At 44.2% G+C, this 288,358-nt stretch overlaps 6 protein-coding genes and 1 pseudogene across 8 annotated transcripts; 5 read left to right on the forward strand and 2 right to left on the reverse strand.

Annotated features, from left to right (window-relative positions):
* The first annotated feature begins 30,917 nt into the window (after nucleotides 1-30,917).
* LOC147107728 (uncharacterized) lies at nucleotides 30,918-45,336 on the forward strand. The gene is made up of 7 exons (XM_086007007.1): nucleotides 30,918-31,299; nucleotides 32,776-32,925; nucleotides 34,502-34,624; nucleotides 37,393-37,523; nucleotides 37,712-37,873; nucleotides 40,048-40,274; nucleotides 43,828-45,336. The coding sequence occupies exons 1-7, from the start codon at nucleotides 31,233-31,235 to the stop codon at nucleotides 43,940-43,942; spliced, it is 975 nt and encodes a 324-aa protein (XP_085863133.1). The 5' UTR covers nucleotides 30,918-31,232; the 3' UTR covers nucleotides 43,943-45,336.
* A 7,519-nt stretch (nucleotides 45,337-52,855) lies between these two features.
* tbc1d23 (TBC1 domain family, member 23) lies at nucleotides 52,856-140,704 on the forward strand. Of its 2 annotated transcripts, XM_086007008.1 has the most exons (19): nucleotides 52,856-52,961; nucleotides 63,021-63,132; nucleotides 65,362-65,467; nucleotides 69,810-70,014; nucleotides 70,258-70,381; nucleotides 72,334-72,458; nucleotides 78,307-78,353; nucleotides 94,880-94,983; nucleotides 105,648-105,770; nucleotides 107,054-107,146; nucleotides 113,760-113,930; nucleotides 122,859-122,901; nucleotides 128,722-128,831; nucleotides 130,001-130,143; nucleotides 130,601-130,645; nucleotides 134,506-134,594; nucleotides 135,723-135,858; nucleotides 136,538-136,732; nucleotides 139,554-140,704. In XM_086007008.1, the coding sequence occupies exons 1-19, from the start codon at nucleotides 52,918-52,920 to the stop codon at nucleotides 139,633-139,635; spliced, it is 2,097 nt and encodes a 698-aa protein (XP_085863134.1). In that variant the 5' UTR covers nucleotides 52,856-52,917; the 3' UTR covers nucleotides 139,636-140,704. The 2 variants fall into 2 exon arrangements, with proteins under 2 accessions (XP_085863134.1, XP_085863135.1); XM_086007009.1 differs by lacking the exon at nucleotides 130,601-130,645.
* A 5,009-nt stretch (nucleotides 140,705-145,713) lies between these two features.
* Nucleotides 145,714-146,961, reverse strand: LOC147107730 (histone H4). The gene has a single exon (XM_086007012.1). It carries the CDS (start codon nucleotides 146,845-146,847, stop codon nucleotides 146,536-146,538), a length of 312 nt encoding a protein of 103 aa, XP_085863138.1. The 5' UTR covers nucleotides 146,848-146,961; the 3' UTR covers nucleotides 145,714-146,535.
* A 95-nt stretch (nucleotides 146,962-147,056) lies between these two features.
* nit2 (nitrilase family, member 2) lies at nucleotides 147,057-195,019 on the forward strand. 2 transcript variants are annotated; one of them, XM_086007010.1, is made up of 11 exons: nucleotides 147,057-147,361; nucleotides 171,842-172,025; nucleotides 177,245-177,363; nucleotides 178,729-178,849; nucleotides 180,719-180,807; nucleotides 185,617-185,710; nucleotides 186,714-186,788; nucleotides 187,846-187,927; nucleotides 190,530-190,628; nucleotides 193,622-193,677; nucleotides 194,472-195,019. In XM_086007010.1, exons 2-11 carry the CDS (start codon nucleotides 171,995-171,997, stop codon nucleotides 194,561-194,563), a joined length of 858 nt encoding a protein of 285 aa, XP_085863136.1. In that variant the 5' UTR covers nucleotides 147,057-147,361; nucleotides 171,842-171,994; the 3' UTR covers nucleotides 194,564-195,019. The 2 variants fall into 2 exon arrangements, with proteins under 2 accessions (XP_085863136.1, XP_085863137.1); XM_086007011.1 differs by having other exon boundaries at nucleotides 147,058-147,361; nucleotides 187,849-187,927.
* Nucleotides 195,020-216,940: 21,921 nt separating this feature from the next.
* Nucleotides 216,941-218,110, forward strand: LOC147107732 (histone H2A-like). The gene has a single exon (XM_086007426.1). The coding sequence runs from the start codon at nucleotides 217,041-217,043 to the stop codon at nucleotides 217,449-217,451; it is 411 nt and encodes a 136-aa protein (XP_085863552.1). The 5' UTR covers nucleotides 216,941-217,040; the 3' UTR covers nucleotides 217,452-218,110.
* A 4,827-nt stretch (nucleotides 218,111-222,937) lies between these two features.
* On the forward strand, nucleotides 222,938-223,056 carry LOC147107733 (5S ribosomal RNA; annotated as a pseudogene).
* A 262-nt stretch (nucleotides 223,057-223,318) lies between these two features.
* tomm70 (translocase of outer mitochondrial membrane 70) lies at nucleotides 223,319-252,538 on the reverse strand. Its single transcript, XM_086007014.1, has 12 exons — nucleotides 252,288-252,538; nucleotides 248,931-249,104; nucleotides 245,228-245,354; nucleotides 239,884-239,993; nucleotides 237,834-237,988; nucleotides 236,759-236,966; nucleotides 234,648-234,782; nucleotides 232,087-232,194; nucleotides 230,843-230,959; nucleotides 229,129-229,226; nucleotides 227,339-227,461; nucleotides 223,319-224,963 (listed from the first exon to the last, which is right to left on the reverse strand). The coding sequence occupies exons 1-12, from the start codon at nucleotides 252,504-252,506 to the stop codon at nucleotides 224,810-224,812; spliced, it is 1,728 nt and encodes a 575-aa protein (XP_085863140.1). The 5' UTR covers nucleotides 252,507-252,538; the 3' UTR covers nucleotides 223,319-224,809.
* Nucleotides 252,539-288,358: the final 35,820 nt, after the last annotated feature.

The following is a 288,358-nucleotide window of genomic DNA, read 5'->3' on the forward strand; positions in this document are numbered from 1 at the left end:
TAGCACTCTATCCTTGAGTTTGGGTGGAATCACCACTCTGGATCCACACATCAAGGTTCCTCGGCACACTGACAGCTGTTCTCTTCTTTGCGAGAATGCTGGCAACAGTGGTTCGCCATGTGCTGGCCATCCCTTCACCGTTAAATCGTAGACTCGTGGGAGAGTCGGGTCATTTCGCGTTTCCTTTTCAATGGTAGAATTTGTCACCGGTAGACATTCCACTATGGTCGAGTGGAACATCTCCACTGGGTCCACTGTAGGCGCCTCTTCCACCGTTGGCAACGGTAGGCACGATAACCCATCAGCATTCCCATGCTGTTTTGTTCCTTTGTATTCTATGTCATATTGGTGTGCCCCTAGGAAAAGGGACCACCTCTGTAGCCTTTGCGCTGTCATAATGGGAACGCCCTTTTTAGGGTTGAATATGGAGACGAGGGGTTGATGGTCAGTCAACAAGGTAAATTTTTGTCTGTGTAGGTAATGGTTGAATTTCTTCACCCCCCACACCAGGCTGAGTGCCTCCCTGTCGATCTGGGCATAGTTACGCTCAGCTGAGTTCAATGAGCGTGACGTAAAAGCTATCGGCCGCTCCGAGCCATCAGGGAATCTATGCGATAATACCGCTCCCACGCCGTAAGGGGATGCATCGCACGCCAGTCTGATTGGCAGTGATGGGTTGTAATGAGCCAACACTTCCCTGGACGTGATCAAGCCTTTGCATTTATGGAAGGCACGTTTACAGTCTTCGCTCCATTTCCAAACTACTCCCGTTTGTAGCAGTGCGTTAAGAGGGTGCAGAACCATCGACAAGTTTGGTAAAAATTTATGATAGTAATTTACTAATCCCAGGAACGACCTTAATTGTGAGACATTTTCAGGCACTGGGGCCTTTACGACCGCTTCAATTTTTTCAGGTGACTTATGCAACCCTTCTTCGTTAATGACATGGCCACAATATGATATTTGTTTCTGGAAAAATTCGCACTTGGGGCGATTTGCTCGTAGGCCCCGTTCTCTCAGCCTCATGAGCACCTGCTCCAAGTTGGCAAGGTGCTTGTTGTCGTTTTCTCCTGTTACAAGGATGTCGTCTAGGTAGTATTGAGTCCCCGGAATCCCTTGCAGGACTTGCTCCATAGCTCTTTGCCAGATAGCCGGAGCTGATGCCACTCCGAAAACCAGTCGATTATACTGGTACAGGCCTTTGTATGTGTTTATCGTGAGATACTTTTTAGAGGCCTCCTCAACCTCCATCTGTAGATATGCCTGTGCTAAGTCAATTTTGGTGAAACGTTTCCCTCCGGATAGTGAGGCGAAAATATCTTCTATCCTCGGAAGAGGATACTGTACCGTGTGAAGAACCGGGTTTACAGTCACCTTGAAGTCCCCACAGATGCGAACTTTTCTCTGTTCTTCAGATTTATCATTATTCAATGTTTTCTTCATGACCGGGACGATAGGTGTTGCCCACTCGCTCCAATCTACCTTGGATAACACGCCTGCTTTTTCCAAATTCTCCAGCTCTGCCTCGACGGCTGGACGAATTGCGTATGGCACCGGCCTTGCCTTAAAAAACTTGGGAATTGCCGCATCTTCCACTTTTATTGAGGCGGTGGCGCCTTTCAGGGTTCCTAGTTCCTGTTGAAACACTTCTTTGGCGTTAGCCAAGATTTCTTTTAATCGTCCAGGTATGACGTCATCATCGTTTTTTTTCTTACTGGTCACCGTCAGTGCCTGAATGGAGTGCCAGTCTAAATGTATCTTTCTGATCCATTCACGTCCCAACAACGGTGGACCACCATCTTGCAGAACGTATAAATACAACTTCTGTATTTCCTTGCCGTTGTATACAACAGGCACCCTTATTTTCCCTCTGGGGTATACTTTCTGCCCCGTATATGTCTTCAAGATAATGGATGTGTCTTTCAAAGGTATATGCGGAAATAGCCACTCGTAATCCCGTCGACTCATGATGGTCAGAGCTGATCCTGTATCTAGCTCCATTTTGACTGGGGACCCCGCTATCGTGAGGGTAACCCAAATGGTCTGGTAATCTTCTTTGGCAATTACATTATGTAATTTGAGACAGCTTAGTCTCTTGTTTCCGGAGTCGCTATCGCTCTTCTGGTCTTCGGAGCTACTGTCCGTCATCATTTGTACCTTTCTGTACTTTTCCTTATTGACCTTTTTACTGTCAGCGGATTTCTTTCCAGATCTGCATACACATGAAATGTGTCCCATCTTTCCGCATTGCCTGCATGCTTTGTCCTTGAACCAGCAGTCCTTCTGGTCATGGGTGGATCTGCCGCAGCGATAACATCTCTCGAAACCCCGTGTCATTTCATGGGTGCCGAAGTCCTGTGGCTTTTGCTGTATCTCTGCAGCTCCTTTTGCTGCTGCTTCGTATGATACAGCCACACTGAAAGCCTTGTCCAGTGTCAAATCTTTCTCAGAAAGTAGTCTTTTCTGTGTTCCTTCGCTTAGGAGACCGCAGATGAATTTGTCTCGTAGAGAATCTGCCAGTCCTGCCCCAAATTGGCAGTGCTTTGACAGCTTTTATAATTCGGTGAGGTAATCAGCGTTACTTTCATTCTTGTGCTGATTCCTCCTGAAGAATTTGAATCGTTCCGCTATCAGCAGTGGTGTTGAGTTTAAGTGCTCCTGTAAGGTATCAACAATCTCCTTAAAATTCTTGTCCATCGGTTTGGCTGGAGTGATTAAGTTTCGTAACAGCCTGTATGTCCTTGCGCCCATCAGATTTAGAAGTACCGATGCCTTTTTATCATCCGCTACTTCATTCGCCTTGCAATATACCTCCACTCTTTCCACATACGTGGTCCAATCTTCTATATCACTATCGAAAGCAGTAATATTGCCAGTCTTCGGCATCTTGAAAATCTAAAATGGCGCTTCCCGCGCTTTTCCTCCGTCCCCGATGGATCAAAATGGCGCCTCCCGCGCTTTTCTTTCTTCCCCGCCGAGTTAGGATGGCGCCTCCCACGTTTTCCCGCCGCTGCCGCTGCTGCCAATGCTGTTCTCCGCGGTTCCCGTTGCGACCTGCAGCTTTTCGCGGTATTTCTATTTTTTTTTATATATCGCTTCAATAGTTTCTCCGTTACTTGGAGAACCGTTCCTGTCATGGAGTGGACCCTCTGGGACTTTCCCCTCCCTCTGCTCGGTCCGAACGCCGACCTGCTTTGCAGCACCGGCCGCGCCCTGCGTGCTCCACCCTCTCTCTTTGCTTCTGCTTCCCGACTCGCTGCCCGGCCCTGTTACAGAGCCACCCGATCGAGCTCTAGCCCGCTGCAGCCCAGGAAGGATCAGTGCACTACTTGCCACCAGCCCGTTTAGCTGGTGAAACCACAGTTTTTTTTTCTTCTTGCTTCTGGCTTCGACCTTCGTCTGAGGAATCGATCCCCTTGAGGTGCTGCCGAATTGCAGGTAAGTTCGTTTCTAACTCGTCGCCACTGTTAGATCCGTGTGTTAATGGAGACATGGAATGCAGGAGTTGATTTAACAAGTGTTTACTGAACAAAGTCTGGAGGTGAACTAACTACACAAGACGCTACACAGGCTTATATACCCGAGTGATCACTACTGGTACTACAGTATACAGGGGCTTCAAAAACATAGTTCCTCTTAAAGGTACATACACTACAGAAAAGTGTCCATTAAGTTCTCCTGTTTGACTAGGCTATCCATTGCCCGTTGAAAGATGGCCACCCCATTGGTGACCCCAAATGGAAGGCGACAAAACTGATAAAGCCGACCATTGGCCTCAAAGGCCGTATACTTTTTGTCAAAGTCCTTTAACGGTACTTGATGGTATGCGCTCTTTAAATCAAAAGCTGAAAATACCTTGTAGTTGGCAAGGTTATTGACCATGTCATCGATGCGTGGTAGTGGGTAGGCATCCAGGTCGGTATACTGGTTAATAGTTTGCGAGTAATCGATGCAAAGATGTTTCTTGTGTTGCTTCAGAGGATTTTTAACAACGACGACTTGAGCCCACCAGGAAGATGAACATGGCTCAATGATACCGTCAGTTAGAAGGCAAGAGATTTCTGCCTCAATAAAGGATCGATCATCTTGGCTGAAACGTCGTGATTTATTGACTCTGGGCTTACATCGGGGAGAAAGATTGGAAAACAAGGAGGGCTCGTCGAGCGAAGCCACCGAAAGCGCACAAAACGGTACTTTCGAAATAGTAAACTCCGGCTTTGACCCTCCAAACTTGAAAGTGAGTCTTTTGTGTTGTTTCTGGAAATCCTGGCCCAGGAACACATCACTGCATAGGTTTTTGAGCACCCCGAGCCGGGTGGGGAAATAAGTGTAGCCATTGAGAATAAGGTCGACAAGACAAAAGCCGGAAGAGTTGGTGGTCAGTGTCGTCAGAGACATTGCAATTTCCCTGTCTGAGGGGTAAATACGCAGTTTTAACTTACTGACAGCCCGCTCACTAATGAAGCCGTCAGAGTTGCATGAGTCGATTAGTGCACTCAAAATGTGTCCATTTACCAAAACCTTCGTGGCTGCATGGGACAGACTTTGGGGAAAAACAGCTGTGATGGGAGGAGGGGCAGTTTTACCCTTGACAGCTGTAACCTTAGTAGTGGTTCTTGGGGGAGGAGCAGTTTTATAGATTGCAGCTGTAACCTTAGTAGTGGCTCTTGGGGGAGGAGCAGTTTTAAAGATAGTAGCTGCAAAACTAACAGGGGCTCTCAACCGGTATACCTTAGAAAAGTGGCCTTTCTTACTAACAGAGGCTCTTGACTGGCATACCTTAGAAAAGTGACCTTTCTTACTGCAATGATTGCAGACTGCATTACGAGCAGGACAAAATTTCCAATAGTGGAATGCACCTCCACAGAAGAAACACTTCCTTCCAGATTGCCAAGATGCCGCTAGGGCAGGGTCATCATCAGTGAAGGCTTCTAGGGCAGGGTTGTCATCAGCCAGGTGGGAGTCCTCATCAGTGAGGGCTTCCACCCGAGGCCTGTCGAAGGAGTCACTAAAAGTGATAGCAGCAGCCCGTGCACGTGGTGAAAGATAGTTAGCTGCATTCCTCTTTGCTAAGTCCAGAGAGCATGCCTGGTCATAGGCAGCCTGTAACTTGAGGGTTTTATTCTCCAACAGATGCTGACGTATGAAGGGAGACGCAATCCCATTAATAAAGGAATCACGAATTAACTCCTCCTGGTACTGCTAAGCTGTGACAGCTTTAAGATTACAATCCTTGCTGAGCCTGCGAAGTTTCTGAAGGAATTTGTCAAGTGATTCCCCAGGTTGTTGTCAAGTTGTGGCCAGTAGATGCCGAGCAAAAATGTTGTTTGGGGACTTAACATATAGTTGCTGTAGTATTTGGATAGCGGCGTCATAGTCTACACAGTCTTAGATATAGTCAAAACACATGAGGGGATACATAGTTGGCAAGCATTCGTAACTTATTAGGAACATTCTCACCACACTCCTCAAGGAAGTTGCTAAAGGTACGATACCAGTGTTTCCATACCTTAGCAGCTGTAAGTGAATTCGGGTCCAGGTCGAGACGGGCGGGTCTGAGTAGTTTCTCCATGATGGATCGATTACTTCATCCGAGCTCCTTTCTACAGTTTGAGTCATAGCCGTCTGCTCCCAAGACCACTTAGAGCGTGGAGCAGGTCCAGTTGATTAAATTGATGTAAAAAGACTACTGAGCACTGGGTTTGAGTATAAAACAAGGCTTTAATCAACTGTTTCAAAACCATGAGATTTCTAGTTACATCACTAGTTCCTGGTTACAGAAACATCCACGCCCAAGTACTTATACTCCTTGGACGGCGCCACCAGCTGGCCACCCAGTGTTACTTCATGAATCATGATAAGATTCATGACACACAGCGCATGCGGAAACCTGAAACTTGCGGGGCCATTCTGATGACTTATGACGGTGTACGCTGCGCGTACTGCATCATCGGCCTTACAAAATCCAGGCCATTATGACTTTCTAAATGCTCTGTTATCACTTCTTTAATAATGGATTCCAACATTTTCCCGACGTCTCATGTCAGGCTAACAGGACTGTAGTTCCCTCTTTTCTCTCTTCCTCCTTTCTTGAATAAAAATGGTCCCACTGCTGCGCACTCTCGGACCGTAAACCTGTATCTTCCTCTGCTTAATATCTTTATCCAATTATCCAGCATGTGAGTGCAAAAGACAAGGTGGAAGTGTTTGGAACCATCTTCAGACAGAATTGCCGAGTGGATGATCCATCTCAGCCTCCTCCTGATGTCCCCACCATCACAGAAGCCAGTCTTCAGCCAATTCGATTCACTCCACGTGGTATTAAGAAACGGCTGAGCGCACTGGATACAGCAAAGGCTATGGGCCCCGACAACATCTCAGCTACAGTGCTGAAGACTTATGCTCCAGAACTAGCCGCGCCTCCAGCCAAGCTGCTGCAGTACAGCTACAACACTGGCATCTACCCAACAAAGTGAAAAATTGGCCAGGTATGTCCTGTCCACAAAAAGCAGGAGAAATCCAAGCTGCCCAATTATCACCCCATCAGCCTACTCTCAATCATCAGCAAAGTGATGGAAGGTGTCATCGACAGTGCTATTAAGCGGCACTTACACATAAGAACATAAGAAATAGGAGCAGGAGTAGGCCATTCGGCCCTTCGAGCCTGCTCTGTCATTCAGTGAGATCATGGCTGATCTTCTGCCTTAACTCCATTTACCGGCCCTATCGCCATATCCCTTGATGCCTTTACTAGTCAAAAATCTATCGACTTCTGTTTTGAATATACCCAATGTCTTCTCATCTCAGTCCTGAATGGCCTATCCTTTATCCTGAGGCTGTGGCCCCTGGTTCTAGACTCCCCAGCCAAGGGGAACATTCTCCCAGCATCCACCCTATTAAGCCCTGTAATAATTTTGTATGCTTCAATGAGATCCCCTCTCATTCATCTGAATTCAAGAGAACACAGGCCTAGTTTACTCAATCTCTTCTCATACGACAGTCCTGCCATCCCAGGAATCAATCTCGTGAATCTTTGTTGCACTCCCTCTATGGCAAGTGTATCCTTCCTTAGGTAAGGAGACCAAAATTGTGCACAGTACTCCAGGTGTGGTCTCACCAAGGCCCTATATAATTGGAGTAAGACTTCGTTACTCCTGTACTCAAATCTTCTTGTAATGAAGGCCAGCATACCATTTGCCTTCCTAATGGCTTGCTTCTCCTGCACATTCACTTTCAGTGACTCATGTACAAGGACACCCAGGTCCCTTTGAGCATCTGCATTCCCCAACCTTTTACCATTTAGGAAATACTCTGCCTTTCTGTTTTTTCTACCAAAGTGGATAACTTCACATTTATCCACACTATATTCCATTTGCCATGTTCTTGCCCACTCACTGAGCCTGTCGAGATCCCCTTGAAGCCTCTTCACATCCTCTTCGCAACTGACACTGCCACCTAGCTTTGTATCATCAGCAAATTTGGAAATGTTACATTTAGTCCCCTCATCCAAATCATTGATATAGATTGTGAATAGCTGGGGCCCAAGCACCGATCCTTGCGGTACCCCACTAGTCACAGCCTGCCATCCTGAAAAAGACCCATTTATCCCTACTCTTTGTTTTCTGTCTGTTACCCAATTCTCAATCCATGCTAGTATATTACCCCCAATTCCATGTGCCCTAATTTTGTTCACCAACCTCTTGTGTGGGACCTTATCGAAGGCCTTCTGAAAATCCAGATACACCACATCTACCAGTTCCCCTTTGTCTACTCCACTAGTTACATCCTCAAAGAACTCCAATAGGTTTGTCAAACAGGATTTCCCTTTCATAAATCCATGTTGACTCTGCTCAATCTTACTATTAGTTTCTAAGTACCCAGTTATTGCATCCTTTACAATAGATTCCAGCATTTTCCCAACTACTGATGTGACGCTGACAGGTCTGTAGTTCCCCATTTTCTCGCTCCCTCCTTTCTTAAATAGCAGGATTACATTTGCTATCCTCCAATCTGCAGGAACCGTTCCAGAATCTATAGAATTTTGGAAGATGACAACCAATGCGTCCACTATCCCAATGGCCACCTCTTTCAAAACCCTAGGATGTAAGTTATCCAGTCCTTGGGATTTATTGATTTTTAGTCCCATTAATTTTGCTAGTACTGTTTTTTTACTAATAATAATTTCTTTAAGTTCCTCATTCTCGCCACATCCTTGGTTTTCTCGTATTTCTGAGAGGTTTTTTGTGTCTTCCTCCGTGAAGACAGAAACAAAGTATTTATTTAATTTCTCTGCCGTTTCCTCATTCCCCATTATAAATTCTCCCATCTCTGACTGTAAAGGACCTACATTCACCTTCACCAGTCTTTTCATTTTCACATACCTATAGAAGCTTTTACAATAACCTGCTCACCAATGCTCAGTTTGGGTTCTGCCTGGACCACTCGGCTACAGACCTCATTGCAGCCTTGGTTAAATCATGCTGAATTCCACAGGTGAGGCGAGAGTGACTGCCCTTGACATCAAGACAGCATGTAACCGAGTGTGGCATCAAGGAGCCCTAGTAAAATCAGGGAGAAAACTCTCCACTGGCTGGAGTCAAACCTAACACAAAGGAAGATGGTTGTGGTTGTTGGAGGCCAATCATCTCAGCCCCAGGACATTGCTGCAAGAGTTCCTTGGAGCAGTGTCCTAGGCCCAACCATCTTCAGCTGCTTCATCAATGACCTTCCCTCCATCATAAGATCGGAAGTGGGGATGATTGCACAGTGTTCAGTTCCATTCGCAACTCCTCAGCTAATGAAGCTATCCCGGCCCCCATGCAGCAATAACGGGGCAACATTCAAGCTTGGGCTGATAAGTGGCGAGTAACATTTGCGCCACACAAGTGCCACACAATGACTATCTCCAACAAGGAAGAGTCTAACCACCTCCCATTGACATTCAGTGGCATTACCATCAACTTCCTGTGGGTCACCTGTGGTTTCTTAATTTGCAGAGGAAAGGTCGAATGGTTCGAGACTGACACCAATATTGTTTATAGTGGCTATTTTATTCTCAACAAGTAAAAGGTCAATACATGAAAGTATTTAAGTGGTAGTTAACAGAATAGGGAAAGGATTGATATTACCCACTCCTATCCTGGCGGGGGCGCTAACGGGGTGCTAATGAAGTTGCGCCGAGGCGAATCCAGCGCCACACGCTAAATCCAGTCGCCCCTTAGCGCCGCTGCTAACAGCTAACGTCTGGAGCTTTAGTGCTAGGCAGATTGTGGCGTCAGTGAGCGTGCAATGCTCACTCAGCACCCGATCTGCCAAATTGTTTAACGCCCCCTGCCTTAGCGCCTCGCCCCGACAATGACAGGAAGAGGAGGCGTGAAGCAGGCGGATGGCGGCTCCAGGGACAATACTTAAAGGGATGAGTCGCAGCTGTCAGGTTAGTGCTGTTTCACTGTTTCCTTGTCAGTTTGCGATTATGCAAGAGTTCAATTCAGTAATTTAAAGGTTCTTTAATATCAGGAGTGTTGTGGCTACTAAAAATTTGTTACATTTATTCTGACAAAATTTCAAAGTGCTACACATCCTTACATTAATGGGGGCTGTACTGGCAGTCAACCTCGCCCTCCAGGATCTACTGCGGAGGGAGCGGAGGCAGCGAGAAAGATTGCAAGATGTGGCCAAAGGAAGGAGGAGGGCCATTAGGCTCCCAGCAGGAGGCTTTACCCTCCGAGTGTATTCCAAGTGTAATTCTCCTACCTCCAATTAAGCGAGGAGCAGTGTATTAGAAGGCTCCACTTCAGCAAGGATGTGGTCACCGAACTGTGCCACCATCTGCAACCAGACCTCGAGCCTCAAATCAGGTCGACCACGGATCTCTCAGTGGCAGTCAAGGTCACCATCGCCCTCAATTTCTTCACCAGCGGTTCCTTGCAGTCTGCAACAGGAGATATAGTGAACATCTCGCAGTTCGCCGTCCATCGCTGCATCCAGGAGGTCACAAAGGCTCTCTACAGTAGGAGAGGGACTACATTTCCTTCCCCATCACCAGAGAGAAGCAGGACGAATGTGCATGTGGCTTTGCCAGGATAGCGGGATTCCCCATGGTGCAGGGCGCCGTTGACTGCACCCATGTGGCTTTACGAGCACCGCATAGCAATCTTGAGGTCTTCCGCAAAGGCTACCACTCACCACAGACGGCGAATCCTCAGTGTGAATACCTGCTATCCTGGTAGCAGCCATGATGCCTTCATCCTGTGCCAGACCTGTGCCAGCACTCTTCCAGCCACCACATCAAGCTCCCGGCTGGCCTGGTCAGAGACAGGGGCTATGCACTCTCCACCTGGCTCATGACTTCCCTCCGCAACCACAACACTCCTGCCCAGCACTCATATAATGAGACCCATGCCGCCAACAGGAACATCATCGAGCAGACCGTCAGCTCAAGCAATGGTTCCGCTGCCTTGACTGCTCAGGAGGAGCCCTCCAGTACTCGGCTGAGTGGGTGTCCCATTTCATGGTGGTCTACTGCATGCTCCACAACTTGGCCATCATGAGGGCCCAGCCCTTGCCACCAGGGTTTGTGGGACCACCTCAGGAGGAGGAAGAGGGAGAGGAGGAGGAGGGCAAGGAGAAGGAGGAAGATGAGGAGGAGGAGGAGGAGGAGCAGGAGTGAGGGAGGAGGCAGCCACTCAATCGGCCTTCCGGAAGGGCAGTCCGTGACTGCATCAGACTGCGGTTCCAATAAATTAAACCCCAGACCCCTGTTGCTCACCACATCCCTATCATTCCATCCCTGTCGCAGGCCATATCACAGCACAAAGCTGAACTAAGAGACACCACAAAATCATCCAAAGCCAATTAATAAATGTATCAATTATCAAGGCAATGGCGGAGTGGCAGTGGTTGGAGCAGGAATGCTGTCATCCTGAGAGAGGACAGCAGCTTCCTGCTCCACTGACCCACTGCCACTCCCCCGGGGCAGCTACTCAGCATCACTACCAATCTGTTGGAGCACAGATTGCTGGCCTGTTGCAACACCATGAAAGCCCCAGTGGATGGTGGTTGACCCAGCCATGATGGCAGCAGAGCTTACGTGGCATCAAGCTGAGACTGCATGAGAGCAGGCCAAGAATCGATGGCACCAAGCATAGATTGCATTACAGCACTAAGACGTTGCTTGGCTTCTGCCTGTGCTACAATGGAAGCTGCAACATCGCCCATCACATGTGGCATGAGGTCTGGGTCGCCAAGATCTCTCTGGGAGTCCACCATCCTTTGTAGACTGGAAATGATGGGCTCCATGGTGTGTGCAGAGCTCTGTGCAGTGTTGAAGGCAGACACCTCCACTCTCCTTACCATTGCTGAGAGGCTCTCAGGCACCCTTGCCATTGCACCTATCATCTCCGTGTGCATGCCCATCACCCTTCTTCTGGAGGCCTCCCCATCGAGGTCCTCATGTGAGTCCTGTGCAGCAAAACTCACATGCAAACTCGCCCTCAAGGGAGCTGGCTCCCGAGCTACCCTTTCCCCCTGGCCTTGCTGCAGCCCACTCATCCCCGGTGCATCACCCTGTGCAGATCTCGCTACTATATTAGCTTCTAAAGAACGCGTAGTGCCAGTATCTGAGCTGGTGCCTGCGGGTGAGACATGCAGTGACGTGGTGTGTTCTTCGTCTTCTTCTTCCGCCTCGCTCTCTACAGTGCCCTCAGGGACAGGCTGCTCAGGTGCTTGCTCATTATTTGAAAGCATAAAGGCACAAGAGTCGGGTTAAGGTGAGGGGAGGGGGGCAGGAAGGGAGAAAGGCATGCATACAGCATGATTTGCTGGAAAGTGGGAAAGGCTTGTGGGGTGAGGGGGAAGAGGGATGTGAGAAGAAGGAGTAAGGATGAACATACCGTTGTTGTCCCCAAGTGGGTCAACGTCACCGGGGGCCACGGCGCCCACCACCTGGCGCCCAATGATTTGCAGCACTCTTTCCTCCAGCTCAGACAGTGGTTGGTGGTCAGGTTGTCCCCCGCCTGTGCGCTCCTGCCCCCTCCTGTTGTGAGCGACCTTGGCCTGCAAGAGAAAGGAAAGTGTGTGAGTGAGTGTGGAGCAATGTGTTTGGGAGATATGCCTGCCATAGCTGAATAGCTGTCATTGCGTGCAAGGTGTGAGATGTGGGTGTGAGCGTTGGTAGCTGGAAATTGTTGGTGGGGGTATGTTGCTCTGGGCAGTGTGTGCAGATTGTGGTTCAGATGGTATGTAGCATTTGTTGAAGCATTGACTCACCCCGACCACCCGAGTGAGGTTATTAAATTTCTTCCTGCACTGTGTGTGGGTCCTGGGGACCACAGTGCTGCCCGAGACCTGCTGGGTTACCTCCCTCCACATGGTGTGGGAGACTTACGGCGAGGGTCTCCCGCCACTTGTTGGGTACAGCACCACCGCCCTCCGTCTCTCCACAGCGAGGACCAACACCTCCAATGCTTGGTGGCAGAATCAGCAAGCTCTCTCCCTGGGCCGTGGATCTGCCATAATGGCACCTCCTCGAGTGGTCCAGTTCCTTCTCCTTAGCCTTCTGCTGCTTGCTGAGACAGCTGCAGAACCAGCAATGCTGAGAATGAGGTTCGGCAGCATGATTGAACCTCCCCTTTAAGAACTGGAAAGAGCCTGTGACAATGATGACTAGTGATTAGACTACACCTGAAATTGCTTAACGCTTTGAGTCTAACGCCACTGAACTATGTCATTAGCGCTTGATTTACCGCTCCCATTATTTCTTTGAGCGATGACACTGAATTTTGCCTGGTGCTAAATCTCAAACTTCTCAGAAGTTAGCGCCCATTCCTGGGCGATAATGAATTTCTCCCCCAATGTCCCTTCGCCAGTGGCCCATCAAGCTGTGCCTTCCTCGGTTGCCTTGACTCTACACACCTTTTGTGTGACTCCTAGTTTTGACCCTACAACTTGAACTGCAGACTGGCTTCTGCTTTTAAAACCCAAGGAAAAAGAAAGCTGCAGGCTACTATCTTGACCCCTGGAGAGTCAATTGCATCAATCAAAACCTCCGTGAAAGTATGGCCTACTCCTGCTCCTAATTCTTATGTTCTTATTCCCCCACCAGAGCTAATAATTTCCCTGTATCTACCTTATCTAATCTCTTACTAATTTTAAATACCACATGAGATCTCCCCTCAACCGTCTAAACTCAAAGGAATACAAGTTTATGCAATCTGTCCTCATAAATTAACCATTTAAGTCCTGGTATAATTTTGGTGAATCAATGCTGTACCTCTTCCAAGGCCAATATATTTTTCCTGAGGCTCGGTGCCTAAAACTGAACACAATACTCCAGATGGGGGTCTGACCAAGGCTCTGTACAATTGAGACATCGCTTCTGATAACTTCCTCACCTTTGAATTCCAATCCTCTTGAGATAAAGGCCATCATTCCAATAGCCTTTTTGATTACTTTTTTTTAATCTGGTGCACTAGCGTTTAGTGATTTGTGTAACATAGAAACATAGAAGATAGGAGCCTGTTCCGACATTTAATGAGATCATGGCTGATCATCCAAATTCAGTACCCTGTCCCTGCTTTCTCCCCATATCCCTTGATCCCTTTAGCCTTAAGAAATATATCTAACTCCTTCTTGAATATATTTAATAAGTTGGCCTCAACTGCCTTCTGTGGTAGAGAATTCTACAGGTTCACCACTCTCTGGGTGAAGAAATTCCTCCTCATCTCAGTCCTAAATGGCTTACCCCTTATCCTTAGACTGTGACCCCTGGTTCTGGACTCCCCCGCCATCGGGAACATCCTTCCTGTATCTAGTCTGTCTAGTCCTGTTAGAATTTTATAAGTTGCAATGAGATCCCCTCTCATTCTTCTAAACTTTAGTGAATATAAGCCTAATCGACCCAATCTCTCTTCATACGTCATTCCTGCCATCCCAGGTATCAGTCTGGTGAATCTTCGCTGCACTCCCTCCATGGCAAGAACATCCTTCCTCAGATAAGGCGACCAAAACTGCACACAATACTCAAGGTGTGGTCTCACCAAGGCCCTGTACAACTGCAGCAAGATATCCTTGTTCCTGTACTCAAATCCTCTCGCTATGAAGGCCAACATACCATTTGCCTTCTTAACCGCCTGCTGCACCTGCATGCTTACCTTCAGCAATTGGTGTACAAGGACACCCAGGTCTCGTTGCACTTCCCCTTTTCCCAATCTATTGCCGTTCAGATGATAATCTGTCTTCCTGTTCTTGCCACCAAAATAGATAACCTCGCATTTATCCACATTATACTGCATCTGCTATGCATCTGCCCAATCACCCAACCTGTCCAAATCATACTGGAGTTTCTCTGCATCCTCCTCACAGTACACACGCCCACCCAGCTTTGTGTCGTCTGCAAACTTGGAGATATTATATCTAGTTCCCTCGTCTAGATCATTAATATATGTAATACCCACTGGAAATGTTATGTACGCTAAGTATGGTTATCAATCTTTAACTTAGACACTGTATTATCATTGTTATAAATCCCTGGGTTAAAGTTGCCCATATGAAGGTACGGCAAGAACTTTTAAGGACACAATGTGACTAAGAGCAGACTTTCCATAATTCTGCACCAGTATCAACTGTTGCAGACAGTGAGGCTGTGCAGTCTCCAGGCAGAAACCCTAGGAGGAAGGGGTGGAGTCGGGTTTTCAAGCGGGAAACGCGAGCGACTGGAAGAAAAGATGGCAGGAGCTCTGAAAAGAGGGCTCAGGAGGCAAATGGCTGCCGCATCCCGTCCCGGGCTTCCAAACTCGGCCGCCGCCCTTCGTATTAGTAGCTCTGCATCCAGAACTCAAAGTGGGATTCAGTGATCGTGAAGAGAATTCAACGAAGGGGTTCGGAGTCGTAAGTCTTGCAGACATTATACATACCATGAGCTCCAACTTAAGCGCGCCAACGAAAGAGTGCACTCGAATTTGGACACGGACAGATTCTCCTTTGAATCCATATAAATGGAGAATATGTTTATTATGTCTAGATTCATTCTAATGTATGCAAATGTCTAATTTAGGTCATTGACCCGTAATCTTCTTATACTGTCTGACGTTAAAACTATAAAGTAAGATAATTAGAATTAAGCCATTGTAGTAGTGATCTCCTTACTGGACTATAGAATACTGTCTACAACAGAGACCACATCTCACATATATCTAGAGAACCGTGAAGGGGTTACATATATATTGTGAATAGCTGGGGTCCTAGCACCGATCCCTGTGGTACCCCACTAGTCACTGCCACTCAGAAAAAGAGCCATTTTTTCCAACTGCCTGCCACTCAGAAAAAGACCCGTTTATTCCATGGGCACCTAAAACCCTTTTCTCCTCCGCAGCTCTTAGTATTTCACCAATACTACGCCTGATTTATTACTTGGAGTTTTTTGACTGGATTTAAAATAATGTCTCCCAAATTCAAAGGAAGAAGGCAAAAGTCGTGAAATTGTTAACATTATAGAATCTCCTCTGCCTCTCTCATGTGCCTTCCACCGAATGCCTGTTAATATCTACTAATAACACACCACCTCTTGAGCCTCACCTTCTACTAAAAATCACCTAAAGCCAACCACTTGACCAAAACTCTGTAGTGAAGTTTTACAGAATTCAAGAGCAATCACTGTGGACAACGAACAAAAAAGAAAATGGGGTAGAATTTCCAATGGGTTCTCCTGATCTCCCACTAGAACTTTAATGGAAACACAGGAGACATGAAGTAAAAGGCCATTTTTCTGGGCTTTCCTTCAATCTCCTGCTGAAGTTATGGTAGCAGATCAGGAAACCCAGCATAACTTTGTACTGTATTCTAAGGACTTAGGTGCATGTTTTGTAGTCATTGCTTTATTATCAATAACAGCAAAGAGTCTCTTTTGGTGTCAGTCTATAACAGACTGGTCAAATGCCCAAAAAAAGATCCTCGAGAAACATCTCAAATTGAAATAGCATGTAATTCAGTTGCAAACAAAGATGCTCCTGCAGATGTCTGTAAAGGAAGAATAGAGACACCATACTAGGCATTGTCCAAATCGGACAGACAGCTTACAGAACACAATAAGAATTCATTGAGAATGTTCTTTCCAAGTTCTTCATTATACTGCCCACATGGATCCCTTGCTGATGGAGCATTTAAAATTGACACCACATAATTAACAGTACACATCACCACAGATTCAATGAACCAATTAGGGTAATATCACAACAGATGCAACAGAAAGTTTTATAGAGAGTAAGAGCTACAAAGTTCTTCATTTTAATAGCTGGTGGCACTATAGACTTTGGCAACAAAACACAAGTTACACTTGCTGTCCATTATGTACACAAGAATGAAAATGGGCAGGCAAAACATAAAGATTTTTGGAGTTTGCAGAAGCTTATAATACAACGGGGAGAAATCTTGCAGAACTCTTTCTGCAGCGGTTGGTAGTAAGAGGCATTGACAGTTTATTGGAGGACAAATCTATGATGAAGGCAGCAATATGAGAGGAAGGCTCAGTGGTATTCAGACACTTATCCATATAGTTGTACCTGACGTTATATCCTGCATCTGCAAAGCTCACAACCTGAACACTGCAATTGTGCACTGATGTGTATTGCTGCAGGTGGCAAAAATGTTCCCACCCTCCAGAAAGCCAATATAATATTACTGAAATCTTCATCAAAGTTATGCAATATTTATCTTGCTCAACTGAAAGAATTGACAATCCTTCCCAGGGGTATAATGATGAAGTAGAAGACAGGAATACTTCCTTACCTGTAGCAGAAAACACTCAATATATGACAAATCAGCCTCGCAATGTGTACTCGAGACCAGAAATATTGTTATGTCAGCTGACTGGAGAGAACACTCTTGAAACCTTCAAGAAAGAAGGTTTCTCTGAAGCAGAGATGTTTTTGTTTTCCCATGCCAACTTCATTTTGTTTGTTTTTTAATATTTATGGAGTATCTCTTTATTTTCACATATCCTCTCCAGTTGTACCTACAGTGTGTAGACATTGACTTGCTTCAGGCATCTGATGAAGCAACAATTATTATCCAAGCTCTCAAAAGAATGGCAGAGAATGACAGTCCAAGTTTGGGTTCAATAAATGGGGAAGTAAAATGATTGGCAGATTGCATTTATAGAAGAATCTGTGGAAGACAAATAAGCAACAACATTGTATCGAATTCAACAAGATGAATATCTCCATCCCATCTCTGGACTACGTGATAACAGAGCAGCAAGGTCAACTGACAGAATGCCGGACATTTTCTACAGACATTGGGTCAACTTCCACAAATACACTGATGAGACCCACCTCTACCTCTCCACCACCTTTCTCAACTCATCCATTATATCTGTCACATTGCTTGTCTGACATCCAGTCTCAAATCAGCCACAATTTCGTCTACCTGAACAGAATACTGCAATCACAGAGGGTTGGGGTGGGGGTGGGGGTGGCTGATGCAGGGACAGTGTAATCTATGGGGACATTGTAATCTCAAGGGTACCTGGTGCAAGGACAATACAATCTCTGGGGACCTGGTGCGAGGACCGAGTAAGCTCGGGGATTTGCACTGCAGGGATACTGGTCTGTGGTGCTGGTATTTTAGATGCTCAAGGCTGTTGATGTATAGTTTGATTAAACTGAGGAGAATCAGCTGAAGGAGTGTAGGGGAAGGAGTGCTAATGAGCAAGTTTAAGTAATGGAATGGAAGAGTATGGCTGGTCAAGCCCTTGGAATGAGATCAGACAGTGCATGAGGTGGATGAGTTAATGATATCAGCAACTATAGAGATGGTGCTATTCAGCAATAAATTTGGGGAAGGTTGATTCAGTACTGATACTTAAAATGAAAGCATAGAGATGAAGGAGGTTCCACTCTCAATTTCCTGTCTGCATTAGATTAGATTATCATGATGGTAAAGGTACAACAGTTGGTCTCAGCGCTGAAGGCTTTGAGGGAAGGTAAATCAATACAGGGTCCCATTCCTGCTTGATATTCAGTGACTCCTGCTGCAATATATGCACGTGTGAACATTAATTAAGAACAGGATTGGGCTAGGATGTGATACGCTCCCGTGGTTGATTACCATGCCAACACTCATGGGAAGACTGTTGCCTCTTTTGATCTACCCATAAAGAGACATTAGGTTGCCCCAGTGTCAGCAACCCAAATACAAGAAATCTAACAAACGTACCCTCTTTTTAGAGGGGCACAAATAATAAAATCCAAATCATACAAAAGAAAGGAAACTTAAAGTAAATAATAATATAATTTCCCTTATCCACTCCGCACTCCACCCCCCTGCGGCGACCACCAGTTGCAGAAGGCCTCAACGGACACTGTATGCTCCTTTTCCATGGCCACCTGGGCACAGACAAAGCCACCAAAGAGAGGCAGGCAGCCAGAGCCACCACTCCCACAGGCCGCGTCCAACCTGGACCTGTGGATGGCCACCTTGGCCAGGCCCAAGAGCGGATGCACGAGGAGGTCCTCTGACTTGCCCGCCCCCTCCACACCGGGTGGCCAGAGATCAGGAGCATAGGACTGAAGTGGAGTCAGAAGTTGAGGAGCAGCCTGTTCAAATAATGGAAGAGGAGCTGCAACCTCTCACACTCCATATACACATGAATCATGGACTCATCTAGACAGCAAAAGCTGCAGGCGGCCTGGGAGTCCGTGAAGTGACTTAAAATCATATTTGTCGGGACTGCTCCGTGCAACACTCTCCACCCCACATCCCCAATAGTGCAGGGGAGGACTCACATGTAGAGAGCCCTCCATTGGGGCCACCCACCTCCGCCAGACACAAGGTGGCAGGGAAGACTGTTGCTATTGTGAAACCATATACCAGCATGCATCAGTGCATTCAAGAGAGGAGGACAAACAAATTGTTAAAAATGTGAAAAACAAACTGTTGAAAAAACATAAGTGGACAGCTAACCTGTCCTCTACCTTCTGCCAATCCCACTTTTAACAAGCCAGTTGATTGACTTGCCCCCCAGTTTAACCCCATCATTCAAGGATGACCCCAACTAAAGTTAGGACTCAGTCAGGTGGTTAATTGTAGGGGTGAACCCTGCACGCTATCACTCAGTGGCATGGTAAGTTAGAGTATCCACATATTTTTTCAAAATTTGTTCTACAAACTCAAGTAGCTTCCCCAATGATCTAGTGCAAAAAGGTCATCTGATATAGCACTAAGTTATACATGGACACAAGTCCTGAAATCTATGGGAAAGTGAGAGTGACTGCCATTAACATCAAGGCAGCATTCAACCGAGTGTGGCGCCAAGTAACCCTAGTCAAACTGAAGTCAATGGGAATCAGGGGAAAAACTCTCCAGTGGCTGGAGTCACACCTGGTATAAAGGAATATGGCTGTGCTTGTTGGAGGCCAATCAGCTCAGCCCCAAGACATCACTGCAGGAGCTTTTCAGGGCAGCATCCTGGGCCCAATTATCTTCAGCTGTTTCATCAATGACCTGCCCTCCATCATAATATCAGAAGTGGGGCTGTTCGCTGATGATTGCACAGTGTATAACTCCATTTGCAATTCTTCAGATAATGAAGCAGTCCATACCCCCATGCAGCAAGACCTGGATAACATCCAGACTTGTGCTGATAAGTGGCAAGTAACACAAGTGGCAGGCAATGATCATCTTCAAAGAGAGAGCCTAAACACCTCCCCATGACATTCAATGACATTACCATCACTGAGTCCCCCACCATTGACCAGAAACTCAATTGGACCAACCACATAAATGCCATGGCTACTAGAGGAGGTCAGAGGCTAGGTATTTTGTACCTCTTGACTCCCCAAAGCCTCTCCACCACCTACAAGGAGTGTGATGGAATAGTCTCCACTTGCCTGAATGGGTGCCGTTGCAACAATTACTCAAGAAGCTCGACACCATCCAGGACAAAGCAGTCTGCTTGATCGGCACCTCATCCACCAGCTTACATATCCACTCCATCCACCACCAGCATACTGTAGTTGCAGTGTATACTGAAGATCTATAGATTTTTGGATATTAAGGGAATCAAGGGATATGGGGATAGTGCAGGAAGGTGGAGTTGAGGTAGAAGATCAGCCATGATCTTACTGAATGGCAGAGCAGTCTCGAAGGGCCGAATGGCCTACTCCTGTTCCTATTTCTTATGTTTTTATGTTCTTATCTACAGGATGTACTGCAACCAAGGCTTCTTCAGCAGCACATCTGAAACTAGCGACCTCCACCAGCTAGAAAGACAAGGGCAGTAGGAGCATGGGAACACCATCACCTCCAAGTTCCCCTCCAAGTCATACACCATCCTGGCTTAGACGTAGATTGTCATTCCTTCATCATCACTGGATCAAAATCCTGGAACATCCTACCTAACAGCATTGTGGGAGTACCATAGCATGGCTAGTGATGAAAAAAATCAGCCAAGATACCCTCTCCTGATCACTGCTGAAAGTGCCTGTCTGGACATTAAGGCAGGACTGAGTTGGATTGGGCTTGGCTATGATACCCTTCCTGGTTGCATAACTGGTCAATACTCACTAACTGAGCTCAGACACGAATACCCACTTGAGCAACATACTCGAGGCTGCAGGCACCTATGGAACCATACACCAGCCAAGGTCAGTGACCTCGGGTGGAGGGGTGAGAAAGGAGAATATTTTCAGAAACCCCATAATTATTCTAGTCAGCTGCTGCATAATATTAATTAATACTACATGTATAAACTGGGTAATGTGAAGGTTTGTTTCAGATCCACCCTTAATCACAGCTATCTCCATGATATTCAGCTTTCCTTAAAGCACTGCTCTCGCCGCATCCTGAGATCCACGCTTAACTCCATGCACTGCCACATGCACGCTCTCGACCTTTCACTTCAGCAGCACCGACTCACTTTATTTCAGAGCTGTCCTAGTCCTCGGTTTCATTTCATCCTTCGCCTCATCCGCCGCTTTAACTGAAACCTTTTTTCTTCCTTTCAGATGTCAAGGATCGCAAGCTTCAACAACTCTTAGATACCAGCACCCCTCCGGATCCTTATTTCCCTTCACTTTCTTATGACCCCATCCGTCAGTCCAATCTCACCCTTTGTCGTGTTTTCTCTATCCCTCTGATCTTCCCCTCTCTGATCTCGAGTGATTAGTCCTCAACAAAGGCCTCAGCTTCATTCCATTATGCCTCCACCTCAATGAATTTCTAGCTTGGCATGACGCCGAGCTTTTTTTCCACCGCCTTCGCTTCTGCAACCACTTCTTTGGTCAGGAGACTTCCCCCCAACATACTATGGAGAATTCTCCTGTCTTCAGAATTCTAATTACACCTGGACCACTTCCTCTAGCCTCTTACCCTCCTGATCTTTTCATTGGAAACTGCTGACATGACATCGGCTGTCTCAACTTCTCTACTCCCCTCACTCACTCTAACCTACTTCCTCTGAACTCCATTCTTTCATGTCCAACCCTGACATTGTCATTAAACCTACTGACAAAGGAGGCAGTGTTGTTGTTTGGTGAAAAGGCCTCTACCTTGCGGAGGCTGAACATCAACTCTCTGACATCTCCTCCTACCTCCTCCTGAACCATGACTCTACCACCGAACATCAAACAGTCATTGCCCAGACCGTTGCTGCCCTCATCTCTTCTGGAGATCTTCCTGCTATGGCCTCCAACCTCATAGTCCCCAACCTCGCACAGCCCGCTTCTACCTCCTTCCCAAGAACCACAAACAGGACTGTCCTGTTATGCCCATTGTTTCAGCCTGAACCATGGAACTTATTACTTCTTATCTCAACTCTATTTTTTCTCCTTTTGTCCAGTCTCTTCTGACCTACATCCGCAAGTCTTCTGACGCGCTCTGCCACTTTAACCATTTCCAGTTCCTGGCCCTAACTGTCTCCTTTTCACCATGGATATCCAATCCCTCTAGACCTCCATTCCCCACTAGAATGGTCTGTGGGCCCTCCGCTTTCTCGTTGAACCGAGGTCCAGCCAATCCCCATCTACCACCAGCCTCCTCTGCCTGGCTGAATTTGTTTTCACATTGAACAACTTTTCCTTTACTCACTTCCTCCAAATAAAAGGTGTTACCATGAGAACCAGTATGGGTCCTAACTATGCCTGCCTTTTCGTGGAATACTTGGAACATTCTTTGTTCCAGTCCTACTTAGGCCCCCTCCCTGACCTCTTTTTCTTGTACATTGATGACTGTGCCGATGCCACTTTCTGCTCTTGCCCTGAACTGGAAAATGTAATCAACTTTCCTTCTAACTTCCACCCTTCCCTTACCTTCACATGGTCCATCTCCGACTCTTACCTTCCCTTCTTCGATTTCACTATCTCCATTTCTTGGGATAGGCTGTCCACCAATGTCTACTATAAGCCCACCAACTCCCACAGCTAACTTGATTATACTTCCTCCCACCCCGCTTCCTGTAAGGACATTACTTCAGTCTCCCAGTGTCTCTGTCTCCGTCGGATCTGTTCTGATGATGCCACCTTCCATACCAGTGGTTCCGAAATGTTATCCTTTTTCCTCAGCCGATGTTTCTCCTCTACCATAGTTGACAGTGTCCATCCCATTTCCCACACTTCTGCCCTCACCCCTTCCCTTATTACCATAACCATAATTGGCTCCCCCTAGTTCTCATCTTCCAGCCCACCAGCCCCCCCATTCAACAGCTAATTCCTCCATCATTTTCGCCACCTCCAGCATGATGTCACCACCAAAACACATCTTCCCCTCCCCTTTCACCATTCTGAAGGGACCGTTCCTTCCACGACATCCTGGTCCACTCTTCCATCACCCCAACACCTGCTCTCCTTCCCTTGGCACCTTTCATGCAAGTGCAGAAGATGTAACATCTGCATTTTCACCTCCTCTCTTCCCACTGTCCAGGGCCCCAAACATGCATTCCGAGCAAAACAACGATTTATTTGTACTTCATCCAACTTAGTATACTGTATTCGCTGCTCACGGTGTGGACTCCTCTACATTGTGGAGACCAAACGCAGATTGGGTGATCGCTTTGCTGAACACCTCCGTTCAGTCCGCTCACGTGACCCTGAGCTTCTGGTCGCTTTCCATTTCAATTCTCCATTCCACTCCCACTCTGATCTCTCTGTCCTCGGCCTCCTGCACTGTTTCAATGAAGCTCAACGCAAGCTTGAGGAAAAGCACCTCATCTTTCTACGAGTTACTTTACAGCCTTAACATTGAGTTTGTCAACTTTAGATCTTAACCACTGCTCCCATTTTCTCTCAGACAGTAGAGGGAGGGGGGATTTTTCGGGGGGTCAGCGGGCACGTTTGGTAGCGGGACAGGTGGGAAAACATTTTTTTAACAGTGGGTAGGGAACGCACTGTCAACCTACCGCCACACTAGTTTCCCAGATGTCGGGTCTGTCATCGCTGAACAGACCCGACACCAAGTGGCAGGGGAAGCAATTTAGATGATTAAGAGCTTGTTAACAGGCACTTAAAAACTATTTTAAGCTCACCTTTAAATTTTATGAGTTCGCCCACGGGTTCCCTGCTGCTCGGGGATCACGTCAGGTAAGCAGGTCGGGAGATGTGTCACCATGGGATCATTTCTTAACTTGACAGCTGCAAATGTTCTATCAAAGCTCCCATTTCATAGCTGTTCACTTTCCAAGGTCAGAAGCTGTTGCTTATTGTATTTGGAAGACAGATTGAGCTTTATGCAGCTTGCAAGTGTTTGGAGCAAACTCTCTATCCAGTGTCACCTCATTGGAACAACCTCTCTCACCATTGACAAATCACTTCTGTCATCTCACCTTCACCTGCCATCTATTACATCAGCATCGGTGTCCTTGAAACTATCTCACCTTGGTCCTCAGAATCCCACCACGATCAGCCCCAACACCAGCAGCACCAGGCACACCAGCAGAACCAACAACAACACCAACCTTCTCCGCAAACAACTGATGCTGCACAGGACACAGGGCATCAGCACCCAAGCACATTGCTGGCCAGGAGGCCAGGGATAGCCTCACCATAGCCAGATGTACTTCACTTGACGCTGTACACCCTGGCTGCCATATGATGCGCCAGGTTGTCACCACCCCACACCAACACCATAAAGCATCCCTACAATGCCCAAGTTGTTCTTTTCACACTCATCGCCATTGTGGGGGGCACCGTTATGTCTCACCATTCACTGCAACACAAAACACAAAGGTGTACAGAAATCGGTCCAAGAACGCAAATTGTTGAAAATAAAGATTTCAATGTTTGACAGCACATTAACAAAAATTTCATATGAACATTGGCTAAAACACCCAAGTGCCTACTCTTACATAAGAACATAAGAAGTAGGAGCAGGAGTAGGCCATACGGCCCCTCGGGCCTGCTCCGCCATTCAATAGGATCATGGCTGATCTGAATCTAGACTCACGTCCACTTCCCTGCCCTCTCCCCGTAACCCCTAATTCCCTTATCTGCTAGGAAACTGTCTATCTCCATTTTAAATTTATTTAATGTTGCAGCTTCCACAGCTCTCTGTGGTAGCAAATTCCATAGATTTACTACCCTCTGAGTGAAGAAGTTTCTCCTCATCTCAGTTTTGAAAGGGCAGCCCCTTATTCTAAGATTATGCCCCCTAGTTCTAGTCTCACCCATCATTGGGAACATCCTCACCGCATCCACCCGATCAAGCCCCCTCACAATCTTATATGTTTCGATAAGATCGCCTCTCATTCTTCTGAACTCCAATGAGTAGAGTCCCAACCTACTCAACCTTTCCTCATACGTCAACCCCCTCATCTCCGGAATCAACCGAGTGAACCTTCTCTGAACCGCCTCGAGAGCAAGTATATCTTTTCTTAAATATGGAAACCAAAACTGCACGCAGTATTCCAGGTGTGGCCTCACCAATACCCTGTATAACTGCAGCAAGACTTCCCTGTTTTTATACTCTATCCCCCTTGCAATAAAAGCCAAGATTCCATTGGCCTTCCTGATCACCTGCTGCACCTGCACACTAACTTTTTGTGTTTCATGCACCAGGACCCCCAGATCCCTTTGTACTGTAGCACTTTGCAGTTTCTCTCCATTTAGGTAATAACTTGCTCTTTGATTTTTTCTGCCAAAGTGCATAACCTCACACTTTCCAATTCCATCTGCCAAATCTCTGCCCACTCGCTTAGCCTGTCTATGTCCTTTTGCAGGTTTTTTATGTCCTCCTCACTCACTGCTTTCCCTCCCATCTTTGTATCGTCGGCAAACTTGGATATGTTGCACTCGGTCCCTTCCTCCAAATCATTAATATAGATTGTAAAGAGTTGGGGTCCCAGCACTGACCCCTGCGGAACACCACTAGTTACTGATTGCCAGCCCGAGAACGTACCATTTATCCCAACTCTTTGTTTTCTGTTAGATAGCCAATCTTCCACCCATGCCAGTATATTACCCCCAATCCTGTGATTTTTTATCTTGATCAGTAATCTTTTGTGTGGAACCTTGTCAAATGCCTTTTGGAAGTCCAAATACACTACATCCACTGGTTCCCCTTTATCCACCCTGTATGTTACGTCCTCAAAGAATTCGAGCAAATTTGTCAAACACGACTTCCCCTTCATAAAACCATGCTGACTCTGTCCTATTAAATTATGTTTATCCAAATGCTCTGTTACTGTTTCCTTAATAATGGACTCCAACATTTTGCCAACCACAGATGTTAGGCTAACTGGTCTATAGTTTCCAGCTTTTTGTCTACTTCCCTTCTTAAATAAGGGTGTTACATTAGCAGTTTTCCAATCTGCCGGGACCTTTCCTGAGTCCAGGGAGTTTTGGAAAATAATCACCAATGCATCCACAATCCCTACCGCCACTTCTCTCAAGACCCTAGGATGTAGGCCATCAGGTCCGGGGGATTTATCCGCCTTAAGTCCCATTATTTTACTGAGTACCATCTCCTTAGTGATTTTAATCATGTTTAGCTCCTCCCCCCCCCATTACCCCCTGTTTGTCCAGTGTTGGGATATTTTTAGTGTCCTCTACTGTAAAGACTGATACAAAATATTTGTTCAGCATCTTTGCCATCTCCATGTTCCCCACCACTAGTTTCCCGGTCTCATCCTCTAAGGGACCAACGTTCACTTTAGCCACCCTTTTTCTTTTTATATAGCTGTAGAAACTCTTGCTATCTGTTTTTATATTTTTTGCTAGTTTACTTTCATAGTCTATCTTCCCTTTCTTAATTAATCTTTTAGTTATTGTTTGCTGGCTTTTAAATGCTTCCCAATCTTCTATCCTCCCACTAGATTTGGCTACTTTATATGCCCTTGTTTTCAGTCGGATACTATCCTTTATTACTTTACTAAGCCACGGATGGCTGTCTTTTCTTTTACTCCCCTTTTCCCTCAGTGGAATATATTTATCTTAAAATATGTGAAATATCTCCTTGAATGTAGACCACTGCTCTTGTACCGTCTTACACTTTAATCTGTTTTCCCAGTCCACTTTAGTCAATTCTACTCTCATACCTTCATAGTCTCCTTTATTTAAGCTCAGTACGCTGGTTTGAGATCCAACTCTCTCACCCTCAAACTGAATTTGGATTTCAACCATATTATGGTCACTCATTCCAAGGGGATCCTTTACTAGGACATTTTTTATTAATCCTGTCTCATTACACAGGACCAGATCTAAGATTGCCTGCCCCCTGGTTGGTTCAGTTACATACTGCTCAAGGAACCCGTCCATAATACACTCTATGAACTCTTCCTCAAGGCTGCCATGCCCAATTTCATTAGTCCAGTCAATATGAAAGTTAAAATCCCCCATGACTATAGCTGTTCCCTTATTACAAGCCCCAACTATTTCCTGATTTATACTCCGACCAACAGAGTTGCAACTGTTAGGAGGCCTATAGACTACGCCCACTAGTGACTTTTTCCCCTTATTATTCCTTATCTCCACCCAAACTGTTTCACTATCCTGATCCTTTGACCCAATATCATTTCTGACTATTGCAGTGATTCCATCCTTGATTAACATAGCAACCCCACCTCCCTTTCCTTCCTGTCTGTCCTTTCTAATTGTCAAATACCCTTGTATGTTTAGTTCCCAGTCATGATCATCTTGCAGCTATGTTTCCGTAATGGCCACTAGATCATACCCATGTGTAGTTATTTGTACCGTCAACTCGTCTATTTTGTTACGAATGCTGCGTGCATTCAGATAAAGAACTTTCAAATATGTTTTCTGACAATTTATTCCTGCTTTTACCCCTTTTACTACTTTACCTTTATCATTATATATTCTGTCCCTTCCTGACATGCTCTGGTTTTTAATTCCCCCACTGCTACCTTGCTCTATTGCCTTCTCTGCTGTCATTTTTATTTTTCGCTCTCTTAAAACCTCCCCCCCCACTAATTAGTTTAAAGCCCTCTCTACAGCCCTAGTTATTCAATTCGCCAGGATTCTAGTCCCAGCACTGGCCAGTACTCTTGTGTATTGTTACTTGGTACGATTGGACTAGGATGAGGGTGAGTGTGGCTTTGCAGTAACGTTTCGTGATCTACTGAGATCATTGAAAGGTTTGAGCCACTGCAGCCTGGTCCTCCTAACAACATCCCTGCTTGTGTCCTCCTGTGCAATGTGCAACCAGTCTGTGTTGTCCTTCTGGGGAAGTTTCTTCCACCCATGGGAAGAGAACCTCCCTGCGTGCTGTGACTCCCTCCATAAGCATAGGGAGGGAGTCATGGGAGAGCCTGGGTGCAGCCGTACACCTCTGTGCAGTGCTTGTCAGTGTTTGCATCATCTCAATGTTGTAGAACACTGACAGCACAACTGTCAAAATCAACATGGTCCCTTTAAGGAAACCAGCTGATGACGCATCATCAAGTGACATCATCAGACCTGCTTCCTTCAATTGGCCGGCAAATGCGCTGAGCGAGTTTAACAAGCCCAGTCAGCGTAAGATCACTTTGAGTAAGATCACTTTGAGGGACGTGCATGTCCTCAACTCCATCCCACAGCATGCTACCCGTCACCATCTCAGCACAACCCCAGCCTGGCATGAGGTTGAAAAGACCATCTGACAACTGAAGAACAACAAGGCCTCATGAGCAGATGGAATCCCTGCCGAGGCACTAAAACATGGCGGAGAAGCACTTCTGGTGCGAATTCATGAACTCCTTTCTCTTATCTGGAAGGAGGAGAGCATGCCAGGGGATCTCAGAGATGCCATAATTGTGACCATCTTCAAGAAAGGTGACAAGACAGATTGCGGTAATTACAGAGGAGTTTCCCTGCTGTCTGCCACAGGGAAAGTCATCGCAAGAATCCTCCTCAATCGCCTTCTCCCAGTGGCTGAAGAGCTCCTCCCAGAGTCGCAATGCGGATTCCGCCCACTAAGAGGCACAATGGACATGATCTTCACCGCGCGTCAATTACAAGAGAAATGCAGGGAACAGCACCAACCATTGTACATGGCCTTCTTTGATCTCACAAAGGCCTTCGACACTGTCAACCGTGAGGGATTATAGAGTGTCCTCCTCAAATTCGGCTGCCCTCAAAAGTTTGTCACTATCCTCCGCCTGCTTCACGACAACATGCAAGCCATGATCCTGACCAACAGTTCCACCACAACCCCAATTCACGTATGAACTGGGGTCAAACAAGGCTGTGTCATCGCACCAACACTCTTCTCAATCTTCCTTGCTGCAATGCTCCATTTCACCCTCAGTAAGCTCCCCACTGGAGTGGAGCTAATTTACAGAACAAACGGGAAACTGTTCAACCTCCATCGCCACCAGTCCAGATCCAAGGTCGTCCCATCCTCTGTCGTAGAACTACAGTATGCAGACGATGCTTGCGTCTGCGCTCACTCAGAGATCAAACTCCAAACCATCATCAACACCTTCACCGAAGCGTACGAGAGCATAGGCCTTACACTAAACATCCGGAAGACAAAGGTCCTCTACCAATCTGCCCCCACCACACAGTACTGCCCCCCGATTATCAAAATCCACAACAAGGCCTTGGACAACGTGGACCACTTTCCATACCTCGAGAGCCTACTGTCAACAAGGGCAGACGTCGACGACGAAGTCCAACACCACCTTCAGTGTGTCAGTGCAGCCTTCGGTCGCCTGAGGAAGAGAGTGTTTGAAGACCAGGACCTCAAACCCAGCACTAAGCTCATGGTCTACAGAGCAGCAGTGATACCTGCCCTGCTGTATGCCTCAGAGACATGGACCATGTACAGCAGGCACCTCAAAGCACTGGAGAGGTACCACCAATGCTGCCTCCGCAAGATCCTGCAAATCCATTGGCAGGATAGGCACACCAACGTCAGTGTTCTTGCTCAGGCCGACATCCCCAGCATCGACGCTTTGACCACGCTCAATCAGCTCCGATGGACGGGTCACATTGTCCGCATGCCCGATACGAGACTCCCAAAACAAGTGCTCTACTCGGAGCTCTGGCACGGCAAGAGAGCCCCGGTTGGGCAGAGGAAACACTTCAAGGACACCCTCAAAGCCTCCTTGAAAAAGTGTAACATCCCCACTGACACCTGGGAATCCCTGGCCCAAGACCGCACAAAGTGGAGGAGAAGCATCTGGGAAGGCGCCGAACACATTGAGTCTCTTCGCTGGGAGCAAGCGGAAGCCAAGCGCAGGCAGCGCAAGGAGCGCACGTCAACCCAAGCACCCCACCCACCCGCCCCTTCAACTACCGTCTGCCCCACCTGTGACAGAGACTGTAGGTCCCGCATTGGACTCATCAGTCACCTGCGAACTCATTTTTAATGTGGAAGCAAGTGATCCTCGGTTCCGAGGGACTGCCTAAGAAGAAGACTTTGGACAGCGGGCTGGAGCCAGCTGTGGGGTCGGGACCTGCCACCGAACCGGACCCACTGAGGTAGGGGAAATCGCAGTCTAGGTGTCTAAGGATGACTTCATCAGAGCCACTGGAGTGGAGGCGTGGGCTAGTGCTTGGAGTGGTGATCCCCGATCAGCACACAGTCGGCAGGGTGGTCTCCATCTTTGGGGTCTACCTGCCTCTCTTGTGCCATGGGAGCCTCTTTGCTTTGCCAGGTTTTCTATGCTTCCCTCCCCCTCTACTATTCTGCTGTTACCATTTACAACTCCTCTGGACCCAGCTTTTGTTTATTTACTCATCCAATTATCAACCCCTTTTGCCTTGTAACATCATCCTTTTTGTCATTTAATCACTCCTGCCCTCCACCCTATTATAGACGATTTCCTTTTGTTCTTTCCCCACCCCCTTTCCCCTGGCTCTGCAATTGCTTAAATATTGTTCATCTAACAGCGTCCAGTTCTGATGAAAGGTCATCGATCTGAAACGTTAACTCTGTTACTCTCGCTGCCTGACCTGCTGAGTATTTCCAGCATTTTCTGTTTTTATTTCAGATTTCCAAGCATCCGCAGTATGATTTTTTTTCTACTGCTCTCTACTTGTGATGATATAAACACAAACTTTCTCTGAAAATACTTAAAATACGTGTAATAAAAGCAATTTTTGTTTTTATTTCATATTTCCAGCATCCGCTGAGGCGAGATATGAGCAAAAATGACTCTTGTATGAATCTACCGGGTCTCAGCCAGACGCTTGCTTCAATCCTAAATTTTAATCTATTTTCCGAAAAGTCACGAGCAACTTTCTCAGCGTCTGCCCCTGTATAATTAATTAACACATCGGCAATTTTCGAAGTGTACATACATCTTCAGCACAAGGTGAGCATAAAGTCTTCCTTGTTTGCATAATATTTGTAACAGGCAAGTGAGTTCCGGTTAAAAGGACTGACGAGTGTCCAATAGGAGCAGCCCGGGGTATGGTGCGCCGATGCTATTGGGTAAAATTGACAAAGCCCCGCCCGCGCGGCAATTTCCACTTTGTTACATTGCAGCCAGAGGACGAGAAGGTTTCAGTGCATCTACCGCGAATCAGTCATTTAGTGCAGTGCAGTCAGCTGGACAGCAAGAACGAGGGCTAGGGGAAAGGGGGGGAAAAAAGAGCACCAGATTGCAAAAATCAGTTAGTGAACATTTACGATAAAAAAACTTCAACCCTCTTTTATCCTGTGCTGTCCATATAGAAGCTATCACTTTATTTAGCAGGAAAACCGAGCACGGATCCAGGCGCTTTTTGATAGTTCCAAGATTTATTTTCCCCAAAAAAAATTTTGGGGTCAATTTAGCTCGGTTTCATCTATATATATTTTCGTTAATGGCTCCTGCTGTAAACCTAAGGCAAGTTCTGGTGGAAATTCCAAACCCGCAGCCAAAGATTGCTGGTGAGTAAAAAACCCATTTTTAAATAGACGCGGAAAAAATAAGGCGCTCAACTGAGACGAGGCGATGGGGGAGGGAAGGGGAGTACTGTCGTTTGCCAGTTTTTAAAAATGTTGAAAGTCACTACAATGGTAATATTCACAGAGTATTGCATCTGTGAAGTTAAACTATCGATCTGTGTCGTTCTTGTAAGAAAAAGATGAGTTATACGCTTTTAAAGAGAGAGTTGTTCTGCTGTGATATTGGCGGGCAGATGAGAAAGCGGTTTCACCATCCTGCATATTCTTACAAAATGTGTCTCTCTTTAAGCTTTAAAAATAGAAAATATTGTAGATGTAATCCAAGTAAACGCATCTAATCTATAACGTTGATTTATTAATTAAAATAATTTGAGGGTGTTGTTCACTATTGGAGGAAATAGAAGTTCCAGTAGGCGCCAAACGTGAGCCAGCAATTAAAAGGGTGTCACTCTTTAAATATCATCTTGACTTCAAAAAATAACTTTATTACTCTGTGACAACTATTTAAATGTATACTGTATTGATTGTTTATATTGACCAATATAATGTATTTTGTAGTATAAGGTCACCTGAATGCATAGCTAATAATGACTAGATATGATCTGATCGAGAAATTTTGGATACAGAAACGTGAAGTACGGAGAGATTTATTCCTTTAACCTTTTGTGTGAATTTTATGTGATTAAGTTTTTTTAAATAAACCTTTTAAAGCTAACCTTTTAGACAAATCGTGAGACCCCTGTTGGCCAGTCCCCTCACTCTACCTGATTAAATAAACGATTAAAGTCACATTTACAATGGGTTTTAAACTTCAGCAAGCAATATTCCGATTGACGGCCTACAAGGAAATTGTACATTGGACATCCCAGCTGATCATCAATGGGCAACACGCACAAAAATTTACCACACAGGAGGAGGCCCATCATGCCTCTGCTTCCTTTCTGAAAGATTATTACTTAATTTCCTTCTCCTGTCCTTCCTGTACTATTTTAATTTTTCTTTTATAGATTATTGTGGATTTTGTTCCACCTCCCCCTTTTGGTAGGGCATTAAACGTCCTAAAAACTAAAAATATTCTAACTTCTCCCTGTGGTTTTTTTTTGTGATTATCTTAAACTTGTGCCCTCTAGGGGGGGGAAAATGGTTTGCCACTTGTGCAAAAGTTACTTAAAACGCAACTATTGCTTATGATGAAGTGCACAGTGCAAGCGCTTATGTAGCATATGCCATAGTGAGTAATATTTACTTTAAAAAAAAAAAAAAATCTCCAGTAACACTTTTTTAATCCACCCAGGACCAAACATTTGCTGCAGTACAGGACTGCTAGGAAGCTTGGTTGGCTGCCTTTGGCATATGCTTTTGTCTTTGAAATAATGGAAGCAAAATAACTTGCAGGTGCTGTTATATGTATAAGCAGCAATTCTGTTAAACAATATTTAAAATCTTTTTTCCCTTCAGTCCATCTGCGCAGGTCCTATGAAGACATTCTGAATTCTACAAGAACACAGTCACGGTTAACACTTAATGTCAATATTCCAACATCTTTTCTGAGAACAGACAACATCCCATCAGATGATCGTTTGGTTCACAATCTGAATGTAACGCCAGGTTTGTTTGTGTATGTGTGTATGTATTTTCCCCATGGTATTTAATCATTAATAAAGGTATCAGCCATTTTCATCCCATTTTTCTGAGAAATTTAAATAAAAGGGACTGGGCTATTCCAATACCTCTTAGTTTGTTACCAGGAGTACGATAGCAGTCTGGTGGAGACTTGCAGTTGATCCTTTCTCCACTCGCACTATCTGGCTGAGATAGGGAGTTCAACAGAGCTGAAAGTTAACCTATATTGGTATACTCAGCCGCACTTGTGTAGGTCAAATGCGCAATGCCATTGTACGGCCCAAAAGTAGCCAGATCACAATTAGAACACACAGCATGGCGTGAAAAGGCTTTTGGGACTCTACCAAATTTTCTGATGGAATGGGTCTGAAAAAGAATCCTTGCCTCCAAAGGTAGTCAACCAAAAGTCTAGAATATCTGGCTTCTCTTACAACCTACATTATGTAACCCTCACCGCTTGTTTCTACAGGTGACGTTTCTATGGTCCCAATGCTACAGGAACCTTTGAGTACTTGAGCATACTACCACCCCCCCCCCCCCCCCCCACACAAAACTTCAGTTGGTGCTATTTAGATCAAAATTTCACTGTCTAGCTTTCTACATAATTTTCTAGCAAATTGGGGAGTTCTTCATGGAACTATAGAAATGCATATCATTTGAAGGTTGGTGGCTTAAAATTTATGGACTTTTATGTTGGCATTAAAATATATAGTTTGGTAGCTTGGTGCTACTGGAGGATGCACTACATTTTGGCAGGGGAAAAAGAAATGTAATACAACAAATGCCCTTCAAGAAGATGTACTTGCCTTTTTCCTTTTGTAGACTGTTTCCAAAAGAGCAAACTGAATCATTTGTGTTCTTGGGATGTCCTGAAGCGCTTTAGTTAATGATGTACTTTTGAAATGTAGTCACTGTTATGTAGACAAACACAACCAATTTGTGCACAGCAGGGTCTCGCAAATAACAATGAGATAAATGACCCGAAAATCTGTCTTTAATATTGGTTGAGGGATAAATGCTGCCAAGAACACCATGAGAACTCAGCTGCTCGTAGACTAATTCCACAGGATTGTTTACGTCCCCCTAAGAGGGCAGGTGACGTCGCACCCGAAAGATGGCCCTTCCAGCAGTGCCGCACTCCCTCACTTCTGCACTGAAGTGTCAGTCTAGATCATGTACTCAAGTCTCTGGAGTTGGGCTTGAACCCATGACCTTCTGACTTGGAGGCAAGAGTGCTATCATTGAGCTGTAGTCTGGAATGATCTTCATGGCCATATTTGTTGCAAGAGGTGGCATTTCAAGCTGACCATGTAAGATAATGCCATTTTTCTGATTTGCTGTTCTTGAATTGCTTAGTCCAGGCCCCCGCTGGAGGAACTGCTACAACTGGAGTAGGTAGATTGAAGTGATGGGCAGCGCTGTGATTATTTGGTTAAGAAGCAAGAGCTCTGAAATCTTGCACTGCCAGACCACCCTTGCTTATACTTGACTGTCAGTAGCCACTAGCTGTTATCTACCTTGTCCTTTTGCTGTAAGTACATTTTAGTTTTCCTTTCAACAGATAATATTTCTGAAGTCTCACCGTTTCCCAGAAGAAAGTTTGGAGAAGGAAGAAGATTGTGCTTCAGTTCACCAGCAGCTTCCAACTATCGTACAAAAACATTGCAAAATGGCAACAAGAAAGGTGTGTGATATGCAATATAATACAAACCCGAGTCCTTCTACACAGTTTGTTTTGAATCCAAATCCAGATAATTTAGTGATGGAGATCAGAATCCCACAGTGGAGTTGTGAGAATGTCCATGTCCACAGTGGGTGTTTGATGGCAGATGTTGTATAGTTGTCTTCATTTTCAATCTATGATTGACTGTTGGGTGTGAACTGTGTCACCGAAGTCTGTTTCTTGCTTTCAAGGCGAGGCATCACATCTATGTAGTGCTGCTGATTCCTCTGGCATGCAGCAAGATGTGGACAACATTCAGGCTTGGGCTGATAAGTGGCAAGTAACATTTGTGCCATACAAGTGCCAGGCAATGACTATCTCCAACAAGAGAGATTCTAACCAACTCCTCTTGACATTCAATGGCATTATCATCATCGAATTCCCCATCAGCAACATTCTGGAGGTCACCATTGACCAGAAACTTAACTGACCCAGCAAGATAAACACCGTGGCTACAAGAGCAGGCCAGAGGCTGGGTATTCTGTGACGAGTGTCTCACCTCCTGACTTCCCCAAAGCCTTTCCACCATTTACAAGGCACAAGTAAGGAGTGTGATGGAATACTCTACACTTGCCTGGATGAGTGCAGCTCTAACAACACTCAAGAAGCTCCACACCATCCAGGACAAAGCAGCTCCCTTGATTGGCACCCCATCCACCACCTTAAACATTCACTCCCTCCACCACTGGTGTGTACCATCTACAACAGGGGTTCTCAACCTTTCTGCTTCTGAGGCCCCCACCCGTGTTATAAAAATTCCTGTAACATACGTAACACAAGTATCTTTTCTGTATGAAAATTAGTTATTTGTTATTAATAGCTCTAGTACACCTTGTGTAAAGAAGAATTTATGTCCTAAATTTACAGAAACAAAATACTGTGGATGCTGCAAATCTGAAATAAAAACCGAAAATGCTGGAGACACTCAGCAGGTCAGGCAACTTCTGTGGAGCGAGAAACAGTTAACTTTCAGGTCTGACAAAAGGTCACTGACCTGAAATGTTAACTCTGTTTCTCTCTCCACAGATGCTGCCTGACCTGCTGAGTGTCTCCAGCATTTTCTGTTTTTATTTTGGGCAGCAAATGGGCACATAATGCAATCAACCAGTTGCTTAACGCAGAATGAACCAGGAGCAACAAGTGCAGTGCTCACTACAGGATCGTTTCTGTGCACACTCAGTGGACTGGAGTAAAATTCCTGCTCCATGTCCCCCATTTCCGAAACGGCATTTCCCTCTTATTTCGATACCAAGCTCCAACGTGGCAGAGAAAGCCAACGTCTTGAATTAACAGCACCAGTAATGGTGGAGGCGGATGGCACATGAGAGAAATGGAGAAATAAACAGGGTCCTGAGCGACTTTACCCACCCAACCTCATTGCCATAAATCCTTTCGTGACAAAGGCAGCCTCTTTCCTCCTCCCCGTCCCTTTCGCAAAGAGCCGGCTGTATCTCAAAGGAAACTAGCACCCAGACTAGGCCTATCTGTCTGTTGGAGAAGCACGTGGCCATGAATATAAGGTACATCAGACTCAGAACAAGGAAAATCGTGATAACGCCTTCAGCTATTTTATTAACTCAGACTGAAGACATTGCAGGCGAGAGTCACACCGGATCCTCCTTTATTACGGTCTTGCCGCAGACCCAGAGACTGAAAAGTCTCTCTCTCTTTACACACCCCTTTCCACCCCCACCCCAAGGCCATATGGCGCGTGCACTCTCTCCATTGACAGCACCCCCTCCCTGTCTTGAACACCAGTATAATTGGGGGGGGGAAAGGGGGTCTTTTTTTTCTTCTTTCAAACGCGTGAGCGGCTTCTAACCACCACCAACGAATGAAAAGGGTTGAAAGTGAGGCTCACGCTACCTCAGCCCATGTAATGCCGGACTAACTCGTGGATTTTCCTGCCCCCGACTCTGGTTTTAATCCCTCGGAAGAGAAGTTGTAATTTCCACTAATTTATTTAATAGTTGAAAGCGGCGAGTGGTTTATGAATGTGGAATTGATTAGGGCTGGATCAAAAAAAACTTGCCAAGATAAATACTGCTGTAAAAGTCTGAAACGCAAAGGGACTTGTCTAACCATACAAGTGGTGTTCAACAATAAGAACCTGAATTGACTGCGCATACATAGTCTTTGTATCGCTGAGACTATTCCACGCCTCAATATACAGGGGAGACTACTGATGCTTATGCCATAAACATCAGCAGTCTTCCTTGTATATTGATGGGATAAACCAACTGGTGGACCCCCCGTTGAGAACTCTTGATCTACAAGATGCACTGTAGCAACTTGCCATGGCTTCTTCGACAGCACCTCCCAAACCCGCGACCTCTACCACCTAGAAGGACACTGGCAGCAAGCGCATGGGAACACCACCACCTCCAAGTTGCACACCATCTTGACTTGGAAGTCTATCGCCATTCCTTCATTGTCAGAGGGTCAAAATCCTGGAACTCCCTCCCTTCCCCCCCCCCCCCTCACAGCACTGGGCGTACCTTCGAAATGGGCAATAAATGCTGGCCTTGCCAGCAACGCCCACACCCTGTGAATATATTTTTAAAATGCCAGCTGTAGGCAGAGCAAATGCATGCAACTGAGAAGCATTACAATAGAATTCCTAGGAAAATAGCTTTGTAATGTTGCAAAATGACTACCTCTACCATGAAAAGCAAAACATTTCCATGGAAGAACAGACAAAATTTAGCTTTTTTTCCCTTCCTCCTCAGAGTTGCCTTTCAAAAAACAGCGATTGAATTTTAAGCCAGGTGTAAATTTAGAATTCAAACTGAATGACCTCGCATCATCCCAGCTTGTGCGCACTCTTTTATTGCACAGATATCCGGCACTTAATGATGAGGTATGTACTTGCATTACAACATTAATTTAATACTTCGTAAACTTAATTTCTTGTACTTTCTGGACTAGAGTCTGACCTGTGCTTCCCTCTGGTAACTATGCCGTGACCAAATATTTTAAGTTACACCATGAATAAGGGTGTGTTTGATTCAGAAGTGTGTCAAAACATTATTTTTTTTCCTAAAACAGGACTTGAAATTGGTTCTTCCATCACTGAACTTGAACTTTGCTCAAGAACAGCTGGAGTTGAATAAAATCAATGTGTATCGATCCATACCCCGATGGCGTTTGGGTTCCAATAGAGATGCATACTGCTACCGAAAAGCACATGTCCATCTTCAGGCTTTCAAGGTTTGTATTCTGCAACAAAATTGTTTATTAAGCACAATGAAAGTGGAAGGCTGTCAAAAGGTTTTGTTTTCCCTCCAATTTTCTACCTTTTTCTTAAGGTACTAATTTATGCTTTGATCTAATTTCATGGCTGCCATTAGCCTGTACCTCGCTCACTAGAGTAGCCATTTGTATGGTCAGTGAGTGCGACAGATTATTTGACCGTTCGTAACGCTTAATCCTACTCTCATGACATGCACATTCCAGCCAAGGTCTGTGAATAATGATCAGGAATGTAAAATATTGATTGTATTAATAAAAAAAAATCCTTAGGCCAAATGTAATGTTCCATCAGTGCTAAGATCATCAAACTCAGCACATTATAGATTTAATAATGGGCTCCATGCTATTGCATGATGCATTTACCTACTAGGAAGGGATGCATTTAGATTCTTGAACATTTTTCTCTTCAGTGGGTACTGATTATATAAGTTTGGGTATGGTTTGAAGGAAGTGCTGGATCCCAATAAGGGTGCTGAATTGTCAATAATACTAAACCTAGGGTTTACAGGATAGGTAAGAGATTTCAAAGCCATTTAGTCCATAATAGCTCTCCCTAAAATAAATCACAACACCCGACTCTCTTTGCAGGGTTTTCAGGGTTTTTGCTTCCATAACCTTGCCTGGAATTTTGTTCCATGTGTTAACTTTGAGGAGCTTGCTTTTTACTGGTTTGCATCTGTGTCCCCCTTGTCTGGTCAAAGTTTAGTCTGAAGTGGTGTTCTGGATTTTTTTACCTAATGCCACTCTCTCTTTGAAGGCTGAAAAGCCCAAATTTCTCCAGTCTTTTCTTAAATGAATCCTCTGCTAGGGATCACTTTTGGTTCAGCTTGAATGGCTTGGTGACCAGAAGTGTCACAGCACTCTAGATGTCTGACTTCTCCCAGCTTGTACTGTTTTTGGTTATATAATTCAGCATTCTATTTACTTTGTTGCTCTGCAGTGACTTGTCAGTTGAGTGCTGTCTACTAAAAGCCTGCAATCTTTCACCTGCACCCTTTGGTTTTTTTCATTGATTGAATCATACGATTACCTTTTTTCACCTTGTATGCACAGTAGTTGTTCAATTTTAGCTGCACTTTTTTGCCTGCTTAAATATTTTGTTTAACTCTTTCTTGTAGTTCTTTACTTTCCTCCTGCAGATTCAACAGCACCATTTGAGCTTCGTTTTATCTGTGAATCTGACTGACTTGCTGCAGAATTTGAAGCCTTTAATATAAATTTAGAAACCCCACGGGTCCCAAGTAACACTGATCTTGGGGACACCTCGCTCCTCACACTGACATAACACTTAAGCAACTACCTACAACCTACCAGGTTGATTCAACATCAACTGTGTTTGTAAATTCAATATCTTGTGCTAATACAGGTCAACTATCCCTTATCCGCAATTCGAAAAGCTCTGAAAACCGAAAGTTTTTTCGTGGAGCGTCTCTCGGTATTTCCAGTGTAAAAGCTTGAGCAGCTTGCACGGGAGTTTGCAGATTTACTGCGTGGCTGTGTGCAACTTTGAGGAAACATTGCTGTTAACTATTTCTTTATAGTAATCTGGTTACCTAGCCAGGTTTGCATCCATCACTAGTGGTGTAGTTGCAGGGTAAACCCGACAGCTGCCTCTTGTCCATTTATAAGCATTATTATCCATTCTGGAATCCAAAAAATTCCGAATTCCGAAACACAGCTGGCCCCAAGGGTTTCAGATAAGGGATAGTGCACCTGTACTTCCAAGAGCCATACCAACCTTTTTGCCCTTTGCTAATATTGTCAAAAGCACTTGCTGGTTACAATTTAAAAAATGAAGCAAAAAAAGTTCCTACTTTTTTATTGATATTGATGATCTGCACACAAAGTTTAAACATTCCAAATATGAATGTTGGATGTGTTTGCAGCTGTTGTCTGCTGAGTTCTTGACCAAGGCAACTGAAGTTAATGAAGGTGAAAGAGGAGAAATTGGGAACCATTTTTCTCTGTTTGAATTGCATCTCCTACCTGTTGAGCCCAGAGCACCCTGTCCTTAATGGAAAGATGCTGTCAAACTCTACTTGTGGGTCATGTGAAAATTCTGTGGATCAATGCAGAAGTGACTTTTTTAGAAATTTTGTTACGGATGCATATTTTATTTTGTTGCTTTGCAGAAAATTTGCCTGGAACAAGGGAAACTATTATTGCAAGCAGAGTGCTGGGAAACCGCATTAGACTATGTATTAATTGCCTGGAGATACACAAGTGGCCTTCCTCAGTGGGATAATAGCTTCCATAATGAATGCACGCAGCAATGTTTTACTGTTTTAGCTGTTCAGTGCATGACTGGCTTGCAGAGAAGCTGCTTGGAATTGGAGAAGTATAAACAACTTAAGAAAAGGTACATGTCTATATTCCTTCTAATAAAACCTAATATAGGTTTTTGTAAAGGGGAATTGAGTCTGGGGAGTTTTTCTATTCAAAATCCTCTACTGTAAATTTAAAAATCATAGTTATAAAAATGTTTAATCATAGAAATTTATGGCACAGAAGGAGGCCATTTGGCCCATGTCTGTGCCCGCCGAAAGAGCTATCCAGCCTAATCACACTTTCCAGCTCTTGGCCTGTAGCCTTGTAGGTTGCAGCACTTCAAGTGCATATCCAAGTACTTTTTAAATGTGATGAGGGTTTCTGCCTCTACCACCCTTTTCAGGCAGTGAGTTCCAGACCCCCACCACCCTCTGCGTGGGGGGGAAAAAAAAAATTCTCCACTCCCCTCTAATTCGTCTACCAATTACTTTAAATCTCTGTCCCTTGGTTATTGACCTCTCTGCTAAGGGAAATAGGTCCTCCTTATCCACTCTATCTAGGCCCCTCATAATTTTATACAACTCAATCAAGTCTCCCCTCAGCCTCTTTTCAAAAGAAAACAACCCCAGCCTACTCAATCTTTCCTCATAGCTAAAATTCTCCAGTCCTGACAACATCCTCGTAAATCTCCTCCTGTACCCTCTAGTGCTATCACATCTTTCCTGTAATGTCACCAGAACTGTGCACAGTACTCTAGCTGTGGTCTAACTAGTGTTTTATACAGTTCAAGCATAACCTCCCTGCTCTTGCCTTTATTGGCCGAGGCATAGAATACAAGTATCCTGTATGCCTTCTTAACCACCTTATCTAACTGTCCTGCTACCTTCAGGGATCTGTGGACATGCACTTCAAGGTCCCTCTGTTCCTCTACACTTCTCAATATCCTACCATTTATAGTGTATTTCCTTGCCTTGTTGGCCCTCCCCAAATGCATTACACCTCGCACTTCTCCGCATTGAATTTCATTTGCCACTTTTCTGCCCACCTGACCAGCCCATTGATATCTTCCTGCAGTCTACAATTTTTGTCCTGACTATCAACCACATGGCCAATTTTTGTATCATCTGCAAACTTCTTAATCCTGCTCCCTACATTGAAGTCTAAATCATTGAGATATACCACAAAAAGCAAGGGACCTAGTATGGAGTCCTGCGGAACCCCACTGGAAACAGCCTTCCAGGCACAAAACATCTGTCGAGTATTACCCTCTGCTTCCTGCCACTGAGCCAATTTTGGATCCAACTTGCCACTTTCCCCTGGATCCCATGGGCACTTACTTTTCTGACCAGTCTGCCATGTTGGGTCTTGTCAAAAGCCTTGCTAAAATCCATGTAGATGCCATCAAATGTGCTATCCGCATCAACCCTCATTGTTACCACCTCAAAAATTCAATCAAGTTAGTCAGACGTGACCTTCCCTTAACAAACCCATGCTGACTGTCCTTGATTAATCCGTGCCTTTCTAAATGATGATTAATACTGTCTCTCAGAATTTTTTCCCAATATTTGCCCACCACTGAGGTTAGGCTGACTGGCCTGTAATTACTCTGTTTAAACAATGAGTGGTGTTCTGACTGGTAGTGATTTCCCTGGGGTTGGTGACTAGTAATGTCATTAAGCAACTTGGTAGTGGAAATGCCTTGCATGACTAAATTCAAATTGAAGATTGACCTTTTTTTATAATTTGTTTTTAAAGTCCTATCTTGTAATTTTTCTGTCTCATTTGCTCTTTATATCTTCCCCCCCCCCCCCCCCCCCCCCCCTTGCCAGGATATGGGTATTGAGATCCCTCGGGTACTTTGCCCAAGTGTGAAATTTGACAGTAGGCTATTTTGAGGTGAGAGTCATCCAGCCCAATCCTAGCCATTCCCGAATATTCACACTTCTATTGGGTGTTGCTGAATAGTAATCAGGAACCCTGGACAACATTTTGTTTTCTTCATGCCACCGCCCCCACCCCCCCCCCCCCAGCCTCCACCTCCAAACTCAAGGATGACTAAAGAACTTGCTGAGCTATTGGGGGATTTTTTTCCCCCAATATAACGAGGAGACTGATTTTTAAATAAAATTGCCTTCCACCCCCTTGCCTTCTCCAATAAACCTATGTTGTCTATCTCGTCCTGTAACACATAAGCAAAGGGAACCTTCATATCGAGTTCAGACTGGTGCTTTTTTCTCTCTGATGAATTTATTGAAGAATAAAACCGTTTCCCTGAATGCTCAGTTGAAGGTATTGGGCAGCGTTGAAATGAGCTGTATAGACCAGGAAGCTGCCAATTTCAACATTTGGTCTGAGTTGAATAGGCCACTGTAAATTTGACAGTTCTAACTAAATATTGGGAAGACCAAAGCCACAGTCTTCAGTCCCTGCCACAAACTCTGTTCCCTAGTCACTGACTCCATTGCTCTCCCTGGCATCTGTTTGCAACCTTGGTGTCATATTTGGCCCCGAAATGAGCTTCCGACCACAACATATCCACACCATCACTAAGACTGCCTATTTCTGCCTCCGGAACATCGCCCGACTCCGCCCCTGCCTTAGCTCATCTGCTGCTGAAGCCCTCATGCATGCCTGTGCTACCTCTAGACTTGACTCTTTCAATGCACTCCTGGCTGACCTCCCATGTTCTACCCTCTGTAAACTTGAGGTCATCCAAAACTCTGCTGCCCATGTCCTAGCTCACACCAAGTCCCGTTCACACATCACCCTTATGCTCGCTGACCTACTTTGGCTCCCGGTCTGGCAACGCCTCGATTTTAAAATTCTCATCCTTGTTTTTAAATCCCTCCATGGCCTCGCCCCTCCCTATCTCTCTAACCTCCAGCCCTACAACCCGCCGAGATATCTGCGCGTCTTTAATTCTGGCCTCTTGAGCATCCCTTATTTTAATCACTCAACCATTGGTGGCTATGCCTTCAGCTGCCAAGGCCCTAAGCTCTGAAATTCCCCCCCTAAAACACTCTGCCTCTCTGCCTATCTTTCCTTCTTTAAGACGTTCCTTAAAACCTACCTCTTTGATGAAACTTTTGGTTATCCTCCCTAATATCTCCTTGTGTGGCTCGGTGTCAAATTTTGTTTATAACGTTCCTGTGAAGTGCCATGGGACGTTTTACTATGTTAAAGGTGCAGTAGTAGTGGTAGATGATCAATCAATGGCCCTGATGAATAAATTGTGCATTCAATTGGATAACACCCCTGTTGTGTCTTCCTGATGCCATGGGAGATCCACTCATATATTTCTAAAAATAACATGGTTACTGCACTTTTGGTACATGTCGTCTGACTTTACTACAGTGCTGTGTTAACATTATGCTTGAAACAGACGTCCACTAATATGCAAGCACCCTTTCAATCTTTCCCACAGTTCTTGTTCATAACAAAATGTATTAGTAAACATTTTGACTGACTATTTTGGTGAGGCAAACCTGATGTTGGTAATGTTGTAGGCTTGATCTGTGCACTTAAGTTGAATAATTCAAAAAAGTGTGGAAGTAGAGTTGTTTTGTAATTTATTTCTTTAATATAATAACAAAACCAGACTTTAAGCCATGAAATAACTGATTGATTGATTGTTTTTTTTACAGACTTAGAACTGCATATACACAGAGCAAATTAATCAAACCCTGCCTTGAAGAGTTGGACAGGCTTATGGGGGTACTGGAATGTAGCCCCTCAGAACAAAATCTGTCTTGTTCTTAATTATTTAAAATACTTGAGATTGCATCTTGAATGAGGATAGTAGTCGTCATGCAGGTGTCCACAGTAAGAAAATCCTAGTGCCTTAATGGAAAATGACAGCTGGATTTCCCTCCGACTGTTGCACGAAAGCTACAAGCTGATCTTCTTTTGAACAGACAGGGTATTCTTACTTTGGATTGGTTTCAGTCTTGGACAAGATACGGAAAGTTGGAAAAGAAATTGAGATTAAAAGGAGGAGACTAGGAAATACATTGAGCACACTCCAGTATATTTGGTTGGTGGAGAAAATTGGTAGTTATATTTTTTTAATTGCATTTTTGGGGAGCCTGTGTCCTGAAACTCAAACTAATTCACTTTTTTTAAGAAAACATTGGAATAGCTTGCCATTTTAACAACTTCGCCTTAAAAAATGTCTCTATGTCTGGCATGTGAGGCTGTCCACAAATGTGGACATTTAGATTAATTGATCTTCTGGCATTCTTGAAGATTTGTGCAAATTTGGTACTGTTCATTTTGGAAATTTCTAAAGGCATCTTAATGGAAATAGACCATTGCATGAAGTTCAGAGAAGAGTTTTTAAGGATAGAATTGTACATGGTTTTTGTAAATCTGCATTTTATTTAATTCCATTTGTATTAAAAATAAAAATTAAATGTTGTGGATAGGTCATAGTATGGAGGTAGAATTTGTAGTTATTGGTATAAGAGATGCAATTTAGTGCAATAGCAATATTAGAAATCTAATAATGGTAATTGCACTTTAACTTTGACCAAGTACTGTATTTTAATGTTGAGTTCCTGGTATAAAACAAGTTTGGGAGTGAATTGACCAGAATTGGGGATATTTTTCATGTATGTAAAAGAAAAAATATATATTAAAGTACTATTTCCTTGAATAATTATCTATGGATTTCATAAATGTATAGATTTGTCTTGTATTGTGAGTAGTGCAACTTGTTGATTCTTGATGGAATACTGAAATGACAATCTCAAGTGTACTGTGCTGTAAATGGGCAGAAAATGTCATTTCATGTTTTAGAAGATGTTTTTGTAAGCAAGTAATTTGATTATTGAGTTTTTTTCCAAATAAAATGAAATGAGTACAAATGTATGATCTTATAAAAATGCATGTAAAGTCGTAAAAGGTTTGTATACAAGCTACCAGTCTATTTTAAATGTAAACAGAGCTTTGGTGTTGAAATATTGCAAATGGCTTATTTTGCAGTGTCTACATGTGAAGGATTCTATGCTCTAGTGAAAATGGGATTGATTAGGCAATTATTTTTACAATGCATTTATAACCTGATTAAGGAAAAGTGTAACCAATAAATTAAACTGTTTATTCCATAGCGAGTAGCACAATATAGTGACCCATGCTATCTACAACCTTATTGTGGATGATTGCATTTACATCCTGGCTTTGACTGAAACTTGGCTCACAGATGGTGACGCCAAAGCTTTTCTGCCTGCCTATACTTACTCCACCCAAACTGCTGCAATTATGGTGTGACCCTTATCACCAAGTTGCATGTCAACAGGTCTGGGACCAATTTCCACGTGGGGGTGGGTTTAAACTAATTTGGCAGGGGGAGGGGTACCAGGATGAAGCATTAGAGAGGGGATGCAAGTTGTGCAGAAGATTGAGAAAAACAAAACATTAGAATAAAGAATAGTTCAGAAATAGGAGGGACCAGCTGGGGAAATACAGTATTGATCAATGCTACTGTTACAGCCCTAGAAAGGGATGACATACTTAAGGGTTCAAAGACAGAATCTATTTGGTTAGAATTAAGGAACAATAGAGAAGCTATTACACTGCTGGGTGTATATTATAGACCACCAAATAGTGGGCAGGAGATAGAGAAGCTAATTGCAGAAAGATGCAAGAACTTAGTGATAATGGGGGGGATGTCAATTATCCTAAACTAGACTGGAGAAAATAACAGTGTAAAAGGCAAAGAGGAGGAGGAATTCCTGAACTATGTACAAGACAACTTTCTTGATCAGTGGTTCTAGCCCAATGAGAAAGGAAGCAGTGCTGGATCTAGTTTTGGGGAATGAAGTGGAGCAGTAGTTGGGAAATGGTGATCATAGTAGTGTTGGGTTTAGAGTAGTTATGGAAAAGGACAAGGAAAAATCAAATGTGAAAATACTCAACTGGAGGAGTTGAAAAGGGATCTAGCCCAGGTGGATTAGAATCAAAGAGTGACTGACAGGTAAAACAGTAAATGAACAATGGGAGGCCTTCAAAGAGGAGCTAGTTTGAGCACCGAGTAGCCACATTCACATAAGAGGGAGAAAGGAAGGGCATCCAAAGCTCAAGCTCCATGGATGATTAAAGGTAGAGATTAAAATAAAGCAGAAAAGGGAGGTTTATGATAAATGTTAGGTTCATAATTCACTAGAGAACTAAGCTGAATATAAAAAGTAGAGAGAACTGAAAAAAGAAATGAGGGGCATAGAGTAAGATTAGATTAGTAGGTAACAAGGGAACCCAACAATCTTTTATAAACATGTCCACTAGGGATTAAAAAAGATCTTGTGGAAGTAGAGAGCACAGCTGAGGTACTAAATGAGTATTTTGCATCTGTCCTCAGGAAAGAAGAGGATGCTGCCAATGTCACTAAAGGAGGAGGTAGTGAACTTGGATTGGCTAAAAATAGATAAGAGGTACTAAAAATGTTGACATTGCTTGAAGTAGAAAAGCAACCTGGTCTGGATGGAAGTAAGGCTGGAAAGTGCAGCGGCTTTGGCCATAATCGCCCAATCCTTGGATATGGGAGTGATGGCAGAGGAATGGAATATTGCTAGTGTTACAACCCTGTTCAAAAAATGGAGAGGGGGGATTAAACCGGACAACTATAGGCCAGTCAGCCTAATGTTGATGGTGGGAAAACTTTGAGCCAATAATCTGGGACAAAATTAATTGATGCTTGGAAAAATATGGGTTGATAAATGAAAGCCAGCACAGATTTGTTAGTCATATCGTGCTTGACTAACTTGATTAAAATTCTTTGAAGTAATGGAGATGGTTGATGAAGGTAGCATGGTTAATGTATATATGGATTTCCAAATGGTTGATAAAGTACCTCATAATAGCCTTGTTAGTAAAATTGAAGCCCAATGGAATTAAAGGGGTTTTGACCCGAAACGTTGACTTTCTCTCGCCATGAATGTTGCCTGGCCTGCTGAGTTTTTCCAGCATTTTCTGTTATTTCGGATTTCCAGCATCCGCAGTATTTTGCTATCATATTAGTGTTTGGTTCACTACCACCCCTCTTCTAGGAATGCCCACCTTGAAGAAGTTCTGCTCTTCTCTTCGACGGGATCTCCGTTTGGCTCGTCAACCTTGTTCATCTTCATTGCTTTGTTTCCCTTCTCGTGTTTGATCCACACTTTTGGTTTGTGACTTTCCTTTTTTTTCCTCTCTCTCCCACATGGCAGCTGTCTTTCACTCTGCCAGCGCATTTCACACTTCATCTAGAGCCATTGTCTGTTTCTTTACCTATCCTATTACTATCTCGTCTCACCTTGAATATCTCTTAATGTCTCTTCTTTCATCCCCTCCCCCATTTCCCAGCCCCCAAACTGCCTTTTGTTTCTCAGTTCTGTAGAAGGGTTTTGACCCGAACTGTTGACTCTATTTTTCTCCACGGATGTTGCCTGGCCTGCTGAGTTTTTCCAGCATTTTCTGTTGTTATTTCAGAATTAAAGGGGCAGTGGCTGTGTGGATACGAAATTGATAAGGGGAAGCAGTGAATGTGGTGTATTTGGATTTTCAGAAGGCATTTGATAAGGTGCCACACAAGAGGTTATTTAGGGCTCATGGGATTGGGGGTAATATACTAGCATGGATTGAGGATTGGTTAACGGACAGAAAACAGAGAGTAGGAATAAATGGGTCATTTTCAGGTTGACAGGCTGTAACTAGTGGGGTACCGCAAGGATCAGTGCTTGGGCCTCAGCTATTCACAATCTATATCAATGATTTGGATGAAGGGACCAAATGTAATATATCCAAGTTTGCTGATGATACAAAGCTGGGTGGGAATGTAAGTTGTGAGGAGGATGCAAGGAGGCTTCAAGGGGATATAGACAAGCTAAGTGAGTAGGCAAGAACATGGCAAATGGAATATAATGTGGAGAAATGTGAAGTTATCCACTTTGGTAGGAAAAATAGAAAAGCAGAGTATTTTTTAAATGGTGAGAGATTGGGAAATGTTGGTGTTCAGAGGGACCTGGGTGTCCTTGTACACAAATCAGTGAAAGTTAACATGCAGGTACAGCAAGCCATTAGGAAAGCAAATGGTATGTTGGCCTTTATTACAAGAGGATTTGGGTATAAGAGTAAAGATGTCTTACTGCAATTATATAGGGCCCTGGTGAGACCACACCTGGAGTATTGTGTACAGTTTTGGTCTCCTTACCTAAGGAAGGATATACTTGCCATAGAGGGAGTGCAACGAAGGTTCACCAGACTGATTCCTGGGATGGGGGGATTGTTTTATGAGGAGAGATTGAGTAGACTAGGCCTATATTCTCTAGAGTTTAGAAGAATGAGAGGTGATCTCACTGAAACATACAAAATTCTTACAGGGCTTGACAGGGTAGATGCAGGGAGGATGTTTTCCCTGGTTGGGGAGCCTAGATCCAGGGGTCACAGTCTCAGAATAAGGGGTCGGCCATTAAGGACAGATGAGAAATTTCTTCACTCAGAGGGTGGTGAATCTTTGGAATTCTCTACCCCAGAGGGCTGTTGAGGCTCAGTCGTTGATTATATTCAAGACAGAGATCGATAGATTTTTGGATATTAAGGGAATCAAGGGATATGGGGATAGTGCAGGAAAGTGGAGTTGAGGTAGAAGATCAGCCATGATCTTATTGAATGGCGGAGCAGGCTCGAGGGGCCAAATGGCCTACTCCTGTTCCTATATCTTATGTTCTTATTGGCTAAAAGCCAGAAAGCAGAGAGTAGTGGTGAATGGTTGCTTTTCAGCCTGGAGGGAAGTGTGCCGTGGTGTTACCCAGGGGTCGGTGTTGGGACTACTGCTCTTTTTGATATATATTAATGATCTGGACTTGGGTATTCAGGGTATAATTTTAACATTTGCAGATGACACAAAACTTGGAAATGTAGGAAACAGTGAGGAGGATAGTAACATACTTCAGGAGGACACAGACAGATTGGTCAAATGGACAGACACATGGCAGATGAGATGTAACGCAGAGAAGTGTAAAGTGATTCATTTCGGTAGGAAGAATGAGGAGGCAATATAAATTAAATGGTACAATTTTGAAGGGGGTGCAGGAACGGAGAGACTGTGGAATGTACTTACACAAGTCTTTGAGGTGGCAAGGTGAGAAGGCTGTTAAATAGGCATACGGGATCCTTGGCTTTATAAATGGAGGCATAGAGTACAAAAACAAAGAAGTTATGCTAAACCTTTATAAAATACTGGTTGGGCCCAGCTGGAGTCCTGTGGCCAATTCTGGGCACCACAATTAAGGATGTCAAGGCCTTAGAGGGTGCAGAGGAGATTCAGTATAATGGTACCAGGGATGAAAGACTTAATTAACATGGAGACTACGGAAACTGGGGTTGTTCTCCTTAGAACAGAGAAGGTTAAGAGGAGATTTGATAGAGGTGTTCAAAATCATGAAGGGTTTTGATAAATAAAAAGAAACTTCCCAGTGGAACAAGGGTCAGTAACCAGAAACACAGATTTAAGGCAATTAGCAAAAGAGCCAGAGGCGACATGAGGGGAAAAGAATTACGCAGCGAGTTGTTATAACTTGGAACACACTGTCTCAAAGGGTGGTGGAAGCAGATTCAATAATAACTTTCAAAAGGGAATTGGATAAATACTTGAAGAGGAAAATTTGCAGGGGTATTGGGAAAGAGCAGGGGAGTGGGACTACTTGGACAGCTCTTTCAAAAAGCCAGCACAGGCATGATCGGTCGAATGGCCTCCTTTTGGGCTGTATCATTCTATGATTCTAATCCACAATCAAGATCAACCTGAAACTTCCATCTTCTAGTAGGAAGTACAATGGCACAGAGCAAGATGACCACCACCCCGCCCCTCCGAATATGTGTAGCATCTATGAATTAGGGTGCATGCTAAACATTTGGCTCCAGACAAAAAAAAGGAAACAACCCCATAAGAAAGTAATTTACGAGCCTGACTGCAATCTCAAGGTAATTTCCTTATTTTCTGAAGTGAAAGAAACAGGAGAATTTATAATGGGGAAACAAAGAAATGGCAGACAAATTAAATACATACTTTGGTTCTGTCTTCACAAAGGAGGACACAAATAACCTCCCCGCGATGTCGGGGAACAGGGTCTAATGAGAGGGAGGAACTGAAAGAAATCAGTATTTGTAGGGAAATGGTGTTAAGGAAATTGACGGGATTGAAGGCGGATAAATCCCCAGGGCCTGATAATCTACATCCTAGGGTACTTAAGGAAGTGGCCCTGGAAATAGTAGATGCATTGCTGATCATCTTCCAAAATTTGATAGACTCTGGAACAGGTCCCATGGATTGGAGGGTAGCTAATGTTACCCCACTATTCAAAAAAGGTGGTAGAGAAAACGGGGAATTATAGACCAGTAAGCCTGACATCGGTAGTGGGGAAAATGCTAGAGTCCATTATAAAAGATGAAATAACAGAGCACTTGGAAAACAATGACAGGATCGGACAAAGTCAACATGGATTTACAAAAGGTAAATCGTGCTTGACTAATCTACTGGAATTTTTTGAGGATGTAACTGGTAGAATAGCTAAGGGAGAACCAGTGGATGTGGTGTATTTGGACTTTCAGAAGGCTTTCGATAAGGTCCCGCATAAGAGATTAGCGTGTAAAGTTAAGACACATGGGATTGGGGGCAAGGTACTGACTTGAATAGAGAACTGGTTGGCAGACAGGAAGCAAAGAGTTGGAATAAATGGCTCTTTTTCCGAGTGGCAGGCAGTGACTAGTGGGGTACCGCAGGGCTCGGTCCTAGGACCCCAGCTATTCACAATATATATAAATGATCTAGACGAGGGAACTAGATGTAATATCTCCAAATTTGCAGACGACACAAAGCTGGGTGGGCGTGTGTGCTGTGAGGAGGATGCCGAGAAACTCCAGTATGGACAGGTTGGGTGATTGGGCAGAAGCATGGCAGATGCAGTATAATGTGGATAAATGCGAGGTTATCCACTTTGATGGCAAAAACAGGAAGGCAGATTATTATCTGAACAGCAATAGATTGGCAGAAGGGGACGTGCAACGAGACCTGGGTGTCCGGGTGTCCTTGTGCACCAGTCGCTGAAGGTAAGCATGCAGGTGCAGCAGGCGGTTAAGAAGGCAAATGGTATGTTGGCCTTCATAGCAAGAGGGTTCGAGTACAGGAACAAGGGTGTCTTGCTGCAGTTGTACAGGGCCTTGGTGAGACCACACCTTGAGTATTGTGTGCAGTTTTGGTCGCCTTATCTGAGGAAGGATGTTCTTGCCATGGAGGGAGTGCAGCGAAGATTCATCAGACTGATACCTGGGATGGCAGGAATGACGTATGAGGAGAGATTGAGTCGATCGGACTTATACTCGCTGGAGTTTAGAAGAATGAGAGGGGATCTTATTGAAACTTATAAAATTCTAACAGTACTGGACAGACTGGATGCAGGAAGGATGTTCCCGATGACCGGGGAGTCTAGAACCAGGGGTCACAGTCTAAGGATAAGGGGTAGCAATTTCGGACAGAGATGAGGAGGAATTTCTTCACCCAGAGAGTGGTGAACCTGTGGAATTCTCCACCACAAAAGGCAGTGGAGGCCAATTCATTAAATATATTCAAGAAGGAGTTGGATATATTTCTTAAGGCTAAAGGGATCAAGGGATATGGGGAGAAGGCAGGGACAGGGTACTGAATTTGGATGATCAGCCATGATCTCATTGAGTGGCGGAGCAGGCTCGAGGGGCCGAATGGCCTACTCCTGCTCCTATCTTCTATGTTTCTAAACCAAATAATTTGTATAATTTCTTCAATGTAGCAAAATGTTCCAATGTGCTGCACAGAGGCATAATTAAGTATAATTGACACAGGGCCAAAGATGGGGATATTAGGTGACCAAAAGCTTGGTCAAAGAGGTTAGTTTTAAAAGAAGACCCAACATTTATCATAAGCCTCCTTTTTCTGTTTCAGTTGAAACTGAACAATTCAACTTGTTCAAAAGCAAAATACTGCGGATGTTGGAAATCTAAAATAAAAAGAAAGACTTGCATTTATATAGCACCTTTCACAACCACCGGATGTCCCAAAGCACTTTACAGTCAATTAAATACTTTTGACGTGAAGTCGCTGTTATAATGTAGGAAACGCAGCAGCCAAATTGCACACAGCAAGCTTCCACAAACAACAATGTGATAATGACCAGATGATCTGTTTTTGTTATGTTGATTGAGGGATAAATATTGGCCAGGACACCGGGGATAACTCCCCTGTTCTTCTTCGAAATGGTGCCATGAGATCTTTTACGTCCGCTTGAGAGAGCAGGTGGAGCCTCGGTTTAACATCTCATCCGACAGTGCAGGACTCTCTCAGCACCGCAGCGGAGCGTCAGCCTAGATTTTTGTGCTCAAGCCTCTGGAGCGGGACTTCAACCCACAACCTATCTGATGCAGAGGCGAGGGCGCTACCCACTGAGCCACCGGTTTTTCCAGCATTTTCTGTTGTTATTAAATAAGAAATGCCAGTTAAAAAGAAATTTAAAAAAAATGAAATGTTGACCATCCTGATGACAGTCACATTCACACCTTCAGCAACAAGACTTCAGAAGGCAATGGTTCAGTGCCGTAAACCAACTTGCCAAACGCAGGGTTTTATTTTTGCGACGGTTTGTTTTTTCGTGACGACACTTGATGGAGGAGAGCGAGAGAAATACAGTTTACGGCGGTAGCTGGAGACAGACGTGGAAGCCGAGAGCGGAATGGCGGCGGCACAGCCGGTACCGGGCGGCAACAGCAGTAGCTGGTGGGTGTCAGTGGGGCTTGGCTTCTTTCTGTGTCTTTCGGCTGCCTGTGTGCGGCCTTAAACGGACGAAAGAAATGGAGCCAGTGAGCCGTCCGTCTGTTTGTGCGCGCAGAGCCGCGGTGACTCTGCCGGGTAGAAATGGCTCACCGTGAAGCCCAGCCAAAGAGCTTTAAACTGGGAAGAGGATCGATTGAGGAGGGGACGGGTTGTGGACAGGCTCACTTTATTTCCGTTTTCTGTGACTTCAAATCACATGTTAAGCGAGTCATTTCTCCTCCTATGGGAATCTAGTCCGTCAAAATCTGAATTCGACCATAAATCGGGAAATTCAGCAATGGTTCTTTTTTTTATGTACCAGCACATTTTTACGGTCTTATGAATTTATTATGGAGTGGATGTGCACGCTCAACCATAGTTTGTTTCTCAGTGTTAGAGATACGACTTTTATCAAAAAAAACTAAAGTGTTTAATAATTTCCTTAAATTTAAAGAAAGCTGTTAACAAAGCACCTCATATTCATAAATTCAACCAGAAAATGAAAGGGGTAGTAGTCCAGTGGGGCTAGTTGTGTGTATGAGACTGAGGGGAGGGGTTGTGTTTACATTTACTGACCTTCATGTAAAGGAGTAGGAGCAGAGTGGGAGTTCCACCTCAGAAATACTTTAAAAGGAATTCGATGTGAACGAGCATCACGCCATAATATTTTCTGCCCCAGCCTGTAATTGCATGGAAAATTCATTTGGTCGTGTGAGCTATTTCAAAAATGATTTTGATGGTGCATTTTTGTATTAAAATTTGTTCTAGATAAGAATACTCAAATTTTCTCATCTGCTGTTGGATATTGTGCTGTGATTAGAATTCTGTACACAAAATAATTAAATATTTTTCTATACAAGGTTACAAAAATTCTACAGTAATTGTCTAGGGTACCATAATGACAAGATTATTAAGGTACAGTTATGCTTGCAGTAATGTAGAGCTGGCAGTGGTGTGTTGTATTGTAAGCTCTGCATTATCTGGACAAATAAAGTAGAGCTCTATTTGTGCTTATGGCTTACCAGTGTTCAAAGGTTAATTCTATTTTAATGTGAGATTAATTAACTGATCTCTGTAAGGATGCTCCTGTTAATACTTTAGTTCCTGCTACTAGTAGGTATTGCATAAACACACTGGTTTTTGGGTGGGGACGTGATCAGATGTTGCTGTGATGCCCATGTAGCTGAAAAGCTTGCTGATACTGTCTAGGTTTACAAATAGTGTGGTAATTTGGGAAGGGTCAGGAGTCTGTGAAACCACAGAGTGTGAATCTCTTTGAGAGGAGGAGGAGAGAGAATTGATGGCAAAAGAATACATTGAAGTTGAATTAAGTTTTTAATTGGTGGTAGGCTGCTTTGACTTGTTGCAGTTATACTGCAGTTGCTGCAGAATGGAAGCAAGACTACATTCTAGAGGTTGTTTCACACGTGTCTAAATTTAATTTGGGCAGATTGTCACCAGTGTCATATTACAGTTTACAGTATATCAATATGAAGCTGAAGCTGCTTTTGTAATATAACTGGCTTGTTAGATAATTGTGAGATCACAATAGGGGTTTTGACTGGTTGATGTACAGTTATAGGATCACTGGAGTACCCTTACAAAAAAATGTCCTGCATTTCTATAGTATCTTATCACATCTTCGAATGCTTCACATACAATGAATTACTTGGATGAACAGTGACTATTGTTTAGATGATTTGGATGAGGGGACTAAATGTAACATTTCCAAATTTGCTGCTGATACAAAGCTAGGTGGCAGTGTCGATTGCAAAGAGGATGTGAAGAGGCTTCAGGGGGTTCTCGACAGGCTCAGTGAGTGGGCGAGAACATGGCAGATGGAATATAATGTGGATAAATGTGAAGTTAGCCACTTTGGTAGAAAAAACAGAAAGGCAGAGTATTTCCTAAATGGTGAAAGATTGGGGAATGCAGATGCTCAAAGGGACCTGGGTGTCCTTGTACATGAGTCACTGAAAGTGAATGTGCAGGTGCAGCAAGCCATTAGGAAGGCAAATGGTATGCTGGCCTTCATTACAAGAGGATTTGAGTACAGGAGTAAAGAAGTCTTGCTCCTATTTCCGGTACATTGATGACTGTATCGGTGCCGTTTCCTGCTCTCGCTCTGAATTAGACAATTTCATTCACTTTGCCTCCAATTTCCACCCTTCCCTCACCTTCACATGGTCCATCTCCGACTCTTCCCTTCCCTTCCTCGACTTCTCCGTCTCCATCTCTGGGGATAGGTTATTGACCAACATTCACTACAAGCCCACTGACTCCCACAGCTACCTGGACTACACTTCCTCCCACCCCACCTCCTGTAAGGACTCTATTCCATTCTCCCAGTTTCTCCGTCTCTGACGCATCTGCTCCGATGATGCCACCTTCCACACCAGTGCTTCCGACATGTCTTCCTTTTTCCTCAACCGAGGATTCCCCTCTACTGTAGTTGACACGGCCCTCGACCGTGTCCATTTTATCTCCCGCACTTCTGCCTTCACCCCTACCCCTCCCTCCCGGAACCACGATAGGGTTCCCCTTGTCCTCACCTTTCACCCCACTAGCCTCCACATTCAACGGATCATCCTCCGCCATTTCCACCACCTCCAACGTGATCCAACCACCAAACGCATCTTCCCCTCCCCTCCCCTTTCAGCATTCCGTAGGGACCGCTCCCTCCGAGACACCCTAGTCCACTCCTCTATCACCCCCAGCACCCCTTCCCCCCGGCACCTTCCCGTGCAAGCGCAGGAGATGCAACACCTGCCCTTATACCTCCCTCCTTCCCAGTGTCCAGGGCCCCAAACACCCCTTCCAGGTGAAACAGCGATTTACTTGTACTTCTTGCAATCTAGTATACTGTATTCGCTGCTCACGATGTGGTCTTCTCTAAATTGGGGAGACCAAACGCAGATTGGGTGACCACTTTGCGGAACACCTCCATTCAGTCCGTAAGGGTGACCCCGAGCTTCCGGTCGCCTGTCATTTTAATTCACCACTCCACTCCCACTCAGACCGCACCATCCTCGGCCTCTTGCATTGTTCCACGGAAGCTCAGCGTAAGCTCGAGGAACAGCACCTCATCTTCCGATTAGGCACTTTACAGCCTTCCGAACTCAATATCGAGTTCAACAATTTCAGATCATAACCTCGGCCTCTATCATATTTTTATATATTTTTTATCCACACTTTTGGTTTGTGCCTTTTCCTTTTTTTCTCTCCCACATGGCAGCTGTCTCTCACTCTGCCAGCGCATTTCACACTTCATCTAGAGCCATCCTTTGTTTCTTTACCTGTCCTATTACCATCTCGTCTCGCCTTGAATGTCTCTTAATGTCTCTTCACCTCTCACAGACCTTCCCTTTTGTTCTTTCATCCCCTCCCCCATTTCCCAGCCCCCAAACTTGCTTTTTCATCCGTTTCATTTCCTGCTTTTTTCCAGTTCTGACGAAGGGTCTTCGACCTGAAACGTTAACTCTGTTTCTCTCTCCACGGATGTTGCCTGGCCTGCTGAGTTTTTCCAGCGTTTTCTGTTGTTATTTCCAATTATATAGGGCCTTGGTGAGACCACACCTTGAGTACTGTGTATAATTTTGGTCTCCTTACCTTTGGAAGGATATACTTGCCATAGAGGGAGTGCAACGAAGGTTCACGAGATTGATTCCTGGGATGGCGGGACTGTCGTATGAGAAGAGATTGAGTAAACTAGGCCTGTATTCTCTTGAATTCAGAAGAATGAGAGGGGATCTCATTGAAGCATGCTAAATTATTACAGGGCTTGATTGGGTGGATGCTGAGAGAATGTTCTATTGGCTGGGGAGTCTAGAACCAGGGGCCACAGCCTCAGGATAAAGGGTAGGCCATTCAGGACTGAGATGAGAAGAAATTGCTTCACACAGAGGGTGGTGAATCTTTGGAATTCTGTACCTCAGAGGGCTGTGGAGGCTGTCATTGGGTATATTCAAAACCGAAGTCGATAGATTTCTGACTCATAAGGGCATCAAGGGATATGGCGATAGGACCGGTGAATGGAATTGAGGCAGAAGATCAGCCATGATCTCATTGAATGGCAGAGCAGGCTCAATGGGCCGAATGGCCTACTCCTGCTCTTGGTTCTTATGTTTAGACAAATGCGGTAACCAATTTGCACACAGCAAAGTCTCACATTCAGCAACGATTAGTTAGTTGAACTGTTTTTGGTGGTGGTGGCTGAGGGAGGAATATTTGCCCAGATCATAATGGCTGCACATGGCTCTTTAATATCTATAGGCAGATGGGCCTTTGTTTAGCATTTCATCCAAAGGACAGCATCTCCCGCAATGCAGCACTTCCCCAATACTGCATTGGAGTGTCAACGTAATTTATTGGCTCCTGCCACAAGTGGCGCTTAAACCCACAACCTTCTGACTCGGGCAAGAGTGCTACTAACTGAGGGAAGGTAGCAGCATATACCTTGGCATGACCATTTAGATACTTGTCTTATCAGTGGCCCTACATTTTAAAATCATGTTGCTGATTCTATCAAAACACTTTCAAACTCTGTTAATTATTGCTGAAATGTAGAACTTAAAACCTGTAATAATATAATGCAACAATGAACTTCGTGTTTCTTTTGGGCATTCATCACACCAAAAGTTCCTGTCATTCTTGTCTTGCTTTATATTAGAAACTATTTCTTTAATTTGTTTATGGGATGTGGGCATCGCTGACAAGGCCAGCATTTATTGCCCATCTCTAACTGCCCTTGAGAAGGTGGTGGTGAGTCGCCTTCTTGAACCGCTGCAGTCCGTGTGGTGAAGGTGCTCCCACAGTGCTGTTAGGGAGGGAGTTCCAGGATTTTGATCCAGCAACGATGAAGGATTGGCGATATATTTTCAAGTCAGGATGGTGTGTGACTTGGAGGGGAACTTGGTGGTGTTCCCATCCGCCTGCTGCTCTAGTCCTTTATAGGTGGAAGAGGTCGTGGGTTTGGGAGATGCTGTTGAAGAAGCCTTGACGAGTTGCTGCAGTGCATTTTGTAGATGGTACACACTGCAGCCACGGTACGCCAGTGGTGGAGGGAGTGAATGTTTAAGCTGGTAGAGGGGGTGCCAATCAAGCGGACTGCTTTGTCCTGGATGGTGTCGAGTTTCTTGAGTGTTGGAGCTGCACTCATCCAGGCAAGTGGAGAGTATTCCATCACACATTGGTGGCTTGGTATGCAAGCCAAGTTCAATGCTGCCACTTTGATAGCTAAAATTGGCACTAATAACTTTGCCTCTATATTTCTCATGACACTTGATTGATTTTATTGACTTTCATTTTTTTAAAGAAGAGTATTTTATAATGTATTGCTTATATTTAGATAGTTTTTACATGTGTTGTCAATTACTACCTCATCTCCAACTTCCCTCTCCTGGCTATAGAACATGTCACCTCGAAGCTTTGTGTCAATCGCAAACCTCCCTGTTCAAAGCCCCTCCCCAGTGTGGCTTCCACCTTTCTCGTAGCACTGAAAGGGCCCTCGCAGAAGTTATAAATGGCATCCTCTGTGATTATGATTGTGATGCATTATCCCCCTTGACCTATCTGTGGTGTTCAATACAGGTGACTATGCCATCCTCCTCCAATGCCTCCTCTGTGTCCAGCTCTGTGGGACTATGTGGCTCCATTCCTATCTTATCGGAATGCAGCTGCAGAGATGGCTTCTTTTCCTTCCTCTGCACCGTCACCTTTGGCTCGCTCCTCTTCCTTAAATACATGCTGTCCCCTCAGTGACACGTCGTGGGGTCAGATTTCACATGTACACTGATGATACTTCGCTTTACCTCTCCACCATTATTTTTAATGTCTCTCTGCTGTCAGACTGCACGTCTGGCCTAAAATTCTGGATGAGACAAAACTTCCTCCAGCTCAGTATCACGAAGACCTATGCCATTTTCTTCACTCCCCGCCATAAATTCTACTCCCTTGCCACTGACATTAACGTTTTCTCTGGCCACACACTCAGGCTAAATTAGGCCATTAGCAAGTCTTGGTGTCTTTTTCAATTACCCTGTATTATAATGTGTTTTTAAGGTAGTAACGTGCAGTTTTTAATTAATGTAATGGAATACTCCTCACTTGCCTGGATGACTGCAGCCTGAGTAGCAATAAAGAAGCTTCACAACATCCAGGACAGAGCAGTTTGAGTGGTGCCCCTGTGACTGGCTTCAATATCCAACCTCTCGAGCACCAGACTGAAATATGTATTATACGTACAGGATGCACTGCAGCAACTCACCAACGTTACTTGAACAGCACCCCTCTTCCCTGTGACCTATACCACTGAAAAGGACAAGAACAGCAATATCATGGGAGTACCATCACCTACAAGTCCCCTCCAAGATGCACACCATTCTTCTTGGCCATAAAGTGCAGTTCCTTCTTCATCGCTGCACTGCTATCTTGGAATTCCCTACCTAATACTATTGTGGGAGCAATACGACAGTAAGGACTGAACAAGTTAAAGAAAGCGGCCCGCCCTCACCATCTCAGGGCAGCTAGTGATGGGCAACAAATCTGTCTTGCCAGCTTTGTCCACTTCCTGAAATCAAAATAAATAATTGTGTAGAATTGGCATTGCTCTGGTTGTCCCCACTTGGGAAACACAGTCCTAACTCCACCCCCACAACAAAGCAGCACAATTGGTGGAAGAAGGATTTACATTAAATATACAAGACAGTAAGAGGGAGAACAGTAAATAGGGATCTTTTGTATGTTAAGTATGCTACATAAATGTAAGTTGTTTCCAGTTTTCTCCCTTTTCCCCCTTCCTTTTCTAAAGGTGTTAACTTTTGCTGGGATATGGTTCCAGGCGTGGCTGTTATTCATACATGAATCTAGATAGTGAGTGTTAGCAGGCTATTCAACCACAGGGATGGAGGCATCACAGTGGAGTTTTCACTTGATGTCCAGATTTGTGCTATTTTCAACAGTAATCACTAGATAATCTCAAGTGTTAACGGTGACTGATTTTCCCCTTTTCCCTAGGCCAGGGACATTAAGGCCAATTGGCTGTCTCGCTGAGATCAGCTAGCTTGACAGACTACAAGTCAGACCCGGAACCTTTCTGATCTATACGGTTTTGAATCGTAGTGTTACAGCGCAGAAACAGGCTGTTCAGCCCATCAAGTCTACACTGGTGTTTTTCTCCCTGTGAGCCACCTAATCTAATTTTGCTCTCCATATCATTTCACGTTCCTCTCTTTCAAGCAGCTCCAGTCTACTGATAATTTGCAGTCGTTTTGTTTTTAAATCAGGGTGAAAGTGGGACATTACAGATCATTTCAGTTCACTTAGTAAACTGCTACTGCAAATGGTTTTGTATTCTTTGTAGTTTGCAATGATATTTTGACATGTTTAAATGTTTTTTTGTAACTACCTACAGTAGTGTTCCGCAGAGCAAAGCTGTGTGTTAATCTCAGATTCTTTTACACAGTAACTATTAATCGCAACAAAAAATGTTTTAAAGGAGAATGCCGTTGTTGCCTGGAAAGGATTGGTTTCTGTACTCAATCTTATGCATGAATGTGCGAGATGGATCAGTTGATGAATGTTCTGTGAGGGTAACTACAGAAGTTTAGAACCGTAGAAATTTATAGCACAGAAGGGGTCCCTTTGGCCGATCATGTCTGTGCTGGCTTTTTGCTCGAGCAATGCAAAACAAATCCACGGCCTTGTTTTCTCATCGTAGCCCTGTATCTTCCAATGCTTCAAATATTTATCCACTTTTCCATTAAAAGATGCAGTGATCTCTGCCTCAACTGTTCCCTATGGCAAAGCATCCCATGGTTCTCCAACTCTATTAATAAAGAAATTGCTTCAAACCTCACTATCGAGTGAAAATTTCAAGTTGCTGACCCCAACCAGAGCAAATCATCTCCCTCTTCATCCTAACAAAATCCTTCATAATTTAAAAACCTCTATTAAATCACCTCTTACCCTCTGATCCAGTGGAAATAGCCCCAGTATTTGAAGGTTCTCATAATTATAGTTTCTCATTCTAATAAATCTACACTGTACGCATTCTGTGGCTTTAATGTCCTTTTTATAATGGATGCTCAAAACTGCACACTGTACTCTTAATTGTGGCCTAATCATTACCTTGTACAAAGTAGTTACTATATCTTTGCTCTTGTACTTTTTGCCCATATTCACAAAAACCCAAAATTCTATTGGCTTTTTTTTATAGCTTTATCTACCTGCATTTTATTTCAATTTTCCTCATGCCCCTCTGAAGTTATATAAAAGCAACTTGTTCATCTTTGCTGTCTTGCACTTAACCCCTAAGTTTCTTTCTCGATCCACATCCTTTAGCAACTTTCCATTGAGTGTATACTCCATTCCTTGGTTTTCATCTCAAAATGTATTCCCTCCCAATTCTGTGCTTTAAATAGCATCTGCCGCCTGTCCATGTCTGCCTATTCTGCTAACCTGTCTATGTCCTCCTGAAGACTTTTACAGTCCTTATTGTTTGCCAAACCTGCTACTTCTGTACCTTCAGTAACTTTTGACGTTATGCTCTCAAGTCCAAATCATCTAAATATACTAGGAAACAGAAGTGTACCCAGTACTGATCTCTGAGGTATGTCACTTCCAAGCCTTCTCCAATCAAAGTAACACCCGTTAGCCATAACCCTTTGTTTCTTGTCTGTCAATCAACTTTGTATCCATGCTGCTACATTTCCTCTTATACGATATGCCTGATTTTTTTTGGTTGCAAGCCTTCTGTGAGACACCTTACTGAATACCTTCTTTAAAAAAAAAACATATATACCACATGCACACCACAGCCTTTATGTATTCAGTTGTCACTTCGCAAAACTTTATTAAATTTAACGAACATGACTTGTCTTTAATAAATTTGTGCTGGCGTTCTTGATCCCAGGCATCTCTATATGCTCTCCAAGCTTAAACAATGCAGCATAGAGCCAATAAAAGGATTTAATAATAAGATAGGACAAGATCTCACAGTCTGTCCATGCTATTTTCAAAATTATGTAATCGTTTGCAAGGCCTTGTCACATATTTGAATGTCTTGTGAGGGTATCATCAACTGAGTGTGTTAATGTACTTTCAAAATCAGAGAATGATCAGATAAACATGACAGTGTCAACATTGTGCACTTTATTAAGGCTGTCTGTGTTTTTAGTCAGTGGTTGTATGGACAAATGACTAGACATGCTAAAACATCGGACTTGAAATGTAAAACATTGTACAGTAGTATGCACAGTGTACTTTGCTGGAGTGTATAAAAGCATTTCTTGTCATTGCAAAAAAATTGTAGGCTACCAGTGCTATCATTGAAAACTACTTTACACAAAATAGTTTAGTTTCTGTACAAATTTTTTGTTTTATATTTGATAGTTTACAATAATGGAAGTTTGGCGGATTTAAGAAGACCCACTTCTTTGACATTTTCCTGTACATTAGTAATTCTGATGAAAAGTACACACATGAAATATAATAACCACTCTGTTCTGTTTATAGATACTGACTTACTACTGTGTATTTCCACTAAAACAAAAGGAAGATACCGTGGACGCTGGAAATCTGAAATAAAAACAGAAAATACTGGAAAATACTCAGCAGGTCAGGTAGCATCTGTGGAGACAGCATCTCTCTCCACAGATGCTGCCTCCAGCATTTACTGTCTTTATTATTGTGCATTTTCAGCCTTTTCTGTTTTTATTTAGTATTATATTGTGTTTTCCTAAATTTCTGTATAAGGAATTACTTATTGCCACAGTCAGTTTTTAGTCCCAACAAGCCACTCATTAATATTAGACTAAATCCTCTTCCAGTATTTCTAGGTCAGCCAGTGATGACGTGTTTTAAACATTAGTTAGACGAGCCTACTGCTAAGTCTGATATATTTCAATTGACCAAGGTGAACTCTTGAACTGTATTGAGTTGCTAGTTCTGTAATGCTATAGGTAAATGTAATCCCACAGTCAATGATCTGATTAGTAATTAGTCAATATTTCACTTCTGCCTTAGGGATAAAGACCTAGCTGAAGCATTGGACGAAGGTGGCTGTGACCTGGAAACCCTTAGAAACATAATTCAAGGACGATGCATACCAACTGACCAAAGGGCCAAAGTGTGGAAGGTAAATAGTTAATAGTAACTGCATTTGCCGATTTGAACTATCAGAATTTTTAGGACAGTGTGACCGTACAGACATTGATTAAATTGCTCTGCTTGGGCAAGCCAGAGCTCTGCACACAAACATTTTTAGAACTTTGCTCATTTGCCACTGACTACTGGTGTAATTTCTAATTTTAGAAAAGAGCCAATAGAATAGTCTGCTCTTTTTGAATATTAGAAACAACATATTGCTTGTGTTCCCCTGATGACCTCAAGTAAATTTGCCATGTGCTTTGGTACTATATCTCACAGACTAGAAGATACTGTGTTTGATTCTCAGTCTATGTAGATTCAAGTCAATCTCAACAAGGAAAGAAATTGAGGTGCTTTAGTTGGCCTCAGAACTCCTGCGCTATGGAGGGAAAAATAACAACCAGAATTCACTTAAGGTTGCTCTCCAATGATTTATGCTAGAACGCATGAGCATATGATGTCTGTCCTCTGTAGTCAACCAGTCTGATGATCATTGTCTAGGCTCGCAGGTAAATAATTGACACATGGATGAGGTAGCCAAACACTTTCAAAAGGAAAAAAAAATGGTTTCTCAATGACATCAGTTCGGCTGGAGATTTCTGCCCTTGAATCACTCTGACATAAGATCTACGTGGTCATTGCACAGCTATTCAAATATCACAGTTTAATAAATAGCCTTTCTCTCTGGATTTCATGTATAAGTATGCCATGTTCAACTGTGTCAAAGAGCTAAAACAAGTGATTTCTAGTAGAGGCTTTAATTGATGTTCAGTCCCAACAACTGTCAGATGTATTGCCAACAATGGTGATTTAATATACTTTCTCCTCTCCTGAAGATGATGACTCTTGCTGGGGTATAGGTTGATGCACATTGGCATACCTAGTTTCTAATCTAAGTGCCTATTGTTCTTGTGTGAGCTTAGATGGTGACTGGAGCCCATGCACCTTAGCAAGGATATATTTGGCTTTAAAAGGAATGCAGCGCAGATCCACCAGAATGTTACCAGGGTTCCAAGGGTTAGATTATGAGGAGATATTACATAAACTAGGCTTGTATTCCCTGGAATATAGAATGTTAAGGTGTGATTTAATTGGGGCTTTTAGGATTTCAAAAGGAATTTAAAGGATAAATAGAGAGAACCTTTTTTCTGCTGGTGGGGGAGTCTCGGGCAAGGGGACAAAAACTTAAAATCCGAGCCAGTCCATTCAGGAGAGACGCTGGGAAGCACTTCTTCACGCAAAGGGTGGTAGAAGTGTGGCACTCTCCCACAAAAAGTAATAGATATTAGCTCAGCTAATATTAAATCTGAGATCGATAGATTTTTGCTAGCTAAGGGTATTAATGGATATGGAGCCAAGGCGGGTGGATGGAGTTAGGATACAGATCAGCCATGATCTAACTGAATGGCCAAACAGGCTCAAGGGACTAAATGGCCTACTCCTGTTCCTTTACCATGGAACTGTATCCTAGTATGAGATTGCACCTTCAGGAGAAAAAAACTATAAATTATTTTTTAAAATGTTCCTGTTGCATTAGCAAAATAAATGCAAATACACAACTTGCTGCATTGTGGTGCAATGTGCTAGTAGCATTACGCTGCATCTCGGGGTATATTTGTTCCCATCTCTATTACAACTACCTGGAACTGTGCTTCCTCCTATACCATTTGAGGAAGGGATGACTTGGGTTATGAATTGACAACAACTAATCAATGGGAAGTATACTTGTGCCGGGTAGAGTGCTCCTATTAGGCATACTATAGCTTAGTGGTTGCACTTTTACCTATAAATGAGAAGGTTGGGCTCAAGACCCACTATAGAGACTTGAGCACATAATCTAAGCTGGCACTCCAGTGCAGTACTGAGGGATTGCTGCACTTAGAGGTGCCACCTTTCAGATGAGACATTAAACCCAGGCTTCATCTGTTTGCTCAGGTAGACGTAAAAGATCCAGTGGCACTATTCAGAGAAGAGCTGGGGAATTCTCCCAGTGTCCTGGCCGACATTTATCTCTCAACTGACACCACAAATAGCAGCTTATCTGGTCATTTATCTCATTGCTGTTTGTGGGACTTTTGTGGGCAAATTGTCTGTTGTGTTTGCCTACATTACACCAGTTACTGCACTTCAAAAGTGCAGCCTGTGAATGTGAAATGCGCTATATGAATGTTAGTTTTTTTTGTGATGTGTTTACATTTTAACTGGTTTAACTTTTCAGATTTCACTTAATGTAGCAGGGAAAGTGGGTAGCTTGGGATCGTGGGATGGATCTCTAGATCTACCTGAACAGACATTAATTCAAGATGATTGCCAAAAACTCATAGGTAAGTTAATTAAGAAACTTTGGTAAAGCACAGAATGTTTGTCTGTCCTCGGGTTATTCCTTATAATAATTTCTGTCAAGCATGGTATTCTAGCAGGATGGAAAGAGGGAGCGCCATTATAGCCAAGGCCCTCCGTGCAGGACACCGCCAAGGTTGAAAAGAATAAAAGTGAAAACTGGATAAATTATGATTGGTTGTGCTAAGCTTGGGTTTAAAAGCCTGAAGGTTGTAGGCAGAATAGAATTTTTCAGCACATAAGGAGGCCATTCAGCCAATTGCATGTGCTGGCTCGCTGAAAGAGCTATCCATTTAGTCCCATTCACCTCCCCTTTCTCCATACCTTTTTAATTTTTTCTTTTCCAAGTATTTATTCACTTCCGTTGAAAAGCTATTCTGCTTCCACCACTGTTTCTAGTCTGGTATTCCATATCCTAACTTCTCCCTTCGTTCTTAAATTTATACCCTCCTAATTAGAGTCATCAACCAGTGGAAATAGTTTTTCCCAATTAACTTTATCAAAACCTCTCATAATTTTGAACATCTCTATTAGATCTATTGCCCACTTTTATCTTAATGAAAAGAGGCCCAGTTTCCTCTAGTCTCACCTCATAGCTAAAAACTCTCATCCCTAGTATTATAGTAAATCTCTTCTGCACCCTCTCTATGGTCTTGACATCTTTAAAGTAAGGCACCCAAAACTGGATGCAATACTCTTATCAATGATTTGTATGGGTTTAGCATTACCTCTTTGCTTATGTGCTCTATATCCCTATTTATAAAAACATAGGATCCCATGTGTTTTTTACAGCTTTGTGTGCATCTGAATCTCTAAGTCTCTTTGCTCCACTACTTCTTTTAAACTTTTACCACTTAATGCATGTGTAGAATAGAATCATAGAATGGTTACAGCACAGAAGGAGGACATTCGGCCCGTCGAGCCCGTGCCAGCTCTCTGCAAGAGCACTTCAGCTAGTCCCACTCTCCTGCCCTTTCCCCGTAGCCCTGCAATTTTTTTTTCCTTTGAGTATTTATCCAATTCCCTTTTGAAAGCCACAATTGAATTTGCCTCCACCACCCTTTCAGGCAGTGAATTCCAGATCCTAACCACTTGCTATGTAAAAAACTTTTTCCTCATGTCACCTTTGGTTCTTCTGCCAATCACCTTAAATCTGTGTCCTCTGGTTCTTGACCCTTTCGGCAATGGGAACAGTTTCTCTCTGTCTAGACCCCTCATAATTTTGAACACCTTTATCAAATCTCCTCTTCAACCTTCTCTGCTCTAAGGAGAACAACCCCAGCTTCTCCAGTCTATCCACGTAACTGAAGTCCCTCATCCCTGGACCATTCTTGTACATCTTTTCTGCACCCTCTCTAAGGCTTTCACATCCTTCCTAAAGTGCGGCGCCCAGAATTGGACACAATACTCCAGTTGAGGCCGAACCAGTGTTTTATAAGGGTTCTTCATAATTTCCTTGCTTTTGTACTCTATGCCTCTATTTATGAAGCCCAGGATCCCGTATGCTTTTTTAACCGCTTTCTCAACCTGCCCTGCCACCTTCAACGATTTGTGCACATATACCCCCAGGTCTCTCTGTTCATGCACCCCCTTTAGAATTGTATTCTTTAGTTTATATTGCCTCTCCTCGTTCTTCCTACCAAAATGTATCACTTCGCACTTTTCTGCGTTAAATTTCATCTGCCACGCGTCCACCCACTCCACCAGCCTGTCTAGGTCGTCTTGAAAGTCTATCACTATCATCCTCACTGTTCACTATACTTCCAAGTTTTGTGTCATCTGCAAATTTTGATAATTGTGCCCTGTACACCCAACTGATTCGACAACTTGATTTTCAGAGCTAAGATCCTTTCACTCTACTGTCTTTACCCCATCCTTTATTATCAGGGCTACCCCTCCTCCTTTTCCATTTTGCCTATCCCTTCTAAAAGTTATGTATCCTGGAATATTTAGTTCCCAACCTTGGCTACTTTGCAACCACGTCTCCGTAATGGCTATTAGATCAAACCTGTTAATTTCTAACCGCTATTAATTCATCTATTTTGTTGCGAATGCTTCGTCTATTCAGATATAGTGCCTTTAGCTTTGATTTATTTTTATTTTTCCCTGATGTCACCTTAGTTACTGATGCCTTATTACCTTTGTTACTCTCTCTGTCCCTTCCTGACCCACTCTGCTTATTTTTACCCAAAACTCTGCTCTGCTCTAGAGCCTTGACATTTCTCTCGCTGCTTTGAAATTTACTCTTTCCTGAATCCTCCCGCACCCCACTTCGTTAGTTTAAAGTGATCACTGTTCCCTACTGACACCTGCTCTACCTGACCCACCTCATTCCCCAGAACCAGATCCAGCAATACTTCCTTTCTCGATGGGCCGGAAACGTACTATCAAGAAAGTTCTCCTGAACACACTTCAGAAATTCTTGCCCCTCTCTGCCCTTTACACTATTATTATCCCAGTCTATATTAGGATAGCTGAAGTCCCCCATTATCACTACTCTATAGTTCTTGCACCTCTCTGTAATTTCCCTGCAAATTTGCTTCTCTATATCCTTCCCACTAGTTGGCGGCCTATAGAATACACCTAGTAGTGTAATGGCACCTCTATTGTTTCTCAACTCTTAACAAAATAGATTCTGTCCTTGACCCCTCCAGGGCATCATCTCTCTCCAGCACTGTAATATTCTCCTTAATCAACACTGCCACCCCACCACCTTTCTTTCCTTCCCTATCTTTCCTGAACACCTTATATCCAGGAATATTTAAAACCCAATCCTGCCCTTTTTTGACCCAGGTCTCTGTTATCGCCACAACATCATATTCCCATGTGTCTATTTGCGCCTGCAGCTCACCAACCTTATTTACCACACTTCATGCATTCACACACATGCACTGTAAACCTATCTTAGACCTTCTTGTAGTCTCTTAGTCTGACCCCACCTAATACCGTACTATTTCTTACTCTAGTGCTATCTGTCTCTCCCAATCCTTTGTGCACCTTGTTTCTCCTTTCTAATGCTACATCCTGGTGCCCATTCCCCCCTGCCAAATTAGTTTAAACCCCCCTATGAGGTCTGTTGAAGTGCAACCCCTCCGGCCTGTACAGGTCCCACCTCTGCCAGAACTGGTCCCAATGTCCCAGGAATCTAATTCCCTCCCTCCTGCACCATCTCTCCAGCCACACATTCATCTGCTCTATCCTCCTATTTCTATACTTACTACTATAGCTCATGGCACTGGGAATAATCCGGAGATTACTACTTTTGAGGTCCTGCTTTTTAATCTCTTTCCTAGCTCTCTAAAATCTGTCTGCAAGATCTCATCCCTCTTTCTACCTATGTTGTTGAAACTGATACTGGCCATGACCTCTGGCTGTTCAACCTCCCCCCTCAGAATGTTCTGCAGCCGCTCAGTGACATCCTTGACCCTGGCAGCAGGGAGGCAACATAGCATCCTGGAATCATGTCTGCGGCCGCAGAAACGCATGTCTGTTCTCCTAACTATCGAATCTCCTATCATTGTTGCTTTCCCGATCTTCCTCCTCCCCTTTAGCTTTGTGGCTAAAAAGGGAAATCCCCCGTATATTTGTTTTTTTTATTTGCTTTTTAATAAACAGATTTCTGTAGGCTACCTTCTGTGCATGCAAACAGTGTTTTAAAATTAGTTTCTCAAGTATATACATTAATATTAAGATTAGATAATTGTATAACTGGTGTTAATTTTCTATTCAGCTTGTTTTCCCTATCTTCCACAACCCCATCTCTCTTTCCTCTTTCACTGAAGATCCTATTTTCAGTTCATCAATTGTTATTTGTTCTTGAGCTGCTAATTTCAGAATGTAAAGCTGTTTGAAAGACACATAAGCGACTGTTGTAGTTTACAGCTTGTCCAAACTACGTCATATATGCTGCACTTTGGCGACATTATCTCAAGATATGACGTTGGGTACCACGCGTACGCTGACGACACCCAGCTCTACGTCACCACCACCTATCTAGACCCCTCCGCTGCCTCTGTGTTGCCAGACTGCCTGTCCAGCATCCAGTCCTAGATGAGCTGAAATTGGCTCAGTCATTGATTTTAAAATTCTCATTGTGTTCAAATCTCTCCGTTCCCTTGGCCCTCCCTGTCTCTAACTTCCTCCAGCCCTACACCGCTCTGGTAACTCTGCATTCCTCCAACTCTGGCCTCTTGTGAATCCCTCACTTCCTTCACTCCGCTACTGACTTTCACTCTATCAAGCTTCAGACGCTTAACTCAGTAACAGCTCTAAAGTGATGTGTTATAATTCTGATTTGTCTATTATTTTTTCTTTTCCCACATGTAGACTGTCTTTCAGTGCCAGAAGAGGAAAAGACACGATTACTTTCAGACATTGAATCTGTGATCACATTTTACTGCAAATCCCGAAATGTCATGTACACCCAGAGTCTTGGCTGGACTGACTTGCTTAAACCTCTTGTTCCACTCCGAATGCCACGGAATGATTTATATAATTGCTTTTATGCCATCATGAATAAATACATACCCAGGTAAGAACACACAGATGTCACCTGAATTAATTTCCTTTTGTATGGCATACAGCTGAGGTGTCTCCGTTCTCCATCTCACAGTGCCACTTATTTTCAGTGTTTTAGAGTAGTTAATTGCTTTGCATAGGATTGAAATGCTCCCACAGGTCTCTTCTATTAAGTGAAGCGTCAGCTGGCATGGCTAGATATGTGTCGAGTTGTAGTTTTGTTTTGTTTTTCACTCTGGAATGCTGTCTTTTACAGGGATTGTGTACCCAAGGGTCGACCGTTCCACCTCTTCAGGCTTCTTCTGCAGTATCATGAACCAGAGCTTTGTTCTTTTCTTGACACAAAGAAAATTACTCCAGATTCTTACGCAATCAATTGGGTAAATATATCTCTTCAAAAACTATTTTGTGTTTTCCCAACGTTCTAGCCACTAAATAGCCTGAAACCTTTTTCTGTGTATCTGATATAATCTGTTCCCATCATTTCTATATCGTTATTATATTGTATGCACATTTAAAGGTACTTTTTTCCACAAAAAGTGATATTTTTGGTAGAGTTCAGTTAATTGTGTGCTAATATTTAAAAATCTAGATTCACAATTTATATCGGCATTTTAAATTTTGGAAATGCTGTTTTTCAGTTGTCTAATTTCATTTTTGAGCAGATTCCATTTTCATTATCTACTAGAATCTGGCACGTACTATTCTTAAATTAATTTTGCAGTCCCAATCTGTTCTTTGTTGGAATGGAAAAAATTGTACTTACCAAATTATTTTGGTGTACTTTGATGCTTTTAATTAATTTCCCACAATTTATGTCCATCTAAATGAATATGTTCATTGGGGCTTATTTGACTTTTCCCTTTTTATTTAAAAAAAAAAAAAAAAAAAAAATTGGCTGATAGTGGCTTGAGCACAACAATCTAGGCTGACACTCCAGTGCAGTACTGAGGGAGTGCTGCATTGTCGGAGGTGCTGTCTTTCGGATGAGATGTTAAACCGAGTCCCCGTCTGCTCTCTCAGGTGGACATAAAAGATCCCATGGCTCTATTTCGAAGAAGAGCAGGGGAGTTACCCCGGTGTCCTGGCCAATATTTATCCCTGAATCAACATAACTAAAACAGATTATCTGGTCATTATCACATTGTTGTTTGTGGGAGCTTGCTATGCGCAAATTGGCTGCCGCATTTCCTACATTACAACAGTGATTACACTTCAAAAAGTACTTCATTGGCTGTAAGGCGTTTTGAGACGTCCAGTGGTCGTGAAAGGTGCTATATAAATGCAAGTCTTTTTTAAATTCTATCAAAATGTACTTTAAGTAAATTATTTGAGAATTCAAGAGTCATCCTACCTGTTTAGATAGACAAAGACATTTCACAGTTTATATGCTATAATATTTGGAATCATAGCCCTCAAGAATGACATAGAATAATGTAATTGTACCTAAGCTGGTTTCCAACTCTTGTCCATTTCAGTGCTGACTCTCAATAAGCTTTAGAAGTACTGTATCCTACTATCAGGCAGTTTTCTTTTAAAGATTTCATCTTGTGCACAGTAATTTTGTATGGTCAGAGGTACTGTTTTAAAATCATTGCATATAATGCAGAATATGTTCAATAAAGGCCTGTATAGACTTCAAGTAATTTTATCTTTTCTGAGGATCATTTAAAAAATATCTTTATATTTGCTATTAGTTTTCCTAAACTAACCACCATCTTTAGGTAGCTAGGTGACCTGCTTTCAGTACTCTGCCAGTGCGTTTCTGAAACTGGATTGTCAGTTATGTTATATACAATTTTTCCCTTCCCATTACACCTTTCAACTAAAACAGTAGTTTTGGTGCCTCTTGTAAATCCATTATCATAGACTGACCGTTGACATTTTATACTTCACAATTTAGCATAAGTAAAATGGAATATATGTACAATTGTATGGTATGGTTCAAAACATTGCATTAATACTCTTTTGCTGGGATCCAATTAATGAGCTTTTAATGAATCTCCTTGTACCTGCAGAATCTGACCAAACTGAGTAAAGTAATGGAAAAATAGAATTCTTCCTCTTAAACAAAAATTATATACAAGTCTATCAAAGTTATAATCTAATTCAGGGTTCATATGATGGTTACAAATACCTTGAACTTATTTAACTTTTGTTATGTCATATGCATGATGAAATTAGGTTCCACTAGCCATTATTCTCTTTGTAGAGGATTTTTTTTTAAGTCGTATTCCTGAAATACCGACATTGATTGCCAAGAAGCTATGATTTTAGAATTTTTAGTAATTTCAGTTTATGAAACATTTTTGTCTTTTTTATTGTTCTGAAGGGAGCAAGCCTCTTTGCAGGTTGTTGTACAGAAGATGTTGCCCAGCTGATGTGGGATGTGTATCTACAGCAAGCAGACCCTTTCCTAATTTTCTTCCTAATGTTAGTCATTCTAGTTAATGCAAAGTAAGTATCCTTTATGTAAATTTTTCCCAGTGTTAAGATTAGGTCCATTTAACATTTGCATGTTTGTAGCATATTATTGATAGAAAAATATGTTTGATATGATAGGTAGATAAATGATATGTGGTTTATTATAAAAATAGGTATCAAACACTTAGTGTAAATTTCTGTTCTTATTTCATATCTTTTTCCCCTTATATTGTATTTAATTAAAAGTTAAATATGTAAATATTATTTATATTCACTTAAAATATTAAAAGTTACAGGACTGATTTTAGATTTGAATCATCTTGTCATTCTACTCCTGAATGCTGCGCCATATGATTTATATACAGTTGTAGCCTTTTTACCCATTCATCTTATCTCCATGCCCCATCACTCTAATTTCTGTGCCATCTTCCCCGCCCACTCCCACTGAACTAATTTCTTCCAAGTGACCCACATCCTGCTCTCTTGATCCGCTGCCCCCTCAATTCCTCCTGACCACTCAACTACATTCTTCTGGCCCTAATGCTTGCTGGTGTAGTAAATGTAAATGTCTCGCTTTGCTTAGCCACTGTTTCCCTTTCAGAACTGCTGTAATCATCTCTCTGCTCAAAAAAACCATCGCTTATCCATTTTCCCTCTCTAGCAGTCATTCTATCTCTAATATCATTTTCCTCAAACATGACAACACATCCCAACTTAATGCCATCTTTTTCAAAACTCCCTGTTAGAATCCCTTCAGTCCAACTTTTGCTGTGCTCACAACACTGAGACCACCCTGGCCAGAGTTACAGATGACATTTTCTGTAACTACAGTGCATTTTCCCTCCTCGACCTCTGTTGGCATTGAACACAGTCGCCATACTATCCTCCTCTATTGCCTCTCTTCTGTTGTCCAGCTCCATGAGACTGGCTTCACATATTTTCACTGCTACCTGCTCCAATGCAGCCAGTGCATCTTCACAGAATCACAGAATCTACAGTGCAGATAGAGGCCATTTCGGCCCATCGAGTCTGCACCGACACATATCCCACCCTATCCCCGTAACCCCACGTATTTAATCCCCTAACACTAAAGGTCAATTTATCATAGCCAAATCAACCTAACCTGCACATCTTTGGACTGTGGGAGGAAACCGGAGCACCCGGAGGAAACCCACGCAGACACAGGGAGAATGTGCAAACTCCACACAGACAGTCGCCCGAGGCCAGATTTGAACCCGGGTCCCTGGCGCTGTGAGGCAACAGTGCTAACCACTATGCCACCGTGCCCCCTCTTCAGCAGTGGCTTCTCTTTCCATCCCTCTGAAGTCTCCAAAGTACACGTTTCTTTTTTTGTCTGTCTGTTGTCCCTCAGTGATATCATTTGGAGGCATGGAGTCAGGTTCTGCATGCAATACCGATGACTCCAGATCTGACTCGCCACCAATTTGTACCCACAGCCCCCCCTGTCTGGAAAACAGTAAGTTGTGAATTAATATATAAGTTTCCTCTCAGCTAAATATTTGGATGACCAAAGTTATCATTTTTGGCCCCTGGTATAAACTCTACTCCTTTGCCCCAACTCCATTACCCCTCCCGGTCAATCATACCATATGAAACCTCGGTATGCTGTTTGACCCAGAGTTGAGTTTTAAATCCCACATCCTATCTTTCTTTCACCTCTGCAACACTCCTGCCTCTGTTAGAGTCATAGAGTCATACAGCACAGAAAGAGGCCCTTCGGCCCATCGCATCTGCGCCGGCCATCAAGCCCTGTCTAATCTAATCCCATTTTCCAGCATTTGGGCTGTAGCCTTGTATGCTATGGCATTTCAAGTGCTCATCCAAATGCTTCTTGAATGTTGTGAGGGTTCCTGCCTCTACCACCCTTTCAGGCAGTGAGTTCCAGATTCCAACCACCCTCTGGGTGAAAAAGTTTTTCCTCAAATCCCCTCTAAACCTCCTGCCCCTTACCTTGAATCTATGCCCCCTTGTTATTGACCCCTCTACTAAGGGGAAAAGTTCCTTTCTATCTACCCTATCTATGCCCCTCATAATTTTGTACACCTCAATCAGGTCCCCCCTCAGCCTTCTCTGCTCCAAGGAAAACAACCCCAGCCTGTCCAGTCTTTCTTCATAGCTGAAGCGCTCCAGCCCAGGTAACATCCTGGTAAATCTCCTCTGCACCCTCTCCAAAGCAATCACATCCTTCCTATAGTGTGGCGACCAGAACTGCACACAGTACTCCAGCTGTGGCCTTACCAGCGTTTTGTACAGCTCCATCATAACCTCCCTGCTCTTATATTCTATGCCTCGGCTAATGAAGGCAAGTATCCCATATGCCTTTTTAACCACCTTATCCACCTGTTCTGCTGCCTTCAGGGATCTATGTACATGCACACCAAGGTCCCTCTGATCCTCTGTCTTTCCTAGGGTCTTACCATTCATTGTGTATTCCCTTGCCTTGTTAGTCCGCCCAAAATGCATCACCTCTCACTTTTCAGGGTTAAATTCCATTTGCCACTGTTCTGCCCATCTGACCAACCCATCTATATCGTCCTGTAGCCTGAGGCTTCCCTCCTCGCTATTTACCACCCCACCAATTTTCGTGTCATCTGCGAACTTGCTGATCATACCTTTTACATTCACATCCAAATCATTAATGTAGACCACAAACAGCAAGGGACCCAGCACTGATCCCTGCGGTACCCCACTGGACACAGGCTTCCAGTCACAAAAACAACCTTCCACCATCACCCTCTGCCTTCTGCCACTAAGCCAGTTTTGGATCCAATGTGCCAAGGCACCCTGGATCCCATGGGCTCTTACCTTCCTGACCAGTCTCTTATGTGGGACTTTATCAAAAGCCTTACTGAAATCCATGTAAACCACATCCACTGCACTACCCTCATCCACACACCTAGTCACCCCCTCGAAAAATTCAATCAAATTGGTCAGACATGATCTTCCCTTGACAAAGCCATGCTGGCTATCCCTAATTAATCCTTGCCTCTCCAAGTGGAGACTAATTCTGTCCCTCAGAATTTTTTCCAATAATTTCCCTACCACTGATGTTGGGCTCACTGGCCTGTAATTCCCTGGTTTATCCCTACTACCCTTCTTGAATAATGGTACTACGTTAGCTGTTCTCCAGTCCTCTGGCACATCCCCTGTGGCCAGAGAGGTTCTGAAAATTTGTGTCAGAGCCCCTGCAATCTCCTCCTTTGCCTCACATAGTAGCCTGGGATACATCTCGTCCGGGCCTGGGGATTTATCTACTTTTAAGCCTGCTAAAACCGCTAGTACCTCCTCCCTCTCGATGCTAATATGTTCAAGTACAGGTAGACTATCCTTTATCCGAAAACCTCGGGACAAGCCATGTTTTGGTTTTCGGAGAATTTCGGATTTCAGAAGGTGGGTCGGCGGGGGGTCGTGCGCACGGACCCCCGCCGACCCCCCCACGGACCCCCGCCGGCGCTGACCCCCCCGCGGACCCCCGCCGACCCCGACCCCCGCCGACTTACGGTCGGCGGGGGGTCGTGCGCACGACTTACGCTGACGCTCAGCGTAAGTCGGCGGGGGTCGGGGTCGGCGGGGGGGTCGGGGCTGGCGGGGGTCCGCGCGGGGGGTCAGGGCCGGCGGGGGTCCGCGGGGGGGTCGGGGCCGGCGGGGGGGCCGGCGGGGGTCCGCGGGGTGTCGTGCGCACGACTTACGCTGAACGAAAAAACCTTCGGTTTTTAGAGGGTTTCGGTTTTCGGAAGTTCGGATAAAGGGTAGTCTACCTGTATATCACAGTCCCCCTGCCCGATTTCTATGTCTACATCGTCCTTCTCCATAGTGAACACAGATGCAAAAAATTCATTTAAAACCCCACCGACATCTTCTGGCTCCACACAGATTGCCACTTTGGTCCCTAATGGGCCCTACTCTTTCCCTAGTTATCCTCTTGCCCTTAATATACTTGTAAAACACCTTAGGATTTTCCTTTATTTTGCTCGCCAGTGTTATTTCATGGCCCCTCCTCGCTCTCCTAATTTCTTTTTTAAGTATCCCCCTGCACTTTTTATACTCCTCTAGGGTTTCCTCTGTCTTTAGTCCTTTGTATCTGCCAAAAGCCCCCCTTTTTTTCCAAATCCATTCTCGTATATCCCTTGACATCCAAGGTTCCCTGGGCTTGTTGGTCCCACCCTTGACCTTTACGGGAACATGTTGCCATTGTACTCTCTCAATTTCCTTTCTGAAAGACTCCCATTGCTCTGATGTGGATTTTCCTTCAAGTAGCTGATCCCAGTCCACATTGGCCAGATCCTGCCTTATCATATTAAAATCGGCCTTCCCCCAATTTAGAACCTTTATTTCCGGTCCATCCTTGTCCTTTTCCATGACTACCTTAAATCTCACCGAATTATGGTCACTGTCACCAAAGTGCTCACCTACTAACACTTCTACCACTTGCCTGGCCACATTCCCTAGAATTAGGTCCAGTACCACCCCCTCCCTTGTAGGACTTTCTACATGCTGGCTCAAAAAGCTCTCCTGGATGCACTTTAAGAATTCTGCACCCTCTAAGCCTTTCACACTCTGACTATCCCAGTTAATATTGGGGAAGTTGAAATCCCCCACTATAATTACCCTATTTGCACACTTCTCTGAGATTTGCCTACATATCTGTTCCTCTATCTCCCCCTGGCTGTTTGGGGGCCTATAGTACACTCCCAGCAAAGTGCTTGCCCCCTTTTTGTTTTTAAGTTTTGTTTCTAGTTGGGGTACACTAGAGAGAAAAGCTTGGTGTTGTCGTCTCTGTGCCAGGAATAACAGTTCTAGACACCGAATCTTTCACCCATAGATTTATTAGAGGAAATTATACTCCGATAACATACATGATGCGAAGGCTACAGGAGACCTCGTGTTACAGTTGCTGTAACATGTACTTTACCCTTGCTGCCACCATAAGTCTTATCCATGCTTTTGTTGCCTCTGGATTAAATTTCGCATCACCTGTTCTTGCATCGCCCCTATCCTTGCTGACCTAGGCTGGCTTCCTGTCCCCCAACACACTGAATTTAAAATCCTCATCCTCAAATCCCTTCATGGCCATGCTCCACTCTGCCTCTGCCACCTCCAGTCTTGGATCCCTCCTTCACCTTTTGGTCCTCCGTCTCTGGCCTTCTGTACATCCTGCTTTCCTTCACCCCACCATTGATGACAGATCCTTCAGCCATTCCGATTCTACTCTCCAGAACTCCCTCTCTTTAAATCCCTTCTCTCTACCTTTTTTATAAAACTTATTAAAACCCATCTCTTTGACCAAGCTTTCTATTATCTCTTCTAATTCTCCCACTATGGCTTAGCATCAGCTCCTTAGATTTACTTTTTTGATTGTAAACCACTGACATTTTCTGTACTAAAGGTGCTGTATAAATGCAAATTGTTGTTTCAATAAGTTACTTGCGCATCGCCAATTTTCATCACTGTACCATTGGCAGTTGTGCATTCAGCTGCCTAGGCCCTAAGTTCTGGAATTCCCTCCCTAAACCTCCGCACCTCTCTCCTCCTTTAAGATGTTCCTTAAAACCCACCTGTGACCGTCGCCTGCCCTAATATCTCCTTGTGTGGCTCGGTGTCAGATTTGTTTCATAACGCTTCTGTGAAATGTCTTGAGATGTTTTACTATGTCAAAGGCGCTATATACATGCAAATTGTTGTAGCAGTAGGATGCAAAATGTTCTTGTTTCTACACGCAAGCTTTTAGTCCAGTAGGCCAATTTAAAAACTGAGTGCCTGTCCAATAATTTCTGACTCCTAACATCCCTTTAAAGTATATTTACAGTACTCAGTATTAAATCCAGTACAGTACCATAATATATCTATTTCCCCCCCCCAGAGAGATTGTATTGTCTGAAGAGACAGAGTGTAAGGAGGAACTCATTCGTAAGTGTACCCAAATCTCTTTTTTTCAACTAGAGTTGCATGTATTGTATGTAATGAGAACTTCTTAAAAATGGGAGATACTCTGCAGATGCTCAATGTTATGGACACTTAACCCTCAAAGAAGGACCACAATGTCAATATAGTATTCCAGTCGGTAGAAAATTTGTAAAGTAGTGAATATTTTTTCTAAACAATGATCATGCTAGGTTAATAGTCAGGTCATAAATCTAATATATAATGTAATTTTAAAATTGTGCTCACTATTTCCATCAACTAAAGCTACAGTTGGTTTGTTTTTTGTGCTTGTAGTTTAGTAAAGGCCTCTTATTTATAGAAATAACTTTTGACTTTTGAAGAAATTGGAGTAGTGTAGGATAATAACATTTGAGAAGTCTCAAGACTTTGGCAATTCTATCTTCTGAAGTTTCTACATTACTTGTCTGAGCTGTTGCTGAGCAAATGGAAATTTACATGTCCAAAAATGTGTGTTGGAACATAGTTAAAAATATTTCTCATTTTAAACTTGGATCTGCTTTTATTTACAAAGCATTTACAGTTTAAATCTATATAACTAAAAATTGTGTGCATCACAAGTCTGTAACATGAAACATTAAATCTATCTGTATCAGGGGGAGAAAACACTTCCTAAAGGCACATAAGTAACTTCAGTATGCTGATTTGTCGAAACGTAGATCAACAAGATCCCACAGAAAAATAAAATCTTGAAAGGCTGAAATTTCAATCAATCGCATTGTTGCATTTTTTTTTCAGCTGCCATTTATATTTCTGACCATGGGGAATATATGGAAGTATAAATGACATTAGAAAAACCCATTTTTAAAAAACATTATCCCCCCACAAAATCATGAAAGTTACCCATTTACCTTTATTTCCCACTATTATTTCTTTCCAGAGACCTATGCATATCTCATTGCGTGTAGCTTAATTTCTTTCCCTGGTCTTTGTTACCTCTTTCTTTGTTACAGTCAGACTTTAATGGCAGGGCCTGATTTGAATGGGGAGCCAGATGAGAGGCTGGCTCCAGGCGGGTAGGCTTGCGGCACTCGGCTGCACAGAAGAGGGAGGGAGGGAGGGATCCTGTGGGGGCTGGGCACGGCAAGGCGATTAGGTGGGGGGCTGGGCCGGGCCGGGCTGGGAAGAAGATCGAGGGGGCCGGGAGCGGCAAGAAGATTGGGGAGGGGTGGAGGGCTGCTGGGCCTGGAAGAAGATCGAGGGACAGACTGGGAAGAAGAGTGGGGAGAACGGGAAGAAGATTGTGGGGGGGGGGAGCCGGCAAGAAGATTGGTGGGGTGCTGGGCTGGGAAGAAGATTGGAGAGGGAGGTGGTGAGAGCCAGGATGAAGACGGTGTTGGGGGGGTGGCGGTTGCAGGCTGGGAAGAAGATTGAGCGGGGGCGGGGAAGGCGGTGCTGGAAAGAAGTTGGGGGGTGGTGCCGGGCCGGGAAGAAGATCCGGTGGGGGGAGCACTGGCCGGGAAGAAAATTGGGCTGGGGGCAGAGGCCGAGGAGACGGTTGGGGGGGGGGCAAGTTGATCAGGATGGAGGGGAGGGCCGTGAAGATCATCGGTGGGAGTGGCTGAGAGCGGCAAGAAGATTAACGGGGTGGAGGGGCATGAGTGGCAAGAAGATCTAGGAGCCAAGGGGGCGTCCGGAGGGGTGTGGCTGGGGGGTGGGGGGGGTGGCGGGAGTCCAAAGAGGATTGGGGCTGGAGGAGGGGGTCCAAAGAGGGTTGGGTGGGGAGGGAAAGATCTGGGGGTGGGAGGTGATTGGAGACATCACGGGGAGGTGGGTTAGACAGGGACCCTGGATCCAGGAGGTAAGTGTAAAGGCATTTACCTCCTGGATCCAGCAGTCCTCGCCTTGGGTTAGCTGGCAAGTTTCACAAGGTGTGCAAAACCCAACCAGCTAAAGTTAAAGACAAAATGGAGGTTAAAGAAGAGGCTTCCAGCCTCCTTATAAAATATAAATAGACGACCCGCCTCCTGGCAGCGGGCTGGCTGCCCATCCCCTGTCCCGCCTCCGTTAAAACCGGAAGGAGGCGGGTTCAGGTTTGGGTTCCGATTTTTAACACTTTAACTACCCCATGCCCCCAACACACCCATTTTTTAGGTTAAAATCCCCTCTCGCCTCAAGTCTCTCACTAGCTGTGAGAAACCTTATAAAAGATTGATTAGTAAGATTTATAAATTCTACTTCAAATTGGACAATGCATAGATATTCCATTTAATGTACAACACTGTTGATGAATCGCACACCATACCAAAATGCTGCAATAGTTCCTAACTAGACTACTGATAAAGGCATGTTTAAGGCGCCATTGTTAACTGAAAAATCTTCTTACCACTGTGACATGCTTAAGGAGAATGTTGAGGGTGGAGTTCAAAAACAGGAATTGTATTATTGGCAGTTTAAATTTGAACTACTTTGATCCAATGCTGCCAATGTCTTCAGAAGGAGTATTGCTGCACCAGTTTTTTTTAAACATTAAGGAAAAAGTTAACATCAATTTTATAGACGCAATGTAGAAGTGTAACCTGGATTATTTCTTTTTGGTTTTTGAGAAATTAATATTTTTTGGCAATTCTGTGGCTTGCTTAAAGAACAATGATGCTGTATGTTATAGAATTGAAAGAAAATGCTGCAGAGAGAACAGATATTTATGCAATTCAAGTAATTAAAATCTGAGAATAGATTATTCCAGATTCGTATTCATTGATTAACCGTGGTGCAAGGATACTCCATTTTCAGTAGCTTAAAAATGCTTCGATCACATTTTCTCCCAAAAATTTTGTTTACTCTTTTTTTTCTACTCATCAAGGTGAGGGATTTGCTGGCAAATGGAACTCTGCCCAGTATCAGCATCAAGCGCTCCTCGGTCAGGTATAGCACATCCAGATGAGGGTGTAAAGCTCCCTCTACTCTGCCCCAACAATGTGCTTTACCCTAACTTCTGAAGAATACTATTGCACTAGTGTGACACATTTGTTGTTCCAATTCCTACACTAGCCACCCACCCTGTGGCTTTTTGAGTGAGATGGAAATTTGTGCTGTCGGCCCATATTTACTAGGAATTGGACTGAGACTGCCCAAACTCATTTCACAGCAACAGACAGAGGAGATTTTTTATCCCATCAGTCTCTGCTGAATTTATACACTGGTTCCAGAGATGAAAAGCAAGTGTGGCATTTTGTTTTTCCTCTCTAAACTTTCTAAGTGACTCTTCATATCCCTCTTTGGATGTTTTAAAAATAATAGGCAAGTTGAAAGCTATCAAAGAAGTTGTATATGCACGTAGTATCTTGAACATTAATAACTTGGAAGTAATAGTTGTTCCAAAACTAGTGAAAGGAAGTGCTCTTAACTTATACTTGATCCCTTTTGAAGGTGAACATATTGGAAATGATGGGACCAATTTCCCTGACCTTTGTGGCCAGGGAGGTGAGTGTTCCCTTTGTGCAAAGGTAATGAGAAAGGGGTAGAGACCTAGATGGCTGGGTCTGAGCCCCTTGAATGCTGCTCTGAGAGATTGCTGGGTGGGGGAGCCTGGCCTGCACCTAAAGTAGATGCAGGACAGATGGAGCTGTTTATATCAAATGGGGGGCTGTCCTATCTCTTGCCTTGGATGCTGCACTTGCTGAGCACCCAAAAATAATGGCGCAGTGGGCTGCCCCTCGGAGCGCACCAATCAGAGGTCCCAGGGCAGGGCAAAGAATTTCAGGTAAGGCATGTCTTTCAGTGCTAGGCCCAGCTCTCAGAAGTTTGATCATCAGTTCGTGTTCTAGCTATCGACCTCCATCAGCAGGCAGAAGATCCTGATTACCGAGGTAGATGCAGCTGCCCCTGACTTTTCAGGCAGTACCGCCAGGCGACAGGCTTACACTGGGTGGCCGCCAGCCCATTTAAATGGCCCTGGTTAGGAAATCTAGATGTTCCTGGGTCTGGACAAGCATCACACTCCTGGTGTGCTGCACCTGTTTAGTGCCCAGACTGTGGTGTATGTGCCTTTAAGAGCAATTATGGTGTATGTGCCTTTAAGAGCCCCAGGTGTGCGTAATGCCGGTAATTGCCACTTGGGCTATATAAGCCTGTGTATTGTGTATATCCTTTAGAAACCCCCCCCCCCAGACTTGCTTAGTAAATACCTATGAACCAACTCCTGTATTCAGTGTCTTTATCTACACACGGACACTACAGTGGCGACGAAGTGGAAACGGACTTACCTGCAATTCGGCAGCACCTCAAGGACATCGATTCCTCCAGCGTCCAGAAGACTCGAGGAAGTAAGAGAAACTGTGGTTTCACCAGCTGGCCAAGCTGGTGACATGTACTGCGCTAATCCTTCCTGGGCGTCAGGCTGGAGCTCCAGCGGCGGGGTCTACAGCTGAGACAGGCAGCGAAATCGGAGGCAAGCAATAACGGACTGGGAGGGTGCACTCGAGAGACGGCCGGCGCGGCAAGCAGGTCAGCGTTTAGACCTCCGTCGGGAACGAGTCTCCAACAGTGAATAAACGGAAATCACAGTAAAACAGCGTTGTTATCGGTAGCAGCGGCGGGAAAGCGCGGGAAGCGCCATATCTTTGCTACAGAGAGGGGAAAAAAAAGCGCGGGAAGCGCCATATCTTTTCTGAAATGCCTAAATCTGGTAATATTGAGGCTTTTGATGGCGAAATAGAAGATTGGACCACATACGTGGAAAGAGTAGAGGTTTATTGCACTGCAAATGGAATAACAGATGAAAAAAAAGCTTCAGTACTTCTGAACTTAATGGGCGCGAAGACATACGGGCTGTTACGAAATTTAATCACTCCAGCCAAACCAAAGGACAAGACTTTTAAAGAAATTGTTGATACCCTGCAGGAGCATTTAAACCCAACACCGCTGCTGATAGCGGAACGATTCAAGTTCTTCAAGAGAAATCAACACAAGAATGAAAGTAACGCTGATTACCTAACCGAATTAAGAAAGCTATCAAAGTACTGCCAATTCGGAGCAGGACTATCGGATTATCTTCGAGACAAATTTGTTTGCGGTCTCTTAAGTGAAGGAACACAAAAAAGACTGCTTTCTGAAAAAGATTTAACATTGGACAAAGCTTTCAGTATGGCTGTATCATACGAAGCAGCAGCAAAAGGAGCTGCAGAGATACAACAAGAGACACAGGACTTCGGCACCCATAAAATGACACAGGAGTTCGGAAGATGTTATCGCTGCGGCAGATCCACCCATAACCAGAGGGACTGCTGGTTTAAGGGCAAAGCATGCAGGCAATGTGGTAAGATTGGACACATTGCACGGGTATGCCAATCTGGACAAAATAAATCCACTGACAGAAAACAAAAAATCAATAAAGAAAAGTACAGGAAGGTACAAATGATGACCGACAATAGCTCCGAAGACCAGAATAGCGATAGCGACTAGGGAACAAGAGACTAAGCTGTCTCAAATTACATAATGTACTTGCCAAAGAGGATTACCAAACCATTTGGGTTACCCCCACAATAGCAGGGTCCCCAGTTAAAATGGAGCTAGATACAGGATCAGCTCTAACCGTAATAAATCGACGAGATTACGAGAGGCTATTTTCGCATATACCTCTAAAAGACACATCCATTATCTTAAAAACATATACGGGGCAGAAAGTCTACCCCAAAGGAAAAATAAGGGTGCCTGTGGTATACAACGGCAAAGAAATACAAAAGTTGTATTTATACATTCTACAAGATGGTGGTCCACCGTTGTTGGGACGTGAATGGATAAGGAAGATACGTTTAGACTGGCACTCCATTCAGGCACTGACGGTGACCAGTAAGGAAAAAAACAATGATGACATCATACCTGAACGATTAAAAGACATCTTGGCCAACGCCAAAGAAGTGTTTCAAGAGAAACTAGGAACCTTGAAAGGCATCACCGCCTCAATAAAAGTGGAAGATACAGCAATTCCAAAATTTTTTAAGGCAAGACTGGTGCCATACGCAATACGTCCGGCAGTCGAGGCAGAGCTGAAGAATTTGGAAAAGGCAGGCGTATTATCCAAAATAGATTGGAGCGAATGGGCAACACCCATTGTTCCAGTCATGAAAAAAACATTGAAAAATAACTCTGAGGAACAGAAAAAAATTCGCATCTGTGGGGACTTTAAGGTGACTGTAAACCCGGTCCTTCACACGGTACAGTATCCTCTTCCGAGGATAGAAGATATTTTCGCCTCCCTATCCGGAGGGAAACGTTTCACAAAAATTGACTTGGCACAGGCATATCTACAGATGGAGGTTGAGGAGACCTCTAAAAAGTATCTCACAATAAACACACACAAAGGCCTGTACCAGTACAATCGACTGGTTTTTGGAATAGCATCAGCTCCAGCTATCTGGCAAAGAGCTATGGAGCAAGTCCTGCAAGGGATTCCGGGGACTCAATGCTACCTAGACGACATCCTTATAACAGGAGAAAATGACAACGAGCACCTTGCCAATTTGGAGCAGGTGCTCACTAGGCTGAAAGAACGGGGCCTACGAGCAAATCGCCCCAAGTGCGAATTTTTCCAAAATCAGATATCATATTGTGGCCACATAATTAATAAGGAAGGGTTGCATAAGTCACCTGAAAAAATTGAAGCAGTTATAAAAGCCCCAGCACCTGAAAATGTTTCACAATTAAGGTCATTCCTGGGATTAATAAATTACTATCATAAATTTTTACCGAACTTATCAACTATTCTACACCCTCTTAATGATCTTCTACAGACAGGAGTGATTTGGAAATGGAACGAAGACTGTAAACGTGCCTTCCATAAATGTAAAGACTTAATCACATCCGAGAAAATTTTGGCTCATTACAACCCATCACTACCAATCAGACTGGCGTGCGATGCATCCCCTTACGGCATAGGAGCGGTATTGTCCCATAGATTCCCTGATGGCTCGGAACGGCCGATAGCTTTTGCGTCACGCTCATTGAACTCAGCTGAGCGTAACTATGCCCAGATAGACAGGGAAGCACTCAGCCTGGTATGGGGAGTGAAGAAATTCAACCATTACCTACACGGACAAAAATTTACCTTGCTGACTGACCATCAACCCCTCATCTCCATATTCAACCCGAAAAAAGGTGTCCCCATTATGACGGCACAAAGACTACAGAGGTGGTCCCTTTTTCTAGGGGCACACCAATACAACATTGAATACAAAGGGTCAAAACAGCATGGGAATGCTGACGGTTTATCACGCCTACCGTTGCCAACGATAGAAGAGGCACCTACAGTAGACCCAGTAGAGATATTCCACTCTACCATAGTGGAATGTCTACCGGTGACAAATTCTGCCATTGAAAGGGAGACAAGAAATGACCCTACTCTCTCACGGGTCTACGATTTAACAGTGAAGGGATGGCCAGCACATGGCGAACCACTGTTGCCAGCATTCTCGCAAAGAAGAGAACAGCTGTCAGTGTGCCGAGGAACCTTGATGTGTGGATCCAGAGTGGTGATTCCACCCAAACTCCAGGATAAAGTGCTAAAGGAGGGGCATCTGGGTGGAGTGAAAATGAAGAACCTAGCTAGGGCGTTTGTATGGTGGCCAGGTATTGATGGAGACATCGAAGATATGACCAAGAGCTGCCTAGGATGCCAGAAGGTCCAAAATGCTCCGCCACAGGCCCCTCTACATCCATGGGAGTGGCCCTCATCTCCCTGGCAAAGGGTGCACATCGACTTTGCTGGTCCATTTATGGACTCAATGTTCTTAATCGCAGTTGATGCACACTCCAAGTGGCCGGAGGTAATAAAGATGTCCTCCACCACCACGGAAAAAACCATCACAGTATTAAGGACCATATTTGCCAGGAATGGGCTGCCGGAGCAGATATGTTCTGATAATGGACCGCAATTTGTGTCCGAAGAATTCAGAAAGTTCTTAAAGAACAATGGGGTAAAGCACTACACGTCCGCCCCATACCATCCCGCCACCAATGGATTGGCTGAAAGGTTTGTCCAGACCTTCAAGAAGGCCATCAAGGCCATGGGTAATGAAGACATAAAACTTCAGCACAAGGTGGATAACTTCTTATTTGCATATAGGAATGCAATGCATATGGTTACTAACCAAACTCCCGCCATGATGTTCTACAATAGAAACCTAAGATGCCGGCTGGATTTGGTCAAGGCCAACATCCGAAGGGACGTGGAGAACCGGCAGTTCCAGGGCATGAATGAAAGGCCAACTAGGGCCTTCCAGATAGGCCAACCGGTTTTGGCCCGGGACTACCGTACCGAGAAATGGCAGCCTGGAACTATCTGCACACGATTAGGACCACTGATGTATACCGTGGACATCGGAGACAGCATAATAAGGCGCCATGCTGACCAAATCATCAAGTCATCCGAAAAGGGACAACCTACACCACCACTCTATACATCTAACGATGAAGTAGAGATACCCATAGCTACCTCCGATCCGGTGATACTGGAGCCCGATGAACCCGACACTGGCCTTCAAGCCGAATCAGCCTTGCCAGAAGAACCTACTACACCACCAGAAACTACTACACCCCCGAGGCGTTATCCGGACCGAGTCAGGAAGCCTCCTGAGAGACTAACTTATAATTAATTAATACAGCAATGTATATTATTTTGCATATAACATGTAATTAATAATTACTTAAAATATGATGTACTAGTTAGCTAGAAGGGGAGGAATTGTGGTGTATGTGCCTTTAAGAGCCCCAGGTGTGCGTAATGCCGGTAATTGCCACTTGGGCTATATAAGCCTGTGTATTGTGTATATCCTTTAGAAACCCCCCCCCCCCCCCCAGACTTGCTTAGTAAATACCTATGAACCAACTCCTGTCTTCAGTGTCTTTATCTACACACGGACACTACACAGACAAGGGAGGGGGCCCAGGAAAAAAGGCTCTAACCTGTTGCTGTGTTCATTCTATTGAATGGTAAGCACCATAAGTTTAAAAAACAAAACAAATTTAAGCCAACATTTTGTTGGTGACTTTTCCTTGTTGCACTCAGTTTCCAAAAGACTGCTGCAACCCTACACTGTTTTTAAAAAGATAATTGATTTACTTTTGTCCCATACATCTCCTCACATGTTCATGTAACTATTTATGTTTGTGTTTGGACCACTTTCTCAACAACCCGCCCTATTCATGGTTAGGGTCTGCTCTGATGGTCACTTGAGTTAGGGCTATGCCACTAAAATAAGAGCTTATAGTGAGAAATAGATCTTATTTTGTGGTGGTATATGTCAAGAATTGTTATTACCTGTCCCACAATTCCTGCACAGGGTAGTGAGCATACAAATTGCCGCGAAGCAGCTAGTTTCTATCCCACTGGTACTACTTGCGCTGTATACTCTGTAACATACTGACTTGACCGCAAACTTGATGGTTTGACTGTCTTGCATACCAAACTGCAGTACTGTTTCCTTTGGCCATTGTTGATCAACTGATGGCTGAGGGAGGGGTTATGTATATGACGTTGATCTGCTCTCAGATTAACTGTTTGCAGAGCATAGATTTAGTTCTTGTACCAGAAGATATTAAAACAACAATTTGATGAATATTTAGCAGAAAGCTGTAAAAGGTCAGCATTAGTAGGTTTTAACAGAATGATACAAATCTCTTGTGTTATAGTTTGAGCAATTCCAAGGTTTAAAAAGAACCACTACTACTGTACACCGTCTCTGCTGTGGAATTATAAACTGGATTAAATTAATCATTATTACAGTAATGACTTTCAGTTTAGACCTACTCTTAAATCTGCATCTGCCTCTCTTTGCAGGGGGGCAAAGCAAATTGACCTGACGTACCTAATAACATTTAATTCATTTGGAGTGGGTTTGCTGGCCTTTTAACCTCCCTATATTACACATGCGAAAGATGAAAAAAAAACTCTCATAAAATCAATCAGAATTACAGCAGAGACTTAATCACCTACTCTTAAAATGGATCCTATTTTGCAATATTACAGCCAATAAATAACCATTATGTGCAGCCATCTGTTTATAATGAATTAAACAGATTTTTTTGTAAAAGTGTTATATGAATATAACATTTTAATGTAGACTGTGCAACAACCTGTGATAATTTTTGGATAAGTCAAAATTCTCCCCACTTTAAATAAGGCAAAACTGAAGCCATCCTATTTTGCTATCATCACTTTCTACATGCTGCTGCCTTTATCTCCATCAACCTCCATGACCGCTCTCTTGCTAAGTCCAGTAGTATGGAACAAGAACATATTGCTTCATTCTGAGCTTCGTTTACTTCCCCATATGCATTCCACCATCAAAATTTGTTCTTCCTGTTTTGCGATATTCCCAGTTTCTCTTCCCCCCCCCCCCCCCCCATTGCTGCCAAGATTAAAAAATCCATGCCTTTATTACCTCGAGCCTCAACTTCTGTAATGCTCTTGTAGCCAAACTCCCCCACTTCCACCCTCCAAAACTGCAGTTCATTCAGAATGCCGCTGCCCAAGATCTTTCCTGCTCAAAGCTGAGTATTTCTATTACCCCAATCGTTGCTGGGCTTTCCCAATACCCTATGGACATAAGAACATGGAGCAGGAGTAGGCCACTCAATAAGATCATGGCTGATCTTCTACCTCAACTCCACCTTCCCACACTATCCCCATGTCCGTTTACTCCCGTAGTACCCAAAAATCTATCGGTCTCTGTCGGAAAATATACTCAACAACTGAACATCCACAGCCCTCTAGGGTAGAGAATTCCAAAGATTCACAACCCTTTGAGTGAAGAAATTTCTCCTCATCTCGGTCCTAAATGGCCGACCCCTTTGTCTGAGACTGTGATCCCTGGTTCTAGACTCCCCAGCCAAAGGAAACATCCTCCCAGCATCTACCCTGCCATTTTATATGTTTCACTGAGATCACCCCTCATTCTTCTAAACTCTAGGGCATATAGGCCTAGTCCTAAATCTCTCCTCATAGGACAACCCTTCAACCCAGGAATCAGCCTGGTGAACCTTTTGTAGCACTCCCTCTAAAGCAAGTATATCCTTCTTTTGGTAAGGAGACCAAGACTATACACAGTACTCCAGGTGTGGTCTCACCAAGGCATTCTCCACATTATATTCCATCTGCCATATTCTTGCCCACTCACTTAATCTGTCTATATCCCTTTGCATCCTCCTCACAACTTACTTTCCCACCTAGCTTTGAATCTTCAGCAAACCTGGATACATTATGCTCGGTCCCTCCGTCTATGTCATTGATATAGATTGTAAATAGCTGAGGCCCAAACACTGATCCTTGCGGTACCCCACTAGTTACAGCCTGCCAACCTGAAAATGACTCGTTTATTCCTACTCTCTGTTTTCTGTCCGTTAACCAATGCTCAATCCATGCTAATATATTGCCCCCAATCCTATGAACCTTAATTTTATGTAATAACCTCTTGTGTGGCACTTTATCAAATGCTTATTGAAAATCCAAAGACACTACGTCCACTGTTTCCCCCTTATCTACTCTGCTAGTTACAACTTCAAAAAACTCCAGTAGATTTGTCAAACACTATATCCCTTTCATAAATTCATGTTGGCTCTGCCTAATCATATTATGATTTTCTAAGTGCCCTGTTACCATGTCTCTAATAATAGATTCTAGATTTTCCCAGCTACTGATGTCAGCCTAACTGGTCTACAGTTCCCTGTTTTCTTTCTCTCTCCCTCCTTTCTTGAATAGTGGGGTTTACGTTTTTTACCTTCCAATCCATGGGGACTGTTCTAGAATCTAGTGAATTCTGGAAGGTCAAATCCAATGCATCTGCTATCTCTGTAGCTACCTCTTTTAAAACCCTTGGATGTAGGCCACCAGGTCCAGGGGATTTGTTGACTTTAAGTCCCATTAATTTCTCCAGTACATTGTCTTTACTAATACTAATTTCTTTAAGTTCCTCATTCTTGCTAGACCCTTGGTTCCCCACTATTTCTGGAATTTCTTTGTCTTCCACCGTGAAGGCTGAAACAAAGTATTCGTTTAATGTCTCCCGTTTCCTTATTCCCCATTATAATTTCTCCTGTTTTTACCTCCTAAGGGACCCATGTTTACTTTCTTTTTACATATCTATAGAAGCTTTTACAATCTGTTTATGTTTCTAGCTAGTTTACTCTCAATCTCTTTTGTCTTTCTTTATCAATTTCTTGATCATTCTTTGCTTAATTCTAAAATCCTCAGGCTTACTACTTTTTGGCAACATTAAGCCTCTCCCTTTAATCAAATACTATCTTTAACTTCTTTTGTTATCCACGGGTTGGACTACTAATCTCGTGGGGTTTTTATTCCTTGGGGGAATGTATATTTGTTGTGAATTATGAATGAATTCTTTAAATGTTTGCCATTGCTTATCTACCGTCATATCTTTTAATCTAGTTTCCCAATCTACCTTAGCCAACTCGCCCGTAATACCTACGTACAGGAAACTTTGTGCTATCCGGAGGTGAGCTATCCGGCAATCTGGAGCCACCGGCAAAAATCAGCAGCCGTTTTTTATTCATTTTTGTTTGTTTTTTTTGCTTTGTTTGAACAGTCAAGCTGTGCAAGGTCTGTAGCTATAGCAACAGCTTCAGCTACAGAGCTTTAGGGCCATACCCGAGTGTTTAGAAGCTGTTGCTAAGCAACAGTGTTTGTTGTCAAATACGGAGATAAGAATCTCCGTATCTCTCAACATTAACTCTGGAGAGTACGGCACTTTTTAGGCAACGGCAGCAACTTGGTCCCGTGGGTGCCGGATAGCACAAAGTTTCCTGTAGTTTGCTTTGATCAGATTTAAGACTCTAGTTTCGTATTTAACTAAATCACACTCAAACTCGATATGAAATTCTATTATATTCTGATCACTCTTCCCCAAAGGCTCCTTTACTACAAGGTTATTACAAGGTCATGCACTTTGGATCTGAGAAAAACAAATCAGAATATTTTCTTAATGTTGAGAGTCGAGCAGCTGTGGAGGAGCAAAGGGATTTAGGTGTCCATGTACACAAATCTCCGAAAGCTAGTGCACAGGTACAAAAAGTTATCAAAAAGGCTAAAGGAATGTTGGCCTTTATCTCAAGGGGGCTGGAATACATAAGTGAAGAAGCGATGCCTCAGTTGTACAGAGCACTGGTTCAGACCCTATCTGGAGTACTGCATTCAATTTTGAGCATCTGACCTCGGGGGGGGGGGGGGGGGGGAATATATTGGCCTTGGAAAGGGGTACAATGCAGATTCACCAGAATGGTACCAGGGCTTAAAGATTTAAATTATGCGAACAGGTTGCATAAACTTGGCCTGTATTCCCTTGTGTTTAGATGCCTGAGGAGTGATTTGTTAGAGGTATTTAAAATGATTAAGTGGAACAGAGTTGTTTAAGTTTCTTTTATTACAAATATACATAGTTATTTAATATCAAACTTGATTGTAAATATAGTATAGTTTATATATGGTACAGTTTAATAATGCAATCCATGAGGTCGTCATTGCAATTTTATTCGTAAGTTCCTTCATTGCACCAACCTCAAAATAATTTTTTGATAAATCATTTTAAATATTTCCCTGAACTCATTTAAAGCATATGTGCATAAATTGATTTTTAAATGTTTTATTTAAGCCTTATATATACCCTTGTATATGCTGATGAAAGCAGATCCTACACCTGCTTTTACCAGCTGTAAGAGTTGCGTGGGCAGTTCTTCTTAGACTGTCCCTCGGAACCGAGGATGACTTGCTTCCACATTAAAAATGAGCTCTCGGGTGACTGATGAGTCCAATGTGGGACCTACAGTCTCTGTCACAGGTGGGGCAGACGGTGGTTGAGGGGGCGGGTGCTTGGGTTGACGTGTGCTCCTTGCGCTGCCTGCGCTTGGCTTCCACTTGCTCCCAGCAAAGAGACTCGAGGTGTTGGGCGCCTTCCCGGATGCTTCTCCTCCACTTTGTGCAGTCTTGGGCCAGGGATTCCCAGGTGTCGGTGGGGATGTTGCACTTTTTCAGGGAGGCTTTGAGGGTGTCCTAAAAGCGTTTCTTCTGCCCACCTGGGGCTCTCTTAATGTGTCGGAGCTCTGAGTAGAGCGCTTGTTTTGGGAGTCTCGTATCGGGCATGCGGACGATTTTACCTGTCCATCGGAGCTGATCGAGCGTGGGCAATTGCTGGGCAGTTGTTGGGCATATAGCACAACCTGCGCAAGCAATACTTGTTTTTCAGGCGATTTGGCTGATCTGCCAAGGCGTACCTTGACAGATCGCAAGTTCTGGGAGCGAAATCCAGAAGTTGCAGGACCTTTCAAATGGATTACGACAGTGTACTCAGAGACCGCAATTTCAGGGCCATAATGTTCTGCTAAACCGTACTTTGCAAGCAAAAATGCTCGCTAATGTAAGAATTGTTTTCATTCTCTAGTTGATGGTTTTCAATTCTTAATGGCATAATTAACTGCAGTAGATATCAATTTAAGCTGTTCCAAAAAGTAAATTGTTCGGAAGGTGTCCATTACAAATTTATATGACTATTTGTTTCCCCCTTCTTTGAGTAATGCAAGATAGAATGTAATATTCGTTGCAGAAAGTGCTTGAAAATTACCCCAAGTTTATCAATTCATCACGGGTATAATAGTCTATTGTACACTTGATGTGCTATGATGGTTCTTTTCTTTGTGAGTTACAGCTGTTTTACCCACAAGAAAGAATGATAATGGCCCGGAATTTGTGTTCGGGATGACGGCGAAATGGCAGCATACGCCGTCATTCCGCCTTTGAAACTGACCAAAACTTCAGGATTGGCACATCCTCAAGTTGCGGTCTGTCATTCACAGCTCCGACACAGGCAGTGCTGTGCCCCCCGCCCTCCACAGAGCCAGCAATCAGTGTAATCACTTAAATCAGGGAAACTGACGAAAACGTTGGCTTTTCCGCAGTAAGTACGCTGTTAAATTCCCTACTAAAAGTTAGACCCACAGGGATTAGGTATAACTGGGGTTTTAACAGTATATTGACTGCTAAACAAAGGTTAAGGGCCTTTAAAACTAATTTTAATTTTGTGCAGTGTGAAGTTTGTCCATTTTAATAAAAATGTAATTTTTTAAGAAACTTCAGTTTGTCCATCTTTATTTCAGGTTTGCCTTTTCCCCATGTGAGAGCCCCAATCTTTGTTTTGAGATCTCTAACGTTTTTAAAAAGTTAGAACTTAAGAGCTTACTCATTTTTTTACTCAAGCAAAATACTGCAGATGCTGGAAATCTGAAATAAAAACAGAAAATGCTGGAAATACTCAGCAGGCCAGGCAGCATCTATGGAGAGAGAAACAGAGTTAACATTTCAGGTCGATGATGAAGGGTCATTGACCTGAAACGTTAACTCTGTTTCTCTCTCCATAGATGCTGCCTGACCTGCTGAGTATTTCCAGCATTTTCTGTTTTTATTTCACTTTTTTTTGAGAATTCTGCATTTTGATTGGATGCTTGGACAGCTTGTTGACGTCACAGCAGCTCGCAGAAGGGGATCCCCACTAACCTCCATTGAGTTGAATTGGATGTCGGAAAACCCGAAGTTCTCGACACAAGAGATCGCGAGATCCTTGTGTGAAACGTACTTTGGTGCCAGCAGAGAACACCGTCACTTCTCCGCTGACAGTAAATTCTGGGCCATTGTATCGTTGCTGGTGTGATATCCTAGATAACTTTTTGTGTACGGCTCATGGTGAGTCAGAGATTATGCTGTTACAAGGGTGAAAAAATGCGGGGTGTGAGGCAGGCATGCACATGGCTGTTAAAAGGATTTGGAAAGAAGTTTGAGAAATGCACATTGATGGTGAAGTAAGAGCTTTTGAATTGGTTTCCATAAATAAATAAATAACATTGTCCTTACCCATTGCGGGTAGATATATTTAAAAAAATTGTTCCTTTCACATACTAGTTAGATTTTTTTAAAAATCTGTGCATGTAACTGCTATAGCTACATTAAAATAAGCATCCCTTTGAATGTAGTTCATTGCATCATTTTTCCTGTCAGTTACTTCAAATAAAGTTCATGCTTTAGCTTCTATACAAGAAAAAACAAATTGTCCTTTCTTTATTGGTAGCTGTTTTCTGACTTTTTTATAGATTGGTAATTTTTGTATCCATTTTTGAGTTGAGCGTTCCATACCTGTTCAGTTATTTCTTTTATGAATATAAATTTTGATCCAATTAGATACAAGTGTGACAATAAAATTGCAGATGTATAAGAATGATGGACACATCGCATGCCAGATGCAAGCTATAAATATGTAGATATTTAGAGATTGAACAGTATATTTTTTGAATTGTATTTGAAATCAACACAAAATACATTGTTTACATTGCTTGCTTGACTCCTGTTAGTGATGTTGGGTCTACATCACTGCATGGCCTAATTCCTTCCAAGTAAGGAGATTACTAAAGGGATAGACTTAACTGACTTATTTTACTAAAACACACTATTTGTTGTCAGAATGTGTGAGAGCCCAGTGCAACATATGTTTGTATTTCAGGATCACTTGAATGTGTTCCATGCAACCTGGAGACAGAAGATGTAGAGGATCTCTATTCATTGGCGCTATATTATTATGCCAGAACACCTGCTTCTTTTAGAAAGGTACATTTATTTTTGAAAAACAAATACATTAGGCTTTTAATTTTGATCCATCTGTAGCAACTTAATATACAAACAAGATTCAGATTAGGTGGAATCCTTTTCAAGAATTTGTATAATTTGCTTTTTAAATTTTTTAGTAGCATAGATTTAAACTAATTATCAAATATCATCTTAAAGAAGCACATTTTTCTATTTAAAACGGTCAATATTATGTGGCAAGACTGGAATTTCTGCTTTTATTTCATACTGCTTTTAAAATAGCTAGAGTTAACATGGAAGATGTCTTTCATCACAAAAAATTAATGGGAGGATTGCAGACAGTACCTCTGAGAAAGTGGTGAAAGTCTTTGTTTAAAACCATGCTTTGGTGACTGGGATAGCTTATTTTAAATGTTAATATAGGCAGATTAACAGACAGTAGAGCAAACAATTCTATTTATTCTGAATACTGAGCGATCAGGAATTCATACTGTGCCGACATTTGTCTAGAGGAAATGTATGTGGGAAAGGGCCAATATCCAGACATTAACACCTCGGCTCGCAAGGCACAAGATTTTTTAAACAGTTTGTTTGCTTGAAAAGAAACAGTTAAAATATGAAAAGTTCAATGGCATAAACTGCAGCTTGGGCTGCTCAGCTTTTGTTTTGGCTAAGGCATCGAAACTCTGTGGGTGAACTGAGGTTTGTGCCATGCATTTACATCTTATCTTGAAGATCTGCCAAGAGACAAACCTGGCACATTCATCTAAAAGTCCTATTGCTTATCACATGTTAAGAAACCCTGTTTTTAAAAAAAAAAAGTATGTTAACCTGTTTATGGACTGATTCTAGTTTCATTTTTTTTAATGTGCTTGAAATATTGTGACTTCTGTTTAATTAACCAGTAGATTCATCTCTCAAGTAGCTTTAATCTGTATGCATTGGTCTAACAGTGTTATACCCCATTACCTTTGCAAAATGTGTACATCACATGCATTCTTCACTGAGTAGTATACCATGAATATCAATTGATGTTAGAAATGGACATGCTAACCCATACATGGCACATACAAGGCCACTGGTTTTGGTTCATAAGAATTCTGGTCTGTTTATGAAATCTGCCACCTAGCTGTGAAATACAGGAAACTTTCTGGTATCCGGCACGGACGGGACCGAGCTGGTGCCGGTCTATCAACAATGCCAGAGAATCGAGCGCTATAGTTAAAAGATACGGAGCTCAGCGCTCCGTCTAAAGCAACAAACCCTGCAGCTTCAAAACAATCAGCACAGCTTGCAAGCATCTCTGTAGCTTAGCAACAGCTTCAGTTAGACGCTTGCACAGCCAGAAATGAGTAAAAAAAAAGTAACTAAAAGTAAAAAAAAGTTATCTGAACCGACTCCTGAATTTTGCCGGTGAACCGACTCCTGAATTTTGCCGGTTAACCGACATTTCCGGTTATTTAGTGGCCAGTTAATCGAAAGTTTCCTGTAAGACAAAAGTGTTGGGGAAAAATTCTGAACTGTAACATTGACCAGAATTTTCTGTGGGTCGTGTGGGCGCAGTTGGAAGCGGGTCGGCAGGGAAATTTGAAAAACCTTGGAGCGGGTCGGGATCTCGCCCCCACGCGCCTTTCCCTCGGTTGCGTTTGCCAGCGCGGCGGCGACCTGAACAGCAGAGGCGGCTGAGGTAATTGCGATCATTATGAGGTACTTGTCAGACCCGTAAACCTCTTTTTAACCCTGCCTTTCAAATTTCCCCGGATGAGCACGGGAATCACTCGGCTCGGGAACCATGTCTGTGAACCTGAGACGGAAGTTCAGTGGTCATTGATTCACCTCATTCGTGCACAGCATGAAAAGTACAATAGAAACTCCCACCTAACAGCTAGTCACTTTCCTAAAGCAGATGCTGTTGCTGAGTGCATTGTCAGCACAGGTTTAGCTTTCTAGAGGTATCAAGTGTTTCCAGCAAAGCTGGGATCCACTGTCACCTCATTGGTAGAACCTATCACACCATTGACAGATTGTTTCTGTCATCTCTACTTGACCTGCCATCTATTACATCAAAATGGGTGTCATTTGTACTGTCTCACTTTGGTCCTCCATGATGAACCCCAACACCAGCAGCACCAGGCACACCAACAACAACAACCCCACCACCACCACCACCAACCTTCTTCTCAACTACCTGATGATGCACAGGACAGAGGGCATTCGCGCAGGGCTGCACCACGCCGGAGGTGTTATCTCCAATGTAGGGAATACAGACCGAGGATGAGCTTCCTCAACATGACTGAGCAGCAGTGCCAAAGGCGGCTGTCGCGCCAGGTCGTCGGACACTTGCAGATTGCTGGAGCAAGACCTGTAGCCCAGAGGAGCGGGTGGACATGCCTTACCAGTGGCTGTCAAAGTCACCAGCGCCCTCAACTTCTTCGCCTCGGGCTCCTTTCAGGGATCTGCAGCAGACATTTGCGGCATCTCTGTCGGCCGCCCACAGATGTTTTATAAATATATTCAGAGTAAGAGGATAACTAAAGAAAGGGGCCTATTGGAGATCATGAGGGTAATCTGTGTGGGGAGGTTATTTCCAGTGGGGTTCTGCAGGGCTCAGTACTAGGTCCCTTGCTTTTTGTGGTATATATCAATGATCTAGACTTGAATATAGGGGGTATGATTAAGAAGTTTGCAGATGATACTAAAATCGGCTGTGTGGAAGAAGGAAGCTGTCGACTGCAGGAAGATATCAATAAATTGGTCAAGGTGGGCAGAACAGTGGCAAATGGAATTCAATCCAGAGAAGTGTGAGGTAATGCTTTGGGGAAGGCTAACCAGGAAAGGGAATACACATTAAATGGTAGGATACTGAGTAGTGTAGAGGAATAAAGGGACCTTGGAGTGCGTGTCCACAGATCCCTGAAGGTAGCAGGCCAGGTAGATAAGGTGGTTAAGAAGGCATACGGAATGCTTGCCTTTATTAGCCGTGGCATAGAATACAAGAGCAGGGGGGTTATGCTTCAACTGTATAAAACACTAGTTAGGCCTCAGCTGGAATACTGCGTGCAGTTCTGGTCACCACATTGCAGGAAAGATGTGATTGCACTAGAGAGGGTACAGAGGAGATTTACAAGGATGTTGCCGGGAGTAGAGAATCTTAGCTATGAGGAAAGACTGGATAGGCTGGGTCTGTTTTCCTTGGAACAGAAGAGGCTGAGGGGAGACCTTACTGAGGTGTATAAAATTATGAGGGGCATAGATAAAGTGGATAGAAAGGACCGACTTCCCTTAGCAGAGGGGTCAAAAACCAGAGGGCACAGATTTAAAGTAATTGGTGGAAGGTTTAGAGGGGATTTGAGGGGAAATTTCTTCACCCAGAGGGTTGTGGGGGTCTGGAACTCACTGCCTGAAAGGGTGGTAGAGGCAGAAACCCTAACCACATTTAAAAAGTACTTGGCTGTGCACTTGGGATGCTTTAACCTGCAGGGCTACGGACCAAGAGCTGGGAAGTGGAATTAGGCTGGATAGCTCTTTGTTGGCTAGCGCAGACACGATGGGCCGAAATGGCCTCCTTCTGTGCTGTAACTTTCCATGATTCTATGAGATGCATCACACAGGTTACTGATGCCCTGTTTGACAAGTCAGCCAATTATATCAACTTTGCCACTGATGAAGCCAGTGTTACTGAGCTGGCGCTGGCCTTTGCCACTCTGGCTGACTTCCCACGGGTGCAGGGCATCATTGACTGCACACATGTGGCCATCAGGGCACCCCCATCATCACCCAGGAGTCTTTATCAACTGCAAGGGCTTCCACTCCTTCAGTGTGCAGCTGGTCTCCCACCATAGGAAAATCATCATGGATATGTGTGCCAAATTCCCTGGCAACTTCCATGACTCTTTCATCCGGTGCCAGTCCACCCTCCCTCAGCTCTTCGCTTCTCCAAACACATTTTCTGACTGGCTGCTTGGAGACCAGGGCTATCCACTGAAGACGTTGCTCATGACATCCTTGAGAAGGCCAAGTACTGAGGCCAAGGAGAGCTATAATGAAAGCCACATTTCCACCAGATGTGTCATAGAGCAGACAATAGGCATGCTGAAAATGTGCTCCAGATGCCTTGACAGATCTAGAGAAGCCCTTCAGTACGCACCAGCCAGGGTCTCAAGAATCGTCGTAGTCTGCTGCGCCTTGCACAACGTAGCGCAGCAACGAGGATTAGCGCTGCATGAGGAGCAAAGCTCTGAGCGCACAGCCTCTTCAGGGTAGGAGGAGATGCAGGAGGAGCATCAGCTGGAAGAGGAGGAGGAGGAACCAGCGGTCCAGATCCCAACCGCACCCGAGCACATTGCTGCCCAGGAGGCATGGGATGGCTTCTTCATGGCCAGATTTACTTAACCACGCATATGGCTGCCACATGCTGTGCCAGGTTTGCACCACCTCACATCAACACCATAAAGCATCCCTACAATGACCAAGCCATTCCTTTCACACTGACCACCATTGCTGGAGGTAACGTTATCTCTCACCATTCACTCCAACTCACTAAGCCACTTCCAAAGTTGCATACAAATTTGTCCATGACCAGAAAGTGGTGAAAATAAATAGTTTTATGTGTGACCTCACTGTAATGGAAACTTTACAGAAACATTTATTAAAACACCCAAGTGGCTACCCTTGTGCATCTGCTTGTGTTTCATCTTTCTCTTACGTGTGCTTCTATAAGGTGCTACCCCTGTGGCTTCAGCAGAGGCAGAGGCAGCCTGCTCACTTCCCTGCTGTGACTGCAGACACTTTTGGTGGCTGTCCTCTGGGTTTTGGAGCCTGTGATGGCCCCGCCAAAGACTGCTCCTCCTGCGACTGTACAGGGGCAGACACGGCCATCATGACCCAAGGAGCCATCTGGGGCTCGGGCGGGGTGGGGGTGTCAAGGGGGGAGAAGTGTGAGCCCTTTGAGAGGAGCCACACTTCCATGTCCCCTCTCACTATCATCCCTCTCTTGGGCCACCCACACTTCCCTGCTAGCAAGGAGCTGGAGAGCACCTTGCTGCACAGCAATGGGGCCATGAGGACCCACGTCTACGTTGACATCTCTCCTGGAGAGGAGGTCTATTATCCTCTGTCATCTATTCTCCATAGATAGCCATCTATTCTCCATAAATAGCATGTGCTCCTGTGGGTGGTCCATTAGCTGCTCCATGCAGATGGCCATCCTTTCCATGGAAGAGCCTACAGTCGCCATCGCCTGCGACATGGTGGTGCTCATGTTGGAGATGGACTCCTCCATTCTCTGCACATTTCCAGACATCGCGGTCACAAAACCTGTCAAAGCCACCTGCACTTCTTCATTCACCTCCAGGATTGTCCTCTCTCTGGATGGCCCCCGAGGCTCAGTGTCTGCATGCAGCCGAACAGAGCTGGGAGCGTCCTGCGCCCTCCGGCGAGGAGTCACCACTGCTGTCCCTGTCTCCACCTTCTGCTCTTGCTCAGTTGTGAGTTGAGACACCAGGTGACAATACTACTCTATCTCGCATTGCACTCACCCAGGTGTGCGTATCTGCGCTGGTGCTGAGTGCACTTATGTCTGGTGACGATGCGGCCTCAGAGGAGTCGTCTTGTTGTTCCTCATGGACAGTGCGGGGGGGACTCTTGATGGACGTGTAGGAGAGTAAAAAGATGAGTTGGATATGTCATATCAAGAATGGGTACAGATACCATTATGCACATGATCATTCACTGGCTGCTGACATCAGTCCCCATGAGTGACTGCTGTATGCCATGTGGCTGTATGAGATGTAATTCTGTCACCAGGTTGCTGAGATGTCCCCCTCTCTCCGTCTCCCACCTCCAGCTGCTCTGCGACTCCTGACACTTCCAAGGCAACCTCCTCTGCTGATGCTAAGGTGGAAAATGATGAAGGGCCACCTCCAGTTCCGTCCCTCTTTCTCATTGTGGGCTCTCTCCTCCCGCAAGGAGGGAAAGAAGAGAAAATTGAGTGAGAATGATGGAATAAGTGTAAGGAATGGATGGGTTACATCTTTGGAGGGTGACTATGATGGAGTTAGGTGCCAAAGCAAGTGGCCTCCTTGTGTTGTGTTAGTTGGTATGAATGCATTGGATGAGGGGGAGTGTGAGGGGTTGTTAGTCAGATGGGGATGTGATAATGTAGATAGAGCGAGAGGGATGGGTGGACATGCAAGGTACCGTTGGTGTGACTATCCTAGATGAACCTTCAAATGCAACATGGCCATGGCTCCTTTAAGTATCCTGGCTAACGACACGTCATCGATGATGTCATCAGACCCGCACCACTTAATAGGGCCAAGTAACGGTGCCTTAATAGGTGCCATTGACAGAAAGTCGATCTCGGGAGCGGGATGGAATGAAGAACGGGGTCGCGACCTGCCACTGCGACAGCCCACACCTGACCCGTCCAGGTACAGAAAATTCTGGCCATTGTTTTTTATGCCTAAAAATTATAAGAAATTTAACAAATATAAGCTCCTTTAGGGATTTAAAAAATATTTGGTCCCCAATATTGACTCTTCTGGGTTCAGCTGGCATTTTGCATCTTAAGATTGTGTTTTGGCTGAAACATGTAGTTAGTCTTTAATGCTTTTGTATCTGACCACCTGATTTTATTATAGTTCTGTTTTTTTCAATAGATATATTTTGGACTTTTTTTTTGACAGGAAATTAACTGTTTTTATATTTCCTCAAACATGTTTTGTATACTGCATTTCCAGCTGAGAAGGCAGTCTGCAAGGGGTTGTAATGCAACTTTGACTCCCTTCTGACGTATCCTTGCTTCCTTGAGGGGAATTGCTTAATCTCTGCCACCTTGCCTAACATCTGCATCTTGGATAGGAATCTAAGTGGAGAATCTAGTTAGACAGACCAGAGACCTCTTGTTCCACCAGGTTGGCTTCATTAACATCTTAATACTTCATTGAGATGAACTCCAACTTTTAGTGTATTGATAGGATAATTTGTTTTGGCATCTTTTAAAGTTGTATAACTGCATTTCATTGCCGGATCAATTTTTAAAAATGAGCAAATCCCGTTATCTAGATACTTGATTCTTGGGCCTAGAAATTTGGTTGTGGGTCCGCCAGGGCTTTAGCGCCCGAAATTTTGCGCCGGCGTTAATGCCGCTGCGCCCGATGAAAATTCGGTTGCCCCGGGCCCAGACGGCGGCGGGCGCTAATGGAGGGTTTTTGCGCCTCACTATGGGCGTTCAGTGCAGTTTTGAGGCGCTAATCCCCCGCTGCGGCACCCGAGGCGGTGCGGCAGGCTGGGGTACTGCAGGCCTCCTCCTTCTGTTAAGGAGGAGCTGCCTGCAGCCGACCGCTGGCCGGTTGATTCGCCCGACAAATGAGCCCGGCACCTCGGGGAAGAGCCGGGCTCGCGGGCCACAGACATCAGTGTCGCGGGGGGGTGGTGGAGGAGTCCGGGGAGGGAGGTGCGGGCAGGCGGCCGCCGGGAAAGCGGCCGGCCGCCGCTCCACCTTTATGCGCCGGCGCAAAGGTGTGTTACATCCCTTTCAACAATCGTTGGTTGCGGCTGCCACGGGCGAGGCGGCCGCAACTGAATTTGGGCTTGGGGCCGGGTTACCACGGCAACCGGGACGCTGCGCACACCGATGACGTCATCGGTGCCGGCGCAGCGCTACTGGCTAACGCCGATGGTAGGGCCCAACGCAATTTCGTTACCAGCTATAATTCCGGCGCAAGACCCTCTAACGCCTCTAATTGGGCGCTAACCCCACCGAATTTCTAGGCCTTGAATTTTTGCAAGAGTTGGGGCTGCCAGCATTTTGTTTTCCCAAAATATTCAAACCAAGAGATCATCATCATAGGATATATAAGATATACGGCGCAGAAATAGGCCATTCGGCCCAACCAGTCCATGCCGGATCGGCAACAGTGGTCACTGTCTGATGCGCTATCAATTACTACAAAAGACTGGAAGTTGAGAGTGTAACAAACAGGCTTTTATTACCAAAGAACAGAGCATGCCTCTCGTGGTTGCCTGGTATCCAAAAGGGCAGGGGGCTGCCGAGCAGTCACCTTTATACCCGGCCATGAGGGTGGAGCCAGGGGCGGAGTCAGCTGAGGCATGCACAGACAAGTACAACAATGTGCAAGAGTGAACAACAGTGAACAACAATACTAACAACAGTGGTTTACCACACTGTCAACATCAGGTGGCACAGTATGAGCTGATTTGCCAGCTCCCTGTTCTTTGACACACCCACTTTTGACTCGAGCTGCCACAAACCTAAGAGCTACCAAAAAATTGTTCCCCAATACCAATAATGGGGTGCCACCCCTTCCCAGCTACAGAGGTTATTGCAGTGAGCATTAAAGGCAGTATGATCCTCAAGTGCTTTTCACAATTTCTTTTTGGTTCCATACCAAAGTACATTCATGTAGATTTCGCTGGAAAAATGCTATACAGTAATTACTTTTATAAAAAATGAAAAATTTGAGAGATCGATATTTCTGAAATTCTGTTTAGTTTGAAAAGGTGAATATTGGCGAATGAATGAATACATTTGTTTTTATGAGGCATTGCTAAATAAATGAGGAATTCAAATGCTGCATTAAGTTTGGACATGGAAGATTGGTGCAGGATGACTTGGGGAAGTGTTAAGCTTCTGTGCAGTGTTTACACTAAAACATAGTTGGTGTCAAGAACTTGCTACATCCCAAATAATATGCCTGAACCAGAATCCCACTGTTGCACCACTGCAGAGCTTTATTTTGCTGTTTTTTTCTCTCTGATCTTGTCTGCAAGGAGGGAGTGAGCTATACTATTGTTTTACAATTCCCAGATCCCCTTCCGCTTGGTGGTCTCCCTGTGGCACATACCAATCTGGTAGGCAGGCAGTCTGTTATGAGGGTTCTTCATGTGCTACTCTTGACACGCTGCTCAGGGGTACATAAGCCAGGCCTGGGATAACTCTCCTACTGTATGCCTTGGTGCCTCATAACACAGCTAAGAATAGTCATTCACACACTGGGCATGCATCTGCTTCTCACCACTGTGCGACGCAGGAAGGTAGAGCTCCACATGCTGTGTTGCCATGCTGTCTGTTTTGATTGTTTTCTTAGTGTTTGGCAGGTAATACTGGCATAATTGGTATTTACCCTCCTTATGTTTGCCAATTGCAGAGGAGCATTGACTGCCGTGAAGGCCACAGCCACATCTTTATGTCTTCATTGTTGAAATACTGTTGTACAATGATTGGAACCATAGGGAAGACTGAGATGGAGCATGTGAGGAGGAAAGGGGGAATATGTTTTAATATAGGAAAAAAAACTGCACAAGGGACAATATAATATGTACACTATAACAGTATAGTTTAAAAACAACTTTGAATGACTGGGCGCTGCAATGCGTTAGCAAGCTGCTCTTTCATATCTCGCACCTGGGTTTGAATACAGCCCAGATCCAAGGGATGAAAATTTTCCTTCACTGCTAGCTTGAAACTTATGTGAAATAAGTTTGGGCAATGTGAAGCCAAATCCTGGGCATGCACCCATGTACCAGAATTGCCCTAATTTTGCACTACATTCGCAGTTTCACTCGGAGGCCACGAGGATAGATGATATGAGAAATGAAAAACTCGCACTCAAGAATTAGCGGCACTGTTCATAGAGTATAAGAACAAATTTGTAATTATATGGCACCTCAGGGTGTCCCAGAGCTCCTCACAGCCAATGGATTACTTTTGAAATGTACTCACTGTTGTAATGTAGGCCTACATGGCAGTCAATTCGCACACAGCAAGGTCCTACAAACAATCTTCCCAGACCAGACTACTGGAGACAGAGATAAGAGATGGGAACAACTGGATAATCTGTTTGTCATGTTTATTGAGGGATAAATGTTGGCCAGATACTGAGAGAACCACCTGCCACCCCCTGCTGTTCAGATAGTGCCATGGGATCTTTTACATCCACCTGAGAGGGCAGACCTTGGTTTAACATCTCATAGAGTCATAACGGCACAGAACGAAGCCATTCGGCCCATTGAGTCTGTGCCGGCACCTCCCTCAGTACTGCATTGAACTATCAGCCTAGATTATGTGCTAAAGTTTCTGGAGAAGGGCTTGAATCCACAACTCAGTAACTCAAAGGCAAGAGAGCAACTACTGAGCCAAGACTGACACCTGAGAGTAGTGTTAGTGCACATTGTTGGGGCACAGTAAAGGGAGCTTTATTTTGAATCTGACCATGGAGTGCTTGATGCTGACCCTGAACGCAAAAAGTGGAAAAATACTGCATTTTCCTGCACTGACATTCCTCACCTTGATAAGCACAAGCATTCACCAAAAAGGAACACTCTATTTTCTGTATCATTGTCGAAACATCTCTGAAACAGTAAAGTATCTACCAGAGGGATCCAAGATGTAATGAGGTCAGCTAGCACGTATCAAGGTTTGGGAAATTACACTGGCTTTTATCTAATAGATTAATTTCTTAAGTACAGTTGAAGTATTCCTTGCATCTTGATGTTCTGTAAACTGCACAGATTCAAACACTTTCAAGCCTCCAGTTTCCTTCTGGATCAGGTGGTTCATATTGCTTCCAGTTCAATTCCAGATATTTCTAAACAGCAGTAAAACTATTGCTATGTAGCTTTTCATAATTATTGTTCACGACTAATACCATTGCTCTTGGCAGGATAACCAAAACCTGTTTGGAAGTAATCTGCTGGGCCTGAAGGATGATGAGATGGATCTGAGCCAAGCTTTATGCTTGCCCGTTTCAGTATCAGAAATACTACAGGCAAATCAACAGCAAGGGGTAAGATGTACAAATAAATGTCAACCTATTTAAACAAAAGAATTGAGCAGACTGTGAAAGCTATAAGATTTGTATCATGCCTGTTGTTTGTTCACATGAAAGACTCATCATGAAGTATCAAGATTCCTTTTGTATGAACAATGTGTCTTAGCAGACAATGAGTGTCTGTTGACTAAAAGCAAAATACTGCGGATGCTGGAAATCTGAAATAAAAACAGAAAATGCTGGAGACACTCAGCAGGTCAGGTAGCATCTGTGGAGAGAGAAATAGGGTTAACATTTCAGGTCAAAGACCTTTCCTCAGAACTGGCAAATGTTAGAGATGTAACAGGTTTTAAGCAAGTACAGAGGCAGGGAAGGGAGGAAAGAACAAAAGGCAAGGTCTAATAGGGTAGAAGGCAGGAGTGATTAAATGACAAAAGGAATGATGATGCAAGGCAAAAGGCAGTGGTAATGGGACAAATAAAGAAACAGAAGATGGGTCTAGAGGAGCTATAAATGGCAACAGCAGAACCACTACCAGAACTTGATGTCCACAAAAAGAGAGCAGTATCTGCTGATTATAGTTTGGTGGTACTGAACTTCAGATAGTGCTTTCAAATCATTGCAATTTGATTAAAATTTATATTTTTGAAGAAACACTGTTGAATCTTTGTTTATCTGTTCTTATATTGGTTTAATGCAACCCTCAAGTATCTTAGAACCTGAATTTTGATCTGCAGCAATCCAATGAAGTTCCAAAATACATTTTGTGCTTTATCCAAAATAACCTTTGGTCGCTCTAAACCCTTTTTGTGTTATCATAGAATGTAACAAATTGAAAATGTAAATGCAACCTCATTTATTTCAAATCAAAACACAATCTTTACAGCCAAAAGAGAAATTCTTGCAGCTGAGTCTAATTACATTAAAAATGTGATTTTATTTAGAAGGATTTGCATTTAGCTAAATAGAGGTGGAAAGTGCGAGGTTGTGTTCTGTGATACCAAACAATTTACAACAGTGTTCAGATTATAGACCTTTGTTAGATTGGATATTTACTTTGGAGTCTCTAAACTGTGTTGTAATTTGATAAGATTGTAATGAGGTATAAGTACTATCAAGACTTAATGGGACTACAGTATGTAGAAATATAAATGGCATGATTCAGTGTTGGTTAATTATTGCAGAATAATATACTGAGTAACCATTTACACTGCAGTGCAAGCACCTTATTTTGTTATAGCTCCACTTTGTTTCTTATTTACCTTGTTTTTCACTTTACCTTGTTTTTCACTTTAAAGGATGGAGTTCGGTTCTTTGTAGTAGATTGCCGACCTGCAGAACAGTACAATGCTGGGCACCTTTCTACAGCATTTCACTTGGATTCAGACCTGGTAAATAAAAATGTATACTGAAAATTACTGGAAGAGAATGCATGCTATGCACAGATATGCTACGCTTGCTAAAATCAGGTAGAATGATTGCATTGCATTTTTTGACAATGTTGCAGGGACCTTGAGATAGTTGTCTGCTTTGCAGGTTCAAATTCCAATAGGCTTCACACTGGGCCCTGATATACAGGAAAGTTTGGAAGGAGCTTTCAAAGGAGTCTTGAGAAACATCATCAAGTGGCACTGAGACATAGGGACCAGGATAGTTTCAAATTAAAAAGGAAAACATTTGTGTAATTGTTGCCTATTCTCTGAAAGTTTCACATTTAGCAGAAACAGTTTCCAACAAGATAATCTTGGAAATGGGCATTTAATCAAAACACGTTATTCTAACTGCGTATAGATCATTGGTGAGGTCACATTTGGGATATTATGTACTGTTTTGGGCAAACAGCCTCAAAAGGACATTGTTATTTTGGTATAACAACAGAAAATGCTGGAAAAACTCAGCAGGCCAGGCAACATCCGTGGAGAGAAATTTGAGTTGACGTTTCGGGTTTGACCCTTCTTCAAAACTGGAGAGAAAAGGAACTAGATCGAAGGCAGGGCTGTGATCGGACAAAAGAATAAAAGAACCAAAAGAAGTAAAAGAGATTAGAAGCTAGACGAGATGGTAATAGGCTGGGATTAGGTGTAAAGTGTACTGGCAGGGCAAAAGATAGCTGCCAGGTGTGAGAGAGAAACAAAAGGAAAGGGGGGGGGAGGAAAGGAGTGGAAAAATATAAGTAAAAATGAAATGGGGGCCGAGGTTATGATCTGAAATTGTTGAACTCGATATTGAGACCGGAAGGCTGCAGAGTGCCTAATCGGAAGATGAGGTGCTGTTCCTCGAGTTTACGTTGAGCTTCCGTGGAACAGTACAAGAGGCCAAGGACGGTGAGGTCCGAGTGGGAATGGAGCGGTGAATTGAAATGACAGGCGACCGGAAGCTCGGGGTTATTTTGGTCTTGGGTTTCAAGCTATCAAGACAGCCATAGAGCTTGTTGAGTCTGTGTTTTCAAATGCAGTTATACTGAATAACAGGACACAGACTACAGAAGTAAGTAAACAGGTCTTTAGTGATTGATGGTCAGGGCTGAACTGAGATACACTTTGCTCCGCAGGGTTTATATACCGGTGTGGTCACCACCGGTACTACAATGTACAGGAGCCATCAAAAAGTAGTCCATCACCTTAAGGTATCCTCTTAAGGTAGTACAGGTTACATACACTACAATTCCTCCCCTTTTAGCTTAACAGTGTACACCCCAAATTAAACATTACATGGATAACATATATACAATTTACACACCAGAATTGTTCAAAGATTCAGTCTCTGAGGAGGCCTCCTGATCTGGCCCGGATAATGCCTTTCAGGGGTCTCTGGTTCTCGTTGCTGGGGTGACTCATCCACTTGATCTCCTATGGTTTTAACATCATCATATACATTCGAGTCTGAGGTAGATGCTACAGGCTCAATAAGTTCTTCAACTGGTGTCTCTGCCGTAGACATGGGGTCGACCCTTGTTCTCGATTCCACAAGTTGGTCAGCATGACATCATATTACGTTCTCTCCAACGTCTACTGTGTACATCAAGGGTCCTTGTGCACGAATTGTTCCAGGTTGCCATTTATCATCCCTATAGTCCCTGGCCAACACTGGTTGTCCTATTTCCAAACTACGAGTGGCCTTGTTATTTACATGCTGGAATTGCTTGTTTTCGACTTCCCGTCGCACATTGGGTTTTAACAAATCCAACCGGGACCGCAACCTTCTGTTATAGAACATTATGGCAGGGCTTTGATTTGTCACTGCATGCGTGGCATTTCGATACGCCATCAGGAAATTGTCCACCTTGTGTTGTAGTGGAATATGGTCGTCACTCATGGCCTTTATCGCCTTTTTGAACGTTTGTACAAATCTCTCGGCCAGCCCATTTGTAGCCGGATGATATGGGGCAGATGTATAGTGTTTCACCCCATTCTTTTTCATGAATTTCTGGAATTCTCCTGACATGAACTGTGGTCCGTTGTCTGAACATATTTGCTCCGGCAACCCATTCCTTGCAAATATGGTTATTAGAAATGCGATCGTCTTCTCAGAGGTAGTGGTCGACATCTTAATCACTTCTGGCCATTTAGAATGTGCGTCTACTGCTATCAAAAACATGGAATCCATGAATGGACCTGCAAAGTCGATATGCACACGTTGCCATGGGGCTGAAGGCCATTCCCACGGATGCAGCGGTGCAATTGGAGGTGCGTTTTGAACTTTTTGGCACCCTGAGCAGCTTTTAGTCAGATCCTCCATTTGTTTGTCGATACCTGGCCACCACACATAAGCCCTAGCAAGGCTTTTCATCTTAACTCCCCCCAGATGACCTTCGTGCAATTCTTTCAGAACTCTCTCCCTTAATTTAGGAGGAATAATCACCCTTGTTCCATACATCAATGTTCCTTGACAGACGGACAGCTGTTCTCATCTGGCTGAGAATGCTGGTAACAGTGGTTCGCCATGTGCTGGCCATCCCTTCACTGTCAAGTCGTAGACCCGAGACAGTGTCGGGTCATTTCGGGTCCCTCTCTTAATACCCGCATTGGTGACTGGTAAGCATTCGATGATGGTCGAGTGAAATATCTCGACAGGGTCAACTGCCGGTGCCTCTTCCGCTGTAGGTAGTGGCAGGCGCGACAGCCCATCAGCATTACCATGTTGCTTTGTACCTTTGAATTCAATATCATATTGATGTGCCCCTAGGAAAAGGGACCATCTCTGAAGCCTCTGTGCCGTCATTACCGGAACACCCTTCTTAGGGTTGAAAATGGAAACCAACGGCTGGTGATCTGTCAGCAGCGTAAACTTTTGGCCTTGCAGGTAATGGTTAAATTTCTTAACTCCCCACACGAGGCTGAGAGCCTCCCTATCTATCTGAGCATAGTTGCGCTCAGCGGAAGTCAATGATCTGGATGCGAAAGCGACTGGCCTTTCCGAGCCATCTGGAAACTTATGTGAGAGCACTGCCCCGATACCATATGGAGAAGCATCACAAGCTAAGCGAATAGGCAGCATTGGGTTAAAGTGAGCCAACACTTCCTTAGAGGTGATCAGTGCCATGCTCTTTTGAAAAGCCCGCTTAAAATCATCGCTCTACTTCCATGGTATTCCCATTTGCAAAAGTGTGTTTAGCGGGTGTAACACCGTGGATAAATTTGGAAGAAACTTGTGGTAATAGTTAACCAACCCGAGGAGCGACCTCAACTGGGATACATTTTCCGGTGCAGGAGCTTTTACAACGGCTTCGATCTTGTCAGGTGACTTATGGAGCCCCTCCCGGTCAATGACGTGGCTGCAGTACGAGATTCGCTTTTGAAAGAACTCGCATTTCTGGCGATTAACTCCGAGCCCATATTCTTTCAATCTGATGAGCACCTGCTCCAAATTCGCGAGGTGATCCTTATCGTTATCTCCTGTAATCAGGATGTCATCCAGGTAGCATTGTGTGCCTGGAATTCCCTGCAATACCTGCTCCATGGCCCTTTGCCAAATCGCTGGAGCCGATGCCACTCCAAAAAACAGTCTATTATACCGATATAAGCCCTTATGCGTGTTGATCGTGAGATACTGACGTGACGCTTCATCAACTTCCATCTGTAGGTACGCCTGCGCCAGGTCTATCTTAGTGAAGTGTTTCCCGCCAGACAGCGAAGCGAAGATATCTTCAATCCGCGGAAGCGGATATTGCACCGTGTGAAGAACCGGATTAACAGTGATCTTGAAATCGCCACAGATGCGAACCTTCCCAGGTTCCCCCGGCTTGTTGCTCAACGAACGCTTCATGACGGGAACAATGGGTGTAGCCCATTCGCTCCAGTCCACCTTGGACAGTATCCCTGAACGTTCTAGCCCTTCCAGCTCTGCTTCCACAGCAGGTTGTATCGCATAAGGCACCGGTCTGGCTTTGAAAAATTTTGGGTTTGCATGTTCTTCAACCTTGATGGTTGCCGTAATTCCTTTCAGTGTTCCAAGTCCCTGTTGGAACACCTCCTTAGCATCGTCTAAGATTTTGGACAGTCGTTTAGGTTTGATGTCGTCCTCCTTACAGTCATCTACAGTCAGTGCTTGTATGGAATGCCAGTCCACATTTATTCTCTGGATCCATTCCCGTCCCAGTAGTGGCGGACCTCCATCAGGTAACACATACAAGTCCATTTTCTGACTTTCTTTACCATTGTAGACCACGTTTACTTTTATCTTTCCTTTGGGGTATACTATTTGCCCCGTGTATGTTTTCAATACAATCTCTGTATCCCTCAGGGGAATGTGCGAGAATAACCTTTTGTAATCTTGCTTATTAATGACCGTTAATGCCGACCCAGTGTCCAATTCCATCTTCACTTGGACTCCTGCTATCCGAAGCATGACCCAGATAGTTTGGTGGTCTGCTGTGTTACCCACATTATGTATTTTCAGACAACCCAGTTCCTTACTGCTGGAGTCTGAATCCGTCTTCTGTTCATCCGAACTGTTCTCTGTCACTTTGTGTACTTTTTTGTACTTCTCCTGCGGTGACTTTTTGCTGCTGGTCTTCTTTCCTGACCGGCATACTCTCGCTATGTGACCAAGTTTGCCACATTGCCTGCATTCTTTATCTTTGAACTAGCACTGGTTCTGGTCATGCGTTGTCCTTCCACAACGATAGCATTTTATTGTGCCCATTGCCATTTAATTGGTGCTGAATTCCAATGGCCTTTGTTGTATCTCTGCAGCGCCCCGTGCTGCTGCCTCGTGGGATGCTGCAATGCTGAAAGCTTTGTCCAGCGTAAGGTCCTTTTCCTCTAGCAGTCGCTTCTGGGTTCCTTCCCTTAGGAGCCCACATGCAAACTTATCTCTCAGTGCGTCTGCTAGTCCTGTTCCGAACTGGCAGTACTTTGATAACTTGCGCAGTTCTGTTAGGAATTCCGCGTTGCTTTCTTCTTTAAGTTGAATTCTTTTGTAGAATTTAAATCGTTCCGCTATCAGCAGCGGCGTGGGGTTTAAATGCTCTTGCAGGATAGTAACAATATCCGCGAAACTCTTCCCTACCAGTTTGTCTGGTGTTACAAGGTTCCTTAATAACCCGTACGTCTTCGCACCCATCGAGTTTGATAGGGTTAGTGCTTTCTTATCATCCGGTACCTCATTCGTTGTACAGTAAACTTCGATGCGTTCCACATAAGTGGCCCAATCTTCCACATCGCTATCAAAAGCAGTGATGTTACCCGTTTTTGGCATCCTTGCTGAGTTTCTCCTTTCCCTTCGGATATTATTATTTTTTTTAAATTTAAGATGGCGGCTTTTCCCGTGCTTGGTGGCTTTTCCCGCGCTTGTCTTCTTCCCCCGCCGACTCAAAATGGCGATTCCCGCGCTGTTGCCGTCCACGCCTCCCAGCGGTCCTTTATTTTCCCCTGCGCTGCTGCTCTTGTTCCCCGCCGCTCCCGCGGTCCTTGTGGCCATAAACGCTTTCTGGCTGCTGCGCGTCTCTGTCCCGATTGCAGCCCGGCCCCTGACACCGGCTGCGGTCGTGTTCTCCGCCCTTTTTGTCGTTTTCCCTCCCCTTCTCCCACTGACAACTCGGCCGACTTCCCCCCCGTGCCGCTCGATCGGGCTTACCCGCCGCTGTCGTCGAAGGGATGATCACTGATGTTTGACTTCGTGGCCAGAAACCAACCCGGGTTCCCGATGGCCTCCCGTGCGATGCAGTGCTCAGCAGGATGTTGAGGGCGGATGCCCTTGTTCGACGCCCGTTTCGGAGGACGAAGCTTCGTTTGATGCAAAACTGCCGCTAGGTAAGATCAGACTCGTCGCCACTGTTGAGTCTGTGTTTTCAAATGCAGTTATACTGAATAACAGGACACAGACTACAGAAGTAAGTAAACAGGTCTTTAGTGATTGAGGGTCAGGGCTGAACTGAGATACACTTTGCTCCGCAGGGTTTATATACCGGTGTGGTCACCACCGGTACTACAATGTACAGGAGCCATCAAAAAGTAGTCCCATCACCTTAAGGTATCCTCTTAAGGTAGTACAGGTTACATACACTACAGAGCTGAACTTAATTTTATGACTGGAAAAACGATGATCTAAGTTTTAAAATGCTGAGAGGAATTGATAATATAAATGGAGCTAGAAGACATAAGTATATAAATAGCAAGCCAGAAGCAAGTCTACAGACTGGATGACACTTTTCCCCATTAGACAATAAGGATAAAGAATTGGAGTAGTTAGTGCTGTATATATTTCTTCTTCAAGAAAGAACTGTATAAATATCTAGATAAACTGAGGTATCATCACTGGAAAGCAAGTGGGCAGCCATTTTCTGTGGCTTTTAAAAAAAATTAGGCCAAAAGTTATTTTCTTTGAGCTACTTAAGGGAAATCTAAAATTAAAACAGCCACAGAACACTTCCGTTGGAATGTACTTTGAATAGATGTGACTCGCTAATTTTTATTTTAGTGTATAAACTACAGTCCACAAAGAGTTAACACATATCTTGCAAACCTTTATGCAACTTAATGGGATTGTTTCCATTTTCTGCAGATGCTCCAAAACCCTGCAGAGTTTGCACTTTCAGTTAAATCTCTTTTGGAAGCACAGAAACAATCCATCGAGTCGGGGTCAGTAGCAAGTGGTGAACATCTGTGCTTCATGGGAAGTGGCCGAGAGGAGGAGGATATGTACATGAACATGGTACTGGCTCACTTTCTTCAGGTAAGCTATAACTCGAACATACTTTAGCACTAGTTCTATCAATTACAGAAAAAGTTTTAGAAAAAAAAATTGGTAGGTAAAGGGGATAAGAGAATGGAGTTCCTACAATGTGTACAGGACTCCTTTTTAACCCAATATGTAAGAAGCCCAATAAGGGAAGATTCGCTTTGGATCTCGTAATGAGGAATGAACCACAGCAGATAAAAAGTAGGGGAACATCTAGGCAATATTGACCATCATATAATACGCTTTAAGATAATAATTGAGAAAGACCAGGGTAATAGATTTTGCGAGGCTGGAGAATAGAACTTGGGAAAATAAAATGGACAATAATATTGGCAAACAATGATGTAGAACAGCAGTGGGAAATTGTTAAACACCGTTTTAAATGAGTCCAAGAAAAAAATATTCCGCTAAAAAATGAGAACAAGCTAAACACTAATGAGACACCATGGATAAATAAAGACATAAGGGAAACATTGAGGGTAAGGAAATAGGCAGACACTAAGTACATGGACAGCAGGGGAGAGCATGACAAGAGAGAATACAAAGAGATTAGGGGAGAAGTCAAAAAAAAATTGAAAGGCAGAAAAGAACTAGGAAATTAAATTATCAAGGAACATAAAACAAAATAGTAAAATATTTTAGTCACATCAATAAAAAAAGGAAAGTTGGGATGGGAATTGGGCCACTAAGGGATAGACAGGATAATACCACAGGCAGTGATAGATGGCAGAAATATTAAATAATTACTTTGCTTCAGTATTTACCACGGAGATAGAACAGGTGGACATGACATTGGATGATGAGATTAGAAATGAGAACTGCATTTAAAATAAGAGGAGAAATATTAAATAAACTAATCAAACTCAAAGTGGATAAAACCCCTGGTCTGGTTGGATTACATCTGCGCATTTTAAAAGAATCTAGGGAAGAGATAGCAGAGGCATTACTAAACACATTTAATAATTTGTTAGAACAAGGTGTAGTGCCAGAGGATTGGCGGATAGCTAACATAATACCTATATTTAAGAAGGGAGATAAAACATGTCCAAGGAGCTATAGACCAGTCAGCTTAACGTCGGTGGTAGGGAAATAATGGAATCCCTACTAAAGGAGAAAATAGAAGAACATCTAGAAACCAAAAATATAATAATGAGTAGTCAGCATGGATTTCAAAATGGAGAGAATAGACAAGGATAATGCAGTAGATGTAATTTATCTATATTTTCAAAAGGCCTTTGATAAGGTACCATATAATAGACTAATGAATAAGGTCAGAGCATGCGGAGTCAGGGGACAAGTAGCAGAATGGATAACTAGCTGGCTTCAAGTCAGAAAGAAGAGAGGAGGGGTAAAGGGTAGCTTTTCAGAGTGGCAGAAGGTGGGAAGTGGTTTTCCACAAGGATCAGTGCTGGGACCACTGTTCACAATTTATATTAACAATTTAAACTTTGGAATCAAAAACAAAATTTCTAAATTTGCAGATGACACCAAATTTTGGGTGGGGGGTGGTGAGGGGAAGAGGGTGATAGTCAATACTGAGGAGGACTGCAACAAATTACAAGAAGACATTTAAACTTGAAGAATGGGCATATAAATGGCAAATGAAATTCAACACAGAAACATGAGGTATTACATTTTGGTAAGAAAAATAGGGAGGTCACATATTACTTGGAAAATACAAATCTAAGTGGGGTAAAAGAGCAGTGATCTCGGAGTACAAATACACAAATCACTGAAAGTAGCGACACAGGTTAACAAGGCCATTAAAAAAAGCAAACCAAGCACTCGGGTTTATTTCTAGAGGGATTGAATTGAAAAGTAGAGAAGTTATGCTAAACTTGTATCAAACCTTGGTTAGACCACACTTGGAGTACTGTGTACAATTCTGGTCGCCATATTATAAAAAGGATATAGAGGCACTGGAGAGGGTGCAAAAAAGATTTACAAGGATGGTACCAGAAACGCGAGGGTATACCTAGCGGGGAAAGGATTAACAGGCTGGGTCTCTTTTTTCTCTTGAAAAGAGAAGGCTAAGGGGTGATCTAATAGAGGTCTTTAAAATTATGAATGGTTTTGATAGAGTAGATACAGAGAGAGTGTTTCCACCTGTGGGGAAGAGCAAAACTAAAGGCCATCAATATAAGATAGTCTCCAAGAAATCAAATAGGGAATCAGAAGGAACTTCTTTACCCAGAGAGTGGTGAGAATGTGGAACTTGCTACCACAGGGAGTGGTTGAAGCGAATAGTTTAGATGCATTTAAGGGGAGGCTAGATAAGCACATGAGGGAGAAGGGAATAGAGGGTTATGCTGATAGGATTAGATGAGAAAAGATGGGAGGAGTCTTGAGTGGAGCATAAACACCGGCATGGACTGGTTTGGCCACATGGCCTTTTTCTGTGCTGTATATCATATGTAATCCATATAGAGGATTGAAAGTTCAGAATCTGTTAATTCTTTTTAATAACCCATATTTTACATGCTTAATAATAGAAGCAAAATAATGTTGTATAACCCTGAAATGTATGCATCAGATTGTGTAACAAACTGAGTTTTTTCATTTGGGTTCTAAAAGAAATACTGGGACCCTTGAACAGAGAGATTAAAATTTTTCATTCTGCATTCTCCACACAATATGTGTATAGCCTAGCTTGATATTTTCTTGGGAAACGTTGTAGTAAGCCTGCACATGAAAATATTGCCAAGAGACACAGGTTTCTGTTTGCATTTTCTCTATATTCCACAGGTAATTAAAAAAAAAAATGAGTAAATCTAGTGAAAATCATACTGATAGCCCTTAATTGACCCTGCAAACTGAGATTCTCAATATCATGGCAGTGAGCACTGTCCAGATTCTATTGCCTCACAAGCAGTTCCTCTTGCAGTTCAGGATTACGTAAAGACAATGACAGTTAGAACAAGGTCTCCCATCCTGAGTCGTAGCTACTCTTTGAGAAATAGTGACACATAACTAAAATAATTAATAAGACTAATTTGGGAAAATCATTATTGTCCATTTGTGAAGGCTGAAAACATAGAAGGTAGGAGCAGGCGTCGGCCATTTGGCCCCTCGAGCCTGCTCTGCCATTTAATGCGATCATGGCTGACCATCCAAATTCAGTACCCTGTCCCTGCTTTCTCCCCATATCCACAGGTTCACCACTCTCTGGGTGAAGAAATTCCTCCTCATCTCTGTCCTAAATGGCTTACTCCTTAGACTGTGACCCCTGGTTCTGGACTCTCCCGCCATCGGGAACATCCTTCCTGCATCTAGTCTGTCTAGTCCTGTTAGAATTTTATAAGTTTCAATGAGATCCCCTCTCATTCTTCTAAACTCTAGCGAATATGAGCTTAATCGACCCAATCTCTCTTCATACGTCATTCCTGCCATCCCAGGTATCAGTCTGGTGAATCTTCGCTGCACTCCCTCCATGGCAAGAACATCCTTCCTCAGATAAGGCGACCAAAACTGCACACAATACTCAAGATGTGGTCTCACCAAGGCCCTGTACAACTGCAGCAAGACATCCTTGCTCCTGTACTCGAATCCTCTCGCTATGAAGGCCAACATACCATTTGCCTTCTTAATCGTCTGCTGCACCTGCATGCTTACCTTCAGCGACTGGTGCTCAAGGACACCCAGGTCTTGTTGCACTTCCCCTTTTCACAATCTATTGCCGTTCAAATAATAATCTGTCTTCCTGTTTTTGCCACCAAAGTGGATAACCTCACATTTATCCACATTATACTGCATCTGCCATGCATCTGCCCAACCACCCAACCTGTCCAAATCATACTGGAGTTTCTCTGCATTCTCCTCACAGCACACACGCCCATCCTGCTTTGTGTCGTCTGCAAACTTGGAGATAATACATCTAGTCCCCTCGTCTAGATCATTAATATATATTGTGAATAGCTGGGGTCCTAGCACCGATCCCTGCGGTATCCCACTAGTCACTGCCTGCCACTCGGGAAAAAGACCAGTTTATTCCAACTCTTTGCTTCCTCTCTGCCAACTAGTTCTCTATCCAAGTCAGTACCTTACCCCCAATCCCATGTGCTTTAACTTTACACGCTAATCTCTTATGCGGGACCTTATCGAAAGCCTTCTGAAAGTCAAAATACACTGCGTCCACTGGTTCTCCCTTATCTATTCTACCAGTCACACCCTCAAAAAATTCCACTGGATTAGTCAAGCATGATTTACCTTTTGTAAATCCATGTTGACTTTGTCCGATCCTGTCGCTGTTTTCCATGTGCTCTGCTATTACATCTTTTATAAAGGACTCTAGCAATTTCCCCACTACCGATATCAGGCTTACTGGTCTATAATTCCCCGTTTTCTCTCTACCACCTTTTTTAAATAGTGGGGTTACGTTAGCTACCCTCCAATCCATGGGAACTGTTCCAGAGTCTATCGAATTTTGGAAGATGACCAGCAATGCATCTACTATTTCTAGGGCCACTTCCTTAAGTACCCTAGGATGTAGATTATCAGGCCCTGGGGATTTATCGGCCTTCAATCCCGTCAATTTCCCTAATGCCATTTCCCTACAAATACTGATTTCATTCAGTTCCTCCCTCTCATTAGACCCTATGTTCCCCAACATCTCTGGGAGGTTATTTGTGAAGACAGAACCAAAGCATGTATTTAATTGGTCTGCCATTTCTTTGTTCCCCATTATAAATTCCCCTGATTCTGACTGCAAGGGACCTAAGCTTGACTTCACCAATCTTTTTCTCTTCACATATCTATAGAAACTTTTACAGTCAGTTTTTATGTTCCCTGTAAGCTTACTCTGATATTCTATTTCCCCCCACTTAATTAATCCCTTTTTCCTCCTTTGCTGAATCCTAAACTGCACCCAATCCTCAGGTTTGCTGCTTTTTCTGGCCAATTTATATGTCCTCTCCTTGGATCTTTTGCTATCCCTAATTTCCCTTGTTAGCCACGGTTGTCACCTTTTTTAAAAAAAAAAAAAAAAAAAATTTTTTTTTATGCAAAACGGATGAACAAATTCTGTAGTTCATCCATGCGATCTTTAAATGTTTGCCATTGCCTATCCACCGTCAACCCTTTAAGTAACGTTCCCCAATCCATCCTAGCCAACTCACGCCTCATACCATCGTAGTTTCCTTTATTTAAATTCAGGACCCTAGTCTCTGAGTCAACTACTTCACTCTCCATCTTAATGAAGAATTCTATCATATTATGATCGCTCCTCCTCAAGGGGCTTCATACAACAAGATTGCTATTTAATCCTTTCTCATTACATAATACCCAGTCTAAGATGGCCTAATCTCTAGTTGGTTCTTCGATATATTGGTCCAGGAAACCATCCCGTATACACTCTAGGAACTCCTCCTCCATGGTATTGTTACTAATTTGGTTAGCCCAATCTATATGTAGATTAAAGTCACCCATGATAACTGCTGTGCCCTTATTGCACGTGTCTCTAATTTCCCGTTTAATGCCATCCCCATCCTTAGCATTACTGTTTGGGGATCTGTATACAACTCCCATTAACGTTTTCTGCCCCTTGGTATTTCTCAGCTCTACCCATACAGATTCCACATCATCAGAGCGAATATCCTTCCTTACTATTGTGTTAATCTCTTTAACCAGCAATGCTACCCCACCTCCTTTTCCTTTTTGCCTGTCCTTCCTGAATATTGAATACCCCTGGATGTTGAATTTCCAGCCTTGGTCACCCTGGAGCCATGCCTCCGTAATCCCAATTATATCATATCCGTTTACATCTATTTGTGCAGCTAATTCATCCACCTTATTACGAATGCTCCTTGCATTAAGACACAAAGTCTTCAGGCTTGTTTTTTTAACACTCTTGGTCCTTTTAGAATTATTATTTACTGTGGCCCTGTTTGATTTCCACCCTTGATTTCTCTGCCTTCCACTTTTGCTTTTCTCCTTCCTGTCTTTTGCTTCTATCCTTGCTTCCCTTTCCTCTGACTCCCTGCACAGGTTCCCAACCCCTGCCATTTTAGTTTAAACCCTCCCCAACAGCACTAGCAAACACTCCCCCTAGGACATTGGTCCCGGTCCTGCCCAGGTGCAAACCGTCCAGTTTGTACTGGTCCCACCTCCCCCAGAACCAGTTTCAATGTCCCAGGAATTTGAATCCCTCCCCCTTGCACCATTCCTCTAGCCACATATTCATCTGAAATATCCTTCTATTTCTACTCTTACTAGCACGTGGCACTGGTAGCAATCCTGAGATTACTACCTTTTGAGGTCCTATTTTTTAATTTACCTCCTAACTCCCTATATTCAGCTTTTAGGACCTCATCCCATTTTTTACCTATATCGTTGGTACCTATATGCACCACGGCAACTGGCTGTTCACCCTCCCCCTCCAGAATGCCTTGCAGGCGCTTCGAGACATCCTTGACCCTTGCACCAGGGAGGCAACATACCATCCTGGAGTCTCATTTGCGGCCACAGAAACGCTTATCGATTCCCCTTACAATAGAATCCCCTATCACTATAGCTCTCCCGTTCTTTTTCCTCCCGTTCTGTGCAGCAGAACCACTCATGGTGCCAGGATGTTGGCTGCTGCTGCCTTCCCCCGATAAGCCATCTCCCCCAACAATATCCAAAGCTGTTTGAGAGGGGGATGGCCACGGGACCCCTGCACTATCTGCCTGCGCCTACTACTCTGCCTTGCGGTCACCCATTCCCTTCCTGCCTGTGCAGCCTTTACCTGTTGTGTGACCAACTCCGTAAACGTGCTATCCACGACGTCCTCAGCATCGCGAATGCTCCAGTATGTATCCATTCGCAGCTCCAGCACCGCAGTGCGGTCTGCCAGTAGCTAAGCTGGATACACTTCCCGCACATGGTCGTCAGGGACACAAAGGGCTGGATTTTCATTTGAGGAGGCGGGTAGGAGTCGGGACTACAACTTTTGGGTTTGTAGTCCCACCTCCATCGAGTTCTAGCCAACCCATGCGATTTAGACTTGATTGACTTTGTTGAGCCTGCCAATTAAGGGCCACCCAGCAACAGGTGACGTCACAGATTGATATTTCATCTGTCAAGACCTTTTGACAGATGAAATATCAGCGTTTCACAGCTGTTTGAAGCTGTCAAACACTGACAATCTGTACTCCAGGTTAATTCCTTCCTCTCAGGATGAATTGGAGATCTCCCCGGAACAGAAAGCAGAGGCTGCAGATTTTGACAGCTGGCAGCCATTCTGCTTTCTGTGCCGGTGAGATGAGAGACTCCCGAGACAGGAAGGAAGGAAGGCTGTAAAGGTAAGTAAAGGTTAGTAGAACTTCTTTAAACACTTTACACAGACCAAACACACTTACCTCTGCACTCATGCACCCATCACTCGCCTGAACACCGGACATCTTGACTCCTCCAACCTCTTCATCCCGACGGCCTGCCTCGCTAACTTGGCGTGGTTTGGAGCCGTCGGGAATCCCACATTTCAACAATGAAAATAGGGATTAGGCTAAAAACTGCCTGTTAACTACCTGTTAACAGGCAGTTAATTGGCACTAACCCCCTTCCCAGCCACCACCTCTTCGCCCTGCTCCCGTCCGGTAAGAGATACCGAAGCATACGGTCTCGTACCAACAGGTTTCGAAACAGCTTCTACCCCCAGGCCATAAGACTTATGAACGATTAATTTATTATTATTTATTACTGTTGTTTTATTTATTATTACTGTCTTTCTATTAGTATTTCTATTAGTATTTTTATCATTGTTATGCCATATTTATTCCAATGTTGGGAGGACTCGTAAAAATCAACATTTCATTGTGCAGTACACACGTCTGCTGCATATATGACAAATAAAATTGAATTGAATTGAGGCGGGTCCCAGGGCGGGGCGGGTACCCTCCTCCTTTGAAACTGGCATGGAGGCGGGATGGGGTCGGGACCCCCGATTTTGGGATTTTAAACCCCCACACGCCTCCAATCCTGCCTCCACGGCCCAATGAAAATCCAGCCCAAAGTGTCCCTGATTTCCCACATCGTGCAGGAGGAGCATGCCACGGGGCCAAGCTGTGCTGCCATGACTTACCCTTTAATTAATTCAAATTAAATCAAATCAATACCACTAATTACACTACAATTAAATGATATACTCAAGGGCCCTTGTTTACTAGCACTCCCCGCTACACAACAGAAACCTTAGAAACTATAAACCCCAAAAATTAAGACCTTCTAAACTTTATAAACTATTAACCTTAACTGTCAAACTATAGAGTAGTATAAATACTCACCTGGCCGTACTCGCCCAATCAGCTGCTTCCTCTTGCCTGCGTCACTTTTTGAATCGTGACGTGGCTCTGGAACACCGCCGCCGGTCTGCGAGATTGGTAAGCCTCAGAAAAGCCCGCGAAAGTGAGTTTAAATACTCACTGTAATGCCGCTCCCAACACTGGCCTCTGAAGGAAAGCGATGAAAAGGCCTCAGAAAAGTATAACTGCAGGGCAATGGCATTTTTTTTCCAGTTGTGAGCGAACAAGCTATCAAGAACACAAAGTTCACAATTGTTTAATAGGAAGTGCTTGAATTTGGTGCAGTAAGAAAATTCTATCTTCTAGGCCCAGAAAACATTGAAGGAAACAAAATCTGCCACGGTTGAGCACATGGCTGTTATCTGTGATGTTCTTATGCTTAGGTTGACCCTTAGCTAGGCTTCATATGATCATTCCCATCCTTCCTTTAAAAACCCCAGAATTTGTACTGCTGCTGATCAATTTGTTCAAGTTGCTGTGTGCTAAACTTGATAAACTTGGTTTTATTGATGTTCTCCCCATATGGCCATTTGGCCTGTATAATTCTGCAATGAATCTTCAAGCTTGATTATATAGTTACTCGTTCTGCATTTATGCTCCATAATAAAGGGCAACATTTGAGTTTTTTAATGTTTTTATATTCTAGAAAAACAAAGAATATGTTAGTATTGCCAGTGGAGGCTTTATGGGTAAGTTCTCAATCTTTGAATATCATTCAACAAAAGCTATTTCTACTGAGCAAATCGATTTAATATTACACCAAAGTATTGAAGATGTTGATCTCAGATTCACACTTGCTTGACAAGGGCACATTCCCAAACCTGCTACATAATTTGTCTCTGTTGGAAACGATGAAATATTACTACTTTTGTGCCTTAGTTTAGAATATATATTATATAGTACTGCCTTTTAAACCTTCGAGTACATTGCTACTGCTTTGTGCAAACATTTCTATTTTCAGTTGATTGACAGAAAATTTTCATTAGGTTTCATATTTGCCTTTATCCTTTACAATCAACACGTGAGGTTCAATATTGTCATCATTGGTATTATTATGGAAAGTATGTGCACAATTAAAAGTTGCAGATGTACTCAAAAGGTTAACTAATGGAAACTAGCGATAAAGAGAATATTGTACTATCGGGCAATAAAGACGTAATTAATTTCTGACAGTTTTATAATCTAAGATTATAGTAGTCACTGTATTTCCTTTCTATATACAGGAAACTTTGTGATATCCGGCACTGACGGGACCGGCGTGTTGCCGATCTATCAAAACTGCCGGATATACAAAGTTAATGTTGAAACATACGGAGGTTTTCATCTCCGTATCTGACAACAAACACTGTTGCTTAGCAACAGCTTCTAAAGAGTCGGCTGCAGCTGCAAGCGTCTGTAGCTGAAGCTGTTGCTATAGCTACAGACCTTGCAGTGGCTGACTGGGGAAAAAAAAAAGAACGAGATCTTAAAAAAAACTTACAGAAAACGGCTCCTGATTTTTGCCGTTAAATCGAGTATTCCGGACACACAACCTCCGGATAAACCAAAGTTTCCTGTGCAGTATTTGTAGTCAGTTTTATGTAATTGTTATAGAAGTTCAACATCTGTGTATTTCCACTTCCTCAGCAGCCATTTCATTAGATTAAATTTTGCATTGTGCAGTCATTGTCTATGTTCAGTTTTAGTCACCATATTGATCTCTTTATTTTCCAGCATTTTAGCGGATTGGCATTGTCGTCCTGTACCCAACTTAATTTTATTTCTTGTCAATTTGCATGCTGTTTTCTGACAGCAGAGCCTTCCTTCAGTGTTTTCAGTAAAGGATTTTGTAGCGTAAGTGAGAGGGACTATATTTGACTTTATTTAAAATATCTATTGTGAAAGGCCATTGATTAACTATTTAGGATCCCACAATGCTTTGCATAAGAGTTGTAGTTCTGGATGACCAATATTTTATTGTACAACTGTTTAAATAAATTATTGATGAAAGTAAGGCCTTCTAAAGGTGATAGTGTTGATCGTGGGTAGGAATTGGTGACTCTGCCTTCTGAATCTCTTCACTGTGTCTGCCCTGCGGCTACGTTATTCACATTTACTGCTGGTGATTTCCAGTCATTTGAATTATCCTTGCACTTAATTCTCAATATAAATAACTAAAAAAGTTCAAGCATAGACAAAAATGATGCTCAATATCAATCTTGAATTTGTCATTACGTGACAGCCGAAGGGAAATTCTATTTTGTCAGCTGTTTCTGTAGTTAACCTATGTTATTACATTACGTTGCATTACTGAAAACGGACTGGTGCTAGATCCTCTGAGTCACTAGAGATAATATTGATTGTTCCACAAGCCAGTGGTAGTTTTGTGTCTTCAGAATTTATTGAATGAAAGATTGTCTGATTTAATTGCATTAATTTCCTTCAGTATTCCACATTAGAGTATCAAAAAATTCTAACAGTTATATTCAATCAACGTCATTAGAGACGGGAATCCAACTGCTATACCTTAGTTATAAAAACCATTACAATTCTTTAATGGAGGAACATATTCTGAATTGTCAGGTAATGCTACAGATGGAAGATAGCTAGATACTTACTAGCTAGGGTTCCTTTTGTGCAATGGTAGTGTTTTATGTTTTAAAACTGTCGATTCGTGGCAGCCCAGGAACAAATGGCTATTCAACTATAGCCAGCAGAGAAAAACCTTTATAATGTTGGGAGGATATAACAATTCAGTAGAATACACTTTCCCTTTAAATCTGTGAAAGTGAATTCTGTTTTTGTATAAGTCAGAATATGAACCTAGTTAGCAATTTAAAAAAAAAAAGTTTTCTTCTTTCCCAAGGGGTATAATATTGTGCTTTTTCTGAGGCTATCTGCTGAGCTACAGGTTGCAAAAATAATTTTCTTTGAACTTTTAGTAACCATTATATATAAATTTCAATAACTAGAATTATTTTCTGGTTATACTGCCTTTCTGATTTTATAAAGAAGTGCCATCATTGTACTCAATATAGGATTTCATGTCTTACCATACTAGAGCTAAAATTGGAGCAGTGACTATTGTATATTAAATATATGTCCCTCCTCTTGCCAACTGTAACTTTCCTTTGCTTTAGAACATTAAGAATTATACAAAACATTGTGGGAAGGCTCTGATACATTTGGTGTCCTTGGTTGCTGTTGGAATCTGCACCCTCTTCTTTGAATCCTTTTCTCTCCAAATCATTTCACCCTTAAACTCAGACCTGATGGTCTATTCCCTTGTTTATCACCGGCATTGAGACTGTCCCAGAACAACCTTTTCATTTTCAGACACACTGCAGTAATGAAATGTAGAAAATTGTGCTGCATTTGTGAATAGTGTATATGCTAATATTTCATTAGTTGGTGCACTACTAGGAATTACATTGTTAACAAATTGTACACCATTTTCTGTATGACAAAAAAATACCAGTATGTAATTAAGGTGTCTGGTTTTTGATAGTTATTTTTTGGATGTTACATCGTATCAAAATCTGGTTTTCCAGCAGGATAACAACACAAGTACCTAATTGACAAGAGTTTGTGGAAGCCAGCACTGACCTTAAAGCGTTTAGTGATTGTCACAGGGTTAGGGTGGTGCATGGTAGTGTCAGGCATTCATCATAGCAGTAGGTCCTGTACCCGACAAAAGGAATGGAATCTAAAGTTGACCCTGTTGGGTGCTGTTGAGCTATTTTTTTTTCCTGCTAATTTTCTCTCCTCTCCTAAAGTTGATTTTGTTTTTTGCTTGAGCTTTATTTCCAAGACTGCTGGTTTCCCCCTTGGCACTTCACCCAGTGGCTGTTAATCATGTGTGATGGTGAGTGTCAACAGGTTATTTGACTCTGGTGGGTATCACAGTCAAGACCAGTCCTGTTCCCACCTGATGTCCAGAAAATGCATCTCCAGCTGGAGCTGCTGCATAGGAATCAGAAGTAGAAACACTGGCAATTCTGTCCAGTCATTACACGGGGATACTGAGGCCAGTCGTACTGCCCCTGCCCCTGCCACTGCCCTGGTTGGAATCCGTTAATTCAGCAGATTGAACCTAGTCCCTTCTTGGACTCTGCCTTTTTGGGTGTTTCATCAGTTTTGCGGTCTGTAAACACAAAAACTTATCAGTTGGGGGCGGTGCTGGTTGGGCTGGTGGTTATCAATGTAATCCAAAACTTAGTCTATATTTAATGCCTTCTATTTAATTTGATTCTAAATATAAAATTTCCCTTTACAAATTTTAAATTGTGGTTAACTAAGGCGCCTACAAAATTAAGCTCTACCTTGTGTATATATAAGTTGATGATTATTGCCATTATATAATTCTCATCTCTTCCAACATATATACTGAGCTAGAAGACCTGCTTGGTTCTGATTTTAACTATTTTAAAGCCTATAAGACTAAAAGACCACCTATAAATGAACAGAAAATTCACTGTAAGCCATTACAATGAATGCACTTCCCCTGTAAATCCTATCCCCTACTGCATTCTTGATTCCATACTGTCCTTCAGCTTTAAGATTCAATTGATTTTGGCTGTAGTCACTCTATGGTACTTTGTAGAGTGGCTGTTTTTCCTCCAGATAATCTGAACGAGTGCTGTGGAGACTCCCCATTTAGGATAATCAAGCATGTATTGGTCAAAGCTAGGATTTAAACCAGGATCCCCAGTAATGAAAAGCTAATGCAGTAGGATTAAGCATATGTTATCTACAATAGATGGTTTTTTCTTTTCTATTGGTCTAGATGTGAATGAGATGGAAAGTGTATATGCTATTATCAAGTCTTATTTGTAATGCTTTAGTTGTGCTTGGGTTTTTTTGGTTTCCAACTAAATTCCTTTCTATTAATTACACCTTATGTTGATTTCAGTGATTGATGGCTGGTGCCATCATCAATAGAAAAGGAAAGAAGTGTCCCCTTTTAAGGCACAACCAATAAATCGTAAATTAAACTGAATTTAAATGAAACTTAACAAATCAAATTAGAATTTTGTTTCCAAGGGTGATGAAGCACTCCAGTCCCTCTGGTGGGCACCGCATGCTCCATCTCCAGGGACACCCAGGCGCGAACATAGCCGTGGAAGAGAGGCAGGCAGTCGGGCCGAACGATCCCCTCGACTGCCCGCTGCCTGGACCTGTTAATGGCTACCTTGGCCAGGCCCAGGAGCAGTCCAACAGGGAGGTCCTCCGATCTGCCCGCTCCCCTCCGCACCAGGTGCCCAAGGATCAGGAGTGTGTGACTGAAGTGCAACTTTCTATTAATTACAAGTTTGCAATAGCCTATTTGATATATAAATTGGTTACATAATTGAATGAAATATGGAATTGATCAAATTGCACCAAATAAAAAATTGAATGTAGTAATTTGTCAGAGGGTCATCATCATTATTGCAGATTATAGAATAAGGAAATGTACTCTCGTGTCTTTAAACAGCAGTACGGTAGAACCTCAATTTCCACCATAATGGAGGGGGAGGCTATGGTGGATAATTTGTAGCTTTGACTAATACAAGTTTTATTAACCTAGTTGGGGAATTTCCCTATGAAAAGAGGGAAGAACATTGGAGAATTAGTCAATTTGCATCACTCTCTTGCACGTATCACCATTATTGATCGATGTCTAGACATGGGTTTACTGCCTGTCTCTTTTTTTGGTGCATGATGTCTTGGGACCTGGAAGGGGACTGGTTGGGTATGGAATTGCAGAAAGCCAGTGGCCTGTTTTGTCTGTCCTCGTATAGCAGTCAAAAACGTAATTATTTTAATGAAGGAAGTATTTTACTTTGTTGCATAGCAAAACCCCTCTGGACTACCTAATTAATTGAATTCCATGTATTTCATTAGAGTGTTTAATGTACTCTTTGGGAGCTTTTGTTGGCTAATAGAGGTACAGAGTAATGCAACCTTGAGATTAATTATAATACTTCTGAATCCCCAAGGTCTCCAAGGCGTTATGCACTGTTTGTTTTGTAGAGCTCCCATCTGTAATGCATTGCAAGATCTGTGACGCTGTCTAAAATAGATGAGCCTCAATTGATGAGACTTTCCCTATGCAGTGCACAATTCACTTTGATAAAATTTCTCTGTACTAAGTATATGGTGCACTCAGTTAATTCTCTCAATAATCAACGTCCATGGGCCCAGTGTAGGTAGATTAACTTGAAAGCATTGTTTCTGTTGTTGGTAATATTCATATAATTAACTTGCAGCAACATCAAAATTACTGTGTCTGTTGTAATGAATATAAACCATCTAATATGATCACTTGCAATGAAGAAACAATACTAATGTATCCAAATCTATGCTTACATTGATCAAAGAACTAACCAGGATTGATGAGTAGACTGTACTTAATCTGACTGAATTTAAAGGTTGTTCTGGTGAACAGCATTCTCTTTGTATTGAGATTTATGAAGACAATTATTGGAAGTAAGATTAGAAGGTTTGGTTGATCATTGTCAGTATCTGTAAGCTGCCATGTTTTGCAGCATTGCAGCAGCACCTTGTAGACATAAATGTAGATGGGCCAGAAAATGGCTACGGTCACTGGATTGTTAGTACCTCTGGATCTCGCGGAAGTATCTCTTCCTCTGCTGATGTAAGTATATCTTTGTTATTTCAATGTTTTGTTTAAGGTAAGAATATTGGTTAAGATTGTGAAACCTTATTGCAATATACTTGAGTGAATCCAGGCTTCAGTTAAAGTAAAGTATGACTTCTTATGTAAACCCAGAGTTGATATAAAATAGAAACTACCTTTTGGTTCACAGTTGGGTGTGTTGCATCACGAGACTTGGAATCTGCCTATACAATATTTCACTTCAGTGTGTCTCATGGGGGTACTACACCAGTGTGTTATGTGTACCTGTCCAATTCTAAATGAAGGGCAACCTTGTGAATGCTTTAAACTGTCCTCCATGTTCAATAAAGGACTGATGCTTCCTCAGCATCCTTTCATTAAGTCTATTAAAATGGGGAAGTAGTTCAGAGCCAACACTCGCTGCAGTAGTGGGATGCAGGTTCGATTACCCTCTGATAAATTCCTGATCTCAATCACTTCATTGAGGTGCAAAGAGAAGGTAAAATTCTTCCGTAAGGAAGGAAAATAAGCAGAAGAGTCGTTCCTGAGCTACAGTTGCACCGATTGACAGTGGGCTCTCTGGCTGAGGGCAGGGTGAAGAATAAATGAAATTTGCATTTAATATATTAAAACAATTTAATTGAGTTGCTGATGCTTTGGCCATGCACAATGAGCCTCTGTAGCAGCGTTCTAATCAAAATTGTTCTGCCTGTATCCGGCTTTATAGCCTCTTTTCTAAACTGATACTTTTTTCACTGTGCATGTACAAATGCCCTTGGGTAGTACTGAATAAAATACTGAAGTTTAATTTTAGTTGCTGATTTTCTGTTCACTGTGTAAATTAAATACTTTGTATATTTTTCCAGAATAAATAAGTGTAATTTAAGTGCTTTGTACTCCAGATGATATGCTTGAACAGCAGCACTGTACTGTCTGAATTATTTTTAAAATCCTATCTTGAAGTTTACTATTAAGTTATAGAGTTAATGGCCAATAGCTGTATAATAATTGTATATATGTTGTAGACGAGAACTGTTTATTTCTGCATAACACTTAGTCTAGATATCTCATAATAATTGCATGGATTTAACCTGCTAAGAAATAGTAAAGTAAGCTAAGCACAAAGTGCCACATTCTTGCTGTGTTTTGAGGATTCTGTAATTGTGTTCCATTAAATGCTTTTGCAGGGCGAGACGCCAAATGGTTCAGGTGATGGCAGGGGAGTGAAGTCATTAGTCAACAAAATGACCTTTGCCCTTAAGTCCAAATCGGTGAATGTAAAAGAGAAAGTGATCAGTTTCATTGAGAATACATCTACACCAGTTGAAAGGTAATGTAGAAGTACTTCAAAATTATATTTTATTCTATATAGAATGTTTCTGTGCAGACCATATTGTGAGCGTGTATGTTAATTAAAGTAACAGACAGTTCCTTCCAGCAGGAGGAATTTTGATACCAGAAATATATTTTAGAAAATTTCCAGTTAAGTGCAATTTCAATTTAATGGAAATATTTCCCCTTTTTGAATTTAGGAGCCTATTTGCAGTACTGAGATAGAATGTATGTCTATATATGTATCTGACTGTGGCACAACAAAATACACACACAATTGTAGAATAAGTACAACTTGATGAGGTGTCTTTTGGAACAAGGATTATTTCTTTTTAATGAAGAAATCTTCTGTTGTAGTTGAGCTTTCATTTCTAATTGAATTTTTTTTGTAGCTTTTCCTTTCCTTTTTGAAATTTATTGGTTTTGTTCTGTTTTCTATCATTTGATTAATATAGAATGACTTTTCAACTTCCTTGGCCAGAAAAAATGAACCTAGATTGGTAAGATGGTGTTCAGAATAGCTTGCCAACTTCTGGTCTGTGTACTTTAGCATGATGCGCAAGCACTTACTACTTACTGTTGCTTTGCTGCAGCATCTTAAGCCTTAAGCAATGTCTACTCATTTTAATTCCTACTTGGTTTGTCTAAATCCAAAATTACTTATTTGTTACTGGTCTTTCACAATGGAACCATGCAGAGAAACTAAAATGTATATTACTGTACAACATTTTTAGTTGTATTTCACCTTCTCTGGCATCCTGGGAGTCTTGTGCAGTACTGCACTTGCTGAGAAGTACAGTGTGCTATTAGTAAGTTTCACCATTTGTAATGGCAATGCTGTGCTTTCACTGTGTGGGTTTTCTGTACCTTTGCCAATTATATAATCAACCCTCAATAACTATCGGTATTTAAAAAAAGATGTATGCCGACTACCTTCTTCCTGAGTTTCCCAGTTTAGCACTGCCTTACTGATATAGCTACTGTTGGTTGATTCTTGATTATCCAAGCTTTTTAACAGTAACCATTTGGTATTGAAGGATCCAACGAACCACTAGGATCTATCAAGCAGTTGTATTGTGTGGTGTCAACTTTAGTTTTTGAATGGAAAAATAAAAAGGTGCTTGAGTAAGCAGTGGAGGGAACCTGTTTTAATATGTTTAATTATAGTCATAAAACTTACGAGTAAACAACCTTTTCATAGATGTGCAAGGGTTAGTGTTGGACAGCATGGCCTTGATCTGGTGTCAAATGCCACACAATTTTGTCTATCAGTTGCATTTAATCTTATAAATTAATTTGCTTTTTAATAAAGTTGTTAAATTACATTTCCAAATAGAAAAGAAACAAATGACCTGAAAGGCCAGCTTGTCACAGTGTCACAAGATTATTGATTTTCAAATCAAAACTGTATCACCTGACTCATTAAACTTCTCTCCCCTTAGGCTGAATAATTTTTATTTTTCCAACTTTCTTCCCTTGAGCCCAGGATCAGCCATGATCTTACTGCATGGCGGAGCAGGCTCGAGGGGCCAAGTGGCCCTATTCCCACTCCTATTTCTTATGTTCTTCTCCTAAGAGCACTGACTCTTGAGGTACGTTCCATGGTCCCATCTCCATCCAATGGTCATTCTTTCTGTGAGAGCCTAGGCTGTACTCAACACATCCCCAGACTGTTTGCAGCTTTGCCAACCTATTCGACCCTGAACTGAGCTTCCAAACCCATACCGTCGCCCACTTCCACATCATAACATAGCCCAGCTCTGGCGCGTCCTCAGCCCATCTGTGCTGAAACCATCATCCATGCCTATTTCACCTCCAGACTTGACTATTCAATGCTCTCTGGGCTGGGCTCCCATCCTCTACCCTCCATGATGTTCAACTTATCCAAAACATGGCTGCCCATATCCGGCTTGCCCGTCACCACTGTTCTTGCTGATCCCCATTAGCTTCCGATCCCCAACACCTCAAATTTAAAATTCTTATGTTTGTATTGAAATCTCTTCATGACCTTGCCCTTCCCTATCTCTGTAACCCCCACCAACCCAAAATTACCCAACCCCGAATTCTGTTCCTCTGACAGGCCCCTTGTGCATTATCATTCCCCGCCCTGCACCCTCACCACCATTGGCAGCTTTGCCTTCATCCACCCATGCTCTGTAGCCCCCTCTCTGCCCCTCAACCTCTGCCTCTTTCCCTCCCCCCCCCCCCCCCCCCCAAACACAACCCGGCGTCCTCTCTCTCTCTCTCTCTCTCTCTCCTCCACCCCCCCCCCCCCCCGGCCGCGTCCTATTTTCTCTTTTCTCCCCCCGCCCCCAGCCGCCCTCTCTTTCCACCCCCTCAGCATCCTCTCTCTTCCGCCCCCCCCCCCCCAAACAACCCGGCGTACACTCTCCTCCCCCCCCCCCCCCCCCCCGCGTCCTCTCTTCTCTTTTCTCTCCCCCCCCCCTCTCTTTCCTCCCCCTCACCATCCCCTCTCCCCCACCTCGCTGTCTCCTTCCGCCCCCCCCATCGTCGTCTTCTCTCTCTCTCTTCTCTTTCCCCCCCCCTCCCCACCAAACCACATAATCCTTCTTCCGCCCTCTAAGTTCCACTTTAAAACCCATTTTTTTTTCACCCAGCATTTGGTCAGCCCTCCTAATATCTCCTCCTTTGGCTCAGTGTCCATTTTCTTTTTTATTATGCCTCTGTGAAGCACCTTGGGACGTTGTTCTACGTGAAAGGCGCTATGTAGATGATGATGTTGTGGTTTGGTATTACACTTGGCATGAATACTCTGTTATTTGTTCACTCTGCTTCTTATCCAGTCGCATGACCTACCCAGGATTCCTGTGGTTTTCGGTTAAATTAGATTTTTGGATTTCAAGTGAAAATGGGACTTAACTAAATTCAGACTAAAATTTGAAGCTTTGTATTAATGGTTGCACTGACGTCTTATTGAAGTCTCAAAGTCTTCAGTTATTGTGACCGGAAACATTGAAAGGTTCTAGCTGTTTCACTGATGGCTGTTTTACATTGTGCTGCACTTTTGCACTTCGCCTCACTAACACAAATGCTTTGAGTGTTTTGCCATTTTGTTAATACACTCATCGTTTACATACTGTGCTATATTTAATCCAGAACTGCTACTCACGTATTCGTGCAGCTGTAGGAACTGATGACTTCATATATTTTAAAATGTTCACCGTGCATTAACCTTTCTCCTAGTACTCTTTTTATTTTTAATTTTGTAAAACTGCAATCAAAAGAAGTGCACATCCAACCTGGCTCAAGTCTCCTGCTGTATTCCTGATTGTTCCTTGCTCCCACAGAAGATTTTATGGATAATCTGGTGTGCAGTTAATGGGAGGGCAGATAATGCATGTCATAGTTTTAGTCTACAGACACACTGAATAACCTCTTGACATGGTGTGTGTGTGAGTGGCCTCAGACTAACATCAGTCTCCCCAGCCACTGAATCGATTCCTATGGGGCTTGTCGCTCTACCAATCATCCACCTTATCTTGTTTTAGGGTTAAATGAGCTGCACGATCATTCTGTTAGGTCAGCCTCTTAAATCATAACACTGGTCACGTAGCTAATTATTTGCTATGGTTGCATGGTATTATAATTCAGAGAGATGGTGTCACTTATAATCATTCTTAATGTAGGGAATGATTCATCCTGAGAGTGCGCTAACAAATACAGATTTGAAATCAAATAAAATTTATGGAGCTTGTTTGCTCGAGAGAAGTCCTTTATATCAGCAGTGACTTAATGAGTAAAAATGTCTTACTGAAAAATTAATTGTTTATAAAGCTGTGGCGAGTAAGGAAACACTAATATTTTCCAACATCCAATCAAGAAATGCTCACTTCACTGTCTCTGGGTAAAAGTCTGAGAAACTTATTTCCAAATTCTTTCCGAGAAATGTGCACACTTTCCCCCCCCCCCCCCCACTTCCACCCCTCCGTATCTTCCCCCCCTCCCCACCCCCAGAACAGTAGAACCTCTGATTCACTGAGTAGCGCTTGCACTTTGGTAAAAATGCAAAACAATCTTAAAATCCTGGAACCTGCAACTAAAGAGCACCTTCCAACTTGCAAAATTCCCTGACCAAACGATTACATGCTGAATGACCTCAGCCTGTTTACATAACAGTTTGACTTTGTTGCTGTAAAAATTTGTTCTGTAATTTTAATTCTAACCTTTACAATGACCAGTGTATTCACGGAAGATTGTGGTTTTCAATATGCAGGAAATGTTGTTGAAGAAATTTGACTGGTTTTATTAGTTTGAATGTTCTAATACAAAGCATATAACCATTCGTACTGAAGTTTGCATTTTTTTGGTTTTAATTATTGACCACTGTATTTGCCCTCAGGCATGTGAGCAGCAGTGACAGGGTGGGGAAACCCTATCGTGGGGTAAAGCCTGTCTTCAGTATTGGAGATGAAGAGGAGTATGATACAGGTAATTTAAATACATTACAGTCAGCTCTCCAGTTAATACTGGGTGTCCCAACGGAGTGAATAAATGAATTGTCCTCATTTTTGCAATTTTGAGTATGACCTGTAAGAATATTTGATTAAAGTAATTTTCTCCCCTCACCTCTCCTAAAGACTCTGGCTGTGCCTTTGCTACAGCTTAATTGGCAGCAGCACCCTTCAGGTAACTCGGACAAGTGGACATTCTTCATGTATGAGCAAGACAGTGAGTGCTGGCACACTGTTTGTTGTTGAGACCATTATACCTGGGTACAATCCTATGCCCCCTTTTCCGGTGAGGGCCCACTGGACAGAAATTGGGAGCAGGAACTTTCTTTTCTTCGTCTTCCTATCCCACAGACATGGAGACCAGTGGTAGCATCCCAATTGCTGTCTCACATGAGATTAGCTAACCCAAAGCAGATCAGGGATTGAAACTGCCACTTTCTGTTCTTTATGGCTTAGTACCACACAGTGTGGTGCTTTACAGATTAAGCCATTTCCATTTTTTTTAAATCCTCTCACTTTCATATGTTGAAAACAATTAAAATAGTATCTTCCAGTTTAGAAATAAGCTAGTTGGGACTATGAAATCCTCTTCTCCCTCCTCATCCATTTCACTGTACGGGTTCTTGCTTGGGCCATGCCTCTCCTGTGGTTGAGAGGACACAGACTCCAAGGCCACTTCCACTTTCTCTGTGATGCAACTGAGATTGGCGAGTGCAGTGCTTCAAGCCTATCTTAGCTGATCTCCACAAAACTGGCTTTAGGTTAGTGACTGGTCTCCTGTTGTATTCTTCATAGCAAATCATACCAAAAGAAAGTCAGCTTTGATCCTTCAGTGTTGGCAAAATACCAAATTGGAGATTTTGATTGTTTAACGTATATCAAACTCATTTGCTTGTGTTCTAATCGTATTGCACTACTGTTACACGTTTAGGTATCTCTGAAAGCAAGCCTAACAAATATATATCTGCTAATGTGCATTAAACATCTCTAATAAATTACAAGAGTTAAATAGACCTCTGAACTTAGAAATATTGTAATGTTTATTTATGTACTTTATGTTTCTGATTCATTCATTTAGATTTTTCTGTCCATTTTATTTTAACAGATGAAATTGACAGTTCTTCCATGTCCGATGATGATCGGAAAGAGTTGGTGAATATTCAGACATGGGTGAACAAGCCTGACATTAAACACCACTTTCCATGTAACGAGGTGAAAGAGACGGGGCATATGTTTCCAAGGTGTGCAATGACCGCTGTACTAGTTCAGTTGTATTTTAGGTGCTTTGAAATGGCATATAACTACATCAAAATACATCCATCTTATTTAAGACGTTTAAAATGTCTACATTCATAAAAGGTTTGTTGCCTTTTGACCTCAGCCTTAATTTAACTATTCCCAATATAGCATGAGGAAAATCTGTTCGAACTCTTGATTATTAAGTTATTCAGTATGAAGTCTGGGGTGCCTTTTTTAAAAAGGGCTTTGAAACAATTCCTTGACATTGGTCAAGTTATTTGGCAAACTGTCTCATTCATGCCCAAATCTCAATGTCATGATCAGTTGCAATGCAGATCCTGGTCCCAGGAAGACTCTGGAGGATGTCATTACTGTAGATATGCAGTATGGTTGCTGACTAGCGTCAGTAACATCAGTGATCCTGTCTGGTGAATGAATTTAGTTCGAGGAGCCTCGTGTCAAGCATAGACCTATTGGGCCGAATGGCCTGTTTCTGTGCTGTTAAATTCTATGTAATCGTTTTTACTCATTGTATACTAACCAATCTGTTTTTGAATAGTACACAAGCTTTTTTCTTCAAATCTTTCCACTATGTTGTAAATCATTATTCCCAGGGAATAAAAACAGACTGGTTGCTATGAAAATGGCAGCTGAATTTTTTTTATTGTTTTTTTTTTTTAGTCACCTTCTGGTAACAGCAACCCACATGTATTGTTTGCGAGAAATTCCATCTCGGAAAGGATTTGCTTACATTCAATCACGGCAGGCCTTGACATCTATGGTAAAAATTACATCTAAGAAAAAGCACCCAGAGCTGATTACATTTAAATTTGGAAACAGTAATGCCTCACCAGTGGAGATTTTGGCTGTGGAAAGGTAAGATTATAAATTCTCTTTGAGTTTAAATGTGTAAGAGATGTGATGGCAAGTAAAAATGTGCCCATCTATTTTACTAGAGATGTTTATTTAATGTAGGAAATGAACCATTTTTGTTGAAATATCATGTATGCTTTTTGTTTACATGGACCTAACTCACTGCCTGAAAGGGTGGTAGAGGTAGGAACTCTAACCACATTTAAAAAGTACTTGGGTGTGCACTTAGGATGCTCTAACCTGCAGGGCTATGGACCAGGAGCTGGTAAGTAGGATTAGGCTGGATAGCTCTTTGTTGGCCGGCGCGGACACAATAGGCCGAAATGGCCTCCTTCCGTGCTGTAACTTTCTATGATTCTTAACTAATTCAACTTGCTTGTCCTCAGTTGAGAGTTTCACTACCTTTTATGAATTCTCCACTAGATGGTACAGGAAACTTTTTATCCGGCACGGACGGGACCGACGTGGTGCCGGTTCATCAAAAATTCCGGATAACCGAACGCTATAGTAAAAGATACGGAGCTGAGAGCTCTGTATAAAGCAACAAACCCTGTGCTTCAGAACAATGGGCACAAGTTGCAAGCGTCTCTAGCTTAGCAACAGCTGCAGCCACACCTTTGCACAGCAACAAATGGAGTAATAAAAGTTACCTGAACCTACTCCTGAATTTTGCCGGTTAACCGAGATTTCCGGTTATTTAGGTGCCGGTAAATCAAAAGTTTCCTGTACATTGAAAATTAGATCAAGGGAGGGGTCAGGACAAAATCAAACTTGTCCACAGAAACTGTGGGAAAAATAATAACTGGAAAACGAAATGTATAAAAGAACCTAGGTAACCAAACCAAGGAACACTGTACTTCTGAGCTAATGATAACATACAGCTTTATTTTATATTTATATCTTATTAATAGAGATCTGCTGTGGCATTCCTCACAGCGAGCTGGAGAATAGGCTGTTTTGTAATAATAGTGGGTGTGCACCATGTGCAGGATCACATCACTGACTTACTGTGACTGAATAAGTCAAAATTCATTTTTACTAATTCATATTCTGGGAGTGTTACCAGTGCTTTGGGGATTGAATTTGACAACACTGTCCATTTATTCTGTGAAAACTAAATCTGTGGCCTTTTCATTTGTTTTCCCCTTTACCTATGGCATTTAATTTTTTTATATCTCAACCTGTTTAAAGCTGAAAATACACAGCAAGATAACAAGATGCAACAGTTGTAATTAGACATATAGTACTGAGGAGGGGGTTCACCTGCACTGTAGGTGGTCCAGGGCTTTGATCGCACTGGGAATGGTCCTGGATTTGATGGAACTGGGGTGAGGGAGGGTGGGGTGTGGGGTTTGGCTCATTGGTAGATTCCTGGTATCAACAGTGAGGAGAGGATGAGGGCATGGGCCTGATAGCACAGGTTGGGGTAGCAGTAGTTTGTAACTTTCTAAGACCGTGTTGTCCAATAGAAATCGGTGACTAGCCGCAGGTGTGGCTATGGCAATGCCGCTTTAGCCACATGTATTAATTTTAGTGCAAAGCGCCTTAAATACACTCACAATAAGTAAATGCACTTCACGTGTATACTTACTTAACAAACTTCTACCACCATTGAGTAATCACCATTGAGTAACCAAGGAAGTAAAGCATTCACAGCAATCAAAAAACACTTGCACACTCTGCTTTTCGTCTTACTATTTTACCAACAATACGCACAAAGGATAAAGTACGCCGTGTGAATCTGACTACAGATAACACATGCCCAATGACTGTGTCTATTACTCATTTTTTATTTACTGATCAGAAATGCAGTTAGCCATATCTGGATTCCCAATTATTCACATGTGGCTAGTAGCTAATTATTGGATAATACTGTTCTAAGATGTCGGCAAACATTAAATTTGGTGTTTTGTGATGGGTTATTGGAAGTGTCTGTCTTTTCTCCCCTATCTTTCTATCTCTCACGGGTGTCAGTAATTGGAATGCATGTTATTTTTCAGATGAACAGTGGTAGAGGCTTTCTGTAAACTGCCCCCCACCCCTTTGAGTCTTCTCTACCCCACTCTGCAGATTCAATCAAGTTTTTTAAAAAAAAACATATCCACCAAGCTCTGGTATGATCTTGTATTTTTTGTAGTTGCCAAACTGTTTCCAGCACCCTATGTTCTGCACATGTTTGAGTATGGTGAAGATGGCAACATTTGGAAGAGCTTGGCTAATTTATTATTTAACAGATTATAGAGGGGGATGCATTTTATAGATGAACACTTGAGGAAAAGAGCACTGTTTATCCTTTTGGATGTTTCCTTTAACCAGTGAATGCAGTGTGAGATAGCATACTACAGGAAACTGTGATATCCGGCACCGACGGGACCGAGCTGTTGCCGTCCCATCAAAACTGTCGGACAAACCAGCGCTAATGTTAACTCCGTATCTAGCAACAAACCCTGTTGCTTAGCAACAGCTTCTAAACAGTCGGCCGTAGCTTGCAAGCGTCTCTGTAGCTAAGCAACAGCTTTAGCTAGACCTTGCAGAGCCTGACTGGTGGGGGAAAAAAAGCAACGAAAAGAAAAAAAACTTAATGAACCGCCTCCTGAATTTTGCCAGTGGATCGAGCATTCCGGACAGTTAACCTCCGGATAAACCAAAGTTTCCTGTAGTTTTAATATACATGTACCAGCAAAGGTCAGAGAAACAAAATGGGTCATTAGTCTGATTTTCAAACATGGCATTGTAAATGACACTTCCTCTAAATTCTGAATTGCATGTTGGTGGCAAGTTGTCTGTCAGATACTTGTGATTTATTTTAAATATTTTTCTGCAGGTATTTGATACCAAATGCAGGAGATGCCACTAAAGCCATAAAACAGCAGATCATGAAAGTCCTTGATGCACTAGAAAGCTGATGAACAGAAGACTCAAGATGTTGCCTTCAAAAACTACAGAGACTGAGAACAGATGAGGTGGTGGATATTTCCCTTTGGATGATTAACCTACCAGTAATTCTGTTTCTGGCAGTGGAACATCTGGGGCTCGACTCAAAACCGATACAGATTTGTAGGTGTTGCATTAAACCTTTGTTATTTGGTACACAGCAAGCTTACATACAGCCTATAGCCGAGAATTTGAACTCTGAGAACTGAGCTCCTAAAGTTAGACTTTTTGAAGGCAAAATGTTCAGTCTGTTTGAATATTCTTAACTTATAATTGTTATGTTTTTTTTTCCAAATAGTTTGATATATTTCCTTAATGGCTAACATTTTCCCCTTAGATTTAATAATCACTGTATAGATGTAACAGATGTTTTTGTTTAAGCACCTTAATTTGAAAAAAAAAAATCTTTTAATACAGTACAAATAAATAACTCATTATTTCCACCAGGCTTTTAGCATGAATATGCACTTGCAAAGGGCGTATTCAGTTCATGCTTTCATTGAAGTTCGATTCCTCTGTGAAATTCCTGATGCGACCTCTACTTTGTGCCTACTTCAGTCAGTAATTTTCAGTAAATTAATGTAAACAACTTTGTGTTACTGTATCAGCCACTTACTGCTGTTTATAAAACACAGCCGTAAATAAACTGGGAGAATTTAATCTTAATTTTAGCAATTGTTTGTCTCTGTCACTTAAAACTGTGTGCAGTGTAACATAACTCAGCATTTTACATGTTAAAAGGGTAATGTCAGGAATTTCTGGTTTACAAACCATTGCCATTTCAGAGTATTAAACGCTGACTTACTACAGTATTTACAATAAATGTGTTTTGGATAAGTTTAACATGAGATCTCCAGAAGAAATTGAGGTTTGTGACTTTAATCTGTTAGAATTGAATGGTATGGCTATTCTTCCCTGTCAAAATTGTTTAGCGTCGAGGGATACACGTGCACTGGCTCCAGCCTTCCTGCATGCCACAATTATAAACATCCTTTTGTTATCCATAGAGTCTGTATTTTTAATAAAACCAACTTGATCCTCTTCAGTTTTTTCTTGTCTGAGACTTTGCACAAACTCCACAATCTGTGTTGAATGAGAAATTAATCTGTAATCAATGACAAATCAGTAATTCCCTTGGTTGCCTCTAATTCTGTAGTTACAGCACTGCAGACTTATTGTGCCCCAATGGTACCAGCCCCAGAAAGTGGCAGGGGTACTGCCGAGAGCGCCCCCCGAGTAGCTATCGGGGTCCACACATCCCCATCTCTGTGGGGGAAGTGAGTTGGGAAGCCTACTTTAACATATTCAATCACTATGTTGACTGGAATAAAAACAGAAAATGCAGGAAACACTCAACCGGTCAGGATCTGTGGAGAGAGAAACAGAGCTAACGTTTCAGGTCCATGACCTTTCATCGTGACCTGCTGAATGTTTCCAGTATTTTCTGTTGTTTCTGACTTCCAGCATCCGCAGTATTTTGCTTTTGTTTAACTATGTTGACTGGACCTACTCAAATCAGTCGTAAGTATTGATTTTCAAGAATAGGAGTCGACCAAGCTTTTTTTTTTTTGCAGTAATATGAACATGTTTTTCACCTGAATTCACCATGTTACATTTTGCCAGTGTCAAATTTATCCAATCCTGTCTGTTCTAAAGTATTGCCTTTTATAAAGTTAACATATTATACATGCCTTGGTTCAGTGGTAGCACTCTTGCCTCTGAGTCCAATGATTGGGTTCAAGCCCCACTCTGGAGACTTGAGCATGTAGTTCAGGCTGACACTTAAGTGCAGTACTGAAGGAGTGCTGCAATGTCCGACCTCCTATCTTTTGAATGAGACATTAAACCAAAGCCCCGTCTCCCCCTCGGGTGGACATAAAAGATCTAAGGGCACGATTTGAAGAGTAGGGGATTTCTTCCTGGTGTCTTGGCCAATATTTATCCCACAACTAGCGTCACTAAACGAAACAGGATGTGGCTGATCAATTCAATGCTAGGAATGGATCTGGATTCAGTGTAGGAAAAATTCAGTGACCGAGAGTGGCAATCTAGGGTCTGCACTATGACCCCCATATTTACACAGCACCTTTTACTCCTGTTAAGTGTCCCCTCCTACCCACACATTCTTTGTGTTTGTCTAGTTTATGGTTGCTCATATGGCTGCACTACCATTTCCAGCGCCTTCCAGTAGTAAACTGAATAAGAATCCCCTTAACAACTTCTTTGCTTACAGCACCTGCATGATACGTGTTTGACTTCCCAACACCTCTGACTAGAATGCTGAAAAATGGGGTTTGGTGTATGTGATGTCACCAATGTAAACTCCTCCGTTAATGAAACAGCCTATGCAGAACCTGGATAACATCCAGGTTTGGGCTGACAGGTACCACAGAACATCTTGAACAAGAGAAAGCCCAGTCATCTCACCATTGTCGAATCCCTCAACATCTTGCGATCACCATTGACCGGAGGTTGAATTGGACCAGCAACCTCTTACAAGAGTAGGGCACATGCTAGGTACTCTATTACAAGTGGGTCATTCCTTCCCTCAAAGCATATCCACCATACACAAGACTCAATTCAGGAGTCTAATGGAATACTCTACTCACCTGGATGAGTGCAGTTGCAACACTCAAGAAGCTGGACACTATGCAGGACAAAGCAGGTCACTTGATTGGCACCTGTGCCACTAGGCTCAGTATCCAACCCCTGCATCAGCAATGCATTATGGCTGCAGTATGTACAATCTACAGGAACAGTAGCATAGTGGTTATGTTACTGGACTAGTAATCCAGAGACATGAGTTCAAATCCCACAGTGGGACTAAGTTAATCTGAATAAAGAGCTAGGATCAGTAATGGTGACCATGAAACTACCAGAATGTTGTAAAAACCCATCTGGTTCACTAATGTCCCTTAGGGAAGGAAATCTGCTGCCCTTACTTGGTCTGGCCTATATGTGACTCCAGACCCACAGCAATGTGGTTGACTCTTAACTCCATTGTACCAAACTGCTACAAAAAACGGTGGTTCAAGAAGGCAGCTCACTGCCACCTTCAAGGGCAATTAGGGATGGGCAATAAATGCTGGCCTTGTCAGCGATGCCCACGTCCCATGAATGAATAAATATTTTTTAAAAGATGCACTGCAGCAACTCGCCAAGATTACTTCAATAGTATCTCCCTCCCTTGTGACCTCTATCACTAAGAACAAAAGCAGCAATACCAAGAAGGCCAGGTGTCAGCCCTAGCTCTGTGGAAGCACTTGTGCCTCAGAGTCAGACGGGTGTAGGTTCAAGCCCTCCTCCGAGGGCTCAAGTTTATAATCTAGGCTGACAGTTAAGGGTGTACTGCACGCTGAAGGTGCTGCCTTTTGGATGAGATGTCTGCCCTCTCACGTGATCCCATGGCACTGTTTGAGATAGAGCAGGAGAGTCCTCACAATGATCTGCCCAACATTTATTCCTCAACTAATTATCACCAAAAAAAAGGTAATGGTCATGGAAATTGAGCATAATCTCTGTACTGAGTTCCCCCTCAAATGTAATTTGGTCATTTTAATTGATGCCGATCCCTGTTAAAACCTTAGAAAACCCCGTTACTAGTTGCCTTGACTTAGCCACAGGCTTTAGAGAGCTGCAGGTGCTGATTGAACAGCCCACAATAATGGGATTACCTAAAGTAGTCTTGCAGTTTCAGCAAGAAATTGTCATTACTTCTCATTATCCATAGCCTGAAGGTCAGAACATGGATCCTATTTTTTTAAATTGTCAAATAATCTCTGGGTAAAGTCAGCGATTATCTGTATCTTATGAGCTGTACCCTCTTAGAACAATGATTAGCTGCTGAATGAACCAGCTGCAGCAAAACTTGTCCTGAAGTCTGTTGATAGCTCCCTCTGAGGCAAAAATCCCCCAAATGAATTTGGCAGAAGGTCCTAATACTGGGAGTACAGATTCTCTCTGATGGTGAAACAAGGCTCTGCTTAATTCCACTTCTGCTCAGAATTTATTTTAACCCTCCAAGTACACTTGTTTAACTACGCTCTGGCCATCAGTCTGTATACTTGCCTGCAGGGAGCCTGCTGAGTTTTAAAACATTCACATTTATCAGTTCCACCATCATTTCAGGCTGTGTAAAAGAGTTCCTCATCTCCCCTCTGGTTATTTTGCCAATTATCTTAAAATCAATGTCCTCTGGTGACCCATCCTCCTGGCAGTGGAAACAATAAGTCTTGAATTAGGTACCTCAGCATTCCAATTGCCATATTTGTGGCTATTAATATTTATTTTGGGTCAGTTGTATTCCAGGTAGGTGACAACTTTTTTAATTCCTTATTTGGATTTTTTAAATATTAGTTTTAAAAAAGGCTAAAGAAAAAATATACTCTAATCATTAACAATTGTAGCCAGGGGCTATTCTGGCTGTGGTGCACTCGACATTTTTAAAATTTATTCATTCAGGGGCTATGGGCGTTGCTGGCAAGGCCAGCACTTACTGCTCATCCCGAGTTGCCCTTGAGACGGTGGTGGTGGTGGTGAGCCACTTTCTTGAACTGCAGTCTGTGTGGTGAAGGTATTCCCACAGTGCTGTTGGGGAGGGAGTTCCAGGATTTTGACCCAGCAACGATGAACAAATGGTGTTCTATGTCCAAGCTAGGATGGTGTGTGACTGGGAGGGGAACTTGGAGGTGGTGATGTCTGCTGCCCTTGTCCTCCTAGGTGGTAGAGGTGCTGTTGAAGACTTGGCGAGCTGCTGTAGTGCATCGTGTAGATGGTATACACTGCAGCCACTTTGCACTGGTGGAGTGAATGTTTAAGGTGGTGGATGGAATGCCAATCAAGCAGACTAGTGGTTAGCACTGTTGCCACACAGCGCCAGGGACCCGGGTTCGAATCCGGCCTCAGGTGACTGTGCAAACTCCACACATTCTCCCTGTGTTTGCGTGGGTTTCCGCCCAGTCCAAAGATGTGCGGGTTAGGTTGATTGGCTATGATAAATTGACCCTTAGTGTTAGGGGGATTAAATACGTGGGGTTACAGGATAGGGTGGGATATGTGTAGGGGTTACGGGGATCGGGTGGGATATGTCGGTGCAGGCTCGATGGGCCGAAATGGCCTCTATCTGCACTGTGGGGTTTCTATGATACAATCAAGTATTGTTGGAGCTGCACACATCCAAGCAAGTGGAGAGTATTCTATCAAATTCCTGACTTGTGCCTTGTAGGTGGTGGAAAGGTTTCAGTGAGTCACTTGCCACAGAATACCCAGCTTCTGAGCGGCTCTTGTAACCACAGTACTTATGTGGCTGGTCCAGTTAAGTTTCTGGTTGATGGTGGGGGATTCAATGATGGTAATGTCATTGAATGTCAAGGGGAGTTGGAGTCTTTTATTGGAGATAGTCATTGATTGGCACTTGTGTGGAGCGTGGTTTTATTCTTATTGTACAGGTTTGATACAACAGAGTGGCTTCTAGGCCGTTTCAGAGGACAGTTAAGAGTAAACCACATTGTGACTCCAGACCCACAGCATAGGCCAGACCAGGCAAAGACAGCAAGTTGCCTTTGCTTAAAAAAAAGACATTACTGGACCAGTTGGGTTGGAGTGGCAACAGTTTTCTGTCAGAGCTTGGGTATTAAACTGTAAAACAATTAATTAAAAACCTGATACAATTACATAATTATCCATCAATACTTGCCATTGGAGAACCAATTGTCCTTGCATAGAGGAGTTTTGATAAAAACCTTATAATACTCAACGTCAACCGTATCTCTAGAAATTGCCACCCATAAAAGGAAGTTTCACCTTTTTTGAAAACAAGGGCTGCAGGCAACAGCTCCTGTTCAGAGCATGCGACAGGGCCACTGGACAGTTCGACACTGATGCACATTCAATTCTCCTTGAATAGGTGCTTGTACTCAAACAGCTTCGAACTAAACGAGATCAAAAGTGCAAAAATGCACTTGAGAGCAAGAGTCATCCTTCCTCGATTATAAATGAAATCGGATCGGAGGACCACACCTACCCGCCTGTCAAAGACCAAGGGACATGGCTTTAATGAAACTCAATGTTTTATTGCAACAACGTCCAAAAAACAGCAAACAAGACTGGTCCCAATTTGCATTCAGCAGCTACTAAAAAAAAAGGAAAATCGCCTAGCTCAAAATCAAGTCCTTCCAGCAGACAGGAATCAAAGTCCCATGATTTCAGAGACCAGTAGAAACAAGTGCAAAGACCGGCATCCGCTTCAAACCAAGTCCCAGTGTTGATGCAGCACGGCCGCCTTCCTGGTGCATGAACCGGTTGTGCAGACAGCCTTCTGATGCGGTGGGGTTTGGCCAGCAGGAGCCGCCTGGACCTCCCGAAAAAGCACACGATCAAAGCGCTTGTTGTAATGAGCCGAACCCTCATGACCTTTAGGAGATGCTCGTGTCCGGGAGCAACGGCTTAAAACATTTTCGGCGGGTCAGGCCTCGGCAACCGCTTTTATTCGATTCCCTTATCGGGAGCAGGCGGTTGAATACCCGCCATGTCACAGCTGAAAAGCACCGAGCGTACCGCAGTGAGAGAATATTTATAAACGCGGATATGCAAATTAGGATAGAATAGCGTGCGGAGTCCTATTGGACAATTTTTAAACAAAGCCAGCCAATCAAAATGAATAGCGTCTGAGTCCCTATTGGACAATTTTGAAGCTACCTACATAGTCAGCCAATCAGGGACAAGACGGTTTCACGATCCCCGAAAACGGACTCGGAGCCGCTCGAGCACAATCACAAGCCAACGCGCTACTAAAGCAGTCATTCCCTTTTTAAACAAAAACCCCAATGTTTAATAAAACCCGTCTGGAATGATGAAGGCCAGGCACCCGCCTTTTAACCACCGAAGCCATAGAGAGTGCGGCCCTGCCGTTTTAAGGCGTAAACCACATCCATGGCGGTCACCGTCTTCCTCTTCGCGTGTTCGGTGTAAGTGACCGCGTCGCGAATCACGTTCTCCAGGAACACTTTCAAAACGCCGCGGGTCTCCTCGTAGATCAGGCCGGAGATTCTCTTGACACCGCCTCGCCGAGCCAGCCGGCGGATCGCTGGCTTGGTGATGCCCTGGATATTGTCCCGCAGCACTTTCCGGTGGCGCTTCGCTCCTCCTTTCCCCAGGCCCTTGCCGCCTTTGCCACGTCCGGACATGCTTCAAAATGTATTGCTTGTTTTCCACAACCTGCTGCTGACCGACTGAAGCTCCTTGACCGCCCACACTGAGGACCAAATCCTTTGTAGGGAGCGGACCTGGGTGTAACCCGCCCACTGACGTCAGCACCTCGCTAATCACGTGGGCTGTGTGTCGCCCCCTGACGTTGAACCAGGACTGTCCGGAAGTTGGTGCAATTGGTTGATTTTATTTTGTCGTCAAAAGTAGGAAAGCTCAGGGGCGAAATTTATGATTGCCTATTCTGGTGTATAGCTTGATTATTTTTTAAAATTCGTTGTGGGATGTGTGCGTCGCTGGCGAGGTCAGCATTTATTGCCCATCCTTCATTGTCCCCCAGCCGCCTTTTTGAACCGCTGCAGTTTGCATGGTTTATTCTTAATTGGTTTTTTGTAGTGGTTTGTTACAACTGACTGGCTTGCTAGGCCATTTCAAAGGGCTGTTAAGAGTCAACCACATTGCTGTGGGTCTGGAGTCGCATAAAGGCCAGACCAGGTAAGGATGGCAGATTTCTTTCCCTAAAGGACATTAGTGAACCAGATGGGTTTTTATGACAATCATTGTCACCAGTACTAACACTAGTTTTTTATTCCAGATTTATTTAATTTACTGAATTAAAATTCCACAGCTGCCTTGGTGGGATTTAGAACTCACGTCTCTGGATTATTAGTCCAGGCCACTGGATTACTAGTTCAGTAATATAACCACTATGCTACCGTTCCCTGTGACATATATGAAGAGTAAATAAGGACTAACTGTTTTCAGTGGCAGAAGGGCCAGTAACTAGAGGACACAGATTTAAGATCATTAGTAAAAGAGTCAGAGGAGAAGAACTTGGAGTGGGAGGATCCAGTTGTCATGGTCCATGTAGGAACCAACGACATAAGTAGAACTAAGAATGAGGTTCTGCTGAGGGAGTTTGAGGAGCTAGGGTCTAAATTAATAAGCAGAACCACAAGGGTAATAATCTCTGGATTACTACCTGAGCCACGCGCAAATTGGCGTAGGGTCAAGCAGATCAGAATTAAATGCATGGCTCAAAGAATGGTGTGGGAAAAAGGGGTTTCAATTCATGGGGCACTGGCACCAGTACTGGGGAAAGAGGGAGCTGTTCCATCGGGACGGGCTCTACTTAAACCAGGCTTGGATCAGCGTCCTGGCCAATTGAATAACTAGGGCTTTAGATAGGGCTTTAAACTGAAAAAGGGGGTGAGGGGTCAGGTGAGGGTAAATTTAGAAATGTAAAGAGAAGGATCAAGGCAATACAGCAATGTAGCGATTTGGGTAAAAATAGAGTGTGACAGGAAGGTACAGAGAGTTTAACATAGAAACATAGAAGATAGGAGCAGGAGTAGGCCATTCGGCCCCTCGAGCCTGCTCCGCCATTCAATGTGATCATGGCTGATCATCCAAATTCAGTACCCGGTCCCTGCTTTCTCCCCATACCCCTTGATCCCTTTAGCCTTAAGAAATATATCCAATTCCTTCTTGAATATATTTAATGAATTGGCCTCTACTACCTTCTGTGGTAGAGAATTCCACAGGTTCACCACTCTCTGGGTGAAGAAATTCCTCCTCATTTCTGTCCTAAATGGCACACCCCTTCTCCTTAGACTGTGACCCCTGGTTCTGGACTCCCCGACCATCGGGAACATCCTTCCTGCATCTAGTCTGTCCAGTCCTGTCAGAATTTTATAAGTTTCAATGAGATCCCCTCTCATTCTTCTAAACTCCAGCAAGTACAAGCCCAATCGACCCAATCTCTCCTCGTACATCATTCCTGCCATCCCAGGTATCAGCCTGGTGAATCTTCACTGAACTCCTTCCATGGCAAGAACATCCTTCCTCAGATAAGGCGACCAAAACTGCACACAATACTCAAGATGTGGTCTCACCAAGGCCCTGTACAACTGCAGCAAGACATCCTTGTTCCTGTACTCGAACCCTCTCGCTACGAAGGCCAACATACCATTTGCCGCCTTAACCGTCTGCTGCACCTGCATGCTTACCTACAGCGACTGGTGCACAAGGACACCCAGGTCTCGTTGCACTTCCTCTTCTCTCAATCTATTGCCATTCAGATAATAATCTGCCTTCCTGTTTTTGCCACCAAAGTGGATAACCTCACATTTATCCACGTTATATTGCATCTGCCATGCTTCTGCCCAATCACCCAACCTGTCCAAATCATCCTGGAGTTTCTCGGCATCCTCCTCACAGCAGCAGAGGTAGCAGTGCAGCAGAGAATAAGGTCAAAGCAGGGAATAATGGTAAAAAATGTAAATTAAAGGCACTTTGTCTAAATGTACGAAGCATTTGTAACAAGATAGATGAACTCGTGGCACAAATAGAGAGAAATTGGTTTGATCTAATAGCCATTACAGAGACATGGTTGCAAGGTGGCCAAGGTTGGGAACTAAATGTTCCAGGGTACTTGACGTTTCGAAAAGACAGGCGGAATGGAAAAGGAGGGGGAGTAGCCCTGATAATAAAGGATGACATAAGGACAGTAGCAAAAAAGGATCTCGGCTCGGAAGATCAGGAAGTAGAATCAGTATAGGTGGAGATAAGGAATAACAAGGGGCAGAAAACACTAGTAGGAGTAGTATATAGGCCCCCTAACAGTAGCTGAACTGTTGGACAGAATATTAGTCAAGAAATAGTAGGAGCTTGCAACAAAGGTAATGCAATAATCTTGGGGGACTTTAATCTTCATATAGACTGGACAAAACAAATTGGCAAAGGTAGTCTGGAGGACGAATTCATGGAATGCATTCGGGACAGTTTCCTAGAACAATATGTCATGGAACCAACCAGGGAACAGGCTATGTTAGAGATCTTGTACTGTGTAATGAGACAGGGTTAATTAGCAATCTCATAGTAAAGGATCCTCTGGGGCAGAGTGATCATAATATGATAGAATTTCACGTTAATTTTGAGAGTGACTTGCCTAAGTCCGAAACTAAAGTCTTAAGCTTAAATAAAGCCAATTACATAGGTATGAGGGGCGAGTTGGCTAAGGTAGATTGGAAAAATAGATTAAAAGGTATGGCGGTAGATAAGCAATGGCTAGCATTTAAAGAAATATTTCATAATTCTCAACAAAAATACATTCCATTGAGAAACAAAAATTCTACGGCAAAAGTGATCCAACCGTGGCTAACTAAAGAAGTTAAGGATAGCATTAGATTAAAAGAAGAAGCTTATAATGTTGCAAAGAGTAATAGTAAGCCTGAGGATTGGGAGAGTTTCAGAAACCAGCAAAGGTTGACCAAAAAATGATTAAAAAGGGGAAAAATAGAATATGAGAGAAAACTAGCAAGAAATATAAAAGCAAATTGTAAGAGCTTCTACAAGTATGTAAAAAGGAAGAGAGTAGCAAAAGTAAACATTGGTCTCTTAGAGGCTGAGACAGGATAAATTATTATGGAGAATAAGGAAATGGCAGAAACGTTAAACAAATATTTTGTATCTGTCTTCACAGTAGAAGACACAAAAAGCATACCAAAAATGGTGGGGAACCAAGGGTCTAATGAGGGTGAGGAACTTAACATCATTAATATAAGTAGAGAAAAAGTACTAGAGAAAATAATGGGACTAAAAGCCGACAAATCCCTTGGACCTGACGGCCTACATCCTAGGGTTCTAAAAGAGGTGGCTGAAGAGATAGTGGATGCATTGGTTTTGATCTTCCAAAATTCCCTAGATTCTAGAATGGTCCCAGCAGATTGGAAGGTCGCAACTGTAACACCGCTATTCAAGAAAGGAGGGAGAGAAAAAACAGGGAACTACAGGCCAGTTAGCCTGACATCAGTCGTCAGGAAAATGCTGGAAACCATTGTTAAGGAAGTGGTATCAGGGCACTTAGAACATCATAACATGAAAAATTGCAGAGCTATGTGGAAAGAGCAGGAGAGTGGGACAAATTGGAGAGCTCTTTCGAAGAACCGACACAGGTACAATGGGCCAAATGGCCTCCTTCTGTGCTGTAAGATTCCCTTACATAGTCTTACATTGTGGCAGAACCACTGAATGACTCTGGCTAACTGTATATAATTCTCTTTAACGAGGTTCTAACACCAGCCTAAACCTGTACCATTGTGTTAGGCATTACTGTGTTTTGTATATAGAGTTTGCATGTACGGGGCGTGGCCCCTTTAAGAGCGCGGGCAAACGCGATGACGTCACGTCGCAAACCACGGGACTGTCCAGTCAGTCCTCGTGGCATCTCCGTTGAGTAAAGACCTGTTTAATCATTCTCTGGTGTCGATCTCAGTTATTCGTAGGAATTCGTTAATTCCTACATTGGTGACCCCGTTTTTGTGAACGTTTTCTCAAAAGAAGAGCACAGCATGGAAGCGAACGCCGTTTCCCTAAAGCTACCGCAGTTCTGGGAGCAGCAAGCGCCCTCGTGGTTTATTCAGGTCGAGGCCCAGTTCGCCCTGAGGAACATCGATGCGGATCAGACCAAGTATCTTTACGTGGTCTCCGCACTCGACAGCTCTACCGCCTCTCGGATCGTCAGCCTCCTCGAAAACCCCCCAACGGAGCGCAAGTATGAAACCCTCAAGGTGCGGTTACTGCAGGTTTTCGGGCTCACAAAATCGGAGCGTGCCCGTCGATTACTCGCTATGCACGGGCTCGGGGACTCCAAGCCTTCAGAGTTGATGAGCCAAATGCTCACACTCCTGGGCTCAGAACGGGAATGATTCCTATTCCGCGAGATTTTCCTCAGCCAACTGCCTGAACAGGTACAAGCTGCCCTGGCCAGATCTGAAGTTGAAGACTGCGCAACACTCGCTGCGGAGGCTGACAAAATTTTCACTGTAACTCGGCAGTACTGCGCCGCCATGAGGCACCCATCCCCCGCAGACACCGCCCCAGCTCGTCCGCCTGCTGGGCTGTGTTTCTACCACGCGCAGTTCGGCGCGATAGCGAAGCGTTGCCACCCTCCCTGCAGTTTCCCCCCCCAAAAAAAACGACGACTGACACTGCGACCACCGAGAAACGGGTCTAACGGGCACCCTGCGGCCGCGATGGTGATCGGCAACGCGGGAAAATTGCTCTTCATCACCGATACTCTCTCCGGTCATCGTTTTCTGTGCGACACCGGAGCGCAGTGCAGCATTTTACCCGCGAGTTGTGCCCTCGATGTGCAGACGGGGAATCACGGCCCCGCCCTTGAAGCGGCCAATGGTGGAACAATTCGGACCTTCGGCAGACGGCGAGTGGAGTTGTGCCTCGGGGGCAACGTTTTCACTGGGAGTTTGTTACGGCCAAAGTTTCCCAGCCCCTCCTCGGCGCGGATTTCCTGTGCGCCAACGGCCTCCTGGTCGACGTTAGGAACCGGCGGCTGATCAACACAGCAACTTTTAATTCTCTTCCGTGTTACCGCAGTAACACTACGTCGCGCACCGTCTCCTGTGCGTTCCCGACTCCTGATGAGTTTGCTCGCCTGCTCAGCGAATTCCCCGACCTGACAAGACCCACGTTCTCCTCCACAGCCACGAAACATGGTGTGGAACACCACATCACCACCAATGGCCCCCCGGTCTACGCGCGGGCCCGGTGCCTAGAACCTGGCAAGCTGGCGGTCGCAAAGGCGGAGTTCGCAACCATGGAACGGTTAGGGATTATTCGCCGGTTGAATAGTTCCTGGTCTTCACCCCTCCATATCGTCCTGAAGCCTGGCGGCGGATGGCGGCCATGCGGCGATTATCGACGACTAAACGACGCCACCACTCCTGATCGGTACCCGATCCCCCATATCCAGGATTTCTCTGCCCATTTGGCAGGGAACACCGTGTTCTCAAAAGTCGACCTCGTCCGGGGCTACCACCAGGTCCCAGTTCATCCACAAGACGTCCAGAAGACCGCAGTCATCACCCCATTTGGCCTCTTCGAGTTTTTACGGATGCCGTTTGGGTTGAAGAACGCCGCCCACGCTTTCCAACGCCTGATGGACTCCGTGCTGCGGGACCTCAAGCTCCTCTTCGTCTACCTGGACGATATTCTAATTGCCAGTCCTACTAAGGAAGAACATACCTGTCACCTACGCACCCTTTTTCGACGCCTCAGCCAACACGGCCTGATTATCAACCCGGCCAAGTGTCAGTTTGGCCTGCACCAAATTGACTTCCTGGGGCATCGCATCACCTCAGAGGGAGCGGTTCCTTTACCTTCGAAGGTAGAGGCGGTGACATCCTTTCCACGCTCGCAGAACATAAAGGCCCTGCAGGAATTCCTAGGCATGGTAAACTTTTACCACCGTTTCGTGCCTAAGGCGGCACTACTCATGCAGCCCCTGTACGAGGCCCTCAAGGGCAAGACTGGCAAGAACCCGGTAGACTGGACGGATGACATGGCCCGAGCGTTCGCCGACACCAAAAGCGCCTTAGCCAACGCGACTATGCTGGCGCACCCGCTGCCAGGAGCCACCATCGCCCTCACCACCGACACGTCGGACTACGCAGTTGGTGCCGTGCAACAGCAGTGGGTGAACGGGACGTGGCAGCCGTTGGCATTCTTCAGCCATCAACTACGGCAGAACGAGAGAGCATACAGCACGTTCGACCGGGAGTTGCTCGCCTTTTTTCTGGCCATCCGCCATTTTCGGTTCCTTCTGGAAGGACGTCCTTTCACCGCTTTTGTGGACCATAAGCCGCTGACCTTTGCAATGTCCAAGACCGCCGAACCGCGGTCAGCCCGACAGCAGCGTCAACTGACCTACATATCCAAATTCAACATGGATATACGGCACGTGGCCGGTAAGGACAACCTGGTGGCAGACTGCCTCTCCCGCGCGATCGTCAATACGGTTCATTTGGGCATCGACTACGCCCTCATGGCAGCGGACCAAGCCTCAGACCCGGAAGTCCAAGCTTACCGAACGGCCATCACTGGCCTCCAGTTGGCCGATGTCAAGTTCCATTCGACAGGTACCACGCTGTTGTGTGACGTCTCCGTACAGGATCCTCGCTCTATCGTGCCGGTCGTCTGGCGCCGCAAATTGTTCGACGCCATACATGGGTTGTCACACCCTGGAATGAAGGCCTCTCAGAAACTGATGTCGGCGAAATTTGTATGGCATGACATGCATAAGGATGTCCGCGACTGGGCCAACACCTGCGTGGTCTGCCAAAAGGCCAAGGTACAGCGCCACATCAAAGCTCCGTTGGCCGCCCTCACAGTTCCGGAGCGACGTTTTGACCACGTCAACGTGGACCTGGTAGGACCACTCCCACCCTCCCATGGTTTTTCACACATCCTGACTGTGGTAAACCACTGTTTGTTATTGTTGTTGTTGTTGTTGCACACTGTTGTGCCTATGCATGCCTCAGCTGACTCCGCCCCTGGCTCCACCCACATGCCCGGGTATAAAGGTGACTGCTCTGCAGCCCCCTGCCCTTTTGGATACCAGGCAACCACGAGAGGCATGCTCTGTTCTTTGCTAATAAAAGCCTATTAATTAACTCTCTGTCTTTTATGAGGAATTGATAGCGCATCAATTTTATTAGCAAAACAAAATGTCGGGTCCAAATGCTGAACAGCAGGAGCTGCATCAACCGACGGCGCCAAACGCTGAGCAGCAGGCGCTGCTGCGAGCCCTCAGACCAACATGCCTGGACCTAGACCCCCAAGAAGCGGGTTCGGCTACCAAATTCGCACAATGGCTGCGTTGCTTCGAGGCTTACCTGGAAGCCTCAACTGTGACCCTAGACGAAAACAAGCTGAAAATCCTGGCCTCAAAGGTGAGCCACCAAGTTTATACACTAATCCAGGACGCGACGACCTACGCGGCGGCTATCGATCTGCTTAAAGGGCAATACGCACGCCCGGTAAATACGGTCTATGCCAGGCACCTCTTAAGATCCCGCAGACAGCAGCCCGGGGAATCGGTGGAGGCTTTCCTACGGGCACTACGGATACTCGGCCGAGGCTGCGATTGCAAAGAAGTATCAGCCGCAGCACACACGGAGGGACTGATCCGAGATGCTTTCGTTGCGGGTCTAAGGTCCGACTACTCCCGGCAGAGACTGTTGGAGAAGGGAGAAAGAGACCTGAAAAAGGCAGTGTCCCTCGCGCTCTCGCTCGACGCGGCCCACAGGAATATGGACGCTTTCTCCCCTAACTGCTCCGCACCGTGGACGCCGCAACCTTGGGTCATGGGACCGCCACCTCCAACTGCTGCAGCGATGTCCAAGGCACAGAAATGTTTTTGTGGCCAGGCAAAACACCCCAGAGCACGCTGCCCGGCGAAAAACGCTACCTGCTCCGGCTGCGGGAAGAAAGGACACTATGTCAGCGCCTGCAAAGGTAAAACCGCTAACGCCAGCAGCGCCGCGTGCGAACCGTGGGGGCAGCCATCTTGTCCGCCATCTTGGGCTCCCCCAGCCGCGTGAGGATCGGGATCATGGGCGCCGCCATTTTGTCCGCCATCTTGGACGCCTCCAACTTCAATCACGGGGGACCCGGACTCAACCACCGCCTCATCTGACGACCACATCGACTCGCTTGACCATACGCTGGCCTCCGTGACGCTGGACCAATCTCTCCCTCATCAACTGTCCAGGTCCATGATGGACATTACGGTAAATGGCCGCGCCACTACCTGCCTTTTTGACAGCGGGAGCACGGAGAGCTTTATCCACCCTGACACGGTGCGCAGTTACTCTCTCCCGGTCCTGCCGACGCGCCATCGGATCTCTATGGCTTCCAAAGCCCAGTCAGCGGACGTCGGTGGCTACTGTGTAGTGACCCTTTCAGTGCGGGGCACAGAATACAAAAATTTTAAACTTCTGGTCCTGCCCCATCTCTGCGCTGCCGTTCTACTGGGGTTGGATTTTCAGTGCCACCTTAAAAGTGTCACATTAGCGTACGACGGACCCCTCCCCCTACTCACAGTCTGCAGCCAGCAGCTTTTAAATCGCCCGCCGCGCACCATTTGCAGCCTCTCCACCCTTAAAGTCTTCCCCCCCCCCTCCTTGTTCGCTAACCTCACCTGCGACTGTAAGCCCATCGCTACCAAAAGCAGGCGTTACAGTGCCGGGGATAGGAGCTTCATTAAATCCGAGGTAGCGAGACTCCTGAAGGAAGGGATTATTGAGAGTAGCACCAGCCCATGGCGAGCACAAGTGGTGGTGGTGAAGACTGGCGGAAAACAGCGCCTAGTTATTGACTACAGCCAGACGATCAATCGCTACACCCAGTTGGATGCATACCCACTCCCCCGCATATCTGACATGGTCAATCAGATAGCACAATACCGGGTGTTCTCGACGATTGATCTGAAGTCGGCATACCACCAGCTCCCCATCAGGGCTGAGGACCGCCAGTACACAGCTTTTGAAGCTGACGGTCGTCTCTACCACTTCCTCAGAGTTCCCTTCGGCGTCACCAACGGGGTTTCAGTCTTCCAACGGGAGATGGACCGGATGGTTGACCAGAACGCGCTCCAGGCCACTTTCCCCTATCTAGACAACGTCACCATCTGCGGCCACGACCAGCAGGACCATGATGTTAACCTAGAGAAATTCTTCCGTACGGCCCAGCGGCTGAATCTGACACACAACAAGGACAAATGTATGTTTCGTACCACGCGCCTTGCCATTCTTGGCTGCGTAGTGGAGAACGGAGTCATCGGCCCCGACCCCGACAGAATGCGCCCCCTTATGGAGCTCCCCCTCCCCCACTGCCAAAAAGCACTGCAGAGATGCCTAGGGTTTTTCTCGTACTATGCTCAGTGGGTGCCCAACTATGCGGACAAAGCCAGACCCCTCATCAAGTCCGCCTCCTTCCCCCTGACAGCAGAGGCATGTGCAGCCTTCACTCTCATAAAAAGAGATATTGCGAAGGCCACAATGCACGCAGTGGATGAGTCCATCCCTTTCCAAGTGGAGAGCGACACATCCAACTTCGCCCTAGCTGCAACCCTTAACCAGGCGGGGAGACCCGTGGCCTTTTTCTCAAGGACCCTCCAGGGCCCCGAGATTCGACACTCCTCTGTCGAAAAGGAGGCCCAGGCCATTGTGGAAGCTGTGCGACATTGGAGGCATTACCTGGCCGGAAAACGATTTATCCTGCTCACTGACCAGCGTTCAGTAGCTTTTATGTTTAATAATAAGCAGAGGGGCAAAATCAAGAATGACAAGATCTTGAGGTGGAGAATCGAACTCTCCACCTACAATTACGATATCTTGTACCGGCCCGGGAAACTCAATGAGCCCCCAGATGCCCTATCACGTGGTACATGCGCCAACGCGCAGGTTGATAGACTGAAGACCCTCCACAATGACCTCTGCCACCCGGGCGTCACCAGGTTTTTTCACTTCATCAAATCCCGTAACCTGCCCTACTCCATCGAGGAGGTCAGGACCTTGACCAGGAACTGCCAAATCTGTGCCGAGTGCAAACCGCATTTTTATAGGCCAGACAGAGCGAGCCTGATCAAAGCCACGCGCCCCTTCGAGCGGCTGAGCGGCGATTTTAAAGGGCCCCTCCCCTCCTCTGATCGCAATGTGTACTTCCTCAATATAATTGACGAGTACTCCCGTTTCCCGTTTGCCATCCCTTGCTCAGACATGACCAGTACCACGGTCATTAAATGTCTGAATGACCTCTTCGCCTTGTTCGGTTTCCCTAGCTATATTCATAGCGACAGGGGCTCATCCTTTATGAGCGACGAACTTCGTCAGTACCTGCTCGCGAGAGGTATTGCTACAAGCAGGACCACCAGCTACAACCCCTGGGGGAATGGCCAGGTGGAAAGAGAGAATGCGACGGTCTGGAAGGCGGTCCTTTTAAACTTGAAATCTAAGGGCCTTCCGACCTCTCGCTGGCAGGAGGTCCTCCCTGCGGCGCTCCATTCCATTCGGTCACTGCTCTGTACAGCCACCAATGCCACCCCTCATGAGAGAATGTTCTCCTTCCCCAGGAAGTCCACATCGGGGATCTCGTTACCGACATGGCTGACTTCTCCAGGACCCGTCCTACTGCGGAAGCACGTGAGGTCCCATAAGACGGACCCCCTGGTCGAGAGGGTGAGCCTCCTCCACGCCAACCCTCAGTATGCTTACGTGGTGTACCCGGATGGGCGGGAGGACACAGTCTCCATACGAGACCTCGCACCTTCGGGTGCTCCCGAAACACTTCCTTCGCCACCCACCACTACCCACGCCTACCCCCAGTATGCTTACGTAGCGTACCCGGACGGGCGGGAGGACACAGCCTCCACACGAGACCTCGCACCTTCGGGTGCCCCTGAGACACCACCATCGCCACTCACCACTACCCACACCCCGACCCCTGTAGACGGCATGCCGCAGCCCCAGGACCCGCCATTGACTACACAACCTCTCAACGAGACGCCAGGTTCGGCGTTGGATGCTGCACCATCACCGCCGCTGCTACGACGATCAGGACGGCATACAAGGCCACCTGATAGACTTAATTACACGAACTTTTAGTTTACACGAACTTTTAGTACACTTCACCCCGCCGGACTCAATTTTAAACAAGGGGTGAATGTGGTAAACCACTGTTTGTTATTGTTGTTGTTGCACACTGTTGTGCCTATGCATGCCTCAGCTGACTCCGCCCCTGGCTCCACCCACATGCCCGGGTATAAAGGTGACTGCTCTGCAGCCCCCTGCCCTTTTGGATACCAGGCAACCACGAGAGGCATGCTCTGTTCTTTGCTAATAAAAGCCTATTAATTAACTCTCTGTCTTTTATGAGGAATTGATAGCGCATCACTGACCATGGTTGACTGAACCACCAGATGGCCGGAGGTGGTCCCCCTGTCATCCACTACTTCGGCGGACGTACCAGGGCGTTCATTTCCTCCTGGATCGCCCGTTTCAGAGTACCCGCCGATATTTTGTCAGACAGGGGACCGCAGTTTTCCTCCAAACTCTGGAATGCAGTGGCCCAAGGACTCGGTGTCAAATTACACTGCACCACAGCCTACCACCCACAGGCGAATGGCCTCTGCGAACGTTTCCACCGGTCAATGAAGGCCGCCCTGAGAGCCACCCTCCAGGACGCTGGATGGGCAGACAAGCTACCGTGGGTCCTGTTGGGCCTTTGCACGGCCCCCAAAGAAGACCTTCACTCTTCATCAGCGGAGCTGGTGTATGGTCAGCCGCTGCGGGTCCCAGGGGACTTTCTACCAACATCAACGGAGCAATGGTCCGCGTCTGCCCAGCTTGCTAGTCACCAGGAGGCGGCCAGATGTTTCGCACTGGTGCCCACTTCTCACCATGGGCCGCAGAGGTCACACGTTCCCACGGAGCTTCACAAGGCTGAATACGTCTTTATTCGTCATGACGCGCATAGGGATCCACTCAAGGCCCCATATACCGGTCCCTTCCGCGTGTTGGAAGCAGGGGACAAAACCTTCACGGTAGATGTCGGTGGTAAACCGGACCACATTTCGGTCGACTGCTTAAAGCCAGCACATTTGGACCTCGACCGCCCCGTCGAGACAGCACAACCGCCGAGACGGGGTCGGCCACCCGTCGTCGTTACGGCAGACCAAGTGCGACAGACCGCCAGCCGCCCAGCAGCCCCTGCCTCGAGAGTACAGGAGTCATTCTGACAGGCTTGTCAGACCCCCTCACCGTTTGACTTTGTCAGTTAAAGCGAATTCTGGGGTGGGGCGCATGTGGCAGAACCACTGAATGACTCTGGCTAACTGTATATAATTCTCTTTAACGATGTTCCAACACCAGCCTAAACCTGTACCATTGTGTTAGGCATTACTGTGTTTTGTATATAGAGTTTGCATGTACGGGGCGTGGCCCCTTTAAGAGCGCGGGAAAACGCGGGCAAATGCGATGACATCACGTCGCAAACCACGGGGCTGCCCAGTCAGTCCTCGTGGCATCTCCGTTGAGTAAAGACCTGTTTAATCGTTCTCTGGTGTCGATCTCAGTTATTCATAGGAATTCGTTAATTCCTACAACATAGTATTTACAGCACATTCGGTCTGACAGGTGCATGCCAGTGTTTATGCTCCACAATGGGCTTCCTCCCACCCTTTTCATCAAACCCCATCAACATATCCTTCTATTCCTTTCTCCCTCATGTGAATATCTAGCTTCTCCTTAAATGCATCTATGCTATTCACCTCATCTACTCCTTGTGGTAGCAAGTTTCACATTCTAACCACTCTCTGGGTAAAGAAGTTTCTTCTGAATTCCCTAATAGATTTATTAATGTCTATCTTACATTTATGGCCTCTGGTTCTGGTCTCATCTGCGAGTGGAAACATCTCCTACCCTATCAAACCCTATCATAATTTTAAAGACCTCTATCAGGTCACCCCTAAGTCTTTTCTTTTCTAGAGAAGAGCCCCAGCCTGTTCAATCTTTCCTGATAGATATAACCTCTCAAATCTGGCATCATTCTAGTAAATCTTGTTTGTACCTTCTCCAGTGCCTCTATATCCTTTTTATAATACAGGTAGACTATCCTTTATCCGAACTTCCGAAAACCTCTAAAAACCGAAAGTTTTTTCGTTCAGCGTAAGTTGTGCGCACGACATGACCAGAGTGGCGCACGACTTACACTGAGCAGAGCAGAGGGTCACAGAGTTCCCTCCTGGGTAGGAGATTGCAGGCCGAGCTGGGCAGTGTGAAGGAGGTACCGGGAGAGTGAACCCAACAATACAGCGGCCCGTCCGATAGCTGCAGCGGCCCGTCCGATATTCTTTCCCCCCCCCCCCCCCCGACCTGTCCGATATTCTTTTCTCCCCGACCCGACCCGACCCGCGGCCCGTCCGATATTCTTTTCTCCCCCCCCCCCCCCCCGACGACCCCCCCACCCCCCCCCCGACCTGAACCGCGGCCCGTCCGATATTCTTTTCTCCCCCCACCCGACCCCCAACCTGATTTGCGGGCCAGCTTAGTAGGAGTCAGCCGATATCTGGCTTTCCAGAGAAGCAGGAAGGGGAATGAGACACGGAACAGTCGCAAGAGGTAGCCTGAACTTTTAAAATTTATATTAAATACAAACTTCCCAGTCTTATAATAATACCTTCTGAAATCCAAAAAATTCCGAAAACCGAAACTCAGCTGGTCCCAAGGCTTTCGGATAAGGGATAGTGTACCTGTATGGAGATCAGAACTGTTTACAGTAATCCAAGTATAGTCTAACCAAAGTTCTGTACAATGTTTAACATAACTTCTCTGCTTTTCAATTCTATCCCACTAGAAATGAACCCCAGTGCTTTGTTTTTTTAATGGCCTTATTAACCTGTGTCGCTACTTTTAGTGATTTTTGTATCTGTAACCCCAGGTCCCTCTGTTCCTCTACCCCATTTAGACACTTATTTTCCAAGGAGTATGTGGCCTCCTTATTCTTTCTACCAAAATGTAATACCTCACACCTATCTATACTGAAGTTCATTTGCCAATTACACACCCATTCTGCAAGTTTATTAATGCCATCTTTATTTTTTCACCGTCCTCTATATTAGCTACAACCACCACCCCCCACCCCCCCAATTTGGTGTCATCTGCAAATTTTGAAATTGTACTTCTGATTCCTGAGTCTAAATCGCTTATGTAAATGGTGAACAACAGTGGTCCCAGCACCGATCCTTTTGGACCACCACTTCCCACCTTTTGCCAATCTGAGTAACTACCTTTTAACCCCTACTCTCTGTTTTCTGTTTTGCAGCCAGCTTGCTATTCATTCTGCTATTTGTCCCGACTCCACATCTCCTTTCCTGACCTTAGTCAGGAGTCTACTATGCGTTACCCTATCGACGGCCTTTTGGAAAAACAAATATATTACATCTACTGCATTACCCTTCTCTACCCTTTCTGTTACTTCCTCAGAGAATTCAATAAGGTTGGCCAAGCATGACCTTCCCTTTTGGAATCTGCTGACTAATCTATTATTTTTCAGTTTCTAGATGTTTTTCTATTAGATCTTTCAGTAAAGATACCATTATCTTTCCTACCACTGACGTTAAGCTAATTGGTCTATAGTTCCTATAGACTTGTTCTATTTCCCTTTTTAAATATAGTAATAACATTAGCTGCTCACCAGTCCTCTGACACTATTCCCTTTTCCAATGAATTTTTATATATATATGTAATAGTGGTTTTCCTAGCTTTTCTCTGACTTCTTTTAATATGCGCAGATGTAATTCATCTGGACCAGGGGGTTTATCCTCTAAATTTGATTAGTTTATCAATTATCTCACTCCCCCTTTCTATCTTAAATGTCTTTATATATTTTTTTTGATCTGTGATATCAAAATAGATTGCATTGTTAAACAAAAACATTGCATGATGATCATTCTTAATTAGGGCCCTACATGTCAAATTTTGAATTGTACACTTGCTTCCATCAACCCATATTTGAATTTTTACATAAAAATATTACATGCTGGACCATTTTAAACCAAGTTTTACTTCACAGTTGGATTTTTTAATCTAAAAAAGGAAAATGGCATTTGGCTTTATCCATATTCACTAGAGCAAACAGATCATCACTTCCCCAAAAGCTACGTTCATTTCTCCCTTCACACAGTGCACCCCCGCCCGCTTAACACAGGCACTCAGTCCTTCAGTTCAAAGGCATTCTATCATCTAACCCTACAGTTCATGAAAGTACTCTTTACATCCCAAGTTCATACACATTCTCTTTTTCTAATCCCCCAGCTCAAAGCATTAAAGCCGTAGCTCAGTGGGTAGCACTCTTGCCGCTGCCATTGTAGGTTCAAGTCCCACTCCTGAGACATAAGCACAAAAGTCTAGGCTGACACTCCAATGCAGTGTTGAGGGAGTGCTGCACTGTCTTTCAGATGAGACGTTAAACCGAGGCCCTGTCTACTTTCTAAGGTGGATGTATCAGATTTGTAGCACTTTCTCTTACTACTGTTCGGACCTCGAGAATTACGAATTAGCTTAACAATGACAGACAAGGATGTGATCAATAAAATTGGTCTTTTAATCAGCCTATAGTTCAAAATTCAAGTGTACATAGAAGCACCTTCGGCAATAAATTCAAAGAACTCCTGACAATAAATATGCCTGCAACTTATCAATTCAAAGTATATAAAAATGCTCCTTTAATGATTCAAATGTACATAAAAGTACCCTTTTTAACTTTATCTAAGCCCATGTCCAATTCTCATACATACTCCTTCATTTCTGGGTGATCGGTCAAAGGAAACTAAGTCGAAACATGAACTGGCCAACTTTCTCACTTCAATCTTCCTCCTGCTTTTTCTTCTCTGTTCTTTTTTTCTTATCTCTGAAAACTCCCGCCACTGGGTTATAAGGACTCGTTGATCATAAATTACTCTCTGCCTCCCTTGGATAGGTCTGTCCACTCCAAACCTTCCCTAATTGGAGTTCCATCCGCATGACACCTTCCTGTTCCTGTGAGACGTATGTTCTCCCCTTCTTGTCCAAGTGGCCTCTGCTGACCACCATTTTGTGTCTTCACAAACAAAGAACACATGCTGATTTCTTACATTTTAAATCCGTCCGTTATCATCTTACAATTCGTTTGCAATTTCGATCTCCACATGGTAGCAGCGGTTTTATTACACTTTTCAGAATCTTACAGATCCCATGACACCATTTTGAAGAAGAGCAGGGGAATTATCCCTGGAGTCCTCAGTCAACATCACTAAAACAGATTAGCTGGTCATTATCACACTGCTGTTTGTGGGAGCTTTCTGTGTGCAAATTGGCTGCCGTGTTTCCTACATTACAACAGTGACTACACTTCAAAAAGCACTTAATTGGCTGTAAAGCGCTTTGAATCATGAAGCTGTGAACGGTGCTATTGTAGGAATGTCTAGTTCCTACCCAAAGACTGAGGTCCACTCAGGTGATCAAACAAAACGAAGTTTAATGGAAACCAACAGGTTTAAACAAGTAACTGCAGGAGAACATCGAGTGTAGGTCTGCTCAGTTCGGAGGCTCCACGAGGAGTGACTAGGGCGGTCCCGTGGTTGACGTCATTGTTATGTTCATAAATAACTAGACGTTTTCATTATGAACAGCTAGCTTGAGCTAGTCACTTTATTCAGTCATGTGGACTTCTGTACAGCATCCATCTTGACTACTGCCTTGTGGGTAGCCTAGTGCATCGTGGGTAGTCCCACTCTTATATACATACAGCTAAACATACAGCTCCACCTAGTGTACCATTCTAGAATGACATGTTACTGATCATTACATCCCCCTTTGAGGTTAAACAAAATCAATATCAATCAACTTTCAAGAAAAGCGATAAAGATGATATCAGTAACACTTTTGTTAGTGCTCTATAAACATAAACATTTTCACAACAGTCAACACATTTTCAAAGCTTTACTTTATACTCAAAGATTAAGTCTATCAGGCTTTTTTACTTCACGTGTGGATCTTCTCAGCACAGGTAAGTCTGATGTGTTTTCATGAGAGCCTGTATGTGTGTTTGTGTTAGATTGTTCTGGTGGTGATTGACAAGATTCAGTTGCGGCATTGTCATTGATTTGCTCTTGGATAGTCTCTTGTGTTTTTAGGAGGGAACGGCGGTTCCTCCTGAGAATCTGTCCTTCCTCAGTTCTAACAGTGTATGACCTTGGTCCTACTTCCTCAAGAACTGTAGCTTTCCTGTTCCATGCATCTGGATCCTCAATCCTGACAAAATCATCCCTTGTCAATGGTTTCAGAGTTTTGGATGACTTGTCATAGTATGATTTCTGTTTCAGCTTTAACAGTTGAAGTCTCTGTCTCAGTTCCTTACTCTGCTTTTCTTTTACACAGCAGGGTAGCATGGTGCGCAACTTGCGACCCATTAGGAGTTCAGCAGGTGAAGAACCAGAGTCTAAAGGTGAGGCTCGGTAGCTCAACAGGGCGAGATAAGGATCAGACTTGCTTTCTGTTGCTTTCTTCAGTAGCTGTTTGAGAACTTGAACACCTTTCTCTACCTTACCATTTGACTGAGCATACAAAGGACTGGATGTGATGTGCTGAAAGTCATACTGTGCTGCAAACTGTTGCCACTCCTTACAGTTGAAACACGGACCATTGTCGCTAACGGCAATCCTGGGAATTCCATGTCTGGCGAAGATAGATTTCACATGCATTATGACACTGCTTGCTGTGGTGCTTGAGAGCAGCGCCATCTCAGGATAGTTAGAATAGTAGTCAATCACTATTAGATATTCTTTACCATTCAAATGAAAAAGGTCCAAACCAACCTTTTGCCATGGTGCTGTTGGTAAGTCAGCTACTATCATTGGTTCCTTTGCTTGTTTGTTTTGGTGTTTCTGACATGTCTCACATTTGCCTATCATGTTCTCAATGTCCTTATTTATGCCAGGCCAATAAACAGTGTCTCTTGCTCTCCTTTTGCATTTTTCAATTCCGAGGTGTCCCTCATGAATCCTTTTGAGCATGTCTTGACGTAGAGCCTGTGGAATGACTATTCTGTTCTGTTTTAGTAATAGTTCACTTGCGACACTCAACTCTGACCTGATGTGAAAGTACTTTGGACAGGAACCTTTTGGCCAACCATGAGGAATGTTCTCTATTACTGTTTGTAACACTGTATCTTTTACTGTTTCTTCTGCTATTTGCTTTGATTTTGTGTCTGACACGGGCAGCGCAGCAGTGACCATACTCACATGAACATCCACGTCTTCTTCAGTAGAGCTCACATGACTCATTGTGGGTGCTCGGGATAGTGCATCTGCTAGCACTATGTATTTGCCTGGTGTGTAGATCAGTTCAAAGTCATATCTTTGCAGCTTCATCATGAGTCGTTGAATCCTTGGAGCCATCTCATTCAGGTTTTTTTTAATGACGGCAACCAGTGGGCAGTGGTCTATCTCAACTGTGAAGGTGGGAAGTCCATATATGTAGCCATGAAACTTTTCTAGTCCAACTACCAAGCCTAGACATTCCTTTTCAATCTGGGCATATTGACACTCAGAATCAGTCATAGACCTGGAGGCATAGGCAACAGGCTTCCAATCTTCACCCTCTGCTTGTAGCAAGACCGCGCCTAGGCCATCTTTTGATGCATCCGTTGACACTTTGATTCTCTTTGTTGGGTCAAAGAAGGTGAGTACAGGTGTGGTTGTCAGCACTATTTTGAGGTTCATCCACTCTTGTTCATGTCTTTTTGTCCATGCGAACTCATTTGTTTTACGTAGCAGGTCTCGCAGACAGGCTGTCTTGGCTGACAAGTTAGGAATGAACTTTCCAATGAAGTTTATCATCCCCATGATGCGTAGCACTCCTTTTTTGTCAGTGGGTCGGGGCATTTTGAGTATGGTGTTTACTTTTTCCATATCTGGCTCTATTCCTTTACCAGATAGATTATCTCCTAGGAAACTGACTTCCTGGATGCCAAACTGACACTTGGCTTTGTTGAGCTTCAGTCCATTCCGGCGTATGCTCTGTAGCACTTTAGTCAGTCTCTCATTGTGTTCTTTCAGTGTGGAGCCCCAGATGATGATGTCATCAACATAGACCCGAACTCCTTCCAGACCTTCAATTATGTGTTCCATCGCTCTATGAAAGATTTCAGATGCAGCCGCTGCTACCATGTTATGTTCATAAATAACTAGACGTTTTCATTATGAACAGCTAGCTTGAGCTACTCACTTTATTCAGTCATGTGGACTTCTGTACAGCATCCATCTTGACTACTGCCTTGTGGGTAGCCTAGTGCATCGTGGGTAGTCCCACTCTTATATACATACAGCTAAACATACAGCTCCACCTAGTGTACCATTCTAGAATGACATATTACTGATCATTACAGTCATGACGTCATCACGTTCTTCCTGCCAGTGGGGGATCACCTGATGAACGGCGTGACGTCATCGCGTTTACCCGCGCTGTTAAAGTAATCACGCTCTATACAAGTAAACAGTATAAATAACGATACAGACTCAGGCTGTAGCTAACATGTTGTTAAAGGGAATTATATACAAATGATCTGAGTCCTTTAGTGGCTCCGCCACATGCGCCCCCCCAAAATTGTCTTTAACAGCAAAAGTGAGACGGCGAGGAGGCCTGACAAGCCTGTCCGAGTGACTTCTGTAACCCTGAAGTGGAAGCTGATGGACGGTGGTCGAGCTGGCGGGCGGTTGTGGTAGATCTGGCATAGCGACTGTGGGCGGTCGGCCACGTTTTGGCGGTTGAGCAATCTCGACTGGGCGGTCCAGGTCTAAGTGTGCCGGCTTCAACCGGTCAACCGAAATGTGATCCGGTTTACCTCCGATATCAATCGAAAAGGTTTTGTCTCCCGGCTCTATGACGCGGAAGGGACCAGTGTAAGGAGGCTTGAGCGGATCCCGGTGAGCGTCGTGGCGGATAAACACGTACTCGGCGCTTTTCAGCTCAGTTGGGACGTGGGAGCTCTGTAAGCTGTGATGCGACGTAGGCAAAGCCGCGAAACATCTGGCTGCTTCCTGGTGGCTGACGAGTTGCTGGGATGCGGACCATGGCTCTGTTGGAGACGGGAGGAAATCCCCTGGTACTCGTGGCTGGCCATATACAAGTTCTGCTGAGGACGATTGCAAATCTTCTTTGGGCGCCATACGAAGACCCAAAAGGACCCATGGAAGTCTGTCCACCCATCCCGCGCCTTGAAGACTGGCCCGCAGAGCGGCTTTGAGCGACCTGTGGAATCGCTCGCACAGGCCATTCACCTGTGGATGATAGGCGGTGGTGCGATGTAGTTTGGTGCCAAGCCCCTGAGCCACAGCGTTCCAGAGCTCAGAGGAAAACTGCGGCCCACGATCGGAAGAGATGTCCGCCGGTACCCCGAAACGAGCAACCCAAGAGGAGATGAAAGCTCTGGCTACGTCTGCCGAAGTGGTGGAAACCAAAGGAACTGCCTCTGGCCATCTAGTGGTGCGGTCTACCATTGTGAGGATGTGTGTAAAACCTTGAGAAGGTGGAAGCGGCCCCACGAGGTCCACATTCACGTGGTCGAATCGACGCTCCGGAACAGCGAAAGTGGCCAATGGAGCTTTTACATGACGCTGTACCTTGGCCTTTTGGCAGACCACGCAGATGTTGGCTCAGTCGCGGACATCCATGTGTATACCCCTCCAGACGAATTTTGACGACATCAGCCTTTGCGAGCCTTCATGCCAGGGTGTGACAACCCGTGTATGGCGTTGAACACTTTTCGGCGCCAGGCGACTGGTACGATAGGGCGGGGAGCTCCCATGGAGACATCGCAAAGTAGCATGGTGCCTGCGGCATGGAATTTGACGTCGGCCGCTTGGAAGCTAGAGGGGCTGGTTCTGTATGCTTGGACCTCTGGGTCCGAGGCTTGATCCGCAGCCATGAGGGCATAGTCGATTCCGAGTTGGACCGTGTGAACAGTCGCGCGGGAGAGGCAATCCGCCAGCAGGTTGTCTTTGCCGGACAAATGCTGAATGTCCATGGTGAATTCTGAAATGAACGTCAGGTGACGTTGTTGCCGAGCTGACCACGGTTCGGCGGTCTTGGCCATAGCGTACGTTAGTGGCTTGTGGTCTACAAAAGCCGTGAACGGACGTCCCTCTAGTAAGAACCGGAAATGGCGGATGGCTAGAAAAAGGGCCAGCAACTCCCGGTCGAAAGTGCTGTACTTCCTTTCGTTTCGCCGTAGCTGACGGCTGAAAAACGCCAGCGGTTGCCACGTCCCATTCATCCACTGTTCCTGCACTGCACCGATTGCGTAGTCTGACGCGTCAGTGGTAAGGGCGATGGTGGCACCTGGAAGCGGGTGCGCCAGCATAGTTGCATTGGCCAAGGCGCCTTTGGTATCGACGAACGCCCAGTCCATCTCGGCCGTCCAGCTGATCGGATCCTTACCGGACTTGGCCTTGAGGGCCTCGTGCAAGGGCTGCATAAGCAGAGCCGCCTTAGGGACGAACCGGTGATAAAAATTGACCATCCCGAGGAACTCTTGTAGGGCCTTGACGGTCTGCGGGCACGGGAAAGATGTAACCGCCTCGACCTTCTTCTGTAAGGGAATTGCGCCGTCTGATGTGATGCGGTGGCCCAAGAAATCAATCCGCTGCAGGCCGAACTGGCACTTGATAATCAAACCGTGTTGACTGAGGCGTGTAAAGAGGGTGCGCAAATGGCAGAAGTGCTCCTCTCTGCTAGGGCTGGCGATGAGGATGTCGTCGAGGTAGACGAAGAGAAATTTTTGGTCCCGAAGCACGGAGTCCATCAAGCGCTGGAAAGCCTGTGCAGCGTTCTTCAAGCCAAACGGCATCCGCAGAAATTCAAACAGGCCGAATGGGGTGATGACTGCGGTTTTTGGGACGTCTTGCGGGTGCACGGGGACCTGGTGGTAACCACGGACGAGGTCGACTTTTGAAAAAAAGTATTTCCCGCCAAATGGGCCGAGAAATCTTGAATATGCGGGATCGGGTACCGATCAGGAGTAGTGGCGTCGGTAATCGCCGCATGGCCGCCATCCGCCGCCGGGTTTCAGAACAATGTGGAGAGGCGAAGACCAGGGACTATTCGACCGGCGAATAATCCCCAGCTGCTCCATCATGTCGAACTCCGCTTTCACAGCCGCGAGCTTGCCGGGTTCGAGTCGTCAGGCCCGTGCGTAAACCGGGGAGCCGGTAGTGGTGATGTGATGTTTAGTGGCCGAGGAGGAGAAAGTGTGCCTGGTCAGATCTGGGAACTTTCCGAGGAGGCGAGTGAAGTCGTCTGGAGGTGGGAACGCACAGGAGACAGTGCGCGGCACGGCGTTACCGCGGTGGCACGGGATGGAGTGGAACGTGGCCGCATTGATCAATCGGCGGTGCCTGACATCGACCAGGAGGCCGTTGGCGCACAAAAAATCTGCCCCGAGGATGGCCTGCGAGACTTTGGCCGTGATGAATTCCCAGTGGAAACGCTGGCCGCCGAAACGCACCTGGACCCGCTGCCATCCGAAGGTCCGAATGGCCGCGCCATTAGCCGCCTCGAGGGAGGGGCCGTGGCCCCCAGCTTGTATATCAAGATTTGACGCAGGGAGGATGCTACACTGCGCCCCGGTGTCACAAAGGAAACGTCGACCAGATAGGGAATCGGTGAGGAAGAGAAGCTTTCCCGAATTTCTGATGGCTATCGCAGCTGTGGGGTGCTCGTTAGACCCGGTCCTCTTTCGCCAGGGTGGCTGTAGATGGGTTTTTTTGAGCGAAAAACTGCAGGGAGGGCGGCAGCATCTTGCTTTCACGCCAAAACGGGCGTGGTAGAAGCACAACCCCACTGATTGAGGAGCTGGAGCAGCGTCTGTGGGGGATGGGCGCCTCGTGGCAGCGCAGTACTGCTGTGTCACAGCAAAAATCTTGTCCGCGTCGGCAGCATGCTCCACGCAGTCTGTAACTTCGGACCTGGCTAGGGCAGCCTGAACTTGCTCTGGTAGTAGGCTGAGGAATAACTCCCTGAAGAGGAAGCATTCCGGTTCAGAACCGAGGAGCGTGAGCATTTGGCTCATGAGTTCGGACGGCTTGGAGTCCCCGAGGCCGGGCATAGCAAGCAGCCGGCGCGCGCGCTCCGACTTCGTGAGCCCGAAGACCTGTAGCAACCGCGCCTTTAACGTGTCATACTTGCGATCAGTAGGCGGACTGCCGAGTAGGCTGACGATCCACGAGGCTGTGGTGCTGTCGAGGGCGGAGACCACGTAATAATAACAGGTCTGATCCGTAACGATGTCCCTGATGGCGAACTGGGCTTCAGCCTGGATGAACCACGCGGCTGGTTGTTGCTCCCAGAACTGTGGTAGCTTCAAGTTAACGGCGTTCGTTTCCATGTTGAGTATCTTCTGCGAAAACCGTTCGCAAAAGTCGGGGTCACCAATGTAGGAATGTCTAGTTCCTATCCAAAGACTGAGGTCCACTCAGGCGATCAAACAAAACGAAGTTTAATGGAAACTAACAGGCTTAAACAAGTAACTACAGGAGAACATCGAGTGTAGGTCTGCTCAGTTTGGAGGCTCCACGAGGACTGACTAGGGCGGTCCCGTGGTTGACGTCATCACGTTCTTCCCGCCAGTGGGGGATCACGTGATGAACGGCGTGATGTCATCGCGTTTACCCACGCTGTTAAAGTAATCACGCTCTGTACAAGTAAACAGTATAAATAAAGATACAGACTCAGGTTATAGCTAACATGTTGTTAAAGGGAATTATATACAAACGATCTGAGTCCTTTAGTGGCTCCGCCACACTATATAAATGCAAGTCTTTTTTCACTCTACCCACTCAAACCCCATCTCGTTTCTCTAATCCTCCTTCCAGTTCATAGAGGCACTGTTTGTTCCTCAGTTCACCTGAGGCACTCTCACACTCTCCAAAGAGTTCACTGAGGCAGGCACTCTTCTTTTCCTTCAAAACTTCCCCATCCCAGATCCCAGAAGAATGCTTCCCTCCTTGGTGTTTTTCCATCCAGTTTTAAATTGAGGAGTGAGTGAGGCATGAGTCCGCTCGCCGAATTGCCTTTACATTAACCAACTTGGATTAAATTTAAATGTTAGTTTTCAACCCACGAATTGGCTATAACCAAAACACGGTTGCGATCAAAGAGAAAGCAGCTGGCATCTCCATGGGTATATTCTCGGCAGTTGATGGTTTTGCTTCTAAATTATGTATTTTGTTAAAGAAAATATCTAAATGTATTCAATAAGGCATAACGATTGCATTGTATTTCTGAGAGAAAATCATATAACCATACCGCCTGTGGATAAATGTTATACCCTGCAGTAGGAAATTAATTCTGCTGCTACTGTTTAGAGATACAAGTCACAACTGGGTGGGCACCGCAGGGACTGGAGTGCATAATCATCACCAACAACAACATTTTAATTTAATTTGTTAAGTTTCCTTTAATGTTTTTTGTTAAGTTACAGCTTATTTGTTTATTGTTTGCACCATAAGTCACAACTGGCCAGTTAAACACGGAAATGAACAATGTTGAGTTGTTTCAATAGTCTCCTGTTTGCTTGCAGTTAACGGTGGTATCTGTAGTCCATTTCGCCACAGTGCAGGACTACATCTCCCGAGCACCGCCTTGCTGCTTGCCGGAAAGTGCCGAGACCCAGGCGGTGAGTGAAGTGGAGAGGCAGCAGTTCTCTAGGAAGTGCATTGTCAAGGACTTCTTGATGTCTGACAACATGTCAGGAGCGATGACAAGTAAGTTATTAGAGAACGGTCAATACAAATGTTGTTGTGTTCGCTTTTTGCCATCGCCAAAAGTTGGAAGTCAATCTACACAGAATTTTTTTTAGATTGCTGTTGTTTGAAGGATAGTCTACAACTCAATCGGAAACACCGGATTTCAAATCTCATTTGGTTTAGAAGTCTGTGCAAATATATTTACGAACTTATCTGATTTCGAGTGATTCCGTTGTTTAAAGTAGTTTATCAGCAGGATTCGTTTAATTGCAATTCGAATGCACGTTTCTTCTTGTACTTTAGGAGTTAGGTTACCGCCGTGTTGCACGTCAGTTGTGTATAATTTCTTTCCAGTGATAGTGTTTATTTGGGGGGAAGTAACATCTTTCGCGTGTTTCTGTTTAAAGAAAACTGTTCATGTCAGTGGGTGTGCCCGCGTCCCCAAAAAAGTTTTTACTTAGTCTAAAAGTTCCAAAAGTGAACCGCCTGGTAGCTCTCTCCCGGGAAGACTAAGCTTAAAACTGATTTTGGCATTGAAGAATTTGTTTTAAGTAAAATATGACATTGAGTGTGTCACTTTGTTGGGTCTGAGAACATGAGTCCTTTTCACACTGTTCACAGTGTTCTTACATAGTTGACCCCATTGGTGCTGATTGCAGCACTATGCTTCATCATTTTGCTAACAAACTGTGTGGTAAATATGTTCACAAGCCCTCACCGGCTATGGTCACCTGAAACCCCTATCCTCCGCCTTCCCTCAGCTCCAACAACAAGTGCGAGGAGCTCATGGATTTCTTTGTCACTTGAGCCCATCCGTTCAGCTACTTCTGCTCCACCACCAAGCCAAGGTTCCATCCCCCCCCCCCTCTCTCTCTCTCCCGGCCCTAACCCTGAACCTGTTTCACTCTTATCTCCCCTCATGCCCTCTCCATGCTTATCTTGCCCATGAGACCCACATCCTGCTCTCTCAAATCCATATCACCTAAACTGTTGACCACCCAACTTCCTTTCCTGGCCGCCTTTCTAGCTGACCTCTCTCGGGTACTGTCTCCCCTCCCGTTCAAAACTGCCGCCATCACCCCCTTCCTCAAACAACTCGCCCTCGACCCCACTACCCTTGCAAACTACTGCTCCATCTCCCACCTCCCTTCTTGAACGTGTTGTCACCTTCCAAATTCATTCCCATATTTCCCATAACTCCATGTTTGAATTTCCAATCAAATTTCTACCCCTGCTGCAAAACTGATGCAGACCGAATCAAAGTCACAAATGACATCCTCTGTGACCATGGTGCACTATCCCTCCTCATCCTTCTCGACTTCTCGGCAGGCTTTTACACACTATGCTTCTCCAATTCCCTCTCCTCTGTTGTCCAGCTCTTGCTTGGTTCCACTTATACCTACCCAATCGTAGCCAGAGCATCTCCAGCAATGGCTTCTCATCCCACCTCTGCATTGTTACCTCTGGAATCTATCAGTGATCTTTCCTGGGCCTCCCCCCCCCCCCCCCCCTTCCTCATCTACATGCTACCCCTCAGTGACATCATCCAAAAACATGAGGTCAGGTTACACATGTATACTGAGGACTTGTGCTCCAGAACTAGCCGCGCCTCTAGCCAAGCTATTCCAGTACAACTACAACACTGGCATCTATCCGTCAATGTGGAAAACCTCCCAGGGATGTCAAATCCAACCTGGGCAATTACTGCCCCATCAGTCTACTCTCACTCATCAGCAAGTAATAGAAGGTGTCATCGACAGTGCTATCAAGCGGCACTTACTCACCAATAACCTGCTCACCGATGCCCAGTTTGGGTTCCGCCGAGACCACTCGGCTCCCGACCTCATTACAGCCTTGGTCCAAACATGGACAAAGGAGCTGTATTCCAGAAGTGAGGCGAGAGTGACTGCCCTTGACATCAAGGCAGCATTTGACCAAGTGTGGCATCAAGGAGCCCTAGTAAAACTAAAGTCAATGAGAATCTGGGGAAAACGCTCCACTGGCTGGAGTCATACCTAGCACAAAGGAAGATGGTTGTGGTGGTTGAAGGTCAATCATCACAGCCCCAGGGCATCGCTGCAGGAGTTCCTCAGGGCAGTGTCCTAGGCCCAACCATCTTCAGCTGCTTCATCAATGACCTTCCCTCCAACATAAGGTCAGAAATGGGGATGTTCGCTGATGACTGCACAGTGTTCAACGCCATTTGCAACTCCTCAGATAATGAAGCAGTCCATGCCCGCATGCAACAAGACCTGGACGATGTTCAGGCTTGGGCTGATAAGTGTCAGGTAACATTTGCGCCATACAAGTGAGAGTCTAGCCACCGCCCCTTGACATTCAACGGCATTACCATCGCCAAATCCCCCACTATCAACATCCTGGGGGTCACCATTGACCAGAAACTTAACTGGACCAGCCACATAAATACTGTGGCAATAAGAGCAGGTCAGAGTCTAGGTATTCTGTGGCAAGTGTCTCGCCTCCTGACTCCCCAAAGCCTTTCCACCATCTACAGGGCACAAGTAAGGAGTGTGATGGAATACTCTCCACTTGCCTGGATGAGTGCAGCTCCAACAACACTCAAGAAGCTTGACACCATCCAGGACAAGGCAGCCCGCTTGGTTGGCACCCCATCCACCACCGTAAACATTCACTCCCTCCACCATTGGCGTACCGTGGCTGCAGTGTGTACCATCTACAAGATGCACTGCAGCACCTCCCAAACCTGTGACCTCTTCCACCGAGAAGGACAAGGGCAGCAGGTGCATGGGAACATCACCACCTCCAAGTCACACACTATCCTGACTTGGCAGTATATCGTCGTTCTTTCATCGTCGCTGGGTCAAAATCCTGGAACTCCCTTCCTAACAGCACTGTGGGAGTACCTTCACCACAGGGAAGGCAGCGGGTCAAGAAGGCGGCTCACGAACCACCTTCTCGAGGGCAATTAGGGATGGGCAATAAATGCTGGCCTTGCCAGCGATGCCCTCATCCCATGAATTAATTTAAAAAAATCCAGCTCTACCTCTCCACTGCCTCTCGCGACCCCTGCACTGCCGCTGTGTTGTCAGCCTGTTCAGTCCTGGTTGATCCGCAATTTCCTCCATTTAATTATCGGGTAGACTGAAGCCATTGTCTTTGTCCACAGGCACCATACCCTTGCCTCCAATTCCATCCCCTTCACCCATCACTGTCTCAGGTTGAAGCCGACTGTTCAAAACTTCGATATCTATTTGACCCCGAGCTAAGCATCCCCAACCATATACTGTCCAACACAAAGACTGCCTCCTTCCAACTCCGTAATATCTCCCAACTCCACCCCTACCTTCGCCCGTCTGCTGTTTAAACCCTCATCCATGCCTTTGCCATCTATAGATTTGAGTATTCCAATGCTCTCCTAACTGGATTCCCATCCTCAACCTCTATAAACTTAAGCTCATCAAAAACTCTGCTGCCCGTGTCCTAACCCACACCAAGTCCCGTTCACCCATCAACCCTGTGTTCGCTGACCTACATTGGCACCGGTACCCCAAACGCCTTCAATTAAAAAGTTTCATCCCTTCATGGCCTCACCTCTGCTCCGGCCCTACAACTCACCGAGAACTCTGCATTCCTCCAATTCTGGCCTCTTGTGCATCCCTGACTTCCTTCGCCCCACCATTGACAACAGGCCCTAAGCTCTGGAATTCCCACCCTAAGCCTCTATCGCTCCACCCTCCTTCAAACCTACCTCTTTGACCAAGCTTTTAATCTCCACTCCTGATATTTTCTTCTTCAGTTCAAAATCTTAGGACATTTTCCCATGCTGAAGGAGCTTTATAAATGCAAATTATTGTTATTATTTTCAAAAAGCTTTGAGTGATATGTGTTACTCTTTTCCTGTTATTTTAGTGTTGGATTTCAAACTAATTAGTTAAAAAGCTAATGAATCGAACAAATCCAGTTATGTGAATCCTGCTGTGTATTTAGTTGTCTTATTTTTATATATAACAAACCTTTAAATATACATCGTACTTCCTGTCCTGCAGACTTCAGATGTTACATTTGTCTAATACAAATTTCTGTGCCAAAATATAAAACAAATTGTGAAAAAACAAAGATTGTTCTTTGCAATGTTCAAAAAACTCCAGAAATAGAAAAGACCAGAGCTACAGACTCTTAATTGACCACCTCATGAGCAGAGCCATGGTTCTGATCTCAACAACAATTTACATTTATACTGCGCTTTTAATGTGGTAAAATGTCCCAAGGCGCTTCACAGGAGCATTATCAGACAAAAAATAATTGACTCCAAGCCAAAGAAGGAGACATTATAACAGGTGACCAAAAGCTTTGTCAAAGAGCTAGGTTTTAAGGAGTGTTTTAGAGGCGGAGAGGTTTAGGGAGGAAGGGAATTCCAGATGGGACGAAGGAAGTCAGGGAAGCACAAGAGGCCCGAATTGGAGGAATGCAGAGTTCTTGGAGGGTTGTAGGGCTGGAGGAGGTTAGAGATGAGGGGGGTGGGGGGAAGCCGTGGATGAACATTTTAAATTTAACACAAGGATGAGAATTTTTAATTTAAGGTGTTGGTGGACTGGAAGCCAATGTAAGTTAGCGAGCACAGGGGTGACGGGTGAACGGGACTTGTTGCAAGTTATGATACCAGCTTGGATAGCAAGTAACCTTTGAATGACCTTATTTAACATCTGTTAAACTTTATACCTTCAAAGAAACACACACCCATACTTCAGCAGCCGAGTTATATTTGTTGTTTATATGATTTAACATTACTGTCAATATGTAACAGTGTGAGCAGCTCCATGGTAAATTTGCTGATATTTTTTTTAATATATCTAACATGCACAGATGTCGCACTTTGTTAAAGGTATAGACAATCTTAAAATGTTGGATACTTCTGAAGTGCTGCCTGTAACTAATAAGCATGTTCTAATCTCCACAGTTCCTTGACCGAAGTCTAATTGAATTGAGCCTGTGTTTACTTAAGTTTATGGCCATAAAGAAAGCTAGCCCCACCTTAGCAGAATAATAAGTGCACAGTGCACTGTATAACACTCTTATCCTTATGAAACAGTTGATCAAAAATAAGGCCCGTTTCTCAGTTTGAAAAGGTGCAGTGTCCACAAGCGAGCCCTAACTGCTGGTGATTCTTATTTTGCAGATCTAGTGATAGCTCGATACAGGTTTGGTATTGACAGGGTTATTTATTAACAACTGTTTGCTGTCCTTTTTATTCCTAGAATTCCGTTTGGCACTTATTCAACTCAAGGTCACGCCCTTGAAAGCCAGCAACCTCAGCAAAGTTCAAACACTAGTGAAAGAAGCAGCGGTGAAGGGGGCAAAGATTGTAGTGCTCCCTGTAAGTAAGACAATCAGTAACAAAATTAAAGCAATGGTTTTCATCCTGCTTGTTGCATAATTTAGCTCTTCCCAGATGAAGTTACCTTCGGACATAGCAGCGCACTACCAAGAGAGCATGCATTTAGATTGGTGTGGAGTAGATTTGAAACAGAGTTTGGGGATATTTTTTGTATTGTGAATATTTTGACTGGCCTGCACAACAGGGTGGTAGAGACAGGGACATTGGAGATGTTCAGAGTGCAGCTGTATGCAATATTGAAGAGTTCGTGTTCTAGATGGGCCTAGACTTTGATGGGCCAAATAGCTTTTTCTCATCTTTGACTTTTCTTGTACGTAAATGGTGGAGTTGGAGAAAAGGAAGAAAAAAATCTATAATAGGAAAATACCTCTGACAGTGAATTAAAGGTAGAATACAATCCAAGAGTTCAAATGGCATTTGTAAACTGTTTGAGCTTTTCTTTTGTGCATAATTACATCATTCAGACTCTTTTATTGTTCTATAACCTTGTAGCATACAGGTAGACTATCCTTTATCCGAAAACCTTGGGACCAGCTGTGTTTCTGTTTTCGGAATTTTTCAGATTTCAGAAGGTTTTCACCTCCGTATCTGACAACAAACACTGTTGCTTAGTAACAGCTTGTAAACACTCGGGCCCTGCCTTGGAAGCGTCTCTGAAGCTGTTGCTAAGCTACAGAGACTCTTTCCACAGCCTGACTGTTTAAAAAAATGCTAGGGGAAGTAAAAAAATGCTAGGGGAAGAAAAAAAACTAACAAAACGGCTGCTGATTTCTGCCGTTAGATCGAGGTTTCCGGCTCCCCCTGCTCCGTATCTGAATTCCTTCACTTAGCGGGGGTCTGGGGCTCGACTGCTGCCGCCAGTTGTGGGAAAGCCGGATATCGGCTGACTCCTACACTAAGCTGGCCCGCAAATCAGGTCGGGGGGGGGGGGGAAGAAAAGACTATCGGACGGGCCGCTGCAGCTATCGGACGGGCTGCTGTATTGTTGGGTTCACTCTCCCGGTACCTCCTTCACACTGCCCGGCTCGGCCTGCAATCTCCTACCCAGGAGGGAACTCTGTGACCCTCTGCCCTGCTCACAGGGAAAGGCAGAGCTCCCGGACCACTCCTGTCATGTTTGGCGCCACTCGGGTCATGTCGTGCGCACGACTTACGCTCCACGAAAAAACTTTCGGTTTTTAGAGGTTTTCGGCTTTCGAAAGTGCGGATAAAGGATAGTCTACCTGTAGTCACTTTTTCTGTAGTGACCTTGAACAAAATTCAGATAATGGTTATTTTGAATATTGCATGTCTTCATTTTTCTGAATATTTGTTTTTAAAGATTACATGTATCTTGCATCACAGGAATGTTACAATTCTCCATATGGAACAAATTATTTCCCAGAGTATGCGGAAAAAATCCCAGGGGAGTCAACCCAAGTGTTATCTGAAGTAGCAAAGGAGCATGGGGTTTACCTTATTGGAGGTAAATATGGGTCCTCTGTTGGAAAGTTTAATGTGGATTGCATGAAGAAACAAACCGGTTTAATTGCTGCATTTCATCGCATAAAGTAGCTTCTTGCTCAGTAGCCACTGAATGGAACTTGGAAGGACAATCCTATTTACACATTAAAGTACAGGGGGTAATTTTAACCTAATCTTCAATGGTAAGTGAAATTGAGCGGCATGTAAAACGGGCTGTCAGTGTCCCGCTGGGTGGGTTAGGTTAAAATTACCCCCTATATCTTACAACATTTGTTAATAGGTGCAGAATGAGAAATAAGAACATAAGAAATAGGAGCAGGAGTCGGCCATTCGGCCCCTCGAGCCTACTCCGCCATTCATTAAGATCATGGCTGATCTTCTACCTCATCTCCACTTTCCTGAACTATCCCCATATCCCTTGATTCTCTTAATATTCAAAAATCTATCGATCTCTGTCTTGAATATACTCAACGACTGAGCCTCCACAGCCCTCTGGGGTAGAGAATTCCAAAGATTCACCACCCTCCGAGTGAAGAAATTTCTCCTCATCTCAGTCCTAAATGGCCGACCCCTTATTCTGAGACTGTGACCCCTAGTTCTAGACTTCCCAGCCAGGGGAAACATCCTCCCTACATCTACCCTGTCAAGCCCTGTAATAATTTTGTATGTTTCAATGAGATCACCTCTCATTTCTTCTACACTCTAGAGAATATAGGCCTAGTCTACTCAATCTCTCCTCATAGGACAATCTCCCCAACCCAGGAACCAGTCTGGTGAACCTTCATTGCACTCCCTCTATGGCAAGTATACCCTTCCTTGGGTAAGGAGACCAAAACTGTACACAATACTTCAGGTGTGGTCTCACCAGGGCCCTATATAAAGGCAGTAAGACATCTTTACTCTTATACTCAAATCCTCTTGTAATAAAGGCCAACATACCCTAATTGCTTGCTGTACCTGCATGTTAACTTTCAGTGATTCGTGTACAAGGACACCCAGGTCCCTCTGAACACCAACATTTCCCAATCTCTCACCATTTAAAAATACTCTGCTTTTCTATTTTTCCTACCAAAGTAGATAACTTCACATTTCTCCACATTATATTCCATTTGCCATGTTCTTGCCCACTCCTTAGCCTGTCTTTATTCCCTTGAAGCCTCTTTGCATCCTCCTCACAACTTACATTCCCACCCAGCTTTGTATCATCAGCAAACTTGGATATACTACTTTTGGTCCCCTCATCCAATAGTGTATAATTTTTGACTATACTCCACATATCTTGAATATTAAAGTAATAGATATATCCATGGATCATCATGTCAATTTGCCTCAGTTGGTAGCACTCTCACCACTAGAGCCAAGGCCCACTCCACTATTTGAGCACATAATGTGGTTGACGCTTTTTTTTACTGCAGTTCTGAGTGAGGCTGTGTTGGAGGTGTTGTCTTTCAGATAAGACGTTAAACCAAGTCTGGAAGCTCAGGTGGACATGTAAGAATCTATGGCACTATTTGAAGTAGAGCAGAGAGATCTCCTGGTGTCCAACACCACCAAATAACCCCAGAATATCTCGTCATTCTTTCATTTGCTGTCTGTGGGACACTTGCCGACATAACAGCAGTCACTGCACTGGGTAGAAAGTGCTTTGGGTTGTCTTGAGGATGTAAATGCCTTATAAAAACACATTCTTTCTTATTCACACTTTTAACCAGTGATAACTTTTTTTTTGTTATTTTATATTAAAGTAGAGGAAGACATTGGGCAGCTTGTTCTTTTAACTTGGATTTGTAAGACTGTTTGGTAGAAGTGAAACGATGCAATGTGTTTGCCGGTAGCTGAATTGAATTGATTGCTTGTGTTGTTCTTGCAGGCTCTATTCCAGAGGAAGATGGTGGGAAGTTTTACAACACCTGTACCGTGTTTGCACCCAATGGATCCATGTTACAGAAGTACAGAAAGGTCTAAAATCTTTATTATTAGGCAGTGACTGGGTAGTGCAGTGGATTAGAAGAACTTCCTTTTCACTGAGAGGAAGTTATTCTTTCTTTCTAAAGGTCCAAAATAAAATGACGTTGAACAGTCTCCACCCAGTTTGTATTGGATACCATGTTATAGCACAAAACTGCCCATAATTCTGCAGAAACTTGGACACAGTGCTGGCTGGTGTGAGAAATATAAAATTCATACTTTTTACTAATGTAATTTTTCTCTCCATGTAAATAATCTCTAATTTGTGGTTTATTTGGTCTTGAAACTTACTCCCAGTAAGGCCTAAGAAGGTACTAGGGGACCACCCCGTTATGACTCTCTCCTCTGATTTCCCTTCCGCTTACAGGGAGACACCACTGCCTTAGCTGCGCCTCTCCGCCCAGCAAGGCTGAAATTGCGAGCTTAGTGTACCAGGAATTGAACCTGCATTCATCTTCATTTTGGGGTTTATGGCTTTAGTGCTCTAACTATCAGTGCCATCACACCACTCTAGCAAATGCAGATTTATGTAGCAAGGGTGCTTTCCTAAAATGATAGTAAAGGCACATTGCTGCAGACAGTGTAAAGGTAGTTTTACCCTCCATCTGGCTCATGCTAATACAGACCAGGGAATGGAAAAATTTTCAATTCTAAAGCATTGACTTTCCTCACCTCGACAAGGACAACAGCTTAAAAAATGGATAGGGTTCAACAAAAAAAATCAAACTGGTGCAGTTGATCTTTTGCTGTTTTGTTTAAAAACGATGTGCTGAGGCAGGCAGCAAAGGAATCATAGAATGATTATAGCACGGAAGGAGCCCATTCAGCCCATCGAGCCCTGCAAGAGCACTTCAGCTAGTCCCACCTCCCCCCCCCCCCCCCCCCCGCCCTTTCCCCGTAGTCCTGCAAACTTCTTTCCTTCAGGTACTTATCCAATTCCCTTTTGAACACCGTGATTGAATCTGCCTCCACCACCCTTTCAGGCAGTGTCCAGATCTTAACCACTCGCTGTGTAAAACATTTTTTTCTTACGTCGCCTTTGGTTCTTCTGCCAATCACCTTAAATCTGTGTCCTCTTGTTCTTGACCCTTCTGCCAATGGGAACAGTTTCCCTCTATCCAGACCCTCATTATTTTGAACATCTCTATCAAATCTTCTCTCAATCTTCTGTGCTCCAAGGAGAACAACTCCAGCTTCTCCAGTCTATCCACGTAACTGAAGCCCCTCATTCCTGTAATCATTCTCATAAATCTTTTCTGCACCCTCTCTAAGGCCTTCACGTCCTTCCTAAAGTGTGGTGCCCAGAATTGGACACAGTACTCCAGTTGGGGCTGAACTAGTGTTTTATACAGGTTCATCATAATTTTGTACTCTGTACCCCTATTTATGAAGCCCAAGATCCCGTAAGCTTTCTTAACCTGCCCTGCCACCTTCAATGATTTGTGCACACATACCCCCAGGTCTCTCTGTTTGTGCACCTCCTTCAGGATTGTACCATTTAGTTTATATTTCCTCTCCTCATTCTTTCTACCAGAATGTATCACTTCACACTTTTCTGCGTTAAATTTCATCTGCCACGTGTCCGCCCATTTCACCAGCCTGTCTATGTCTTCCTGAAGTCTATCACTCTCCTCCTCACTGTTCACTATACTTCCAAGTTTTGTCTCATCTGCAAATTTTGAAATTGTACACCCAAGTCCAAGTCATTAATATATATCAGGAAAAGCAGTGGTCCTAGTACCGACCCTTGGGGAACACCACTGTGTACCTTCCTCCAGTCTGATAAACAACCGTTCACCACTACTTTCTGTTTCCTATCACTTAGCCAATTCCGTATCCATGCTGCCACTGTCCCCTTTTATTCCATGGGCTTCAACTTTGCTGGCAGGCCTATTATGTGGCACTTAGTTGTATGCCTTTTGGAAATCCATGTACACTACGTCAACTGCATTGCCCTCATCAACCCTCTCTGTTACCTCATCAAAGAACTCGATCAAGTTAGTTAAACATGATTTGCCTTTAACAAATCCGTGCTGGCTTTCCTTAATTAATCCACACTTGTTCAAGTGTCTGTTAATTTTGTCCCTGATTACTGTTTCTAAAAGCTTCCCAGTACTGAGGTCAAACTGACTGGCCTGTAGTTGCTGGGTTTATCTTTACACCCTTTTTTGAACAATAGTGTAACATTAGCAGTTCTCCAGTCCTCTGGCACCACCCCCGTATCTAAGGAGGATTGGAATATTGTGGCCAGCACCTCCGCGATTTCCTCCCTCAATTCCCTCCGCATCCTAGGATGCATCCCATCCACTCCTAGTGATTTATCTACTTTAAGTACAGCCAGCCTTTCTAATACCTCCTCTTTATCAATTTTTATCCTATCCAGTATCTCCACTACCTCCTCCTTTACTATGTCTATGGCAGCATCCTCTTCCTTTGTAAAGACAGATGCAAAGTACTCGTTTAGTACTTCAGCCATACCCGCTGCCTCCATGCGTAGGTCTCCTTTTTGGTCCCTATTCAGCCCCACCCCTCCTCTTACTACCCTATGGGGACAGTTTGGCATTGTTCGGACAGCTGCAACAGGCATTTGCAGACTAATAACTCTGGTAAACCTAAATTGATAACTTTCGAAAATGCATAGACTGAGGAACTCGTATCACTGCATCCCAGCACAGGTCTGTAGGAACCCCTAAACCAGATATAAGCTGTGACAGTTCCACATTTTTGCTGGCCTGTCCCAGCACTTGAATCTGCAATATAGGCAGATGTTTTCTGTGCTGCTGCTGAAAATGTTCATTTCTTTCAAAGCAGGAGCGAAGCTGAAGTGTAGTGCATATGACGTGATTCTCTGCACCAATAAGAAAACCCTTTTCAGCAAACAGTGCTAACTGTTCTTGTTGGCCATGCATTTATTGCCCTGAAAAGTTCACTTGCCTCGGTGCCAAGGTCTTCTTTCCCAGTGCAGTAATTGAACAGAGTAAAAAAAGCCATGGCAAGATAACGTTTGAGGCGAAGTTAGAAATGAAAAAGCAGCTTAATAGCAATGATCATTGTGCCGCTAGCCCACAGTTTACCAGATTTATTGACTTCAGTTTTAGAACTTGCCATGATGAGATTTGAACTCGTCCTTAGGGCTGCTAGTCCAATACCATAACTACTCTGGTGCCTGCTTCAAGTGAGGGCTGTGCTCAGGTTAGTCAGGTATTTGATGCTCTTTGAATGCAACTTATATATTGGACAGAGTGCGTATACAAGCGCACTGTGGGTACTGTATTGCCATTGCATGGTAAAAATACCGAAATTCTCCCTGTTCTACACACTGGAAATCAGGTCGAGCTGTGCACCCAATTTTCTGCACCAAATTCAACAGAGTTGTTGTGAGGCGAGTTCAGAATTATCTGTCTTCTGCTCATGCCTACATTAGTGTCTACCTTAAAATTAAAAAAAAAAATAGAATTGTAAAATGATTTACATTTTCTCCCCGTAATCTTTACCTCAAACTTGGTACTTGTGACAGTTCAATGTGCTTAGTGCTTTAACTGTGTTATGGACCAAGCTAGAATTGCTTTGTATGGTTACATCCCAGACCCTAGGTGAATAAAGCTTGACAAACGTAGTTTAACGCAACTGCTCCAAGCATAGATTTGCTAGAATGGTGGCCAAGAACTGTGTAAATAATTGAGGGTTATCATTGAACTTAAGTGTACCCTTTATTAGTCCCTTGTTTGTTTTGTTGAATTTTAGCAATGTTCCAGATAATTGATAATTACTGATTTTTCTCCTAATTTACCCACATTTTTTGGTGTCTAGTTTTCCCTGCCCCTATATTCCTCTGGATTTTGACGTAAAAAAACATAACCTGAAAAACACCCGAAAAAACCCTAGGTTTTTAAATCAGCAATATAAACTGTTTTTAATGATCCTTACTTAACAATCAGAGACTTTTAGCACCTGAATCCAACCCCAAATCCCCAGAAGTAAAAATAACTATGTTGTGACATGCACTGCTTGACACATCTTGAGCATATATCTTCAATGTCAAATCTATTTAATACTTCTTTCTACTGAAACTGTTTTGATGAGAATGAAAATCATGTGTACAGATTGTTTCCAGCAGTCAAAAAGATTTTATTGAGTTTTGGTTTTGGTGAATTTTATTTTATTTTATATTGTTTTGAAATATACCTTTGAAAAGTTAAAATCATTTTGGATGTTTTAATTGATGTGGCGCAGGACCAAGCTCAATATATATCCTCGGAAACAAAAGAGCCATGTTGGAAATCCACCATGTTATGAGATGGTTTAGATCAGCTACAGGAGCTCCACTTTGCCTGTGACAGTCACGGGCATGGTCATTATGGAGATTTGCTACCATCTGATCTACAAGCAGTTCAAATAAGACTAGATGTCATTGTTCAGACAGATGGTGGGCAGATTTGAGTGCCGAAACATATGAAGGAAGAAAGGTTTGTGCAGTGCACTACTATATTAAAGCACTTTAACTTCTGGACTTCAGTAGTTTGGATTTAAAAAAAGTAACATCTGTGTGCTATCTGCCTACATTTACAAATTTAAAACTGGCTCCCTTATGCTGATGACAGAATCGTAGACCCATATTTGGATGTTGCTTTCCCATGATCTGATCTATAGGAATGCCAATGTTAGAACTGCCTTTACCTGTCTGAGATTTGGCAATGCTTACACAATAAGATGGGAAGTGATTCACAATTTAAAATCTTAGCTGAAGTCCGACAGTCATGTTAAAGATCACTAACTGCCCGTGTTGTGTGCTTAAACCAGATTCACTTGTTTGACATTGATGTACCTGGGAAAATCCGTTTCCAGGAATCTGAGACACTTTCTCCTGGCAACACATTATGCACCTTTGATACTCGTAAGTAAAAACCCCCGAGATGTTCTAGTACGCGATTCCTTACAATGGCTGAACATTTTTACATACACAAGTTCTTCGTTTTTAAAAGAGAAACTGTATTACTTGTGCACAGTTGCTTGGTGTAAGATGCAGGTTAATACCTATTATTTTTCATGTGGGGATTTTCAATTAGATTGTATGGGGAGAACTCTGAGTACAGGCCAGACTCCAGTAAAGAGGGAGGGAAATTGGCCGGTGAGTAAATGAGAGTGCTACATACTCCTTATCGAGGGCATTGACAGATACCCAAGCGTTAATCTACTGTCCACTTTGTCAGTCACAAAATCATGCAAGGCATGTGGGAGATTTAAGGTAATTGTTTTAAAAGCAGAGATATGTACATGTTAAATTTCACATTTTAATTGTACAGTACAATGGGTGTCTGTTTTAAGCTTTATTTTGTCTATCTATAGATATATTACTGATTACCTGTAACCATCAAGAGGGAACATTTCATAATTCCCTTTTCCATTCCTGTTATCAACAAAAGATTGTGATACTTGTTGAATGTCAGTATTTTCTACAAATTGAAATATACCCCAGTTCCCGCTTCCACCTTCCCCATTCACAAACAGTGGAAGTGCCATTCTGCTGAAAACATGATACCATTGCAGAGCTGCTCAGGTATCACAGTAGAGTATCATGGCTCGGATAAAACTAGCCTCTACTGCTCCCCGATTCTGTTCTGTAAATCAGTTACTGGGAGATGTGTGACAATGGCTTGTGGTGTTATTTGCCCACTGATTTCTTTTCCCCCTCTTACACCCTCCTCCCTTTGGTGAAGCATGTAGACTGCATTCTACAGCTGCCCTAGAAGGTTTGGAAGAATCTAGGAACTTGCTGTGTGGGCAATAGTGATTATGAACTCATGTTCGACTACTTGATGACACATACCCATGTATGTACATTCTAAATTAAAGCGTGATCATACCTTAAGTCATGTATTATCTTAATCTCTTTACAGCTTACTGCAAGGTGGGGATTGGGATCTGTTATGATATGAGATTTGCAGAACTTGCTCAAATTTACACACAAAAAGGTAAGTAAATGATATTGTAGGACAATATTTGTGGTCAGGTGCTCACTTTTTTCTGTGCTGCACTGGTGGAGCTGCCGTCTTTTGGATGAGATGTTAAATTGAGGCCCTGTTTGCCCCCTCGTGGATGTAAAAGATCTCCTGGCACTATTCAAAGAAGAGCAGGAGAGCTCCTGGTGTCCTGACCAAGATTTATCCCTCAACCAATATCACTAAAACAGATTATCTGCTTACTTCTCTCATTGCCGTTTGTGGGTCTTTGCTGTTTGCAAATTGGCTGCTGCATTTCCCTACATTACAGCAGTGACTGCACTTCAAAAGTACCTCATTGGGACAACCTGAAGACTTGAATGGCCTATATAAATGCAAGTTGGTTCTTTCTTTCTGACACCAATTACAGACTTGAGCCCTCATATTTCTGATATTGCATTTATTTTATGAAACCGCTTAAAAAAAGCAGTTCTGTAAAACCCTGAGCTCTTGATGCTGTGGAATCCACCCATTTACAGGCAGGGCAGATTTCACAGCCCTAAAGCAGCAGACAACTGCTCAGAATGATGCTTGCACTCATGCAGTTGTTCAAAGGTTGCCATTCACAGTTTTATTTCTGACCACTGCATCTTCCTGGATGGTTGCGACAAGTCCCTACAAACCAATAATCATAAATTTGTACAAGTGGGTTGACTGCTCAGCTAGAAAGGATGAGGGTGCCTCTGTCATCAGAAGCAGCGTTTGGACTGCTGCACAAGGCAGTGTTTGGACTGCCGTCAGTGTTGCTGCCTCTGGAGATATGGGTGAATACCAGCTGTTTGTCCTGCTCTTTGAGCCAGGTAGGGTTGGAGCACCGAGTTAAGAAGTGGTGGACAAAGCTCGTGTGGCTGTTTCTTCATCACTGTTGCTGAGTCAGGTTGTGTTCCTCTTCCTCCTCTTTGGTGTCTGTCAGATAGTATATTTGGTAAACAGAACGAGACATTAAAATCGGACTTTAAAAAAAAAACTGACGTGGGTCAGATATATTTTAAAAATAAATGATAAAATAACTCATTTTTGATGTGCTCAGCAGGGTGCCAACTTCTAGTTTATCCAGGAGCATTCAACATGACGACAGGACCGGCCCATTGGGAACTCTTACAAAGGGCAAGGTCAGTGTGGAAAATATTCTGTGTGGACTACTAGAGAGAATATAGTTGGTTATTTTATTTTTAAGAAAGCGTTTAAACAATAGTAAGTCTTTCTCAAGTCTTACGATTAGTGTGGAGGTGACCGATTATGGTAACAGTTTAAGTGAAGACTCATTTAATAGCAGTGTTCAACACAGTACAAAACAACGGCCTAGAAATTGGGTTGGGGTGCCAAAGTGGCGCAAAAGTCGCCTGAGCGCAGGATTTAGCGCAGCGTTCGAGGCTTCATCGATCATCAGATATTCAGTTTCATTGCCCCAAGAGGGACACGGGGCGAGGCTCGAGGCGCTCCGCATCCCTCTTAGGGCGCTGAAACTGAATATCGCAGCGCAACGTGCCGCGGCACGGCACGCTGCGGTACTGCAGGCCTTCCTCCCACTGTTAAGGGGGAGGTGCCTGCAACAGCGCGATCCCCGCTCGCGAGTGCCGGCAAACAAGCCCGGCACCAAGGAGAAGTGCCGGGCTCTCGGGAAACAGCCGGCAATTCCGCAGGGGGGGGGCGTTAGGAGGCCAGGGATGGAGGTGCTGGCAGGCGGCCGCCCCGCACCTCCACCTTAACTTGCGCCGCTGCCGGCACAGTAAGGCCCCGTGAACCGGGTGCGGGTAGCGAACGGCGCAACTGCGGCGTTCGCTACCAAATATCGCGAATGGGGCGCTGCGCACACCGATGACGTCATCGGTGGCGGCGCAGCGCAAAAGGCTAACGCCACCATTATCGCCCCAACTCAATATCGCGGGAGGCGCAGCCAGTGGCGCTACAGCCACTGCCTGCCTCTTTAGGCGCTAACAAATGGCGCTACTCACCCAATTTCTCCCCCAACCAGTCTAACAAAATCATTAGTGTGTCAATATTTGTTCTTCATTTGGAGATCATATTGTTCAAACTCTACAGAAGTATCCCTCTTGAAATGAGCATGGCAGATTTACATGTTGTTCCCATGTTGAATATGCAGTTTGGTTAAATTCAGTACAAATAATTTTAAAAACTGCAAAACTGCAACACTGGAAAACTGAAATCGAAACAGAAAATGCTGGAAATACAAAGAAAGAACAAATTACCCTTTTAGGGTATAGACAGTTTGTCAGACCTGCAAACTGAAAGATCAGGGAACCCCTTAATAGGGCTGAATTAAACAAAAGGGAGGGGAGAGAACAACAGTATCAGGAATGCTGACTATTGTCACAAAAAATGGGGTAAATAACCAGCAAACAGCAGCCAGAAGAGTTCACATCTACTATCTTCCTACAGCTACTAAACTTGTTCTCATCCTGAACAGTGAAGAATTCCATTGAAATGAACAGTATAGACAGATTCAAGAGACAATTAGATATGATTCTGGGGAGAGAAGGGACTGAAAGATATGCTAAGAAGACTAGTAAGTGGAATTGAGATCTATGAAAAAGGAGTGGTCTTGTTAGGCCTACTGACGTTTTAAAAATTTGTTCTCGCGATTTGGGTGACACTGGCAAGGCCGCATTTATTGCACACCTCTAGTTGCCCTGAGAAACAGATACTGTCACTTCTTGAATCGCTGCGACCCTTGTGGTGTCACTGCTCCCGCAAAAGATGTTAAGTGGGGAATTCCAAGATATTGACCCAACAATGATGAAGGAATTGCAATATACATCCAAGTCACTATGGTGTGTGACTTGAAGGTGTTGGTGTTCCTACAACATTGCTGCTCTTGCTCTTCTCGGTGGTCAAGGTCCCAAGGGAGGGAGGTGCGTCTTAATATTTATTTCTTCTTTTCCATAGACCTCAATCCAGTCAATTTAAAATAAAACAATATGACCAGTTTTTGAAATGTATTGGGCTTGAAATTCCATTCAGGCCCTGGGTAGAACTTGGGTGGATAACTAGGAAGGCAGACCCTGTTCAGCCAGAATATTGCCCTGTTCAGCCAGAATATTGCCCTGTGCTTTCCTTCTGCCATTTTCCAGGAAGGGGAATCCATAGATGTATCTTCATTCTCCGCCCCCCGCACATCTGGCAGAGTTCCCAGGAATTCCACCCACTATACCCTTATAATGCCTCAGCAGAACTAACACCAGCTGAAAACAACCTGCAACAAGTGGTTATCAATCCTGGGGAGGGGGAGGGGGGGGGGATTGATTACTCTTGACAATGGCCTCACTCGCTATTAGAGCTGAAGAGTCACCACCATGAGTACTGTTGGATGCCTCATGGGCCTGTCCTCAGAGCAGCGCTATGCGGATCTAATCTTCCTTTGTGGCTCAGTGTGGTGGATACCTATGATGTACCTTACTAGCGCAATGCATCCACCTCGCATATGCCAATAGCTCTGTCCCTGTAATTGCAAACAGGATCTGCACCTGTCAACTCAGATGGACTTGGGTCTGCTCCTCCATTCTTCCACCAGCAGAGTGGTTTTGCAGGAAATTTGGGGCCATTATTTTTGCAATACATGTAGTCTAGTACCATTATAAATCTACATTATATAAGTTTTAAAAAATGTTGACATTCGTGGTTAAAAAAAAATATGTACAGTATATGAAAAAAGAAACTGCATATTTGTTAATTTACTCTTTCATCTGTTTGCAGGGCTGTTGATAATCAGGTATATGTAGCAGCAGTATCGCCTGCACAAAATGAGAAAGATTCCTATGTGGCATGGGGTCACAGCACTGTAGTAAACCCATGGTACGTATTTCACAAGATAATTACAGATGAGGAAAGCCATTTGGTCCATCTCAGCTCAACCATCCAGAAGTTACTTCCCATTGCAGCATCCAATTGTTTCTTAAATGATTCGAGTTTTGCCTCTACTACTCCATCCAGAAATCCATTCCATGTATTGATCACTGCAAAATAGAACTTCCTGACATCAGTCCTAAATTTGCCTTTTAATAACTTGTACATGTGTTCTTTTGTCCTACTCTCGCAATTTAAAGTAATTTTCTGGATTTACCTTTCCCATACTATTGGCCATCTTGTATACTTGTATAAGATCACCTCTCAAGCGCTTCCTTCAGTGCTAAAAAGCCCAAGTTCCTCCAGTTATTCCTTATAACTCCGACTTCTAACACTAGGGAGCAGTCTCTTCTGTGCACTGCCTCCAGCACTTGAATGTCTCCTTTATGTCTTGGTGATCAGAACAAGACACAATAGTCAATGTGCGGTCTGAGACTGCTATATGTTTTGAGCAGGACTTCCTCGGACGTGTATTGACAAATGAAACGTTGACGTTCTCTGTAACCGGCTTTCCCTTAATTGGCCTGCTAAGCCCGCTGGGCGGGCTTAACAAGGTCAATTAAGGGAAAATAGCGTGGGTTGGCCAGAAGTTGATGGAGGCGGGACTGAAACCTGACAAGTGGGAGTTCCGCCTCCAAAAGCTCCCCATTGGCAAAATCCAGCCCCAGGACAACAGCTCGGCGATGCTCCCATGCCGACTCCATCCTACCTACGTCAACTTTTTCCCTACACAGGACCTGTGACTTTAACTCTGGACTCCCTACTATTGTCTCCAACCTATTCCCTGCTACTACCAGGAAATATGTATCCCAATAATTGCTGCATAACCAGGCCTAAGTAACTTGAGTTTTTCCCGTGTGCATTTTGACTGGCGCTCCGGACCCGAGCCGTTCATTTCTATCCCTCCCTGATCGCTCTCTCCTGTCGTCATGCCTCCTTTCATCTCTCCGCTCTTGGATACTCTGCCCTCCCAAATCCCTACCTTAACCCTTCATTACTCTTCGACCTTCCTACTCTCCTGCCGCCGTCCCAGGCTTGACTCCCTCTTAGATAAGCCTACAGCTTCCCTCTGTGCTTCTCTTGGCATCCTCTGAAGGGCCCATCATGGCACTCGTAACTGCCTCCTCAGGAGCAGCAACCCCAACTGTCCCATCCTACTCTCGCCGACCTTCCCGCCCAGCGCGCCCACTGGGGGATAATCTTGCCAATCTCCTCCCCGTCCAACTCACCCCTCCCAGCGCTGAGCTTGTGGATGCTGGCAATGGTTCAGCCATCATCGACCCTCTCCGCACCTCCCTCCAGAATGTCCGTTCACTTGCGAAGAATGGCCTTGCCATCCATGAGCTTATCGTGTATGATTGCATCAATATCATGGCCCTGACGGAAATCAGGCTGAGGGGTGATGACACCTCACCCTTAAATGAAGCCTCCCCCCTCCGGCTATACCTTGCACCACTTGCCCTGCCCAGACTGCCGTGGCGGCGGTGCGACTCTCATCACCAAATCACACCTTGGTCTGTCCCCCTATTCCTCCCGCATTTTCTTCTCCTTTCAGCATCTCCCCTTGTTCCACACCTCTCTAAAATTCTCATTCTCTACCACCCATACAAGTACCATAAAAGTTTTATCACCAAGATATCTTCACTGCTTTCCTCCCTCAGCCTCTGCACAGAGCGACTTCTCATCCTTGGTGATTTCATAGGATATACGGCACAGAAACAGGCCATTCAGCCCAACCAGTCCATGCTGGCATTTATGCTCCAATCAAGCCTCTTCCCATCTTTCCTCATCTAACTATCAGCGTAACCCTTGATTCCCTTCTCCCTCATATGCTTATCTAACCGCCCCTTAAATGCATCTATACTATTCGCTTCAACCACTCCCTGTGGTAACGAATTTCACATTCTCACCATTCTGTGGGTAAAGAAGTTTCTTCTGAATTCCCTATTTGATTCCTTGGTGACCATCTTATATTGACCACATATCCGCTGCATAACTAAGACCGCCTATTTCCAGCTCCGTAACAATGCCAGTCTCCGCCCCGCCTCAGCTCATCTGCTGCCGAGACCCTCATCCATGCCTTTGTTATCTCAGACTGGACTATTCCAACGCACTCCTGGCTGGCCTCCCACATTCTACCCTACGTAAACTTGAAGTCGTCCAAAACTCGGCTGCCCGTGTCCTAACTCACACCAAGTCCCGTTCACCCATCACCCCTGTGCTCGCCGACTTACATTGGCTCCCAGTTAAGCAAGGCCTCGATTTTAAAATTCTCATCCTTGTTTTCAAATCCCTCCATGGCCTCGCCCCTCCCTATCTCTGTAATCTCCTCCAGCCCCACAATCCTCCCCCCGCCCAAGATATCTGTGCTCCTCTAATTCTGCCCATCTTGAGCATCCCTGATTATAATCGCACAACCGTTGGTGGCCGTGCCTTCAGTTGCCTAGGCCCTAAGCTCTGGAATTTCCTCCCTAAACCTCTCCACTTCATTTTCCCACTTTAAGATGCTTCTTAAAACCTACCTCTTTGACCAAGCTTTTGGTTATCTGCCCTAATTTTTCCTTATGTGGCTCGGTGTCAAATGTTTGTCTTATAACACTCCTGTGAAGCGCCTTGGGACGTTTTACTATGTTAAAAGGTGCTATATAAATACAAGAAGTTGTTGTTGTTCCCCTCCCTACCCCCACCGCAACCGCAGATCATCATGGCTGAGATTGGCTACTGGACAGTACAAGACCATTTCTTTCCAACAACATTGCATTTTTATTCCTTTTGCTATTTTAATCAATGAGTATTTGTACAATTTTACTCGCAGCGTAAATGGAAGTCCATGAGATTTTTTTAATGTTTCCTTTGAAAAGAATACTTTAGAAAAACAATTTTGCTTACCGAACACTTGTATAATCAGATATTTGATATGCATCTGCTTCTTGTCTTTCTAGGGGTGAAGTTGTAACTAAAGCTGCTTATGATGAGACTGTTATATATGCAGATATAGGTGAGATTCTTAATCCTTGTGACAACTGTTGAAAAACTTACCTCATATCTGACAATTAAGTATGAGAGAATTTATTTCCTCCTTGGTTGCTTTTCTTATTCGATTTATCAACCTGCACAGGTAGGTGATATGTTCAGATTGTGGTCAGTACTTTTCATGGGTTTGATGTGGGAAAAATGATCCAGTTTGATGCTTTTTCATTCTCTTGCTTGCTCACACTCTTCATAGTCTCTGCTGGGTTGTCACCCCAGTGGTCTGGCTGAGATGGGATTTTCCTGTCTCGTAAGTTGTCTCATCATCCTCGGTATTCATACTTGTTAGAAATACATTCAGAAAGTTGCTTTAATTATTTCTAACTATACATGTCAGATGAAACAAATGCTTCTTGGACCAATATATATATTTACAATATTTTGTAAGGTACCACCCTGAAATCCCTTAACTTCCAGAGAGCGCCCTGGAATGTGCCATGCCAAGCAGAAACAAATCATTTCCTCGGGAACCTGCATTGAATTTAATCATTTCAAATTACTGTCACAAGTACATAATACAAAAAATTTAACTACTGCCTGTTTCGATGCTGCACTCCTGGCAAAATAAAACTGGGTTAACACTTTGCTGTTACTGGTTTCTACAAAAGAATAACATCTGAAGCAGTCGAAAACCTAACTCCTGTACACAAGGAAACCACCTTTTTAAAAAAAATTGTTCTATTTAGGAAAACATTACAATATTAGTTCCCCAAACGGAGACACAACATTGAAATTGTGTGTATTCTATTTTCCTCTGAACAGATTTGAAATATCTTTCGGAAGTTCGTCAACAGATACCAATTCTCAAGCAGAAGCGGCATGATCTCTACAGTGTGAAGGCTGTGCAAGATTGAACATCACAGGCCCTCAGATTGGTCCTTCAGTCAGAAGCAGCAGATGGAAATACAAAATCTTCCAATTACCTCAACAATTTGTCTACAGACCTCAAACCCACCTGGGTTTAAGACTCTATATGCACAACGCATCACGCAATGTTTCTATATGTAGAATTATGGATGATTAGGAGTGAGTTGTAATATAGTTTTCAGTTTTAAATAACATAAATCACTCACAGTTTAAGGTTTCATATAAACCCCCAAATTTAAATACAGCTTTCTATTATCATCTGTTATTCTTTTAATGCATATACTTTCCATAACATTAAAATTATACTAATGCAGTTAAAGTTTATGTTGATATTACATTAATTGAAGATTCTGAGAGGCTATTGCAATGTTTGCACGGGAGATTAATATCAATTAAAAGAACTTACATTTATGTCTTCAAGACATCCAAGGATCTTACAACAAGGTATTGTAATTGTGCATTCCTTCTGATGTTCTCGTCTGCTCTCCTGAAGATGGTGACTTATGGATCCATGGGCACTTGCAGCAACTCCTGTACCTTATCTAGTGGTCATTGTTCATGTATAACCACGGGCTAATAATTGCCAGGAGGTTATTTCAACAGTGACTGCACTTCAAAAGTACTTCATTGGCCGTAAAGCGCTTTGGGACATCATGAGGTCATAAAAGGTGCTATATAAATGTAAATTAAAAAAAAAACTATCACATTTGATTCTAATCCTGTCCTTGCCTCTGGTCTATACATGCACACTTTTCAGCAGAGGTAACTGGCTGATGAGCAGGAGAAGGAAACCTGGCTGAGCCTTCCTAGCCTGAGGACACTCAGGCCAATCGTTGTACCCTCACTGCTGCTTCAGAAAAAACAGCCAAGATGGCACAGACCAGGGATTAAACCTGGAATCCTCCTGCTCTGTATGATTCAGTGATACACCGGGGAGTGTATTTATCCACTGGGACATTAGAGGAGCAAATTTACTTTACACCTTCAACGCAGATTTATTTAGAGGTTAGTGGAGGCAACTACAAGATGATAAGTTTGACAGAATAAACTGCAAAATTGAAGCCCCAGTGGTTGGGATTGTGATCGGAACCCTAAAATCTGGTTATTTCATTCAAAATAACCGACTGCACCATCTTGTGGCATTACTTACAGTAAATTGGAAGATACAATGTTTTATAAGGACAGGAGCATCAAACCATGAAAAAGCTGGTGTGTGGGGCGTGCCGTGTCAAGTTAAGACCTTAGATCTTGGTGTACACGGGCAATTCCGGAGGTCAATTAAAGGGTGGTGTATTTTTGCTGGAGAAATTTCACTAACCAGCAGAAAATAACAGTTTTTTTTAAATGCTTAAAATTAAATGTGTTACAGAAATTTGCATGTGTGATAGTTGAAGTTGGGTGCCATGATAGAGGTACAGTAGAGTGAGTTAAATTGGCTGAATGACCCTCCTCATTTGTATTTATCTTAAACTACTGCACACGAGTGTTAACTGGCTGCAGCTATGTTAGTCCACATACTAGTGAAAGCCATCTTCTCAATGGTCACTAATATGTGTGAAGATGGAACTGTGGACTTGCAGAATCCCTCCATAAGATGCCTATAGCAGTTCTGGGAGCATTTGTGGTGGATGTTCATACTGTACCTATAGCCTGCATAAGTGAGGTGCCCAATGCAGATGCCACTGGTGTTGTCAGATGATCAGTGGTCAATGGCCATTGATCTAACCTACCCATACTTCCCTCCAGTGGTGTGTGTATGAGGGCAGGTGACCAAGGAGAAGAAGCAGCAGCTTGGATCCTGTATTTTAAACAGCATTTGTTTTAGAGCAAACTCTCAGTGGTCTGTATCGCCATACAGCTCAGGGGCACTCAGGATAATGGACTTCCGCTCTGTACCAGCTGATCCCTCATCAACCATTACCACTACTATCCCTTCCTCACCAATGTTTGCTACCTCACTGTGCTTTCTCATCAATATCATTGTGTATGTCTGTAGTATGGGCATCTGTGGTGGTGCCTGGTTCAAGTGGGGATGAGGACAGTGGTTTTTCATTGCAGCTGTTCTACTGGATACACCTTGCGCTGTGAAGAGAGCAAAAGGTATATTCTGAGTACATTAGCACACTTCTCTATAGATAATGTATTGTTATTACATGAACTGTTATGTGCCTGGCACAGTGTCTATGGACATAAGAACAGGCTGGGGAGTCTAGAACCAGGGGTCACAGTCTCAGACTAAGGGGTCGGCCAATTAAGACTGAGATGAGAAATTTCTTCACTCAGAGGGTGGTGAATCTTTGGAATTCTCTATCCCAGGGGGCTGTGGATGCTCAGTCGTTGAGTATATTCAAGGCAGAGATCGATAAATTTTTGGATATTAAGGGAATCAAGGGATATGGGGACAGTGCAGGAAAGTGGAGTTGAGGTAGAAGATCAGCCAGGATCTTACTGAATGGCGGAGCAGGCTCGAATGGCCTACTCCTGCTCCTATTTCTTATGTTCTTATATGTTTCAATGAGATCTCCTCATTCTTCTAAATTCCAAAGGGTATAGGCCTAATCTACTCAATCTCGGTTTATAGGACAACCCTCTCATCCCAGGGATTAGTCTAGTGAACCTTCATTGAACCGCCTCCAAGGCAAGTAAATCCTTCCTTGGATAAGGAGACCAAAACTGTGCACAGTACTCCAGGTGTGGTCTCAGCAAAGCCTTGTGCAATTGTGGAAGACTTCCTCACTCTTGTACTCTAACCCCCTAGTAATAAAGGCCAACATGCCACTTGCCTTCCTAATTGCTTGCTGTACCTGCATGCTAACTCTGTGTTTCCTGTACGAGGACCTAAATCTCTCTGAACACCATTTAATAGTTTCTCACCATTTAAAAAATATTCTGTTTTTCTATTCTTCCTACCAAAGTGAATAACCTCACATTTTCCCACATTATACTCCATCTGCCACCTTATTGCCCACTCACTTAACCTGTCTTTGCAGGTTCTTTGTGTCCTCCTCACAGCTTACTTTGTATCCTCAGCAAACTTGGATACAGTACATTCTGTCCCTTCATCTAAATCATTAATATAGATTGTAAAGAGCTGGGGCCCCAACACTGATCTTTGCGGCACCCCATTAATTTCATCCTGCCAATCTGAAAATGACCCATTTATCCCAATTCTCTGCTTTCTGTCCATTAACCAATCCTCTATCCATGCTAATGCAGCACCTCCAATCCCTTGAGCCCTTATCTTGTGTAACAACATTTTATGTGGCACCTTATCAAATGCCTTTTGCAAATCCAAATATACTACATCCACTGGTTCCCCTTTACCCTGCTAGTTACATCCTCAAAAAACTCTAATAAATTTGTCAAACACTATTTCCCTTTCATAAAACCATGTTGACTTTGCCTAATCATATGATTTTCTAAGTGCCCTGTCCTTAATAATGAATTCCAGCATTTTCCCGATGACTGATGTCAGGCTAACTGGCCTGTAGTTCCGTTTTCTCTCTTCCCTCCTTTCTTGAATAGTGGGGTTACATTAGCTACCTTCCAATCCATTGGGACCTTTCCAGAATCTATGAAATTTTGGAAGATCACAACCAATGCATCCACTATCTCTGCAGCCATCTCTTTTAGAACCATAGGATGCAGTCTCATTAGTTTCCCCAAGTACTTTTTCCCTACTGATATTAATTACTTTAAGTTCCTCACTCTCATTAGCCCCTTGGTTCCCCACTATTTTTGGTCTACAGTTTGTGTCTTCTACTGTGAAGACAGATACAAAGGGGGAAAAATTCAGTTGATTTTTGCCTCCCATTAGCGCCGCTAACGCCTCCCGCAAAATTCAGCTGGAGGTTAGTGGCAGCGGTAACTGTTAGCACCTCACGGTGCTGCGCCTCCAGTGATGATATCACTGTGCGCAGCGCCCCGCTCGTGCCCCGGCCGTGATCTTCCATAGCGCCCCCCCGACTTACCACCGGACGCTATGTCCGACAGGGTGAAGGGGGCCTACCTGCGGCTGGGACGGCGCAAATTAAAGGGGAGGTGCCGGGCGGCCATTTTTGTTGCTGGCCGCCTGCCCTGTTGCTGTCCCCGGCCTCCTGTACAGCTCCCCCCACACGGGGTGCCGACTGCCTTCCATGAGCCTGGCACTTCGAGTGCCGGGGCTCGTTTGCCGGCACTCCGAACCCTGGTGGCCCAGCTGGGCCCCAGGTTGCGCTGCACTAGGCCCCTCCCCTTTAATAAGGGGAGGAAGGCATGTAGTACCGCGGCGCAGCGTGCTGCAGCACATGGCGCTGCTGCACGTAGTGCCGCGATATTCGTTCACAGCGCCCGAAGAGGGAGGCAGGGCGCTTCCAGTAGCACTCTGCCTCCCTCTTGGTGCACTATCAGTGAATTTCGGGCATGGCGGGGGTAACTTTTTCAGGGCACTAAAAGGGGGCAGGGCTCAATTTTGCCCCCAAAGTATTATTTAAGGTCACTGCTATTTCCTTGTTCTCCAATATAAGTTCTCCTGTCTCAGCCTCTAAGGGACCAATGCTTGCTTTTGCGACTCTCTTCCTTATTAAATACTTGTAGAAGCTCTTACAATATGTTCTTATATTTCTTGCTAATTTACTCTTATTCCATTTTTTCCCCTTTATCAATTTTTTGGTCATCCTTTGCTGGTTGCTACAATTCTCCCAATCATCAGGCTTACTACTATTCTTCACGTTATAAGCCTCTTTTAATCTAATACTATCCTTAACTTCTTTAGTTAGCTATGGTTGGATCACTTTTCCCGTGGATTTTTTTTCTCACTGGAATGCATATTCGTTGAGAATATTGGAATATTTCTTTAAATGTTTTCCACTGCTTATCTACCATCATACCTTTCAATCTAGTTTCCCAATCTATCTTAGCCAACTCACCCCTCATACCTATGTAATTGGCTTTATTTAAGTTTAAGACTCTAGTTTCAGACTTAAGTATGTCACTCTCAAACTTAATGTGAAGCTATGATCACTCTTCCCCAGAGGATCCTTTACTATGAGATTATTAATTAACCCTGCCTCATTACACAAAACGAGATCTAAAATAGCCTGTTCCCTGGTTGGTTACATGACATACTGTTTGAGAAAACTGTCTCGAATGCATTCTATGAACTCGTCCTCCACACTACCCGTGCCAATTTGATTGCCCAAGCTATATGAAGATTAAAGTCCCCCATGATTATTGCATTACCTTTGTTACAACCTCCTATTATTTCTCAATTAATACTCTGTCCTACAGTATAGTTAGTTAGGGGGCCTATAAACTACTCCCACCACTGTTTTCTGCCCCTTGTTATTTCTTATTTCCACCCATACTGATTCTACTTCCTGATCTTCCAAGCCAAGATCCTTTCTCGCTGCTGTCCTTAAGTCATCCTTAATTATCAGGGCTAACTCACCTCTTGTTCTAGCCTATCTGTCTTTTTGAAATGTCAAGTACCCTGGAATATTTAATTCCCAACATTGGTCACCTTGCAACCATGTCTCTGTAATGGCTATTATATCAAAGCCATTTATCTCTATTTGTGCCACTAATTCGTCTATTACGGCAGTTTCGTACATTCAGTTAAAGGGCCTTTAATTTTAACTTTTTACCAGTATTCCCTGCTTTGACCTTATTTGCTGATGCATTATTACCTTTAAACACTCTGCCCATTCCTGTCCCAAACTGCTTATTTTACCCAATTCACTGCACTGCTCTATTTCCTTGACTTATCTCTTTAGATTACTAAATTTCCCCATACCTGCTCCCTCCCCCCATGTTTTTAGTTTAAAGCGCTATCTACAGCCCTAGTTATTCGATTCACCAGGACACTGGTCCCAGCCCGGTTTAAGAGGAGCCAATCCTAATGGAACTCTTTTCCCCAGTGCTGGTGCCAGTGCCCAATGAATTGAAACCCCTTCCTCCCACACCACTCTTTGAACCACACACTTAAACCTCTAATCTGTTTGTCCCTATGCCAATTTGCATATGGCTCCGGTAACAATCGAGAGATTATTACCTTTGAGGTTCTGCTTATTAATTTAGACCCTAGCTCCTCAAACTCCCTCAGCAGAACCTCGTTCTTAGTTCTACCTATGTCGTTGGTTCTTACGTGGACCATGACAACTAGATGCTCCCCCTCCCACCCCAAGTTCTTCTCCAGCCGCGAGGAGATATCCTTAACCCTGGAACCAGGTAGGCAACACAGCCTTTGGTACTTGCTGTCATGGCTGCAGAGAACAGTATCTATCCTCCTGACTATACTGTCGCCTACCACTACCGCATTCCTTTATACTCCCCCACTTGAATGGCCTCCTGTACCACGATGTCGTGGTCAGTTTTGCCCATCCTGCCTGCAGTGCTTGTTCTCATCATACAGGCAGCAAGTACCTCATACCTGTTGGACAAGGTCAAGGGCTGAGGCGCTCCTCCATTACTATATCCTGGTTCCCCATACCTTCCTGACTCGCAGTCACACCTTCCTGTCCCTAACCATTGACTAACTCTGAAGTACTACTTAACCTAAGGGGTGTGACTGCCTCCTGGAACAAAGTGTCCAAGTAACTCTTCCCCCTCCCTGATGCATTGCAATGTCTGCAGCTGGGACTCCAGCCCAACATCTCTGAGTCGAAGTTCCTTGAGCTGCAGGCACTTACCGCAGATGTGGTTGCTTGGGTTCTCGTTGGTCTCCACCAACTCCCACATGCTGCAGTTGTGACACACCACCTGCACTGCCATCTCTATCAACCTTATTTTATTTATATAATTAGTTACAATTTTTATTCAAACAATTATTTTTAGTTTTAATTTGTTAATTTAGTTAAAGTTATTAATTTAATAAAGTTATAGTAGTTAATACTCTCCCAGTTCTGAATTTAATCCAACTAGAGAGCAAAAGAGCTGTAATACTCAACAACCAATCACCTACCTGCTGTCCTGTAACATCACTCCTGTTGTGTCGGTACCTTTCTACCTAGACACAATTTAGGACTCAGAGATTCAAACATGAAGTGCTTTATTGGAAGGAAAGGAAGTTCTGGCAAGTTCCGAACAAAGAGAGCTAAACTTAACAGAGAACACCCAACCATTTATCTCCTGTGACAGCGCCACCACAGGTGGGAGGAGAACACACAATACATAACATTTCCTCCCCTCTTAAATGGAAGGTCCACAGTATTCCTCAACAGGTAAGTTACTTTCAATGCACTCAACGAACCTAGGGTAGAGGTAGACTGCCTCAAACCCTGACTTTACCCTGGGGTTTATTCTGCCCCAGTCTTGTGGGTGAGTCACTAAGCCTACAGATCCAAGTGTCTTGGAGGCCGCCGCTCTCTGACAGGATACCAGCGGTCATCGCTGGCTTCCACAGCAATAGGCATTGACACAGGCCTGGATGGAGAAGGTGCCTGTGTCAGTCGAAAGTCAGGAGTTTGCACAGGTTGTACAGTCTCTTTGACTTCCTGTGTTGGAGAAGAGCACTGTGGCAAAGGATGCTGGTTTGCGGTATCATCCGGAAACAGTTCAGGCCAACCAGCCGTTGGAGCCTCTGTGGCTGTCTCTGCTCCTAGCAACAGTTGATCTGTGTGTCTTCTCCAGACGACGTCCTCAGCAGTCTCAACCAAGACACAGGGCCCGCCTGCGCGATCACCGTAGCAGGAACCCATTTCGGTCCAGTGTTGTAGTTTCGAGCTAGGACGTGCTCTCCAGGGTGAAACCGTCTCTCCTTGGCTCTTTTCTCTCTCTTTTCAACTTGAGCTTGTTGTTGACAATGGACAACCTGTTCTGCCCTTGGAGGTTTGAGTAAGTCAAAACTTGTCCGCAACTGCCTCTTCATGAGCGAAGCGGGGGAAGTTTTGGTTGTGGCATGCGGCTCGTTCCTGTAGGACAACAGGAAGCTGTTCAGACGTTGGTGGGTTGAGCCCTGACCTTGCGATGCCTTCAAGGCGTGCTTCAAAGTTTGCACAAACCTTTCTGCCTGGCCGTTAGTAGAGGGATGATAGGGCGCAGACCTGATGTGTTGGACACCATTCACATGCAGGAAGGTTGCAAGCTCCTGTGATACAAATTGTGGACCGTTGTCACTTACGAGTTGTTCCGGTGAGCCATAACGGCTGAACATCTCACCAAGTTTCTCAATTGTTTTCTCTGCCGTGGTAGACCTCATCACAGCGACCTCCAGCCACTTGCTACGAGCGTCCACAACCACCATAAACATCTTCTCTTCGAAAGGACCGGCGAAGTCCACATGTACTCGCTGCCACACTTCTGCAGGCCAATCCCAGGGGTGTAGGGTTGCCAGCTGTGGAACATTCCGGACCTTTGACATGGGGAACATGTTTTGGCTTTCTCCTCAATATTTCCATCGAGACCTGGCCACCAGAAGTAGCTTCTTGCCATTTCCTTCATCCGAACCATCCCACTGTGGCCTGTATGAAGTTGTTGCAGTATAGGTTCCCTCAGAGGTGGCGGAATGATGACATGGCGTCCCCAAAGAAGACAAGCTGCCTGGATGGAGAGCTCATTTCTTTTTGAAACATAAGGTTTCAAACTAGGAGAATCTCCTATAGCTCTCCCTCGAATGACATCGTCCATTACCTCAGACAGGACTGGATCGTTGCGGGTGTACCTTCGCACCTGAACTGCAGTGACAGGTGCTCCCTCCACTTGTCTAAAGTAGAAGGTGTCTATCTGATGAGGCTCTGGGGGAGTAACAGGCAAGGGTAGCCTCGAGAGACCGTCTGCGTTGCCGTGCAAGTCTGATTTGCGATATTTGATGTCGTATGTGTGTCCTGACAACAGTAAAGCCCACCTTTGCATCCTGCTTGCAGCGAGAGACGGAATTCCAGTGTGGGGCCCGAAGATTGAAGTCAATGGACGGTGGTCCATCAGGAGTGTGAACCTTCTCCCAAACAGGTACTGATGAAATTTTCGAATTCCAAAAACGATTCCCAAGGCCTCGCGCTTGATCTGCGCATAGTTACTCTCGGCCTTGTTCAAGGTGCGTGATGCGAAGGCGATAGGTTTCTCTTCACCTGAAGGCATGATGTGGGATATGACTGCTCCCACACCATATGGTGATGCATCACATGCTAGCTGCATGGGTAGCTTTGGGTCGAAGTGTGTCAGGACCTCCGATTTCAGCAATGCTTTCTTTGCTTGGGCGAAAGCTTCGTTGCACAGTTCAGTCCATTTCCATATTTTGCCTTGACATAGCAACTGATGTAACGGCTTCAGCAATGTTGCTAAGTCTGGAATAAACTTCCCATAGTAGTTAAGTAGCCCCAGAAATGAACGTAACTGGCTCACATTCTGGGGTGCTGGGGCCTCCACGATCGCCTTGACCTTTGATGGCGCCTTATGCAGGCCAGTAGCGTCAATCACATGCCCCAGGTACTCAACTGAAGACTGAAAGAATTCACATTTGTCTTTACGAACTCTGAGTCCGTACTTTTTCAGTCGTTGTAGTGTCGCATCCAAGTTCAGAAGATGATCCTCCTCATTTGTCCCAGTGACAAGGATGTCGTCCAGGTAGCACTGGACTCCTGGCAGTCCACTCAAAATCTGATCCATTGCCCTTTGGAATAGAGCAGGGGCCGACGTAATTCCAAATGGAAGGCGGCAGTACCTGTATAGCCCCTTGTGTGTCACAATTGTCAGCAGCTCCTTTGATTTGTCATCGACATGCATTTGTAGATAAGCCTGGCATAAGTCTATTTTGCTGAACTTTTGCCCTCCGGCCAGGCCCGTAAAAGATCCTCAATGAGGGGAAGAGGGTACTGTTCTGCAGACAGCACCGGGTTAATAGTCACTTTAAAATCCCCGCAGATTCGAACAGATCCATCCTTTTTCAGGACAGGAACAGTGGGTGTGGCCCATTTGCTCACGCTCACAGGCTCCAGGACTCCATTCTCGACTAAGGCCTCCAAGTTAGCCTCAACTTTTGGCCTAATTGCATAAGGTACAGGTCGGCCTTTGTGAAACTTCGGCTTGCTGTCAAGTTTAAGGTCCAGTCTCACGCTGATCTTTTTCATGCTCCCAAGTTCCCCATTGAAGAGTTCTGCATGTTTGTTTAACACTGCAGTCAGACCTGACTCCCCTTTTGACATCATGCGGACTGCAGGCCAGTCCAGCGTGATTTTCTCTAGCCACGCACATCCCAGTAGCGATGGGTAATTTCCCTTTACCACATATAGTGGCAGTTTTGCAGTCTGTCCGTTCAATTTAACTGTCACCTCAATGACGCCTCTCATGGCCACAGATTCACCAGTATACTTCTTTAGCACAATGTTTGTTGGCTGAAGGATAAGATGCTTTAGCATTTTGTTGTAGACAGTGTCTGAAACAAGGGACACAGCCGCGCCCGTATCCACCTCCATCCGCACTGATTGTCCCTCCACCATTGGTGACACCCAGTAGCCATTTGAATCACCTGCAACCGTCAGTATGTGCACCTCTTCCTCCTCAGAGGTGTCGCTCCCCTCTGTTTTGCTTGTTCCATCATACTGCACTGAATGAACACTCTTTTTCCTCTCTTGTCCAAATACACACATTTTGCTTCCATGCTTCCCAGCTCTGTCTGTTCTTTTTTTTACCTCTACAGGCGCGTTCAATGTGACCCTTTTTGCCACAATTTCAGCATTCCAGCTCCATACACCAGCAGTCATTAGCGTGATGGCCCATTTTCCCACAACGGTAACATGTGCCGTTCCGCGCACCTTTAGGCTCAGACGACACCTTGTGAACTCTCCCTGTTGAACTCAACTGGTGAGCCTCCTTTTCCGCCATCTCCATGGAGACACTAACTTCAATGGCCTTTTCAAGAGTAAGGTTGTCCTTAGTAAGAAGGCGCTTCTGTGTGGCTGCATTTTGCAGACCACACACAAGCCTGTCTCTAATGGTGTCATTCAGCACCTCCTTGAACTGGCAGTGTTCCGACAACCTTTTTAAAGCAGCAATAAACATCGTCACTGATTCCCCCTCCTCTTGATTCCGTTTATGAAATCTAAATCTCTCCGCAATAACCAGAGGTTTTGGTGAAAAATGTGCTCCAAGAATTTCCACTAGTTGCTTTATGTTTTAGTTCCTGGCTTATCTGGTTGCACGAGGCTGCGAAGTAAATTGAATGTCTTCGGCCCGATTACACTCAAAAAGGTAGGCACGACCTTTTCATTTGCCACCGCATTCGCCAATACAAAATAGTCAAAACGTTCTGTATAAGCGCTCCATTGCTCCACATTTTCATCAAAATCACCGATGTTTCCTAATATAGTAGCCATCTCACGTTTCAAATTAAATTTTCTGTTTACTCACTGCACCCGTAACGTATGCAGATTCGTCCGCTCCTCGTTGCCACTTGTTGTGTCGGTACCTTTCTACCTAGACACAATTTAGGACTCAGAACGCAGAGATTCAAACATGAAGTGCTTTATTGGAAGGAAAGGAAGTTCTGGCAAGTTCCGAACAAAGAGAGCTAAACTTAACAGAGAACATCCAACCATTTATCTCCTGTGACAGCGCCACCACAGGTGGGAGGAGAACACACAATAGAACACACAATACATAACAACTCCTTGTTTTGTTTTGCTTTTAAATTGCCGCTTAGCTCCCTTTATGGCACTGCCTCCACTGCCGCTCGGGTCCGCGCTGTGTCCTGGGCATTCTCCGGTGCTCCCTTTATGCCGCCGCTTGCTGCTCAGGTCCGCACTGTGAGCATAGCCTGATCTAATCCTGGAATAGAGTCGTATGGTACATACCATCAGTTTTCTCCCTTCAGCTATTCGCCACAGATCTTCTAAACTCTTCCTCCTTCCCAAATGAGCCATAGCTTTCCCTTATAGAATGAGTTCCTCAATAGCTGGGGCTCTACACATTGTGTGCTGTGCATTCCGATTATGTGCCAATTTTGCCTTTAAATACACTGTGCAGCAATCATACAAAATGATTGTGGGATTCCCTGTGGACAAGACAGCTTGAAGGTCCACAGGGAGAGTCCATCTTACAGCAACATAAAAAGAGGGGGGTCGTAGAAATGGTCGGGGCAGAGTATGCGGCAGGGTTAGCAATAGTTACATAGAAGGAGTAAGTGAAGGAGTAGAAGTATCACAAGCAAAAATAAAGGGGTTATTGAAACAAGCCACTGAAAATAGTAGACAAATGGCATTGGCAGGACAAACTGCAAAACAATTGCTGGGGGTGGAAGAGATAGTAGCTCCCCACACAAAAACAATGAACACAACTATTGATCGGATCAAAAACGCATCTCACCAAACCCATAAAGAATTGGCATGTTCCATGTATGGCTCCTGGCTATTATCGAATGCGCAGCATAACATGGAACAAATAGTTAATGGACAGATCCCTGATGGATTACAAATGAGGACATGGAACCTTGGATTGGCACAAACAAAAGCCTATGCAAAGGGCGTAAAATGGGACGAGTATATAGGGCAGGCAATTGCCTGACCCCGCGGACTAAGGTGATTGGTTTTCTACTAGCCATTCCCCAACTTCCAGAAGAAGGACAACCCCTATATGAGGTGAATAATATAGGAGAAATACAGAGGGAAAATTGGGTGACATGTTATGATGCTCCTACCAAGGCAATATGGGAAAGGGATGAAGACAACACACAGAAGAATAGGACCTCAAGGGGGGTGATAACGAACGGGTGCCACCACAAGGAAAGGACGTGGGTGTGCACACACCCCCCCACCGAGGGAGACATGGCCGAGTGTGGATTCGCGAAAGCCACCAATTGCACCCTTGAAATACACCCAAGGGGGATACACCAAACAAGGGTAGCACCGGGCGACAACGGGACAGTTTGTGTCACAACGACTGAACAAAAATATGGATACCATGATCTGACCTGTCCCATTTCCCAGCCAAACTTTTGTTTTCACCCAAAGGTGCCAATGCAGATAGGACATCAATATATACACCCGCCAAGACCCCAAAAAGAGGAAAGTTTCTCCCTTAACAACATTAAACTCGATGAAAAAAAAAGAATTGGGACTTCTGTTATACCAGAACCAGAAGCTATCCCTAAATTATGGGAACAAGAAAAGTGGACAGAAAGAAACAAAGGAAATTATGAAACATTATCACAAAATAGAGCAAGATCTAAACCAACAAAGTAAAGACATCAATAAAATTTTAGCTGAAACCCCTTGTATAATAGAATCTGGAACTGGGGATTAAATGTGAGTGTACACCCGTGGATACGAATCATATCACACATATTGGTAGTAGCCCAACCGATCTTAGCTCTGGGATTTGCTTTTATGTTTTGCTCCTCCAGCAGGAAATGCCGAACGAAACGCCGTGCTCGGCAGATAGTATAGGCACTTGAGGAAAGGAAGAGGTTGATGAGCACTGAGATTTAACCACTGGCATCAGATACCTATTCCTCCCTAACCTATCGACTGATCACCGAACAAGGGGCGGGACGAATTGATATAATTTAATATAGGGTGGTCTCATGGGCTGGGGTAGCCCAGGACCAAAGGGGGGTTTGAAGTGGATTTTTAGAAATCATACTTAGGAGAAGCATGGCATCATGGGTAAGGATAAATGGCCAAGGCACTTCTGCCTGACAACAGCAGGCGAAATGCATTTAAACTTTGCACACAGGACCAAAAGGGACCTAAGATGATTGAACAATAACAGGTCAAAGGGCTCGCTTGATTGATACTGGCCGTTGGGAGATAAGACAAGTCACAAGATGAGCACCTGGTGGTTCCATTGTATAAACTTTTGATATAATTTAAAGAAAGGTCACGCGAAAGTATGACTCATTGTGGTTTGGAGACTTAAATACTGAGATTTGTAAGTGATCGAAGAGACAGCCAGGAAAAGAGCTGCGGAGCTCTAAGTTGTCTCCCTGATCAGCCCCCATAGGTACCTTTTGTTTGTCTGTAACTATTTGTCTGTCAAAACTGTTCGTTGTTGTGTGGGAGACTGTTGGACTATTTGAATCTTAATAAACTGCTTGACTCTTTACCCTTGGCAGGCTAGTGTGTGAAATTTATTGAAGTAATATTTTTCGCCACAACACTCCCATTCCTTGTTTTTCCTCCCAAACTGTATGACCTCACACTTATCCACGTTAAAATCTATCTGCAATCTGGCTGCCTATTCCACTCAGCTAGTTATGCATCCTGAAATTTTTATTACAGTCCTCCTTAGTGTTTGCCAAACCTCCTACTTTGGTGTCATCAGCAAATTCTGCGTTACTACCCTGATATTTTTGTAAAGAAGTTGAATGTTTCCACATGGAATAAAGACATTCCACAGTTAGGAGTTGGGATGTTGAAAATCACATTCAGACATCAGCCAGATAACAGAACCTAATGACTGGGCTGTCTCAAAAGCAATATTGATGGCAGGAGATTGGGGGCCAAGAACCAGACAAATCATTTATGGGACAGAAACTGGAATTGGCAGCACTCTGCAACAGGTTCCATTAACATCGCTGAGGCATTGTGAAGCAGCATCCATTCACAGTTGGTGGCATTACAAAGAAACATGCATTGTAATCAAGGATAACATCTACCCTCCCTGGCATCAAACTCATCACTGGCATCACATAACCAACCTACCAGCTAGGGTTGCAAAATTCTGGGAATTTTTAAAAGAGGAAACTTTCCATGGGAATTTTCGGGAATTTAGAGTTTTTTTTGCACACTGATGGTTTTTGTCTCTGACCCTTATATTATCTTTGTCATCAAAATAGACATACTGTTCCATACAAATAAAAACAGGCTTTCAAAACTTTATTTAGGTTATAATTTTGAACTTTATTGAACCCCCACAAAAAAGACCCATCTGAAATAAAATAAAAAGAGCGTCAGCTTATTTAGCCTGTAATTTGTCCTTATTTTGTCCCTTTGAGTCTTCTACTCCTCATTGCTCCTCCTGATTCTCTGACTCTGGCTCTGACGTGTCCATTTCCTCCTCTGTGTCAGTGTCTAGCTGTGTGGTGGACACTTCTGTATCTGGCTCAATAAGTTGTAGGTTCGCCCGGATAGCCACCAGTTTCTCCACTCTCTTGTTAGTCAGCCTGTTGCGCACCTTTGTATGCGTATTCCCAAAAAGTGACCAGTTTCGTTCAGAGGCCGCTGATGAAGGTGGGATTTGGAGTATCACCGATGCAATAGGTGACAGGGCCTCAGATGCACAAAGTCCCTTCCACCAGGTATATGCACTGATATGCTTGCATGATTCCCATATCCCATCCCCATTCCAAAGACCTTGCTTGGTAGAGAACTTTGCCAGACTTCCCAGAACTTTGCCCACATCCAGATTGAGATGGTGTGAGAGGGTAGAAATCACACTGTAAGCGCTGTTGATCTGTTCTCCAGAAAGTATTGGTCTCCCAACATGCTTTGGGTCCAGCATGTATGCTGCAGCATGAATCGGCTTGACACAAAATTCTTGACGCGTCTGTATGAATTGAACAATTGCCTTCTCCTCTGCTTTGAGCAGCAGGGATGTGGGTAGGGCAATGCTGATTTGTTCTTTTAAATCAGTAAAAAGCCTGAGAACATCTGACAAGACAGCGTCATCTCCTTCAATCTGAGCAATTGCAGATGCTACTGGTGAGAGTAGTTTAAGGCTGCTAACCACTCTCTCCCAAAACACATCATCCAGCAGTATTTTCTTGATGGTGGTTTCCATATCCCCAGACTGGGATATTGCCATTTCTTGCAGCGACTCCTTACCCTCCAGAAGGCTGTTGTACATTATGACAACACCACCCCATCTAGTGTTGTTGGGCAGCTTCAGTGCGGTGTTCTTGTTCTTTGTCATTTGCTTGGAGTTGTAGGTTGCTGCAACTATCGGTTTTCCCCTGACATACTTAACAACTTGCTTGGCTCTCTTGTACAGTGCTTCCATGGTTCTCAAACCCATGATGTCCTTGAGGAGCAGGTTAAGCTCATGAACTGCGCACCCAATAGATGTAATATGAGGGTAGGCCTCCTCCACTTGAGCCCAAGCAGCCTTCATATTCGCAGCATTGTCAGTAACTACTGCAAAGACCTTTTGTGATCCAAGATCGTTGATGACCGCTTTCAGCTCATCAGCAATGTATGTGCCTGTGTGTCTGTTGTCCTTCGTGTCTGTGCTCTTGAAGAACACTGGGAGAGGAGTGGAGATGATGTAGTTTATGATGCCCTCCCCTCGTACATTTGACCACCCATCTGAGATAACTGCAACACAGTCTGCCATCGCTATCATTTCTTTGAGCTTTCCTTGGACTTTGTTATACTCAGCCTGTGGTCGATCAGCACGATTGCAACAGGGTGAGTACATTTTTGCTGATGCTCCATGTGAAGAAAGCATGACCTGTACACACACGACGCTACATCACCAATAGTGTATTATTTTGTATATTTTAAATTGAAGGACAACAGAGTTCAACAAGTAACTGGTTTATTTGGTATAAAGTCTGATTTACTTACTGCATCATCACAACATCAGCAGAAAACAAAATGACTTCCCTCAGGACCCCTAACCTGGATCTTAAAAAAACTATAGCAGTCTTACAGATGCCTGCAGGCCAATCACAATTCGATATGCAAATATTACAAATAGAGGGAGCTAATCGCTCATCCACTCATCCAACCAATCAGGACACATTTGTTCACAGTCACACACAAAACTTGTAATTATTAAAACAAGCCAAGTAAGAAGATAAACATATATTGATTAAGAAATTCCTTAATAATTAAGATTCCATCTCTGTTAGTAATTTTAAGAGAGGACCTGTGGAAAAAAAAGAAAGAAATACAAAAAAAACAATATTATGCTAGCATGTGCTTTTTTGGGCAAAATTCCCAAAATTCCCAAGCTAAACTTCCCGTGGAATATTTTCCAGAAATTTACCAGAAACTTTCCACCCCTTTGCAACCCTACTACCAGCACAATCTATTTCCTTCCTCCTGATCCTAAATAATAAAAACAATAAGGAGCATTTATATAGCAAAATTCTCCCAAAGCCCAAGAAGGAAATATTAGGAAGGGTGTCCAAAATCTTAAATCAAAGAAAAGGGTCTTAAAGGAGGACAGAGAGATGGAGATGCAGAGGAGTTTAGGGAGCAAATCTAGAGCATAGGCCAAGTGTCTGAGGCAGGTCCCGTAATTAAAAAAAAAAAAATTGTGGGATGTGGGCATTGCTAGAAAGGCCAGCATTTATTGCCCATCCCTAGTTGCCCTTGAGAAGGTGGTGGAGAGCTGCCTTCTTGAACCGCTGCAGTCCGTGTGGTGGAGGTACTTCCACAGTGCTGTTAGGGAGGGAGTTCCAGGATTTTGACCCAGTGACGATGAAGGAACGGCAATATATTTCCAAGTCAAGATGGTGTGTGACTTGGAGGGGAACTTTGAGGTGTTGGTGTTCCCATGTGCCTGCTGCCCTTGTCCTTCAGGTTTGGGAGGTGCTGCCGAAGAAGCCTTGGCGAGTTGCTGCAGTGCATCTTGTAGATGGTACACACTGCAGCCACGGTATGCCGGTGGTGGAGGGAGTTAATGTTTAAGGTGGTGTATGGGGTGCCAATCAAGCAGGCTGCTTTGTCCTGGATGATGTCGAACTTCTCGAGTGTTGTTGGAGCTGCACTCATCCAGGCAATTGGAGAGTATTCCATCACACTCCGGACTTGTGTCTTGTAGATGGCCGTACTTGGGGAGGGGTGTTGCATTTGCAAAGATTATCCAGAGGCCGTATGCAGAGCTCAGTTCATGTTGCTTTTAATGGCTGATCCAAACACACTCTCCCAGGCAAAAGCAATCGCATACCTATATCCAATGTCAGACACAATATATCGATAACAGCACTATCAAACTCCATGTGCTCAGGCCCAGGCAATCGAGTACGTATCACCAATGTCAGACATAACAGGGGGGGGTTGCCCAAAATTATTGGAACTGAAGGGGGACAGGGGAAAAATCCAACTCACAGCATTCACCACAAGATGCCCACTCCAGCAAATTCTGGACCACTTAGTAAATGTTCTGAGCAAACCCTTCAGTGTATGGAATGAAAGAATTACCAACTGCCCCTCTCCTAATCATGTTTAAAGTTCTGCTGGGCTTTCAGCAATTCTGTGTTCATCTCCCTCCCATACCCTTTGCATTACAGCCTCAATCATAGACGATGCATGCACTGACCACATATTTCTGATTTAATATTCTTATAGGTCATTCTATTGTCTAACTCTGTTTTTGGATACAGGAGTTCCTTTCACTGAAGCCACTCTTCTCCTTAAGGCGACTCTCAAGAGCAATTACCTTGCCCAGGAACATAGGAATATACGAATAGGAGTAGGCCATTTAGCCCCTCAAGCCTGTTCCGCCATTCAATGAGATCATGGCTGACCTGTGACCTAACACCATATACCCACCTTTGCCCCATATCCCTAAATAACTTTGGTTAACAAAACTCTATGGGCTGGATTTTACCCACCGAGACGAGTTGGGGGCGGGACTACAGCCTTCCGAGTTCTAGTCCCGCTCCCAGCGACATCCAACGCACAGACGCTATTTTCCCCTAATTGGCCTTGTTAAGCCCACCCTGTGGGCTTGCTGGCCAATTAAAGGAAAGTCGGTGTCAAATGACGTCAGTTGATGACACTTCATCTGCCGGTTTTCTTAAAGGCACATGAACCATAAATTTTTCACAGATGATTTGACAGTGTTTGACAACATTGAGGTGCTGTCAAACACTGACAATCACTGTACAAAGATGAGCCCTTGCACCCAGGCTCTCCAATGACTCTCTCCTTAGGATAAACAGATGGTAGCTGCAGGTGAGGGTACAGAAGCAATGTCACTTCTCCCATTGAGGTGAGACCACACAAACACCTCAAAGCTTGTCACCTACAGAAAAATCTAAACACATTAAAAATGACTTTCCCAACATTTCCTTACCTCTGATACTCACCAGTGTCCCATTGCATCCTTCACACCACTTCTGCAGCTGTCATCTATACACAAACATTACAACAGACCCACAGCATGCCTCACTTACCCTGGCGGGGTTCCCCGATGTTGGAAAGCCCACAGCAAAAGCCTAAAAATTAGAAAAAGCCTCTTAACTGCCTGTTAACTACCTGTTAACAGGCAGTTAAGTGACTATAATCCTCTTCCCGCTGCTAGGATATGGGTCCCTGCGCAAATCGGGGACCCGACTTCCGGGAAGATTGGTTGGTGGTGGGTTGGGAGCGGGTTCGGGACCCGTTCTTTTTGACTTTCCCAGCAGTCCCGCCTCCAAACCCACCTCCTCAGGGCTGGTAAAATCCAGCCCTTTCAATCTCCGATTTAAATTAACAATTGATCTAGCATCAATTGCCATTTGCGGAAGAGAGTTCCAAACTTCTACCACCCTTTGTGTGTAGAAGTGTTTCCTAATTTCGCTCCTGAAAGGTCTGGCTCTAATTTTTAGACTGCGTCCCCTAGTCCTAGAATCCCCAACCAGCGAAAATAGTTTCTCTCTAGCTACTCTATCTGTTCCCCTTAATATCTTGAAAACTTCGATCAAATCACCCCTTAACCTTCTAAATTCCAGGGAATACAACCAGAGTTGTGCAATCTCTCCTCGTAATTTATCTCCTAATCTCCGAGTATAATTCTGGTAAACCTACGCTGCACTCCCTCCAAGGCTAATATATCCTTCCTAAGCTGTGGTGCTCAGAACTGCTCACAATACTCCAGGTGTGGTCTAACCAGGGTTTTGTATAACTGTAGCATAACTTCTACCCCCTTGTACTCTAGTCCTCTAGATAAAAAGGCCAGCATTCCATTAGCCTTTTTCATAATTTTCTGCACCTGTTCATGACATTTTAATGATCTATGTACCTGGACACCCAAGTCTCTTTGGACCTCCACTGTTTTTAGCTTTTCACCATTTAGAAAGTACCCTGTTCTATCCTTTTTAGGTCCAAATTTGCCTATATTGAAATCCATTTGCCATAGTTTTGTCCATTCACTTAATCTATCAATATCTCTGTAATTTTATGCTTTTATCTACATTGCCTACAATGCCGCCTATCTTTGTGTCATTGGCAAATTTGGATATGTGGCTTTCTATCACATCATCTAAGCCGTTATTAAATACGGTGAATAGTTGAGGCCACAACACAAATCCCTGCGGGATCCTACTAGTCACATCCTGCTAATTAGAGTACCGGCCCATTATCCCTACTCTCTGTCTCCTGCTACTCAGCCAATTTCCTAACCATGTCAATAATTTGCCTTCACTTCCCTGGGCTTCAACCTCTCTTAACAATCTCTTATGAGGGACTTTATCAAATGCCTTCTGGAAGTCCATATAAATAACATCCATAGACATTCCCCTGTCCACTACTTTAGTCACTCTTCGAAAAATTCAATCAGGGTCATCAGGCATGACCTACCTTTACATCTTATTTTTTTAAATTTTATTTCTTGCCATAGTGTTATTGGGTTCACAGGTGTATTTACTGCCTCCTCCAACCTGTTACTAATATTTCCACATAAAATGTCAAGTAATTTTACATACTGGGTCCCAGGTGCTGAATAACGGCGTGGAATAAAAGCCCCTGAAGTTTAACAGTAGAATATAAATAATAATGATAATAGCGCATGTAACGCATAGAATGGCCCCGAATTTGTGGTCAGAGGTGTACCTCTGGAGTATGCCTTCGACCCGCTAAAAATGTACAAACTTACTTTCAGGTTGCCGGGCTGTGAAGAGTTCAGGTCCTGGGCCTGCAGGCGTACTCCTGCATAAAGGCCCTCGGAACCCAGGGACACAGGCGGTTCGGAAGCGTCCCTGGGATCACGTGTGCCAGGTCATCCAATCAGAAAGGAGGATTCCATTGGGGCAATTTCTAAATGGAATCGCCTAAATGATGAGCAATGGAACCCCCAAATAATTAAAGAATTTACACAATTCTAATAAAAATAAATGTTCTCCTTTTCACATTTAATTAAAAGTCCCTTCAATACATCAAATACCATAAAAATTTAATTTTTTGAAAAATAATTTTAAACATTTTAGTCCAGGCCAAAATTTGCATAAAGTAATTTTAAGTGTTTGTGCATCATTTTTAATTTAAGATTTATATTAATCCTTACGCTGGTGAAAGCAGGCCCTAAACCTGCTTGTACACCCGGTGCGGAGGGGAGCGGGCAGATCGGAGGGCCTCCTCATAGGACTGCTCCTGGGTCTGGCCAAAGTGGCCATCCACTGGTCCAGGCAGTGGGTGGTCGAGGGGGTCATTCGGCCCGACTGCCCTGCCTCTCTTCCGCGGCCAAGTTCACGTCCGGGTGGCCCTGGAGATGGAGCATGCGGTGTCCGTCAGCACGCTTGAGGCCTTCCGCGACCGGTGGGCGCTATGGAGACTGGAGTGCATCATCACCCCGGCCAACAGAATTTTAATTTAATTTGTTAAAGTTCTTTTAAAGTTATATTAGTTACAGTCTATTTGTTTAACCACCCAAACCAAAAGAATACACCTGCTTTTACCAGCTGTAAGGGTTTCATGGGCATTTGCTGGGCAGTAGCTGGGCAAATAAGTGATTTTACTTTTGGTTCGGTAGTTGCAGGGCCTTTCAGAAGGCTTACGATGGCGTACGCTTAGCATACTCTGTCTTCGGGAGCGCAAATTCCAGGCTAATACCTCGATCTATTCTTAGATTACCTGATTGGAAAAATAAACAGGTGACAAAGCTCAGACAACGGATCTGACATCAGATTAAATAGGTAGCATTTAGTATAATGATTGTAGGAGCACCCCCCCAACCCCAAAAACAACCCACCCACCAAGCAAATGCTGCCCCTGGATACAGGAATCAAGGTAATGTAATGTGACTTTTGCCAGTGCAGCTTGCTAAATTTCATGATTGCATCTTAAGTAGATAAAACCAATTTTCGCACTCTCAAAACTTGCATGACATCGCCATAGAATTTACATTCTGTATCAATTCTTCTGAATTGTATTCTAAATGTAGTTACAATGACCGATTAATCTCAGAATGGTAATTATATACCTGCTGAGTATTTCCAGCATTTTCTGTTTTTGTCGAGTTCCTTCCCATGTGAAATTGCTGCTTGTTATCTCATTCATTGAGCTGGTATCTCTCTTAAACCCGTGGATTTCAACAATGGGATTAACTAAAACGTCATTAATCAGAGTATAATTGAATTATGTGTGATTTATACTCGTGCTGCCAACAGTCTATTGATTCATTCATATATGTAATTCGTTCACTTTAAGCGGCTTTGCGTATTCATTGACCTATTTATTCATTGAACAATTTATCGATTGACTTAAAGACATCCTATTGGATGACCAATTAACCCTTTGGTCCCAACGTGTGGTTCAGCACTATTTAATTGTGTCTATCCGGACCAGATGTATTTCTTTACCTCTCTCTTCCCAATGGAAAGCTGAAAGGGAAAAAGTAACAGTTATAATGTCGGGCCGTGATAAGATTATGGTCAAACCCAAGGAAGGGCCAAAATCTCGCTCGTCCAGGTCAGGATTGCAGTTTCCAGTTGGGCGGGTGAACAGATTGCTGAAGATGGGTAACTACGCCGAGAGAATTGGGGCTGGAGCACCCATCTACTTGGCCGCTGTACTGGAATATCTGGTGGCCGAGCTGCTAGGATTAGCCGGAGCCGCCGCCAGCGACGACCACAAGCGCCGGATCGCCCCCCGGCACATTCAACTGGCGGTGAGGAATGACGCCGAGCTCTTCCGGCTCCTGGGAGATGTGACCGTCCCCCAGGGAGGGATGCTGCCAAACATCCAAGCTCAGCTCTTGCCCAAGAAAACGGCCAAGGGTGCAGGAGAAACCCAGGACTTGGGCTCCTTGGAATTTTAACTTTGGCGTACAGGTTCTCCATAATAATCCACAACGCAACACCCCTGCCTCAACACAACCGTTATTCTGTCTTGCATTTTTGCAAAGGAGCTGACTTTTATTAAAAAAAAAATCTGAATGCGTCCAAAAGACTGACAACCGTCCAATGGCCACTGTCTAGATTATTGAACCCCCCAAACTGGTCGACTGTAAGAGGGTTTCAAGGTGGGCTTGGACCAGCTTTTTAACTTTTCTCCCGTGACTGATGAATTTTAACTCTCAAAGATGCCTCCATCTATTTAATAAAGGCGAATTAAAAAAAAAGTGCAATTGTTCTCGCTTGACTCCCTTCACTGACCATTTTGCTGATGCGGAGTCTTTCACTGGATGAGTTGTGCGTGTGGTTAGTTCTATATTTTAGTAAGTTTAAAGACCACTACTTCAGCATCGATAAGTTTGGCAAATGTAGAATCTCGCTTTCTGATCCCCCAGAGCTGACGATTTTTTATTAAGCATTAATGTAGCATTTATAGCTGCAATGCAGTTAAGTCAAATGTCATAATTGACTTGGAAAACTGCTTATCGGTGCAATGCTTATAGACATTACAATCCTTTTAACTCTTAATATCCACTTTTTTTTGCTAGCTAGATTGAAAATTAATGTTAAAACAGGGAGCTCTGGTAAATATAGTGGACCAGATTTTCCTGTCAAAATAACGGTGAGGCTAATGTCGCTCGCCGTTATTTATGCGCAAATGGTACTGTAACTTCAGGCGAGGGGCAGATGTGCGGTTAAACTCCAATCCAGAGGTTGCTGTCCCAGTTCGCCGCTCTGCCGTTGGCTTCACGATCCGCCTAGCTCTGCCTCACCATTGAAGGGCGAAGTTGCTGCATTTGCACAGTAGGTACGTGCCACAAAATTAAGTCTTGCCTATTTAAGTCTAAGTACCCTGTTAATGATGTGACAACAACTTGTATTTGTATAGCGCCTTTAACATAGTTAAAAAGTCCAAGACGCTGCACGCGGAGCGTTATCAAACAAAATTTGACACTGAGCCACATAAGGAAATATTGGACCATATTTTGCGACCTGTACAAGGTGTGTACGCGCCCGTAGGGGTCGCGCACGTTCCAGGTTTAGGTATACGAAGCGCATATGCTAAAACCCGGAACTTGCAATTTGTCAAGAATTCTCCGCATCCCCAGGAAAGGGGCCTCTGCAGGTGGAGAGTTGCGCTATTTGCCCAACTTCTGCCCACTGACTGCCTGTGAAATTCTTGTGCCTGGTAAAAGCAGGCATAAGGCCTGGTTTTACCAGCATAAGTTTTTTTTTTAAATTCACTCATTTATACATTAAAAACCCTGTCCAATAAGGTAAGTTTCTTTTTAGCCCCGTTAAAACTTTTTTTCAAAATTTAATTTTTTTAAATTTAATTAAATGGCATTTTAATTTTTAAATGTAATTTTTGTATTTAACGTGTTCGTGTTTTTTAAGTGATCCCCATTCATACATATGTATGGAACGCCCATAAGTATGAATGGTGATTCCCATGATCCATGGGGCGCTTGCGAACTGCATGCATCCCTGGGACACATGGGCCTCTACCCACGCGTACCCAGAGAGGCCCAGAATCGCAAGCCTCCACCTCCCGGGACACCAGGTAAATGCATAATTAAAAAAAATTTTTTTTTTAAACAGGGCAGCGGCATCCGTTCGCGGGAAACCTCCGATTGCAAATTTTGGGCCAATAGGATGAGGTTTAAGATCCAACTAGAAAGGGTACAAAAACTAGAACGCCAGATTGGATTAAAGCAGAGTTTTAGAAAGATGAAGAGCAAGCTAGCCACAGCAAGGTGGAAGAAATTCCTGCACAGAGCAACCATAGGATGTTCTTTAAAAGGAATTTGCAAAGGTACAGAATAAGTATATTCCATTTTTTAAAAACTAGTAGTTTATGGAGGTTTAGAAACCCATATCAGAGGGTCTGAGAATGAAAACATGAAAAGAATAAGAAATGAGGTTGCGTGGGATAAGGAACACGAAGAGGGAGTATGGGGTGGGGGCGAGGAAATCAAACACCAAAAGGTACACTAGATATTTTACAAACATCAGTACAAAGACTTAAGTGAGGTGGGAACTGTAAGCGGTTTTGATCCTAGCCCAATTGCTAGACAGACGGTTTGACTCGCCCCTGCCTTACGAAATTTCTATACCCGGGAATTATTAAGAGTGTAAATGGAATAAGTCACGGACAGGAATGCTTCGGTGAAAAATCATACTTTTATTTATTTGGTCTAACATACACTGGCTAAAACATGCACTACTAAATGAAATCACTGTCTCTGGAGAATAAAATCCAGGTTACAAACATACATACAGTGCACAGCTGGGGGCTATAACATGCAGTAATTCCCTTGTTGCTATGGTGGACTCTAACTCCACCCCTGCCAACGAATTACCCAGTTGCATAAGTCCCTTCGCCTGGCTGAAACAAACAAAGCTTCCACCCTGGAATAGTCTAAAAAAATTAACTTCTGAGAAAAACCCTGAGTCCTTGCACCTCACCCAGCTCGCCTGGGATATCTGGTTACCGACTTGGGACACTCGAGACTATGCTTACCACCACACACAGTCGGTCTCGATCGCTCCGCTCAGCTGTGGGAAGTCACTGCCCGGGGCTGTTCCCTGTGAGGGGTATGTGGTTCTCCGTCTCAGCGGCTTCTTCCTCTGGTACTTCTTGTTAGGTCGATCTTGGTGGCACGAGAGTGAGAGAATGGTGGAAAAGGATCGATCTTTATAGGAGTCTTGCTACCCCTATCTTTCCCACCAATCATTAAAATCCTTTTGTTTCTAAGCACTCTGGTGCTTCGTCAGTGATGGGCTATCATCAGACCCATGAGTATTCCACGATTGGACTAATGGCCCTAAGTCTGGGACATATCTCGGTCTTTGTGTTGGGGGAAAAACTGGCTCCTCTTCGGCTGGCTAGGCCAGTGGGTTCATTGTTCTGCTTCTCTTCTGAGATGGAGGGGAGAGGTCTTTTGCATATTAGAGTGGCTTTCTAATAGGTTCAAGTTAACAGGTGCCTCAGGGTCCTCAGCCCCCTCGGCAATGGCCCCCCTTCCTTTTTCCAGGACTGTCGGGCGAACCCATACATTCTGGATGACTGACAATTCTTTTGTCACAGCCAACTGCCATCTGTTCTCTGGAGTTTTAACAAACCAGTTTTTCACATATCTGCACAGGGCGATCCCATTACAAGGAAAAATACCCTCAGAAAAATCCCATAAAGTCCACAAAATATTCTTGACCGAGTCCATTCTTCAAACAGACTTTGCAATCTCTTCAGCACACTGAGGATTGTCAATTTGTAGATGATTAACAAAATGGCAAAGGTATTTAACAGGTACTTTGTAGTAGAAAAGGATATTGAAAAGATGAATCCTAGTGTTTGAAAGTGATATGATGGATAAAAGGAAAATTTTAGATGGTTAAGTTCAGGGAAGACAGAAGTACCAGGGATACATCCTAGAATTCTGAGGAAATTACCGAGTCTCTAGAAATTATATTTCCGGCTCTATTGACTGTTGATGTGCGCTGATAACAGCCAATGTCATATCCATTTTTAAGAAGGGAGCCCGCGCTAATCCTTGTAGGCAGTACCCTAGTGATTCTGCGCTATACCTTCTATTGCCTCCACTTCATTCCTATAGTGTGGACCCTAAAACTGCACACAGTACTGCAACTGTGGTTTTGTATAGCTTCACCATTACATCTTCACTTATCTCTTGCTATGAAACTGTTTTGTTTAGCTCTTCGTGGGTTTATCCACTTGTGCTTTTAGTATCGAGTGAACCCAAATTCCTCTGCTCTTCCACGTTTTACCCAACTTTCCTCCATTCAATGTATAACTTATCAAAATGAACCACCACATTCTGACTGAATTCCATCAGTGCTCGCTGACCTACACTGGTCCACCAACACCTCAAAGTTAAAATTCTCATCCTTGTGTTCAAATCTTCCATGGCCTCACTCCTCTCTCTAACCTACAACCCTCTGTGAACTCTGCATTTCTCCAATTCTGGCCTCTTGTGCATCCCTGACTTCCTTTGCCCCAACTGATTTGTATGTATTGACAGACCCACTGGAAAATCACTGGGGGAGGAGGTCAGTGTCTCATCCTTCCTCCTGGCTAGGAACACATGGAAGTTCAGGTCTTTTTAAATAAAGGAAGATGCATGGAGCTTGGAAATATTGCTGGGTCAGTTTGTGCAGCTAGAGGTAGTGTAAACTATACCAAAAACTAGTCAGCCTGTGAAGGGGTGGGATTCAGGACTATGGAGCAGATGTGAAAGTGCTTTTCTTTCTTACAAGAGAAAGCTAATTCAAAATAAAAACAATTAAATGTAAAGGGCTACTTGCTAGTGGGAAGCATGCATTTTAAGTTGCTTTGATGCTGGTAATGTGGGTTGAGTGACTGTGTAAACAAGCTATGAATGGCAGACTTGTTCTCTTTCTTGGAGCTTGGTATTCAACATGTCTATTGAGACCATCTCCATGTTCCCATGTAATCATGCTAGAGGTTTCTTTACCAGAAGATGGAGTGTGGGGTGGTAAAAAGAGTAAAGAGCTAAATTATGAACAAATCGGGGATTTCTCCAGTTGACAAAAGCTCAATTGGAGCCTTCAGAATTTTTCTTTCCTGGCTGCCTAAAAAGTTCTGGTGACCAATAAATTATTTCAAGACCAGTTACATCAAATGTTCTGTGGGTTGTATTTCCAAGAGTACAACATTTATGGGTTACAAGGCTATTGGGAGTGCCATGAATTTATTTACAGGCTCTTCATGAAACCATTATAATTTCCCTGTGTGGTATAACCAAGGTTCGATACAAGTTTAGCATAACTTCACTACTTTTCAATTCTACCCCTCTAGAAATAAACCCTAGTGCTTGGTTTGCTTTTTTTAATGGCCTTGTTAACCTGGGTCACTACTTTTAGTGGTGAATTTGTACTCATCCCTTTGCTCCTCTACCCCACTCACACCCTCCAACTTACGTGACCTTCCTAGTATTCCTACCAAAATGTAATACCTCACATTTGTGTTGAAATTCATTTGCCAATTGTATGCCCATTCTGCAAGTTTATTCATGTCTTCCTGTAATTTGTTAGTCCTCAGTATTGATTATCCTTCCCAATTTGGCATCATCCACAAATTTAGAAATTGTTTTTGATTGCAGTCAAAATTGTTAATATAAATTCTGAACAGTGGTCCCAGCATCGATCCATGTGGAACACCACTTCCCACCTTCTGCTGCTGAATAGCTACCGTGTCAAACTGTTTTATTAGCTTCCTCCCCAGTGTAGTGTTGGCTCTCCTTTTGATTTTTAATCCATTTGAACATTGCTCACACTAACCATTTTCATTCTGAATGTAATATTGATTGGATAAGTTTACACTGTATATCAGTTATTTGAACACTGCTCACACTAATCTCCATTCTGGCCCTACGGCCACACTAGTCTGAAAATGCCCAATCTCCTCTGATCTTGGAAGCTAAGCAGAGTCAGGCCCGATTAGTACTTGGATGGGACACTGCCTGGGAATATCAGGTGCAATAGCCTTTGTTACAGTTAAATTGGTTCAACCAAAAGAGCAATCTCCACAATTTTGGCCCGATTGCCTGCCTCTCTTCCGCGGCTATGTTTGCACCCGGTGTCCGCCGGCGCACTTGAGGCCTTCCGTAATCGGTGGGCACCGCGGGGACTGGAGTGCATCGTCACCCCGTCAATACGATCTTATTTTGATTTGTTAAGTTTTATTTAAAGTTTTGCTAAGTTAGTTAAATTCAGAACTAAAATGTTAAATTCAACCAAAAGAGCAATCTCCATTCTGAATGCAGTATTTATTGGATAAGTTTACACTGTATATCAGTCATTTACAAAAAACTAGTTCAATAACTTTTTTCCAGTGCATTTTCCAACATTGTATTTAACAGCCATTAGTTCTTTAACACGGAATGCTTTTACTGAAGAGCACATGCTTCCATTGAAGTCCATAATGGATTAGGCCAGACAAACAGACCCTTTCAGCAAGATCAAAATAAAATTCACTGTGCATCACACCTGCACGTGAATACATTAAAATGGGAATGGAGAAGCTTCTGCCTCTAGGCCACACTGGCAGCCTACACATAGTCTCATCTCTACAGGCACACATTTTTGGGTCAAGTATGTAAACAGCAAAACACTGCAAAGCCCAGATAAGAATCTTTCCACATCAGAAAACCACCTGCTTTTTAAAAAGACACTCAAACTATTTTTTAATGCAGCTTATAGGACAACCTCTCATTGGAAACAGCAATTTGATTAGAGCTCTACTGTACAACCATATCCCCACTGCATGTATTTACTTTGCAAAAGACATTTTCAACACAGTATAACTGAATTGGTTTTCTGTGAATGTAGAGAGCATCATCTCTACCATGTCAAACTATATACCATACAATGCATACTTGAACCATCAGATCAGTCTTAAATATTTGAAGTACCATGGAGTACATTTTGAACAGGTAAGATTTAAAAATGCAAAGGTAATTGCAAACAAACTTATTTTTAGCCCATTCCCATCATACATAGCAGAAAATATGAACAATCACAATTTTGTTGAATTTGTTGTACATTTAGCTATTTATATCACATTTGTACTTCTAAAGGGGAGCTCCAATCTTGTATTGTACAGGAGTTTTTTTTTTTTAAAAAAAGCACATAATACAGGAAACTCTTTATCCGGCACCAACAGGACCGGCGTGGTGCCGGTTTATCAAAAAGTCCGGATTACAGAGAGAGGTATAGTTAAATGGTACGAGAGCTCCGTACACAGCAACAAATCCAGGCTTCCCTGTTGCTTAGCAACATGTGCAGGAACTCCGGCCACAGACCAAGTGTCCCTGTTGCTTAGCAACAAGTGCAAGAACCCCAGTTACACAGCCACAGATCCAGGAACTGCCACTAATATGAAGTAAAACTTACCTGAACCTACTCCTGAATTTTGCCGGTTAACAGAGATTTCCGGTTATTTTTTTTAGGTGCCGGTTAAAAGAGAGTTTCCTGTATAATGAAAATAACCATAAGATGTTGCTTGTGGAGCCTGATTGTGTTGCGTAAAAAAAAAAAGTTTTGTTCAGTGCCATAATAGGTAATCCTGCTTTATAGGCCAATTTGAGTGCAATTTTTTTGCACACATTCATCACCAACCATTCACGTACTTATACAGAAAACATTAACAAATATCACAAACATTGCTGTGGCATTGAACAGTTTATAAAAGTTATCAGAGGCTTAACAATGGGAATAGCTTTGTGGGTATTTTTCCAAATCACAGTGTCGGGGGCTTCAATCCATATTTTTTAGCAACTTCTGTCTGTGCATATGCAGCATCACACAGCGAATACAGATGGGCCATCTCCATTTCTGACTTGGCCAGGTTAATGGCCTTGCTAAACATATCGATGGCCTTAGCCAGATTTCCTCTGTAAACAGATTTTAAAACAAATGTAAGTTAAGGTGCAAATGCTATGTCCAAAATGTTTAAGAATTCCACCATTTCTTTTCAATCTATTTAGAAATAAGATGCACTTTGAGCTGCACCCACCCAAAAATCTAATACTTGGATATCAAAGGATTTTAACATTTCTGTAGATGGGAAAATCCTAACCAATTAGGCTTTCTTGCTAGATTTCCATGAACACTTTAGATTAATAACTTAATTCAAACGTTAATATCGTTAAAAAAAAATCTGTTTGCAGCTATCAGACAACCAAGTGCTTTTATTTACATGACGAGGATTATTCCACGACATAGGGCTCCAAGCTGTTAGGAGACTTGCTGAGCTTGCTTTCATTGGAGAAATGAAATCGAAGATGAATATGTCAGTCAATGCCGAGAGTCATTGATGATGTAGGTGTAAGGAACTCAGAACTAGAGTATACATTTAAAAATAAAAAGCCTCAAATTAGACTTGAATAAATGTTTTATCGCCCCCCCCCCCCCCCCCACCCCAGAATATTAACTATGTGGAACTATTACCAATAGCAGTTGATGTTGTATTGACTAACTCCTTCAAGGAACAGTTGGGAAAAAAACGAAGGCTATAGGAAAAAAATATAGAACAAAATGATCTCACACTTCCCAGGACAGGGTTCCTGTGCTGCTGGGGTGGGAGAGAGGGAATATTGCCTGTGGAGGGCAGCTGAGCATTGATGAAGTGAAGATGGGTGAATATGCTGGAATTTTCTGCCTATATTTTTGGATACAAGGGTATATTTATGCAGCACTTTACCACAGAAGGTTAAATGGTGGGGCAGAGGTCTTCCCCTCAGCAGTGCCACAACTGCACTTCGTGCCTCCCCGATCGCTATCTGTGGCACAGCACAACCGCACAATTTCAGGCGCGATTGCATACTCACCCGTTAGTTGGATGGGTACAGTCGCACCAGCACTCAACACAATCCAAGATAAAGCAATGTATTTTAGTTGGTGCCCCTGCCACTAAACTCAATGGCCCAGTAATTCGGGTCCCAACGCGTGAGCACGGACGGGGTACTCACGCGTGGGCCCAATGGAATTGCCGGTTTTCAGCATGCGCGGAAAACCGGCATTTCCTTTCCTCTGAACCAAGGGGTTCAGAGGTCGAACGCGTGCGCGCAGGAGTCTGCGCATGCGTGCTGAAATTCCTTTATTTTTAAAGGTTTGCCCATGCGAGAAGGCCTCAACTTTTTACGAATGAAAAAAGCAGACGCAAGGACTTAGTTTTCAAAGGTAAGTGGTCTAATAATTAAAGTTAGAATTTTTTTTCCACAGGGTTATTATTTTTAAAGACTTTACAGTAAGGTAAGTGTATTTTTAGACCCGATTTCTTAAAAAAAAAAATCAGAAATTTGAATAATTGTAGTTATTAATAGTTCATTTAATTAGTGGGATTTTAAAAAACTTTTATTTGAAGTTTAAGTACTGTTTTGGGCGCCCGGAGTTTTCATGAGTTTGACAGTTCTTACTATCAAACTCATGAATGAACTTCTGCAACCTCCGATTGGTTGCCCAGTGCTCACGTGATCCCAGCCGGCTCATCGAACTAACTACGCCGCTGGGTCACGCACGCACAGCGCGCCAGGAGCTGAACCGGGCCACTGACAGGAAATGCACGCAGGCCCAGGCTTCAAATGTCGGCGCGCTAGGTAAGTGTAGGTCGGGGGCTTGCACCCGCAGGAAGCCCCCGACACCAATTTCTGGGCCAATATCCTCCACATCGTGGCTGCATGATTTACTATCTACAGGATGCACTGCAACAACTCGCTAAGGTTACTGTTACAGCACCTCCTAGTCCTGCAACGTCTTTCCTGAGTAGGATCAGAGTAGCAAGATCAGGGGAGCATCATCACCTCCAAGTTCTCTTCCATGTCACAAACAATCCTGACGTGGACATGTAGTCATTTGTTAGTCATTGCTGGACCAAAATCCTAGAATTCCTCAACACCACCGTGGGAATGCAGTCAGCACAGAAACTGCAGCAGCTCAAGGAGGCGGCCCACCACCTCTCAGGGTAACTAGGAATGGGCGATAAACGTCACCCATATTCCAAGAAGAAATACATTTTAAAAAATGCATCGAGAATGTTGTGCACTTTCAAACATTGAACTGCACCAAAATTAGCATCACAAAATGATGGGAATTTCTATCTGACAGATGTGAGCCATACCAGCTTTACAAGTTCTAAAACCATATGTGTTTTGTGGCAACCTACAATTTTGAGTATTTTCCAAAATCACTACGCATCTCACTCCTTTTAGAAATGCAAGTTTTAAGAGATGGATTAAGTGCAAGTAAAAACAATTCATTAATAAATTACCTCTGGACCTCAATAGTGCCCATGGTCTCGTATGCAAAATCACATTTATTGTCGATCTCAATGGCCTTGGTGATCAGTTCCAAGCCTTTATCCAAATCCTGTTTCCACTGAAGCTGAAGCAAACTAAAATAAATTAAGTAAATACCAAGTTGCCATAAACCAAAAAAGATACAGTTCAGTAATTTTATACAAACTATTTATAAAAACATATTGATAAAACAAAAAAAGGCCACGCCAACTTTCCCCAATGCAAGAATTTAAAAAAATCATGCTATGAAAGTACTACATAGGCTCCTCTACTAGGTTGGAAACTTTAGTCAATAAGTGAGATATAGGCAGGTCCTAGGTTCGATCTGTGGATTGTGCAAAATTAGCCGATCTCCGCTGAGACAGCACAAGAAGCACTAGTGGGCCTCAGCATTCCTCAGGATTGGGGGTGGGGGTGGGGAGAGAAATCACTTTGGCTTGCTATACACTCACTCCTGCTGAGAGTGTGCATGTACAGATGTTGCTTGACAGGAATGGGCTCATCTGTGCTGCTCTTACAGTTGAATAATCTACTGATAGTTGCAGTCAAGGCCCATACCCAAGAACTCCCACTTGCGAAAGGTACAGGAGAACACTGTGCAACTATATCCTCAAAGGAGTCAATGACTTGAGAGAAACTTGGCAAGAAAATAAATACACATGTTGTGCCACTGAGCCATACAGAACAGGAATATTTCTGGGTAAATCCTTGTGCCTGCACTGAATAGGCCAAATTGAGCTAGACAGCAGTGTGTGTGCATTACAACTGGCTGAAGCATCTAAGCTTTTTTGGTGGCTGGGAAGGGACAGGCAGACCAAACTTTGAGTCCTGATTGGTGCCCTCAGTTGAAATTCCACAACTGCAGAGAGAGTTGACTCTTGCCTATGGTAATTAAGGAGCTAAAGGGGCACTGCTGCCTGGGCAGCATGAGTTAGTGCCATCAGGTGCAGAGGCAGGAGGGAAAAAACTGGAGCAAGAAAGGAAGCTATTAACTTTCATGCCAAATTCATTTGAATTGTGCGTGGAAGTAGAAAAATTAAATGAAAACCATTCTGGATCTTTGTCAGTACTAATGCTTTCATTATTTTTTTTTAAAACAATCAGTTGTGATTTATGTATCAAATGATTTAATTGACAAATTTCCCGAGAGCATGTCCATGATTCACTGAGGACTAACTTCAGCATTTATGGAGGAGTTCCTTCCTCAGCTCTATCAAATATATCTATTGTTTATAATATAGACTTGATCTTAGTACCATATTAAGTCCATCGAAAACGAATACTCAAATTAAGTCTTTATAGGGGCAAGCTAAACAGTGAAAGCAGCAATTATATGGAAATTCCCAATTATGCTTATTTCTTCTGTAACAATACTGCAAGCAATGTTAACATATTAAACGAACAAAATTCAGGGATGGCATACAACCCCGCACACAATTTCAAGCAGGATTTTTAAAATAAGTTCATGTATAGAAATTTAAACTCATCATAAATATGAGTAATCCTACACCAAAGTTAATTGTTTTATATCTGATTACTAGAGGCACTTGATAGAGGTTTTGTTGTGCAAACATTGGTTGATTTTGTTGGGTATTTGCAATACTGACACAAAGTAAATGGATAGGTTGATTATCTTCATTTTTATTAAGTCCAGCACAGGATTAATTGGAGTGTTAGCACAACACATTTAGCTGATAACGGACATGGTACAGTTGGAAATCACTTGGTTTATTCCAATTCTTATAAATCACAGATCACTTACCCTTTGTGAACATATGTTGTTGCATTGTCTGGTTCCAGTTCAATGCATTTATCGTACATTTCATCTGCCTTGCTAAAATGTTGCTGGTCAGTTAAAGCCTAGAACAAATTTTTTTTTTGTCAAATATTGCATTTTTATCGAATATACGTCCAAATACAAGATTGCAAATATTAAAGTTCGGAATAGAATCATAGAAAGTTACAGCACGGAAGGAGGCCATTTCGGCCCATCGTGTCTGCGCTGGCCAACAAAGAGCTATCCAGCCTAATTCCACTTCCCAGCTCCTGGTCCGTAGCCCTGCAGGTTAGAGCATCCCAAGTGCACATCCAAGTACTTCTTAAATGCGATTAGGGTTTCTGCCTCTACCACCCTTTCAGGCAGTGAGTTCTAGACCCCCACAACCCTCTGGGTGAAGAAATTTCCCCTCAAATCCCCTCGAAACCTGCCCCGATTACTTTAAATCTGTGCCCCCTGGTTTTTGACCCCTCTGCTAAGGGAAATAGGTCTTTTCTATCCACTTTATCTAGGCCCCTCATAATTTTATACACAATATTAGTGAACCTGAATTAGAAGAACTTGCATTAATATAACATCTTTCACACCCTCAGGACATTGGAAAAAAACTTCACAGCCAATTAGTTTATTTTTGAAATTTAGCAACTGTTGAAATATAGGGAAACACAGCAGCCAATTTGCACACAGCCAGGTCGCAAGCAGCCATGAGATAAAGGACCAGATCATTTGTTTTGGTGGCGTTGGTTGAGGGATAAAATGTTGGCCAGGACACATGACCCCCCCCCCCCGCCAATCAAACAATGAAGCACTCCCTCAGTCAGCCTAGATTATGCACTCAAGTACCTGGAGTGAGGCTTGAACCCACAATCTTCTGACTCAGGTGAGAGTGCTACCACTGAGCCAAGGCAATTACTAGGCCTTCATCACAGGAAATCTAGATTTAAACCCCAACTAAAAGTAAACAAAAAATAATTTGCTATCAGCAACTCTTAAGATAACAGCGAGTGGGAAAAAAACCCGAAGTATTCTGACCTTGTACAAGTTTATTTTTGCAATAAATTAAGGTAGCTGTGCAAGTTACACAGCTGAACTAGAGCTTTAGCAATTTATTTTAGAACTGTTACAGAGGTATGATCAAATGATGGGATTGCAATTATATTTTAAACCAAACTAATTTTAGCTGCTCCAAATTCAAAAAGCAGGGCAAGGCAGCACAGGTTCAAGGCTGTGATGGGTCAGCAAAGGGTAAAATAAGGAGGACAAGTTGCAAATGCTGGAAATCTGAAATGAACACAGAAAATGTTGGTAACACAAAGCAAAGTCAGTCAACAGTAAAGACAGAATATGATGCCTTTATCAGACTGGAATGGGTTGATAAGATGACCGAGATCAGGACACTGGCCTCTAAACAACTGGATGCTGAAATGAGACAACAGAGCTGGGTATATTACAAGGAGGAGCCAAATGGGCTGAAGCACCTTTTCTAAGCATGCCTTGTGATCTTTAGAAGAATCAAAATTTAGTATCTTCACAGCGGTAGTTTGAAAGACATGCATTTAAACAAAATAAAAATGCTGATATTCGCAACTGGGCACTACAGAAAAAAGTCGGATGTTAAATGTCCCATTCTCCAGCGTTAGCCTTCACCTTACTGAACACAAATGCCTGAAATAACCAGGGTTGAATGCTGAAGGCTTACCTGTGCATATAATGCATAACCCTCTGCACACGTGGGAAAATTTTTAATAACATCTTCAAAGCCTTTTACAGCCACTTGGATCTGCAAAGGATTGCTTCCAGTGTAGGCCTGACGATACTGGAAGAAAAAGTATGACAGAAAAGCATTTTAGTTGGTATACAGTGGCCTGACTGGAGTGGAGAACATTTTTTGTTGGAAATGTGAATTCATATTTTTTTCTCTTGATATCTATAAATATCAACTGTGTACAAGATTTAAATGTGATGAGTTCATGGTTGCTCAACATCAAATGGAAGGGGGGGGGTGTGGGGGGGGACAAATAGTCACTGAGAAGGCCTTTAGATTATCTGAAAACAGAGGGAGGTGACAAGCCAGAGATGTTGGGGGCAAGGTGGCTGAAAGGCTGGTCATTGATGATGCAGCAGAGACTGAGAAGTAGGCTGGTACTGGGAGGAGTGGAGTGAATGCAGGGGCATAAGGCCAGAGAAGATCCAAGTTAGGGAGGAGTGAGGCCATGGAGGGAGGATGAAAATCTTAAAGGCCAATTCCATGAGTCACAGTAAGCCAGTGGATCTTGGCAAGGATCTGGGGCGATGGGGACACAGGCATCAGTGCAGGTAAGGACAGCATTTTGAATAACTTGTAATTTATGAATGGCTGAAGTGGGAAGCTGACAAAAAGCACTGGAGAAGTCCAGCCATGTGATGACATATTGCTCAATGGTGAGCAACATACCAAGGTTCCACATTACTGGGCTAAGCCGGAGGTGGTAGTCAGAGAAGGAGATGGAGCAGCGGCATGTAGGCGTGTGTGGGAAGGGGAAGAGGACAGCTTCAGTTTTACAGACATTACAGTGGAGGAAATTTTGGCTCATCTAGGTCTTGGTGTCAGACGGACAGTTGAAGATGGTGGCTATAGTTATGAGAGTCAATGGAGGTAGCAGTGAGGCAGATCTGGGTGTCACCTGCATCCACATGAAAACTGACCCTGTTCTTCCAGATAACATCACCAACAGGTATACCGCATGTAAATGATGAAGTGAACTCTAACTGACCTTAAAGGGGTAACTCACTATGTGGCAGCTAGTAATATGCCAGTTAGAAGAGTAAAGTATTTAGGGTTATTTATTAAAGATCCTTGCTTGGTTTTTGTTTTGCAAAAATATTACTTGGCAGTTGTACTGTGCAATAAGACATTCATCTGTAGTGAATTTTGATGAACAAAATTAGGAATAGATTGCTTACCAATGCAAAGCATTTCTGGGCCTGTGCTAGAGCAGAGTCCGGTCGCAGTCTAATGCACTCATCAAAATCATCAACAGCCTCCTCAACGTGGTCAAGTAAAATCTTCAGCTACAAGCAAAAATTTAGGATTACCACATACCCTATAATCTGGACAGACTTTTAAATCGAGGTAGACCAGTGTTCTCTCCATACTCCCATCCCTTCAACACTTTTGACACCAAATACAGAACAGAAAATGGAGGGGGCAAGGGTGAAGAGAGAAAGATAAAAAGGACTCTAGCCTGATCGGTTCCTTCCCAAACAGCTTCTACCATCAGTTGTTGATGTGAGAGTGATTACTGGAAGGCAGGACTATCAGCTATGTAGTCTGAAAGGAGTTTACTCCAGCTCACCATCCCCAACTAGGGATGGGTGATAAATGCAGCCATGTTTAATGTCACGGACAGCCCGAGAACAAATAAAAATAACGAAGACAATTTGTTTCAGGAAGGTTGAGAGACTGGTCCACTTCCCCAATTAATCAGAAAGTTGCTGGTTGCTTTAGCTCCAAAGAAGCATAGAAACATAGAAGATAGGAGCAGGAGTAGGCCATTCGGCCCTTCGAGCCTGTTCCGCCATTCAATGAGATCATGGCTGATCATCCAAATTCAGTACCTTGTCCCTGCCTTCTCCCTATATCCCTTGATCCCTTTAGCCTCAAGAAATATATCCAACTCTTTCTTGAATATATTTAATGAACTGGCCTCCACTGCCCTCTGTGGCAGAGAATTCCACAGGTTCACCACTCTCTGGGTGAAGAAGTTCCTCCTCATTTCAGTCCTAAATGGCTTACCCCTTATCCTTAGACTATGACCCCCTGGTTCTGGACTCCCCGGCCATCAGAAACATCCTTTCTGCATCTAGTCTGTCCAGACCTGACAGAATTTTATAGGTTTCGATGAGATCCCCTCTCAATCTTCTAAACTCCAGTGAGTATAAGCCCAATTGACACAATCTCTCCTCGTACGTCATTCCTGCCATCCCAGGTATCAGCCTGGTTAATCTTCGCTGCACTCCCTCCAAGGCAAGAACGTCCTTCCTCAGGTAAGGTGACCAAAACTGCACACAATACTCAAGGTGCGGTCTCACCAAGGCCCTGTACAACTGCAGCAAGACATCCTTGTTCTTGTACTCGAACCCTCTTGCTACGAAGGCCAACATACCATTTGCCTTCTTAACCGCCTGCTGCACCTGCATGCTTACCTTCAGCAACTGGTGCACAAGAACACCCAGGTCTCTTTGCACTTCCCCTTCTCCCAATCTATTGCCATTCAAATAATAATCTGCCTTCCTGTTTTTGCCACCAAAGTGGATAGCCTCACATTTATCCACATTATGTTTCTGCCCAATCACCCAACCTGTCCAAATCGTGCTGGAGTTTCACGACATCCTCCTCACAGCATACCCTCCCACCCAGCTTTGTGTCGTCTGCAAATTTGGAGATATTACATCCAATTCCCTCGTCCAGATCATTAATATATATTGTGAACAGCTGGGGTCCTAGGACCGATCCTTGCGGTACCCCACTAGTCACTGCCTGCCACTCGGAAAACGACCCGTTTATTCCAACTCTTTGCTTTCTGTCCACCAACCAGTTCTCTATCCAAGTCAATACCTTGCCCCCACTCCCATGTGCCTTAATTTTGCACGCTAACCTCTTATGCGGGACCTCATCGAAAGCCTTCTGAAAGTCCAAATACACCACATCCACTGGTTCTCCCTTATCTATTTTACCAGTTACATCCTCAAAAAATTCCAGTAGATTAGTCAAGCATGATTTACCTTTTGTAAATCCATGTTGACTTTGTCCGATCCTGTCACTGCTTTCCAAGTGCTCTGCTATTACATCTTTTATAATGGACTCTAGCATTTTCCCCACTACCGATGTCAGGCTTACCGGTCTATAATTCCCCGCTTTTTCTCTGCCACCTTTTTTGAATAGTGGGGCAACATTAGCTACCCTCCAATCCATGGGTACTGTTCTAGAGTCTATCGAGTTCTGGAAGATGACCAGCAATGCATCTACTATTTCGAGGACCACTTCCTTAAGTACCCTGGGATGTAGATTATCAGGCCCTGGGGATTTATTGGCCTTCAGTCCCATCAATTTTCCTAACACCATTTCCCTACAAATACTGATTTCTTTCAGTTCCACCCTTTCATCAGACCCTATGTTCTGCGGTATTTCTGGGAGGTTATTTGTGTCCTCCTTTGTGAAGGCAGAACCAAAATATGTATTTAGTTGGTCTGCCATTTCTTTGCTCCCCATTATAAATTCCCCCGATTCTGACTGCAAGGGACCTACTCTTGACTTCACCAATCTTTTTCTCTTTACATATCTATAAAAGCTTTTACAGTCAGTTTTTATGCTCCCTGCAAGCTTACTCTCATTCTATTTTCCCTTTCTTAATTAATCCCTTTGTCCTCCTTTGTTGAATCCTAAACTGCTCCCAATCCTCAGGATTATTGCTTTTTCTGGTCATTGTTCTCACATTGGTTCAGGCAATTGTAGCTCTTCCTACCTGTCCTCGATGATGGTAAACATCAGCATTTTGAGGATCAATATCAGCAGCCATGTTGAAATCTTGTGTAGACAGCTGCGATTGTTGCTGCTGCATGTACATGCTTCCACGCTTGATCAACGCATTGGCACGCAGCTGCAGGACAATCACAAACAGTAAAACATTACTTATAGGTTCTTCTCATTGTGTATATGTATTATTTGAGAGACTGGTTGTATATTCTCACTCAGCCATCCAGATTTTATAGCAGGTAAGAGATCATGTGATCATGCTGTTACCACTTCATGTTGCAGCAAGTGGACAATAATTCTGACTTTATACAAGGAAAAATGTAATGTTCAGTAAGGAATTAATGAGACAACACAAGAACTACTTTCTCTTTGCTGGATTAGTAAAACAGTCACCACACCGCATCGAAATGGACCAACTTCAAAGCAGCTGTTTTTATATGTAACTTACCTCGACAGGGTTTAATTAATTTTTAAAACTATTTATATTTGTAAATTGACTCCCAAACACAAGAAGCAACTGTAGAATATTTTGATGCCAAACAAAAGTTGCCAACACTTTTGCCTGCAGCATGCTTCGGTCATGTTCAAGATGTACTCATGTCATTGGCACAGCTAGAGAACTGTTTTTCATTTGGTTTACTGCAAAGCACAGCAACATTAAGGTAACATTTATAATTTAAATAAGAAGCATCTGAAAATGACAATATAGTGTGTTTCTGGCTCTAGTTCGTTTGTTATCAAGCCAAGATGTAGGCTTCTTCATGATGAGAAGAAACAATGCTAGATTTAGTGCTTCCCCAATGAGGTTAGGAAAGTTTGAATGTCAGCTACAAGTAAAATTCAAAATTACTAGTCTTTTGGGAATCCATCGTGCAACATTATAATTCTGATGACCTACAGTGACAAAAAGTGAATGTAAAGGCCGGTCAAAATGCTGAAGAGAAGATCCAAGACATTCTACAACAGCAGAATTTCCTGCATTGCTCCCAGATTGTCAGTCATTCAAACAGGTCAATTAAACGAGCTAGGAGGGGGAATGGAACATAGCAATTTAAGTTATTTGTATTAATTTACTTTTAGCTAACCATTGAAATATGGATTAGACCAACTTAGAATGTGGTTTTAGTCACTAAATGTTCTAAAGACCATTTTGTTTGTGGTGGGGCAGGAGACAACGACAAATATACAAGGTCATTTCAAAAAAGGTCTGCATAAATCCAGAGCCTCAGTTGTAGATTTGCAATTATTAACTCAATTATTATTTCTCTTTTAAGATCTTAACTTCAAGTTCATCATATTGAACCCATTTCTATTAGACTTCTAAATCAAAATTAATAGATTAATTATAAAGGTTTCCTCATTTTTCGAATGAGGTTTTGTACTAATAATTTTACTAATAGTGTCAGCTTGGTTTAGTGGTAGCACTTTCACCCGAGTCAGAGGTTGTATGTTCAAGCTCCACTCCAAGCACGTAATCCAAGTAGACATTTCAGTGCAGTACTGAGGGAGTGTTGTGTTGTCTGAGGTGCCGTTTTCAGATTAGACATTAAATGGAGGCCCCATGCACATAAAGCTCTCATGGCAGCTTTTATGAAGAAAAGATAGTTCTCCCACTGTCCTAGCCAACATTCATCCATCAGTCAACCAACATCACCAAAACAAATTAACTGGCCACTTATCACATTGCTGTCAATGTTACTTTGCTGCAGGAAATTGGTTGCTGTGTGATGATTACACTCCAAAAATCAATGCCGTGACCTTGAAGCACTTTGCGACATTGAAAACATAAAAGGCATTACACAAATGCAAATTTTTTTTCTTTCTGTACTATTTTGATCACACTCATTTTATTCCTCACTGCCACTAAGTCTCACTGCTGCCTTAGCTGGCCAAAAAAGCTAAGGACCTCTTTCAGGTGAGGCTGGTCACAGCAGTGTGGGAGAAGATCATTTGATACCATACTGTGATTTTCTTAAAGGATGATCAGCAACTGAGGAAGAACCTTTTTTGTAATTGACTGCAGCTGTTTTAGCAAGATGGGACTACCTATGCTCATTCCTACTCTGGCTAAGTAAAAGGAAATTTGGATAGAACACCTACCTTCACATTTGCATCTTCCATACTAACGACCATATCAAGGTCAGGTTGAGCAGCTGTAGCATTGCCTATCAGCAGGTAGAAGGTAGCCCGAAGCAACAAGGCTTCAGCCACATATTTCCCCTTTGTTTCTATTTCTTTTGTGCATTCACTAATAATTTTGTCATAGTTCTCTTCCTCCATGTATTGCTTTGCCTTCTGGTATCCAGATCTGAAAAATATAAAAAATATAGCTGTGACTAACTTGCACCATTAGAAGAGTTCATTGCCACCCACTCCCTTTTAGTCTGATGAGCCCACTAGACCTTTTAGTACAAGTTAACAGCAGCCACAAATCAGTAGCGTTTGGCAGGCTGGTTTTGTTTTGTTGCATTTCTACATTTGTTAAAATTGTCCATGTTTGCTATTGATACTCGGCTACAACAAAAACACAAGACTGAGAATGCAGTGGTATTACTTTGATTTGCACCTATGACCCTGTATAGCCAGCATCACTGTGGTGTTCATTTACAGCTGCTTTAAAATTTCTTTACTCAGAGGGCAGTTAGAATATAAAATTTGATTCTACAAGATGCATTTTAAAGCGCAGGTACTTTAAAAAAATTACAACGTTGCTTGAAAAGGGGAATAGCAAAAGGTATGGAGATTGGGATTAGACTAGATGGCTCACAAAGAGAAAAACATTGGTACAGACTTGATGGACTGAATAGGCCGATTCTGGGCTCTAATATTCTAGGAATTCATGCTGCGGTATGGTTCCACAGGCATTGGCAGCCCTCTAGTATCCTCCCGAGTAACCATTCTTCATACTTAAGCCCACTCTTGAGTGTTGGGCTATTCAACTGTTACCTAAAGACCCATCAAAGGCAAAGTCAATCCAATCACCATTACTAATTAGCCATCAGAAACAGGACCCCTGGCTGATTTTTTCTCTTGTCTAGCTGGGGGATGTTGTGAGCAATGTAACCCCCTTCACTCACCACAGATCATGGATTAAAATCAGGGCCGTACTGATCTGTAGCACACTATTCAGTGCATTCACCCATTGGGGTTGGGAAAAAAACCATTATACAATCACCTTCCTGTTCCCCTGATGTCAGCAGCTTCACCCTCCTTGTCTTTGTCTTCATCAGGCTTTTCGCCTTTAAGCAAAGGCTGTGAGATAATGTCATCAGTGAAGGAATTAAAGTATGATTTGATGAACTGTGGGGAGGGCATCAGCGGCTCTCTATTCTACAATGGGGAAAAACAGAAGAGAATTAGAAAACACAGTCCTTCCTGTAATAGAAAAATACAGCACAACTCTAAAAGGGAATGCAAGTACTGTACCACAATCACATTGCTCACCTAGAAGTGTACCTCAAAAGATTCTAGACCAATGTAAAATACACAGATGCACAAAATACAGCATTTGCTAAAAAAAATTCTCTTTCATAACCCTACCATCAAATGCAAAGTTGTTTTACAGTTCCTTTCTGACTAAAATGGTAAGTGGATGGTGTGCAAACCCTCCCAAAGTTCTCATCAGTACAACGGCTCAGGTAATTTAATATTCTCTTTCCAAGGGAAGCCATAGATCAGATATCTCCTTCAAACATCTTGGGTATCTGGCATTTTAAACCTGCTGGCAGCAGCAGCAGCCTAGACAGGGAAGGAAATTACCTCAAGGCAATGTTCCACGCCCCTCAAAACACATAATGCACCTCGTTTATATTAAGGTGCTGTATCTAAAAGTCAATATAAACAAAGGATTCATTCTGCGTTGTGAATATCCATTGCTCCACCATTCACAAATTCATTTTGCTTTGCTTTTTGACATTATTTATTCCCTCTCAAACCATCAGCTGCTATGAATATTGATTTTCTTTGCACTAACCCATGTAATTTTGTTTTATTAGCTTGATGGCAATATTGAATAGCATGTCAGTTAACCAATGTGCTGACCCATCCCACAGGACAGTTGCTACCTTTTCATGGCCAACTCCTCTTACTATTCTTTGGTCATCCCAGGCAACAGGAGCAACTCTGATTTCCTCTTTGCAGTCCCACAGCTCTCTCCATGCTCAAGACACCACCTTAGAGTTAATGTACTTCTATATATTAAAAATTCAGGGCATTTACACTGGTGCATAAGTCTACTCTGACCCCTCCTGTTCCCAGCCTGCTCCCATGCCCATCTCCCTCCTGATCACCCACCATCCCTTATCCAAATTTCACCCCATCTGGACTTCCGCCATCACTAAACTTATCGTGTCCATGAATCCCTCAACCTCCTCAGGCCATAGCACTTGATCACCCAACTTTCTTTTCTCAGTCCCATGATCAAACTGTCCCTAAATTGTTCAAATTTGCTATCATTGTTCCTCTGCAACCAACCCCTCCACACTCTCCCAACTACTATTCCATCTCCAACATTGTCTTTTTAGAGTCCTAGAATATATCACACCTTCCCAATTAGGCTCCCACCTCAACCATTTGAAGCCATCCAATCAGACTTCTGCCGGGAAACCATATTAGTCAAAGCCACAAATGACTTCCTGTGAGACTACTTGCAGTTGCTTCTTACCATCCTCCATTACTCCACTGCCTTCGAACACACCACCCTCCTCGAAAACATCTCCTCTGCAGCCCACCTCCGTAGCACTGTTCTCTCCTGGTCCCATTCTTATCTACTGCTTAGTCGATACTACACTGCCTCAAATGGCTTATCCTTCCTTTCCCACGCTGTTAGAGAATATACCGCAGAGCTCCATCCTTGTTCCCAGGCACTCCTTGCACACAGTCGCCTTGCCACCTTCCACTGTGCCTTCAAAAGCCTCCTGAAGATCATACTCTTTGATTGTGCTTCCTCCCCTTGCTCTTTCTCGCTCACCTGCTTGGTATCCATTTGTTTGCCCCGTGAAACACTCTGCAAAGATTTGCATGTGGGAAGCACTATAAAATTGCAAGTGGTTGTCCTCTGAACCCGAGCAATAGCAGACTGGAAAAGGGTCTGCCAACAGCAATACAGTACAACTGTGCATTTATTTGCTGCTTCTGGCAGATGGAAATACTGATTGTATTAATGTGCGTGGAACAAACTCAAGCTGACATACATAACAAGTACCAATAGCATTTCAGCCACCAACCTTGTACTTTTCTTTGGCTTTCTCTTTTCCAAGCAGCTTAAGGACTTTGTCAGCAAGCAGCATGCTTTGTTGGTTTTGGAATCCCTCCAGGATACAAACGGCAGTAACATCTGAAAGGTGCAAAGACAGCATGTCATGTTTCCGGTATGAGCACTTGAAATACCTTCCTGGCATAGTTCCAGGTAGCTTGTGGTTACAAAATAGGTTGGTAACAAGTAGGGTTCGAAAATACTGGATGTTTTGACATCAGTGCGATTTCAAACCCAATTAGCTTGAATTAAGCATTTCTGTTAAATTTTCTATAAAATGGATTTTACACATTTGAATTACGAAGAGCAGAATGATTATTTTGGAAAGCGCAAAATGCTGGTTACAATTTGGGCTTTCTCCCAAACAAGGCAGTTTCTACAGGTTAGTGTGCCACAGGATTAAAAATGATCCATGAAGAGTGATTTTTCACACCAGACAATATTTCAGATGCCCATTGTGTATTGCTGACCTCTTCAATGGGGAACACAAAGCACTCAGACCAGTGTTGAGGCTAGAACTACAAATTGAATTTATTTAAATAATTAAACATGCACTGAAGCAAACCGAATATAGATTTGCAGTTTACTTGCTGACTTGAAAACAACAAAATGTAGAATTTCAAAGTCTCTTTTCACAACCTTTAAACCAAGTTCTTTGATAATCTTTTATGCAGGTGCATCCCTCTGCGCCTGCAGAATTCTCTCCATCACCAGGACACCGAAACACAATTGCACTGAGTGAAATGAACATGCTAGGATTGTTGCTCAGATATAGGTCACTTCCTTCATAGTGTGGGCCAGCTTCTTTAACGAAACAGTAAATGCTGGAATTACACAGCATGTCAGTGCAAAGTGTTCTGCTCTTGTTTGAATCGCACCATGTTCACCTGATAGGGCAGACAGGGCCTTGGTTTAACAGCTTATCCAGAACATGGCACCCAAAACAGCGCAGTGCTCCCTCAGTATGCATTGAGCTGTCAGCCTTGATTATATGCTCAAGTCTTTGTAGTGGGGCTTGAACCCACAACCTTCTGACAGAGGCAAGAGTGCTACCACCGAGCCAAATTGCCACATTGAAGGGCCTTATGGCCAAAACCTTAATTTAGCTGTTCTCTCCACAGATGCCGACGGATCTGAGTTTTTCTGAGATTTTCTGTTTTTATTTACAGCATTTCAGTTTGTTGCTTTTTATTTCTTTGAAAAAATATCGCCAGTTCTTTCTCAGCAGGCAGACAGTTACTTATTTCTAACATTTAAGTAAATGGCAATGGGGCAGCAGCCCCATTACCGTCTGGAGCAATGTCTACTGAAACAATGTGTTTTGGAAGTTCCGTCTTGTATGATATCCTTTTAGCGGTTGTGCAATCACAGACAATAAGCTCAGTGTCTTCTCAATATCAGACGTGCCAAAGTTACAGTTTCATAAACTGAAAACGCTATCCAGACAACCGCTGACCTGATTAGGCTTTGCTTATATGTAATAACAAAGACGTGTTGTGTCTCTAGTGCTTACAGGTACAGGTAGTATTACACATTGCTAAAAATTCAAGGTCAGAAATTCTCTCTTTCAGAACTCAGAGCTCCTTTTTAAATTTAGTGTAGAGACACGCGCATGCACACAAATACTGTGTGATCTGACGCATGACAGAGCCAAACACAACGCTATTACTATTTAATTCCTCAATTTTAAAAAATGGGCAAACATTTCATAATTGTGAACTTTTCTACACACTGATTTTTTAATTTTTTATCACAAGTGCTGAATCAGGACAGGGAGCCACAGCATAAAACAGTCAACAACTTGGTGAATTGATGCTGGTTAGTACAGAGAAATTCACCGTGGTGCTGGGTTGGGGTCAAGGCACATTAGTGGGGCATAATAGCTTTATTTTGCACCAGATCTCTTTCATAAAGACAACCGTTTCCAAAATATTCTTCAGCACAATAGCAGAAAGAAATTACCAGAAGTTAAAAATGTAAAAAAGAGGTACAGGAGCAACTGATTGTTAGTTCCAATTTTCTGCTGCAAAACTGCTGGCGATTGGTATAATGCTCTTAATAGCCTCTAGTGTTTTTATTCATTTATGGGATGTGGGCGTCGCTGGCAAGGCCAGCGTTTATTGCCCACCCCTAATTGCCCTCGAGAAGGTGGTGAGCCACCTTCGTGAACCGCTGCAGTCCATGTGGTGAAGGTATTCCCACAGAGCTGTTAGGGAGGGAGTTCCAGGATTTTGACCCAGCGACGATGAAGGATCGGCGATATACTTCCAAGTCAGGATGGTGTGTGACTTGGAGGTGGTGGTGTTCCCATGCGCCTGCTGCCCTTGTCCTTCCAGGTGGAAGAGGTCGCGGGTTTGGGAGCTGTTGCCAAAGAAGCCTTGGCGAATTGCTGCAGTGCATCTTGTAGCTGAAGATGGTTGGGCCTAGGACACTGCCCTGAGGAACTCCTGCCACGATGTACTGAGGCTGTGATGATTGACCTTCAATCACCACAACCATCTTCCTTTGTGCTAAGTATGACTCCAGCCAGTGAAGAGTTTCCCCCCCCGATTCCCATTGACTTCAGTTTTACTAGGGCTCCTTGATGCCACACTCAGTCAAATGCTGCCTCTCTCACATTTCCTCTGCAATTCAGCTCCTTTGACCATGTTTGGACCAAGGCTGTAATGAGGTCAGGAGCCGATTGGTCTTGGCGGAACCCAGACTGGGCATCAGTGAGCAAGTGCCGCTTGATAGCACTGTCGATGACACCTTCCATCACTTTGCTGATGATTGAGTGTAGACTGATGGGACGGTAATTGGCCGGGTTGGATTTGTCCTGCTTTTTGTAGACAGAACATACCTGGGCAGTTTTCCACATTGTCGGGATAGATGCCAGTGTTGTAGCTGTACTGGAACAGCTTGGCTAGAGGCGCGGCTAGTTCTGGAGCACAAGTCTTCAGCACGATAGCCGGGATGTTGTCAGGGCCCATAGCCTTTGCTGTATCCAGTGCACTCAGCCGTTTCTTGATATCACGTGGAGTGAATCGAATTGGCTGAAGACTGGCTTCTGTGTTGGTGGGGACCTCAGGAGGAGGCAGATATGGATCATCCACTCGGCACTGCTGGTTGCAAACGCTTCAGCCTTGTCATTTGCACTCACGTGCTGGGCTCCACCATCATTGAGGATGGGGATATTCATGGAGTTTCCGCCTCCCATTAGTTGTTTTATGGGTCATCACCTTTCACAACTGGATGTGGCAGGACTGCAGAGCTTTCATCTGATCCATTGATTGTGGGATCGCTTAGCTCTGTCTATAGCATGCTGCTTCCGCTTTTTAGCTTGCATGTAGATCTGTGTTGCAGCTTCCCCAGGTTGGCACCTCATTTTTAGGTACGCCTGGTGCTGCTCCTGGCATGCTCTTTTACACTCCTTATTGAATCAGGGTTGGTCCCCTGGCTTGATGGTACTGGTAGAGTGAGGGATATGCCGGGCCATGAGGCTACAGATTGTGGTGGAATACAATTCTACTGCTACTGATGGCCCACAACGCCTCATGGATGCCCAGTTTTGAGCTGCTAGATCTGTTCTGAATCTATCCCATTTAACACGGTGGTAGAGCCACACAACACGATGGAGGGTATCGTCAGTGTGAAGTCTGGATTTTGTCCCCACAATGACTGTGCGGTAGTCACTGCTACCAATACTGTCATGGACAGATGCATCTGCGACAGGTAGATTGGTGAGAACGAGGTCAAGTAGGTTTTTCCCCTCGTGTTGGTTCTCTCACCACCTGTCGCAGGTCCAGACTGGCAGTTATGTCCTTCAGGACTCTGCCAGCTCGGTCAGTAGTAGTGCTACCGAGCCACTCTTGGTGCTGGACATTGAAGTCCCCCACCCAGAGTACATTCTGTGCCCTTGCTACTCTCAGTGCTTCTTCCAAGTGGTGTTCAACTTGGAGGAGAACTGATTACCACCTACCGCCCTCCTCAGCTGATGAATCAGCAGGAGGATTCCTTGCCCATGCTTGACCTGAAGCCATAAGACTTCATGGGGTCTGGACTCCCAGGGCCACTCCTTCCCGACTGTATACCACTGTGCCGACACCCCTGGTGGGTCTGTCCAGCTGGTGGGACAGGACATACCCAGGGATGGTGATGGAGGAGTTAGGGACATTGGCTGAAAGGTATGATTCTGTGAGTATGACTAGTGTGAACAGTAGCATAGTGGTTACGTTACTGGACAAGTAATCCACCATGGCAGCTGGGGAATTTAAATTCTGTTAATTAAAATCTGTTAATTCCACTAAAAAGCTAGCATCAGTAATAGTGACCACGAATCTACCGGATTGTCATAAAAACCCATCTGGTTCACTAATGCCATTTAGGGAAGGAAATCTGCTGTCCTTACCTGATCTGGCCTACATGTGATTCCACATCCATAGCAATGAATTACTTTTAACTGCCCTCTGAAATGGCCTAGCAAGCCACTCAGTTGTACTAAACCGCTACAACAAAGTCACTGTGGGACTACCTTCATCACACCGACTGCAGCAGCTCTAGGGCAATTACAGAAGGGCAATAAATGATCCCCTGCCAGTGACGCCCACGTCCTGTAAATGAACTTAAAAAATAGCAATATGGATTTTCCACTCATTAAAGTGGTATTTTGTTCTCCCCCACAAAAACAGCAAATAGAAGCTCAGGAAAATGCCATTTTCAGATCATTCATCTAAGCAAGAAAAAAAAATCTTTTAATTAGATGTTATAAAGTATATTATCACTTCACTCATCCTGGAAACTTGCACTTACAGTCAGCTCAGGAGATGGCATTTAGAATTCCTGAACTTAATCCCATTCTAAATTTGATGGTCACAAGTCTACAGTATAATTGTGGCCTTGCAATTCCAATGTGGATATAAAAATGTTTAGAAAGTTGGGTTAAACTTGATGGGCTAGTGCATAAATCCAAGTCAATACACACCAGGAAGTTGCCGGTCCATCCGGAGTTATCTGATTTCATCCGTGGCAATGAGTGTTAAAACTGTGCTCAAGTTTGGAGAAGGGATATGAAAAATCAGCCAAGGTTCCTGCTCCTCGTGCTATTGGAAATTGGCACATGTGGTAAATCTGGTTCAGCTGTAATTCTCCTCCATGGTAAAAGCCTGATATTCACCATCTAGGCTTATACATGAAGAATGGTCATGGTCTAAATATTGGAAGGCTGACAGCACTTGTGAAACTGAACTCCAGCAAAGTACCTTCAGGATAGATGGGGAGGAAATTGACGAGGAAGGAGAAAAATGAAAGATGTGAAGTTAAAAAAAAATACAAACCTTCTAAGCACTCCTTCTTATTATCTAGTCTCTCGTATGCCTTCGCGCGGCGGTATAGTGCCTTTATGTACTTAGGGTTGAGTTCGACGGCCTTCGTGCAGTCCTGAGCAACCTCTTTCCATTTTTGCTGCAATACAAATTTGTTACATGAGCAAAGTGAATGTGATTTAAAAAAAATCTTTCAACAGAGTAGAATGCAGTGTCAAAGCATTCAAACGAATGCAATAGCCGTTAGTTTGTCAGACTGTATGTGAGTTTTCATCTATAGTAAGGTGGCGTGGAAAATTCATCTTCCATGGGAGAGGGGATAAAGAACGGCACTACAATTTTGATCACAGACACTTGACGTACAAGGGGAGATTATAGTGTGGACTTTCAACAAATCAAATCCCATTGTCCACCCAAGATGCAGCATTCCATTCACGACTACTCAAGCTATGGCAATAGCAGTGTAATGTCAGTGAGGCAGCAGTGCTACCAATGGCTGTCATAGGAAATGCATGGTGCCATTCTTTCTGGCTGCAAGCAGGCCACGGGCTATATGAACCTTCTCCAGCAAAAACTCAAACGTCACAGCAGTGCATGCATAATTTTGTGCTTATGCAGCTATTTGTTTTTTGCATTGGTGCTGCGGAACCTCACGGCATAATTTAGAACTAGATAGTCGTAGGGAGGGGGCAGGAGAAGTAAGAGAAAATACTGAAATCTTATTCCATTCTATTTGTACACAATTTTCAACAATGCAACATTCACAAATAAATGCATAGTTTAATCGCGTGCATTTATTTTACCTTTAAATATAATTTCAAGCTTAATATGTAAATGCTATTTTTCTAATATACATAATATATATATTATTCGCATAAGATGTAATGTGAAACTTCATCAGATGCTTCACATGAACTATGTAATTCTTGCAGATATGTTGATAGTGGAGAGACCAACACTACAATTAACCCACTGACACTTTATTAGACAAACCAAAACACATTGGCCCAGAAATTCGGGTCTCCACGGGCGAGTACGCACGGGGTACTCACCCGTAAGCCCAATGGAAGTGCCGGTTTCCTGCATGCACTGCGCATGCGCAGGAAACCGGCACTTCCGTTCCCCTGAAAGAAGGGGTTCAGAGGTCGAACGCGTGCGCAGGAGAGGCTGCGCGTGCGCATCGAGCTTAATTTTTTTTTTTTGCAGGTTTTCCCAGGAGGGTAAGTTTCCAGAAGTTACACTTTAAAAAAGCAGTCACAAGGCCTGCTTTTTACAAGGTAAGTGGTGAATTAATTAAAATTAAAACATTTTTTCCACAGGTTTATTATTTTTAAATACTTTAAAGAAAGGTAAGTTTATTTTTAGCCCCATTAGAAAATAAAATTATTTTTTTCAAAAATTTAAATTATTGTTTAAAATAGTTATTTCATGTAATTTATAGTTTATTTAAAAATTGTGATTTTTTTTATTTATTTGACGATTTAGTGATGTTTTGGGGCTTATAGTATTTATAAGTTTGACAGGAACTTATGAATGAAGCATTCCCTGCTACCATTGGCTCTCCATGGCCCACGTGATCCCAGGGGACGCATTGAACAAACTGCGTCCCTGGGATACGCAAGCACTGCACGCCGGCAGTTGGAGGAGGCCCAGGATCGCAATTCCACACGGCCCACAGCTCAACGGCCGGCGCGCTAGGTAAGTGCAGGTCGGGGGCTTGCACCCGCAGGAAGCCCCCGACCCGAATTTCTGGGCCATTGAAACAGCAGAGTTGCATATGGGTTCAAACCTTCATATGATTGGATTAACTTTTATAGGAAGTACAGGAAACTTTGTGATATCCGGCACCGACGGGACTGAGCTGTTGCCAATCTATCAAAACTGCCGGACATACCAGTGTTAATGTTGAAGCATACGGAGGTTTTCATCTCCGTATCTGACAACAAACACTGTTGCTTAGCAACAGCTTCTAAACAGTCGGCCCGTACCTTGGAAGCGTCTCTGTAGCTTAGCAACAGCTTCAGAGAGACTTTCCAGAGCCTGACTGTTGAAAAAAAAAGCCACGAGAAGAAAAAAAACCTACAAAATGGCTCCCGATTTCTGCTGGTAGAGCGAGGTTTCCGGACATACAACCTCCGGATAAACCAAAGTCTCCTGTATATACCCAAAGTACAGGCTACATATGCAAATCTTGAAAGCACAATTCTTGCCCCAGAATTGTAGCCATCACTAATGCGCAGTGCCAAAAGCCAACATAAAAATATTACTGTAAACGACAGCTACAATGTGAAGATGCAAGTGGGTCAAGCAATCCCCCCTTTGGTTAGAATGCAAACTTCTAAATGATTTGATTAACCCCCACCCTCAACAACAATAACTTGCATTTATATAATGCCTTTAACATGACCCTTAACTTTCTAGCTGAGGGCTAAGAGAATTCAGTATCTCTCATTCCCACACCCCACCTAGAATGAAGAGCTGAGTGAACAGTGCAATTGCACTGGCTGTTTAAAACTCTACTCATGTCAGATAAAGGAATTTTCAAAATCACAAATCACACGGCATCTACTAACTGCAATGACAGTTGTTAAATGGTTAGGAGGATTGAGAGTTGAGAGTTAATGGCGTTTGGATTAATTGTTAAATGTCCTTGAATGATTGATCCGAGATGCTCAATACAGAATGGCAAAATCAGGCAACGATTCCAAGGAAACGAAGCCCCATTTGTCAAAGCTCATGCTGCAATATGCACTATATATTTGATGCGAAGTATAGTTTTTTCATACTCAACCGTTGTGTAAATTATAAAGATTCTGTCACTGCGGAGAACAGTGAGTTGGAGCATATTTAATTTCCATTAAAATCTACAGTAGGTTTGTGGCATATTATAACATTTATATCAACAGGAGATGGAGAAGAGAGGTAAAAACTTACACATAACTGTACTATAATGGCAAAAAAGTACACATTGCAATAGCACCATGAAGAATTTTCTCCAGTTCAGTATTTAAATTTGGCCAGAAATACCATCATTTTTATTTTATAATGGTTATGACATCCTACGATAAACCCTTGAATAAAATATTTAGTCCAGGAGCACCCAAGTCTCCGTGGGCCACATAGGTAACATACCACAGAACCTAAGGGGCCACGTGTAAAAGTTAACTCCAAGTTCAGGTTAATGTGCATCGATCTCAAATTGCTCATACCAATAGATCCGGGTGTCCTGATTTAGGACTTACCCACCAAAGAAGTACAGCGTTAAGCAAAGCACCTTCCAAACATCCAGGCTCACAAAATTCACACGACAAACCCCCAAGTAAGAAATACAAATAAAAATAGGACTCAGTTGCCTGGGCTTTGACAACCGGATTGCCAGGGTTTGGGGACCACAAGTTGGACATCCCTGACTTAGGAAATATTTTTCCATTCCAAATGTTTTAACATTAATAAGTTTGGTAAGCCAACTTGTAGAATTCTGCCTATGTCGCAACAGAACCTCAATTGGACTTTTTTTCTGGTTTAATTATTTTTTTTGAACTCTTCTTCCCTAATACACAACGAATGATATGGTGCTTGGATGCAGCTGCCTCGGCTATACTGGTCATTTATAACTCCAGCTTAACATTCCATTGTCACATTAGTTACACCATCCTTGTATGTGACATTTAGTTAGTCTCATGGTTATTGTTAAAGTACAAGAAGTATTACATACCAGCTGTTCAAATGCTGCAGCCCGGTTCTGGTAAAATGTTGAAAGGTCCTGTTTCTGGGTCAGTGGACACAGGCTAATTGCTTCAGTGTAACATTGAATAGCTTGTTCAAATTTGCCAGCTTTAAAATACTTGTTTCCTTTATTTTTTGCAGCTTGGGCCCGGTCTAACAAGCTCTAAGGAAGGAAAATGATATTTATAATGGATTACAACATTTCAACCCCCCCCAAGACCTAGCACACAGTAAAAGAAGTTTCAGAAACCAGATTAATGAACTGTTCCTTCTTTTACCATTGGCAACAATTTCTGCTTTCATTTTTCTCTCTGAAAAATGATCAGTCTCTTACTTTTTTCCTTTCCCCCACCCCCTTATCCCTCCTGTCAAAAGGAAGTGGATTCTGTTGGCTCCACAGATGCCAGTGCCTCTGTGGCACCTTGTTCAAGTGCCCACTTTTCCTGCTACTTCAGCATTGTAGCAGAAACCAAAGAACTCAGTAATCTGGGAAAACTGAACCTGCATCCACCAAGTGTTTGTACATCGTACAGTGGCGCTTCAACACAGCATGCCACCTAATACAAATATAAACAAGTTTGCTACTACAGTATTTAGATAATCTGTTAATAAAGTACAGAACTGATCATTTCATATGACTATTGAAACTATTTGGAGAAACCTAAAATTTTCTATTTTATGAATTTTGTGTACTCAACTACTAGAAATGCTTAAAACCGTACTCACGCGTTGGGACAGGAATTACTGGCCCATTAAAAATATACAGGAGAAGCAAAGATTAGAAAGGCTACAAAGAGTAAGAAGAATGGCAAGGAACAAATGGAAATTATAAAGGATTTTATAAACAAACGGTAAAAGAGTTAAATAAAGGGAAACTGCCATGGAAAATGAAGGCATGGTGGATAACACTGAGTACTTTGCCATGGTTTTCATAAGACTGTGGTCGTGGGAATGGAAGGGTACAAGGAGGCAGCGGAGCAATTAAATAGGATTTAGGATATAGAAACATAGAAACAGAGATAGGAACAGGAGTAGGCCATTCGGCCCTTCGAGCCTGCTCCGCCATTCAATGAGATCATGGCTGATCTTCGTCTGAGATCTTAGCTGATCTTACCAGTTCAGTACCCCGTCCCCGCCTTTTCTCCGTAACCCTTAATCCCCTTAGCCTTCAGAAATATATCCAATTCTCTCTTGAAAATATTTATTGAATTAGCCTTCACAGCCCTCTGTGGCAGGGAATTCCACAGGCTCACCACTCTTTGAGTGAAGAAATTCTTCCTCATCTCTGTTTTAAATGATTTGCCCGCTATTTTTAGACTGTGGCCCCTGGTTCTGTGCTCCCCTGCCATTGGAAACATTCTCTCTGAATTCAGCCTGTCCAGGCCTGCCATAATTTTATATGTTTCGATGAGATCCCCTCTCAATCTTCTAAACTCCAGTGAGTACAAGCCCAAACTATTCAATCTCTCCTCGTAGGTCATTCCCGCCATTCCAGGTATCAGCCTGGTGAATCGCCGCTGCACTCTTTCCATGGCAAGAACATCCTTCCGCAGATGGGGCGACCAAAACTGTACACAATACTCCAGATGCGGTCTCACCAGCACCTTGTACAGCTGTATATCAAGGATGAAAGATTTTAGTTGTGAAAAACTAAGGTTATTTTCACTAGAACAGAAAGGTTAAGAAATCTGATAAACATCCTCACCTTCCACACAAATAACCAGATCAGATCCCACAATCGACAACACAGCCCCACAGCTAAGCACGTCTTTCCCTCTTGCAGAGGAACTGTTCCATCTGGGACATCTTTACCTCCAACTGCCCTTCCTCTGCACCTTTGCTCAAAACCACAGGAGATGCAACACTTGCCCATCAACCCCTTCCCACACTACTGTCCAGTGCCCCAAATACTATTTCCATGTGAAACAAATTACATATACAGTAATTTCTCTAATCTAATATACTGTATTTACTGCTCACAGTGCTGTGTCCTATAAATTGGGCAAAACAAAAGCACAGAGACACCACTTTCCTGGAAGCCTCATTTCTATCCGCAAGCATGACCCCAAGCTCATTGCAGCTTGCCACTTTAACTACCCTTCCCATTCTCATTGTTACCTCCTACGTTGTTCCAAACAGGTCCAACACAAGATTTAGGAACAGTATCTGTTTCAACTAGGCACTCTGTAGCCCCCCGGTCTGTATAAAACCTCAGATTTTAGCTATATCTTTTTTCTTTATAGTAGGAAATGCTAGTGACATGGGTGCTCAGGAAAGGAAAGGCAGGTTCATGTTTGGGGCATGTATTTTAACAAAGTGCTAGCAGGGAAACTGTTGTGAATTTTTTCTCTTTTTGGGACTTTGCAGGATCACTGTTTACCCAGTGTTTTCTGTTCTAATTTCAGACTTATTGCATTTGTAAAGTACCCCCTACCATTTCTCACCTTTTCGTTTGTGTGGACTTCTTCCATACCTTTTCACCTTCAACCTATAAATGTCTCCTTTGTGATTGGAGTATCTGTTGATTTGCATTTCTCCCCTTTTTAACTTCACCAAAATGTTTATCTCCCAAAATATTCATCTGTCTCTTCTCTTTACAGTTGCTGAAGCACTTAGGCATTCAAATCCCTTCATAATTTTTGATCAGATAAATAAGGGAAATCTATTTAGGAATATAACAGGAGTATGCCATTCAGCCCCTCCTGCCTATTTTGTCATTCAATGAGATCATGGCTGATCCAGTTGGTGAGTTAGTAACTGGAGAACTAAAATATAAGATTACCACCTAAACAAAATGCAATGCTAGCTTATTATTTTTAGGACAGCCATACCCTACCAGAATCTGTGATGGAAGCAGAATCCATTACAGCTTTCAAAAAGCAAATGGATCAATATTTAAAAGAGAACAATTTAATGGGATATGGGGAAAGGGGAGAATTTCTTCACTTTGACAATCAGAGCACTGGGCAGAAATCAACAACTCATCGAATGTCATCACAGACTATGCTATAATCTGGGGAAACAGGGTTGAGAGCCGATAGCTTTAATTGAAGAACTGTAGCCAGCTCAATGATATAATGTCTATGATTCTCTGCCTCACACCGTGCCTGCATTACCTGCCCACTCAGTCTCTGCCGGTCACCCTTGCCCACCCAGCCTCTGCCGGTCACCCTTGCCCACCCAGCCTCTGCCCGTCGCCTCCCTCCTCCAATACGCCTCTCCCAGTTTGGAGCCACACCCCTTGTTGCAGCTACTCTCTGTTCCTGCCAGCCACTCTCTGTTCTTGCCTCTAGCCCGGCCTGCCCAGGTTTTACTCTGTCTGTCCCTCTCCCCCAGCGCTCCATACCAGGCCGTCCACCTCGTTCTCCCCGCTGGCGTCCTCCTTCGGCACGGGGCTGGAGCTGCCTTCCGGTGCTTTCCTCTCGCTCCGCTTCGACAGCGTCCGCTTATTCCAGAGGTAGACGGCCCCGGCCCCCAGCAGGAGCGGGGCGCCGATGGCGAGCGCCAGCTGCCAGCGGGACAGGCCAGAGCCGGCCTGCGCGTCCACGGGCTTCGAGGCCGCCATCACCGCGCTGGCCGTCAGAGGGAGAAGCAGGGGTCAAGGGGAAAGGCACGCGCTGGCAAACACTTCCGGAGCGCCGCCATCCTCCTCCAATCACAGCGCCGACTCCCGGAGGAGGTGTGGCTGCAGCGCCACCGCGCGGCGCGGAGGACCAAACCACAGAAAACGTTTCGCTTTCCTCAATATCTCCACCACTTTCCCTCTTAATACTGCCAGCCCTCAGAATTTTCATTATTTCCATTTTTTTCTTCTCGAGTTTCCTTCCTGCTGACTTATATGGATTTACCAAATCTGCATGTACCGGTTTTCAACTAAGGCACCCCACCCCACCCTGCCACCATATCGGATTTCTGCATTTATTGATCTAATAGCACAGAATTCATATATGGCAGTCATCGGTGTTTCATCCTGACGGTCAGCATGTTAGCATATGCTGTCAAAAAATCAGCACCAGACCCGCTTTTGCCTCCCCACTTTCGTTCCTCTTGAATCCAGTGGTGAATGCAGTACATTACCCTCCTCAGTTTGTCACCATCCTCCGCCTGCTTCACGACGACATGCAAGCCGTGATCCTGACCAATGGTTCCACCACAGACCCAATTCATGTACGGACCGGGGTCAAGCAAGGCTGTGTCATCGTACCAACGCTCGTCTCGATCTTCCTTGCGGCAATGCTCCATCTCACCCTCAGTAAGCTCCCTGCTGGAGTGGAGCTAATTTACAGAACAAATGGAGAAACTGTTCAACATCCGCCGCCTCCAGTCCAGATCCAAGGTCGTCCCTTCCTCTGTCGTCAAATTACAGTATGCAGACGACGCTTGCGTCTGCGCACACTCGGAGGTCGAATTCCAAACCATCGTTAACACCTTCACCAAAGCGTACGAGAGCATAGGCCTTACACTAAACATCCATATGACAAAGGTCCTCTACCAACCTGCCCCCGCCACATAGTACTGCCCCCGATTATCAAAATCCATGACAAGGCCTTGGACAATGTTGACCACTTTCCATACCTCGGGAGCCTACTGTCAACAAGGGCAGACGTCAATGATGAAGTCCAACACTGCCTTCAGCATGCCAGTGCAGCCTTCAGTCACCTGAGGAAGAGAGTGTTTGAAGACCAGGACCTCAAACCCGGCACCAAGCTCATGGTCTACCGAGCAGTAGTAATACCCGCCCTCCTGTATGCCTCAGAGATATGGACCATGTACAGCAGGCACTTCAAAGCACTGGAGAGGTACCACCAACGCTGCCTCCGCAAGGACCTGCAAATCCATTGGCAGGATAGGCGCACCAACGTCGGTGTTCTCGCTCAGGCCAACATCCCCAGCATCGAAGCTCTGACCACGCTCGATCAGCTCCGATGGACGGGTCACATCGTCCGCATGCCCGATATGAGACTCCCAAAACAAGCGCTCTACTCGGAGCTCCGACATGGCAAGAGAGCCCCAGGTGGGCAGAGGAAACGCTTCAAGGACACCCTCAAAGCCTCCTTGAAAAAGTGCAACATCCCCACCGACACCTGAGAATCCCTGGCCCAAGACCACACAAAGTGGAGGAGAAGCATCGGGAAGGCGCCGAATACCTCGAGTCTCTTCGCTGGAAGCAAGCGGAAGCCTAGCGCAAACAGCGGAAGGAGCGCACGTCAACCCAAGCACCCGCCCCTTCAACCACCGTCTGCCCCAGCTGTGACAGAGACTGTAGGTCCCGCATTGGACTCATCGGTCACCTGAGAACTCATTTTTAATGTGGAAGCAAGTCATCTTCGGTTCCAAGGGACTGCCTAAGAAGAAGAGAGCTAATGGTATAGTGTAGGTGAAATAGCAACAACAACAACTTGCATTTATATAGCACCTTTAAACAGAGCAAAATGTCTAAAGGCCATTCATCAGACAGAAACTGACACCGAGCCAAAGAAGGAGATACTAGGATTGAATAAAAGCTGATCAAACTGGTTGCCTTTTTTTATTTGTTCCTGGGATGTGGGCGTCGCTGGCAAGGCCAGCATTTATTGCCCATCCCTAGTTGCCCTTGAGAAGGTGGTGGTGAGCCACCTTCTTGAACCACTGCAGTCCTTGTGGTGAAGGAGGAAGTTCCAGGATTTTGACCCAGCAACGATGAAGGAACGGCAATATATTTCCAAGTCAGGATGGTGTGTAACTTGGAGGGGTACTTGCAGGTGATGGTGCTCCCGTGCACCTGCTGCCCTTGTTGTTCTAGGTGGTAGAGGACACGGGTTTGGGAGGTGCTGCTGAAGAAGACTTGGCGAGTTGCTGCAGTGCATCTTGTAGATGCTACACACTGCAGTCCCGTGGTGGAGGGAGTGAATGTTTAAGGTAGTGGATGGGGTGCCAATCAAGTGGGCTGCTTTGTCCTGGATGGTGTTGAACTTCTTGAGTGTTGTTGGAGCTGCACTCATCCAGGCAAGTGGAGAGTCTTCCATCACACTCCTGACTTGTGCCTTGTAGATAGTGGAAAGACTTTGGGGAGTCAGGAGGTGAGACACCTGCCGCAGAATACCCAGCCTCTGACCCACTCTTGTAGACACAGTATTTAGTTTCTGGTCAATTAGATCTTGATGGTGGGGGAGTCGGCGATGGTAATGCCGTTGAATGTTAAGGGATGGTGGTTAGACTCTCGCTTGTTTGGAGATAGTCATTGCTTGGCACTTGTGTGGTGCAAATGTGACTTGCCACTTATCAGCCCAAGCCTGAATGTCGTCCAGATCTTGCTACATGAGGGCATGAACTGCTTCATTATCTGAGGAGTTGCAAATGGAACTGAACACTGTGCAGTCATCAGCGAACATCCACATTTCTGACCTTATGATGGAATGAAATTCATTGATGAAGCAGCTGAAGATGGTTGGGCCTAGGACACTGCTCTGAGGAACTCTGGCAGTGATGTCCTGGGGCTGAGATGATTGACCTCCAACAACCACAACCATCTTCCTTTGTGTTAGGTATGACTTCAGCCAGTGGAGAATTTCCCCCCGATTCCCATTGACTCCAGTTTTACTAGGGCTCCTTGATGCCACACTCAGTCAAATGCTGCCTTGATGTCAAGGGCAGTCATGTTCAACTCACCTCTGGAATTCAGCTCTTATGTCCATGCTTGAACCAAGGCTGTAATGAGGTCTGGGACCGAGTGGTCCTGGCAGAACCCTAACTGAGTATCAGTGAGCAGGTTATTGGTGAGTAAGTACTGCTTGATAGCACTGTCGACGACACCTTCCCTCACTTTGCTGATGATTGAAAGTAGACTGATAGGGCAGTAATTGACCAGATTGGACTTGTCCTGCTTTTTGTGGACAGGACCTACCTGGGCAGTTTTCCACATTGTTGGGTAGATGCCAGTGTTGTAGCTGGAACAGCTTGGCTAGAGGCACGGCTAGTTCTGGAGCACAGGTCTTCAGCACGACAGCCAGGATGTTGCCGGGGCCCGTAGCCTTTGCTGTATCCAGTGCGCTCAGTCATTTCTTGATATCATGTGGAGTGAATCGAATTGGCTGAAGACTGGCTTCTGTGATGGTGGGGACCTCAGGAGGAGGCATTCTGGCTGAAGATGGTTGCAAACGCTTCAGCCTTGTCTTTTGCACTTGCGTGCTGGGCTCCACCATCATTGAGGATGGGGATATTCATGGAGCCTCCTCCTCCCGTTAGTTGTTTAATTGTCCACCACCATTTATGACTGGATGTGGCAGGACTGCAGTGATTTGATCTGATCCGTTGGTTGTGGGATCGTTTAGCTCTGTCTATAGCATGCTGCTTCTGCTGTTTAGCATGCATGTAGTCCTGTGTTGCAGCTTCCTCAGGTTGGCATCTCATTTTTAGGTACACCTGGTGCTGCTCCTGTAATGCTGTTCTGCACTCCTCATTGAACCAGGATTGGTCCCCTGGCTTGATGGTAATGGTAGAGTGAGGGATATGCAGGGCCGTGAGGTTACAGATTGTGGTGGAATACAATTCTGCTGCTGCTGATGGCCCACAACGCCTCATGGATGCCCAGTTTTGAGCTGCTAGATCTGTTCTGAATCTATCCCATTTAGCACGGTGGTAGTGCCACACAACACGATGGAGGGTGTCCTCAGTGTGAAGACGGGACTTTGTTTCCACAAGGACTGTGCGGTGGTCACTGCTACCAATGCTGTCATGGACAGATGCATCTGCGACAGGTAGATTGGTGAGGACAGGTTCAAGTAGGTTTTTTCCCTCGTGTTGGTTCTCTCACCACTTGCCGCAGGCCCAGTCTGGCAGCTATGTCCTTCAGGACTCGGCCAGCTCAGTCAGTAGTGGTGCGACCAAGCCACTCTTGGTGATGGACATTGAAGTCCCCCACCCAGAGTACATTCTGTGCCCTTGCTACCCTCAGTGCTTCATCCAAGTGGTGTTCATCATGGAGGAGTACTGATTCATCAGCTGAGGGAGGGCGGTAGGTGGTAATAAGCCAGAGGTTTCCTTGCCCATGCTTGACCTGAAGCCATGAGACTTTATATGGGGTCTGGAGTCAATGTTGAGGACTCCCACGGTCACTCCCTCCCAACTGCATACCACTGTGCCGCCACCTCTGGTGGGTCTGTCCTGCCGGTGGGACAGGACATACCGAGGGATGGTGATGGAGGAGTTCGGGACATTGGCTGAAAGGTATGATTCTGTGAGTATGATTCTGTCAGGCTGTTACTTGACTAGTCTGTGGGACAGCTCTCCCAATTTTGTCACAAGCCCCCAGATGTTCGTGAGGAGGACTTTGCAGGGTCGACTGGGCTGGGTGTGCTGTTGTCGTGTCCGAAGCCGGTGCCTAGGTCGATGCCGGGTGGTCCGTCCGGTTTTATTCTTATTGTTTCTCATAGCGGTTTTGTACAACTGAGTGGCTTGCTAGGCCATTTCAGAGGGCTGTTAAGAGTCAACCACATTGCTGTGGGTCTCGAGTGTGAAGTATAGGAGGCCGGCCAGGAAAGCATTGAAATAATTGAGTCTGGAGGTAACATAAGCTTGAATGTGGGTTCCAGCAACAGATGGGCTGAGGCAGGGGCGGGGGACAAGCAATGTTACGGAGGTGGAAGTAGGCAGTCTCTATGATGGTGGGGATATGGGGTCAGAAGCTAACACTCAAGTGAAAAGGAGTTCCCAACTAATTAAGAGATCTGTGAAACCCACAGATTGCCCAAATTTCCTGCCCCGAGCCATTAGCATGGCTTGAATGCACCCTCGCCTGGCAGGGCATTGCGTTGAGAACCAGGCCGTCTGTTGCTGCAAGATCCTGCAAAGGGAACAACTTACCTATTGGGCTTCCCTCAGAGCTCCACTATCAGCACGTGTATGCTTGAACACTCCAACAACGACCTTGCAGGAAAATGAGGTGCGAGGGAGTCCCAGGTGCAGGTCCAGTGCTTCACATGCAGAAAATTGCGGGGCAGCATATTGGGGCAGAGAACTGGTGTAATGGGTCTCTATTCCCTTTTCCTCTTTATTGCAACAGGGAACTGAACATTTCGAGGAAAATTGGCCCTAATACCTGGTAATTTAGCTTTTCCCAAAGGTTAAACAGAAAATCTTGTTGCAGTAATGGCTTTCTGGAATCTCATGGTCTCCTTGCCATTGGATAGTGAAAGAATAAACACTCTTTCAGATTGTGTGACTTAGGCTGTAGGTTGTAAATCAAATTTATTAAAGTCAACAAAGGAGTGGTGATTTGGAGGCGAACTTAATGGAGGAGGTGGATTGGAGTCGGGTTGCCTGGTGGGCGGCTTCCAGTCCCGCTGCCGGTTTCAGCCGCTCCCCAATATAGATTTTCAGTTAAGTGGGCTCATTAATCCCGCCGTGCGCGCTACCCGGCCCAATGAGTGGGAGCGGGTCTGCTGCTCGCCTCTGCTGACGTCACTCATTCAGTTGTTTTTAAAGGGCTCCATGTAGCCCGAGCTTCTCATTTCCTTTCTGCTGCTCTGGGAATCGTCCAGCTCATTATGACTGCTGCAAGGGCAAAGGCCTCTCCAAGGCTTGCTGAAGACTTTCCAAGCTCTTGTGGAGGGAGTGAGAGGGTGCAGGGACATTCTGTACCCTTGCGATGGCCGGAGGAAGCCTCCTCAGCAAACAAAAGCAGCCTGGCTGCGAATTGCTGAGGAGGTCAGCGCTAGGTCAGTTTGTTCACGCACATGGGTCCAGTGCCAAAAATGCTTCAATGATCTTCTGCGCTCATCCAAAGTGAGTATCACATCACACTTTACTTCAATCTGCTTTCCTTCACTTCTCATCACCAGCACTCTGCATTGTCAGCCTGCTCCTCCTCATCCCACCTTACCCTTACTTCCCTTGCACCCTTACCTATCCCTCTCTCTGTACTGAATCACTCCACCATTCTACTATGCACCCCTCACACTCGCTCTCACTGTTATACAATGACAACAACTAACAACGCACAGGGAGGCTCCTTCCTCTTGGCACCTCACTCCATCTTGGCCTCCCTCTAAGCTTCTATGTTATGGATTCTTCACTCACTCCATCAATCTCGATGAAACGCAACTTGTGTCCCTCCTTGCAGGAAAAGATAGCCCACAATAAGAGGGAGAGAGCGAAGACAGGAGGAGGCCCACCATCCTTGGCGATATTGACAAGTGCTGAGGAGGCTGTTCATGAGATCGTGGGAGTTGGCGAGGAGCTGGAAGTGGGGGACGGAGAGACGGGCGCATTAGATGAAGCTGGTGACAGAATAGATTTTAAACCCTCTCATTAACATTTCATGATTGACTGAAATGGCAAATGATGTTCATAGAGATTGACTTTGGATCATCTGCACAATAGGATGTGTCCTAAATATCAGGTGTCTAACTCATGCCTTTACTCTCCCACAGGGCCATCGAGTGCCCCTCCCCACGATCCAGGAGGAAGAGCCAGACATCTCCTCAGAGGAGCCAGCAGCCTCTGAGGGAGCAGCGTCACCAGAACTCAGCGCACCCAGCACCAGCGCAGAGATGCACACCTCGGTGGGTCCCTCGCCACATAGAGTAGTGTTGTCATCTAGTGTATCACAGCTCACAAGTGAGCATCAGCAGATGGTGGAGACAGCCACAGCAGTGGAGAGTCCTCGTCGGAGGTCGCAGGACGCTCCTAGCTCTGCTCAGCTGCATGCAGATGCTGTGCCTCTGGGGCCATCCAAAGAGAGAGCGGTGCTGGAGCATCAGGAACAAGTGCAGGAGTCTCTGACAGGGTTTGCATCCACGGTAACTGCGAGTGTGGAGAGAATGGAGGAGTCCATCTCAAATATGAGGCAATGGCGCATGAACGTGCCGCCATGGAGAGGGTGGCAGCCTCCTTGGAGGACATAACTCGCCAGACTCAACAGAGCATGGTGACTCTTCTAAGTAGATGGTCTGCTATGGAGGATAGATGGGCATCTATTGAGGAGAGACACTAAAGGAACATGGATGTCCCCGTTATGAGGACTGTCAGTACAGAGATGGGTCCTCATGGCCCCACTGATGTTCAGCAAGGTGCTCTCCAGCCACTTGCTAGCAGTAAAGTGCGGGTGACCCATGAGAGGGATGTTGGTGGCCGACAACAAGGAAGTGTGGGCTCCTCACCAAGCGCTCACACGACCATGCCACTGCGGAGCCCTTGGTCAGAGCCCCAGATTTGGCACCCAACCGAGTTGGCCGTCTCCGCCCCTGCACAGCCGCAGGAAGAGCAGACTGTTGCGGAGCCCTCCCAGGCTCCCAAACCCAGAGGACGCCTGCCAAAGATGTCTAAGCAGGCGCAGCATCAAAGTGAGCAAGGTGCCTCTACATCTGCTGAAGCCACAGGGGAAGCACCACGTAGAACACGTGTAAGAGGAAGTTAACACTCAAATAGTCACAAGGGTAATCACTTGGGTGTTTTATTGTGTGAAAAAGTACTGCTTGTCATCCAGATTGTGATTGCATTAAACAAAAGTGATGGCAAAGATTTGAAGTGTTGGCCTATGTGTGCTGAGAAATGGAAGTTGCACAGTGAGTGCTCAGGGCTACTTGCATTTGTAATGATGATGGTGAGAGTGATAGGAAAGCACCTTTTTTGGACAGGTGATGTATGGCGTGTTAAGAAACTCGTCCTGACATTCATCTCCATCTGCCAGCCACCTGTGGAAGGAGCCCGAAGCTTACACGAATCTGGCATGGATGAGTGCATCCCTTGCCTGATGGCCAGCAATGTGGTCGCGTGCTGCAGGATTGGCACATCCGGCCCTGCAAGGCATGGCTCCTCGTCCTCCTCGTCTTCCTCCTCGTCCTCCTCCTCTTCTTCCGAGGAGGCTGTGCGCTGAGCCACTTGTTCCTCAGGCTGCTGTGCGATGATTCTGGACACCCTGGTTGGTGCACACTGCAGGGCTCCACCAGATTCGTCGAGGCATCGGAATCACATTTTGAGCAAGCTGATGGTTTGCTCTATGATGCTTCTGGTCAAAATGTGGCTCACATTGTACCGTTCCTCAGCCTCGTTTGATGGCCTCCTCATCGGTGTCATGAGCCACTTTTTCAGGGGATAGCCCTTGTCGCCAAGTAGCCGTCTGGAAAGTTGGGTTGGTGGATTGAAGAGCTGAGGCACAGTAGACTGCTGCAGGATGAAGGGGTCATGGCAACTGCCAGGGTACTTTGCGCAAACATGCATGATGACTTTCCTGTGGTTACACACCATCTGGATGTTAAAGGAGTGGAATCCCCTGCGGTTGATAAATACAGCTGGGTTGTGATGGGGTGCCCTAATGGCCATATGTGTGCAGTCTACGACGCCCTGCACCCTTGAGAAGCCTGCCATATTTACAAAGCCAATCACATGCGCGGTTACACTTGTTTCATCCGTGGAGAAGTGGATGTAATTGTGCGACTTTGCAAAGAGGGTATCGGTAACCTGCGTGATGCAGGTGTGTGCTGCCGACTGGGAGATGCCGCTGATGTCTGCAGCTGATCCCTGGAAGGAGCCTGAAGCAAAGAAGTTTAGTGCGGTGGAGACTTTGACAGCCACGGGTAAGTGGTGTCCACCTGCTCCTCTGGGCTCCAGGTGTTGGTGCAGCATTTCGCAGATGTCAGCGACTACCTCTTGCGAAAGTCTCAGTCTCCTTTGGCGCGGCTGTTCACTCATGTTGAGGAAGCTCATCCTCTGCCTGTAAACCCTGTGTTGAGGGTATCTCCTGCGGCGAGGTGCAGCCCTGCGCTGATGCCCTCTGCACCCTGTGCAGCATCAGGTGGCTGAGGAGAAGGTTGGCGCTCCTGGTGTTGGTGCTGCTGCTGTGCCTGGTTGTGCTGCTGCCGCGGCTGCTCTTCCTCTGAATCTGACGACCAGGATGAGAGGATATAAATGGTTCCCATTCCACTGGTGTATATACCTCAGTCGAGGAATAGAGGTTGTTTACGCTCAGCCAAAGTGGCCAGAGGGTTTTCCAAGGAGGTCACACTGCAGATGGATTTCAGCTTGAACACTCACAAGATCAGTAGAGCTGCAAAATGTGTCCCAAAACCTCAAAGCATTAAGTTCTGGCATCTGAAACTCAGACATGTTGCAGGAGCGCTTTTAAGCTGTTCGAGCAGCTGCCAACAATCCAGGTCCTTGCTAAACCCGGCACAATGCAGCTGGCGTGTTTGTCTGACACTGAGCAGCACGCAGAAAAAGCTGCAAAATCACAACAGGCAGTTAAAATAAGATTAGCAAGGCAGTTAACAAGCTGTTAACTGCCTTAAGTGCCCCTCCTGCCATTTTGTGTCGGGTCAGATCGGGAGCATTGGGATCATTACAGAATAATAGACAAAAAGAAATGACACTTGAAGATTACTGACATCAAACTGCTGTAATAGTGTCATAGAAAATGCCGCTTACATCACTGGGTGCATCACATTTGCTGCTTATGTGTACATGAGCTACCTCATGGCACCGCACATGTACCCCCTAAATTTTTTTGGGTGCGCGGTCCCTTTAACAGGCTGTGCGGCCCATTCAAATTTTCGCGCATGCGCAACATCTCCCATTCAAAAGTCAGTAAGTGGCCTGCGCGGGACCTCCAGACAGCTGCACGGCCTCGCAGCCACGCAGTTTAGCGGTAATGTTGGCTACCGCATAAGGACAAAAGATTAGAGCCGGCCTGGACGATGTTTGCTTGGTTCATTATTGAGAAACCTTGGATAGCTAGGAAAGTTTACATTTTGTAATGATTTTTGGCCAGACAACGCTGACAAGCAGACACGACCTGGGAAATTCTGATGGTTGACATGTACGGCCAAGGATCCTGTTACTCAAGATGAAGGAAAACCTTGGCTGTTGAAAAAGGAGAACTAAAGTCCAGAAAATGGAGAAAGGACAAGGACGCCCAGAAAGGGAAGGGGAAAAACCATCAGAGAAAGGTGAGGGACGAGAGGAAACGGGAAGCAAAATAACTGAAATTTTGCAAATTGGAGTAAGAACACGAAACAGCATCAATTGGGGGGGAAGAGGTCAGGGGAGGGGCTCAAATGGGGCTGGAATAGTGAATGTTCTACATATCCTACAAAAAAAAGGTATAACTGTGACCCAGAAACAAAAACAAAAGTACTGGAAACACTCAGCGGGTCAGTCACCAACTGGGAAGAGAGCAGTCAGGTGTAACCCTTCAACAGAACAGCAAAAAAAATATAGATAAACAGCATTTAAAAAGAAACAGATCAAAGGGAAAGGAAAGGAGGAAAACACACATGCACGAGAGGAAGTAGAATATCTTGCAAATTGCTTAAAAGGAAAATAGATGGCTGAAGTGATAATAACTTAAGATGATATAAGGAAGAAGAATAAAAGAAATTAAAGACATTTAAGAGGCACAGACATGTGCTTAGCTGAGGCAGTGTAGGGGCAGGGGCAAGGCAGGTTTGAAATGGAAACAGGAAAAGCTGGCAAAGTGGAACAGAATCCAGTAGCTTCATGATAAAAAAAAAAAAAAATAGGCCGACACCAAGAGTGTAGACTGCATGGTGTTCCGACAACAATGACAACATTGTATTTATAGAGTGCCTTTAATGCAATAAAATGTCCCAAGGCGCTTCACAGGAGTGTTATTAAACAAAATTTGACACCAAGCCATATAAGGAGATAACAGGGCAACTGACCAAAAACTTGGTCAAAGACAAAGAGCTCAATTTTCTCAGCCCTGAGGAGGCGGGCATGGAGGTGGGACTGCCGGTAAAGTAGCAGAAAGTGGGGGCGGATGGCAAACCCGCCCCCATCCTGCCTCTGCCCTTTTGCCAGGAGGCGGGAAGATGTGCTGCTTCGGGTCCCATCTCCTGGAGGCGGGAAAGGGATTAAATCCTTTTAACTGCCTGTTAACAGGTAGTTAACAGGCAGAAAAAAGGATTAGTCCCATTTTACCTTTTTAGGTGAAGGCTTCCTGACCTCGGAGAACCCTGCCGGGTTGGAGGAGTCGAGTAGGAGGTCTGCAGGGGTCGGAGGGGCCTGAAAGTAAAATGTAGAGGTGAGTGATGGGTGCAATTGTGGAGTGGTAAGTATGGAAAGTGAGTAAGTGTTAAAAAATGTTCACTTACCTTGATTTCTGCCTACAGCCTTCATCCGCTTTGGATCAGGAGTCCTGACATCTTCCTTGTTGATTTCACAGACTGGCTGTTGGCTACTCCGAACCAACAGTCATCTGAAACTTACAAAGTTGAAAGGTTTGATGAGTCCTGAACACAAGGCCTCATCAAACTACAGAGAATGTCAGTGTTTGACAGCTTCACAGAGCTGTCAAATGCTGACATTTCTTCTTTCAAGAAGTCTTGACAGATAGCCCGTCAGACTTTGACTTGCTCTGTCAGTAACTTCCCCCTAATTGGCCTGCTGAGCCAAATCCCACTGATTGGCCAGAAGCTGATGGAGGCGGGACATAGACCTGACAAGCAGCAGTCCCGCCTCCAACTCGTCTCCATTCACAAAATCCAGCCCAGAGGGTCCCTATCCAAGCACCGACCCATCTTCCCGGCCCCAAATCCCAGGAACACTGACACACCCATTCCACATTGCCAGCATCTCTTGCCATAAAGAAACTGGGAGCTAAAGTTAAGGTCTGAAGTTATTAAAGTGAATATTAATACCTGGGGCCTGCAAATTGTTTAATAGAAAGATTAAGATGTTGTTCCTTAAACTTGTGTTGAGCTTCATTGGAACAGTGGAGAAGGCCAAAGTCAGAGAGGTCAGAGTGGGAGTATACACAGAATTGAAGTGGCAAATGACAGGGAGCTCGGGGCTGCACTTGCAGGAGGTGTTCAACAAAATGGTTATCTAATCTGTGTTTTGTTTCCCCATTGTCGAGGTAGACAGTGAATAGAGTATACTAGGTTGGAGAAAGTACATGTGAATTGCTATCTCTCATGGAAGGAGGTGTGGGAGGATGAATAGTCAGGTCCTGTGCTTGCATGGGAAGGTGCTAAGGGAAAGACAGCAGGTGGTAGAAGAGTGAACAAGAACGTTGCGGAGGAAACAGTCCTTTTGGAAAGCAGAGAGGAGGGAAAGAACAAGTAATAGTAAATAGCAAAATATGTTAACGCCATCAATTTGTGTGTAAACATTTTCCAATACAACTTTGTGCAATGCCTCAGCAATAAATATTTTAATGTTAAGAATGTTAATACTTAATACGATTTGGCTCCAAATGCTGACCATTATTTTCCCGTATAAAATTGTCATTTTAATGATCAGGTGAAAACATAGCTGAAAATATATCTCTAACATAAATTTTTAAAATCCATTTGATTTTAGCCCAGTGAGTGTGCGCTAGATTTTATAGGATAGAGAGATACATATGTGGATGGCAATAATTAACTGTTCCAGCTGATTTTCTTTGCCAGTTTCCCCACCTTTTTTCCTCTTCTACTCCCCCAAAAATATTCGTTTCTGCTAGACAGCTCTACAGGCATCTTCCAGTACCTTTCCCATGTGGCCATTCATGTGTGAGCCTAAACATTGAGTGTTGACAGGCTATTCCACTGTGGTGGCATCACACACAAGCCCCATCCTGGCCTGCCCTGAAGTCCACATACATGCACAAGTGTCACTAGATAACTATCAGGGGTTGGAAAACTTGCATGATTCTCCCCACCCTTGTTCAGAAGCCCTTATAGTGTCCTTACTTGCACCCTGGCTGAGAGCTGCTAACTCAGAACAGGGCAAGGATTGAACCTTGGACTTTCCTAGCCTGTATGGCTCAGTTACTTACTGAATAAGTTTGCTGAGCCATTGGGAAGCATACCCTACTTGATTAAAATTCACTTACAACAAAGCAAACACTCTTCTATGGGGATTCAAAGCATCCTTAGGCTGCAATGCATTAAATGGGTGATTCCACAATCCAATGCCCCAGTGATGAGCAGCACTCACGGGGAGTTATAGAATCATAGACATTTACGGCACAGAAGGAGGCCATCGTGTCTGTGCCGGCTGAAAAAGAGCTATCCAGCCTAATCCCACTTTCCAGCTCTTGGTCTGTAGTCCTGTGGTTACGGCACTTCAGGTGCCTATCCAAGTACTTTTTAAATGCAATGAGGGTTTCTGCCTCTACCACCCTTTCAGGCAGTGTGTTCCAGACCCCCACCACCCTCTGGGGGAGAAAAGTTCTCCTCAACGCCCCTCTAATCCTTCTACCAATTACTTTAAATCTATGCCCCCTGGTTATCGACCCCTCTGCTAAGGGAAATAGGCCCTTCCTATTCACTCTATCTCAGCCCCTCATAATTTTAAACACCTCAATTAAGTCTCCCCTCAGCCTCCTCTGTTTCAAAGCAAACAACCCCAGCCTATCCAATCTTTCCTCATAGCTAAAATTCATCTTGGAAAATCAATGGTTGGAAAATCACAAGCAGCATGCCTCTGATTTCCTGAGATAGCCCTTCTGAGAGTGCTGCATTCCATTGGGAATGCCACATCACAGAACCACCTGTATAATATCATGTCACTAGAAATGAACAGCCTTTGTTTTACCATTATTGCACCTTAACCCCATTTTCAGACATGCATTCCTTATTAAACCAATACTTATTTTATAAGAAATGGACTTCTGAGAATGAGGTTAAGGTGGAATTTCAGTGTAACTTTTAGTGTCACGTTTTGGGATTTTTGGTAATTTTTTCACAAAGAATTTTGGCAATTAAGTTATGTTCAAGAGTTGTGTTTTGAAACAAAGTGAATTTGCAACAGGTTTTAATGAAAGCCAGAGGCTGCAAGCATTGAAGATGTGTATTATAGACAGATGGGCCAGATTGTGGAACATCGCCGCTGTATCGAACTGATACAATAAGGGTCAATTGTCTCATCCTAGGCCCATTAGCCAGGTTGGCCCTCTTTCATTTTGAGGTATCTGAGAGGTGATCTTAGAGGTATATAGATAATTAATGGACAGGAAAAGGTGTATCTGCAATATTTCTTTAAAATAAAAGTGAGAATAGGATAAGGGGATACAGGTTCAAACTTGTAAAAAGTAAAAGAAGAGGGGCAGAATGGATGGAAAGGGGAAAAATGGATAGCAGTGAAAGAGGGGAATGTGGATAGCAGTGAAAGAGAGAGGGAAAGGGAATGAAGAGGAGAGCAAAGAGGGAAATCAATAGCAAGGAAGGTGGAGATAAATGGATAGCAATAGAGGGAAAGAGCAATAGATGATGATGAAAGAGAGAGGGAAAGGGATAGAAGCTGGGATTGCTGATTTGGGGTGGGGGGGAGGGAGGAAGGAGAGTGCTGGATTTAACAGAGTAAGTGGAGAAGGAGAGCACCAGCATGAAATGGGAGAGTGAGAGAAGAGCATCAGCTGGAACAAGGGATAATAGAATAATACCATCTTAACTAGCTTAGAGAGGGCGAAGACTTCAAAAAAAATTCTTTAATTTTGCACAGAGCAAAATATACCCCTTATTTTTGTTTGATGCTGCAAATGACTCAACTATATACCTGACAGTTTGATAATATAGGGCTCCTAAATGAGGAAATCTACATATTATAAGGGGTTAATTTCAGGTGTTTGCTGGGTAAAAGTTTTCAGACTTGACACCGGTCAAGAGTCGATGTGTAACTAGAGCTATTGCATGTACTTGGATTACAGCCAAGAACAGATGTCTGCCCACCTAATGAGAATGTAGAAGTGAAACAATGGGTTCATTTGAAGTACCCAGTGACCTGACAACTTGCGATCGTAAGCAAACCTAGCCTCCCAATACATGATTAAGATTAAAGAGGACCTCCGGTTACACGATTCATGCCCTGTTATAGATTAACGGTTGACTTATGTGTCCAGGATCCTTCTGTCAATGTCATTAATACCTGATGATTAATCTAAAATGTATCCTGATAGAGGAACAAAGGAATGTCAATTAAACTTGTTTGTTACACTGTATAAATATGGAACGCTTACGCTGTATCATTGGAATAGTAGCCTCACCCCTTGAGTAGAGGTGCTGATTCCCCTTGCAAGAGAAATAAAAGGCCTGTCCGTCTGACGAATCCAAGAGTGTATTGAGTCATTACCCAGAGCTAAGAAGTAAGGCACTTCTTCAACATAGAGAAATAAATTATTTTGTGTCATACAATGATAAAGAACTCCTTTAACAAGAAAAAAGCTTTAAAAGGGTCAGCCACCAGAATTAAGTTGTCTCAAAGCCTCTCATTTTCTCACTTTAGCCACTTATCAACTGCTATGCCACTCTCTGCTCGTCAATATGTCTAGTCTATTTCCCTAAACAATGGCCCATTAACAAATTAGAAATCATACCTCTGAGGCATATGCTGAGGACAACACTGCATCGCTATTGACAGTTAAATGAAGCTCAGTGTGAAAAGTGTAAAATGTGTATTGCATTTTTTTTCCAATCACCCTTTAGGCCATGTGACATAGGCCTCTCACTAATGGAAAGATGAAAAGCCCCTACTTTAAATAGATTACAATGGATTTGCTTATAAAGACACTGTCAAGAGTGACAGTGTATTTCTGGGTCAGCGTACATTGGGACCACTTGAAAGGTATAAGATTATCCAGTATTCGACCTGGTGTTTGTTGGGAGCAATTGGTTTGTTTCTATTTGCATTGGACGAAGCTGTACTGCCAAACCATACATGGAGGAAGAAGAAGAAGAAGAAGAAGATGAGGATATTGCATTTGCCAAATGGATGAGCAGCTTTTGGGGCCACGACTGGATGGATGAAGGAGAGGAACATGCAAGCCCGTCACAGGTGGCAGTTAAAAGCCCTGTCCAAAAGGAGTGCCTCTTTACCTTGCCCGGTGAGATGTCGGAGAAAGCTAACTTCTACTATTTGAGTAAAAAATATGAATGAAACAGCTTTGTAACATTGAATCTGAAATGAATAATATCCACATAAATGATTTAATGGATAAAAATACCTGTGCAAAAATCATCTAATAATGACTGTAACTGTTAAATACCCAAGTGATTTGAGCATAAAATTGGTCTGGTTTTATATTCACTAGAAATTAATATTAATGTCAATGGTGATTTGTTTGTGCTAGAGCCCTACTTTGCTATTTCATCTGACACAGTAATAGATTGATTAGTGCCACTGTTAATATTTCAGTTTGCATGTACTTTAAAAATGCAGAGGTGCTTTCACTGCCATTTTTTGACCTCAGTAATGGGGAGGAAATTCAACTCTCAATTCCGATAAGGCAAGGGCCTGCCCACTATAATGTCAGAATGTTTTAAATCACAAATTTTAGTGAAAAAGAGTCCATATATATACCTTTGAAGTTTTTTGTTTGTTTGACGAAAATAAATTATTTTTTAAGAACTCACAGGAATTAAACTCACCAGCGTCCACCGTACTAAAGCAGGACTGTTTACTATAGATTTATTCCTTAGATTTATTCAATCTGTAAGTGTGACCCCGAGCTTCCGGTCACCTGTCACTTTCATTCCCTGCTCCACTCCCACTCTGACCTCTCCGTCCCCGGCCTCTTACACTGTTCCAATGAAGCTCAACGTAAGCTCGAGGAACAGCAGCTCATCTTTCGATTAGACACTTTACAGCCTTCTGGACTCAACATAGAGTTCAACAATTTCAGACCATAACCTCTGCCCCTATTTTTTTCTCACATGGCAGCTGTTGATGATTCTGCCATTCCCATTTACACCTCATCTAGACTCACCTTTTGTTTCTTAACTTGTCCCATTACCATCTCCTTTTGCCTTGCACCATCATCCCTTTTGTCATTTAATCTCTCCTGCCTTCCATCCTATCACAGACCTTCCCTTTTGTTCTTTCCTCCCCTCCCCCCTTTCCCTGTCCCTACAGTTGCTTACAAATCTATTACATCTCTAACATTTTCCAGTTCTGATGAATGGTCATCGACCTGAAACGTTAACTCTGTTTCTCTCTCCACAGATGCTGCCTGACCTGCTGAGTATTTCCAGCATTTTATGTTTTTATTTCAGATTTCCAGCATTCACAGTATTTTGCTTTTGATCTTAGATTTATTACCTTTTGAAGACCCATTTAAAAAAATCAAGCTTCCTGCACATTAGTATAAAGTTTACTTTTAATATTGTTTCTTTGTTGCTGTATAGTATAGAAGGATCCTTTAAAATTGGAGATATCTGGTCCTATTTATGTTTAAAAGTTGACTATATATTATAGAATCATAGAAATTTACAGCACAGAAGGAGGCCATTCAGCTCATCTTGTCCGTGCTGGCCGACAAAGAACTATCCACCCTAATCCCACTTTCTAGCACTTGGTCCGTAGTCCTGTAGGTTACGGCATTTCAAGTGCATATCCATGTACTTTTTAAATGTGATGAGGGTCTCTGCCTCTACCACCCTTTCAGGCAGTGAGTTCCAGACCCCCACCACCCTCTGGGTGAAAACATTTCTCCTCAAATCCCCTCTAAACTTCCGACCAATTACTTTAAATCTATGCCCCCTGGTTATTGGCCCTTCTGCTAAAGGAAATAGGTCCTTCCTATTCACTCTATCTGGGCCCCTCATAATTTTATACCCCTCAATTAGGCCTCCCCTCAGCCTCCTCTGTTCCAAAGAAGACAACCCCAGCCTATCCAATCTTTCCTCATAGCTAAAATTCCCCAGCCCAGGCAACATCCTCGTAAATCTCCTTTGCACCCTCTCCAGTGCAATCACATCCTTCCTGTAATGTGGTGACCAGAACTGCACGCAGTATTCCAGCTGCGGCCCAACTGGTGTTTTATACAGTTCAAGCATAACCTCCCTGCTCTTATATTCTATGCCTCAGCTAATAAAGGCAAGTATCCCGTATGCCTTCTTAACCACCTTATCTACCTGTCCTGCTACCTTCAGGGATCTGTGGACATGCACTCCAAGGTCCCTCTGATCTTCTGCACTTCTCAGTGTCCTACCATTTATAGTGTATTCCCTTGCCTTGTTAGTCCTCCCCAAATACATTACCTCACATTTCTCCAGATTGAATTCCATTTGCCACTGTTCTGCTCACCTGATCAGTCCATTGATATCTTCCTGCAGTCTGCAGCTTTCTTCTTCATAATCAACCACACGGCCAATTTTTGTATCATCTGCAAACTTCTGAATCATACTTCCTACATTCAAATCCAAATCATTGATATGTACCACAAAAAGCAAATAATCCAGTACTGAGCCCTGCAGAACCCCACAGGAAACAGCCTTCCAGTCACAAAAACACCTTTCGACTATTACCCTTTGGTTCCTGCCTCTGAGCCAATTTTAGATCCAACTTGCCACTTTGCCTTGGATCCCATGGGCTTTTACTTTCGTGACCAGTCTGCCATGCGGGGCCTTATCAAAAGCCTTGCTAAAATCCATATAGACTACATCAAATGCACTACCCTCATCGACCCTCCTTGTTACCTGCTCAAAAAATTCATTTAGAATTAAATTATTTTCTGCAGTTTTAAATCTGACATTTCAGGGCAGTCCATAGGGAATACTATATTGATTGAAGGGTGTCATCTTTTGGGTGAGATATGCCTTCGTAGGATAACCCATGGCATTATTCAAAGAACAGGAGGCTCTCCCAGTGTCCTGGCTATCATACATCCCTCAACCAACACCATCATAGCAGAATATCTGTTCATTGAACTGATTTGCTGTGTGTGGAACCTTGCTGTTCACAAACTGGCTCTTATGTTCATTAATAAATAGACATTTTTATTATGAACACAGCTAGCTTTTGCTAGACACTTTTATTGAGCACATGTGGACTAGGTACAGTATCTGTAGAGGCTTCCATCTTGACTGCTGCCTTGTGGGTAGCCTAGTGCCTCATGGGTAATGTCTTAATATACATACAGCTGGGTAGTGTAGTCTTATACATACAGCTATATACAGCTCTACGGCTCCACCTAGTGTCCACTATAGAATGACATGTTATTGATCATTACATCCCCCTTTCTTTGAGGTTTAACAAAATCAATATCAATCAACTTTCAAGAAAACAATAAAGATAATATCAGTAACACTTTTGTTAGTGCTCTATAAACATAAACATTTTCAAAACAGTCAACACATTTTCAAAGCTTTACATTGTACTCAAAGATTAAGTCTATCAGGCTTTTTTACTTCACGTGTGGATCTTCTCAACACGGGTAAGTCTGATGTGTCTTCATGAGATTGTTCTGGCAGTGAATGACAAGATGCAGTTGCGGCATTGTCATCGATCTGCTCTTGTATAGATCGAGGTCTTCTTGCGATCTTTGCTTGGAGAGGGTTTCAGTGTTTCCTTCACTCTTCATGCCATAACTCTCAATGTAGTCAATGCACTCTTGAAAAACTGCTGGCAGCTGGATCCCATCATACAGCAGCCTCGGCTAATGGAACACCAAAGATTGGCCTGAGGGAAGAAGGAGTATCCACCGGAACTGCTTCCTGCTCTGGTGCAGGCGGCTTCTTTTTCTTTTTCTCTTTCCACTGCTTAACAACATCTGCGGTTATATCTTTGGACTTTTTCTCCTTGTGTTTTTCCTCTTTGTGCTTTTCTTCCTTTGGCTTCTCTTTGACCTTGAAGTCTTTTTCTTTCTTCTTGGAGAAACTAGGCTTTTTGAAGACATGGATACCCTTTGGCCTTTTCATCCTTGATGGGCTCTCTGCTTCATCACCTGAGTCATCTGGCCTGCTGATGGCACAGTTTATACGGTAGACTCTCTTGACCAGTTCTAAGTCTTCACAAGCTTTGTCACCTAGTAGAGAATCAAGCCCTTCAGCCACAACAGAAAACATGAGATGATGCACTTTGTCTTTGACTGTCACTTTAAGTCTGCATACACCTAAGCTATCTATTTTCTGTCCATTATAGTCCTTCAGTAGTACTGACTTTTTCTGTATTTTGGGCTTTTCTTTCATATTGTTAATGTCACTCATACTGATTAAGTTTGCTTTTGCCCCAGTGTCCAGTTTCAATGTAACTAATGCTCCATTTATCTGCAGTGGGATCATCCATTTGTCCTCTTTTACTGCATTAACTTTATGTTCAGCATTGTCCATTTCTGAGGGCTGCACATTTTCTGTATCCTTTTTGATATTTTCACATGACACCATTCGTACAAAAAATGTCTCACTTAAACCAGTGTCCTCAATTACATTAACTCGTTGCCCTTTCTTAGTTTTTACTTTTGAAAAGCATTGTTTGGCAGTGATTCTTTCCATTACACTTTGTGCACATTTTTCCAAATGCTGGGCATTGTCTTAACTGGTGTTTGTAACCACAGCATTTACAATTAAAAATTTCATCCTCCGATTGCTTTTCATTTCTGTTCTGCCCATGTTTCTTCCCCTTGTAGGACACAGCACCGACAGCAGCATTATCACTCATTACAATCGCATCATTATTGATTTCACTGAAAGTCTTCACGTGCTTTCGAGCTAGCTCGCTGGCTTGGCATATTTTCACCGCATTTTCCAAATTTATTTTGGTTTCTCTCAACAGACGTTCCCTGACTTTTTTATCATGAATACCAAACACAATCTGGTCACGAATCATGGATGCTTTGAGCTCAGAGAAATTACATGTCTGTGCTTTCAGTTTCAGATCAGTTAAGCTATCAAAAGTCTCATTTTGCTGCTGTGTCCGAGAACAGAAGATGTATCTTTCATAGGTCTCATTCTTTTTGGGAGAGCAATGTGCATCAAATTTTTTTAGCACATCTTCTAATTTTTCTCTGTTCTCCTCTGGATTAAATACAAATGTATTAAATACCTCTATCGCCTGTGGGCCTGCAACCATAAGCAGCAACGCTATCTTCCTTGCGTCTGGCTTTGTACCGGATCCGATGGCTGCAACGTAGAGTTCAAATTGTTGTTTAAAAGTCTGCCAATTGTAGTCGATTTTTTTCTGTGAGTTTCAAACGCTCTGGTGGCTTCAAATTCTCCATGTCGCTTTTCACAATTTTTAGCAGATCTTCACCATCCTGGTACCATGTTATGTTCATTAATAAAGAGACATTCTTATTATGAACACAGCTAGCCTTTGCTAGACACTTTTATTGAGCACATGTGGACTAGGTACAGTATCTGTAGAGGCTTCCATCTTGACTGCTGCCTTGTGGGTAGCCTAGTGCCTCATGGGTAATGTAGTCTTAATATACATACAGCTGGGTAGTGTAGTCTTATACATACAGCTATATACAGCTCTACGGCTCCACCTAGTGTCCACTATAGAATGACATGTTATTGATCATTACACTGGCTGCTGTGTTTGCAAAATAACAACCGTGATTACACATCAAAAGTATTTCATTGGCTGTGAAGCACTTTGGGACACCCTGAGGACATGAAAGGTGCCATATAAATATAAACCTTACTTTCTTTCTGGCATATTACCGTTATAGTGGTTCTCAAACTGTAGTCTCAAATCTACTGCCAAGCTGAAGCTTTTGTGATAACAGTTTTCATGGGAAATTCTTTCAAAGGCAGTCAACATGCTGGTATCTGCTAAATTTAATTTGATCACCTCCAACCATAACATGTACCTACCCCAATTCCAATACAGAAAAAAAAATATATAGCATTAAGTTTAGCAGGTAGATGCACTGCCTGGTGTGGCAATGAGCCATATAGATCAGGAAGATCCCAGGTTTAGTTCCTTGTCTATGCTGAGAAAGTTGATCCCAGCCAGTGTAGCAATGCAGCACTGAAATTGCCTGGGGCTAAGGAATAGAAAAGTCAGCCAGGATTTCAACTCCTGATCACTATGCAATATTTGTGATAACTTTTCCTTCCCTCCCCTCCTCTCCTGAATGCATTGACCCTTTCCGTGATACAGTTCTAAAGATGTTGGTGGCACTCTGATACCTGGCTCATGGCTGGGAGATTCCTCGGAGCTGCTCCCGCTCCACCAGTGTTACTTTGCTGGAAATCCTTTTTGGTGGAGTGAACCTGATCCACAATTACGTTTTTTAGTTTTGTGTAGTCATTCTAATTTCCAATTTGAAACAAATGTAGGTAATGGAGGACTGGCAGACTACCATTATCAAATCCTATCTTAATGGTATCCATAAATTGAATATGACACACATAAAAGAGCTGTACATTATATGGACTCTTGAAAAAAAATTAATGGTGGAAAGAGGATTTTCACATTTTTTTAAACTGAGGCCTCACCCTAGATTATCGTACGCTCCTTTTTTATAGGAGCAGAATTCAAATTTAGCCCAGATTGAATAGATGAAAGACTCTTTGGTGGGTATCGGAGTTCTATGTGAAATTACTTTGGGTAGCCCAGCCCAGTTTGTACTGGACATGGAACCACAACAGAAACTTGGTGCTGATTGAAATGTCACTTAGAGGGGCTGCAAGGACAGCTGGTGTGGGAAATGAAAATAGCTTATTGGTGCAGTCAGCGATGCAATTCTGAAATTAAGGTTAAAGCCATGTGGAAGCAATGCTTTAAAGTGGTCCTGTTTCATTTTCTAAAGCATCTTGACATATGCTCTATGCTTTATTTCCTTGGGTCTTCAGTTCCTTACTATGCATTATAGAAGCTGACTTGTGTATTGCAACAGATGAATCACAAGTACAGTTTGATTGCAATTTCCATTATGGTTTATTTGTTACTGTCCCTTCACATAAGGTGTAGAATATTTAATTACTGTAGAAAGTATATAAAATTATATGCACTTAAAAATCCAAAACTCCTTTACTATAATCAGTGATAATGAACCTTATTAGTTCCAAGCATTACACTAGTTTCAAATGGAGCAAAATACTGCAAAACATATTGGCCCGTATTTTCCGGAGCCTACGTGGTGTGTACGTGGTGTGTACATGCCCGTAAGGGCCCCGCAAGTTCTGGGTTCTCGCACACGATGCGCATGCATGATAACCCGAAACTTGTGATCTTCCAAGGGTCTTTTTGACAGATCGTAGCCATCCCCGGGAAATGGACATGCACGGACAGAGCTACTGCTCAGTGAATGCCCGTGAAATTCTTGCACGTAAGGCCTGCTTTTACCAGCGAAGAGTTTAAATGAATTTTTTTTTTAATTCAATTATTTAAACGTTAAAACACGTGTAAAATAAGTTATTTTTAGCCCCTTTAAAACATTTAAATTTATATTTTAAAAATTAAATTTTTGTTTTAAATGTATTTTAATTTATTTTAAATATGTAATTTTTTTATTTATTTGGTATGTAAATGTGCTTTTTATGTGATCCCCATTCATGCTTATGGGGATTCCATACGTACGGAATCCCCATAAGCATGAATGAGGATCCCCTTTCTTTCATTGGTTGGCCCAGGAGCGCGAGTCCATGTGGATCCAGGACCATCAGGTTGGCGTGCTGATTTTTTGCCATTTGAAGCCTCCGACCGCAAATTCAGGCCCATTATTCTCACAAATTATATCTTGTGAGGGTCTCAGATTTTTTCATGCGACAGTGCAGCACAGTATTGAATTAAAAGAATTACTCAGTCACTGAATACCTCACAATTGCTTAAATATCTAACAGCTCGTTACTAACTCTTACCATTATATCACCTATTCAACATCCAGCATGATCAATGGTCACAATAGCAGCTGATTGAATAGCAGATCTTCCAGCTGGTAAACTCTGCTCTCACCCTCTGTTGGCAGCATCAGTGTTCGGAAAAACAGATGATCGAACAGCTAATTTGTCAGTTGAACAATAAAGGCAAGTACAGCCCCACCAACTGTGCATCATCTGTTTGACAAGCTCCTCTTGTGAATTCTGATCTTACAGGGTGGTTCATGAGATAATACAATAGATTCAGATTACTAGTTGTATCCTTCTATTGAAAGTAGATTTTTTTTAATTAGCAAGATTGGCACTTTGGTAAAGATAACGGCCGCTAACGGGGTGCAAATCAACTAGTGCCTGGGTGCAGCGCCCCGCTCGCGCCCAGGCTGTAACATTGGGTGGCGCCCCCCGACTTACTGCCGGACACTATGTCCGCCGGGGTCAGGGGGGGGCCTACCTGCAGCCGGGGCGGCGCTAGTTAAAGGGGAGGTGGCGGGCGGCCATTTTTGTTGCTGGCCACCTGCCAGCACCTGCCCTCGTTGCTGTCCCCGGCCCCCGTGAAGCCCCCCCGCGGGGTGCCAGCTGCTCTCCGTGAGCCCGGCACTCCTCTTGAGTGCCGGGCCCGTTTGCTGGCACTCCCGATCCCTGGTGGCCCAGCTGAGGTTATGCACTTTGGCAGAAAAAATCAAAGAGCAAGTTATTATCTAAATGGAGAGAAACTGCAAAGTGCTACAGTACAAAGGGATCTGGGGGTCCTGGTGCATGAAACACAGAAGGTTAGTATGCAGGTGCAGCAGGTGATCAGGAAGGCCAATGGAATCTTGGCTTTTATTGCAAGGGGGATGGAGTATAAAAACAGGGAAGTCTTGCTTCAGCTATACAGGGTATTGGTGAGGCCACACCTGGAATACTGCGTGCAGTTTTGGTTTCCATATTTAAGAAAAGATATACTTGCTCTCGAGGCGGTTCAGAGAAGGTTCACTCGGTTGATTCCGGAGATGAGGGGGTTGACGTATGAGGAAAGGTTGAGTAGGTTGGGACTCTACTCATTGGAGTTCAGAAGAATGAGAGGCGATCTTATCGAAACATATAAGATTGTGAGGGGGCTTGATCGAGTGGATGCGGTGAGGATGTTTCCACTGATGGGTGAGACTAGAACTAGGGGGCATAATCTTAGAATAAGGGGCTGCCCTTTCAAAACTGAGATGAGGAGAAACTTCTTCACTCAGAGGGTAGTAAATCTATGGAATTTGCTACCCCAGAGAGCTGTGGAAGCTGCAACATTAAATAAATTTAAAATGGAGATAGACAGTTTCCTAGCAGATAAGGGAATAGGGGTTACGGGAAGAGGGCAGGGAAGTGGACGTAAGTCTAGATTCGGATCAGCCATGATCCTATTGAATGGCGGAGCAGGCCCGAGGGGCCGTATGACCTACTCCTGCTCCTACTTCTTATCACAGAATCACAGAATCACAGAAACCCCACAGTGCAGATAGAGGCCATTTCGGCCCATCGAGCCTGCACCGACACATATCCCACCCGATCCCCGTAACCCCATGTATTTAATCCCCCCTAACACTAAGGGTCAATTTATCACAGCCAATCAACCTAACCCGCACATCTTATGTTCTCCCCTTTAATAAGGGGAGGAAGGCCTACAGTACCGCGGCGCGACATTGCCTCGCAGTGCCCCAAGAGGGACGCGGGGCACTTCCAGTAGTGCCCCTCCTCCCTCTCGGGGCGCTACCTGGGAAAATCGGCCGCGGGGGCGCTAACTTTCTCGGGGCGCTAAAATTAGCGCCCCAGTGAAGGTAGCGCCCAACATTTGTTATTGTAAATATAACCTATTTCACAATATATATCACAGGTTTTTGACTAAGCATTTGGCTGTGTGAGAAGTATCAAACTTATGACACACTTGGTTAGTACGTAAAAAGTTTCATAGAATTGCAGATTGATTTTCTTTAGTCAGATTAATAGGGTTGCAGTCGTTGTCTGTCAGTGTGTGATTTATTCCAAAAATGATATTCCAGTAACTGCACCAAAATGAAACATCCAGTTTAAGTGGTAGGTAATTTATCAAAGGCAGGATAGCTCCATCCACAAACTTTTAAATATCAGTGAAACATATCAGAAAAACCACCTATACAAAGATATAGGGGGAATTTTTACTTGACGATGTGCTGGGTGCGGGGTTGGGTGAGGGGTGGTGGTGGGGGGCGGTGGGGGGAGAGGCGGGGGCCGGTTCCAGTAGCGTACGAGAAACCCGGAAGTAAGTGCAGCGCATCTGTCAGTGGCTTTTTAACCCAGCCACTGCATTTGCATCTAACTTCCCGACCAATTAAGTTGAGCGGCTGTGATGATGACCCACGAGTCGCTTTCAACTCCAGTATTTAAAGGGACGCTGCAAAGATGACAGTTGATGGACTTGAGGTGGAAGAACATAACAAGGAACTGTCAAAATGGAGTCCTAACATTCCAAGTATGCGCCTCGCTTTAGTGATGCCACCCCGGATGTGATGCTGGGGGCAATAAGGGCTCGCAGGCAGACACTGATCCCGACTGATATTCTTGGCTGTCGCAAGAGTGTCATGAGTCAACTATCTTCCCAGTGTAGCTTATTCTTCAAAGAACACAGGTACGAAGAATTGCCTGAAAAAAAATGAATCAAGACAGAAAGCAGAGTAGGGGTGAATGGATGTTTTTCATATTGGGATGTCAACTGGAGTATTTTTTCCAATTCTGGGCACCGCACTTTAGGAAGGATGTGAAGGCTTTAGAGAGGGTGCAGAAAAGATTTACAAGAATGATTCCAGGGATGAGGGACTTCAGTTACATGGATAGACTAGAGAAGCTGGGGTTGTTCTCCTTAGAGCAGAGAAGGTTGAGAGGAGATTTGATCGAGGTGTTCAAATCATGAGGGGTCTAGACAGAGTAGCTAGAGAGAAACTGTTCCAATTGGCGGAAAGGCCGAGAATCAGAGGACACAGATTTAAGGTGATTGGCAAAAGAACTAAAGGCGACATGAGGAAAAAAAATTTTACGCAGTGAGTGATTATGATCTGGAATGCACTGCCTGAAAGGGTGGTGGAGGCAGATTCAATCATGGCTTTCAAAAGGGAATTGGATAAGTACCTGAAGGAAGAAAATTTGCAGGCTACGGGGAAAGGGCTTGGGAGTGGGACTAGCTGAAATGCTCTTGCAGAGAGCGGGCAAGGGCTCGACGGGCCAAATGTAACCATTCTATGATTCTATTATTCTAATCATAGAATGATACAGCAGAGAAGGAGGCCATTTGGCTCATTGTGCCTGGGCCAGCTCTTTGGTAGAGCTATCCAATTAATCCCACTCCCCTGCTCTTTCCCCATAGCCCTGTAATGTTTTCCCTTCAAGTTTTTATCCAATTCTCTTTTGAATGTTAAATTTAATCTGCTTCCACCACCCTTTCAGGCAGTGCATTCTAGATCACAACAACTCACTGCGTAATGTCACCTCTGGTTCTTTTGCCAATCATCTTAAATCTGTGTCTTAATCTGTGAATCTAAGATGGCTCCTGGGCTGGCAGCTCCTTACTGAGCAGCTCTTCTCTGCAACTGTATCCTTGGTCATCCATTGCCATCCTTTGTCCTTTCTTCCCCCAATCTCCTTTCTTCCATTCCATCCCTGGCTCTAATAGCAGATGCATTTCAGCCTGAACTACAAGTTTAAAGCTACCTGTGCAGAGCCCACTGTCCATCCCCCGACCCTGCTTGTCTTTGTTTCACTCAGCTCTTTTCAACTGCTGGAACTCTGCTGAAATTTGATTTCCATCACTTGGATTCCTCTGCCGTCAGGACGGGACTACACTGTTTGACTCAGCTGCTGTGACTCTGCTCTGTCACTCAGTCGCTTCAAGTTTTAAGCTGCTGAATTCTCTTCTCAAATTGGTTTCCGAACTCCTAGACTTCTCTGGACATCGAGACTACGATTCTGCTTTGGTCTATACTAGGTTACACTGTAAGATTTACCTGCTGTGTCTCTAATCCTAATAAGATTTTTAAAATAACTTTTAAACTGTGTCTGTCTCTCCGCTGAACTGGTTCTACTGGTTTTTCCGCTTTGTTGGCTTCAGGCTTGTGGTTTTACATTTTCCCTGCTGCTTTTTTAAAATTCACTGGATGTGGGCGTCGCTGGCAAAGTCAGCATTTATTGCCCATCTCTAATTGCCCTTGAGAAGGTAGTGGTGAGCCACCTTCTTGAACCGCTGCTGTCCATTTTTTGCTGTGACAGAGTGGCTTGCTGGTGGCCATTTCAGAGTCAACCACATTGTTGTGCATCTGGAGTCACATATAGGTCAGACTAAAGAAAGAAAGAAAGACTTGCATTTATATAGCGCCTTTCACGACCACCGGACGTCTCAAAGCACTTTACAGCCAATGAAGTACTTTTTTGAAGTGGAGTCACTGTTGTAATGTGGGAAACATGGCAGCCAATTTGCGCACAGCAAGCTCCCACAAACAGCAATGTGAAAATGACCAGATAATTTGTTATTGCTATGTTGGTTGAGGGATAAATATTGGCCAGGACACCAGGGATAACTCCCCTGCTCTTCTTCAAAATAGTGCCATGGCACCTTTTACATCCACCTGAGAGAGCAGACAGGGCCTCGGTTTAACATCTCATCCAAAAGACGACTCCTCCGACAGTACAACACTCCCTCAGCACCGCAGTGGAGTGTCAGCCTAGCTTTATGTGCTCAAGTTTCTGGAATGGGATTTGAACCCATAACCTTCATGACTCAGAGGCAAATGTGCTACCAACTGAGCCACAGCTGACACCTAGGTAAGGATGGCAGAATTTCTTCCTCAAAGGACATCAGTGAACCTGTTGGGTTTTTACGACAATCCGGTAGTTTCATGGTCACCATCACTGATACTAGGGGCTGGATTTTTCCAACCTCGGCGGGTCCATGGCAGGTGACATCCGTGGCATGTGGGGACCTCGCATCTGTCTCGAGCCTGGCCTCCAACAAAATTTTACATTAATAGGGCTTCTTAAGCCCGCCCTGCGAGGTTCCCAACCAATTAATATCATCATAATCATAATCAACTTTTATTGTCATTGTTAGTGCACAAGTGCAGTACAACGAAATGTAGGCTTGCGGCTCCCGAGAGTGTACATTTAGATTAAGACATCTAAACATTCAACATTCATTTGGCTTGTATACGTAATAGGAAGCGGGTCTGATGACGTCATTTGATGATGCGTAATCAGCCGATTTCCTTTAAGGGGCCATGTCCAAATTCATTTTGACAGTTCTGCTGTCTGTTCTGCAGCACTGAGGTGCTGCAAACACTGACAAGCATTGCACAAAGGTGCACGGCTGCACCCAGGCTCTCCCATGACTCCCTCCATATGCTTATGGAGGGAGTCACAGCACGCAGGGAGGTTCCCTTCCCTTCCAATGGGCGGAAGAGACCTCCCCAGGACACCAACACAGCCTGGTTGCACATTGCACAGGAGGACACAAGCAGGGATTTCGTCAGGAGGACCAGGCTGCAGTGGTGCAAATCTTTCAATGATCTCAGTAGATCATGAAAAGTTACTGCAAAGCCAAACTCAACCTCATCCTGCTGTGCCACTCATCACATCCCCATCTCTCTGCCTACCCTACCCTACTCCTGCACATCCTTACTCACACCCATCCCTCTCTATCTACATTATCACTTCTCCATTTCACTAGCCACCCCTCACACTCACCTTCATCGTAGTCCAATCATACCCACTAACAACGCACAAGGGTAGGCACTTGGGTGTTTTAGCCAATGTTTGTGTAAACTTTTTGTTAATGTGTTGTTAAGCATTGAAATCCTTATTGTCACCACTTTGCCTTCTTGGACAGATTTGTGTGCACCTTTGAAAGTGTCTTAGTGAGTTCCACTGAATGTTGAGACATAACATTCCCCCCATGATTTGGTGATGAGAGCCACACCGCCACCACAGTGGTCTGGGCGGGGCAAGTGGTGGAAGGTGTAGCCAGGCTGGGAGGCTTCATTTAAGGGTAAAGTGTCATCACCCCGTAGCCAAGTTTCCGTCAGGAACATGATATCGATGCAATCATCCACAATAAGCTCATGGATGGCAATGGGCCTTGTTCACATATGAACTGACATTCTGGAGGGAGATGAGGAGAAGGTTGGTGATGGCAGCTACCGATCTGCTCAGCCACACCCTCACCACCATTTTTGATGCCCTAGTCCCTATTAAAACAATTACTCTCTCTCGCCCTGGCCATTCCCCCTGGTACGGCCCTCATCTTCACTCCCTTAAGTCCAAGGGACGCAGACTTCAACGGATATGGCGGACAACTGGTTTAGCCGTTCACCGCCAGATCTGGCTCAACCACATAAAGCATTATCGGGTCCTGCGCTCGTCTGCCAAAACTGCTCACTATTCCAGAATCATTCTGAAATGCAAAGATAAACCCCAGCTTCTATTCTCTACTGCTAATGGTCTTCTTAAACTCCTCTCCCCTGTCTCCTCCACCCTCACCTCCGACAACAAGTGTGAGGAGCTCATGGACTTCTTCATCTGTAAGATTAGGACCATCCATTCAGCTGCCTCTGCCACTTCCCTTCCTTCCCCATGCCCACCGGGCCAAACTTCCTCTAAGGTTCCCCTTCCCCTAGCCCTGAACTCGCAACTTTCTCCAGTTTCTCTCCGATCTCCCCTCATGACCTCACCATGCTCATCTTATCCATGACACTCACTTCCTGCTCCCTCGATCCTATTCCCACCAAATTGCTGACCACCCAACTTCCTTTCTCTCATGTGAGCTGACATTGTTAACGGTTCTCTCTCCTCAGATACTGTCCCCTTCCCCCTCAAATCTGCCGTCATCACCCCTCTCCTCAAAAAAACAGCCATTGACCCCACCGTCCTTGCAAACTACCTCCCCATGACTTTGTGATCGTGACAAAGGTAAACTATCCCTCTTTGTCCTTCTTGACTTGTCTGCAGCCTTTGACACGGTTGACCATTCCATCCTCCTTCAACGCCTCTCCACCGTCGTCCAGCTGGGTGGGACTGCACTCGCCTGGTTCCATTCTTATCTATCTAATCGTAGTCAGAGAATCATCTGCAATGGCTTTTCTTCCCACTCCCACATTATTACCTCTGGTGTCCCCCAAGAATCTATCCTTGGCTCCCTCTTATTTCTCATCTACATGCTGCCCCTTGGTGACATCATCCGAAAACACAACGTCAGTTTCCACATGTACACTGACGACACCCAGCTCTACCTCACCACCACTTCTCTCGACCCTCCACGGTCTCTAAATTATCAGATGGCTTGTCCGACATCCAGTTCTGGATGAGCAGAAATTTTCTCCAATTAAATATTGGGAAGACCAAAGCCATTGTTTTCAGCCCACGCCACAAACTCCGTTCTCTAGCCACTGACTCTATCCCTCTCTCTAACATCTGTCTGAGGCTGAACCACAATGTTCGCAACCCTGGTGTCGTATTTGACCCTGAAATGAGCTTCCGACCTCATACCTGTGGCATAACTAAGACTGCCTATTTCCACCTCCGTAACATCGCCCGTCTCTGCCCTTGCCTCAGCTCATCCGCTTCTGAAACACTCACCCATGCCTTTGTTACCTCTAGACTTGACTATAAAGGTAAACTATCCCTCCTCGTCCTTCTTGACTTGTCTGCAGCCTTTGACACAGTTGACCACTCCATCCTCCTCCAACGCCTCTCCATCATCGTCCAGCTGGGTGGGACTGCACTCACCTGGTTCCATTCTTATCTATCTAATCGTAACCAGAGAATCACCTGCAACGGCTTCTCTTCCCACTCCCGCATCGTTACCTCTGGTGTCCCCCAAGGATCTATCCTTGGCCCCCTCCTATTTCTCATCTACATGTTGCCCCTTGGTGACATCATCCGAAAACACAGCGTCACTTTCCACTTGTAAGCTGACGACACCCAGCTCTACCTCACTACGTTTTCTCTCAACCCCTCCACGATGTCTAAATTGTCAGACTGCTTGTCCGACATCCAGTTCTGGATGAGCAAAAATTTTCTTCAATTAAATATTGGGAAGACCGAAGCCATTGTTTTCAGTCCCCGCCACAAACTCCGTTCTTTAGCCACTGACTCCATCCCTCTCCCTAACATCTGTCTGAGGCTGAACCACACTGTTCACAACCTTGGTGTCATATTTGACCCTGAAATGAGCTTCCGACCACATATTCGCAGCATAACAAAGACCGCCTATTTCCACCTCCGTAACATCGCCCATCTCTGCCCTTGCCTCAGCTCATCCACTGCTGAAACCCTCATCCATGCCTTTGTTACCTCTAGACTTGACTATTCCAACGCACTCCTGGCTGGCCCCCCACATTCCACCCTATGTAAACTTGAGGTCATCCAAAACTCGGCTGCCCATGTCCTGACTCGCACCAAGTCCCGTTCGCCCATCACCCCTGTGCTCGCTGACCTACATTGGCTCCAAGTTAAGCAACGCCTCGATTTCAAAATTCTCATCCTTGTTTTCAAATCCCTCCATGGCCTGGCTCTTCCCTATCTCTGTAATCTCCTCCAGCCCCACAACCCCCTGAGATATCTGCGCTCCTCTAATTCTGCCCTCTTGCGCATCCCTGATTATAATCGCTCAAACATTGGCGGCCGAGCCTTGTGTTGCCTAGGCCCTAAACTCTGTAATTCCCTCCCTAAACCTCTCCGCCTCTCTATCTCTCTTTCCTCCTTTAAGACGCTCCTTAAAACCTACCTCTTTGACCAAGCTTTTGGTCACCTGCCCTAATTTATCCTTATGTGGATCAGTGTCAAATTTGTTGTCTTAAAATACTCCTGTGCAGTGCCTTGAGATGTTTTACTACGTTAATTGCGCTATATAAATACAAGTTGTTGTTGTTGTTGTCTTCTGGTTACCGACCCTTCTGCCACTAGAAACAGTTTTTACTTATTTACTCTATCAAAACCATTCATGATTTTGAACACCTCCATCAAATCTTCCCTTAATCTTATCTGCTTTATAGAGAACAACTCCAGCTTCTCTAGTCTTTCGACGTAACTGAAGTCCCTCATCCCTGGTACCATTCTAGTAAATCTCTTCTGTACTCTCTCCAAGGCCTTGACATCCTTCCTAAAGTGTGGTGCCCAGAATTGGACACAATACTCCAGCTGAGGCCTAACCAGTGATTTATAATGGTTTAGCATAACTTCCTCACTTTTGTACTCTATTCCTCTATTAATATAGCTTTTTTAACAGCCTTCTCAACGTGTCCGACCACCTTCAAAGATGTGTGTACGTACGCCCCTAGGTTTCTCTGTTCCTGCACCCCCTTTAAAAATGTACCATTTAGTTCATATTGCCTCTCCTCATGCTTCCTACCAAAATGTTTCACTCCTCTGCATTAAATTTCATCTGCCATGTGTTTGCCCATTTCACCAGTCTGTCTATGTCCTCCTGAAGTTTGGTACTATCCTTCTCATTGTTTACTACATTTCCGAGTTTCATATCATCTGCAAACTTTTAACATTTTGACCTGTATACCCAAGTCCAGGTCATTAATTTATAACAAAAAGTGCAGTGGTCCTAATACTGACCCCTGGGGAACACCATTTTATACCTCTCTGAAAAACATCCATTCACCACAAATCTCTGCTTTTTGTCTCTTTAATCCAATGGGCTTTCATTTTGCTAACAAGTCTTGGAAAAGATTTTGACAGGGTAAATTGTAAACGCTTATTTCGGCTGGTTGGTGAATCAGTACTAAGGGGTCATGGACTCAGGATTATCACTGGAAAAACAGTGTTAGAAGAAATGTGTCTCACACAGAAGATTTTTAGAACAAGGAATGCTTTACGACAAATGGGTATTGAGGCAGAGATTGTACCATGTAAAATTGAATTGGATAAGTACTTGAAAAGGAAGAATATAAAAGGATATAGGGAAAGGGCATGGAGATAAGATTTGTGTAGACAGCTCTAGCTGAACAGCTATCATTAGTGCAGGCTGAATGCCCTCTATCTGTGATTTCTTTGGTTCTAGACTGCTGCCTGCGAATTGGAAACTGACCTGAAGGATCTATTGTTGCTGGTCACTAACCATGTGGACATTGATAAAGTGTTCAGGAACGTCATAGGTTTGTATTTATATGGTGATATGGGTGCCAGAAATACCAATCTGTGCTCTGGGGTATCCTGTAATGCAGGACTTGCAGTCCTCTTTCATTCTTCTGCTGTTTTTCCACGGGGAAAGTGATAAAGGTGTTCGCTTTTGGCAAACGATGCATCATTGCCCTAATTGTGGCATCCATGCACTAAGGATTGATAGACGTGGTTTATGTTCCCCTGTGGTAGTTTGGAAGGAGCTGGAGGCATAAAAGCTCAGTGCTGTGGTCACCTTCATAGCCACTGACAAGCCTGTTCATGCCTGTTGCTGCCAAAGTCCAGCAGATGGTGCAACTGAGTCACTGCCTCCCTGGTGAAGCAGAACCTCTGAAGACAATTCTCCTGGGACATGACCCAATTGCACTGGGGTTTGTACACAGAGTTGCACGGGTAAGGGCGGGTGCAGGCAGTCCGCATCGGCAAGCAAAGCTGCCTTGCATGCCTCCTCCTGTGCTCTTCTGCCTACAAAAACCTAACGATAAATATAAAAGAGATTCTCGTTTTCCAATTTTGATTGTAGCAATCAAAAAACTAGTAAACAAAATTATAGCAAAAGAAAAAATATCCAGCTAGCTAGGACTCTATAACTAGTATTAAAATTATAAAGTTCTGCTTCTATATGGTCTTATCAGTACATACAATTTGTGCATGAAATGCGGAAGCAAAATAAAGCTGGAAAAAAAATACCCATAATTGACCCTAAAATGACCCTAACTGCCATCATCAAATTTTCCTAAAAAATCCCCACCTTTGATCAATCTATCCTTTCTAATCACTGATAAGATAAGGACTTGCATTTATATAGCATCTTTCGCGACCTCAGGACATCCCAAAGTGCTTTGCGAACAATTAAGTACTTTTTGAAGTGTAGTCACTGTTGTAATGTAGGAAACGCAGCAGGCAATTTGCGCACAGCAAGCTCCCACAAACAGAGAGTGATAATGACCAAATCAACTGTTTTTAGTGTAGGGATAAATATTGGCCAGGACACCGGGAAGCACTCCCTTGCTCTTCTTCAAAATAGTGCCATGGGATCTTTTACCTGAGAGGGTAAACGAGGCCTCGGTTTAATGCCTCATCCATGAGACAGCACCTCTGACAGTGCAGCACTCCCTCAGCACTGCACTGGAGTGTCAGCTGAGATTTTGTGCTCAGGTCTCAGGCGTGGGACTTGGGCCCTCAAACTTCTAACTCAGAGGCAAGAGTGCTACCCACTGATCCACAGCTGACACTGCCCCATTTCTAACCTCCCTTTCCTCTCTAAGGTCCTTGAATGCATTATTGCAGAACAGAACAGAAATAGCTTGTCCGTTTGAATTCCCATATTGCTCTCTATTCTATCTGTTTCATGTTTAATGCATTTCAGCAATTTGTTGGCAGGGAGATTCCTACAGTGACAAAAAAAATGAGAGGATGCTTTTTCCTATATTTATATTCAGTTACTATACTATAGAGAAATACACATCAGATTTGTGGATAGGGATCATTCTCTCTGTCTATTTCAATCACATTCAATGGGTGAAATAGTAATAAGAATAAGCAAACACACAGGCCATGACATTCGGAGTCCCATGGTCCACTGCCAGAAGTATGGCAGGTGGTGTGGGGGTGGTGGGGGGTGGCAGGGGGGGGGTCGGTGAGGGGTCGCGGGGGTTGGGGATGGTGGGGGGGGCATAAGTGCACCCATTGCCAAGGAAGCTGACCCTGTCACATAGTC

Source organism: Somniosus microcephalus, chromosome 14 (assembly GCF_052327205.1).
Source record: "Somniosus microcephalus isolate GS21.2 chromosome 14, FLI_Smic_1.0, whole genome shotgun sequence".
Taxonomy (NCBI): domain Eukaryota; kingdom Metazoa; phylum Chordata; class Chondrichthyes; order Squaliformes; family Somniosidae; genus Somniosus; species Somniosus microcephalus.

What these genes read in the sequence shown, in the direction of transcription:
- LOC147107728 (XM_086007007.1), top strand. Translation starts at nt 31,233, where the DNA reads ATGGCTCCTGCTGTAAACCTAAGGCAAGTTCTGGTGGAAATTCCAAAC. An exon ending in CCCGCAGCCAAAGATTGCTG is followed by an intron (nt 31,300 to 32,775) that starts GTGAGTAAAAAA and finishes TTTTCCCTTCAG; the next exon opens with TCCATCTGCGCAGGTCCTAT. An exon ending in GCAAAATGGCAACAAGAAAG is followed by an intron (nt 34,625 to 37,392) that starts GTGTGTGATATG and finishes CTTCCTCCTCAG; the next exon opens with AGTTGCCTTTCAAAAAACAG.
- tbc1d23 (XM_086007008.1), top strand. Translation starts at nt 52,918, where the DNA reads ATGGCGGCGGCACAGCCGGTACCGGGCGGCAACAGCAGTAGCTG. An exon ending in AAAGGGCCAAAGTGTGGAAG is followed by an intron (nt 63,133 to 65,361) that starts GTAAATAGTTAA and finishes TTAACTTTTCAG; the next exon opens with ATTTCACTTAATGTAGCAGG. An exon ending in CACCTGCTTCTTTTAGAAAG is followed by an intron (nt 94,984 to 105,647) that starts GTACATTTATTT and finishes TGCTCTTGGCAG; the next exon opens with GATAACCAAAACCTGTTTGG.
- LOC147107730 (XM_086007012.1), bottom strand. Translation starts at nt 146,847, where the DNA reads ATGTCCGGACGTGGCAAAGGCGGCAAGGGCCTGGGGAAAGGAGGAGCG.
- nit2 (XM_086007010.1), top strand. Translation starts at nt 171,995, where the DNA reads ATGTCTGACAACATGTCAGGAGCGATGACAA. An exon ending in TGTTACAGAAGTACAGAAAG is followed by an intron (nt 180,808 to 185,616) that starts GTCTAAAATCTT and finishes TGCTTAAACCAG; the next exon opens with ATTCACTTGTTTGACATTGA. An exon ending in TCAAATTTACACACAAAAAG is followed by an intron (nt 186,789 to 187,845) that starts GTAAGTAAATGA and finishes TGATGTGCTCAG; the next exon opens with CAGGGTGCCAACTTCTAGTT.
- LOC147107732 (XM_086007426.1), top strand. Translation starts at nt 217,041, where the DNA reads ATGTCGGGCCGTGATAAGATTATGGTCAAACCCAAGGAAGGGCCAAAA.
- tomm70 (XM_086007014.1), bottom strand. Translation starts at nt 252,506, where the DNA reads ATGGCGGCCTCGAAGCCCGTGGACGCGCAGGCCGGCTCTGGCCTGTCC. An exon ending in GACATCAGGGGAACAGGAAG is followed by an intron (nt 236,967 to 237,833) that starts GTGATTGTATAA and finishes TATATTTTTCAG; the next exon opens with ATCTGGATACCAGAAGGCAA. An exon ending in CCCAGAAATGCTTTGCATTG is followed by an intron (nt 230,960 to 232,086) that starts GTAAGCAATCTA and finishes TTTTTCTTCCAG; the next exon opens with TATCGTCAGGCCTACACTGG.